General features: G+C 40.1%; 1 protein-coding gene across 1 annotated transcript; it reads left to right on the top strand.

Annotated features, from left to right (window-relative positions):
- Nucleotides 1-89892: 89892 nt before the first annotated feature.
- Nucleotides 89893-202034, top strand: LOC142160222 (heparan sulfate glucosamine 3-O-sulfotransferase 1-like). Its single transcript, XM_075215163.1, has 2 exons — nucleotides 89893-90375; nucleotides 199623-202034. The coding sequence occupies exon 2, from the start codon at nucleotides 199744-199746 to the stop codon at nucleotides 200680-200682; it is 939 nt and encodes a 312-aa protein (XP_075071264.1). The 5' UTR covers nucleotides 89893-90375; nucleotides 199623-199743; the 3' UTR covers nucleotides 200683-202034.
- Nucleotides 202035-288358: the final 86324 nt, after the last annotated feature.

The following is a 288358-nucleotide window of genomic DNA, read 5'->3' on the forward strand; positions in this document are numbered from 1 at the left end:
AGAGCTACTAAAATGGTGCATGGGCTGCATAGCAAAACTGATGAGGAAAGACTTCAAGAGCTAAATCTGTGCAGCTTAAATGAGAGAAGGCTTTAGGACTAAAATACAACAAACATACATATATGGGCAACATGGTGGCGTAGTGGTTAGCGCTTCTGATTTTTAGCATTGGGGTTATGAGTTCAGTTCCCAACCACGGCCTTATCTGTGTGGAGTTTGTATGTTCTCCCTGTGTTTGCCTGGGTTTCCTCCAAGTGCACTGGTTTCCTACTACACTCCAAAAAATACTAGATGGTTGATTGGCTGCTATCAAAATTGACCCTAGTCTGTGTTTCTGTCTGTGTGTGTTAGGGAATATAACTGTAAGCTCCAATGGGGCAGGCGCTGATGTGAGTAACAAATATTCTCTGTACAGCGTTGCAGATTTAGTGGCGCTATATAAATAAATGATGATTATGATATATACAGATGGACCTGTGGGTTCTTTTCTGTTCTTCATGTCTATGTTTCTATTAGTATTTCAAGGTTTTGTTAAGTTTTAGGAGGCCCATTTAAGCATGGTAACTTGTATAGGTAAGTGAGTGGGGAGTCTCCAGTCTACTCTAAAATTCAGTTAGGTTGAGACAAAGTTCTAGCTAGATTTTGATTGTTTGTTCTTGCTTGTGGAGCTATTGGAACTACCACCTCATTCTAATCATTTGCAAGTCAATTCCAGTGATACATTCACCTGCTGCCAATAAACTAAGAGAGAACTTTTCTATGCACAATGTTCTCAACATGGAGACCCAAACTTTTATTTCAAAGATTATGAATTAGGATGAATTGGTCTCTTTCCAAGGCAATCTATTGGTTGGGCTGCAGCAAGTGGTTTAAGATAGAAGACAGGGACAGATTAGTGATGAACAATGATTGGTTGGGTTGTTAAGGGGAGGGTTTAAAGAAATCTAGTGGATTTATTAGTGGTTAAGAAGGGAGGTAGGGGCTAATCAGATGTTAGCAGTGAGAGGAACATCTATGCAGCTATTCTGTCTGTGAAACTTAGATTCATTACATATTGTTAGTAGACATTGAGTTGGTATTTACCAAACTAAGGGGAACTATTTGAAGCAAGCTGGAGAGTGACACTGCATGGTCTGAACATTGATGTGAACTATTGGTGGGGCATTCAAGGCCACTGGAGTTTGTCATCCATCGACCACTCTGTGGACTTAGAATGTGGAACATCCTTAGTGTAGATGTTGTGGGCGCCCTTGTGGGGTTAGACAGCCTGGGAGGAAACATAACAGACTCGGCATGAGCACTAGAAAGGCCAAGATGCTATCAGCAGCAACAGGATGCCATCAACGAGGGGCTTAATGGTTGGCGAGCCACATAGATGCTCCTAGCTATGAGATAGACCAGCCTGGTCATGCCAGGGAAGGCAGCAGGAGGAGCAATTCACAGGATGACTGAACATCAGCAGTGATGGCTTTCCTATGCAAAGTGAGGTTTGATCAGGAGTCATGGATGATCAGGCTGTCACGTAGCCCCTAAGTGCCTCCAGCATGTCTTTCCTGTACACACTGAAATGCGGTAGTTCTTCTTTCAAGGTGGCCGTTATCATCAAGGGAATTTGAGTAGGGAGTATGTGGACAACACTGAGGTGAGAAGTGCATGGTGATGGGGAAGGGGCGGGTGGCAATAGACAGATGGCTACCAGTTGTGAAGTAGGGGACATGTCCAAAGGTAAAATCAACATGATTCGTCCTTACCTTAGGTGCTATCCAGATAATGAGGTGGCTGGACAGTTGGATGCAGTGTTTTCAGGTTTAGGATCTCCAGGGAACATGGGATTTAATAAATGCAAGATAATTTGAAGTCCCAACATGGTTATGGATAAATTGTCAAAGGAGGTTCATTCAGGTTGGATGGCATGGATGCTGCTGGCCCAATTGATTGCACATTTTCCATTTGGGGATATTTCCAGGAATGAACCCAGTAACTTTTACTACATCCATCATTTGTCATTTCTAACGTTGATTCATTTAATGATTGAATAGGCGAGGACTGTGCTCTGTAACATACATATCCTTCAAAGCCACTGTTCAATATATACAGCATTTGCGGTGGGGAAGCTCTGCTTTCACTAACCAATATAGAGGTCACTTTTCATTTGCTCACAATGCATCCCAACTTTTTCTATTTGCCTATTTCTGCACGGGAATTTATGTTGACAAATTTCTGCTCATGAGTTGCTCAATGTCATATGCCTATTTTGAAGATATTAGCACTGTGTGGAAAAAGATGAGATGGGTATAAGTTTGGTCACTCATTATCTGAATGACCTTTTTATGGATCCTCAGGATTCCATATTTGTGGTGTTGTGTAAAGCATTGTGGAGCAGATTGGGAGTTGTTTTAGTATTCCTTTGGCACCAAATTATAAATTGATTATTTTCAGATGGAGTAAATCTTTCTGTGGGAAAAGTTGCTGACTTTAAAGTCAGTGCTACACACAGTACGTACTGCACGCGGTCACCTGGCGTATGTTGAACCTCAGAAGTTTTTCCTATTGTATTGTGGTGCAGCTATTAAGAGAGATTTTCTTACGTCAAACATGTTGCAAGGACCCTTACTACAACAGGAGTCGTTTCACTTGCACCAGCTACAAGTCTGGTGTGCCGATCAGTGATGACGGATGTGTATATATGCTAGAACATGTTTGTAGTCTGGAGCAACTGTAAAAAGGCATTTTATATACAGTATACATTAATAACATCCTAATAAATATATATTATGGGGGGGATGAAGAAAATAAAACCTTTTTCTTAATGTTTTGTCATTAGTGACTATATAATCAACAGGCGACAATCAGTGAATTTTTTTTTTTTATTTTCTGTGTGTTATTTTGGGACTTTATATTCCACTTATGTATTTCACGTATCCTGCAGTGTATTGTCTGTTATAGCAGAGTGCACCTATTATAAGGTAGTTGTTGTGAATGGCCCTTCGAGCCAGGTAATTTATGGCCAAGAGGCAGTAGATGGTGTTGGTCAGTGACCTCTAGGGTCCTAACATACATGGACATTTAGGTCATTAAAATGGGTATTTATTTAATAGGCAGTAAAGTTAAGTTTATTTAAGCAGGTCCTGGGGATTATCAAACATTTGGCGTTAACTAACCGCTTCCCCATTTATGTGACTAACAAATACTGTGGCCAGCTGCATCCATGCCACCCATTTGTCTCTGCTTTTGGTGCGAGTGTTTCAGTATGCTCAATGTGTGGTGGAGTAGCAGAATCAATGCTTCAATATCAATAATGTTCCAAGCGGCAATAGCGGATGTTGGGGAATGTTGGGATTCCAAACAGCTGACAACCCATTTAACACCATTTAACTTTGCAGTTTGAAACAGAAGGATAATTCCCCATATTTTTTATATATTTTTTTTTTCCTACTATTTATGCATATTGAATACAATTTTTAATCTTTGCTCACAATTTCTGATGTATCATTTACAGTCGTCTTCCAAGATTAAAAAAAGAAGAGAACAATACGCTTTTGGATTAACAAAGCCAAGTGGTATATATTTGAGTAGTACATGTTTAATGTACACAATAACAGCAATCCATAGTGTCCATGTGCTAATAAAATTGTAAAGAACATCATATTAAATCATAGCCATACACAATATTGACATGTGTATTAAATTGGTGCCAAAGGACATAAAAAGACTTGCGTTTTAATGGACTTTTTATGTTTCAGCATTTAATTATTTATAACTGTGTAATTTGTTTGTGTTTGTTTTTTTTTTTTGTCAAGGAACTCCTGACAAATCATTCTGTTGTGTTTGTACTGATTTAATGTGCCTAGTAGGGAAATGTTTTATCGGTATCAGTCACAATAAAGCTATGGGAGGGGGGGAGAGAATGATTAAAATGTCGAGGGAAATTCTAGAATATATAATTTTAAAGATGTGAGGACAGGCACCAGACAGACACAGATAATTATGAAAAGAAAATCTTACAAAAGAGTCATTATGTGCGATACAGAAATAAAACATGAACTATATAGCTAGTTAACACTCTATAAGCCTATTAAACGTTTGTAATTAAGTTGGAATATAATCTAGGGTAGGTTGTTACGTACAAAACACACGTATGCTTATCTATGTTCTGCATGTTACCTGCTGTATGTATGTACAGGGAGCATTAGATACCAGTTCATGTGATACAGTAGATGGAATGTATCTATTGTTCTGTCGTGAGATAGAACAAAACATCTGGGGATGTTGGGATTTTTTCTAGAAGGGAGTATAGCAATGGAATATAAAAAAGCAGACATTTGGGCTCACATGGTTTTTGTTATGTTATTTACACCAAATGTATAGGCTGAAATTCCGTCCGTTAAAATGACATAATATGCAGAGGCACATATATGTTAGGATACATGCAAGGCTGCATAGTGCGCAAATTGCTTAATTTCAGTGAGGTATGTTTAAAGAATATCTTGCCATATGTGGGCAAAAAAATAAATGAGAAAAAAAATGAGCGCCCCCATCCCCCAAAAGTAAGCCAGCTCTAGTGCTGCCAGCCTAGGTCATAGTTGCCAACTGGGAGATTCCGGTGGGGGAGGGGGGGGGGTGTGGTGGGAGGGTGTTTTGGTATCTGCAAAATCAAGGGGCACTAAAAGAGTGGGGTCCCCCTGAAAATACCAATACCAGCACTAGGCTATGTCAGCCTGAGCTGGTGGAACTATAAAAGGAAACCCACAATGTGGAGTCCCCTGCCATTGTATCAACCAGCCCTAGGCCAGTCAGCATAGGGCCAATTTCACAAGGGGAAGTAGGAAAAAATAGCCCCATGCTGATAGCACTAGGGCTATTCCCACAGTGGTCAATAAGTAAAATAAAAGTGAATCATTGTTACACGGTGCACTACTGATCCCTGCATGCCATGGCCGCCGTTAAGTGCATAGGCATACTGGCACTTGTAACCCACGATTACCAGGGGATACTGGCACTTGAAGAACTACAGTAAATCACTTTTCCTTCCCTAGCGCTGTTACTCTTTATGCAATTTTACCTGTTAGTAGTTATTTGCCCTTGCTATCAGTTATTTTAATATTAAACGTCTTTCGTGTATTTATTAATACATTCTCAAATTGTATTGTTTCCTTTCTCTACCCATTATTATACCGGTGTGTCTATATCTCCTCTGTACCCTATAACACTCTTGTCCTCTTACCTACTTACCCTCTTAATTGGTCACTGTCCAATCAAATCTCCTCTTTTTTTTGATGTACCTGAGAACCTTTCTTCCTACTATTCACGAAAGCCGGATAGTGGGAATGGTCTTGATCTCTGATTGAGTGACAGCTACCCCCAGAGAGGTGCGGAGTCTAACGGAAGAGCGGTATTCACCAGGGATTCCTGCAAGGGAATATGGTCTTAGCTGCTCTCAGCCGCAGGTCGCAGTCCTCTAGGGGGCGCAGAGCAGATAATTCGGAGAACCACCAAGTAGCTGAAAGGCAGAATGGAATGTAGCCCTAGGTATATGGAAATTCAGAAACGGATGCTGTGTGATGATCAGCAGTAGAGCCACGTGTCTTGATACCGGAATATGCTGAGCAGGTAGTACTATGAAGCGATGAGCTGCAGGACTCAGAAGGACTGAGGTATGTGCTAGTGTAGTAATTCAGAAACAGGACAGATGCTGAGTGATGCACTATAGTCACAGGTCTTAGCAGCGGATTAGGCTGAACAGGTGTATCTGTGAAGTACTGAACTGCAGGGAGCAGAAGTGTTGAGATCCACACAGGTGTTATAACTCTGGAACAGGACCAATGATGAGCGATACTCAGGTCTTGACTGTGGAACAAGCTGAACAGGTATTGCTGTGAAGCGATGAACTGCAGAGAGCAGAAGCACTAAGATCCACACAGGTTTTATAGCTTTGGAACAGGACCGAGGAGGAATGAAGCTGCAGCAGTTGAATGAACAGCCTAACCCACGAAGTCAGGAACAAAGGTAAGTATAAGCACGAACAGGAGTCAGAGGTAATGCTTCCTATCAGGTAGGGAGACTGATAGGAAGACTAATCTGACACTCATGGAAAGGAGGAGGACCCTTATAAAGGGAACTGGCTGGTGATCATCCAATCACTGCGGAGCAGAGGTTTTAAAGGTTCCCAGGGTTGCGCATGTGCAGAATACTTGGCAAAATGGTGTCCGAGGATAGAGGAACACAAGGCTGTACAACAGATAGCAGTAACCAAGGGAAACCAATGTATTTAAGGATCAGAATGGAACTAAACCGGTGAGATGCGTGATACTCCTGTCTTTTTCTCTGATTCTTCTATTCCCTGTTTCTCCATTTAGTGTTTCTTTTCATGCACTCTCTTTTCTTTTTCACTCTAATTGCTGTTTCCCATTTATTTCTACTTTCCTCTCTTTCTGATCACTGATCACTGTTCCTCTGCTATTTGACGATTCCTTCATCTGCCAACACCAGTTCCTCAATGGCAGTTTTCAGTGATTAGTTCACCACTAATTTCTCATTTACTAATATTTTAACCCTTACAATGTAGTCCACTGAACAGTATTATTTCTGTTTGCACCATTTACAGGTAAGTATACCATATACACTGCTATTCTTGGCATCAATTGTATCACTTCTCAATAAGAACGAGGTTTTCTCACCCCTGTAAGCCAGTGTGAAGGGAACAGCCGTATTTTAGGCACTACATATGAGATAGCATAATAATGAATTCTTTGTTAGTTTGGTGGCTAGCACCATGTAAGAGTCAGGTATGTAAGAATCAAGGGTAATTGAGCATCTAGGCCCAATTTTGTGCAAATGCTTATCTTTGTTTAAGGTGCACATGTATTACCATATCTTGGGCCTACAAGTATCACAACTGAGGTGAAAATGCATATGAAACGCAAACACATTTGACATATATTTGTTACTGGAGCTATTATTAGCATTTGGAGCTCACTTGGAGCTCCCTCTAGGTTTCCACAATGTGCTTACCCATATCAAACACATGTGGATAGAACAAGATGTTTTCCAAAAAAACAGAATGCTAGTGGAACACTACTAAAACAGTAGCAAACACCAGTAATAGTAACAACACTAGACAATAGTTTATAGTGTCATACTCATTGCCTGTATTTTACTAGTGCTAGCAACATGCATGTAATCAGTGCTTTTTTTGTAAAAAAAAAAAAGGTGCCGGAACTCACGTCTTATTAATCTTTTATGAAACAAAATAAAAAATTATATATATATATATATATATATATATATATATATATATATATATATATACATAAATTTACTCCCTTCCTTGCCCCTCACACACTTGACAATTGTAAAATAAAAATAATAACTCCTACCTCCTCCTGGTTGGCTGGCAAGGCTGCAGTCCAGATGACTGATGGAGTAAACGCAGGATATCTAGAGGGGAGGCCCCATATGTTAATTTAATAAAACAAATATAACAACTGGACATCACTCACCTGTTACACACTGACATGTCCCCTGCTGTGGCTGCCTACCAACTTTTCTCACATATGGCCGCTAGCTATTCTCACCCCTATTCTGCACCCTGGTTTTTTGTGGCCCTCTCTTTCCACCTCCCTCCTTTTTCTGTAGCCCTCTTTCTGCTCCCCTTCTTTATTCTGTAGCCCTCTTTCTGCTCCCCCTTTATTCTGTAGCCCTCTTTCTGCTCCCCCTTTATTCTGTAGCCCTCTTTCTGCTCCCCTTCTTTATTCTGTAGCCCTCTTTCTTCTCCCCCTTTATTCTGTAGCCCTCTTTCTGCTTCCCCTTTATTCTGTAGCCTTCTTTCTGCTCCCCCTCTATTCTGTAGCCTTCTTTCTGCTCCCCCTCTATTCTGTAGCCTTCTTTCTGCTCCCCCTCTATTCTGTAGCCTTCTTTCTGCTCTTAGCAAGTTAATTGCTTATTTGTTATCACCAAGAACAGCACAACTTTACAGAAGAATTAGCACATGGAATTGTAAGTGTTGAAGCAGATATAGAGACAGATGGCATAGCTCAAACAGGTTATCTGTAAAGGAAGCTTCATTTGGCACAGTTCCATACAGACCTATGAGTGCTGACCTTGGACACACAATGGCATGTGAACTATGTATGTGTGATTTGTTATCTACGATAATCAAATGAGTAACTTTATTCCACATGAAACCCTTGTCCCCATCGGAGGAGCATGTAGACCTGACGAGGCAGGAGCAGAGCTGCACACAGTCTCTCAGGGCAGGTGGATGTTACTGCATGGCAGCTTGTGGCAGGAGGCTATATTATGTAGTGGGGAAGTCAATCTTTCACTCTTCTCCGCCATCCTAGCTATCCCAGGCATTGATGGACGGCAATTGTCAGCAAATTATCTGACTGTAACAGTAAGTAACATTTATGCCTGTCAGTAAGCAAACAGTAGTTCAGTAAAAAATAATATGACCACCTTTAATATTACTGATTTCCACGTAGCACTCACCACACCAATTATTTTAGGCATAAGTAGGGCTGCCAGCCCACTGTTTTCGGTCGCTGAGCCTCTGTTTACTTTACATGCTACCGCTTTCACTTTTTGATACATTTTAGAATGAAATAAATAATGTGTCAGTAAAAAATATTCATTGGGAATAAGTAAAAGCAATCAGTAACTTTCAATAAAATTGTCAGTGAACAATATTTTTAAAGGGTTAGTCACCTTGTTGCACAGCATAACAAGTGCCATCCGGTGCACTGCTGGCGCGGTGTAGAGCAGTCTAACGTGGACTGGGTGAGAGAGCTGATCATTATTTCCCTAAATGCCAGCAACGTTGTAATTAGAGATGTTCACTGACCCCCGCATCTGGTTTTGGTTTTGGATTAACGTCGTGTTTTGGTTTTGGTTTTGGCAAAACTGCCCTTGCGTGTTTTGGTTTTGCTTTTGCTTTTGGATCCCGAGGAGTAATCCTCCGATTACTCCTCCCTACAATTTGGAGCCTCGCAACTACTGTACGTATTAAAAAGATGACAAGGAGACAACGGGCCTCATTCATTAAGGAGAGCAGAGCATAAAAAATGAGTAACATTGCACCTGTGCAAAACCATGTTGCATTGGAGGGGGAGGTAAATTGAAAATGTGGGGACAGATTTATATTTGGGGTAGGGCATGTACTAGATCAACTTTAAATTTCAGTGTAAAAATAAAGCTGTCAAGTCTTAGTGTGCTACATGATAAAGCGGACAGTATTTTCTTTACATGCAAAATAATAAACTAATTTGCACCCCTTGCATTGTAACATGGTTTGTCCAGCAGCAAACTTACTTCTTTTTTTTTGCTTTGCTCTTCTTAATAACTCAGACCCAACATGTTTCAGGAGATGAAAGTGCTTTGGGAATTGGACTAAGAATAGTTCCTTGATGAAAATATTACAGCCATTTTGAGTGTATCATCAAGCTCGTTTTTAAGCTTTCTTGTGTTTGTTTTAACATAATCAAGTACTTATGAATCCAATTTTGACAGGTGTGAAGTTTCACACATTGCCTACATGTTGTTAGTCTTAAACAAAGTCTTATTATTTTTCCTGTCAGCTTGCCCCTCAAAGATATACTTATCTGTCCGAGGTCATTTCTAATCAAAAGTCTAAAGATGTTTTGGTTGGCCTCAATAGTGCTGCACTGTAAGTTGTATTGTAATCATACAGTATAGTATGTATGATAAACAGGTAAAATAAAATGTGTGCTTTTAATTATCTTCTATGCTCCATTGTTGGATCCATCGGGGTCCCGTGTAAATAGAAGGTTTACTGGGAGGAGCATAGACAACCACTCGGCAGGTTTCGAAAGGTTGAGTTAAAAGAGGAGAGTGGTGGGCAGTATGGCACCAGAAGACTAAGTATAGCACAAAGAAAGTGCTCGCTTCTTATTTTAACTCTTTGGGCCTAAGTTATTAAGGAAAGCAAAGCATAAAAAAGGAGTAACTTTGCACCTGGGCAAAACCTTGTTGCAAGGGAGGGGGAAGTCAATTTAAAATGTGGGGACAGATTTATAGTTGGAGTAGGACATGTCCTAGATCAAATTTAAATTACAGTGTAAATTGTAATTGTGTGCTACATAAAAAAATATTCTGTATTTAACTTATTTGCAAAATAATAAAGTAATTTGCACCCCTTGCATGGTAATATGGTTTATCTCAAGGTTGCGCTACCACCTAGCAAAATATTTTCTTAATGTGCCCCCTTTCTTTTTCTCTCACAGCCCTAGATGAAAACAGGGGGTGGTGGACATGAGCAGGATGACCAATCACAATACTGCAATCGAGAGATTGGTCCTCTCGCTCCCACTTTCCATCTGCCACCATTTAAAGGTGGTTCACAAAATCAATTTGTATTACAGAACCGACATAGACCTGGGAACAACGGCTGCATGTAGCAGCCCCCGGGCTCCAGTTAGTGGGGCGAGGCACTACACTAGCACTTCTTATTTAGTGGTAGTGCAGCTCTGAGTATTTATAATACACATTCCACATCAAATTTTGATTAATGACATGTTGAAAATAACAATAGTAGCTAAATGAAACACTATTATATAAAAAGCTCAAAGCATCCTCACTATAGTTAATCAGCTCACGTCCCAAATTAATTCATCACTAATCCACAATGTGTTAATCAGCCTGTGATTAGCATTTTATCAGTTAACACCATCTAAATTATGTTTATATTTATCAGTCATTCATTTTCTCATCACAAATTGTATCAGTAAATGCATCTGATTAATTACTTGATCATCTCCAGATGTAAACCTCATTGTTCATGTTGATATTGTTCATTAAAACCTATAGCAATATTATACAAATCAGGGTAGGATATTTAGCAGTTTCATTTACCCAAGCTATAAGGTCATATGAGATGTATATTAATCTCTGCTCTAATACCAGTTATTCAGACCTGGCAACTGCCTCGATTACCTACTCTCCTGGACCCAGATCTCAGCTCAATTGTACCTCATAGCTTTAAAGTTCTACTTTCTAGTTCTAAACCCTGTGCTGCTGGGTACCTCAGGGCACCTGGAGGGGGGGACTAAATCATACTTGCCAACTTTGGCAAGTAGTGCTCCAGGAGATCGGGCAGAGGTGGATGTGTTGGGGCGGGGTCAGGCGATTCACGTAATTTGGTCCGCCCCCTAAACAGCCATCACATTTTCTGACCATTTACAGCAGGGTGTGGGGCCATAATGACATGCAATTCGCCTAAGCCCCCCCCCCTGCCTCTTTACTATTGAGGTGGTTAGGAACCGGGAGGTTGTCCTACTCTCCCGAGAGTCCCAGAAATTCGTGAGTCTCCCGGACATTCCGGGAGATTAGGCAACTATGGGTTAAATCTCACATATATCCTCCCCCTGAATCGTGTTCTCTCTTTGGGGGTTGCAGATCTTGGTAAACTCCACCAGAGGTTGTCTCGGGGGAATCCCTGCCTTACTCACTATTATCGTGTGGTTGAAAACTTATCTATGTGTGACAGTTTGCAAACTCCTAAACCCCAAGTGGTTAAGGACAAACCATATTGTAAAACTGGATTTTTATTGCAAAACCAGATGTTTTAATAACAGCAAGCAGTTGTGTCTTCTCTCAAAAAATATTGCCCCATAAATAATTATAAAAATAAATAAACCCCCTGAAGTGGAAGCAGACATATATTTTTTTAGCTGACTCAATTCTAATGACTACTGATCCAGCTTCCAAATTAAATAGCTGCTTATACTGTGTACTTTAATGGGTAATTACTGTATTGTGTAATGGTATGATACTTTTTAGAAATTCAACCCCAAGAGCTTGTTTTTAATTCCATTCGTAATAAATCATGTATTAGAGAGCTTACTATTTGCATGAGTAGATGACTCTTACATGGTATATTAATACAAGTACTTTCATTTTGTGGTTTGTTCCAATTTAATATTCAGAAAACTACATTTATGATAGTGTAAGTAATACACAATACATCTTATCCTAGGGTCCTGTTTGCTGATATGTTTCCTGTCCAACTGCATTTCAGTGGGATACCTGAAAAAGGGAAAAGCCGTCAACATGTAAGCAGTGCCAGCAAATAAGTCTCTCCGGAGCTGTAATGTCATTTTTGGAAATACAGTAGATTCTTTTTATAAGAGCATCTGTGGGACTTGAAACACATATTTGTACAAACAGCATGCTCTTACAACATCCTGAGGAATGGAAGCTTTGGGGACCTAAACAAGGAACTCAGCAATCATTGCGGACCTGAGACATAGAGCTAGTAAATGTGCTGTTGTGTTTTATTCTTCTTAAAGAAGCAATGCCACATAGAAGGTTTAAAACAGCAATGTAAGTATCTGTTAAGCATGCATTTGTATTAGCTGTTCTTCTACAAATCATTATCTCCTTTTCAAAATATTTCTGGAGGATAAACAAGTATGGCTGCCAGACACAGACTCACAGCTCCCAGCATGTTACATGGGATAGCAGAGCGGAGAGAAGGAGGATGACATAATGAAAACAAAGTTCAGAGGGGCATTCCAAAACCTCTCTGCTCACTACATCATGTGCCATGTGACTGTGGTTGCCATGGTAGTCCTTTACACTCTCTATAATTATACAGCGTTAATAGTACCCTGAAAAACAAACTAAGAATAAGTAATATAGTAAATATCAAGATTCTTCTTATAGCCTGCCACAGTGATTTATCTAAAAAAACAAATCTATTTTAAATTGGTTGCTGCTTTAAATTCAATAACAGATAGGTAGTATTTACAGCTGATGCTGTGTTATGCAATGTAATTGAATGCATCCTAAATTAGTAATTGTACACCCCATGGGCTTATGTAATACTTTAAAGCCATTTATATGTTGACTTATAGATTTATTATATTTGAGCATCATCATTATAAGCTACCTTATAAGTTGCAGTATAAGTTAAAAAAAAATAGCTTAAAAGAAAACAACATGAAGGACAATGGAACTATACTAATTCGGAATGGTATACCCCCTTCCTCTACACATGCCTAACTCGTTAAAAGGTTGTTTTTTTTATCTACTACCATTACTATTCCAACATTAAACATGCAACTGATTAGATGGGCTAAAAAGCAATATATGGGATTTAGAAAGATACAAAAATCATCCAAAATCTAAGGGATTCTTTCCACCATGCACAGGTTTCAGGTTTTCCGAATTAGAGGATATAGCTGTTTATCCAGTTCTGTATATGAACATTTGATAGTTGATGAATATAAGAACTGCTTAATTATTAGAATTACTCGTCCATTGAAATACTTAAGTCTATGTTTTTAAGTGCCTATCTGCTCATTTTAATTACGTTTTAATTAATGTCTATGATAACATGTTAATGTACTATGATCAGTGGCGGATTTACTATGAAACTAATGAAGCTTAAGCTTCAGGGCCCATAATGCCGGAGAGGCCCTGAAGCAACTTTTTTAGCCTTTTTTTTTAAAGAGTGGATTTTTCATCAAATTTGATGGAATTTTCAAAGTGTGTGTTATTAAAATAAGGTTATTTTAGTGATAGAATCATAAGCCAATGGGTTGAAGTACTTAATATTGACCTTAGAATATGCTCTACACAGGGGGGTTCTGAGTACCCAGAAACCCCCCTGATCAATGCTACCCGGCAGACACCCCGTTCTCCGCCATTTGGGTTTCAAGGACCTTGCAAGGACAGTAAGGCCCTTTGGACCTTGTTGATTGTTGCATATATGCTGTTTCAGAGCTGTATCTTTTTTACGGGGTACTGGAGGCCTGTTGTGTGTGCTGTTGATGATCATACCAGCAGTATCTGTAACAGATTCTGGATACTATATTACTAATCTTGATTAGCACTGGCTTACCTGAGGTGCGGAGTCTAACGATCTCCCCGGTGTTCACTAAGAACCGCCGCAAGGCGGGGTGGGCTTCGCTGCCAGGAGTCGCAGGTAGCGGTCCCCAGGTTCGCCCCAAGATGTAGTACAGCGGAGTGAAACGGAGGTAGCGGAGTCAACAAGCCGGTTCGGTACACAGGAATGGAGTCAGGCAGAATCAGAAGGCAATTCGGAGTCAACAAGCCAGGTTCGGTACACGGGTCACAAGAATAGGAGAATGGTCAGCAAGCCGGGTCGGTACACAGGGGTAGGAGAACCAGAGAAGTCAAACAGGCAGAGATCAGCACACAGGTAGACACTGGAAACTGGAAGACACTGCAATCCACGAAGAACAGGAGCCAGGAACAGGTAAGTGTTGCTCTGACACTCAGCGAGTGCCAGAGTGAGGTTTTTATGCTGAAGGGGATTCAAAATCCCAGCCTCTGAGATGTGGTCATGTGACCGCCTCTGGGTGCGGTCACGTGGTCCTGGATGCGGAAGTGCGGCTTCCGGACGGAGCGGCGGGGATAAGGTAAGTCCGTTACAGTATCAAGCCGCTTCTGATTGGCTGTTTGCACATTGGTCCCTCCTACTGATAGTACTTCATTCATTAGCGTTGCAGCTATATTATTTCAAGTTGAGTCCTTGTGCTCTCTTTTCATACCTGTTATTTCCATTTGGATTGCTTCAGGAAAGAGGAATTCCACTAGATTTATAAAGCTGTAAATGATAAAAGGGGGGGCGTTTGTATTTAATTATATTTTATAAGAAAAATACAGCTTTCACGTTTATTAATAAAACTCTCAAATCACTTTTCTCTCTTATGTTCTGTATGACACTTAATTGTATTATATTGTGTACGTATAGGGAAATCCGACTTTCACATTTACAATTAACACTGTCAAGCCGCATCTCTATATATTAGATCTAGAAATACAGACATTTTATCTGCTAATAACATAAGTATTGCAGATGCCTGTTTTTTTTCAGTGGCTAGGATGCTGAGCCAATTGCGGCTCACCTCCAGTCATTTGAGTTTTTGCGCCGCTGCCAGTCAAATGGTGCTCGCCGCGTCACCTCAACAGCTATTATGTAGTCGTCACCTACAGCATATGTTCAGTCCATCAGCAGGGGTCCAGCAGAGAAGTGTTATGGAGAGAAGATGGTGGATTAAAAAAAGGAGACGCCGGATAGAAGAATGAAATCACTGCACTGAAGAAGGACAATGTCAGGTTCAAGACAGAGGACAGCAAACTCAGGAGGATGGACAGCGGCAAAACAGTGAGGACTATGGCAGCTGGTGGATAGCAACAGGCATAGAGTCCATCAAGAGGAGATTACCCGGTGAGTATCATTGTGCGGTTTCACCTTTCTCTTGGTGTGGCCCTCACCAGTATGTCAGTGAGTAGGATAGTTAGGCTAGATACTTCTCGGTCTTGATTATCTGTATCCCCGCACCCAGGCCTAGACCAAATTGTGGTGTCAGAAATAGAGTAGAATACAGGGTCTCAACTTCTGGTCATGACCTCGGACACCTCCATCCTTCCATTGCAGCTTCTTGCCCTCTAGTAATTTAAGCGATTCCCTTCCTAGACTAAAACATTGTGGGAACAATGGTAGCTGAACGAGGAGAACCATGTAAAGTCCATTACACAAGTCTGTGGACTATGAGGGGTATTCCCAAACCTTCATCTTTAGTGTCCTCTGTACTGCTTTCTTACCATTACAGCCTACCTCTTTCAAGCTTCAATTACATCACTGACTGTGGCACTAACATCTAGAATGTCAGGGGCGCACGCAGGATTGTCAGGGTGGGTTTCCCCCCCTGACCCAAAAAAACAAAACAAAAACAAAACACGAGAGAGAGAGCTGCTGCGTTTCGGCAGCGCTGTCCTATACAGCAGCCGCGGCGCTGTCAAAAAAGTGTCCACGGCAGTGCTGTATATAATACAGCACCGCCGCGGATGCTTCTTTGACAGCGCCGCGGCTGCTGTATAGGACAGTGCCGATATGGTGGCCACTTAGTTAGCGCATGGGGGGGTTTCTGGAGACTCAGAAACTCCCCCTGTGTGCGCCACTGAATGTGTTGACTTTAGTTGAATCCATTCTTCCTCCCACCTAGACAATATTATCTGTGCCACTGGGTGTCACATACACCAAAACATAATAGATCCACCCTATACTTAGCAGTTGATAAGCTGTTCTTTTCTTCAAATGCTTCTGTTTATCTCAAAATATCTTTCAGATATTGATTTTTGTGATTAAAGCATAGGAATGGTTTCCCTTTAACAACTGTTACATGCAGATAATGTTTGTGTAAGCAATGATGTATTGTCGAACATTACTCCTGTATCAGTTAAAACTTTCTGCAGATCCTTAGCAGTGTTCTGTGTATTCTGTCCTGTACCCAGTTTACGAGCAGAACTATTAAAGATTGTTGTGGTTCTTCCAGATATTGATTTTACTTCAACAGGTCCCCCCGGAACTTCAATTTCTAAATGATGTTTCTGACAGTGGAGACTGCAAGGTGGAACCATTTAGATATCTTTCAATAGCCTTATCCTGCATTGTAACAGTCAATTACCTTTATTTTCAAATCCTCTGTCAGTTGCCTAGAGAAGCACATAATTCTTAAGAATAGGCAAAACATTCTGAGAGACTGGAAATGTTAGAGCATGCTGTGGATCAAACTCTAGAATTGTCTTCTCTTAGCTTAATTTATGTCCTAACGAGGTCTAAAAAAAAAAAAAGTATTAATGAATTAACAGAAAGGGTGCCCAAGCTTTTGCATGTGCCACATTCATGGTTTTATTTTTTATCTGTTAAATTCAGTTAACAAAGAGTAATGATGCATTAAATGTCACAATCTGCCTTCGCTTGTACTGCAGCATTGCATCTGCAAGCTGCTTTGCATCAGCAACTCCTGCCTCTGGGACTATATTGGACTTTAAATTATTGTATTATGTTGCAGTACCTCTAATCCACCAGAATTTCTGCTATTGTGCCTTTCCTCTTCTCACTACCAGGGGTTAACCTGCTGCACTAGTAATCATCTGTACCTGTTGCCTCCTTATTTATACCTGCTGTTTTGTTGCTGTGCCTGACTTCCTTATGCTCACTTGTTTTGCCTGTTCCCTGGGACTTCCACAAGCTGCTTGCCGACATCCCTTTACCTGGTTTCTCGCCACAGCCTGTTCACCTGCACCAGCCATGTTTTTTGTTATTTGCCTTCAGCCTCTCTCAGCAGTCCTTGTTCAGTATCTGTAATACACACCTTGTACCATTCTGCATTATCTGGATCATATCGGTACAATAAGTATCATGTGTTTTTCCCATATTCCGGGCTCCATAGCTGTCATTTTCAGCTTTCAGCATTAAAGTGCGACATTAAAATGCACAGAAACATGTTTAAGTTGACCCTACAGAGCTTGTGAGCTTGTGTTAACTTTTTTTCACTTAGATATTCGGGCAAACATGCAATTTGTTCAGCGGGGCAAATCCCGTTGCACACCACTGTATATTGATATATTTTACATAGCAGATTAGAATTTGAAACCACATAGGTATCGTTTGCCTGCAAATAATTCCTTAATGGCTTCTTCTTGGTCACATATGAGCTATCCACTACTGTCTGCTGAGCATCATGGAAAATCACAAATAGAGGTTATATAGATGAAATTCCTTTAAATTAATTTGATTTGGTTTGTTTTGCTAAATAATATGTTCAAACCAGTAAATGAAATAAATATCTGTTCTGTTTAGTATTTTTTTTGCAGTTTTGTTTTATACCCACTAGTTACTGAAATAAAGAAAGAATCAGAAAGGTAGATATTTTATTCTCTTGAAATTTTGATTCCCTCTAGTGTCTGAAACTCTCACAAGAATATTCTGTTTGATGTTTTTTAACCAATGCATATTCGCTTGCCTGTCCTACCCCAAAGCCATGTGCATTAAAAATAACTGTGTCATGGGGGATTTCATCAAAGATTTCAGGAAATCTAAATAAATAATGTTATATGCAACACCATTATAAGCTTCACAGCCCCGTACAACATCAAGAATGTGAACGTGGCAAGATCTGTCTAGATTTTATGAGGTTATCCATCTCTTGTCAAATTATTTCTCAAGCAAAGATGGGCATGGTGGTATTCTTTTCCTAAGTCTATGTTCATGCACCTTTTAATTACTTTTTTTTTAAGCAGCTTCTTTTCTCCTTTTAAACTGCAACCTGCATTGTGTGAATAAAACAGTTGTTGTGATTTTTGCTGCTAAAATAACACTACAGGCAGATCAAGCAGTGTCAAGTTATTGCATGTCATGTTGTGTCTACATAACAAAATGAAATTTGACAGCTGAGAAAAAAGTGGTTTCAAACAAGCACCCTGTATTGATAAACTTCCACAATGCTTGTTATTCTTCAAAGTATTTCATGCTAGTAAGGGAATATAAAAAGGCATATTTTTTTTGAAGCGTTTGCCAGTGGTCACACTCAAATCACACCTTGATCATCATCATCATCATCAGCTATTTATATAGCGCCACTAATTCCGCAGCGCTGTACAGAGAACTCACTCATTCAGCGCTGTACAGAGAACTCAGTCCCTGCTCCATTGGAGCTTACAGTCTAAATTCCCTAACATACACACACAGACCTAGAGAGACACTAGGGTAAATTTTTGATAGCAGCCAGTGAACCTACTAGTATATTTTTGGAGTGTGGAAGGAAACCAGAGCACCTAGAGGAAACCTACGCAAACACAGGGAGAACATACAGGGCCTGATTCAATAAGGAAAGTAAAGCAAAAAAAATGAGTAACTTTGAACCTTGGCAAAACCATGTTGTATTGAAGAAGTTATATTTGGGATAGGACATGCTCTAGATCAACTTTAAATTTCAGTGTAAAACTAAAGCTATCAAGGATTTGTGTGCTACATAAAAAAACTTTAACTTATGTGCAAAAAAATAAACTAATTTGCACCCCTTACTTTCCTTAATGAATCAGGCTCCACACAGATATGGCCATGGTCTGGAATCGAACTCATGATCCCAGTGTTGTGAGGCAGAAGTGCTAACCACTAAGCCACCCAACTTGCAAACAACAAATGTAAAAGATGATTATTTAAATTTAAAAAAAGTATGTACCTGTCGGTGTGATATTTTCAATGTCTGTTTCCTCAGTCGGCTGTTAATTGTCCTGGATTGTTTAGACCAAAGAGAAGTCATGGGAAAGTCTACTAGAAAATTCTCCTGGTGTGAATTGGGAGTGGTCTCGCCCAATTTTCATCATTCAAGTGTTTTTATAAATTGAAAAAGGTCAAGCACCTTTACACAAAGCAAGATGCCCAAAAATGTGCACTCTTTAACCCTTTATCTCATTTTATTCATCTACATAAAGGAAATCTTGCTTTTGGAAAGATCTGGAACACTAGGCACAGTCAGCACTTAGCAAGGAACTCCCTTCCTCCACTCCACATGATGTTAAGTGCTACATAATGCATATGGGTCCAGCCAGATTGCAAAGGTAAAAAGTGCTTTGTGGGCAATGTTGGTCAAGGGGTTATTGTCTTATGTGAACTCTGTAAAGGGATGTAATAAGGTAATCTAGAGAGGTTAAGTGGATGGTTAGGCAATATTATACGCTTGCCTGAAGAGGTGGATTTTCAGAGAATGTTTAAAGACTAGAGGAAAGTTTTGTTGTATGAGTGAGGGAATTCCACAAAGTGGATGCAGCCCGAAAAAAGTCCTGTAACTAAAAATGGGAGCAGGTAATGAGTGCAGATGAGATACAGATCTTGTGCAGTACAGATGTGTCGAGTTGGGAGATATTTTGAGATAAATGGGAAGATACATGTTGGTGCAGTTTTGTTGATGGCCTTGTATGTTAGTAGAAGATTTTACATTGGATTTAGAGAAAAACAGGCAACCAATGTAGAGAATGACAGAGTGGATCTAGGAAACTCAATCTAACCACTGCGTGCAAAATAGATTGTAGGGGTGAGAATCTTATTTGGGGAAGACCAGTAAGGAGGGAATTGCGAATAGAAGTAATGAATAACAGGGGCTTATTGGCAACACAATAGGGAAGACACCAATATTACTTGAATTAGACCCAAGGAAAATACACTGATGACAGCAATTCTTGCTTTTCAACACTAGTTCCTGATCAGATTCACCCTAGAACTACTCTGTGTTGCCAAGTACTGCAGGCAATATGAAAGGTCTATTGGAAGTGAAGCCTGAGACTATATTGTGAATTTGTATTTTACTGCAGATTAGTAGTTTTGTTACTAGTAATATTCTTTTCATGTTGAGAAAGTCTAGTTTGAAAGTCCCCATTGTTTTGATTTGCAATAAATAAAACTTAGTTCCTGATCAGATTCACCCTAGAACTACAAAGTCCCCATTGTTTTGATTTGCAATAAATAAAACTTCTTGCTTATAATGTTCTCTTACATGAATACATGGCATTTGCTGAGGTCTTATTCAATTAGTCAGTCTGATGAACTTCATGTGCTGGAGTATGTGCACCTGTGCTGACGTATTCACATCAATTGGCTGCTCCATAGCCACAGGTGCCACTAACACTGTCTTTCCTTATCATGGGACAATGATACAGTTGTACTTGGTGCTCCCTGGATTTTATGCACCTACAGATGACCCCATTGGGTGCTGTGCTGCTCCATCCACACTAGAACACCATGGTATCCGTATTGTTGTGTTTCCACTGCAGGAAGACTGTGTTTGCATGGAACTGTGTAGTTGTTTGCTGGCTGAAGTTACTCCCACTCTAAGGCAGCTTGTTCCCCAACAACAATGGTAAGGAGTGGTTGGTATTATAAACAAAGCTTGCAGTCTGCAAACAAGATTGTGCACACTTTAAAATATTGACCCTCAAATTTGTTGAATGAGAAATTTGGCAGTATAATTCAGAATTTCTTCGCACATCTAATTTATTGCTTCCATTTTTTTTCTCTGGGGTGTTAATTAGCAATGTCATCTCAGCAAGCACATTATATGGTGTAGCAATTTTTTTACCTGATTGCAGACTGTTTGGCACAATATGCATTTAATACACTCAGACTTCCTTTACCTTATTTGGTTGTGTAGGTTTGCAAGTGTAACACCCCCTTGAATGGTTGTGCATGAGTGACACAGTTTAGGCATGTGGTAGTGAATGGAACCAACTCTGGGGTGTACCAGTATTGTAATATTGGTGCCAAATCATTTAACTGTTCACTCCGATGTCCAGGAAAAATCTGGACTCAGCTAAGAAAAATGGAAACATTGATTGCAGTTTACATCCCTCCAGCCTGGACTTAAAAGTTCCGTTTCGGTAACATTGTCCTTTGAGCCCCCTTTATCACAATGCTCTTCTAACAGATATCAGGACGAGAGATAGTGCTAGCCATTGAGTGTTAAGTATGAGTTCAGAGAGGGAGACTCTAGGGCTTAACCATTAGTCATGGTGAAAGCTTGGGAGGTCCAGCCAAGCCAGGGGCGGTCAGCAAGACTTGACAGTGATTGTGTTCTCTCTGAAAGACATCCTATAAGCTTATGTGTGTAAAGATTGTTCACCCACGAGTACAGAGAGTGACAGGACATGAGAGCAAATAGGAAGAGCTTCATTGGCGTAAGATAAGAGGACGGCAAGTGAAATGGCCTTGAGAGAGAAGAACCTGAAGAATTAGAGACAATTCCATTCTGCAAGCGTGTCAGCTCTGGGACAAATTAAATTATGTGTTTTAAATGGGATTTATGCAACCAAGAAATGTGCTTGGAGCAAAAAAATTATTTATTCAGAAAGATGGTACGATGCCTATTCATTTGTCAACTATGATGACATGAGACAAAGCAAACTTTTGCACCCCTAGCAGATGCCTTCTTGATGTGTAGAGCTATGTGTTTCCTTTCACACTCAATGCCCACCATCCACGCCCCAGAAAACCAGCTTTATGTTCTGTAACAACAGATTAATCCTCATTAGAGGCATATGGTAAGAATCATTAGGTAGTCTACTGACATTTAAAGATAAAAAACCAGAGGGCACTCAAGGGTAAACTTCTAAGTGGTAAAGGATTGTTGGATTTAAGAGGAACATATTTCTAGTGTTGAACATATCATTAAAGAAATGATATGGTGCTCATAGAGAATGATCTATAGAGATTAATTATAGAGAAACAAGAGTAATGTGAGAGCAGATGAAAATTAGACATGAGTAAGGAAACTCTTTTCTTAAAATAAATGTCTTCTCATAAAAAGTCACAAGAACCAGCATTGGAAACAGAAGAGTGAAGAAATAGATTAGTTATTAGCAGCACATGAGCGGTAGAAGACAGACAGTCAGCAAATGGCAGAAACAAATGTGACATTCTGTTTGCCTGGTGGGGGTAGAGAAGTACAACCACAGCAGCACCTCCTTCTGAAACCATCTTGGATTAGTCACACGGCTTGAGCTTAGTCTCTCTCGCCTTCGGCTTCTGTAGGTGAACAGCATCTGGTGTCACCTGAAAGAGATGGGAGTCAAACACTTTAATTTCAATGATACAAATTGTATGACACTGCAGTAGCTCAATCTTCCTTTGATCAGTTTACTGATCTGTTTACATGTGGCTTATTTTGTAAATGAGCACCAAAGTATTTAAAGAATCAATCTGGGGGGCATGCAATTGCTGGTGGTCAGATGCATTTGAGATTTCCTTCCTGAGTGATTAGTTCCAAAGTGAATGAAAATCACTGTTAAACCACACAGTGCAACATTGAACAACACCTGAAAACCAACTAAAATCTTCATCTGCTACATGTACTGCGCTTCTCTTATCTCTGTCCTGGACAATGTAACTTGCTGAGCGTTTATCTCTCTTTCCTTTGTTTATTTGCCGTCGTCCCTTGCCACTTATTCTCAAACTCCCATCAAATCCTACCAAATTATTTTTCTTATCCTTCCAGTTATTACCCCTAGAATTATAACATCGTTCACCCTCATCCCCTGCATTGCATTCGTTTATCCATATTGCTCCATCACTACTAACTGCAATATCCTCAACCTGTTACCACAAAATAGAACCTATTCAATCTTATAATGATATTTTCTACCACTGAATCCTTCTGTTTGTAGTAGCTGACTGTATATATCAAATCCACCACCCTCAACCACACATATCTCATACACTTCATTCTGATTCTGCTTACTAAAGAATGTCAGCAAACCTCAAACATATTACTTGTCTCCCATTACTTTCTAAATCATTTAAATGTACCCTATGGAGTGCACATTTTGTTTTATTATTATTATTATTATTATTATTATTATTATTATTATCATCGTAGATTTGTAAGGCACCACAGTGCTCTGCAGCGTCGTACAGTAGGGAAAACAGGACATACATAAAACAGGGACATCCAAGGCAAACAAAACAAATGCAGACATGAAAACAATGGGTATGAAGGATCCTGCTCATTAGATATCTTACTTTCTTAGTTGGAGAGGGCACAGCTGAAACAAGAGGAGTAAATGTGTCTTAGAGGAGAGATTTTGATAGTTGTGAGAGTGCATTAGTGTGAATAGTGTTATCGAGGATAAGGTTTTCAAAGAGCATCTAAAGATTTGAAGGCTGTGGGAAAGTCTGATTAAGCATGGTAGGCAATTCCATAAGTTGGAAGCAGCACGGGAGAAGTCTTGTAGGTGGGAGTGAGAGGTGGCTACCAGAGACGAGACAAGGCGCAGGTCAGAGGTAGATCTAAGAGGGTGAGAGGGAGAGTATTTTGATATGAGATTTGAGATGTATGCAGGGGGTTTGTTGTTGAGGGCTTTGTAGCAAAGTAATCTCCAACCAGGATCAGTTCCTCTCAAACAATCTCAACCTTTTGGCAAATGTCTTCTCAATCCACCCACACCAACCCCTTAAGCCACCATCACTGCCCAGATCTTGCTTCCTACTTTAAGAACAATATTGACAAGATTAGATCTAAAATAAAATGGTACAGCAATGTTAAATTCCTTTCCTGCACCATCTACCACTCTACTAACTATATATTTGTCCATATCCCCTTCCCAAATCTGGTGTTCTCTGTCCACTGCACTCATTTCAGCCTTAACTAACATCTGTAATTTCTCTCCTCTGGTACCTTTCCATTATTACTCAAGAAGAGGTCATTACTCCTATTATGAAAAACTAACACTTACTGGCAGAAAACCTATTATCAGGGCACTTGTGCTGTTATATGTAATAGGTGTCAGCGGCGTTGGTGGTAGATGTTAAATCACAAGAAGCTTTTAGACTTAACCAATTTGTTGGCTTTATTTCAGAACTTGTTGTAACACAGGATATATACATATATACAGTTGCTCACAGTTGATTCTGACTGTAACAGAGAGGCAGTATGACAAGCTTATGCAGTTAATGTGCTTAACACTATTATAGTACATTAATATATTAAGATGGAAGTAAGCTTAAATTGTTGGCAATTTTAGAGAACAGGTTGCTCATATATATGTTGTGCCTCTGCTCACTTTATATATCTATATATAAGTAAGTTTACACAAAAATTATGCAGCTCTAGTTATCACGTCTTTACAGTTCAACTGTCACGGGAAGAACCAGCTGATAGCCCAACTTCCTGTCTGGGATTGCTCAGTAGAGTGATGCGTACTGCTGGAGGCTGCCCCACTTCCTGTCCTCACTAGACTATAGGGGACACCACTACCAAGATGGGAGATGGAGAACAGCGCTTCTAATTAACAACACTGACCCAAACTCTCTCACAGATTACTGTCCACTCTAACAAATTCCTTGCTCTTCCAAGCTTATTGAGAAGCTTGACTACACTTGTCTCACATGCTTCCTTTCTCTCACAATCTAGTGGCTTTCATCCCAACACTCCACAGAGACTGCACTATCTACTCACTTCCAATTCTCCTGGACCTTTCTGCTGCACTGGACACTGTTGATCACTCACTTCTCATACAAACTCTGCATTCACTAAGACTTCAGGACAATGTCCTAGCCTGGTTCTCATCCTACTTTTCAAACTGTTCACCTGAGCGTCTATTTCTTTGCTTCCTCTGGAGTACTACAAGGCTCAGCCCTAGGCCCTATTTTCTTCAATATTTATAACCCATTTATTGGTAAACTAACATAATTTCAGTGTGGTGGTCAGCAGTAGTGTTTGTTTTCTGGTATTTTGCTGGGTTAGATTAGATTTACAAAACTCATATTTACTAAACTGCGGGTTTGAAACAGTGGAGATGTTGCCTATAACCACCAATCAGATTCTAACTGTAATTTTGTAGAATGTACTAAATAATCTAGAATCTGATTGGTTGCTTTAAGCAACATCTCCACTTTTTCAAACCTGCAGTTCAGTAAATTTAACCCATGGTCTCCCTGTTAAAGTGCAAACCAGGCCAGACTGTCTCAATCTGGGGTTAGTTTTCACTATAGCAGGCATAATTTATGCTAATGGTCTTCCTGTTGTAGTGGAAACTAGTAAAGGCTGTTCAGCTCCGGGGCTGGTTGAGGATCTAGGGAGTGGGTACACTGCCTGTGTTTTACATTTTTTTATTTTTTTTTAATCGCGCAATGCATTATGTATGGCAAGTGTTTTGCCTCATTAAAAGACCCCATCTCTGGCAGCTCTGAGACGATAAAAAGTCAAGATTTTTAGCAAAGTGCACATGGCTATGCTATCCCTCTGCATGGTCTGGCAAGGCCCTGAAAATGCACCCTCTCCACCGTCTAATTCCATACCAATATTCTCACTCAGAAAAATGTGCTTTAATTTCTGAACTGATCTGTACAAACTTACGATCTGTAAGAGGCAACAGGGCCGGACTGGCCATCTGGCACTTCTGGAAAATACCAGAAGGGCCGATGGTCAGATGGGCTCCCCAGGAACCAGCCACATGAATACATGCCAGTCTGTACGGGTCCTGCCAGGCAGCTGTCGAAGAGCGGGCAGAAGACAGAAACAGACAGACAGGTAAGTACATAAAACGGGGAGGGGGAAAGAGGAAGGATGTCACACACAGAAAACGGGGGGGAAGAAAGGATGCCACACAGAAAACAGGGGGATAATATGATTGTGATATTGGGCCAATCAGTCGTTTAGCGTCGTATTAGCCCAAAAAACGGCTGAAAGCACTGTAGTGTGTACCCAGCCTAAGCAACCTTTGGTTGCAATACTGAAATAGATCACAAATTACTATGACCTCCAGAAAATGCCTACAAAAATCTCTGTCTCTGTTTGAATCAGCAAAACTCCTCCCTAAGTACTTTAAGCAAGGTTTTCTCTAACTAACAATCTCTATTAAACCCTGTAAAACCTCACAACTCACTACTGCTTCTCACACATCATACCTGAAGACAGATTACTTAGACATTATGTAGCAGTAATGTTTAGCAATCCATCATCATTTTAAACACTGCAGTATGGTCTGATGAACTGTGTGTTGAGCAGCATGGCTAAGAAAAAGATCCTGCAAGGTATCGCTTTATATCTTCTGATGCCTACACTGGACAGGGTGTATAAAAATATACAAATGAAAACATAAGTAACTGCCAGCCCAAAACTGAGATACTGGGTATAATGGAGACAGACGCAGGGAAGTATCCTAGCCTTACCCGTATATATATATATTGACTCTGAGCCTATTGCTAGAATCTTTAACCCAGCCATACCTGGTGCATAAAATGCTCTATCACTGGTCCCCCAGTTCCAATGTGGACCTGGGAGACAATCCTAAATGCACCCCTTTTGAAGTAAATTGATGAGAAATTTTAAAAATCTATCATACAATAAGACCCCAGAATGCCATACTTGTGAGCTGTGTTCTAGGTCTTAAAATTATATTCTGCTCACAGGGGAAGCATGGTATTCCCCTCCTTTTTAAGCAGAAAGTGCAGAGCGGATAAGCTGACAGCAAGAGGAGAGTGATGGACCTGTAAGGTAAGTGAGGGTTGAGGGAAGGGCTTGAGGGGGATTAGAGATTGCTGGGGGCAAAGTGATATGAGGTATTAATGTGGATATAATTATATCCTCCCCAACTCATATATTGGTGTGAGTAGCAGCACCTGGACCTCTACAAGAGCTAGAGCATTCTCCAACCCTGTGCTGTGGGTTGGGTACGAAATAATAATAGTCATTATTCCGACTATACTTACCACGACGTGTTCAGCCCAAAGGGCTCCTTCCCTGACCAGGCTTCAGGACGACTGCTGTGTAAACCATGTGGTCTGAACACGTCGTGGTAAGTATTGTCGGGGTAGTCAGCATCAATATGCTGACTACCACCGTGTGCTGTGCATTCCTATCTGATCTTGCAGCTTTACCTACCTGGTGATGCTGCTGGTGTCTTAAGCTCAGTTGCTGCTTAGTCGGATCCTGGAATATTGAGACCCTGTTTGAAAAAGACACAGTTACTATTCACCTCTTGGAAAGCAGAGCAATGATTCTAGGCCACCTAACCCCAACGAGCCTGACATTAAATCAATAGCACCCACTTTTAATAATTAGGCCCCTTCCCCAAACCAGCCCAATATTAAATTAATTGTGCTTATGTTTAATAAATAAGGCTCCTTTCCCCTCAACCAGCCTCAACACTAAAAACACTCACTTTTATTATCTACATATACCCCCCACCAGCCCCATCAAAAGCATTAACTTATAATATGTAGAGATATGTCCCCTCCACCTGACCAGACATTAAATGTATATCATTCCTACTTAATAATAAGGGCTATTTTTGCCATCCAGATTAAGCATGTGCTAGTAATGTCAAGTCCTATTATTTTTTTTTATAGTTTGGGGAACAGAATAGTCTCATCAAACAGTCCCCACCCTCCTCCCTATATTTTGTATGCATTTGGAACCAGGTTTTGACCCACTCTCCCTTGGTAGTACTTTACTTACAGTCTTCTCTCCACTCTGCTTCTCTTTTTTTTTCGTCCCTCTGTTTCTCTTCTAATTCTTACTCTTCTCTTGTCTCCTTTCCCCCAGCGCCCATCTCTGCTGCTCCTCGCTGTCCTTGTCGGCTCCTCTGTCGCAACGTGATGATGTCACAGGCATGGCACTTTAGGGCAGAGAGCACAAGCTGGAAAGTGATAGGTGCCACCTTTGGTATGTCCCTGCTGGGGATCCCAGTGGCAGAGAGGGACCGGGGGACATGCCCCCTTAATCTGGCTCTGTAGGTATGTGCACCAGTGCCTCTAATCAGGGCTGCCATCAGCAGGGCCCCCTGGAGAGTCCGGACCCCTTACATTAGTACTCCCCGTCCCCCCCTGATGGCGACCTGACCTAAGAATATAACCCTCTTCTCTACCAATTCCAGTTATTGAAACTAAACTGCTATTCCCCTCATCATTGGTTATTTCTTGCTCTGGGGCTTCTCTTGGGTCATTTTAGTAAAAGTGAAAAGTATTCCAACACATTTTAAAGCAATTTCTAATTTCCACAGTTTGCTCTCATTTAATTTGACAGACTTGTTTTAAATACCTTGCGGGGAGCCAGAGACGTGTTGGCAGAAGATTTTTCAACTCTTGAACATATTCTTACAGATCATTTTCTTTTTTTTTAAAAAAAAAAAAAATTGCTGCCCACCAGTTTCTACTGACACACAGTTGATCACAAGCAGCTGGGAGAGACTGAAGCAAAGGGTGTTCTTCTTAAGTGAAGAGGGGTATGATTGGATATCAGGTGACCATGTGACACTAGCATCTAATTATGTGCCACCCTTTTCAGAGAGGATTGTGCCCTCTTGCAGTCTCTCCTGGCCAATGATATTAAATTATCAGCTGGGGTAGTCCAATCACTTTATGATTTGCAGCAACATGTTAGGTGTAGCAATGTGGTGTCAATGCAATTTTGTATTTTTACTGATGACAATTTTTTGGGGGTTTTATAGAGAAAATTGTTGCCTGCATTTTACTGAATTGGCGGTATTGGGGATGGGTCTGCCAAATGTGAATTTTAATTTTGTCAATTAAGTTTTACTGAAGTAGCTATTGGAATGCCTGGTTGATAGATTGATAAAGGAATAATGAAATGACAGAGCAGAAAAAAGGCTGAGAAATCATCACACTTGGAGGTACGTGTGATTAGAAATAAAGAATGGATACGGTTAGGACATAGAAATCTTGCACATGCTCCGGCTTTGTGCAAAATGATAAGAAAAACTGTTGATGCAGGATTTAAATAGTATAATGTAATAATTCTCCCACATGCTCTGCAACTAAAGCTGCTGAATAAGTGACTATCTTATAAAACAGCTTATGTTTATTAAGCACCAATTTCTTCACTGGGAAAACATTTTCTTCAGCTTTGTCTCACTTGCTTAATGCAATGATGACATTTTCCTTCTTCCTCAGCACACGACATTGTATTTAACAATAGCTAATCTTATAAAATGCACGCTGACTTCCAGATTTACCCATGTTCCTATATTCTTTAAAGGGTCCTTGGATAAAAGCAAATACTATGTAAATACGGAACTCAGGATTTCTAATCTAGGGAAAGAAATGTTATGGTAATGTATTTCTTAATGTTTATGTAGCACTAATCATATTAAGCAGAGAATATGCAATCATTCACATGACTGAATCCATCCCCATTGGACCTTACAATCTAAGTTTCCTACCATGCACACACACTTGGGTTCATTTTGCCAGGAGCCAATTAGCCTACTGCTGCCCAAACTCTTTATGTGGCAAACTTATCCGAATTAAGCATAAACGTCTCATGAACACCATTGCAAGCTTCATTAACCCTGTCACTGCCAGGGGTCCATGGCAAATGTGCACTCACCTGAGGATCTAGGGTCTGATTCATTAAGGATCTTAACTTAAGAAACTTCTTATTTAAGTCTCCTGGACAAAACAATGTTACAATGCAAGGGGTGCAAATTAGTATTTTGTTTTGCACATAAGTTAAATACTGACTGTTTTTTCATGTAGCACACAAATACTTGATAGCTTATTTGTACACTGAAATTAAAAGTTGATATTTGTGTGCTACATGAAATAACAGTCAGTATTTAACTTATGTATAAAACAGAATACTAATTTGCACCCCTTGCATTGTAACATGGTTTAGTCCAGGAGACTGAAATAAGAAGTTTCTAAAGTTAAGATCCTTAATGAATCAGGCCCATGCTTATGAAGTAATGTATTAATCTAAACTTATAAATAGCAACTGATCTAAGAAATGTAAGTGGGGATATTATTGGTTTAAAGTCTGAAATGATGCATTTATCTATGTATTGCTTTTGCGGTTTTAGTCTATAAAGGAGATGTAAAATTAGTCGAAATTTGCCATTGTTCATTTTTTATGTAATGGTCTGTACTATATTCTGTATTATAAAAAGACTTTGTTCCTGAGATTTTATGTGCAAAACAGAATACTAATTTGCACCCCTTGCATTGTAACATAGTTTTGTCCAGGAGACTGAAATAAGAAGTTTCTTAAGTTAAGATCCTTAATGAATCAGGCCCCTAGCGTCATATTTCGCTTTTTTGTGTTGTGTTGGACTCGCCACATATACATTTTTTAAAAACTTTTCCTTCTACACAAACAACACACATATATACGCACACACTGTGATTTAAGTGTGGGTGTATACAGTGGTATTCCTTACCTTTGTTATAAAACTATCAAATTCCATTCACTTACATTCCCATTATATTTTCCATACCGCCACTTTTAAATTTACACTTCGACTATTATGTGTGTGTATATAATATAATATATAATATAGATATATATTGATATATATGTAAAACTTTTTATAAGTCACTGAATCCGATATCCATTTTCAGCTGGATTTACTTGAACAAAAGGACTATTTTTCTCTTCCATATCGTACAGTGAAGGTGACTTCCCATACTGATTTGCTGCATATCAAATTATTCTCACTTCCAAATACTGGTATAGATGCTTCGCAAACATCTCAGCAGATGTAAGAAGGAAACTATTTCATCAACAGATATAAAAGCCTCATTTGTTTTTTCCAGACACAAAATTTGGCGCTCAAGACGTTGCGCAAACAAGGAAATGGTGTGTTAAAAATTAACATAAACTAATCACACAAGTGTTTAATTTGTTCTATACCATGGGAAGGATCTGTAACTCATGCAGGGCTTATTTAAATTTGACCTTTTAGTATGCTAAAATAGCAAGCGTTGTAATAATTCCATCTACTTTAGAACTTAAATCAAGATTCCCTACTAAAGGGCATGGCTGAATCATTGTATCGCATTATTCACAAACCAGAAGCGCTGTTTTTTTTTTTTATAAATGATACCATGAACATTCGCATAAACTGGCAAAAATAAAGAATGTATGAAAACAAATAAGAAAGAAGTGGGTAAACCTACACCGTTGACCTTTACCATTTACATTTTTTTAGTTATGGATTAGAAATTACAACAGTGTTGCTCAGAACATGCTTTAGCACTAAAGGAAAATCCAAGTTAAATCTCCATGTTAAGCTAGGTACGCACTACAGAATTTTCCACCAACTTTTTATGCCGATGGATTTTACATGCGATCGATGTTCCGATCGCTCGGTCCATGGACTGCATACACACTAGCCTTGTTTAGGACGATAAAGGAAAGAGCGGACGTCCCTTTAGCGACTTTTTACAGCAATGTTGTCGTGAGCAATGACTGTAATTTCATACCCACTGTTGTGGATCGGTCGGAAGTTTATACACACTAGACAACGGAAACGAGATTGTAACAAAAATATTAAACGGTACGACCAACCAAATGAGGCGACAATCGTCCATTTGGGCAGACTTTCGACCATCGTGTCACTGCACACACTGACCCGACTTTTGAACGAGCGGTCGTATGTTGGCTGATTTAGCCGATTATTGGATGAAAACTGTGTAGTGTGTACCTAGTTTAAGGGACATCTATATTCAAACAGATTAAAGTAGGACAAGATTTACTAAAGGGCGGTTTGATGAAACTGTCGGATTTACTATACGCCAAACCAATAGTTAAAAGGCTGATAACCACAGTTTGACCACAGTTTAGCAAACCACCACTTTACAAACCGCCATCCTGACTTTTAACATGATTAAAAGAACGAACAACTGCCAGAAATAGGGCCAGAAATACAGTCACCTCAAAACAAAGCGATGTTTGTGGAAAATAAATAATTTAAGTTATAAAGAGGTAAACTATCAAAAAGAGCAGTCTATTTGAATCAATGACTTAGGGACATAGGATTAACTTTTTTTGTACAGTAAGCCATTTCTAAATGGGTTTTTTTTCGTAACAAAACTCCCTATTGTATAAGGTATGGTAAATAAACAGAGTTGCGTCATAAAAGTTAACATTTTTTATTTTATTTAAATGTAGATTGTTAGAGAAAAGTTAAACAATAGCATGATCTCCTTATTGTTCTTTTTAGAGATACCAAAGTCTTGAAAATATAGTTGCAATCATATTACTTAGTTAATTGTGCAGTCAGGAAACCATATTATTGTATGTATTTCTACTGAAAACCTAAACTGGCTGAAATAATTATTTATTTGGTACAGTACTAATATTATTTTCTACTAAAAGCAGATATATCCCTGTTCCTTAATGAATTGATTAAGGTGAGGAAACTCCTTGTACTGTAATACCTATTGGGAAGCTGCTAGGGGTCTCAGCACCAGTGATTTCTACTTAGCCAAAGAGGTCACCCCATGATATATATGAAGCAATGTATTTAGTGCAAAGGTTGTAGAAGAGTGGAAATAATGTTTAAAAAAGATTGTTTGACTTATGGATCTTAGATGAGTTTATTTGGTACTTGTTCTCTATGTTATCACGATGGCTTTAAGAGGTTTGCGCTTGTTTCTTTTTTTAGGATACTAATTTTAGTAGGTAGTTGATAGAGGCTCTGAAGATGCAATTTATACAAATTACATAATATACCACTTATTTAAATCACAGTTACAGTATGCAGCTGTGTTCACTTAGAAGCCTGAATGTCTCCATGCTCCGGATGCTACGTATCTGCCAATATTATTCTGATAAAACCTTTTAACCTTTTGATCTTGAAGATTTTTACAATAATCCCTGGTTATTTGTTTATTATACCATTACCCTGTATATTGATGAATACTTGAAATATTTGGTTACACAAGCAATGTGACAAGATTGAAAAGCCTGTCCCTGATAATTGCAAATCTTTGATGATGCACAGTTTAGCGTCAAACATTAAATTTACTTAAAATGTATGTCGGCAAAGAATGATACATTATCAGGGCTAAAGGTTGTTTGCTGTATGTATCCTATGAATTTACACACTACATTAGACATATAATTGTTCAATAGTGGATACGTAAGTTGTATGCATGTGCTCTGCGTCACATGATCTACTGACTTGACATGAGTGATGTAAGGTAAATCAATCGTTAAATATATATTTAAACTCCATAATGGCTACAAGAGAAAAATAAATTAATCACAAATTTTAATAAAACATTACAAAATATCAGTTCATAAGCATGCAAAATAATGTGATAATGGTGTGAAAATAACTGTGCAGATTTTCACCATGTTGAACCTTCTTAGTGTACCTGTTGGCTGCTCACAGTGGAGACAACAATTTATGATAATATCCATGAGAATGTGACTGTCACGATCTGCCTGCAGCTTGCTGCTTTGTATTGGCAGCTCCTGTCTCCAGGACTATTAGACTTTATTATTGTGTGTTGCAGCAGTACCTCTGATCACCAGAGTTGCTGTTACTGTTCCTGTTTCTTGTGCTTTAAGGGTTAACCTTGTGGAACTAATTATTCCTTACACCTGGGTTTTCCCCTATGTATACTTGTCACTCCCAGCATACATGGCTGGATATTGTTGTCACATCATGTTGTTACATTGTTGTTACTTTCTTCTGCTGTGCTCCTGGGTTTATGCTGCTTGGGATCTCTCCATACATTCTGCTTACCTGCATCATCTTTGAACCTGGTATTTACCTCTGCATTTACCTGCATTTGCTGCTTGGGATCTCTCCATACCTCCTGTTTACCTGCAACAGCCGTGTACCTGGTAATTCCTGCAAAGGTCATTATTACACCTTCTGTTTATACTCTTCAGCAAATAAACATTGAATGTTTTTCACCTTATTCGTGGCTCCTTAGCTGTATTCCTGCATTGATTCGTGACAGTGACATATCAATTCACTAATGACCTAGTGATGATGTCACACCCCATGCCTCTGTGATGGCATTAGTTCTTTGTGATTTGAGAAGCTTTATATTGGTTCTAACCAAGGAAATGGCTGCCTCCATTGTGACTAAAGAGAAACTTTACGCAAAGCTAAAATTGTTGGTTTGGTCGGATTACTCCTTTCTATACTTACTTCTTGGTCTGTTTCAAACAGTCTGAGCATGTGTCATTGTTCCTCCTCAGCAGACTTCTCATTGATGCTAATTAAAAGTTCATGGGGAGGGGCAGCACTGCATGTTTACTTTTGGATGGAGTTACCCTTCTGCATTGTCTTCCATAAACAAATTATAAATCTTAAGTAATGTCCTCATTATAAAAGCCTTTTTTAAATAAAAAAAAAATAGGCTGTACACCTTTTAAGTCGCATATGCTGACCAATTGCCTTTCTATGGTCTTTGTGCCTCCTCTACAACCAGGGCTGGTACCCAATGTAACAAAAATTAAGCTTAAACTTGGAATAAACATATGATTTTCCTTCGCCCTTCTTCTTCCTTCTTTAAACAGACAGCAAGGATCCCTAACACATTACATAATACATGAAAAACCAAATAATACACAGACCAGACATCTACTAATTAACAAATAATACACAGATATCTTGGTAATGTAGGACAAGGTAAGTTTGGAGGTAAAAGAAAGGAGGGAGATAGTGTGGTAATTAGAGAGTAAAGAAGGGTCAAGGAACATTTTTTTGAGTATGGGGGAGAAAAGAACATGTTTGAAGGAGAGTAAGGTACCAGAGGAAAGGATTTGATTGAGGAGGTGGCCAAAGTGGGAGCAGGCCACAAGAGAGAGGGAGTAGAGGAGGTGAGATGAGGTCAAGTGTGCAGGTGGAGGGGGCTGAGGAAGATAGAAGGGTGCAGACTTCATATGCAGATGAAGAGCAAGGCCTGACCCTACAATCAACATACATAATTGCACCATCCATTCGTGTGCGGACAACTCAGGATGCTGAGCCATGGCTCTTGGTACTCCTAGCAGTGTCAATGATCTGTTTCCTTTTTTTTATAACAACTCTGGCCCTGACCATAGCTTGCTTTGCAAATAGGACTTTGTACTTTTAGCTCAGGCTTGATTGACTGTACCTGACTGGTTTGATTGATTGACCACAAACTTGGACTTGTGTCCCTGGCTTCTGTATAAGCAAATGACTTTAATATATTAGAGCTGTGTTCCCATTGTTTCAGTCGATGCTATAATGACAACAGAATCTGCAGTGTTCCACCAGAACTTGTAGGACGCGTTTCCAGTAATTGTAAACACTGGGCTATCTGTCAATGAATATTCCACCAAGAAAGTGACTTGGTATGTGAGACAGAGTGTCACATAAATATGACAGCATGAGTAGTGGAACTTCTGAACGATTTTCTGTGTATACAATGTTATCCTGACATTAAAGTATAGGCCAGATTTTACTTGTCACCCTTTTCTACAACATTATATAAAAATATTTTTTTCAAACTAAGGCAATCAACTGTAAAAACAAAGAAAATCAAATAAAAAAAAATACCACTCTGAAATCACCAACCCACAATATAATTCATATTAATCATAAATAATCATATAGTTAATTAACCACAGACTTAATCCTATAGAGTATTTAGTGTAATTATGTGCTGATTTTCTTGTTTTAATTGTATAAACTCCTGGGAGAAAGTCAGGATGTTTAAGTTGTAAATAGTGTTGTAGGAGTATAAAAAAACATGACATTATGCTGACGATGTTGGTTTTTTTCTTCTTTTCTTCCCCCCATTAAAACAGCCTTCAGAAGGCAAACCTTGTATATCATTTTTGACCTATAAAAACATTCTTGTTGAAGAGGCAATCTTTATATTCTATTACTGGGTACACAGAAACTCCACTGCTAAGCACAGAGGTATCTTAATTAAACCCAGTGGAGAAATCTTGGGAAAGACGCACAATGTTATCTTGTGTCGGCAGCGCGGGAATACCTCTGAATTCTTCTTACGGTTGCAGTATTTGAATTTCCAGAGGTGATGAGAAACTCAGCATGATTCTCTATGGCTCACAAGCTACAGTTTTCATCTTCAACTTTGTGTATAAAAAGAAATAAGGCTTTATTTTTCCTTCCAAATCAAGCTTGAGGTGTTCTATAGAACGTACACTAGTTCTGTATTTTCTTCTCATCTTACTAGTAATTTTTCTTATTTGTCATTTATAGTGTGCCATTACACTACCCTTGCTGTAAAACAAAAAAAAGGAACTTTATTTTAATAAATATCAAAGCCCATGTAATAGTAAGCTAAGGACTAAGATCAAAATAAGTGGTCAACTAACACTGCCCACCATAATGTTTTTATCTTTTAGGGTGGTGCTTCTCTGTCTTACAGTATTATTATTATCCTTTGTTTATGAAGTGCTGACCTATTGCAGCACTGTACATTAAGGAAATCATGATAAAACAAATTAAATACAATCACTTGAAGCTAAAATGAAAGGATGGCCCTGCCCAAATGGAATAACAATAGTTGGTGGTGGGGAAGGTGTGTCTGGCTATCAGCCGTCAATGGCGATTGGCTTCTGTGCATCTATCATTGGTACAGTACAGCTGGAATGAGGACAGTGACAGGTGGAGACGTGAAAGATGAACTGCTGACAACCATAACTATCTACCTTTCAAATTAATTGAACTTCCTTCCTGTAATGGTACTTAAAAAGATTTTCACTTTTATGCTGCATTTTCTCTCTTGTGGCTATCTGCCAGCTCGTACTAGCTGTGTGTCCTGTTTATATATTTGGCATCATGCTCACTGCTGAACCACATCCAGGACACTTGTTGACCATGTTCACAGAAGTAGATCACCAGAGGGTGAACAGAGATGGCAACAGCAATGACAGTCAATCTCATTGGGTCTAGCAGCTGAACGGAGATGGTATTCCAGTAGAGCTACCAAACAACCTTGTCTTTGGTGTGATGACAATCCTCAGCACCACCTTGTAATTGCCCACTGTTTTTCGTTTGTGAGAGGATGACTTTGTGATCGGTAGGGCGCAGAGCTGATCTAAAGTTAAGCCGTCTTTACCTGCCGTCCAAAAGTCACTTCTGCACTTTAAAGCCAGAGCTTATGTGATTGGTTAGCAAGCGGAGACTAGTGAATAGATTATTCCAATTCTAAAATTCAACTATTCTTGAATTTGTCCAGATTCGCCCAAAATTCTCCAAATAATTTATGCACCCTGGAGAATCATGCTAATCACAGCAAGTGTCACATATGTATAGCCACATGAAAGGAGTCCCTCTAACACTTATTCTTCTTAGATTTTTCTTGGGAAAATGTCTGTGAATGCTCCTATTTGTGAATGTATCATCTGACTTACCAGTGGCTTGGCCTCTGGCTAATCTGATCTTCAGTTCTTTTCTGTGCACCCTTGGTACATTTAAATTCAACCTAGTTAGTTATACAGTGACTCACAGTCTACTGGTGTCCAATAAGTTTATGTTTATTTCAATTGTACACAATGACCACAATCTTCACACTCTCAGGTCTATTATATTATCAATTATCTTTATTTCCTTTGTATTTAAGAGAAAGGGTACAGGACCAAAGGAAGTCATGTATCATGGAAGAATTAGATATTGGGTATCGGTATCAAAAGTTGGTTTAGAGTTTACATTCCCTGGAAATCCACAAAGGATTATCTGACTGACTTACATATTTGGGTCCCATCCTCTCATCAGAGGAGAATATGTGAAGAAGGGCTTCACTCACCTTCTATATTATATAGTTATCTGCTTCTCTTAAAAAGATGGTAGATGGCTGCTAGGAAGTGGTCAAGATGAATAAGAGTTGGGATTTTGGCAATGGAAGTGAATGGTGATTTCTAAGTAGAATTTACCATCAGTCCAAATGTGTCCGCAGCTAAAACAATTGTTTTGGTCTTTATAGAATTTTAAGTGATAAGAATACCTTGCTCAGGTTGATAATTGGTGTATTCTCACTGACGTGCTATGTTTTGCTTTATTACATGTTTTACCCTATGTCAGATCCTATTAGCTATCTCTACTCGAAGGACCAGCAATTGGGAAATACCGCTTTACTATTAAACACAGATGAAGTAGAGTTTGGTTGAGAATGAATTTCACCATGTTTCGTATACAAGCAAATATACAATCTTTTTGTCCTGTACACTTACCTGCGTTGCAATATTTGGGATACTCAGGCTTAATTTTAATATGGAAAATAAGATTCTAATTAGATTCTGCAATCAGCGGGATATTTTGCATACATATTTGGTATTCAGACAAATCCTTAAATAATGACTAATTGCATCAGAACAGTAAAAAATAAATATTATTGTCAAAAGTTCTCACATTCACCCACCCACACCTAAATATAAATATATATATATATATATATATATATATATATATATATATATATATATATATATATATATATATATATATATATATATATACCGATATATACCTAGTTACATATCAATTAAAAGTGCCATATTTTTGGCCAAAAACTAAGTTTATGTGCCACATAAAGGCTGATTTTGTGAGTTCTACACTCACATGTGTCAAAATAACTATAGTGCAGTAAAACACATATAAAATTAACTATTTTGTCTTAAAGTGATGAGGCAGGAGGAAAACAGCTATAACAATCTGTTATGGTTCTGTTCAAAACCAATTCCTTAATTACAGCCATGGAGCCAGACACGTGATATAAACGTTTTAAACTGTTTATTGCAGAAAAGTATAATCCAGTTAAGGCAAAATAAACAGTAAACAGTTCAGGCTGAATGGAACAATGGATTTCCAGATCTTGGCAAACAACAGGTAAATAATAATGAAATGCAGCAAATAACTTAACTGAAACCAGTTTGCAGTAGTAGCCATGCATGTAATCGAGGAACAGAGAGACATGAGCAGGCTAGGAACTTCAATGACCAGCAAAGGATTCTGGAAAAGGCAGGCATACATAGGCCACAGACAGGTGTGGATGATTAACTAGCAGTGCTAGTTAACCCCTGATGAACAGCAGCAACCCAGGAGAATCACAGGCACTGCAGGGTAATATGCACACAGGGAAACAAGGCAAATAATAACACAGGGCAAAATGCACACAAAGATACAAGGCAGATCATAACACAATCTTTAACATTTTCATACAAAGGGAAAAAGGGATTTGCTAATACCCAGTCTAACCCATCCATGTCAGTCATATGACACTCAGAGCAACATTAGACCTAGTTAGTATGTTCTGTTAACACCAATTCCGTAGTATTGTTATAGGACACATTTTATGTGGAATACGGTTTTACTTGTTTTTAAATGCTTATACTAGACAAATTTATATAAAAAAAGCAATGTCTTCCATACTAGTGTTTGAGTTTTCACATCATGGTAGATTCCAGGAGGGTAGCTGAGATATTTTTGAATGAATTATTGAATAAATGATACTGCCGTGGTTATTATACTTCCTCCATCTCCAGATTTGAGAAAAAGTAAATTTTAACCAGTCCCTTACAGTCCTACATAATCAAGATAGATAATAATCCCTGATGTCGGGCAAATATTTAAGTAGACAAATTTCTTTTTTTTCCCCCAAATACATTTAATAAAAGCTCAATTAGGCTTGTTAATATCTTTGGTGTATAACAAAATAGGAATAGTTTGCAAGGGTGATGCGTTTTCCAAAATTTACTAACTTTAATAGATGACATTAACAATTGTCAGGAGGTGTAATTACTTCAGTTCATTCATTTATTAATTAAGGGTATATTATATATGGGGTATAGTATACATATTCGAGGGATTCAATTCAATACTTTGTGTCGTCGGACATCACTGTAATGACCGACTGTACGCATTGCAGCCTACTACAATAAGTAAGCTCTGCTATGAGGAGTGAGGAAAAATGAGCAAAGATTTATTTCCGAATATCACCTCGGAGTGTCTCAGCGCACTATTCTGGAGGCACAATGCGTAGAATTGAATTTTCCCCATAGTGTTTAATGGGTTTCAACAGTTCCTACCGCAACCCTGTCACTACTGTATCTAGAGGGAATATTTTCTAAACTGCGTCTGAAGGTGTTGCCTATAGCAACCAATCAGATTCTAATTATCATTTATTTAGCACATTCTACAAAATGACAGCTAGAATCTGATTGGTTGCTATAAGCAACATCTCTACTTTTTCAAACCCGCAGTTTAGTAAATATACCCCTAGGTGTCAAGATAATGGGTTTTATTACAACATTAAATGAAGGGATGACAAATGGTATGTTTGGCTTGTGCCCTCCTGAAAAGAGACTGGATCTGACAGGTACCCTGGGGCATATCCTCTGGTCTGTGTATATTGTCTTAATAACATCATAACCCCACTTTAAATCCCAATTTCCTAAACACACTTTTTAGCCATTCCAAACTCACATTATCAAATTAATTTCCAACATCTACTGCTAGGAAGGCTGCCCCCTGCCACACATGCAAAACCACACAGGACATATTTCAGTACATTTTTACAGTTGCTCTTGATTGCAAACACATGTTCTAGCGTGCATATGTGACCATCATCACTATCACTCTGCACTTACACCCAACCTGTAGCTGAGAGATACCCAAAGCTTGAATCGAGCTTGGCACGCCCTTACTGTACATTGACTACGGTCATATTCTCCTTCCGCTCCCCATTCCACCCTTAAAATAGTAGGCAGTCGGAGGTGTCATTTACAAGCAAACACGAATTTCTTTTTTTGGCATATGTTTTGGTTTTATGCACTCACAGGTTTGAAAGAATGCAAAATACACCACTTAAATGGACTTATGTCCCTTAAGGAATCAAGCCCTTAATGTCATATATACCTTCAGTAGGTCCCCATTGTCAGAAAACTGTCCTCATTGTGAGGGGTCCTAGCATCCCTAAAACCGGAGCACACTGAAAAGAAAGGATGAATGAAATGCAGTCATCACAGACTTTCAATGCAGATAAATGAGTAATAAACTGATGGCTGCTGAGCTACAAATGTGCTAAAATAAATCTTGAAATGTCTTCACATCTGTTCCACAGAAATCAGCCTGTGTAGCAAACCAAAGGTAAATTATGCTTAATTGCACTTAACCTATTTTTGGTCCTACTGCTATGTGTTTGCAGGATGTGTCTACTCATATTTTAAAATAGACTGGTTAGAAAGAAATGAAATTAAAGCGGTTGCTCTTGAGAGTTCCTGTTTAAATCAGTTCTGATTGAAGCTGGATGTAAAAGGTCACAATGAATATCCTTTTATCCTACCTGCCACTGATGTGAATATTCTGCTTAACTGGTTGTGGCTATAATTTTAGACTGTGGGAAGGAAACTTGTACATTGCTCTAAATAGAGATAAGCAAATTTGCTCTTCGGTCTGCTGAAGGAGTTGCAATATTCCAGCAATCGTTCTAGTTTTGACAAAAAATGTAAAATGTCTTTTAAAGAGAACTTGTCACTAGGTATTATCTTTCTGCTTTTATACCAGGCAGTGTCAGAGGACCGTATTGGGGTTACCTTCTTCTGGGGTAGACGGCTGCACTTTGTACAAATCAGCCAAGGATATCATACTAGCCAAGTGTTTTTGGTTTTAGTAGGCTCAGCAAGTTTAATTCACCAGCAATAAAGAAAAATAAAACACAAACCAAAGACCTTGCCTGTCCGGCACTAACTCAACACAGGATTTTCCTCTCTGAAGTGAGGGACCTAGTGTCCCACATATGCATCCACAACAATAGTACTCACTGGCTACAAATTGTTCCTCTCAGCAAGCATCTACCTGCTTCCCAGACTGTGAGAGAGTGAATGAGCTGCTTTACAGCCTTTTACTAGCACTGACACAGGTCATTTGGAAGATCCGAAAGTGAGCCTTATATACTGAGCCCACCCTTCTCTCTTCATCCATAACCCCAAGGACCCTTACCATCTTTTACTATAGCTGAAGACAACTTTGGGAAGCTCCATTAAACATAGAAATAATCTCCCTGGGGTTTTAGAGCACAAAACACAGACAGCCTGGGACACATATATCTGCCATCTGCCACATTTTCAGTGCTTCTGTCACAACATGCATGAAAGTATTGCATATCACAAAACTACAAAGAAAAAGAAGGCACTCTGATTAGGTCCACGTTCATTTATTCAAAATTATATACGTTATTATTTTATTTTTTTAAATTTATCAATCATAGTAATCATATTTATAATAATATTTTGAAAAATGGAAAAAGAAAAGTATAGCATTTGTAATAAACGAATGTGGACCTAATCAGAGCCTCTACAACAGAGACTTTTTTTTGTGGTTTTGTGATATGAAATATTGTCTAGCTCTGGAAGAGCACCACTCTAAAGTAGATAGCAAATAAATAGGAAAGATCTCTAATTCCTGTGCCGATAATCAAACAAATATATTTTTTTCAAACTAATTCCCCTGCTTCTGAGCTAAACGTCATTCTGAGCTATTCTCTCTGCTTCCTACACACCTCACCGATCCGCTCACTTGCCAGTGAGACGGAGGAGCTGTACTGAGAACGCCATCCAAGTAGGGAGCCCATGAGCTGCAATTTGCATAGATAGCATTCTATTTCATAAGCTCTCTCACAGGAGAACGGGATGGGGGCACACAAGGACATTGTTTTTGGGTCTGTTTGTTTTTATGTTGCCCCTGGTGACAGTCTCTTTCGTAATGGGTGTATAAAATTGTTTATAATGTTAATGACTACAATTTGCTGTTGTAGTTGACATTTTACAAAACAATTTTAAATTCAGAATTGTTTCATCAGCACAATGTTCCTGAAGGGATTTGCTGGATCTAAATCACTGAAATTGACAGAATCTTAAACACTGCTGAATTTGCTATTTGCTCAGGAATCAGGTCTGTATTCACACTAATGTCCAAGAACGTCTCTAGCCAAACATGTTCCGAGGGCAGCTTAGCCGGGTTTACTATTTTTAGTCCTTTGGTCACTTTCTCCGTGCCTCCCCATATTCATCTACTTTGTTCTCAATGTTTCTAATGCAGACCACATGCTGCAATAGTGCCGTCGATATCGGGCAATCGCAGCATGGGTGTCATATCACAATCTCAATAATAATCCAATCAAAATTGATGGGAATATTATTGGAGATATCTGCAACTTTGGTTAGAAGATGGCCACTAACGAACCTGTGTCTGGTGGTCCCAATAATGCCTGAAGTATAATTAGTCACTTTGTGCGTGGTCAACTTGAACTCTGGTCCTGTCGCTCAACGGGACCACCTATTTAGTTCTCTTTATCTCCACAGCATCGATAGAAAATAAGTGCCTATAAAATAATGTCGTACTAATTTGGCCATCATTAAAAATTTAATATATAAATATATAAAATAAAAAATAACAATGTGCATGCAAACTGAGCAGAATGCCACCCCTCCAACTCTACTGCCCAAAGCTCAAGCCGATCGGGCCGATCAGGCCTTTCCACAAACTCAAGCCTGAGGGGAGCAGAAAAAGGGAGTCATGGTATATGTCATTCTATTATTTTTAAATAAAGTTTTAATTGTTTTTTTGTGTGCTAAAAGTGAGTGAGCATCACTGAGTCCAGTTACAGGCTACAGGTGAATGGAACATACTATGGAAATGCCGTATTTTCTACAAGACCCATCTCCATGTCAGACTATGTAAACTGATAATGTGTGATGCTGTAGGCAGGGGCATGCTGGGCTGGGGGGGGCAGAAAAAAGACAAAAATATATTTTTTACCTCTGCAAAATACCAAAAGGAAAAAAGAGGATATTTCTCCTTTCGGATTCATAAAGGCAAAGTTCCTTACAGCGGGAGAGAATGTGTTCAAAAGTGTTCTACAGAATTTTAGCCTTCGCCACATGTGGGTGCGGAATGTTGCAGGATTCTCTAACGCAGTTTGGCATTCCACATGGAATTCCCTTCATCATTTTTGTTCCAGGTGGCCATCTTATTTTTCATTATCATTACTCTTGATTTTAAGGTATCACTGTGTTTTACAGTGCTGGACAGTAAGTGAAACAGAACATACATAAAATAGGGACATGCAAGGGAGACAAAATAAATGCAAATGTTAAAAAAAGGGTAGGGAGGACCCTGATTGCAGGGGTAGGCTGGGCTGGAGGGCAGGGGGGCATTTACCCCCGTGCCGCTCCCATAGTGAGCTACCTTGGCCTGAGTCACTGGGCCACCTGAATTTTTTTTCATTTAAAATAGGTTGATGAGTTGAGTCTTGCTCCCCGTGCTAAAGTTTGCCAGCCCTCCCCTGCCTGATTGTAAGAGAGCTTTGAATCTAGTTAGAAAAGGGCAGAGCTGAGACAAGAGGAGCAAGTGTGGCCCAGAGTGTAGATTGGGGCAGTAGTTTGGTTGTACCAGTGTGTGTAGTATAGCTGGGAGTAGGAAAGTTCTAATAGAGAGGTGGATTTTGAGAGAGCATTTAAGGATTTTGAGGGCTTGGGGGAGAGTCTTCTCAGGTGTGGTGGGGAATTCCAAGAGGGAGACTTAAAACAATGTGATTCAGTTTGATGTCTGGCGGCATCTCCCACCAGGGTAAGGGGGTACTATGCATGCACCTTGCTATGCTATAGGTGGATCAGCACCTATCAAGTACTTCTGTGCTAGATGAACAAACAGCCGGTATTAAACTTATGTGCAAAACAATAAACTAATTTGCACCCTTTGCATTGTAACATGGTTTGTCCCGGAGAACATTTACTCCTTTTTCTGCTATTTTTTCCTTAATGACTCGGGCCCAATAATTTTAATGACGCATAATCATTTTTGGTTTGAGCTATCACAACAATTGTAAATATTTCATTGGCTAGTTTAGCAATTTTCAAGTAAATTGCCCAGATCTTGCAAAATGTATGGTCAATCAAACTATTTTTCTGTTGTAGCTAAACCAGGGGTGCCCAGTTTTATTTTAATGCAGGCATTGTTTATGTTTCCCTGGAGGGTCTCTGCATACCTAGTGAGAAGGGAGTTCTGCATACACACATTACCCAGAATCCTGTGCTGTCTGTCACAGGACCTCTGCCAGTTCCCTCCCTCTCACACTGATCCTCGCTGCTTGGTCCCCCACTCTTGATCATTGCAGCACGGTGTAACCCATTCCCATGCCTACCAGCACTACTTAACCTGAGCAGATCACTTTCATTGGTCAGCACACAGGTTCCCTTGAATCTATGGGTTCATCTAGCACAGCCCCTTTGGTCAAAACCTTTATGTCATGGTCTTTTTTTGTCCTTCATACCACACACAATGCACCAAGTTGTTTTCTTAGTTGTGATAGTTGGCTGCCTCCACCGTGTTAAGCAACAAATACATATTAAGACACAATTCATTTTATATAAGACACAGGGCTAGATTTACTAAGCTGCGGGTTTGAAAAAGTGGGGATGTTGCCTATAGCAACCAATCAGATTTTAGCTGTCATTTTGTAGAAGGTACTAAATAAATGACAGCTAGAATCTGAATGGTTGCTATAGGCAACATCCCCACTTTGTCAAACCCGCAGCTTAGTAAATCTAGCCCACAGAGTATATAGTTAACTTGCTAACATTTCTGAATCAAGATCAAGCTGTGCCACTGAGCCACTGAAAGCACAGAGGATCCAACCAAAGCTTGCCCTTGTTATTTTCTGGTCATTTCATGGCATTCTAGTGAATATTGGCAGCTATGTTTATGTAAGGCTCACGGTTTATAAAGTCTATAAAACCAGTCATTAATTTCTTATGGTGCCAAATTAAGTAAAACAGTTTTGGAGTGAATTATCTCCATAACTATTGTTGTATCTTCTGCATAGCTACTCAACGTACAGAGGGAATATTAAACTTGCACCAATAAACGTTTTCAGTGCAGGATTTTAATAGTCAATAAAACCATCCCTCCCCCTCCCCTTTGTATAAGCCTTGAACTGTTTTTGTTTTTTGTGGCACCAGAGGGGGTTTCCACCAGTTCAGCTCCTCTCTGTTAAGTAGATGTAGCCACAGAGCAGTCTTGTGTCATATTCAAGGTGAAGGTAAATTAACCACTGCCTGGTGATTTAAAGGCCTGGAGGAAAAATAGAGAAAGGAGTTCTGAAAAAACAGTATTTTAGTAAAGTTGCAGTAGGGCGCATGCGATTAAAAAAAAAAAGTTGCTGGATGGTGGAAAAGCTCTTTAACTACTTTTACTATAGTTTGCTTGATTTTACAGTTTGTTACAATCTATTTTTTAATTGGCTACTCAAACCATTCATGTTTTAAAAGTCTGTGAATTTCCATATGATACTTTGGGCCTGATTCATTAAGATACGCAAAACAAATGTATTGTGTGTTTTTTTAATGTAAATCGGGCACTGTATTCAACAAGGAGCAGATGTAAAGCTATGTCTCTTCTTGAGTACGGGTCTAGGTGGGCACTGAACTAACAATATACAGCAGGATACGTCCTATACATACAGCAAGTGGAATATAAAGTCCCACAACAATGCACAAATAAAAAATTTACCTCATAATAATATAGTCATTAATGACAAGACATTAATAATAATAAAATAAATGCCCCCCTCCCTATAAAAGTTGCTGCAGTCATGGACAAAACTACTTCCAGTGATCTTTTGGATGCTGGACTGATGACTGAAGAGCTGAACTACAGGTGTCTCCACAATTTAATTGGACCCAAAACAGCAAAATTAGTTGGACGCAAAACAAGCTTTGAACGATTCATATTGGTTCACTTAGTCCAACTCCCCAGGCTGCATGCTAGCAGTCTCATTATGGCCGTGGTTCATCCAGCAGAAAACTGCAATCAGCTATTTTATCACCAGAGTCAAGTCTCCAGCACCACCATCGTCTTGTCCACAACAATCCTTTGCTTTCTATGCTCTCTGCTTTTAAATAAGCAGTGGTGGGGATGGGGGACCCTACTGCCCCTGAGCTTCAGCTGTGACCTTGAGGTAAGTATGTGGGGGGGGGGGAAATGAGGCTATATTATATATCTTGTCCAAATATGATCACATAGAGAAATATATTTACTAAACTGCTGGCTTGAAAAAGTGGAGATGTTGCCTATAGCAACCAATCAGATTCTAGCTGTCATTTATTTAGTACATTCTACAAAATGACAGCTAGAATCTGATTGGTCGCTATAGGCAGTTTAGTAAATATACCCCATAAACCTGAATAGAACTACTGTAATGTAAGTAAAAGTTTTTGAGGCCACTTCACCCACATATATTAAAAATTAATTAAGTTATATGGATATACCCTTTATGTTTTTTGTGGTGCATGGTGCATGCTAATGTAAATGGAGGGGAGTAATACAAATATTATTTTTTTTACTGTTAAATATAAACATGATTATTCCTGGTATAATGTTGAAGATACGATACATATTTCCCCCTTTCATCAGTCCCTTAATTATAAACGGCAAAAACGAATTATTTAGAAAGGTAGTAATTATATAATTTTATTTTGTATCTTCTTCCATGTGTGGGTCAGATGCTGCATATTATAAATATTATTACTGTCAAATTTAGATTACTATTGAATAAAGATGGCAATTATGATTTTTTTTATGGTAGGTGTTAAATTATGATCCATGTAATAACGGTTACCGTCTGGGAACTTGGATCAGGAAGTACATATTGTTCATTGAAAACTGTTTCCAGAGCAGTCTATTTTTTTTGTACATTATGGTATTTAAAAGATGTCTCCTAATGCAGGAATGGCTAAACATAGCATCAGCAAACTTGTCATTTGTCTTTTTTTTTAATCTCCTGATGGCTCCACTTTACTTGGAGGTCAGTTTTAATGAGTGCTTATAAGCACCTGAAAATTCAGGTGCATAAATTAACTGCCAATTAGAGCGGCGAAAAAAACACAATTTAATTACTAGTTGCTAAATTTAAGTGTGGTAATTAGGATGCTTGCATGTTTGTTATGCTGTATTTAGGCTCCAGAAGAACTAAAAAGACTTTCATTACATCTCACGCTTGGAAATAGATAGTGATTGCTGCAGAAATCCTCTTTTCATTTTAAAATGTTACTTGGCAATGCTGAGAAAGTACTATTACTATTTAATAGAACTGGCAGATAATTATTTCTTGTGACTTTATTCTCATAGTTATATCATTATCTATGTTGAGTTGCTGCTGACCTAGTTTTCACTTAATTACATTGAGAATTTTGAATCATGGCAGAAGACAGTGATATTACTTTTTGGTTACTTACCCTGGTTTCTAAGATTCATTGTTAAACAGCGGGATTAATAATCATGTTGGAAGAAAACTTCCAGCCAATTGGGTTTTTCTGCAGGTTGACGATTGAATCCTCAAGTGTTTCTTCCATGAGGTGAAGTCAGCGCCTCACCTCGGGTGGCAGATAGGAGGTAGGACAAGACATGAAATTATTAATAAAAAAATCCTGGGTAACACAGGCTTTTAATAATTATTTCATCTCCTGTTTAACCCTGCTCTCTACTCAGCAATTCTTGAGGCTAGATTTACTAAGCTGCGGGTTTGAAAAAGTGGAGATGTTGCCTATAGCAACCAATCAGAGTCTAGCTTTCATTTATTTAGTACCTTCTACAAAATGATAGCTAGAATCTGATTGGTTGCTTTAGGCAACATCCCCACTTTTTCAAACCCGCAGCTTAGTAAATCTAGCCCTTGAACTCACTGATGCACTCGTCAATAAATTCAAAGCAGGAGGAAGTGCACAGTGATTGTGTCACTTATTGGCCAATCACAGCACCTCTTCTCCTGCTGTAAGTGTATAAAGCCCTAATCCAGTGACTAGGGGCCTGATTAATTAAGGATCTTAACTTGAGAAACTTCTTATTTCAGTCTCCTGGACAAAACCATGGTACAATGTAAGGGGTGCAAATTAGTATTCTGTTTTGCACATAAGTTAAATTCTGACTGTTTTTTCATGTAGCACACAAATACTTGATAGCTTATTTGTACACTGAAATTTAAAGTTGATATTTGTGAGCTGCATGAAAAAACAGTCAGTATTTAACTTATGTGCAAAACAGAATACTAATTTGCACCCCATGCATTGTAACATGGTTTTGTCTAGGAGACTGAAATAAGAAGTTTCTTAAGTTAAGATCCTTAATGAATCAGGCCCTAGGATAGCAAAGAATGAAAGGGGGATAGAGAGAATTATTAAAGCGGTGTCTGCTGCCACACACAAGACTCAGGTAAGATAAAAGTTCTTGATGTTTACCTTTTGCTTACATTTTTAATTAATAAAAGTTAATTGGCGAGGGTACACTTGCTGGTTCAGTCATCACTAGGGCTAGGAATTGCCCTGATTAAATGCAATGTATATTTAGAGTATATTCTTTTACGGCATACTTTGAGACATTGACAAGAAGGCTGGAGACCTGTTTAGTATTTCTATTTTCTAAAATGTTACACAGTTTTTTTTTGTTATATATTACCAGCCTTTCCAGCTGTTAGGGTTAACTGGATGTTGTATTGACTATGTGACACATTACGCTAATTGATGGTAGAAGCTAAAGTTTAGATGTGGGCCATTTCCTCTTTAAAACTGAAGATAGTACGCTATAAATCAGCCATGATTATGTCTACAAATGTCCAGCTGTCCGAAGCTTACTATGCCAAGTGAAAAGAGAGATTATAAATATATATTACCCTGTGCTCTCTTCTATTATGGGCGATAACCTCGGTGCCTACCCTTACTGAGTGGCTTCTAAATCACCGCAATCTGCAATAGATAAAAGTCTGAATGTGGAACACAGACTTCTGTGCTGAATTGTTGCACCGAGTTTTCAACATATCCTGCAAAATGTGATTTCCAAGTAGAGGTTGAATAGTTCAGAAGCTTCCTAAGGATAGAAGACCGACAACCTCCTTGGATATATTTTCTTACGAGATGGGTTATATTAAGCGTCCTCTCATCTGTACTGACTTAATAGCACGTTATCATAAATGTGTATATAATTATTCCCTCACTCCAATGAAAATGACGAAAAAAGTCAACTTTTGAAGCAATGTCAAAATATGCATTCACTACAACGTGAACATTTAGTCATTAGGGTCCTTAAATGTAAACTCTCCCAAGCAAGGCCCTCTTTCCCCATGTTCTCCTTCTACTATTGCATCACCCTCTGTACATTCAAGTCTGCTTTCTTAGCCCTGTTTCCATGAGCCCAAGGGGTATAATTACTAAACTGCGGGTTTCAAAACGTGAAGATGTTACCTATTGCCTAATCAGATTCTAGCTATCATTTATTTAGTACATTATACAAGATGACAGCTAGAATCTGATTGGTTGGGATAAAATAAACCATGGATGAGTTGAGGTTTGGGGTAAATGTATCAAGCTGAGAGTTTTCTGGGGGATTTGAAAAGTGGAGATGATGCCTCTAGCAACCAATCAGATTCTTTGGAAAGCAGCAACACCTGTCCAATTAGGTGCCACCTTCACAACACATACTCTATCTCTTGTTCTTGGAATGTCTCCACATAATTGTAGTCTCAAGTCCCCCAGTGTATTATTTATTTTATTCATAAGCTGCATTATAAAGAAAAGGAATGGACTTCCAAGGGCTGAACGTCAACCTACCCGCATGGTGGAGGAGGGAGTATGGCCAATTTTGGGGGATGTTTGAAATGTACATTGTTTTTAATCCAAATGGTAATCCCAGTTAAAACATAGAGTCTATTTCATATGCCAAGTGGTTAGCACTTCTGCCTTACAGAACAGGGGTCATGAGTTCAATTCCCAACCATGGCTTTATCTGTGAAGAGTTTGTATGTTCTCCCCGTGTTTGCGTGGGTTTCCTCCAGGTGCTCCGGTTTCCTACCACACTTTAAAAACATACTGGCAGGTTAATTGGCTGCTATCGGATTGACCCTAGTCTGTGTGTGTGTGTGTGTGTTAGGGAATTTAGATTGTAAGCTCCAATGGGGCAAGGACTGATGTGAGTGAGTTCTCTGTACAGCGCTGCGGAACTAGTGGCGCTATATAAATAAATGGTGATGCACCAAGAACCACCAGTTTTTAATGAAAAAACATGCAGCAAACACATGGCAAAATCATGTATTCAAAAAGCATCAAAATACTAAAGTGTAAACAAACCATAGTTGTGAGTATAACCGTTTTACATCTGTAGAGCAACACATTCAAAACTAGGACATCTCAGATAGAAGAGAGAGGAGTGAGGAAAACATATATATAATTTGTTCTCCATTATTGCAGATGCCTCCTGTCTTTATGCATTGTCATCTTGTGACCAGTCAAGATGGTTCTCCGAGCCATTGAGAGTTCAGTAATGTCAAAGTTTCATGTCAAAAACAAGAAACCTTCCAAAAAGTGTGTTACAAATTCTAGCATAGTAGCGCTCAGTGATGAAATATTTAACACGTAGGTTCAAAAGTTCACAAGTTCTTCAAAGGTAAAATATTTATGGATGCATTTTTCACCCTGGCAATGTCATTCATTATAAGGAGGCTACTCTACGGCCAGATGAATATGATATAAAAAATACATAGGAAATGTATTATGTCTAAATTAAAATAACAACAATAGTCAAGCTCTGCATTCCAAGGATAGTATTTTTGGACTAGTTTTACAAAATTTTGAATGTGTAAATTGCAAATTTTATTAATTTACTATGTAAATAAAAACTGACCAAATAACACTTACCATATTATTCCTCCAAAAATAAAAATAGTATTTTTCAAGTGAACCCTAGTATGTATGCACTTTGTATATAAAATATTACAATATATTTTATGTAAATACAATGTATACAAAGTTGTATCTTGTGGTATACAGTATGGCAAAAGTGATCAGTGTGGTTTGGCTTGTAGTGCACCAAGAAAAGTTTTAAATAGGATACCCCTTGTTGTAAAATTAATTTTATTGTAAATAAATAAAAAACAGTAATACTCACTAACCACCTGGATCTTCATTTATAATAATTCCAATGGTCCATGGTTGTTCAAAATAATACCTAGCAAGATTAATCCCAGGGTCTGTGGTTGTCCATAAAATACCTAGTAAAATTAATCCCACGGTCCGTGGTTGTCCAAAAAAAAAAAGTAAAAGCATGGGGGAAAAAAAATCTTCTCTTCCTCCAGCTTGTTAAATCAATAAAATCCCCCGGAACATGCTTGGCAAAATAACAAAAACCCCATTAACATATACACAGCATATTTTATGCAACAATAGGCTATTGATAGTTTCAATAGTGAACATGGTGCTTTAAAACTTTATTTACTACTTTGCATACGATGTGACAAAGTGTGTCAAAGTATATCTTCAATTGCTAGGCAGCCAAATACCCCAGTCATACGATTCTGCATCCCAGTTGGAAAGCATTTTAAGATTTAATAAATAAAGTATTATCTAAATTTTAGCAGAAAACAGATCTAACATTGTAATGGGATGTAATCTGGATTTAAATAAATCCCTTTTCATATTGTCTTCTGTTCATTTATTACCTGGTGTTGCCATGACTGCATTGTCTTATAAGTGATACATGTTGGTTAATATCTATGCAACAAAGGGATTGATATGCTGCATCTAGGCTGCTAGGGGTTGTAGAGGTGACATTCTATTCTGTACATGTTGATTTTATTTCACACTTTAAGCTGTTCTTTGTTCATTAATTAACCTGGAGTCAAAGTGTAAATCTGCTGGAATCTCTGACTCACCATTTACAGATATGTATTTAAAAGGATAATTGTTACAATTGTCTTCTGGTGTTAATTAGGTTTCATAAAAATAGCTTAGTATAGTGCTGTGGAATTTGCTGGCACTATATAAATAAATGTTGATGATGATGTTGATGATGCTGTTATATGTGTCACATAAGCCTTTATCACAGAAATGGGATCTTACATGGAGTGTTGCCAGAATGGGCCACATGTAAGGTGTGCAAACCCCTTTTTGGTGGTGCTATGTGTCTTGAGGCAGAGGTGTGCCCAGATTTCTACCATAGCACATAGGTTTGCAATGCAAGACAAAGACATTTGTAGAAGTACAAAAGCTTACATAGGTAAAGTTGGGCGGAACCAGGGTGCTCCTTGGCTGGTACATTGGTGTGTTTAGCTTTGTGGAGCAATCCAAAAGTGGCATTTCATTTTGCAAAGTGGGTTGGCAGAAATGATGATATAAAGGGTTGGCGGGTGCATTTTTAGGAATATTTCTTGCTTTGCTGAAGAGTGCACAGCCATTTTCACGCTAGGAAAACAGTTGAATTTTCCAGAGCATCTGAGCTGGTAGAAATTTGGTATTTTTCTAAATTTTTTTAGGATACATTTTGCACCTGCCAGTTGCAATGGAAAAGCACATTTCAAGGTGCACTTTGTACAAAAAAATCTGCCAACACGCAAAAGTAGCACATGTAATAAAGGCAATCTGCTCTGTTTTTGATCAGAGCTGCATTTATATGTGATAAGTAAATATTACATATGGCGGTGCTCTGCTCCAAAAACCAAGCACTTGGGCTTTATGGAGTAGATTTCGTCTAAAGAGGAAAAACCCTGTAGATTAACATATAAAGATAGATTTATCAAGCATCCAGAAAAGGATAGTGGAGGTGATGCTCATAGCAACCAATCAGATTCTAGCTAGCATTTTCTAGAATGTACTTCCTAAATACTAGCTAGAATCTGATTGGCTGCTATGAGCAACACCTGCACTAAATCTGATAAATCTATAATCTGTGTTTGTTGGGAGTTTTAGCCTCAAGTCAATGTGAATAGGGGAATGATAGGACATGGAAAATGTTTACATAATTATAGCACTTCTTCAAGCTCAATGACATGGAAAATATCTGTATGGATGTAGCCTTCATGTCTGGATTAGACAGGGAGAAGAGGGAAGTTTGAACTCTTCCAGGGTCTACTGAAGATGTATTAGACACATACACAGTGTCAAAGTTTCTTGCTCTTAGTAAATTAGCCCTCTAATTATGTGTCTAGGAAAATACTACAAAATGTCTGTCTGTAGCATGAGTACAAATATTAACTTGTTTTTGCTCTAAAAAAAGTTCACTTATCATCACCACTGGCATCAGGTACATTTCAAAAGTGAGAATTCAGCAACAGGTAAAAAAAAATGAGATCAAGGCAACTGCAGTTATGCGGTATCTAAATAAGCGGGTTGTCTATAAATATTTGTTCAAGCAAGTTTAAACGCCCTCACCCTGACACATTCGGCATCTCTTATTATTTCCTCTGCGTATCATTGTTAGTTTATAAATTGGAATGCTTGTTACACTGTTCTAATGATCGCTTCTCAGCTAAGGGAGTTTTTCTCTGCATATTTTAGCTCCATTAAAGAAGATGGAGCAATTTCAGTTGTTTCTATAAAAAAAAAAAATTGGATACTTATTTTAGAACGAAAATAGCATTTAAATGAGTAGCCGATGAAAGCTGTATTTTAATCAAATAGTCATATCTCCTGTTTGTTCAAAATCTATTCATTGACTAGATACTGGTATTTGAGCTGAAATGGAAATAATTTAGAGAAATTTGTCTTTCAGACGGTGTCCTGTCTCTAGGATGCTTGAACCTGGTGCAAATTTGAGCCTGACTCACAAATTGCATTTCCCACCATATTGCATTTCCCACCCAATTTGGATAAGTTATTATATTGTGAAATATCCTGAGAGTGCCGCTCAATGTCGTTACCAAATATAGTATCACAATAGATTAAACTATGTGTGCAACAATCTTGACTATTCCCAAGCATATTATTCCACTGTAGAAACTAGGCATAGAGAAACAGCAATATAAACACACCACAGAGTTACCCTTACAGCAGAATCCTCAGGAATGGATAGCAGGATGCAAGGATTCGCAATATGAAACCCACACAGGCACACATGTGAAAATGAGATGCGGTAAATAATAAGGCAACTATCACAAGTCCATAGAAAACAACAGAATGACTGCGGGTGCAGGTTGTCAAAATCACCAGGTTAGCTGGGAAGCTGGAGACCCAGGTTTTCCAAGTTAGACAGGTGACTGCAGATATCGAATGTCTGAATTGTGAGATACAGCTGGGAAGCTGGAGACTCTGGTTTTCCAAGTTAGACAGTGGACTGCAGATATTGGATTTCTGGAAGCACCGAATGATCCATGGGAGAATCAGACAAAGGAGGGTCACGCAAGCCAGGGGTCAGATGTCAGCATATCCACAGTAATATCAGGGAGTAAGCTGGAGCAAGGTCAAACGAAGCTGGGATCTGGGTCACAAGAGGAGATGCAAAATGTAGGAACAAGCTGGAGTCAAATACCAGGGAGGAAGTAAGGATCAGCTCACAGGCATTTTCATAGGGAGACCAGCAGCAGTGACAATTGATGAACTGGCCCAGTTTGCAGGGAAAGGCAGTCTTATAAAGGCCAGATACAGCTGATCATGATCCAGATCCAACAATGAGAACTCAACCCCTTGCAGGCAGGAACAGATAAAGTCACAGCAGCCTCTAGGGAGGAGGTGCTGATCTGCAGCCAGGGGTGAATTGTGACACAGGACCAATACATTATTCTAATTTGTAAATAGATGCAGGCCCCTTTACTATAGTGTCAATCTATGTGCCGATTGTGGGACTGCTTTTTGTGGAATTCTTCCAGCAAATCTCGTTGTGGTGGGCGGTGACTTGAACACAGTATTAGGTCCTTCAAAAGTTCACGCCCCCACAAGACTATCATTGGGCCCTTCCAGAGAGGCACATGCTTTCACTAAATTTATGAAACTTAGTAACCTACACAATGCTTGGCAAATCATATATCCTTCTTATATGTAATACACACATTATTCAGCACTGCCTAACTGTTACTCTCAGATTTATCTATTTCATGTAGGCCACATGTTTTCCGAGTAGATATGAGATGTTTGGTTCTCCCTTGTTTCCTGGACAAACATACTACAGTGGAGCTTGAGCTCAAGGTGTTCCTCTCAGCTGGGAATCACCTGCGGTGGTGCTTAGATGAGACAATTCTCCATAAACAAGGACATAGTAGGAAGATAGCTCAGACGATTGTGGACTCTGTCAACCCTTGATGTTTCCAAATACATTTTATGGGAAGCCCAGAAGGTATCCATACATGGAGTCCTTATGAGTCTGTCAGCAGCACAAAAGTGAGTGGAACGATATCAAATAAGAGTTAGAGCAGCACATCTTTGCCTTAACAATTAAGCATCAATGGTACCCAAATGTACCACATATGTCTGACTTATGGTTCTCAAGGACCAGCTCAACCAATTATTATCCACAAAGGCAGATTAGACACTACAGTGGCAAAGCCAAACAGTTTATAAATGTGAGTACATGACTAGCCCAAGCACTAAAAAGTAAGCAAACCTTCAGGATGGTCAATCTCAATATTTTGGGAATTAGAACTGGCCATTGGGATCATAAAATTGTGCTGTATGCAGATGATATCATGTCGACTGTCACCAACCCACATATGGTCATCCCGAATTCCCTCCAACAATTGCAAATATAGAGTGAATTCTCCAACTTTAAAATCCACACAGACAAAATAAAAGAGCCTTGACCTCAACGTCTAGAGAGATTCAGCGTTTTGTCCAAGAAAACTTAAACTTTCAATGTCTTATGATCAAATATTTAACAGTCTAGCTGACCAGAGAATGACCACCTTGCCAACATTATCCTATCTCCTTAAAACTTTGCCAGTCTGGGTACCATTAAAAGTTCTAAAACACTTGCAACAATAGCTTTCCAAGTTCACCTGGACAAATGGATGTCCTAAGGTTTGCATCTGCCTATTTCACAAGCATTCTAAGGAGGCCTGGTAGTCCCTGATTTAACTAAATAATATTGGGCAGGAGCAGACAGGAGCGGCATGCACTCCACACCCATGCTGCTATGGATCACTCCTCAGCTAAAGCCTGTAATAGTTGAACAGCTTTCCACTTTAATGTTCTCTCTCATGACATGGGATTATGTTGTCTGTCTTTACTGTCTGCTCTCTAATCAGCTTTTGATGACCCCTCTGTGGAATAATTCTAGTTTTGAAGTTGGACTTAATACAATTTGCAAGCTGGACTAAGCATGGTTCCTGATCGATATTGCCCCATTGTATTTTTCCCCCCGGAAATTTAGGAGCTTTGCAAGCGCTCTTGTCTACCCAATTCTACTTTTTTCTGGTCACAATTGCCAAGGCCTCCCTGCTAGAATGGACTATATGTCACCTACTACTTACAAGTAACCAAATACCAGAGGACATGCTTAGACTCATATGGGAGGAGGACACAGGGGAGAACTTGAACAATGGAGTCACAATAGATCGAACCTCACTACACGAGCATTAAGGAAAATTAATATAAAATATTTTACAGGTGGTACATTGTTCCCAAGTGACTATATAGGATTTCCCTGAGTATCTCTGATCAATAATTGGGATCCTGCAGTATGGTGGGCTCTCTGTGCAAAATTTAGTGGAATTGTATCAAAATTTCCCCTTTCTGGAGGGATCTGCATCGACTCTTTATTTAACAAACATTATTAATAAAACAGAAAAAAAAAGAGCGCAAAATATATTGAATGTTTGAGGGCTAATTAAAATAGATTTCTCAAAGGGACTTTCTAAAACCACACTATCACCGGGAATAAATCCAACCACACTGAAAAAGCTGAACCTTCTAACACTATTTATTAAAACATTACAAAAACATGAAAATAAAATCAGAGCAGTAAAAATAAAGATAGTATTTTAACATTAAAAAAATTCACAATGTTACCAGGATGAGTATTTCTAATATGTGATGTATAAATAGAACATATAAACTATAGTATCACTGAATTTATTTATACTCAAACTGGCAACACAACATGTACTATAAACATCCATTAAATAGCCAAAGACTCAATATACTAGAACACAAATCGAAATGGCCAACTATTAGTAAGAACTGATTGAAAACCTGTGAAATCGGTCAATAGCAGGAGAATGCTTGTAAGAATTCCAGATATAATTATTGCCACTGTCACAGTTGTACACACATATCTACGACTGCCAGGTATAAATCGGTCTGAAAGTGTCTCAACCACTAAACATACGGTAAAAGCAGTGTCTAAATTATCATGCTTACTGTAGAGTTTTCGTAGAGTTTTAATATCCGAATCGTGATAAGTACAAGTAGCAGGTGCTATAATGATTCCTCTAGATTACAGGCTCACAGTCCTGTCAGCTAACTACTGACAGATGCTCAAAGTCCAATGCCAATCATTTATATACCCAAAATATGGAATAGGCACTGCATAGTTCAGGTAGTATTATCTGCAACAGCAGGTACTTTAGCACTTGGACAATTCCTGATTCCCGGCACTTTCTTTTGTACAAACTGAATGTTCCAGCGAGACAGCATTTTCCCTTTCGTATAGGCCATCCCAGTTCAGTAAGGTGTAGATGTTGCATATGAAGAGGACTTTGGTATAAGTAGCATTTATTAGGCGGTTGGAGCACAGGGAATCCACCTTCTCGTGCCTCCTCTCACTTTTGATTTTTTCTGTTTTATTAATATTGTTTTTTGTTTCCAGGCCACTTTTGAGAGTTGCAGTGGAGTGAAGTTTTTGTACTATTGCTTATAACAATTTTATGGGTAGATAACTTTATTAGTTTTACAGCCATTCACTTTAGCACCATTAAGGTTAATTGGTTATAACAAACATTAGCATGTTAGATTTGCCCTATATTCTTTTCTTCCCCAATCTATTCCTGGGGGTAAATATATCAATCTGCGTCCGATGTTCGGCGACTTTGTAGGGCAGATTTAAAATGACAATGTCTTTACAGGCAAAACTTGTCTGTAAAGTTTTTTTTAAAAAAAAACAGGGGTACCCCTGTCTTACTATTCCTCAATCCCCCTCGCCAGAGACCTGCTTTACACATGAAAACACAGAACCATATACAATTTGGGTGTGACCCTTGGCCAACCACACCAATAGAACTATTACAAATCTTGTATTGTTTTATCAGTAATAAAACAATATATCTATACTCTATAATTCAATGAATTAACATGTTCCACGTTCCTTACCCCTACCCAATCACTTTATTTCCTTTCTGTAACGCCCTACCCATTCCTCTCCATCATTATTTTTGCATTTAAAAAATACTAAATAAAAATTGTTTAAAAGATAAAGACCACAATTATTATTATACCTTGATATCTGGACTCTGCAATTTTAGTGAAACCCTGTCCTATGTGAGCCTCACCCTCCCTTCCATTGTATTATATGATATGTGACAATGAGAGGCAGGGTGGGGGTCATATGAGACCTAAGTGTCATGGTAGACTGAGGGGCATATGTGTCAAGGAACAAAAGGGTCGGTGGCATATGTTTTATACTGTGGGCGTGTTGGATGCATGTGGAACAAGGGAATTGTGAGGGAATGTATGAAAAGGGGAGCGGGGATTGGGGTATAAGGTAGGGGGCATAATATATTATCCATGATCAGGCACGGCAGGTATGTGGTGCCTCACATGATGTACATTTGACATGTAGTCAAAACTGTCATGTAGGGTAGTGTCCCATGGCATACATACAATCCAAGGCCTCAGATCGTCTTAATCCAACACAGTAGATGTGTAATCAAAATGTATTCCTTATTTGACTAATAACTTATGCAATTTAATGTCTGTTGAGATATGGAATCATTTAATCTATGAAAAAAGTAAACGCAGCCATTTATTGTCAAGACAAGGAGTCATTAAATATAAAGTACTTCAAATATATACATAATTCCTATACAACAACATGCTGCAAATGTGGATAACTCAAGAGACAATGTAAGAGATTATCTATTCTATACAATAAAGAAGCACATGCTGAAGAATAATAGTGTGTTTGTGTGGTGGGGGTCTAATATAATGAATAAGTGATGGCCTTTGTAAATAAAACACCTATGATGGAAAGTCAAGAAAATAATTATTGTAGTGGATAAGAAGTGATCTCGAAGATAAAAGACTTTACTGACAATACATTGTGGTGGAAAGCGAAGTTATCCATACAGGCCAGTAACAGGTCATGATAGTAAATTTGTTGATGATGGTTTTTGGACAGAACAATAAACATCTCTGCTTGACTTAAAGTTTTCTTATCATTCCTGTATCTTCTGTTCCCTGTGCAGTGTGACTCATATGCATCAAATGAAAGTCATTTATGTGGGCAACATATAAGAAGAAAAAGTGGGAAAGTCCAACAAATAGAAAGTGAGATGAGGTGCACAGTAATTGAAAGAATATATTGAGGAATATAAAATGATGAAGCCATATTTTTTTCAATTTTAATCAGGTATGAAAGGCTTGTGTCTATACTACAATATGACTGTATATGTTAGATCGGAAACAGCTCAACAGTCAATGATCTTAGACAAAGCTGTAAAAATGCAAATGAGGAGGGGGAAGAACAATTCAATATGCTCCTGTACTTTCTGTTATTCGGGCCCTAGGCACTTACCTGGGCTACTTTCTCCGCAATACAGGACTATGCTGCATTTTTTGTAAAGATGCTTAATTTTTTTCTTTGAATTGCTTTATATGACAATAGGTCACACAGGGTTTTATGGTAACTTAGACTCTCTTGGTGTTAAAGAGTTCACTTGAACCTTTACAATTTACTGGGAGGACATGACAGGGAGGAGATGATCAATTTGAAGATATCAGAGAACAGAGGATATTGTGGACAGTGGAGTCACAGTGGACAGTTGGGTGAAGGATCTGCAAGAGTGAAATGTTGTCAGGTCCATTGACTGCCACGAACCAAGGTGAGTAACTTATGGCAAATGTAACTTTTGTAAAGGACTGCAGAGGAGCCAAGAAGCGCTCTTATCAGAGTATTTTGCAGCCTCTCATTGCATATTGTCCCTCAGTGTCAGAAGGTGGGATGTTTTTTGAATGTATTACCGTGACAAACTACCTCTGTGTACGTTCATAGTAAGGCCATATCCACACAAAAAAATCTTACTAATTGGGAATGTTTGGATATCAGAATTCTAATTTGCCATTTTAACTTACATCTGTCAAGGACATTTACATGTCCACTATAAATACAAGAAAAACCACAGCAAGTCAGTAAAGTATTAATTATCATGTTGGATTTCAGTGTGTTTGGAAAAGTCTCACACATTTAGATGATATGTTTTCGACAATGACAAGATAAATGGTCAATTATCCACTAAAGGCAATGAGGACCAAATTGCAAGCCAAGGATTTAATTATTCATTTTATGCAATTTGTGCCAAATAGATTGGGAAAAGTAATAAAAAAAATCAAAAACTAATGGCGCACCCTATAAATTAATATATATATATATATATATATATATATATATATAAAAAAAAAACACATAAACATATATCAACCAATTTACTGTGGTAGGATAGGCAACTGCCGCTGCTGTATTAGGCAGATGAGTACTCCCCTGTTTTGACTAAAGAAAAAAAAAAGGAATAATATATACAGCTCTGGAAGTAACCAATGATCTCTATAGTAAAAATAATACTAACACATATAGTGTTAAGGTAATATATAAAATATATTTTAATGATATCTCGCAATGTTAAAAACTTGTAACAAAATGAACACATGCTGTGATCAACACACAGCGACTCCTTATTACAGCTATTCAGATCAAGATGCCGGCATACAAGAAAATCAAATCAAATATTAACCAATATCAGTCAGTTAGTGGCTAGTTTGCTGCTGATGCTACAAAACAAACTTTCAACATACATGTAATTGATTGATTATTAGGAGGAATAAGTCTAAAGTAATACAAAGCAGCGTGCACTTTTCATCAAAACCATCTGTTGCAGAAATTGCTTAGGTGTGTTATGGTTTTCTTCCAGCTAGAAAAGAGAGAGGGCCTGATTCATTAAGGAAAGGAAAGCAAAAAAAATGAGTAACTCTGAACCTTGGCAAAACCATGTTGCATTGGAGGGGGAGGTAAATGTAAAATGTGATGGCAGATTTATAATTGGGGTAGGGCATGTCCTAGATCAACAACTCAAATGTCAGTGTACACATAAGCTATCAAGTATTTGCGTCCTACATGAAAAACAGCCAGTATTTAACTTATGTGCAAAATAATAAACTCATTGCATTGTAACGTGGTTTTGCCAAGGTTCAAAGTTACTCATTTTTTTTCTTTACTTTCCATAATGAATCAGGCCCACGGTGTTTATTGCAGTCAATGGCTCCTATGATGAGGCCCTTTCAGTGGTTTATAGAGGTCCGGGGATACCCAAATTAAGAGGCCCCCGCACCCCTTCTTTTTTTTAAAAAAATAAAAACACCGCTCTGTTTGCAGCCCTCTTACTTATTTTGTGCTATTTATCGTTAAAAGCATTCAGCTGTTCCTGTGAGAAAAAGTGATATTTTAAAATATATTAATGAAAGCAAAACCTGTTGAATCTTTACAAGCATGAGCATTGTAATAATAAAATATTGATGACATTAACTTACCTAACACGCCAACTCTGCAATACATCCAGTAAACATTGAACATGAAACAGTCCAGTCCAGTCTCCTAATTATATTCAAATTATTCCCTTGCGAAGTTGCGAGTCACTCACCCCGGCAAATCTCAAGGACAAGTGACGATCTAATGTGTCTGTGTGGATAGATGCACCATGCACAAAGAGAGCGATAAGCACATGTGCTCTTTATGCCAGTTTAACCAATTAATATGTTTAGGGGCTAGGTTTGAACTTTTATTACTTGGAAATTGCCAAGTTAGCAAATAGATACATTTTAAAAAAAATAAGTCAGAAACAAAAACAATTATTCGGAATATTTTGAGGCCCCCTGCCAGTCGGAGGCCAGGGGAAATTTGTCCCCTAGCCCCCTCCTCTGGTAGGACGTGCCTATGATGTCTGGTTGAAGTGAAAGGAGAATGAAGACGCTAAGCTCTGAAGATGCTACATGCAAAGCTTTCTCAGCCAATTGTTCCTGTGTGACGGAGGAAGAGGGTTGCCTCTTCCCTTTAGCCTGTAACCGGTCATTTATTTAAAAAATCATGCCCATAGGATGCTCCCCCGGCAATGTCTTTGCTAAACGAACAACTCCGGGTTATGACCTTGAGGCTTTATGGCCTATGCGCAACCTTAGGTCGCAGAGCCAGTTTGCATTAGTTAACGGAGGGGAGAGCATGAAGGCTGCCGGAGAGGTATCCGAAGATCCCTCCCCTGTGATGCTCTGCCCATAGGGCAGAATGGCTAATGCCATATTCAGATGCCATTAGCCATCGGGGTCAAGCTTCGAAAAGCTAGGCTTTTTGGAGCTTGCTAAATTGGCCCAGACTGAAGTCCCCATTAAAAATTATGGGGGGGGGGGTGTTTGTGCCATCTTGTTCTGATATGTCTTGCGCTTTTGTTACATATGTAAGGCCCCCTGCGGGGAAAGACAGGGACAGACGCAACACAAAAGAACTCACCTTGAAAACGATGGTCACCTCCAGTCCGCTTCCTATTTCCCAGCTGCGATCCAATCCCAGCAGATCCGCAGCCGCAGTCACCTCCAATCACGTCCCTCTAAGATAGAGACAGGGATTACGGCCGTGCCTACCAGGTAAGGGCTGTCCGAGACTACGGCAAAGAACAAGGGCACAGTCAGTCCAAGCTCCTTGCCGCCTCCTCACTTTGTTCTTGCCAAGACGCGGGGGACTACAGGCACTGAAGGCCAAGACTAGTCCGAGAACTAATCCCGCCTCAAGTACCTCACACACCTGCCGGTGAGGGCCTAACCGAAAGGAGGAATCGAGCGTGATACTCACCGGGACACTCCCACTTCCGATCCGGTTCTCCTGCACCTTCCCGACTCCTGCGGATGACAAGAACACACAGCCTCCCTCTACGCTCTCCGTGAGACTAAGATGGCACCCACAAAACTGGACTAACTACAACAGCGACCCGACCCTAACAAGGTCCTAATGGTCGGCAACGCAACTAGTCAAACCACTATGACTAACTAGGTGTGGTGCACTAACGGAACTGCTCACTTACACGCTACGGGGAACACCAGCCGGTGTTCACAGCCTAAACCGGAGGGCGGTTCCTAACCCCCTCACCCAGGTCGTACCAAGAAGCTGCCTTCTTGCTATGGGGTCACCCACGGACCCTAAGGACCGGTTCTTTAAGCCCGGCTGAGGCTCCGTAGAACAGCACACTAACCCGCGGGCCGACTGCCGCACGGAACAGCCGATCGAACTGAACCGCCCGACTGCCTGTACTCGGGTATCTCACACGTGTCCCTACGTCCGGAACCACAGGTCCACCTGCACGGAACCGGCCTTGAGGACCCTTGATCAGAACCACGGCCGCCCCTGGAACTGCCTCAAGGTGTGCTGCACTGCCACCGACTCACTCAGCCACCCCCTCTGGGTACCAGTGTGACCCCAAGGACCTAAGGGACAGGGAAACTACGTATGTTCTCCCCTGACTATGTGTATGCTGGTAACTACGCTTGTCCCCACAACACGGGTAGCACAGGAAAACCACAGGAACAAGAGCCTACCTTTAATGGGGGCCTGACGTCTTGCCCCTGGACACAGTTATGTAGCACACCCCAAAATACCGTAATGTAAACTATACTCGCCGCACAGACAGAATAAATACAGTATACAGTACTTTGCACGCTACTTACCCGAGCACACCGCTGTTAGCCAACCAGCAGGTTGCTACAGCACCACAGGAGCCTACGCTCTACTGTACCTCCTAACCACGTGTGCTCACCTCACACAGGACCGCGCCTACACTCACGAGGCTTCCACGCCTCTACCACACACCACCAGGGCCTTATGCCCTACACACCATGGGTCTCTGCCCAGCTACACACAGAGCCTTCTGCTCTGTTTCATGGGCCTCAGGGCTCTGAGCCCACTAACTAGGGCCTTGTGCCCTACTACCTAGGGGTCCTAGCCCCTGCCTACCGAGGCCTGTGGCCTCCCTAGCTATCTACTAGGGCCTTGTGCCCTTGATAGCCTACGGGCTACTAGCCCCTAACCAGGCCCTCTGGCCTTCCTATGGCCTCTAGGCCACTAACTACCTAAGGGCCTTGTGCCCTTGTACCTGGGCTCTCACGCCCCTGTCTAACTAATAGGGGCTTGTCCCCTTTATCATATTTACTAATGGCCTACTGGCCCACTAACTTCATTGGGGCCTAGTGCCCAGGTCCCTGGGCCTTGTGCCCCTACTTCACGGTGCCACGGGCCTTGTGCCCGACTGTGCCCCGGGCCTAGTGCCTGAATTAACGCTGAGTATACTTACCTGCTCTGCGCAGGATACTCAACTTGCCACGCCGTCTTCTGCTTCTTTCTCCGGGTCTTCCAGACCCTCCAGCCGGCGGCGCCTCTTCTCCTCTTCGGCGCTGTTGAGGGCTGCTTGGCGGGGGCGCTCTCAGCCCTGACAAGGGCTCCCCGCCGGCGATTACTACTTGATTGGAGTCTTCGGGCGGCAGGGTAGCTCACAGCCCTTACAAGGGCCCCCTGCCGCCGCTGCCGCTGGTCTTGTTGCTGGACGTCTTGCAGAGACGTCCTCCTTCTTCTCCGCCGACGGACTTCTGACAAAATGGCGCCACCCGGCGACTTATATAGTCGCCGGCGTGACGTCATTAGCCGGCGCGAGCGCTGATTGGCTCGCATCGGCGCCAATCTTTTGAATGGCCGGGCGCGAGCCGCGATTGGCTCGCGCATCCGGCCGCTGATTGGCCAGCGGGGAAAGATGAGCCCTGATTGGCTCATCCTTCCCCCGCGCACAGGACCTGCAAGAAAGAAGCCACGATACTCACCGCTGGATCGCTGGACGGGTGAGTACTTCTTCTCTTCTTTCTTCCTGCTGGGCACCATCGGGGACCTCTTCAGCCCCTCCAGGGGCACCAGGAACGTCTTCTGTCCCTCCAGGGACACAGCGATGGCGGGTACCTTCGCCCGCTTCTCGGGCACCATCTCCACACATAGACGTGTTTTATAAAAATGCCTAAACAATGCAGAAAAAAAGCTATATCCACATAGTTTATGGCTTAATAAATAGATTCATTTAATTTTTAGTTTGAGTTAAAATTCATTAAGCTGAATTCATCTGATGGCACATAGTAGCTTCTCCTGCTACATTTTAATCTACAGATTTTTTTTAAAAGATGCTGCCCTGTTGTAATTCATGCCTCTTGCTTAGAGGGTGTCACACACAGCAGATTTTCTATTGTGAACGCGGAAAGCATTATACAGAGCCAGCAGCAAAACAACTCATGCAAAAGAAAAGCTTCATACGAGTCTGCTATTTCTCTTGTCACACGAGCGATTAAACAGCCACTGAAATATTGTTTGACAAAATATATATATGCATGCATGTATATATATATATATATATATATATATATATATATATAAATATATTAGGGTGATCTCCAATGGCCAATTTTTTATTTTTTTTCATACTTCTCCAACCCATCATTCGGTTCCACTTGGTCTACTGACATTGAATCATTAATATTTTTTTATTCAGTGCATATTTTCAACTTGCACAAGATGGTCAAAGTTTAATGTGATACGATTTTCCACAATATCAGATGTAGTGACTTTGCCAATACACAAGTAATGTTCAGAATATGCACTATAAATATTTCTATTAATGCTGTATAATTGCAAAAACAAATAGAAGTGAAAATTAATAACCTAAAGCATTGCAGTCATCTAAATGAGTGATAATATGGTAGATATTCATTGCTATTACCGTGTTTCCCCGAAAATAAGGCCTACCCTGAAAATAAGCCCTAGTATGATTTTTCATAGAGCTAGTAATATAAGCCCTACCCCAAAAGTGAAAGGTGGAGTATGTGAGCTGCTGGAGTCTGAGATTGGCCGACTACTACTAAATTTGGCTTGTTGACATCACATCTCTGAAATAATGCTGGAAAAGGTCTTCAGTATCCATGATGTTTCTAAGTCTCCAAACATGGAGCTTTTCGTCCACTTACGAGAATTTGGCCTAGAATCGATCAAGCGTCATTCAGCACAGCAATTGAAGATAAAAACACATCAGCTGTGGTTGCTCCCAGGAAATATGACATCTTTAGGTTTGCAATTGCTCATTTTGTAGAAATTCCAACCGAGAGATGATTACTGTGAGCTATTGGAACTCACCATAATTTTCTTGGGGGGGCATTCCTCCACGTGGAGTACATTTCATATTTCCTGGAGCTATCCATCGGGCTCGCTGGATGGCCAAGGCCATTTACTCCATCAAGATGTGGCTGTTCCGCAACCGGTACAATCCACAGCCGCCAGGGTTCAGCAAGTCACAGAAGACTCGTAGGATATTGTACTGTGACAAAGATTGGCATCATCTGCAGGAAGTTTGCCTGTTCATTACTGACATTTATGTGAGATACTGGTTCCAGAGCTCATCACCTACTGCAGCTCCAAGGAGTGACCTTGCCTTGTTACATGCATTGTCTGTGTATCCAAGCAAAGAAGTTGCAACAGTAGCAAAAAAGACATTTAACAACCATCAATGGTATCTTTCAGAAATACTGGTCGGTTTCAGTTTCATTGATGATGAATTGTCAACAGGTAAAAAAAACATATGGCTGCTGCTATCACTCAGATGGATCTGACAATCCTCTGAAACATATTCCACCAGTTCTTCAGCCAGCAACAAAGGGTTTACATAACTTGTCACAAGATAAACGCTGAGTTTGTTCAAAATTCTTGGTCTGTCTTGAGGAATTCTTGGAGTATTTCCCGGCAGAATGGCAAAACCTTGAACCATACCAAAACAGTCATAAGATTGCAGACACCGTGAACGTAGTAAATGATCTTGCTGAGAGGTGTGACGCTAATCCAAGAATTCAATGCTTTGATAACAGGAAACGAGGAACAGAAGCAGTTCCTTTGCAGGTCGTGGAGGAGCATCGCAGTAAGTTCTGCATGCCAAGAAAAACTGTTGCCATCAAGAGACCATTATGAAAGTGATGAACATAAACTTGGTGATTGTTTAAAGTAGTTGATGAAAAAAAATAATATTTAATACATTATGAAGCAAATTACTGTTCTGCATTGTCACAATGTAATTGTCATATTATAAACCTTGCTTGAGATGTGCAAGTTCTAAATATAATATGATAAAAAAAAAAAATTACTGTCATGTTTTTTCACATAATGGCACATATTGGTGGGTTGGTGCTTGTCATTTTCAAACAAAGATTTTTTGGAATCACCCTAATATATATATATATATATATATATTTCTTGTACCACACTAAACAGTTTCCTTTCTCTTAATCTAATTTTGTTATTAAAGAGGTAAAAACTTCATAAGAGCCATTTTTTCTGGTTTTGCTTCAGTAAATTTGTTAACATTAAAAATGTATTTTAGATGCAGCAAGTTCCTTTGAACGGCAGGTAGCATCCGGCGTATGTCATACAGTGCGCTGATCCCTACGCTCATGTCGAGCCATGCCGCTCTCACATAAGCTTAAAAGTGACCTACTGCATTCACCTCATGTCATTATGACACTGATGGCACCATCTTTTCTTAAGGAGCTTTCTCTGTCTGTAAGTAAAGAAAACGTCTTTTAATTAAGCAAAACAATATAACAATTATGATTCCAGTTGCAGACTGCAAGAAGTGGTGGTTTAAATTAATATTTGCTTCATGATAATGACTGTATGCTATTATGTTTAACTGGAAGAAATATCCCCTTCATGACTAAGGCAATTTTTCTTTTTGGGATATGTCCTTATTTTCTGGACTTACTCATTTTTAGTTTAACAATGTGAATTTTATAATGTGAATTTTAAATTCTGCTTCACAGAAGAGACAGGTATTTCTGTAGGTGTTATAGCAACATAATTGCCTTTTGTAAGTCTGTTGTAAAGGGAAAAATTACATTTAGTATTTACCAAATGATAAGCACTTTGAGCTCCCAAATTAGCCCTCCAACCCTAGAGGATTATGCAGCATAATTAGACGTGGATGCATCCCCAGATACACCTTTTAGGAGGTGTAACTCTAGAGAGTGCTGGAAGTCTACTGCAATGATTAGGACTATGGCTTCTGATTAGATGACTGCATATTGGCCCCTCCAGCTGATAACTTAAATCATTAGTGTCACAGCCATATAATATAAGCAGTAGTCTATTTGCATTAGTTGACGTATCTATTTGGGCTACTGAAGGAAAATAGATTCTCATTGGATTTTTAAAGAGGTAACAACAGATGTGGAGGTGTTTGTATTTAAAGACACTTTATACAGAATGGGCAACTTTCGCATTTATTAACTGTCAAGACAATATTCTCTCCTGTGCATTTGACACTTCATTATATTATATTGTTACTACGGTCTTTCAGGTGGACCCATCTTGCATATGAGCCTGACTCAACATATACATGTAAGTATGATTCTCTTATGTGTGTCTTCTCCTATGTACATTTGGTGCACAAATGCATCCTACTCAGAGACGGAACTAGCGCTTTGTGGGCCCTGGCGCAGGGAAGCGAGGAGGATAGAGCCGGGGCCCCTGACCCTCTGCATCTACAATGCATGGGCCGCATTAATGGAAGTTCCGCCACTGGTCCAACTCTAATTATGACCCCAAAGTATGCGATCCAATTAAATTATACCTTGAACTGTCTGTGGATGCAATGGCTGTCATTAATAGGTGGAACTAGTGATGTCATTGTTCTCAGAAGATGTCTGACAGCATTTCCTACCTGACATTTATGAGGCCACAGCGTCCCTGTTTTTATATTTGGGGAAGTTGTGAAGTGGTTACTAAAGTACTTTGGGAACAAATCGTTATTATTCATTTCAACGCAGATCAATAATTTAACTAAGAAAATATATATTTTTGGTCTCTAATGCTAACAAATAAAATAACACCTTGATTTTACAAAACTAGATTTTAATAATTGCTCTATAGAAGTTCAGAGTACAGACCAATAGAGATGTAGCGCTGGGTCTTGGTATTACAGCTTTAAAACCCGAAATATCAGTGTCGTCTTTTAAAGTGACATCAGTCACTTTAGGTGACGTCAGACCCGGAAGTGGGGGAACGCGGTCTGCGGTGTATCACCGATATGAAGTGGGGAATATAGCAAGTTTATACTTACTGACCATGTGTGACAGTACCTATAAAAGGATTGTGTGTATGGTGTTAGTAGTCGCGGCGGTGCCCGCGGCAGCCGCGACTCTCTGGTGTCCCCTGCTGGCGTCCCGGCCGTCGCTATGACGACCGGGACGTCACTTCCGGTTTCTGCGTCTCTGTTGTCTGGGCAACAACCGGGACGCTCCAGGCTCCCAGCCGGGCGCCCGGCCAGTTGGCCAATAGGCGAGCGCGTGCGCACAGGGGTAGTTAGAATATAGCCAATCATGGCTATGTCAGGTGTTGAAGGAGGCAGTCTATGTTTGGGCTATTTATTATGCAGCTGAGCTCTGCATTATTATTGGCCACCAGAACTACTGTCAATTAGGCTACTCCTTTGGATACTTGTAGGGCTCTATTCTGATTGGCTCCTTGTACTATTTAAGGCAGTGAGGACTGAGCCTCACTGCCGGTTATAGCGTCCTGTTTACAGTTCTGCTGCCTGCTTGTTCTCTCTGTGCTTGGTGTTAAACCTATGATTAGACTTACCGTGTATGACCCTCGCTTGTTTCTGGACCTTGAACCTACGCTTCTGACCCTGACCATTTGCCTGAAAACCGGATTCTGCTCCTCCACCAGTGCCCCTGACCTTTTGCCTGTCCTTGGATTCCGAACCTGTGCTTGTGACCTCTGACCTAGGTTTACTCTGTACATTATGCTGTCTGCTGCCGGCATCTACTTTGCCTGAACCCCACGCTGCTGTCCGCCAATCACTAGGGGCTCCAGCGGACACCAGGCTTTCAGAGTAGACTCCGAGTTTTATTGTGCTGGCTAGGGAGTTCCTAACATATGGTAGAATGAATGCGTGTTCCTACTTTTGGAACGGACACTTTAACTACGATATTAATATCAATCACTCAGGGACAACAGATATTAGACTAAGTGTTCCTAGAATCCTAATTGGGATCTGTTATTACCCTCTCTATTCATGATAGTGGTATCAATAACTCAAAGAAAACTGTCTATTTAACAAAAATATCGGAGCACAAACCTTAACTAACAGAGAGGGAGAAGCACAGCCCTGATTATAAAATCTATAATAAATATACCTATAGTGGGTTGAATCATCTGTTTGGAAACACGCATATACATCTTATTAACCAATTAATATATATATACCACCAACCAGCCTGGAGACAACATATGGAATGTGTGGATAAGAATGATATGGATATATCCATATAGCATACTATCAGATGATACTGCTAGGTATGCATGATCACCACATAGTTTCTCCAGACAGGTATATAATATACATACTGCAATCATAATACTAATATTCCTATAGGTAATGGGAATTGGGCAATACAATATTTTGAATTAATGAAAGAAGCCCATTATCATAGGGTGACCACACCCATAGGGCTGAACCTCTCTCTCTCTCTCATCAATAGAAATCAAGACAATCTGTTGCTCACACATTTAAGTCTATCATAGTGTCATTGTGGACTAAATTGCTATTTGACACCATATGAGTGTTTTATGATGAAGGACCAGTCCCTCCCCAGGGTCTATGTATTTTAATTTACATAATTATTTTTCTTTCACTTTTTCTTTACTATTTTTTAACATTAATTCACCTACTACTAATGATATTTGAGTGCCTTTTAATAAAAACCTTAAATAAAGATTAATATTAATGTACATATTTTTTGGATTAAGGACTGGAGAGCTTCACTATTCATTTTTTCTGCTTCTATATGTACTCACTCTGACGCTAGGGCAACAGGAACGTCGCACACTGCCGCTGCGTCCCGGTTAGTGACAGGCAGCCATGGCGCACAGCTGTAGTTAAATTACTGCTGCCTCCTGAGTGGATGTGGAAGGGGGTGTGCTCTTGGCCCCATTTCTCCTATATCTATGCTAACAGTTCCTGCTCATAAGCTTTTACTACATTGAGTTAATTGAGTTAATTCCTGGGGCATCCGAATACCTGTCAGTACGCCTAACTCTACAGGAAAGGCGGCTGCTATAGGTGAAGACCTCTCCTGCTGGTTCTAAAAGCTTATGACAGTTACTAGGAAGCTGTAACATCGTAAAGGATTATATCCTGGAACCAGTGGTATAATAGCAATCTGACCTTCCAATCTTTGGTTTTGCTATTAGTTGGTAGCTGACGCGCATGGCTCTCTCCGCCACAATTTTTGTTTAAACGACAACTGTGCCAAATTTACATTGGTGTCCCTGTGGTTATTTATTCATTCAATGACAGTAATAGTAAGTCTGAACATGCGAAGGAGGTTTGGGTGCAATGAAAAGGAGATGTCAACACTATGCAGTTTATTATTTTTTTATTTGAATCGGAGAAAGCAAATGCAATTATGGAAAATTTACAAAATCCTTCATTAAGACAGCTCGCTGCAGACTTTGGCCAAAATTGGTGAAAATTGGGACCCTTGTGAAGGGATCATTAGAAAATAGTCTGGAAAGGACTGGAATTTAATGTTAATTCTATTAATAGTAATATAGGATCATAAACAGCTCAAAATGACATTATTTTACCTATTTTTCACATTTTTTAATTAAATCCAGATCCAAAACCAAAACCCTTTGCATTTATTTGACAGTACTGGTAGCAAAGCCAAAACACAAAGTCAGTTTAGAACCATCACCGAAAACCGAAAACCAAAACACGCGGGTCAGCGCACATCTCTACCGACTGATATGCTTGTGAGATTGGCAGATGCCAGAGCTCAGTGACTTAATGCTTAAGGGTAAAGATGAGTAAACTGCTTAAGTTTCATTTTGCTAAAACAGGTGGTTCAGAATTTTTGGACTTCTGATGAACATTCAACAGAGGGCTTTGTTCCATTAAAGTGATGAAACACCATGTTTCACAATACACCGCTTCTCCAGCCAATAGGAGTCTAGGAGACTTTTGCTGAACCCTGTTTCAGCTGCTATCACAGTAGTTATGTCCTTAAGGACCATCCAGGTCAGGTGTGGCCAACCTGTGGATCTCTAGGTGTTGTAAAACTACAAGTCGGCTGACTATCTACTGGGAAAGCATGCTGGGACCTGTAGTTTCACAATACCTGGAGAGCCGCAGGTTGGCCAGGCCTGATCCAGGTGCTCCAGTAAATTTAACGCCCTTTGCTATGCTTGTCGGGTGTACTTTGCAAAGTGTCTTTATGGAATGAGAACAGCATTAAAGTCAAATTATAAATACATTTCCTCAATTAGAGGTGGACTACATATAAATATATAAATATATATATATATATATATATATATATATATATATATAATCACTTTTTTTTTCAAATTCCCCTTAACTTACCTTTCAATTGCCTTGTTCTTCGAGTCGAATCCTCTTCTGTTCTTCGTCGCTGTTCTGCGCTCTTCCGTGCTGTGCTCCTAGTGAATGTTGGGCGTGATGACGTCATCACGCCCGACATTCACTGCGAGCGCAGCACGGAAGAGGGGACCAGGGAACGGTCAGGTGACCGCAAAAGGTAAGTTTTTTTTGTTTTTTTATAGGAGTCCTGCCTCAGGCCCCCTTGTCCGCTGGGCCCCCGGGCACCTGCCCAGTCGGAAAGATGGCCCTGCTAGATAGTTTCCATAAGGTGTAGGTTCTATAGCTTAAAACATAGGTATGACATGATAGCTTGTTAAGTTTCTATATATTTAGATGATTGCAATGTCTGGGTTGGGTGGGGGATTGGGATTAATGATTGTGCGGAGGTCATGTCATATTATTATTTTTATTCGTTTTATTGTATTGTTAAGGGGAAAAAATATACCACTACCAAAGCCTGGTCCTGGTCTTGGATAAAGAATTAATTTTCTTAAGTAATTCCTGGTGAATCTGAAACATCGCATCGCAACATGTAAGGGCGAATCAGGTAATTTAGGTGCAAAATACCTTTGAAAAGGTTAAATAATAAGTTCACTTTGTGTCTCTATATAGAGTTTATTTTGTTTTTTGGGGAAAAAAGTTTAAAAATAAAAGATTTATCGCCGCATTAAATTGGCAATTGATCCATGCTTGCAAATAATTTCTCTGGGGTTGTTATATAAAACATGTGTGTCAGTATTACAAACATTATATTAATAAAAGGACTCATTAGAAAAGAAAGGTCCTATGTACCTACACTCTAGAGAACCGAGCTAGGGAAATGATACTGGATGTTATATCAATATAAGAAAGATGTTTGTTGCTTAAACATATTTTTTTTTTTTAATTGAGAAAATGTCTACTTTTAAATGGAAGACAATAAAAGTGACACATTTATTCATTTTGATAGCTGCAATTTAAATATATTTCCTGATTTGCATTCTGATCTATATATATATATATATATATATATATATATGACATCATTTAGATTAGCTTGTCCTACAAACTCAATTAAGAGCAGTTGTCGCCTTAGAGATTTATGGAATCAGCTTGAAAGGGGAAAAATATGTCTTTTAATAATTTGAAATGTGGCAGTAGGAGTTTTTTTTGCTTTTCTTTTTAATGTTCTAGTATGTAATATTGTGTTGCAGTGCTAAATAAACATAGAATTGATGTATGGCTTTCTGCAATGTTATTTCTTAAGCGGACCGGAACAATAAAATGAAGTGGAGCCGTGGGAAACAAAGGAACCATTTGTTATCATAGCAGCGAAGGCTGTGACGAAAATGTCAGATTATTTCTTTTCTATTTTGCCAATATTTAAGGAGCACCTTCATGTAAATATCCTCTTTAATGCATTCACAAACTCTTTCAAGGACAAAGAAACGTTGATATTAGCCGTGAACTATTCATTGAAAGAATAACAAACAGAAAATGACGTTTAAACCTTTTTTCTATTTAATTCCTGACCATATTTGGTGCTGCAGAATTTTTATGTCTGCGTCTATTCTACACTTACTGTTAACAGCACAAAGTCTAATATTGGATTTCTATACTTTACCACTCTAGGGGCCAATGGAAGGGATCAGAACTGAGCATATAATCATTTAGGATTGCTTACTAGAAAGTGCAATGTACTTTTCATGCACAATAGTAATTATCTGTCCATTATGTCCCCGTTCCATTTTATTACATTCATTAGTATCAATCTTTTGCATGACATTTTGCAGATTTTTGGTCTTAGCAACAGTAATAGCATCGCCTTAATCATACGCAAACCGAGGGGGAGGTGGGGGGGGGGGGGGGGTTCCTAGTGCCTGGAAACCCCCTTCCAATCCTGGGGCACTGTATAATTGAGGTGGCTGGACCCTGTCCCCGCTTCACATGGCTCTGCTTGAAAAGGAAGAGCTGCGTGTACCTAACAGTAGTGCACGCAGCATTGCCCATGTATATTATAGGAATAGGAAGACTTGGAGAGCAGCCAAGCACTCTCTAATATTATAGACATGCCCCCATGCATGCTGGTCACGCCCACTGGTGGCGTGGTGTGGAAACCCCCCTCTACAAATCCTGTGTTTGCCCTTGTTAAAGCAATAACGATAGGCAGCCCAATACACTTAAGGGTCCGCATTGGGGACCCTCTAACCTTCCAAAGGGCCACACATTAAACTTAATATTAAAAATTTTAAACAAGTGTTACAAGCTATAAAAAACAAATCTGACAATAAAACAGGAAGGAGCTGGGGCCACAGGTGAAGGCTCAGAGGGCAACCTGTTGACCATTACTGCCATAAATCATCGCCTATTGTCACATTTGCACTGTTAATAACAATTATATGTTCCTCCTAAAATACTGCTATATGGACCCTTTAATTATTTTAAAAATCGTGATACTAAGGGGGGCATCAGGGCTGTATGTACAATGTTATATTTATTTATTTTTTAAAATGTTCATTGATTGATCTGCACAAATTAATGAGCAACCGCTCTAAAAAACATATGGATAGTGCAAAAGGCATCTTAGGAAAGTAGTGCTCACAGCCCAATCATGCCACAAAGTAGGAAGACAGGACCTTTGCATCGTGCTTAGGTATTTTTCAGACTCTCAAATGACCCCCTATTAAGTTAAAACTGTTTTGTGTAGCAAAGCACTGTGGCAAGGCTGACAGCTGGAGAGGTACTTAAATATCATTTTATTACACTGTATCAGGTAATCAAATAAGCATGTTTCATTATCAAAATGGTGCAATGTATAGCTGCAATTAACTCTTCAGAAATATAGGTGATTTCAGGAAGACTTTGTACTTTCAGTAGGAACAAGTATGGCTGCCAAGAAACTAAATGAGAGAACCTAACACAGCAATGTGTAAATGTTTTCTTCAGATTTCTCCTGAAACAGCTCTGTCTTGGCTGTATTGTGGAAATGGGACAGATATTTCTATAGTCTCTCACAAGGTATTAAACAGGACCTTAGATAGACCCCACCCCCTCAACCCCTTGGAATCTTTGGTATCCAATCCTCACATAGCATACCTTTAATGTTTCTAAGGGATCCTATCATTTTGAAATGAAAAACCAATACATTCATGTGACCTGACATGAAGTTGCTCAGGCCATAAAATCCTATATAAGGACTGTGACAGGATGGACCGTATGCTACCCTGTCTGTTGTTGCTGGGAACCGGCTGGCCTTACTTTGCCACCGTCCCATTTTGTTATCCCAAATGCGCCCTCTTGCCGCAGTAGGAGTGGCTTACAAAGGCTGCCACCACTGGACTCCTATACCGGCATCCAGAACCGGGTTTCTTCTGGGTAACTAACGCTGCTAGCGTATCTCGTTGCTGGTACTCCTGACCTCTTACTATGGATCAGGGTTGCTGTGGATGGATCCGCCCTGGCCTATCACACTGACCAGGGCTGCATGGGTAGCAGGCAGAGCAGTGGTACTGGAAAGCTTGGGTCCAAACCTCAGAGACAGCTGGAGAACGGATTAGATTTAGGGTCTAATCTGCAGGTCACAGGAATACAGCAATACTGAAGATGTTTTCAAGCAGGTCTTTGAAGCAAGTGATGTTTATTTGCTCACACTGGTTGGAGGTACCAGTGATCAGGTCAGATGAAAATCAGAAGAACAAAGTTTCCAATACAAGCTAGTGCCTTTTATACAGTTCAAACACAGGCTATTTTTAGCATCAGGATATAGCCTATTTACACAAACATGAATATGCATGCATTGCAAAGCCAATAATATTTACACTTGGCTATGAAATTCTTAACAAGCTTGCTGTGATATCCTGTGTCTAATTTCAGTGGCAGGATACATACTAGCAAGTCAAAAGGTCTGACATGAATACTTTCTTCAGACAGTTGCCAAAAACACAAAACAAGCCACTTCCTCACATCACAATACACCAAAGCCTTTGTAAACAAAGGCTGATTGTATCAGATATATACATCAGACATAATGCATTTCCTCTATAAAGGCTAAACAGAAAAAAATATTTTCTACCCTGGTCTCAGAAATAACGATTTCCTGTCTCAAAATATACACAATATTAAAAATAAGTGCATTGGCAATTTATATAAATAAGCTCCCTGCGCTATTTCCTTTAAATAAATTCATACCATAAGTTATTTATATGTGATCCATTCACAAGGACCTATTATGACTTTTAGTTTAAAGTTTCGGAAAACAAGGTTTGTGAGTTACAGTTTTGAGTGGAAAAAAGGGGATTGTTCTGTGAAGACTGGGACAAATGGGTGCACTAGTTGTATTCTGTCTTGTATAGACCTTCATACACTTCTCTGACCACTTTTTTTTCTATGTACATAACCACTGAATGATTCCCAACTTCCTCTGTAAGGGGTTCCCAGCCACCTACATAGTTCCCAACTATGGTAAAATTCAGGGTTTTTGTTCCCCAAACCAGATTATGTAAAAACAAAAATCCTGTAACCACTGACTAAAGTGGCATATTCATCAAACTATAAAAATAATTTGCTGAAATTTTACTTTGCATTTAAAAGACTTATCTTTCATAGGCTAGAAGTGAGATGCAAAAAAAAAATTGTCATATGCAGAAAATCCATCTGCAGCGTAAATTCACAGGAAATAAAAGATCAATTGAATTAATGCAAGCTCCTTTGAAAGCAATTGTTGACACCTGGTCGGAGTACTTTTAATTGAAAGGATATATCTCACTATTATAAATATATTGCATCCTTTGCACTGAATGTAATGTGTATTCTCAGTGAAAACAAGATCAACATTAATACAGAGTGTTATACATAGGAAATACAGTTGTAAACATGATTTTGGCTGTAAGAAAATAATAAAAACACCCTTCAGAATATGACATACATGTCACATAATCTGCAAGAGAACTGAGAGAATTCAGGAGCACAGTCATTCTGCTATATGGAATCCAATTGTGTTATTAATGAACTATAATCATTATAGTCAAATAAAATAAAACACAGTGTAAACAAAACTAATCATCTAACCAACTCCAGCCTTACCCCTGTTCAGACTACCCTCAATGTCACTGCCTGCCTTATTTGGCCCACCGCCGCGGTCTCTACTGCCCCTATCAGCCAGTCATTAACCTGTTTCCCTGTGTCACATACAATTAAATTTAAATTCATCACCCTCACTTATGAAGCTCTCAGTCAATTCCCCCACCCTACATCTCAATCCTCATCTCTACTTACACTTCTTCACATTTACAGAATACAAACATATCTCACACAAGACCCTGCAAAAGCTTTAATCCAAGAACTCATCATCTCCCGCATTGACTACTGCATACCACCCTTACTGTTCTTCCCCCAAATCAGACTCTCACCCCTACAATCTATTTTGCACACAGTTGCTAGATTGATTTTCCTTGCAAATCGCTCTTCCACTGCTGATCTCCTCGGTTAGCCTCTGCATTGGTTGTGTCACGATCACAAGGATGTTGATGGAAACTGCTTACCATTGGTTGGCGCAAATGAGCAGAGAGGTGCAGAGTTCAACACACCCTCGATATTTAACAGAGACCACCGCAAGGATGTATGGGCTTAGCTGCGTGGGACGTGCAGGTCGCGGGCCTCATTGCCAGTCACTGGGGAGGCAGCAGGTGAACAGAATTGTCAAACAAGCCGGGTCGGTAACAGGAGAGCAAACAGGAACACAGGAAGAATCCAAAGGGTAGTCAAGAACAGCACAATCAGAGCCAGGGAATCAATGGAGCTAAATAGAATACCAATGGGATAGTCAGGAGTAGCCAAGGTCAAACCATATAATCAGGAGGTCTAAAATCAGAATGCAAGGGGAGTTGTCAGGAGCAATAGCAGAGGTAAAACCAGGATTCAAACAAGATATAGAACAAACGCTGAAGCTGGACATGGGACTAAATACTCTGGAAGCAATAGGCTGCGTTTTATAGGGGTTTGAATTAGATGGTCTGTGATGCCACTGACTGCTGTAGAGAAATGTGTCCCTTTTGCCGGGCAAGAGGCGCATGCGCACAGGGAGATGCTGGGCAAAAAAGGAAGTGGCCGGAGATCACAGCCCATTGCCTAGCAATGGAATGCAGTTGCCTGCGCAGAGAGAAGGTGTCCATCCCCGCAATGGGGAAGGTGAGCAGGGATAGCTCCTGACAGGTTGCCTGTTTTTTACTGAATGCAATATAAAATACATCTACTAACATACAAGGCCATCAACAAAATTGCACCAACATACATCTTATCACTTGTCTCAAAATATCTCCCAACTTGACTCTTTCGTTCAGCACAAGATCTGCTTCTCTCATTCCCACTCATTACCTTCTCCCATTCCCGGTTACAGGACAGTTATCAGGCTGCACCCACTTTGTGGAATTTCCTTCCTCGCACAACATGACTTTCATCTCTTCTTAAAACCTTTCAACATTCTCTGGAAACCACCTCTTCAGGTAAGCTTACCAAATTCCTTAATCACCCTCTTAACCTCCCTAGGGTACCCTATTACCACCCTTCACTAAGTTCACACAAGACGACAACCCTCTGACCCCCTGACCAACATTGCTGTGTGACTGGATCATATAGCCCACTAAGCACTTTTTACCGTTGCAATCTGGCTGGACCAATATGCAATATTTAGCACTTACCCTCATGTATAACACTCACATTGTCATATAAATTGTAAACTTGTTAGCAAGTCCCACTTACCTGTTAGTCTGTATTGCCCAGTATTGTTTTATTAATGTCCCTGTTCCCAATTGTAAAGCTCTACAGAATATGTTGTCACTAAATAAATAAATGATGATGATATTAGTGTTACCTCCTGGCTATAACTACTTGGCCAGAAGCATAACAGAGATAGACATGCTGGTATTTTTTTCCCAGAATAGTCCACAGCAAAACTTATAAAATGGTTTTGTAGTGGGGCTTGTTGTAGGGGACTGTCAGGATCTGCCTTCACCTTTCTGCCTTTGCATGCTGCTTTCTATTGGTAGCCCCTACCTCCTGGATTATTGGACTTGTTACATTGAATTTATCATCTGGCAGTACCTTTAATTCACCAGAGGGGTTATTGTGCCTTCTCCGTCTAGGGCTTAACCTGTTGCACTAATTATCATCTGCACCTGGTGTTTCCCTATTTAGAAGTCTCCGTTGAGATGAAACGCGTTGGGTCACCTTTTTGATCCATTCCAGTACCCTGTGGTCCTCTGTCAACACTTGCCTGACCGCTGAGATCATCCCGCCTGTTCTGGACTCGCATTCCGGAGGAGGACATCCCGATTTCGGCCTTTGTTATCTACGCTCTCACGCCGGCATGATCTCCTTAGTGTGAGTTGACATTTCATCCACTACATTCAGCACTTGTTCTCCGCTCCATTGTTTGTGCATGTGTATTTATGGTCTACTGTTTTATTGCTGTTTTGGTCTGTATGACCATTTCTCGTGTATTAAATATTATTTTTTGATTTTATATCTCTCTTCCATTTGTTTGTGAACATCTGTTACATTTTCATCATATGTCTCTTATTGAGTTGGGACTGTGTCATACATGCCAATATTGTATTTTCACTGTTAGTTTTAGTTTTAGTCTGGTTTACTGTTCATCACTCCACTGATCACCATCCGTTTCCTTTCTATCCCCCCTCCCCTGTTTTTGTCTCCCCTTCCTTTTGAGGTTTTCATCCCAAGTACTTGAGGACTTATTGAAGTAATTTGGATAGATCCCCATCCATCTGCACCTCATCGTTATGGAGTAAAGCTTCAAAAGTTAATTATAAAGAGTTGTTCATATTTATACAATTTATTTACTCATATGGCTCATTGAATTCGTTTTTTTTCTATATGATTTTTTATATATTTTTATATATTTTTTTCTATATATTTTTTTCTGTATTTTTAGTTACACATTAATACACCACCTTAATCATTAACGGTCATTTTCCTGTTTACTTTTGATTGTTACTTGTCGCTCTAGTTTTATTATCTACTTTCTGTTTGGTTTACTCTTTCATCTTGTGAGCGCAGTTGGGACTTTTTTTCTTTTGTTTACCTATACAAGGAGGGATTCCTTGGCCCCACCGCTGCTGCAGATGATTCACGTAGTCTGTTATTGAGCGCATTTGTTTACTTGTTCGATGTTTCCCTATTTATACCTGCCTATCTCTATTACCTGTGCTGGTCATTGTTGTTTGGCTGCTGTTCTTTATTATTGAGTTCTCATGCTTCTCTTCTGCTCTGGTCCTTCTACATGCTGCCGCTGCTGCTGACATCTCTGGACCGTATTTCTCTCCACTCGGTCATTCTACCTGCATCTGCTGTATTCCTTTCCTGCCGGTTTTCAGCTCAGAAATTCCTGTTCAGTATCTACTATGCTTGGTTTGTACCATTTCATATATTCTCTGATTTAAATCTATTTAGTAAACATCTTATGCTTTCATCATATCCCAGGCTCCATAGCTGTGATTTCCATTGAAGCATGAGAGGGGCCCTAGGGATAAAGCCCTAATTCCCCAGCTATAATCAGGAATTGGATGCAGAACCTCTTGAGGGGTTCTTAATATACATTTTGAGCACTTTTCATCTACAGAGGCATTCCTATGAAGTATGTACAAGGTGCATTGTTAAAATGTTTCCCCAAAAGCTACATAAGCACATATGTAAGTCCATATATCTGCCACACTAGGAAACATACATAGACCGTCACCAGTGTCAGAAAATGGTATTTGGTTTAATATTTACTGAAACAATAGCTTTAGTTTCTTTGGGTTTATTATAGAAACTTTAAAATGACTACAGCTGCAAACTAATTTTGGTTTTTCTATCAAACTCTCTGCATATTGATAGTCGTAAGGACAAGTCTGTTCAGCCTCTAATTTGATGTTGTATTTCTTTTTGAACAGATATCCAGAATAAACCCCATTTTGAAGCAGCCCCATTCCTTTTCTAAGTGTTCACCAGTTGATGGAAATGATTATATATTATAGATTCTCTACACAAATACATGTGTTGGCTAAAGCGTGAAACACAAATACACATGTACATTTCTGACACACTGTGGACAGATGTTAAGTAGAACAATATGACAGCCAATACACTGTGTTTTTTAGGTCTCAATTTTTAAACGTTTTCCTACTGTTAAAAATATCATCCTTCAGAACACTAAGTTAGTGGTGGCACTTTTTGTAAAAAAAAATGGTGTTATGTTATGGGAAAATCAATTTTAGTTAGTCTTTTGCTTTAGGGTGAAATCACATGCTTATTGTTGTATTATTCTTATAGGGAAAACAACAGCATTCTAGTATATATATATATATATATATATATATATATATATATATATATATATATACTTACCTAATTAAATTGATGCTTAATTAAATGCTGCCACTTGAAGAGATTTCCCATTCTCAAAGCTTTTAAAAAGCTGCCTATAGCATATAGGGCCAACATGGAAACAGCTGAAGAAAACAAGTGTTTCATAGACATCTGTTACTTCACCTGCACCTTTCACACAAGCAAATAAACAGCTTCTCAGAAAATGCTTAGATATTATTATATAGAGCTTTTCCGGCACAATTTATTTCCGATTGGTTTCCTGCTGATTGAAAACAGCATGTTTGGCACAAGTCTTAGTCTAGGTGAATATGGATGTTATTGAAATTGCAGATACAAATGATGTAAAATACAGCAAATGCATGCATTTTACTGATTTTTCATGCACTACTTATTGGCTTCATTATGCCCCGTGTTGCACTAATGTGCATTTAGTTACATGTTTATTAACTATTTAAATGCATTTTCACGTTGCTTTTATTTTTTTTTATATGCCTTTTACGTAGAGCTGGAATGCTACCCATACATCAGGAGCAGTAATAGATTTAAAAGCAGCAAAATTATATTTGAGCTCCAGTTATTTCTAATTTTATTACACATTATTTTTAAATCTATCAGGTCAAAAAAAATCATGTTGCTCTATACTACATTAAAGGGAACGTTCAGCTACAGATATCCATCTGAAATAGTGCCAACCAACAGGTACCAGTATGGTGCTTGTCCCACCTATTTTAGAATCTTTAATCTACTTAGAGGAATTGCACCAAGAGAATTCATAATGTGTCAAACAGAGTTGAGGAAGGGAAGGTAGAATCTTCATTGCTCTGGCACTTGTTACACTTTCCATATCTATTCAACTCCATCTAACACATTGTGAATTCCTTAATGTATAGCACTTCCATCATTTTGAAATGGAGCCTATGAGAAAGCCATGTTACCTTAAGTTTGCTTAACAGTATATTTCACCCAAAACTCAAAATTCAGTTTCAGATGTAATTTCATGAGTTAACATTAATAAACCTAACGATTATGTAGATGTGGGTGTAAGAAGGCTGGAGTGACAACTCTCAGGGGTGAAACAAATGTGTTTACTCTGCATCACATACATAACTTGAAAGCAGAACAGACAACAGGAACTTCCCAGCATGCCTAGCCAATGACCTCACTTCCTGCCAGGCTCTGGCAGCATAGTTGCTTATAACAAGCGTAATTGAGCTTCTTTTTTTGTGAAGTTGCGTTTTTTTTCCATTGCCGCTGGTAGCTTGTTTTTGGGCTTTGACACGTTGTCCAAGTCCTCAGGCTGCATAAACCTTTTTTGCTTTCCTCTGTTACCATTTTGTGATTGGTGCATTCAGTTTTTTTTTTGTGGGCGGGTTGTGTAGCGAATTCCTCCAAGGAAGTGGCGCTTTGTGGGTGGGCGGAGTCAGAGGAGGACGTGGAATAAATCACAGGAAGGCGGATCTACAGCAACCTACTGAAATAAGTGCTGTGGCAGACACATGATCGCTGCTTAGCAGGTAACATTGCTATATAACACCCTCCCCTCCCATTCAGTAAGCCGCTCATGTCAGAAGGCTGCTTATACTGTTATATCATGGGGCTGTGTGGGATAGACATACCAGTGTCCTAAATTACAGCATTAGTTTTTTCATTTGCCATATCTGTGTATAAGTGTGTCCTCTTGTGTTTTATAAAGGTTTTCTAAATGGAGATTCAGTGTAGAAATTAGTGTTATAGAAAAGGACGGTCCCCTGTAAGTTGGGCTTTTTTGGCCTTTTTAGGATTGGTTTGGGCTTGTTTTGGGCTTGTTTTTCACTAAGCGGTTGCTTGTTTTTCATTTCAGAGTTGGGAACTCTGTCTGGCAGGTCATAAGTCTACAGAGTGTTTTATCTAATCGGATGGGTATGCCTTGGTCTGGAAATGTTCCCTTTGCCTGCTTAGGAAAGGATGGCACAGCATATTAATGATTAATATTTATAATTACTGCTAAAAACTGCACAACATGTTATTGGTATACTATGCCATGTCTCTAGAAATAGGCTATCATAAGATGTAATTTATACACTTGCTATTTCTATATTCTTCTTAGAGTAGCTTCTTGCTATTTGCAACCTTTACACACCTTTTATTTTGCTATTTAGACCACACCCACTATAGTCCTGCATGTATCAGTGGCATAACTACTGCCAGAGCCAGATGGGTCTGTTGATATTGGTCCATGCCCAAAAGAAGTAGATGAGGGCATCTGGCGACTTCAAATGTCACTTTTAGGCCTAATGATGGAATTTTACACCCTTGGAACATACTATGGATAACCTATAGTCACAATGCACATATAAATGTATAACACAATATTTTTTCACTTAGATAATATAATGTGACCATACTCCTTGTATGGGTCCATTGGATCCCTTGCAGAGCATTCCCAGATATTAGTGGGAGGAGGGTAAGGAAAAGGGCAGGGAGTTACTTGCTATCCAAGGGAGCATTCAGACAGAGACCGTGGACCCATGTGCGCATGATGACATCATCGCACACTCGTGGAAACACAGGTATCAGGGCCTGCCTGCTAAATCAAAACGCAAATGCCAGCTGGTGATTTCACTGTGCATGCGCCGCATTGCAATTAGAAAACACTGCAATTGTGGAGAGAATTACAAGAATCTCTGTGGGATTCTTTTGTTTTCTATACACTTTCACTTTGGGGCCCACATCACCCCCTCGATGATTCACAGTGACTCCTCCCAAAACTGGAAATTTGGTTTAGAATTATCCTTTAAGCCGTAAAATCCATTAAAAGCAGTTTCAAAGCTTTTTTTTAGGAAAAGGAAATGTTCTTAGAATACGGGAGCCTTATTCTGGTGCTGATAGATCTTTAATCCGCAGATGTTTTAGCAGAGTTATTTAAGGTTCCAGGCTACTCCTCTGCTTCCAAGTACATGAGTTGAACACACAGCCACAATGTATTGTGTTACACATACATTTTTCAATACACACTCCTTTTACTAGCTTCATACATTTACAATTAATCTGTGGGTTCCATTTGTCAGTGCCTACTTACATTCACAAATAAAATACCAGGTTAGTGTGTTTAGTTCTCCAGCCAATAAGAGCCTTCAATGATCTCATACTGCTCAGAGAAAACACTGTGAGCAATGTCAAGGCTAGTGTAAACAACACCATATATGGAGATTATCTAATATGATGCTACTGGCTGTGGCACTTGTCCAATCAGGTGCTGACTTCACTACACACCTCCCAACACCATGTGAACTTTTCCTCATGTCTGCAGTTCTCTAGGGTTCTGGAGTGATTAATGCAGCAGTGATGATGTTAAGGTAACAGAAATAGACCCTGTGAGATTCCATCTCCTGCTGCATGTTCTGAACATTTTCTGAAAAAATAAAGTGAAATTAACCTTAACTGTAACAAAGATATTTCATCTTTGAACCTGGTGAACTCAATATCCTGTCGGGGGCTAGAATAAAGATGACGCACAATTAACTGATACCATCAGCCAGATCATCTGAATTTTCAGGACTCACCCATTCTAAATAAAGATGTATGAATGGTTCCCACCGGAGGGATACAAAACTTTTTCTCAACTCCCTAGGTGCTCACAATTCGCCTTCCTTGTCGGTTTAGGTATTGAAATCGCTGGCTGTAGCAGGTAACAAAAATTGATGGTATGTCAAGGAGATAAAAGCAACTATGTGCTTAATGAGTGTCAGCAATAGTCCCAAGTCTCCTGCATGCTTTCATGTCATTTTTCCAACTATAATTTTAAGAACAATATTTTGGCAAAATTACCCCTAGTAAAAGTGGACAATAAATCTTGAATCGATCAGACAAATGTAAAACTGCTCGATCTAAACTATATTGGAATCCGAGGCAAATGTGTGATTTAAAATGATGTTATCATTGACAGTGTAACAATCTAATATATAAATGTCTAGTGGCGTGTGTTAGTCTGTCTGTCGTGTGTGTGTGTGTGTGTGTGTGTGTGTGTGTGGAAAAAATAAAACTGAGCTGCAGCGCCACCTGCTGGGCAGAGTTATACACTGACCTACTAAATTCTTAGTGTGTGTGTCGAAAACAAAATTCAGAAAGGGCTGATATTTGGTATACTAAGATGTTTTTAATTTGTTAATTTAATTTGTTAATTGTTAAAAGTGTTTATAAAGATTTAAAAAAATATATATATATATTTCTTGAAGGAGAAGTGACAGTTGGGAGTGGTTGGTGGTTGCCGGGGGTGACAGTGGGGAGTGGTTGGTGGTTGAGGCCTGGGCTATGGCCCAAATGCATGACAAGAACCTTTTTAACACCTTAAGTAGCTTGATTTGACTAGAATGCATGAGTATCATGCACGGGTTAACTTTGCTTCTAGAAATCATGGGACATATCACTTGTAGATCACAATCTCGTAATCAGATCTGCAAAAATCATCAGGCAAATGTACGCATGTTGCAGGCAAATGCAAGGGGTTCATCAAGCTTTCACAGCAACACATCACAGATGACACTATTTTGTTATAGGTTGTAATTACAGAGATTGAGATTAACTGGTATGGTGAATGTAGACTGACCTAAATCATACTCACGGTAAAGGCACACAGACCCAGTGCAAGGGCTCTGCGACTGTCTCTCTGAGCTATATATAACATTCACAGCTAATTAGTGATAATATGGCTACCTACTGTTTTGTAGCGCAGTGAAATATGACAAGTCATTGAGGCCAAAAAAGAAAATCACAAGACTTAATAGCTGCAAATTTAGCATTAAAATGTAGTATGCACTGTTCAATGTAATAAATAAAGAGCAACTTTATGCTCCTTTAATATGTGTTTAAGCAGAAATAAAAACTATACATAATTTTCACAAAAGCCTCACTTGAAAAGACATATTTTTGTGAGTAAGTAGCGCTTTCCACACGGAAGCTCGTGAGATGTAATGTAGGCTTGGAGGGTAAACCCCGCTCGTCTCCCCAAACTTTAACTTAAAACGACAATAAAGTTCTTCCACTAACTGTAAATATGCAGACACCAGACACATTTACAGCCTTATCTGTCTGCCTAGTTCATTGCAAGGTGGAGGCAGATATTTTGCTTATTGGAACTGCTCCTGGTGATCGTTGTGAGATTGTGGCTGCTAATGCACATAGTGGAAAGTATACAAAAGGAATTTCAAAGTCCAGTCTACGTCCACTTTAAGTCCACCGATTTCCTTAATTTCTTTTTTTTTCTCCTAATATACTGCTCATTTGAGCCTTGTTTATTTTTTCAATTAATTATATGAGTGATGGGACATCAGACTATCTTTACAGGTGTACCATTTGTATAGTTATTTATGCATATATAAAGTGCTTACATACATCAAATGAATGGATTGGTAGAAAGACTTCCCATTTAAATCATATTACCACTCTCAATAACCAGCATCATCATCATCATTTATTTATATAGCGCCACTCTTTACTCAGTGATGTACAGAGAACTCACTCACATCAGTCCCTGCCCCATTGGAGCTTACAGTCTAAATTCCCTAATATACACGCACACAGACAGAGAGACATTCTGCTGTTTGAAACTGCCCCCGAAAAATTTAATTTATATACGATTCACTGGAATGTGGTTCTTACTGAAAATGTGCATGGTGGAAAATCCACCTCTTAAGATTTACCCCCCCCCCCCCATACACACACACTTCTTGCTTATATTTTTCTGTGTTTATTCCAAAACAAATTCTTAAAATAATCATTTACGGTACATAGGGATTGTCTTTATAGCACAGTAACAGTGTCCCATTTAAAGTGTAGAATAACTCTTTATAACTTGGAATTATTAGGTGCCCAATCAAGTTCTTTAGCGGGGAAATAAATCCTGTGTGTGTCCCGCCAACCATAAAAAATGTAGGCACCAAACCAGGGGACATATTTATCAAACTGCGGGTTTAAAAAAGTGGAGATGTTACCTAGAGCAGCCAATCAAATTCTAGTTATCATTTATTTAGTACATTCTGCAAAATAACCAATAGAATCTGATTGTTTGCTATAGGAAACATCTCCACTCTTTCAAACCCACAGCTTGATACATTTACCCCCTGGGGGTAAATGTATTAAGCTGAGAATTTTTCGGCGGGTTTGAAAACCAATCAGATTCTAGTTATCATTTATTTAGCACTCTCGACAAAATGACAGCTAGAATATGATTGGTTGCTATAGGCAACATCTGCTCAGCTCTTCTCAACAGAGGATGCAACATTTGTCACCCCTACATAAAAATTAAGATACAGTTCCTGTAAAAATAGGTGTATGATGGCATAACAACATTTTGCACTTTCCAAATTACCTTAACTGTTTTTATTTTTGTTGCAGTGGTTTAAATATGTCAGTAATTATTTTCTTTATAGCAGTGATGTCTTTTTGTACCCCTACTAAAACATCACTGTCATTTCAGTTTGAGGTTTCTTGGGGGATAAAAAAAAAACCCTGTGCAATTTTTCTTATATTTTTTTTCAGGCAGTTTCTGAACAAAGAAATATAATCAAAGACGAGATCAGCCTGACATAGAAAACTGCTCTATTTTATATCACAAGTGGCCCTGCTGTTACAGCTACATTTTATATTACAAGTGTCTCATTTTTAAATTACAAGCCTGCCCTTGCAATACAGGTGTTCCATTGTATATTGCAGGTCTGCTGCATTTACAAGCTCCCCATCTTATATCACAGGTGAAAGCTTTTTACAATACACCGATATCCTTTCCCCTCAACACACTACCAGGAGTATAATTTTCTATGAATTCAGCCTGCTGAACATGATGTATCCTGTCCCAAGCCTAAATCATTGAGCAGTGTGAATAAAACATATCCCACACCTGCAGGGCACTAAGCTTTTTATCTAGAGCATGCATATATACTAGAGAAAGCAAGCAAGCAAGCCGGCTAAATATCATATGGCCAATAAGAAAGCCATAGGGATTGACCAATAGGAAGGTCCTGATTTCTCCAATCACGCATTGCAATACATCACAACTCCAGCTGAACTGATTAACAGCTTCAATTGCCCTGGTAAAATCCAGGAGCTGAGTGTTCGCAGCGTTGCAGACACTTTACTATCTATGAGCCTGTAAGGAGCAGAGGAGATTATGCATTCGCTGGAGAAAGGGTCTCCAAGCGATCTGGCTGCTGTTGGTTTATTATTACACCCAGATCTTCCTTGGTCATTCTCTGTATATACACTATTCTCCTACATTGGTCACTGGGACTGATTAATTAATCATGATATGGCTGCTGTTAATACATTTATTTGGAGCAGACTGTGCCACAGGCTTCACAAGTAACGCAGTGGGTGAGGATTGTGACTGAGATCCAAACACTTTCTGAGGCTCCTGAACCGCTGTCAGATTTCTGCTATCTCTGGAAAAGCTGGGGGCACTTTGTTCAGCACAGACCTGCTCACTGTATATGGACCTGTCAGAGGTACTGTACTCATTACACCCATAGCAGATATTGATCCTATGTATTACTCCTTGTATTGTACTGTTTTTTTGTTCCCTTTTTTTAATGATTTTTCAAGAAACTGTTCTTGGGAAGAATTTACAGTGTTTAGAAGTATCTAGCAAACAACTGTTTCTGCCGTGATCTGTTTAATTTGTTAACATAACGTAGGAAGACCATGAAGTTTGGGAGCAGTGAGACCAGGATGAAATCTTCCTCTAGGGTCCTGGTTCGGAGTTCTGTAGCATAAGAAAGGGGTTAATGGGCTGATGCCTGATTGTGTAGATGTTGTACTGTGTGACCTGCTTGTAGTACATCGCAATCATGTGTGTGGAGTGATTCATATCTCTATCACTCACCAATTGCCTCTTATTATAAGATACATTTCAATAAGTGAGCTAGTGGTTTACCTTACATTGATAAACTTCAGCCCAAACCGGTGCACTTGTGGAGGTTGGTTATTATTGCTAGAGACTAAACTAGTCCGCCCTTTAGAGCATTGACAGTGATGGAGAGATTAGCAATGACAGGAACACTATTAAGAGCGCTTAAAACACTCAAGAATAAAAATGCAAATTATATCAATTACACTGTTCTTTTCTCGGGTGTTATGTATATTAGTAGGATTGAAACTTAATACACTTATATGTATATTTTTTGTTTACTATAGCCATCTGCTCTTTGTTTTGATTTTATATATATATATATATATATATATATATATATATATATATATATATATATTACAGTATGGGGGTGGTTTAGAGTTGGATGCAACTGCATGTTGTAATTGTGTGTGTAATGTAAATTATCTCCCTGCGCATGTGAACAACTTGCACAGTATTTTGAATTGTGCGTATCTATCTCATAAGCAAACTTGAGCAGAGTGAGGCAGATCAGAAGCGTTCACGTGCAAGTGCAGTGTAGTAGAGCCAGGAGGCATATAAATTGGGCATGCTACTTTTGAAATTTGGCATATTTTTGGGTTTCCAAAATAACTTAACAAGCACAAATTCTGTGCCAATATAAGACTGTTTTTGAGCTGATGATTGAAGTATATTTGTTTCTTGTACAAATGTATGCTAGGTTTGAGTTTGTATGTAACTTAAAATACAGAGGAAACCTAAGTGTGCACATGCTTATTTGCAAGCAGGCAACTTTTATATTACCTCTGTCATCCCCCATATGCACAGCCTGTAACTTCATTAAACGTCATCATCTATTTATATAGCGCTACTAATTCCGCAGCGCTGTACAGAGAAGTAGCTCACATCAGTCCCTGCCTCTTTGGAGCTTACAGTCTAAATTCCCTAACATACATAAAGGTGCACACAGACTAAGGTCCATTTAATAGCAGCTAATTAACCTATTATTATGTGTTTGGAGTGTAGGAGGAAACCCACACAAACACTGGGAGAGCTCATGACCCCAGTTCTGTGAAGCAGAAGTGCTAACCAGTAAGCCACTGTGGTATTATCTGTACATTATTATATTAAACATGTCCTTTTGATTTCCATTGATTTTCTCCATATATAGTCAACTGTAATGATTTCTCAGAAATATGTATGACCATATGTGTGAAACAGATAAAGACCTATTCATATCCTGCTGAATATGGTCCATTAAATTCCAGTCAGTCCTAAGTATTTTGTGCTATATGTACATATAGAAGCTATATGTCTCCTGTATGTCTCACTTACTTACACACCTAAAGGAAACTGCCCGGTTTGACATATTTAGTTTAATGTAGTGAAACAGGCACCTTTCTCTGACTTCTCAGTTTTTTCATTATGTATCATAAATTGGAGCCGAGATATTTTTCCTTCTCAGTAGTAAACTGAAATATCTGTCTCTTGCATTATGGAATAAAAGCTGGTCAGTACAACAGGGCATCTTTTGTATATTAAAGTAACACAAAGCAGATATGGCAATTTTACTGTAATATACTTATTACTCATTCTTTTTCAGCCAATTCCTTGTTGACCTATATATATTTTTTTAAGATATTGTTACTGTACGAGTGACAATGGTGTACTCCCAATTCAGCAAGGTGCAAAATTATGTTAACATCCACAATGTAAATGACATAACACTATTTGAAATAAGTGACACAATCCCATTGTCCTATGTTGTGTTCCGAGGAAGTGTAATTATGATGTTATGAAAATCATATTCCATGCATGACTGTTAGGCAGTGTGTTCAAGTTCCCATGCGATTTTAAATGAACATTATCGCTTAGATTACAAACAGTCTTAGAGAATATTTATTTCACATGTTTGTAATATGTAATTTTATGCAAGAATTCAAGTCCAAGTAATTTTTGTAACAATGTTACACACGCCTTCTTTCTCCTTGTACAGAAATCAGGTCTCACTTTGTGATATCTCTTGCTCCCTTCACTCTATGGGTCAGCCATGGACTATGTAAGCTACAGAATATACTAGAGATGCACAGCCTGTGGGTACAGTCCACAAGCCAGTATCTGCTTCTGGGTCTCCTGATGGATATGCAATATTATATTGGTAGTGCCTTTTTTGGGGATTTAAGAACAATGGTACTCTAATACTAGTGATGCTTGTATAGTCAACCCTATCAAAAAAACTTAAAATAATACTATTTGATATTGTTTGGCTGCAGCACTGTGAAATGAAATTATGATTACATAGGTGCAAACCCATCAATACAACTCTAAAAAAAATTGACTTGTGAATATAATTTGACCTTTTGAAAAAATCTAGAACAAGTTTGCAACACTTATGTTTAAGTATAAACTATGCACCATTGTGATGGTAAAGTCACCCTTTATAAGAGAATATGTTGTAGTATTCATTTATGCATAATTAAAAACCCATCTTTGGTACTGGTGATTCAGTGCGCTATACAGGGAAGCCAATCTTATCCTGTGGAGGTGTCTATGCAATGGTTTCCATGTCTATGACGGTCATGCAGAAATATTAGAAGGAAGGACTGTCGCAACCTTTGTTTATGTATCCTTTGTTTTTCTGGATCAGCTGTTGAGATTGCAGTACAAATAAAGGTTGAGTACATCCTGAATACTGTTTTATTAAGTCAACACAAGGTACAGAATAATGTGTTTTTCCTACTGGTTCCAGGTGTGGAACTTGCTGACTACTGAACCAGTTCAGTAGAAAACTAATTTCAATCAAAGCGGTCTGTTAGCAATTGCATTTAGCTTTGACACTGGTTTTCTCCTGTTTTCTGGAGCGTTAAAACCGACATTGTAAATTCCAAGAGCTTGTTCATTTATAGCTACAATAGAGGCAAGAGACAGGTGACCTGTAGTCCTCCAGAGTTGCAAAACAAGTTCCTATTATGCACTTCTCACCTGGGACTTGTAGCTCCATAACAGTTGAACTGTCACAGGTGGCTTAACTTGATATATGCATACTTGTCTAGTCTCCCAGAACATTGGAGAGAGTACCAAAGTTTGGGGAGTCCTCCCAGACTCCCTGAAGAGGGGGTCACCCCTCTGTGTGTGTGTGTGTGTGTGTGTATATATATGTATATATATATGTGTATATGTGTATATATATATATATATATATATATATATATATATATATATATATATATATTTGTCTTTCAATGACTATTAAATAAAAAACAAAAACTATTTTCACCCTCAAAGTTACACTGAACACTTTATTTATTTTTTTCTGTGAAAATCTCTTCTAAATCTATCTTTTCGCTGCCATTACAAGAGACATTGGGGCATTTTTGACACCATCATTTTCCTTCCTATTGGCAATGATAAGGAATGAAAGATTTTGAGCATTTATGAAGTGTTCTGCCAGATGCCACGATAGACAGCTGTCCTGGCGAACACCTCTATTGGCACTATCGCAAAGTGGCCACCTTTGCAATAGTGACCGGAGGGTAGAGCAGGTAAAATGTGATGAGGAATCCAAAGATCCCTCTACTGCAATGCTCTCCCCATAGGTTTCAATGGTGTTAGCCATCGGGCACAAGTTCTGAAAATCATTGATTATTGTTAGCCAATTTTCAGGGGATTAGGAGCTTGTTACATAAACCCCACTGACTGTAAATTAAAAGTAAGAGGAAAAATTAAAAATGGTAACCATTAAAAAAAAGTGTGGGTGGGTTAGTAGATTTGTAAGTATAACTTAAGTAGTAAGTATAACTTTATGGTGACAAGTCCATTCTAGCAGTTAAATTAATTTTATTTAGTTTGCGCAAAGTCAAAAGTGAAATGTTTGGGGAACATGACAGTGATTCTACTATGAAAGTACAATAGAATATTATGACTTTCTAACTTGCCCCACTGACTTTGCCTTTTGTTAGCAAAATAAATTATTTACAGTAGTTGCATTCATCCCAGTACAGATTTGTAGCTGTGCAACCTTAACTTGATCGTGTAAAAAAAAAAAAAATCTAACATCTAAAGTATATTAACTATTGTTACCAATATTCAGAACCAGTTATGAAATCTTCTGCACACAAAAAATGTGGCATTACCCATAATGGCAACTTATCAGACATTTGTGTTACCTGCTCTTTGGGAAAATGAAAGTTCAAATTTGATTGCCATGGACCTCGTGTTTCTTCTGCAGGTTTTGACAAATATCCCCATAGTTTTCCATGGCAAAGTATAATCTTCATTAAGTCTAATACTTCCTCTTCTTTTTCGCAGCCTTTCATGTTACTCCAGGCATATTTGAATTTCACACATTTGCATGCTATTTTAAGTTTTAATTGCATTGCAAATTTGTGTAATGATCATTCAGTAAGGAATTGCGATAGAACAAATGTAAAAGTCCAATTTCCTTGTAATCTCATCACCTGTAAGTGAATAATAATTGTTTTAAAAATATTACTGATTTGTTTAACTGTATGAAGCCCTCACTACAATACAGTGGGGATATTATTTAATAGTGTGGTGAAGGAATAATAATGTTCTTTGACCCATAGCGGCCAATCCAATGGGTTTACATTTATCTGAACTATCTTGGTCTGATGAAAGCTCATATCTGGTTTCCTCCGGGTGCTCCGGTTTCCTCCCACACTCCAAAAAAACATACTGGTAGGTTAATTGGCTGCTAACAAATTGACACTAGTTTCTGTGTCTGTCTGTGTGTGTGTTAGGGAATTTAGACTGTAAGCCTCAATGGGGTAGGGACTAATGTGAGTGAGTTCTCTGTACAGCGCTGCGTAATTAGTGGCGCTATATAAATAAATGGTAATGATAATAATCTGGTTGCTAGTATGAGTTACAGAACACCATTGTAGCAGGTTACTAAGCCATGCGCATGTCCAAATTGCAAAGATTTGGTTGTGAGTTTATTGATCAAACATCCACAGAGAGAATTTCATACTTCAACGTCTAAAGACAACCAATGTACTCTTTCAGACCAATGGTCTTTATACAATGACCTTATTTTGTATTGGAAATTAGTGCATAGTTATAATCACAGGTGCCTACTCTCCCGTAACGTCTGAGGCGGAAGGCTCCTGAATGTCTAGGAGTTCTCCCGGGAGACAAGGGCACCCTTCCACAGCCAATAGCATCATCCCGGGCCTGCTCCCAATGTATTATGCTGCAAATCGTGGCATTGAGCAGCAGGGACAGGGCCGTGATGAAGGAATTCACCCCAACACTCGACAACACCATCTCCCCTCCAGGAAGTACACACTTCCTAGTGAAGTCGATCAAGGGATGACTGGCAAATTTTATCCCAGGGGTCGGGACTTAACTCGGCAACCTTTTGGGAACATTTGAAAGGAAAAAGGCAGGTGATCAGTGACCCAGTCCAAGGTAACCCACTATGGGACCGGACCGGTGCCATAGATGCCCACCCAGATGCCTACCAGCCCAGCCTGCCCCAGAGATGGGAAGGAGGGGGGGGGGTGGCTCCATAATGTAATTATTCACAAATTGTCATAATGGCCTCTGTAGTTGTAGTTCACCTCCCCTTCGGAGGAGACAAAAAAATGTTGCCAAGTATGGTTCTCAAATTAATGTGATTCTGCTCATGTACATATTTGGAAAGCATGTTAAATACCTGCATATGTAATGACAAGCCTTCCTGTAGGACACAGTTTCTGGGTCTGCCATCCCAATTGATGATCTCGTGCTATCTTTGGCTATTGCAGTAAAATCTCTACCCATTAATCCTGTAGTGCCTGATTCATAAGGAGTCTAAAGTTGAGTTTCCCCTAACAAAGTACTGTAAAGCTGTAAGAAAGGAATTCTGCAAAGCTTTGGTGACCGTTTGTGCCTCATACAGTAGAATTGTTGTCTGCTTTACTTTGTAAAACTCCTTCTCTTGCCCATTTTAAACTTTATTGTCGCTGCTGCCCTTTTCCATGCATCTGTACTCGTGACTGCAGCTGGAATGGATCCGATCTTAGAGATCATTGATATCTGTGGGAAGCTGTATCCACTGATATTGTTTCATTTGCTGGCAGGTTTAAGTGCTGCTTGTACTATTTCTGGTCCAGCCACAGCATCAAACAAGTGTCATTCAGTGCAGGCAATGCGGTTCCCATAGAGATCAATGATCTTATTATCTAGTTCGCTCGAGCTACAGTAATAGCAGCTGAATACCGGCAAATTGGACTACACGGAAGCTGCAGTTAAATTTTAAGTGAGTAAATATACTAAGACTATTTAGACACTCTTAAATAAATTGGTAAAATGTGTATACTGTGTATTTGCATGCTATTCTGTAGATGTTTATAAATGTGTGCAATTGACATATTTTTAAACCTGCATCTGTGACAAAACAGGACGTTTATCTTATTCAAGCCGAACACATCTCAAATACATATTAAAGCTTCTTATCTCTGTGTTTACAAGGTGCTCACTTTGAGCTAAATGTAAGTTTAACTGAAATGATCAAGAAACATTAAAATCGGTTTGGGGTTTTGTTTTTTTACATCCTTTTACATGGCCTTAACTTGTTTTTAGAAAGTCTACATAAACACAGAATGTTAATGTAAGTGTGTACGCAGCCAACGTTTTGAACGCTTGAGAATAGTTTTAGAAATTGTACTATACTAAAAAAAGTAGCTGTAAAGCCAATGAATAGACTGAACATTGTATCATTGTAGCTGAAAGAAAAAAGGTCAGTATCTTTATCCATCATGAAATGCCTATGCTTCTGTCACAAAGCTCGTACCATGTGGGTGCTAAGGGGCGAGGTAGGTGGTAGTCATTTAACAAGGCACAGATTCACATGATGGTCGTATCTGTAGTGCATGCGGTAGCTTTGAGGAGGTCCTAGGCAGTGTCCCTCCCACCTTGGGCGTTGCTCCCCTGCTACTCAACTTATGCAGGAGATGAGAGCGGCATCCTCCGCTCCTCGGCGGGAATGTGGTGCTTTCCTGTGACATCATAGCCAAGAACCATACACTCTGCCGCCCACTGCTCCTCCATGACCAATGAGCAGTTTCACAGGTAATAAGCTGCCGGATGCTTCAACTCCATGTCTGCTGGTGGTGTTCAAAGTGGGGGAAGCATTAAAAGCAAAAGTAGAGGGGAAAAAAACAAACTTGGATGGGTAGCATTATGTGACTCATTCAGTGTTTTAAGCACCACTTAACAATTGGCTCTCTAGGCAACTGCCTACAATGCCCAATGGTAGCTTCAGTCTTGCATGTTTGCTGCAACATTGGATTCAAACTTGGACCCTAACTTCATGATGTGGTGTTTTTTAATTATTTTTATTTACTGTTTGCATTACACTTTTTTGTATGCCCTTTTATGTCATCTGTTTTATCAGTTTCATGACTGCCACCTTTCTTACCTGTTTGAGGACAGATTGCTTGCTTCTGTTTGTTTCTGACATGCACTCATAGGGCATGAGTCATTAAGGAGAGCAAAGCATAAAAAGAAGTAACTTTGCACCTGGGCAAAACAATCTTGCATTGGAGGGGGAGGTAAATTTAAAATGTGAGGACAGATTGATAGTTGGGGTAAGGCATGTCCTAGATCATATTTAAATTTCAGTGTAAAAATAAAACTATCCAGTATTTGTGTGCTAGATGAAAAACAGCCTAGTATTTAACTTGTGTGGAAAGCAATAAACTAATTTGAATCCCTTGCATTGTATCATGGTTTGTCCCGGAGAACATTTACTCCTTTTTTTTTTTTTTTTTTCCCCCACTGGCCAAGTTTTAAGAGTAGTTAAATGACAGTTATTCCCTGGAATCTGTCTCTATATGTGACTGCTTTACCATGGACTTAGTGGGAGGAGTTTTAAGTCTTCATCTTTGGTTCCAATCAGGGCCGGATTAACCATAGGGCTAACTGGGCTACAGCCCAGGGGCCTATGGCATCCAGGGGGCCCTTGAAAGTGCTCAGCAGCAGTATTGATCGGTCGGGGGCGGGGGCGCCCCCGGCGCTATCAGTGCTGCTGAGCACTTTCCCTGCAGTCCTTCTCCGGCGCGCTGTAGTCTCCTTACTGAGCAGATCTCGTGAGTGTCACTCTCACGAGATCTCCTCAGTAAAGAGAGCACAGCGCGCCGGAGAAGGAGGTAAGTGCCGGGGGGGAGGCGCGCGGGCAGCTCGGATCACTGGGGGGGGCGCAATCAGCTCCAATCACGGGGGGGGGGGGCCCTCACGGGGGAATAGAGGCCCCCTTAGCCCAGGGGCCTCCATTCCCTTAATCTGGCCCTGGTTCCAATACAAATTCTTGTGTGCATATATCATCAGACATGATTGAATTTGTTATAGTACCAATGTTCTGTTTAAACAGTTGGTGTCTGTGTACTGCACAAATTAGAGTGCGTTTTTAACACCACTTTAACATTTTCTTTTTTTCTTGGTTTATTCTCCATAATAAAGAACTAACACCATGCTTGTTGTTCTACAAAGGACATATGTAGAAAATATGTCCTGTTTAAAATAAATGTGCTTTGCTTTTACATTTGCTGAGAACAGATGGAACTTCTTCTAAGCTCATTTACAAGTAAGTTTAACACATTCAGGTTTTAAAAGTTCTTGTGTATATTGATTTTAGAACGGTGTCTGATAAAATACTGCATTGGAATTAGGAAGGGTATTATACTTGTTTATTTGTATAGTGCCACTGTCAGGCGAGATCCCCGCACATCTACGAGGTGTCGGGGATGGTCGTCTCCCTGCTGCACTCTGCGCGACCTGTTGCCTAGCAGCAGGACGCTCATTTTTAGCCCAACAACGGGTGTATGAGCAGTTACAGCGCGTTCCATTCCTAGGCAACAGAACGCTATTCTCTCCTCTCCCCGGTGGTCAGATGTTTCCTGACTGCCGATTCCAATGGCACCAATCACAAACCCTCATATACTATATAAGGGAGGCTCTGGCACTACTACTTATGCTCCAGCACTCCAGTCTGTTTATCAGAACTCTGACTCCCTGGCTTCTGATTCGGCTTTGTCTGACCCTTCATCTGGATTCTCATTTGGACTGATTGGATTTCCTGGTTTGACCTCTGACTACGGTTTTGTCTCCTCCTTTGGTACCGCATTGTCTGCACAGCCTGACTTCGGGTTGTACGACCAAACCTCTTCACCAGCTACTTCTCTGGTGGCTATCCCAGAGGGCCGCAACCTGCGCGTCTTCTGCGGAAAACTGTAAACTCCCTTGTGGGGGTCCCTGGCAAAGATCTGAGGCGCATTTAGACTCCTCATTTCCTTGTATAGCAGCATCAATATCGGCAAGTAGACTTCAGTTCAAGAATATTTGTGACAGCCACCAATTGCGTAGTGCTGTACATAGAATATTTGTGATTAACTTCAGTCCCCGCTCCACTGGAGCCTACAGTATCCATTCCCTGAAGCTGGGTACATATCTACGCAATTATCAAACAGGTCAGTCTTCAATAGACTTCCATTTGGTCCGATATTACAAGAGTGTGTACGCTCCCACGGTCATGTTTTATCGTCCCAAAACACATCACATTGTTTGGTTTTTTTTAAACTTCCTAAAAATTCCAATCAACAATGGAACAATGTCAGGCAAGTTTGGGAATGTGTACGCATTTGTAAAAAACATTTATGAAAATATTACTAATACATGTATCCAGCTAGTTAACTTGTGTCAGACTACCTGGCAGAGAAAACGAATTACCTTGGTAACTCTTCAGCTTTCTGCATCCTGTTTAAGTGTCAAGTAGCTATGCTGCGCCAGGTCTTCTCTGGAAACCACGTTGAAAGTATGCAGTCACGGGCTACAAAACATTCTAGTCCGATCATTGAGAGAGAGAGGCAAGTGGTCAGTACTAATGACAAACAATAATGGTAAAAAAACAACAACCATACTAGTAGCTTAATTGACTGCTATTAAATTGACCTTAGTGTGTGTGTTAGGGAATTTAGATTGTAAGCCCCAATAGAGCAGGGACTGATGTGAGCGAGTTCTCTGCGCAGCACTGCGGGATTGGTGCTATATAAATAGCCGATGATGGTGGTAATAAGTTTCAAGTGGTCAACAACAGATGATATTGTCCCTACATCTCCAGTCTCATCTCTACCTACACTACTAACTGCCCCCTCCGGTCTGCCTGTGACCGCCGCCTCACCACTTCACTCATCACTTCCTCTCACTCCCATCTTCAGGACTTTGCCCGGGCTGCTCCCCTGTTGTGGAACGATCTTCCACATTCTATGAGGGTAGCATCTACTCTCAAAGGCTTCAAGCGTGCCCTTTATTCAAGTCTATCAGCCCTCCTCCTAATGCCGGTGTCCTCGCTCTCTCCCAGTTAGTACCACCCTATTTGTGTCTTCCCCTTTCCTTTAGGTTGTTAGCTCTCAGGAGCAGGACCCTCTTTCCTTGTGTGCTCCTTCTACTATTCCATCACCCTCTGTACCTCTTGGCCGGCTTCGAAAGCCCTGTTTTCTTTAGCTTCGGCCTACTTCTCGCTGATTTCTACCATCCCTTTCACTAACTGTCCCAGAAATAATTTGATGTACTTTACTTTGTTACCTGTGTTTGTATATATTTTTGTTGTGTCTTGGGTCTCTGTTTTCTGTATATGTAATGTACGGCGCTGCGGACCCTTTGTGGCACCTTATAAGTTAAAGATAACAATAATATTGTCTCTATAACTACTTATGGACTCATACATGAGCATAAGTAGTGTCAAACTTCCTAGCAGAATATTCAACAAACTTAAACCTGTTTTTATCTTTCTGAAATAAAACGGGTGTAAATAAATTATTTTATTGGGTTTAGTACCCACTTGACATCATTGTTTGGCAGACAGGAGCCCCGTTCACGACCATCCCTATGTGTGTTAAGTGATCTTTGCCAGAGGATTTAAATATCTGCTCTGATGCCCAGTAGGGGAATGTTATTATGGATTGAAGCCATTAGATATGACATTGACCATGCTGGTACTCAAGTGGAGAAATCGTACTGATTTACACATTGACTAGGACAGCAGCAAGCTAGCCTGAGCCTCTGGGTGTCAGTGAGCACCATGCGGAGCAGAGGAAAGACTGAGTACCTGAGGACTGCGTTGTTCACCTGACCATTGAGAGAACATGTAACCAAGTACTGAGGGCGAGAGGCCAGATAACCCCCAAAGCAAATGTAAGCTCTGAAGTAAATCACTATCCACTTTTTTTTTTTTTGATAGTGAAGTGCTGGAGTAGTAGTAGTTCCATTGAGATATTGTCTGGCGCCAACTCTTCTAGCAATCGTGTTATGTACTGCGCTACTACACCTGTGTCAGCTACTGAACTGGTTATTAAACTTGAGCTAAAGTAAGAGAGAGCATGAGGTATACCACCACTCCAGTGTAATGCAACATTATTTTTCATAAAATATCCCCACTACACTTTTTCGTTCTCATCTCCAAAAACCACCTAAAACAAACAGCCAAAAAAAACCTGAAACCCTCCCCTGAGTAAAATCATCACTAAATAGTTTCAAAACTCCTGAGCTCTTATTTAATCATTACATTTTTTTTAATGCCATGCTGCATATCGACTAGCTGTCAGAACATCTGTTTCAGAAAATAAAACATTTTCCATGTCTTAGTAGTTTAGATAACCTCTTGTAACTCGGGCAACCTGTGCTTTACTGTGGGGTTTTATTTTTTTTATTTTTTTAATCTAGGATACGTTGGTGTCCTGATAGACCACATTAAGGCAGCCTGCATGCCGTGCAATGCCTTCTGTGCTCTTCTAGGGCATTTAGAAGTTCAGCATTTGACGTGTTCAGTCGAGAATGAAGCAAGAGAAAAGCCTTATTATTTTCATACTCCGCTGAATCCTCACGCTATCTCTAGCATTGTAGATCGACAGTGAATCCTAGTAGTAAAACACACAGCAAAGCAACCACCAAATGTTTTCTAGATCTTAATGTACACTTCTGTAGTAGCGTGCATATTTTTTTTTTATTGTTTGTGTGTGGGTGGGATTATATTAATTTCGTTACAGTTTTTGAAACTAATTAGAAGGTAAATGATTAAGTGCAATATTGAACTATGCGTGCAACCTATCTAATCTGTTTTATTTTACAGAAGAACAAATGAGAATTATTTTATGAAAGAGAACACCTTACAGATTCTTCCATTATTGTTGATGGAAAATGAAGTGTGATACTCTAAGGAATAACTGCTCTGCTTCTATAATGAAGCCGATTCCTTTAATCAAGTGAAAACCAATGGGGATAACAGAAGAGCGAAAATGGCTTATTTTGCCTGTAGGGAGACAATCAGATTAATGCTGGCATCCACAAATAATAAATGCTGAAGAAGGATTTTTTTTTTATTTATTTTTTTTTCTTTGTCATGTGGAAAAACATGTATAGTTGTCAGCCAACCTATTACACCTTCCTTTGAGTTTTAAGCAGAAGTGTGTTTGTTTTTAGTTGTTTGACTAGTCAGAGGACCTATAGATGTCTTCAGAGGGGGCACATAGATGGGCAGGAGAGAGGGTGAGGATCAATCTGTGCCCAATCGGATCATTGGAACGTTACCTGCAGTACTGAGTATTTTGGATGTGCCCACTCCCGATTCCATGTGTAGGAAAGTGGAACGAGCTAGGCCAACATGTACCCAATGTCAGTGTATATAAAGGGTAAGAAGGTGAAACCAGATTCAATCATTGAATACTGTATTTTGATTATGCAGCATTTGCAGTTGAGAATGACATTTGGCCACACCAACGCAGTATACTTGCCTACTAACTCCTCTCCAGGATCTCCGTGAGTGGTAATCGGGTGGCTATTGCGGTGGGGGGCATTGCACCACTGGGGTGGGGCCAAAATGACACATTTCGCCACAAATTGCATCAGAAAATCCTCCCCCCCCTACTCCAGTTCACTAGAAAGTGGGTTTGACGCAGGTGGGGGGGGGTGGCCTGTTCTTTCCTGGAGTTCGGGAGAGCTGCCCAAAATTTTGGAGTCTCTCAGAGAACTAGGCAGGTATGAGCTACAGCAAAGATATAGAGAAAAAGGTTTCCCTCAGTTTGGATGCACTGTTAGGTTTTTAATAAGTATTCAGTTTTATTAAACATTTAAAACAAGAAAATGAGCGAAATGTATAAGAAGAATTGATGTGTGTATTATATGTGAGCTGTGAGTACAGTTTACTTTTAACAGTAAAGCAAATTTCATCATTCCCATTTGGGGTATCTGAATACGGTCAGGTCGTAAGATATATTGTACTTAGAGACAAAGTTCCCATAATGTAATCTCTAGGTTCAATATAGTGTTGTCACAACCCAAATGTGACTAACATCAATGAATATTCAGCAATGACTTCTCAGCTAATCAGACGGTTAATTTTACCATATGTGATAAAAAATTAACACACAAATTGTAATTCTCAAATCTGTTTTTCTTGCACTTTTTTTTTTTTTATTGATTCTTCTTTAAATCATTTTACTCATTTTCTTGTTTTAAATGTTTAAGAAATTAATAAAACTGCATACTTATTAAAAATAAATTTGGAAAATCTAACAGTGCACCAAATCTGAGGGAAACCTTTTTCTCTTTGTTTTGGTAACATTTGTCTCTCTGGAAGCACCACCTGATTCTATCTATCTAGTGGTGTATTTGATAAATTAGGTTCTGTTTGGTGCTGTTCTAAGTGTGAGCTACAGTAGGTATTTATCACAGCGGATCAGTTCTCCAGCGCTGGTTAGTGTAACACAACACATCAGCTGTGGAGAACCCCATGTCGATTTGGTGGAGGAACCCTGGGAGATCTTTGCAAAGTTCCGCTTTATATAGGACGTAACCGTGGATTTATAAGACTTATTTATTACTTGCATAACTGTTATTCTTTTACATTCCAGTGTAGGACAACCTAATCCTACATATCTCCTTCTAGTCGGCACATGTTATTTGTACACTAAACATGAAGCTATATGTGCAAGCAGAAACCACTACACAACCACACGGAGTAATGATGTGATGCTCTCGTCAAAATGATGTGGGAAGATTGTGGTGTGAAACACACTTCCTATATTACATAAAGATGCGTTGTCCTGGGTAGAGGATATGCATTGATATATTTTCACTAATGACAACATACAGGGATTTGAGGCTGCGTGATTGATTACAATTATAAATAATCATAATGATTGTTTGATCTTTGTCATTTATTGTCTACACTAAACAATATGCTGACAATAAGATGAAAGGAATCTGTTTGGTTGATCGAACCTATAGATATGCAAGTTTCTAATTGAGTTACACGAATATACATTTCATTATCCAAGCTTCCCCTTATTGAATGTCTCGCTGCTGTGCTGTATATTGTGAGGTTTTGTTTTTTCACAGGTATCTCTGTTTTAATTGTCTAGGTGCTTCTTTACCGTGTGTGTGTGTGTGCTATAAACACTGTATGCAGTGGAACTTGTGTAGTAAAATGAGAGTATAATTAGCCTTTTTTTTTTCCTTTAAACTTTTATATTTTATAACAGCAGACAGTAACAACACAGGTCATTGAATATGTTAATTATGATTGACAAGAAATGCAAGGAAGGAACATACTATGTATGCCCTGTTTGTCATTCAACAACAGTATAGAAGTCTGGTGAGTGCTAGATGTTCATGGCCCAGCATTGTCATTACTGGGGGAATCTGTAAAGCCAAAATAGAGAGACCGTGTAGAGATGGGGACACCAGAGATAATTTGCTTTTTTGTGTTATTGGAGTGTGTGTGTGGAGTTGTGTGGCTTTGGTTTTTACTGTGTTTTCTTGTTTTGCTTGTTTTAAATGTAGTGTAGTTTTGTCATGCTCCTCTGGTCTGGGTGTTACATGTCCAGAGTGGTTTGATAAAACCTTGTCCCAAAAAGTATTAAGTCACCTATTGAATATACACAGTGAGGGCAGAAATTGTTTAGGCTAAACCAATGCATGGTCATGGCCCCACTGCCTGTTATAGTGTTCTGTCCCAGTACTGCTGCCTGCTCCTGTTCTGTCCCAGTACTGCTGCCTGCTCCTGTTCTGTCCCAGTACTGCTGCCTGCTCCTGTTCTTGTTTGGTGTTGAAACCTTAGATTGATTTACCCGTGTATGACCTCTTCTATCCCTGGACCCTGAACCATTGTGTGTGACCCTGATCTTTTGCCTGTACCCGGACTCCGAACCTTTGCCTATGTCCCTGTCCCAGCTGGTACCTGACGTCTCCACCTGTGATCTGTCCAGTCCGTAGATCTCTGGCCTATCCCTACTCCGTGTATTACCTCCTGTACCTGTGCGCTGCCGTGTGAACATACACTCAGTGTAGTACAAGTTTAAGTCCTGGGGGCATCCGAGTACCTGTGAGCACAACCAGTCACTACGGGAAAGACGGCTGCTATAGGTGAAGACCTCTTCTGCTAAGTTCTACAAGTTTATGCCTCTCTGGTTGCCATAACAAATATATTATTAAATGGAATATAAAATTATATATGTACATGCATTTTTCAGCCACGCTGCTTTTATCAGAATAGTACATACTGGCGTTACCTTGCATAATTCATCCCTCAAATAAAACCTGTTCCTCGGGTAAACATCTCAACAACCTGCTACATTAACATTTCCCCACTTCAGTCAATCACATTAATCTCATTCCTTGTCCAATTTCTTTGCTGACCAACTATGCCTTTTCTGCCCAAAGGCACCAGTGTCAGGCGCCGCTCGGCGGCCGCCCGCCCGTCCACACAGAACGTCTGGTTGCCTAGCAACCAGACGCGTCACTTCCCCTTCCGGCCGGCCAGCTCAGACACAGAAGCGTCCCCGTTGCTAGGCAACGGGACGCTGCATGAAGAGAGCGCTACGGTGCCGCAAGATGACTAGCGCTACGGCCCTACAGCTATGACAGCACCACTAGTGCTGAGGGCATTGGCTAGCAGCACTATTTAAGCCCCTCTGACCTCACCTCCTGTGCCAGAGTTTCAGGTCCTTTCCTGTCCTCCAGCGTTCCAGTGTTCCTGTGTTTATCTGTTTCCTGACCCTTGCCTTCCTCCAGTTTATTGCCGTTTGCCTGTGACCATTGTGACCCGGATTGCCTTGACTACCCCTTTGGATCTCCCTTTTGTACCTCGCTGTCAGAACGTTATCGACCCGGCTTGATTCACACCCCGTTCGGATTCTCCTTGTGTACCTGCATTGCCCGCACCGTTACTGAACCCGCCTGTCTGACATTCCTCTCGTGCTTCGCTATCTGACTCGTGGAAGGACTGCGACCTGCGTGTTTCCTGCAGCCAAGTCCATACCTCCTTGCGGGGGTCCCTGGTGAACACCAGGGGCACGTTAGACTCCGCGCCTTCCTCCGAGTAGTGCCAACGATAGCAGGTATGCTATACTAGTCGTGACAGTAAACTCTGGCGATGACTACTGAAGGAACGGGGGAACCCTCAGCCCGGGACCTTCTCATTCATTTGGCTCAGCGAGTAGAACAGCAAGAAGCAGCCCAAGCACATCTCCTACAATGTGTTCAAGGTATCGCTACACGCTTCGATGCCTTACAAGGCTCCCTGCCTGCTGCTCCTGCCATTACCACTGCCCCAGGGGCGTCCGCTAGTGTGGTTACTGTATCCACTGCAACTTCTGGCATGCATATCCCCACGCCTGAAAAATACGATGGAGATCCCAAGAAATGCAGGGGTTTCTTGAACCAGTGCTCCATCCAGTTTGAGTGCAATGCAGGAGCATTTCCTTCAGAGCGAACGAAGATGGCGTTTATGATCTCCCTCCTGAGTGGTCAAGCACTAGCTTGGGCTTCGCCTTTGTGGGAAAATGGAGACCCTCTTCTTAATAACACCGGCTCCTTTATTGAAGCTTTCAGGAGAGTCTTCGATGACCCTGGGAGAGTAGCCTCTGCGACCACCAGCTTGCTGAACCTGCGTCAAGGCAACTTATCTGTTGGGCAATACGCCATCCAGTTCCGGACCTTAGCGTCAGAGCTGAAATGGAACAACGAGGCGCTGGTCGCAACTTTTTGGCAAGGTCTAATCGACCGTATTAAGGACGAATTAATTTCTCGGGATCTTCCCTCTGATCTTGATGCCCTAATTGCGCTATGCATTAAAGTAGACCTACGTTATCAAGAACGCACCCAGGAACGTCCTGTCTCTAAGCGGGTGGTTCCTCGTCTGGCTCCTCAATTTCAAAACCCAGTTTTGCCTATGGATGAACCCATGCAAGTAGGACGTTCCCGTTTATCCCCAGAAGAAAGAGAGAGGCGCTTCAGGCAGCGTCTCTGCCTTTACTGTGGCGATTCCGGACATGTTCTCAAGGTCTGTCCTAAGAAACCGGGAAACCCGTCCTCCTAAACGGTAGCAGGGAGGCCGGTTTAGGAGTAACCCTAGTTGCTCCCTACTCAAAAAACACTCCTGAGCTTCTTATGGCAGTCACCCTGAGCACCCCTAGAGGTCCCTTCTCCACCACGGCCTTTGTGGATTCCGGCTCCTCCGGGAACTTCATTTCTGCCACTCTCATTGCTGGGCTTCAAATTCCAACTCTCCCCTTGCCTCAACCATTATCGTTAACAGCAGTAGATGGGAACCGTGTCAGCAGTGGCTCCATCTCCTACATCACTTCACCTATTCGGTTAATGGTTGGAGCCCTCCATAGCGAGATGATTCAGTTGTTGGTGTTGCCAAAATCCATCAATCCCATTATCTTGGGGCTTCCATGGCTACGAAGACACTCTCCGCAGATGGATTGGGATCGAGCTCAGGTTACTCGTTTGGGTACAGAATGTCATCATAGATGTCTACCTAGTGTTCTGCCTCCTGATTCCCAAGTTGTTGCTCAGTCCACGGTTACGGAAGTTAGCCTTCCAGCTGCATACACCGACTTCCAAGATGTATTCAGTAAAACGGAGGCCGAGTTATTACCTCCCCATCGGCCCTGGGATTGTTCCATCACTTTGCTTCCCGATCAACCTATACCCAAGGGGCGAACATATCCCCTTTCTTGCCCAGAGACCCTGGCAATGTCCCAATATATCAAGGAAAATCTGGAACGTGGTTTTATTCGCAAGTCTACCTCTCCTGCTGGGGCTGGATTCTTCTTTGTCAAGAAAAGATGGGTCCCTGCGCCCATGCATTGACTATAGACCCCTGAATCGTATTACCCTCAAGAATCGGTACCCGTTACCTCTTATCTCTGACCTATTTGACAGAATCAGCGGGGCTCAAGTGTTTACTAAATTAGACCTACGAGGGGCCTACAACCTCATTCGTATAAAGAAGGGTGACGAGTGGAAGACCGCCTTCAATACGAGGGATGGGCATTTTGAATACCTGGTAATGCCCTTCGGTCTTTGCAATGCCCCCGCCATCTTCCAGAATTTCGTTAACGACATCTTTCAAGATCTGTTGTACACCTCCGTAGTCGTTTATCTAGACGACATTCTAGTGTTTTCTAAAGACTTGAGTTCTCATCGAGAACAAGTGAGGGAGGTCTTACGAAGACTGCGCAAATATCATCTTTATTGCAAATTGGAAAAATGTGTTTTTGAAGTTCTCCAAGTGTCCTTCCTTGGGTTCATTGTGTCCGGCTCCGGGTTACAGATGGATCCCACTAAGGTGTCATCCATCTTGAATTGGCCTCAACCGCAGAGTCTTAAAAGTATCCAAAGATTCATTGGATTTGCCAATTATTATCGACAGTTCATCCAAGATTTCTCTTCCATCATTGCTCCAATTACAGCATTAACTAGGAGATCTGCCAATCCAAAGATATGGTCTCCAGAAGCTGTTTCTGCCTTCACTATTCTGAAGAAAGCCTTTTCCTCTGCCTCGGTGCTCTCTCAGCCGGATCAACAGCGACCTTTCTTTGTGGAGGTAGACGCCTCTTCAATAGGCATTGGAGCCGTGTTATTCCAAAAGACACCTTCAGGTACCCATTCTCCATGCGGGTTCTTCTCCAGACGATTTCTTCCCAACGAGATTAATTACGGAATCGGAGACTAGAGCTTCTCGCTATTAAAGCAGCCTTGGAGGAATGGCGGCACCTATTAGAGGGAGCCCTATATCCAGTTACCATCTTTACAGACCACCGTAATTTGACATTCATTCGGGAAGCTCACTGTCTGAATCCTCGGCAGGCCCGCTGGGCATCATTCTTTGCTCGCTTCAACATGATTCTTACCTTCTGTCCAGGTGCTAAGAATGGGCGGGCAGACGCTCTATCTCGTTCTTTTGATGATACAGACCGCCTGAATCCATAGATTCCTCATTGCATTATTGACCCTTCGAACATCATTGCTATTACCAATACTGTGAAGGATGCTCCGCCCACAGGACGATCATTTGTGGAACCACAATTACGACTCAAGGTGTTGCGTTGGGCCCATTCGTCCTGTATCGCGGGTCACGCTGGCATAAAGAAGACCACATTCCTTCTCTGCCGTCGTTTCTGGTGGCCTACCATACGCGCTGATATACGGGACTTTATTGCAGCATGTACCATTTGTGCCCAACACAAAACTTCCAGGAAGGTTCCTGCTGGGTTGCTCCAGCCCCTACCTACGCTGGATGCTCCCTGGGAGAGTATAGCCATGGATTTTATTACTGACCTTCCCTGCAGTTCTGGATTCAATACTATCTGGGTTGTCATTGACCGATTTTCTAAAATGGTGCATTTTATTCCTCTTTCAGGTCTACCTTCAGCCAGTCACTTAGCCGACACATTTATCAAAGAGATCTTCAGACTTCATGGTTGCCCTAAGGAAATTATCTCTGACAGGGGAGTGCAATTCATCTCCCGGTTCTGGAGGGCTTTCTGTAAAAAACTGGGTACGGAGTTAAAATTCTCATCGGGATATCACCCCCAGACCAATGGTCAGACCGAGCGGATCAACCAGGATTTAGAGACTTTTCTCCGTTGCTTTACCGCTGATAATCAAAGCAGATGGTCGCAATTCCTTCCCTGGGCAGAATTCTCACACAATCACCATGTCCATGAATCTACCGGGTTTTCTCCATTCTTTATTGTGACCGGGATGCATCCTATTATCCCAGATCCATTTCCCAATTCTTCCTCCTCTGTTCCAGCGGTGGACTCACTTTATCGAGAATTCTCTATCATTTGGGCCACAACCAAAGCAGCTCTGCAAAAGGCATCACAGCACCATAAGATCTTTGCAGATCGCCACCGTAGAGCTACTCCCCTATTGAAGGTAGGGGATCAAGTATGGCTTTCCACTAAAGACTTAAAACTCAAAGTACCATCTATGAAAATGGCTCCACGTTTTATTGGTCCTTACATCATCTCACAAGTGATTAATCCAGTGTGTGTTAAACTAAAGCTACCGGCTTCTTTACGATGTCGTAATACTTTTCACGTGTCCCTACTCCGGCCATTGGTGCTTAACAGGTTCTTTGTACCTCCATCTCGACCTCCTCCTGTTCAAACCTCCTCTGGAACAGAGTTTGAGATCAGCCGGATTCTGGATGTCCGCATTCGCTATGGGCAACAACAGTTCCTTGTGCACTGGAAGGGATTTGGCCCGGAAGAAAGATCTTGGGTGGATAAACCGGACCTTCACGCTCCTCAGTTACTTAAGAAATTCCTCCAAACAAGGGGAGAAGGAGGAGGGCATACTGTCAGGCGCCGCTCGGCGGCCGCCCGCCCGTCCACACAGAACGTCTGGTTGCCTAGCAACCAGACGCGTCACTTCCCCTTCCGCCCGGCCGGCCAGCTCAGACACAGAAGCGTCCCCGTTGCTAGGCAACGGGACGCTGCATGAAGAGAGCGCTACGGTGCTGCAAGATGACTAGCGCTACGGCGCTACAGCTATGACAGCACCACTAGTGCTGAGGGCATTGGCTAGCAGCACTATTTAAGCCCCTCTGACCTCACCTCCTGTGCCAGAGTTTCAGGTCCTTTCCTGTCCTCCAGCGTTCCAGTGTTCCTGTGTTTATCTGTTTCCTGACCCTTGCCTTCCTCCAGTTTATTGCCATTTGCCTGTGACCATTGTGACCCGGATTGCCTTGACTACCCCTTTGGATCTCCCTTTTGTACCTCGCTGTCAGAACGTTATCGACCCGGCTTGATTCACACCCCGTTCGGATTCTCCTTGTGTACCTGCATTGCCTGCACCGTTACTGAACCCGCCTGTCTGACATTCCTCTCGTGCTTCGCTATCTGACTCGTGGAAGGACCGCGACCTGCGTGTTTCCTGCAGCCAAGTCCATACCTCCTTGCGGGGGTCCCTGGTGAACACCAGGGGCACGTTAGACTCCGCGCCTTCCTCCGAGTAGTGCCAACGATAGCAGGTACGCTATACTAGTCGTGACAACCAGCCTACTGTGCCTAAGGCTTAATCGGGCACAAACCATAAACATTTCTCTTGAGAAAACTAATAAGCTCCTTTTGGGTTTCAGTATCCTCTCTATGCGGATGATGCACAAATTTATCTATCCTCTCCTGATCTTTCACCATCTGTGTTGTCTCGCGTTACTGACTGTCTTTCTGCCATTTCATCTTGGATGTCTTCTCGCCAACTCAAACTCAATCTTTCAAAAACTGAATTAATATTCCCACCCAAAAAACAGAAGCTTCCTGCCTGATCTTTCTATTTCTGTTGATAACATGACCATAAATCCCACCCTGCAAGCTCGCTGCCTAGGTATAATGCTTGACTTGTAACTATCATTTATTCCCCACATCGACTCTTTCTAAATCATGGTACATACATCTAAAGAACCTTTCCAGAATACGCACATCTCACACAGAACACTGCAAAAACCTTAATTCATGCACTCATCTCCTGCATTGACTATTGCAATTCTCTACTTACTGGTCTTCCCAAAGTCAGACTTGAACCCCTACAATGTATTTTGCACTCAGCGACTAGATTGATTTTCCTTGCAAACCGTTCACTCTGTCAGTCTCTACATTGGTTGCCTGTATTTCAACGAATCCAATATAAAATTCTTCTACTAACCTACAAGGCCGTCAACAAAATTGCACCGACATACATCTCCTCACTTGTCTCAAAATATCTCCCGACTTGACACCTCCGTTCTGCACAAGATCTGTGTCTGTCTTCCACTCTCATCACATCCTCCCATTCCCGATTTACAGGACTACTTTCGGGCTGCACCCACTTTGTAGAATTCCCTCCCTCGCACAGTAAGACATTCCACTAGTCTTCAAGCCTTCAAGCGTTCTCTAAAAACCCACCTCTTCAGGCATGCTTATGATATTCCACAACCACCATCTTAATCTCCCTAGGTTACCCTATTACCACCCTCTGCACAGCTAACCTAAGACAACAACCCTCTGACCAACATTGCTGTGTGACTGATCACACAGCCCACTCGATACTTTTACCTTTGCATTCTAGCTGGTCAAGTGTGCAATTTGATGTAGCAAGTGCCCTTGTGTTTTAAACTCCCATTGTCCCATAGATTGTAAGCTTGCGAGCAGGGTTCTCTTACCTCTCTGTCTGTATGTATTGTTTTATTAATGTTTGTTTCCAATTGTAAAGCGCTACAGAATTTGCTGACGCTAATATAAATAAATGTTGATGATGATAGACAAACATACTGCAGATAAGGGAGGTTCTCTTTAGAGTGTTGCTACTGCAACATATTGCAGGCTAGTGATGACAAATGTTACACATTTCCTTTCACTTGGCTTGGTCATTCCAATGATTTTTGGTTTTAACCTTAAGATCTAGTTAGGTAAGTAAGCATTGAATATGTATTCTTATCTAGAAAATCATTTTGCTATACTGTAGTGTTGATCCACAAAATTTAAACTGCATATTTATAATTATTCTCTTTTTTTAAAGTATATTTTATGACTGGAATTCGCTTTCTATGTTAAGAATATTGTCTGTGGATATACAACTTTGAAACTACTCTGTAAGATTGGAGAATATTATCCTGTAATGATAGAAAGCAAAACACATTAACTAGGTTACTTATTGTATTGTTGGTAAAACATGACAAGATCAGTTTAGAAGTCTTCAGCTCTTCTATTGCAGGTGACGGCAAACTAATGGTTTGGGCGTCTTATGAAAGAAACAAATAAAAATGATTATATGGGATTCAAATTGTAATGTTCCTCGGTATAAGAACTCTGATAACCTCTCACAAATTCTGTTCCCAGCTGGAGAACGCATTCTAATAGTTCCGGTACACAAATCGCTATTATTAACTTGGATCAAACATAAAGTAACGAAAATCAACCTCTAAGGTGGCGTCCTTCAACTGTACCATACAGTAATGTTTGTCTTATTTTTATTTTTTAGTGGCTTTCTTTAGTGTCCAATAAAATTTTTAACTTTTTTTTTTTTTTTTTTATTTTTTTTTTTTATATATGAAGATAAACCATAATCTTACAGTCAGGGTTTTACCTAGGTTTTGGAAACACTAAATTGATGTCAACCATCAGCTTATAAAAACAAGAACTCGAAATTCCAAGTGAAACCTTGACTCGAACAACTTTATTTAAAGAAACAAAACAGAATATGCACAATGCATATGTACAGAATGAATGGAAATATGTAAATACTTTAACACCTCTTAATACTATAATCATTAATAAAAAGATGATTAAAAAAGTAACATATTTTTTTTTCTTTTAAATATCTAAAAAATCAGGATGTCTAATGCCTACCGTATAAAAAATGCATTTTTGTAAATTGCTCTTAATTGCAAACGTGTTGTGGTATGCATATGCTTCTGTCAATACGATCAATCAGCTCTTACACCTGTCCTGTAGCTGGTGCAAGTGATGCATCTAAATATGACGTAGCTCAGAGATGCCCAGAGCTTGAATTGGATAAATGTGCTCGGCCTTGGCACACCTTTACTTTAACTGCATATGGTCCTTCCCACCCCCCTGTCCCCAGAGGATGGCTGGCAAATTGTTAGCCCAGGAAGCAAGACTCGACTACAGACATGGGAACATTTTATAGGGGAAGAAATGCAGGTGGTCGAGTGACCCAGCCCGCTATGGGACTGGCCCAGGGAAAAGATGCCCCCCTGCCCACACTCCTCCACCCTCCAAGTCGTAGGCTGAGGGAATGGCCCTTAATTCGAGTGAATGCAAGTGCACGCAATTCAAGAAAAGTCTGTGAGCATGCGCAGAGCAATTTCATGCAAAATATGGCACATAACAGGACTTAACTCTGAAGATGAATTGGTCACTCCAAGTACTGGCAGGAGCGGGCTCACTGACTGCACTCTTGATAATTTCTGTGACCTCCTCAAATGGTTAGAAATCTGCCAACCTCCAACACACTGGCTGTGCATGAGTGACTGAAAGCAGATTGTCATAGAATCTTCAGCCTGCATACCCAATAGTTAATCTATACATTCTCACTTATAAAATGTTTTTCAAAATAATACTCTTTAAAATTGTATGCATGTAACACCTCTTACTCCTGCTAAGGAGTGTACATGTAAAATCATCATGTGTGACGTCTTCATGGGCAGTGCCTCCACCAAGTCTTCCTAGTCTGGGTATGTATTTATGTGGAAGCAATGACCACCAGGGATGACGTGGGGACCCACTGTAACCGCACACACTTAGAACAATCTTATTGTGTGTCTGAGATGTGCATTTTGTTTAAAAATATTTACTTTACAAAAAAAATAAACAAATTTAAAATATATATTTTCAAACACTTCGGGGGAAAAATTTAAAATCACAAACCCTTTTATGATGTTGAATATTAGACTCGCTATAGATATGTTAATAAATTTGGATGTTCTATTATCTGTTATTTTGATGCTATGCTGACTATTTCTAATACACTACAAAATTTTCTTTATAAATTAATCCTAACTCACTGTCTAAAACCTATATTATAAATAATTGTAATTTAATATTATTTTCAGGATACTAAAAAGTAATTTAGTGTGATTAAATCTACATAATTAGTTTCCTATTTATTGTAACACACTTAAAACTTCACAGTATTGATTCTGGCAATATCCCACACTTCCAGACCAGGCTGTCGTTGGTGGAATTATAATTATTTTAGTACGTACTTCTCACTTGGTTATAAGTACATTTTATTTTCTCCAGATATGTATTTGTATTCCATATCACAAACTATGCAGATTATATAATTTATGTATAATTCAGTCTCTAATGACTTGGATAATATATTGAATGGACCTATATCAGTCTTTGAAATATTTATACTTTCATGTTTATCTAATGTAAGGATATGATAGTCTCAGGTTTACTCACAAGAACTAGGGTTTGATCTCATGTACAAATACCGCTTTTCTCACTGGTTGTCTTCCCAGATGGTTGGTTGTTTGTTTGTTTTTTCAAAATTCTATTTCTCCCTACGGATGCTTTGGCTTCAGAGATCATTCTCTCTACATATATTTCTATCATCCGATGCATTTTCTCATAAATTCTGATCTCCAAAAATAAAGCCTTTTGAATATACGTCTTTCAGTCGCTCAATCTTGGTAATATATATCTGTTTTCTCACAGATCTCTCACAATTGGTTTTCTCCTCCTCACATGGGTCTGTCTCCTATCTTCAGCCTGGTGTCCAGTAAAGCTGTTATTTCTCCTCTCTGGTGCGATTGTACGATATCTTTCCGGCTGCCGGGTACTCTGGGATGTGTAGTCCCAGCCCGCACTGGCTTCTATAATTATTTTTAATCTCCACTGAACAGCAGATGTTACATGTAGTTATTTGTATATTAAATAATTATGAATATGTTAATTATTTGATACATATGCAGTATTATGAAATTGAATAAACTGTGCAGTTTCCAGATTTAAATGTAAATTTTAATTTTTTTTTTACACAGTATTTTTTTTTTTTTTTTGTATGTGTGTAAAATATATATTGTCTTTTCAAAACCCTTAATTGTGGTGTACTGCTTGAAAAGTTAAAAATTTATAATAAATATTCTCAAGAGCATATTTGTTAATGGCAAGAAAGTCATAACGCCACTTTTGTGCATTCTGTCCGAAGTGTCTTAATTTCTATACATCGCAGATAAATTTTTTATAGTGCAGTCGGGTTAAAAGCCTGAGTTTTCAAATCCTGCATGATGGGTGCACTTAAAGACAGATTTTTATGGTAGCTTAGTCTGCAAAACAAATTGAGCAACACTTGAGTGCAGATATTATTTCCATGACGATGATGATAAATTGCATTTGAATATATATTTTAGTGGCAAGGACACCTTTCTGGTGATGTGCACACTAACAACTTCTTGCTGAATCGACACTGCTCTTATTGTTCATATCACAGATAAACAGCACACTTTCCGTCGGGTCAAGTGGCGACTGTCTTCTAGCAGAGCCTCACTGTCTGGGGAAAAAAATCTTAAAGTCAAATCTGAGCGAGACCTCTGATCAGTAAGCTGGGAAAATGTGCTTTTTGTGAGGGCTGGACACTGGGTTATCCCAGGATCAAAATTTATAAACTTTGAGTTAGCTGGACAGGCCTAGGATTTCCGTGTGTGTTTTTTTTTTTTTTTTTTTACTTTCTCCAATTTACATCTTGCATAGTAAAAGTCAGCAGCTGGCAAGTTAGTCATGTCAATGAGTTTTTTTGCGCTTTTTGTTTTTATTTAATTTTTTTTGTCATTAGCAATGCAAGGGCATGTAGGTCTAAATTACTATTTTATATCTTAAAATGCTAAATATATATTACCTCATTGTTTTACTAAATCAGCATAAATGCCGGAAAATAATGGTATAAAGCTTATTAGATCAGCCTTATTATTTGATTGTTAGGATAAATGTAAGCACTAAAAAATAGACTTTGCTTGTCTAACAAATAAAATCTTACTACATTATTTTGGTGTCTGGCACTGCCAGTCAGCAAATAATGACAGCATATGGGAGAAACTTGCTTCATTATTTCTTAATGATCCATGGCAAAATTTAAATGTGCATGCAATCTGATATCGGCTCTACTCGCTCTAAGCAGCGGAGGCAAAAATATTGTAAGAACAACACAAACTGCTGTCAGGACATGTAAATCCATGCAGATCTCTTGAGGACTGCTGTTGACATAAGATATTTTAGACTTTGTATATCTGGCTGTGATAAAGACTGAAGTGTATAATTAGTTTCATCGCACAAATCATAGTGATTCTGATGTGTAAAAGATTTCCTCTGTTTCCATGATGCAGAAAGGTTACTTAATTGGGTTTATTTTATTTATTTATTTTTTTCTTGGAATCCAACTGGTTCTTACAGTAGCGTAAGAACAGAGGAAAATGGTAACGGAAGTCAAGACTTGTACACTTTGATGTGCGGATGGATTAGTGGGGGCTTGGTGCCCCTGTCCCTCATTCCGTTGATAGTGGTAGCCCTGCTGTGTGTTACTGTAGCCTGAGTTCTACCTACCTGCTGGTGTGACGCTGATTGTGTTCTGACCCAGTCTCTGGCCGTCTGCCCTGACCTTCCCCTGGGTACTGAGGACTGCCCTGACAGTCCTGCTATCTGGTTCAGCTGTTCTCCTCCAAAGGAGCTGAGTACTGTGTTTCACGGTTATCCATCAGAGTACACTGATTTACATTACCAAACTTGGTTTATTTGTGCTTGTTGCTTCAATATTATTTATGGCAATACCGGAACCGGTATAAGCCCCCACTGCCAGTTATTAAAGTCCTGAGGGCACCTGAGTACCGGTGAGCATATTGCACTGTATGGGAGGGGGCTGTTAATGTTGCTAGCCACACACAGCCTGTTTCAGGGGCTTTATTCCTGTTTGATGTTTGTCGTCACAATAGAGCATAGAGTCTAATCTACAATGTGTTGCTGTACTTAATTGCAAATAAAATACAATTGCCAGGTTCATGGAACAGAAACAAAACCAGTGGCAATCTGCTGGCGGTGTATAGCTAGCCTAGAGTTATTAATCTCTCTTGCAAGAGTTTTTTGCCTTTTGCCACATGAATGTATTTGCTTAATAGGTGTAAATGTGATTCTGACACATTTTAAAGTATTTATCCACTTACTTTGGGTACAAGAAAATTTCTTCTTGGTGCCATTTGATATTTTAATTTTTTTTTTTTGTATTTCCTATTGCCAGCATTGATATGTAAAGCTCTGTCCCCTATAGAATTCAAGGGAAATACAAGAGTTTACGAAGCTGATAATGTTTTACATCTTTTTATATCTTTTGCTTTTTTGCACATTCTGTGATGCTAGTTTTGTTAACCGACAGTGGGACAGCCTTTCTTTATAAAAGGTATGGAAGCTTGTGTAATCTCTTCTAGTTATTTGCATGTAACTAAATTTGAAATGTATTGGAAGAAATTATGTATCCTGTTTCTAAATGCTAATTTTATATCAACTATGTTCATTTATGGTAATAGAAATTCCTGATACTTTTGGAGCAGTCTGTTTTGGGTGAATACCTCTCTGTCAGGTCTTTGTCACTGCATTCAGAACAATCAGGAGGTATGTCCTGCACTGCACTGTTCATGGAGGGGGGAGCTTCATTCACCGAATAGTAGTGCACGCAGCATTGCCCATGTATTTGAAAGGGATGGGAAGGGGATGGAGATTGGCCTGGCACTGTCTAAAATGATAACCATGCCCATTGCATGCTAGTCATGCCTACGCTGTTGGCTTGGCATGGAAATCCCCTCTAGAAGATCTGCATTTGCCCTGGACAGTAAATTACTGTCATTCACCTTTAATAAAATTACCCATTTACCCCCAAACAACCCCAACATAGGATTATTAAATGTAAGTGCTATTCATTCAATTTCCTCCCAAACATTAAATAATTTAGCATTCATTTTTAAGAAATGGCAATCCTTCTCCCCGAACTCAGCCACACATACAATTAACAGCACCCAAACCACCTCCAGTATTAGATGAATAACATTGTCACACACACACACACACACACACACACACACACACACTCTTTTGGTCATGTACTTTTTAAGGGAAAGTATTTCCCCATTGATTAAGCTGTAGAACAAGATTCACGGCAATGATCTAGTGTTTCTGGAAAGATTCCCTCGACTACAGCTTGGATAGGATGTTGTGTACATTTGTTCAACATAACATAGTCTGCAGATTGTAACCGACAAAGGCCATTACAGGCTAAACCACTTAATGGACAGCAAGCAGTAGGAACAATGACACCTGCACTTTTCTTAAGAGCAAGAAGAATATCAAAAAATGTAAAGACAAACGTTTAAGTACAATTATATTTGCCCAATACATGAAACATTAAAATGTTTTGATGCCCTTAATAATGGAGAGGAAAAATTAAGATGTATTATTTAAGCTTCCGGAGTAGAATATGAGCCCCCCAGCCCTATATATGATGAAACACATTGGGATGTGGTAATACACTTATTTATTCATAACTTTTGAGGACAGCAGAGGTCTTCCTGTGTCAGATATAATTACACTCAACACCAATTTATGGAACAAAAGGCTTCCCTGTACGTAATACACAGTGAGACTGCCCTAAAAATTATCATTATTGTACTTTATATTCTTTGCTCTGCATAGTCTGTAACACAGGGGTGTTTTATGAATGTAGTGGGTCTGTATCTTTTTGGAGCCCCCCATATATGTGAGAATGGTAAAATAGTGGGGGCAGCATATGTGACAAGGGGGAAGGGATGTGTGACTCTCCTAAGTACCGGCGACCCACACTTCTGATTTCACGGACTTGTTATGGAGCAGCAGCCCTCTGACCCATCCTCCTATTGGATTCTACAGCAGGGTAAGCAGGACATACCTCCTACTGCCCCTGAAGTCAAGGTACAGTCATGTCTGTGCAGGACAATTGGCAGACTGTGCTGCTCTATTCTACCTGTTCTTGCAGTTTTTACTGCCTGTTGCTGGTAGCTTAAGGTTTGTTGTTGCTTGACTGAATTCTGGAATTATGTTGTCCTGTTTGGGGGGGAAGGGGAAGATAGGTGGTATTCATATGCTGAAATACTAAAGCCCCCCCACCCCCTTCCAACCAGCCCCAACATTAAATCAATAGCAGTCCCTCCAACTAGCCCTGTCACTAACTATTATCTCCCACATTTAATAGTGCCCCTATATTAATAGTCCAACCTGCTGATAACATTAGTCTCACATTACATTAATAGCTTTACACGGCACTTTCATTACATTAATACCTCTTGTACATTACATTCATCCCTAGTGTGCTACAGAGTGGTGTGGGTGCTAGCCCATGTGTGCGGGGAGGAGCGGGGAAAGTGAGAAACATGGAGAGGGTGGTGGGAGCAGAGGGGAAGGGCAGCAAGGCATGTAATAGGGTGGCTGGTTCCTTGGGGGGGTGGGAGCCATCAGGAAACCAGTAAACCAGGTACCACGCTAGTACTGTACAACGGTGGGTGCCGATTGGACCCATAAGTTGAGTATGTGGTGGTTGACTCATGGGCTCACTGATGCAACTGTTTGAGTGTTAATATGACATACCAGATGTACAGTTTTAAAAACAAATGAAAGATGTGTTTGTTGTTGTTTTGATATCTTTTGTTATTAGATCATTTAATATAGATTTCTCAAACCAGTTGTCTCCTAATAACATTGACATTGTTTATGGTGTTTTCCACAAAATGCATGAGCAGCCCACAAACACTGTAGTGTTTATATGTGGAGGGGGGGGGGGGGGGGTGGTGAATCGCCCATGAGAGATAATAAAATTCCAAAACAGAAAACGGACAGACTGTCACAATCTGCATCCTGCAGCTCCTGTCTGCCAGAAACTGTTGGACGTGTGTGTGTGTATCTAGATCTATCTCTATTGTGTAACTGGTATTGGGAATCCTGACACAGATATGCTGAGTGATGGTCATGTTTATCTTATTTAATGTTATATAGTTGTGTGTGCGATATTAATAATAAACACAGTGATGTAATATTTTGCTTGAAAAAATTAATGCAAGCTATCGCTGATTTATTTTGAGAACCTAATAATGTCCCCGGGATAAGCTGGGACAAAAACTTCACACCCTTTTTATAGATGGTTTTGTTCCATACCTCTTTACCTGAAGGGTGCCTGACACTTTTGCCTTCACTGATTATTCCAAGAAAGTCGGGTACCTCAATTTGTAGTTCTAAAGTAGCTTCTAACTTTGAAAATACTTTGTTAATTACTAATGTATATTTATTTATTTAAGGATTTATTTCTACATTTTATATAGATGTACAGTTGCCTTTTAAAAATATAGTTACCTATCTGGAAGATTGTTTACTGTCTCACACCTGCACAGAAGGCTTTCAAAAATTTGACATAAAATTGCAAACATAATTCCTGGTAATTGAAGCATCGCTCTATGAAGTGTTTGATATATTTGTTGTACATAACTAAAAAGCAAATGGTTAATGGATGCCCTTAAAGTGCTTATTTGAATTTCAGCATGCCTTAACATGCAGAAACCTGCCATTTAATATCCTGCCAGAGCATAGCAAATACACAGTGATCTTTTGGCTGGAAATTGATTGAAAAGTGATCTGGGCATTGACTGGAATGTGCAACTTACAGAACATGTAGGGTTTTTGTTTTTGTTTTATCAATTTGTAGAAATAGTTATTTAAGTAGAAATAAATATTTTGAATATTAACAATACCAAGAATCACAGCTGTCTGTATAATCCATTAAGATTAATTGTCTGTGTATTCAGAGGAAAAAAAAGTTTGAAATATAAATTTGTCTCCAAAGTTAAATTAAGAAAAAAAAGCATATTCTAACACAAAGCAATATTGCATTAGAGACCTTAAATTTAAATGGGTGACCTGTTGCATCTAACAATGACTTCCTACTGCAGCCTTTGGCCAAGAGAGAAAAAGTTGAACTGCTTTGCTGCATCTATGTGATGTCCGTTTCAAGACTTGTATACCCCTCTGTGCGAGTACGTAGAGCGGGACAGTTTGTGTAGCGGATCTTGCCTGAAATCGCTCTGCGCACGCCCAGAAAGTGGGCATACAGATGTGCCTATGTTGTGCAATTCTGGCACTTGCACCCACTTATACCTGGAGAGGGTGGTAGAAAGGGGAGTTCTAATGTTGGTCGAGTACAGTAAAGTTGTTATACAAATGAGGCTCATGCAGACCTGCAGTAACACACATACGCCTGATAGAAGCTTGTTGATGATGACTTATTGTAAACCAGGGGCATATGTTGTTGGCGCAGTACTTTACTTCCATTCAGCGCTCTTAGGCTTTGTACAGGCTGTCAAGAAGAAAAGTGCAAATCAGTCCTTCATGTGTGTGTTGTTGTTTTTTTTTTTTGTTTTTTTTTGGGGGGGGGGGGGGGGGTTTATGTACCTTTTTACTAATTAGTTTGTAGTCCATTATGCTGTAGGTTTTTTTTTTTTTTTAAAAAAGTCCAAATAAAAATGTATGTGTTTTTTTTTTTTTTAACTGTACCTTCAATACATGGAAATAAATCGCAATTGCAAGCTTGTTCGAAAAACCCTGACTGAGAGGAGATAATACCTACTACTGTTATAATCACAGGATTCAGGAGTCGTATAATATTTTGCCTGATGTCTGTATTGCTGGATAGGCTACGTCATGCACAGTGTGTGATCAATGTATGCTTCACCTGCTGTATGATCAGATTGTCAGGAGAATGGGATTAAATCCTAATCTACTGAGCAGGAAGCTCAGAGAGCAGTCAGGTGGCACGTTTTAGGTGATCCGGGCTGCAAATTCTACAGACTGATTTCTCTCTGCTCTGGAGAGTAGTTCAGAAGGGGCAAGTGAACATTTACAACAAATCTGGCATCGCAAAGGTTGGCAAGGGAATCCTCGGCAAAGCTGTGGAGTGTAGGCTATGAAGAGCTGTGTTCTGTTACAACAAATACATGAAGGGTGGAACCCAACCACACACACCATATTCAAGGACGCATAGTTGTCCATAAACCTAATCCCACTTGGGAGAGTTTATTATTTTTCTTAGCTACAGGTAGGTTTTTTAATACTGTTTACTAAAGAAATTCTTAAGATTCAACATTCTGGATTCATTGGCAGACATCCTACACATGGGGAAGGATGTCACATTTAGGTACCATCTCTTTAGGGGAGATTGCTCCGTCTGCACCTCCATGCCTGCTATACCAGCTGGGTCACACCGATATTGTAATAGGTAGGCATTCCAGGAAACATTGTTTTGCTGTCAAGTTAAGTCATGCACCTCTAATACCAAATGCTGCCTTTTAGATGCCTATGTCTGGTATATACATCCTTCTTGTTAGACTTAGTGAGGCTAACCTGGGAGTGTTTTCTACCTGCTCGATAAGTGACCTTGCTTAGTATTTGTACTCTGATAGAGACCTGCCTGGATACAGAGGACCTCTCCTGCATCGCAGCTCTGCATCTTGTCAGTTTGTTCTTGGAACAATCTGAGTTTAGCTTCCACCTTGGTGCCATCCTGTCCTTTTATAACTCGTGAAGTGTACATGTCACATTGAGCCAAAGTCTTAACTATCTAACTCTCAATCAATAAAGGACAAAACATTGTAAAAGTTGCATTGTTAGGACTCATGGCCTGGCTTTGTTACAGGATTGTCATTGTTTTTACAAACTTGACAAAACAAAAAGAGATTATCTACAACCATGTCCAAATCCTCTTCCCTGATAGACTACTAGAAGAACAGCCCTAAGATTCTAGCCCGGTTCCAGGAGTTAGCCACTGATTTTAAGGTGAAATTTAGTAGTGTCTCTATTGTACAGTATTTTATTTCTAGTGCATACTGATACTAAGGAAGGCAGGAAAATGTCACAATCTGTGTTATAACTTTATATAGTATGAATGGAAAGGCTATAGTGTAGACTGTATTGATGACATTTTATTTATATGGATGTGTATTACTTTTCAAATATGCACCTTTAATAGAACATAAACATACTCCACAGCACTGATTAATGTGTGTGAATGAATGCATATATATCCACACGATATAAAGAAATGATGACTGTATGAATGGAAAGCAAAGAAGACTAAGATTGATCACAGCATAACATGTATTCCTTTATCCATTGAAATGGTATTGGATAATAGAAGCACTTCTTAAGCTAATTTGTTAGTACATGATAGTGGCTTAACTTACTATCTACAGGATTTGTATTATATCTATGCCCTCAAGTTTAATTTTTTTTGGATACAAGTAGCAATTCTTAATTGGCTATGTGGAAATGTCCGTTTACTTACCATTTGGGTTCATACCCTTTGCAGTTAAGAGACGTTTCCTCCATTGCTTAACAGCCACGGACCATAAATCAAAGAACACAAATCAGTACATAACTGTAAATTCTACATGTGTTTGTTTTTTTTTTTTTGTCTTTTATTTATTCAATATAACTTGTAGTCACTCAGCCTTCTAGCACAGTATGGGTCCTGGTGACTGTATTTCAATATCTCTCTCAGAACAGTGGAGCAGGGACGGCATAGAGGATGAATGAAAATGATCTAATATCCTCCTGCACTTAACCCATTGGTTTATCCAGCTGTTTGACATCTCTGGTCTGACCAGTGTTCCTAATGCCCTAATCCCAACAACGTAAAACCTTGTAAATGGGAGGGAGGGGAGCGCTGTACACACATGGTAACATTTAAGAAACTGGGCATGTGCTGCTGGCAATCTTCTACATGAGAGGGGTCTAAGCCAGCTTAACTTTTATTGTTGCTGCCCACATGGGCTGGTTTGCAAATTTTAGCCCACGGGTTCGAGACTTGGCTCCGCACCTATTGGAGACATTTTAAAGGGAAAAAATATGCTGGTGACCCAAACCAAGGTACCCCACTTTGGGGCCAATGCAGCGGGTAGTTGCCCTCCTGACACCCAGCCCAGCTTGTTTCTAACTAGCCGGTACCGCACTCTTGTCCCGGATCTATTTAAAGAGAAGTGATCAGTGTGTAATTGGAGATATTTAGCACTCCTGTGATATAAAAATGGTCTTAAACCTATGGAAGGAGTGCGGTATAGATAGTTAATGCCTGGAAGAAGGCTTAGTGGTTTATAGAATAAAAGCTGAAATTTCATCTGCACAGAAGGGATAAAAATGTAAGAATTTATTAGAATCCAGCATGACAACCCCTAAAGACACATTCATCCTAACGAAGACTGATATTATATAGAATGAAAATCTTCAATATGTTTGAAAGGGAACTCACTTTCTTTTAGTCTTTGCTGTTTTTATTAATATTATTATTGATTTAAAATTTAGTACACCTTTTTTTAAAATAAGGTCATATATACATTGAACTTTTTGCCTTTCATTCAAAAATAATATAATGCAATGTTAAAAATGTCAGTAACCTTTTAGAATAAGTCTTTTCTAAACTGATCGCAATTCCTGTGTTGCCTATAAAGAAGTCTGTGAAAGACACAGCTAAACAATTTAATAATGGAAGAGAATGTCAGCGATCGTGAGGGGAAAGGTTGGAGTATTTCCTTTATATACAATGTAGAATATATTGGTGGTGATGTAAATTTATGTAAAAATGCCTTATCCAGAAAACCCAAATTATTAGACATTAATGATAAACCCATACTTTTATTTATTTTGGTCTGATTTCTCTATTGCTGTCCATTTTAAATAAGTTTTGCATGTGACTTTACTTATTAACTGATTAATATAAAATAGGAACATAAAAGCATGGTCTATCTCTACATTTGGATCTGTCTGCTTAATTGTTTAAAACTTCTGCTGTTTTATCCCAATGTACTGTACTTTAAACCCTTGCAAAGGTACTTCAGAATTCATGGTGGTTCTTATTGCAAATGTCATGTTTGTAGGTTACGTTGTTCTCTTAACATGGATATAATTGAGCAGAACTACATGCTTGCTTTATCGAACACATACTGAATGACCTCCTAATGGAAATAGTGGATACTATTGGGTGGCCAACTGTGATTGGAGTTGTCAGGATCAAACTGAAACCAGTAATCAGGCAGGCAGGAGTAAATACCAGGGGGTCAGTGGCGGAACTACCATTGGTGCAGCAGGTGTGGTGCACCGGGGGTCATGGAGATAATGGGGTTCACTGCACGGAGAACTAGAGAGCTGTGGGCCCCAGTTCTCTGCTCTCTGCACCGGGGCCAATAGCTCGCTAGTTTTGCTCTGCAAGGGGTATATGTATCGAGCAGTGTCTCTTGCAAATCGCCGATATTTGGTGATTTTTGCAAGGCAAATTTAAAACGACTTGAAAGTCAGAAATTGCCTTTCAAGCAGTTGCTGTTTTAAATTTGCCCTCAAAGTCGCTGAATATTGCCGATTGGCAAAAAACACTGCTTGATACATATACCCCCAGGAGTCAAATATAAACTTTAAAGTTGGCGCAGACATAGCAAATATTGGACAAGACAAAGGCAGGAATAACTCAACGATAGTGCTGGTTGTTTGATTGATCTTTCCCATTCCCTGAGTTCCTAATAATCATCATCATTATCACCATTTATTTATATAGCGCCACTGATTCCGCGGCGCTGTACAGAGATCTCATTTATATCGGTCCCTGCCCCATTGGAGCTTACAGTCTCACATACACACACTTATCTGTGTGGAGTTTGTATGTTCTCCCCGTGTTTGCGTGGGTTTCCTCCGGGTGCTCCGGTTTCCTCCCACACTCCAAAAACATACTAGTAGGTTAATTGGCTGCTATCAAAATTGACCCTAGTCTCTGTCTGTCGCCATGTTCTTCGGCCTATAGCAGCTTGCTTTCCATTTGGGATTGTCCTCTGGTACTCAAATGCCCCCCATAGCCAAAGAAATATAACCACAGCAGAAGACTGACACAGAATGAAGAGATGATCCACACAACAAAAGTCTCAAGGCTCAAAACCTTTCAGTGATGCCTTCAAAATCAGAGACCACATTTTGATTAGCTCCCCTCTCCTTGCAACTCATTAAAATTACTTTCCAATGGAAATTAAGTCTCAAAGCAATTTCCATCACATGCTTTGGACTATTCTCTTATGATCTAGTCATATATTTGCCAAACACATTATTTAGCATTACAGCTAGAGACGTTGTGACTGACCAAACAGGCAGAGTGCTCCTGCACCGCTTTGTTCCCCCTGTCTGTGAGTGACAGTCTAGGAGTCCATTTCCAAGGCCAGGAACCATATTTGGTTTTCAGACCCTTGAAACAATGTACACAAACTTAAACATAATGTTCAGTTTAAAAAGATTGTTAAGCACTTAAGGGCCTTTTACTATGGGAAATCTAGTGGAACTCTGGGTAAACTCATTCTGCAGCTCCCTTGAGATATTTTCCTTGGTGAGATTTGTTAATCTCCCTAAGATGCTGAACTTTAACCTGTAGCAGAATGGGGAGGGGGGCCTGTGTCACACAATAGTGAGACCCATGGTGCATAGATATGCCTCTGAAATGTTGCCTTGAAAAACTGAGCAAGAGCATCTCTAGGTACACACTGGCGCTTTTTCGTCCAATAATCATGCCAGTCAGCCAACATACGACGGTCGGATGTCTCTTTAGTGTGTTGAATTACACGATGGTCGAAAGTCGGCCCAAAGTATTGTGGTGAAATGAGGTATTAATATTACTTAAACCAGTCTGCACCTTGTTTCTCACAAGTGGACTATAAAAACATATATACTTTTTCTAGCCCTCTGGTTCCCCGTATTTGTCAGTCATATTTAAACTTGTATATATTCTATTTCTAAGTAGATAAATGTCTGCCAGCATGATTTTCTTATCTTAGACTAGTCCATTGCTTCAGCCTAGGCAAAAGCTTTATTGTCCACCAGTCCTGTATGAATGTACATCACACCAGGAGGTCTCATGTGTCAAGATTGGGAAATGGTCCACAGATAGAGCTCTTAGTTTAATTACAGAGGACGGCATTGTGTATTTAAATGGAACGTGTCTGGATTGCGATCTCTCCTGTTTAAACAAACTCTGCTGTATATCCACAGAACAATACCTATCCTTAATAATATCAAGAGGGTCTCATCTGCTATACCTTTTTGTCTGTATGTTTATCTGTGAAAAGATAAACACAGAAAAGGATCAATTGGGCAGGTCCTGGGACTCTTGAGAAGGTCATTTATGGCTTTTAAAAGGCGCTCCAGAGAACAGCATATTGGCATTCACTACCCAGTGATAGCTGAAGTCACACTGACGTTGAGGCCCCTGTCTCTGCCCTGACAGGAAAAGGACAATCAGTCCCTGGAGTGCTGTCTTTGCCCTGATCTACTCTCTCCAGGTCTTGGGGAGCTATGTGTCTGTCAAAAGCATAGTGACAGTGACTCGAGACCACTGCCTTGCTGGTAGCCAGGAGACTTTTGGATAGACGGCAGTCCCTGAGAGTGGCAAGGTTACTGGTGAGGTGTTTTCTTTATACCATGTATGTCTGTGTCAAACTGCAGTGTGTTTTGTTGCAGGTTACTTTAAACATGTTTAAACATATTGTAGAGATGTTCACTGACCCCCTTGTTTTAATGTTATTAACCTCAATAACATTAATTTCCAGTCACTTTTTGTCAAGTGACAAGAACACTTGCACCCTTCCCGTTTCTGGGTGAGCAATGGCGCTGGATCTCCTTGGGAGGGAGGTGCTTATGGAATCCAAAACCCACGAGATCTGACAATGCAACAATGACGTTTTGCCTCGCTTCAGATCCAAGCCTACTCTGATCCCCTAAGTTCAGGTGGGCTTGGTTTTCAGGAAACTGAGCCCGAGCATCTCTAGTTTAATGCTGTTTGGTGCTACCATTTTGTTACATATACGTATTTTATTTTATTTTGGATACTTGCCTGGGTGATTTTGAACCTTGGATAGATATCGGGTAGGCCAGCTGTGCGGCACAGCGGGTTACATTAAACCTGGTATCGTCAAGTACCAATTGTCGGCTTATTAGATTGGTTGCACTCTTTAATTAATAATCTCGTTCCAATCACCTCCTGATCATGCAGTGTGTTTGAACTCACGACTGATTTCCATGACCAACGGCCAATAATTCCTCATACTGCAACTCCTTTCAGGGGAGTGTGTATGCAAATTCCTGATGTCTGTAGCTGTCCTACGGGGTGTGTTGTCTGCACGTCAGTCGTGCTTGCAACGGAAAAGCAATAGGAGCTGTCTATTGCGGTTTTGTGTATAGCATATGTCTGCTTGCCTAATTATACACAGTTGTGCGCACAGTTTACAAGAAAAGCACATACCTATGTTTTCTATTGCGGTGTATTGGATCTGTCTGCTTTCATAATTATACACCTGTGTACATCTACTGATGAACAAAAGCTGATGGGAATGTAATTAGTAGATGTATTTTGGAACACCATGCATGTCTGTTTAACATGTTTTATACCTGTGCTTTATTTTAACTAAATATATTTATCGATTTATATATATATATCTGTTCTTTAGTACACAAAGTATATCACACATTGCTAATCCAACACACTTATTGTGATATTGTTGTGCTGTATTTAAGATCTGCCAGTTTCCCTACTGTGGCCAAAAGTCTCATGGTAGCAACCAGTCTCTGCTCTGCAGTTATGGGTCTCCTTAAACTGATGTCCTCCTTCTGGATTAGGAGGGTTACAAGATGCAGTAGTTCCTGGAACCTGGGGTCATTCATTCGCAGGAAATTCCTGAAGTCATCAGAGTTGTTGTCTCGTATCTCCTGCAGCAGCGGCACATGAGAAAATGTCTCTCTCTCCTCTGGAACCACTCTTTAGTTCAACAAGACAGATTCTTTCACCTTCTTTCCCTTCGGGTCTGTACTTGCAGTCCTGTGGCCATAGGGAGTAGCAAAAGAGCAGTAACTTGCTGTTTTTCAAAATTATCCATAATATTAAAATAAATTATTGTTGTGCAGTTACACATGAGCATACACTGTGCACAAAGATGTTATAGAATGAATGAAGAAGAAAAGTTCCCTTTTTCCTTTCTAAGAGTTTTTGGTAGGTTCTTACCAGAGATGTTCTGCCCTTTTATTTAAATTTATTGACAATATTGCTGCAGGGACTTCGTATGTAGTTTCAGAGTGGGCGTAATCTAAATCTTTTAGCTTGACAATGTGGCTGTCAAAAGTCGCTGCTTGGACGGTCTTTTATTAATCATTTTAAAATGTGTGCAGTGTGTAGGCATCAATCGCCCGAGCGATCGGACCTTCATTCGTAGGTACAATCGTTGTAGATAACACGTCAGTCGGAAAATTCTCCAGTCTGTACCTAGCCTAACATTATTTTTGTTTTGTTCTTTGTCTTGTTTGTTTTGCTTTTTTGTTGTCGACAAAGGAAAATTTGAACTGAGTGAAGGATAAAAAAATAACTTGTTTTAGCTTGTAAGTGTTGGAAGTGTTGCATTTAATTGAGCTTTAAGAGGTTTAGGGCTAGATTTACTAAGCTGCGGGTTTGAAAAAGAGGGGATGTTGCCTATAGCAACCAATCAGATTCTAGCTATCATTTTGTATAATGTACTAAATAAATGACAGCTAGAATCTGATTGGTTGCTATAGGCAACATCCCCACTTATTCAAACCCACAGCTTGGTAAATCTAGACCTTGGACTGAGAATATCTGAGGTGGGGACAGAATTCTATTGACCTGTATAGTTGTCCATAGTAGTGATAGACATAATTGTACATATATTTTTTTCATTGGGGGAGGGGGGGGTGTTAACTTGTGATGCTTTTCATGTAACTCATTTACTTATAGTGCTTTTTCACTATAAAGCCTAGTTATAAAACCTACAAAGTGTATTTTCTCTTATAATAGAACGTTTAAATGTATATCTCCATTATTCTGTTTCAGGGATCGGGTGGCTGTCGGTATGGCATGTTTCTACTCTCCCTGTCTTCTTGCTCTGTGATATCTTTTTTTTTTTTTTTTTTTTTTTCATTTTATGATATTGGTGTCGCACAGCGGCATTAATCACACTGTTGATAGCCTCCCCTTCATCTCTGCAATACGTTGAAATGAATAATGTATCTTTACCAACAACTTGCAATCAAATTAATGCACACTATTACCACCATCCAATTTTATATTTCTTGTTCTGTTAATATTTGATTGACTCTGGAGATTGTAGTGAGCTTCTTGATTTGAATGTGTTTTCTATTTTTCCCCCCTAAGTGACATCATTTGAGTGCCTATGTGTCACAAGCGTTTTGAATTGTAAAACAACTTTAAATCCTTTTTGAGCATTTGCCATGCAAATTAATTTTAATTCCTAGTGCCTAAAATAGCTCAACACCTGTCAGTCAGTTTGTATTTTTCCCCTATAAAGCTGAGGTATTCATAACAGCATTGCTTGCCAGAACATAGTGTCTGTTAGTCATATAAATTAACAAACTAATCAACTAACTGGCCTATGGGGTCTATTTGCGACCCATAGCATAGTGCTCACATTAGTGATCAATTCTTATCACAATGTACAAGAAGTTAAATAGCATAATTTTTTAAAATTGATTACCCGGGACAGCAGCTCCGAGCCTGTTCCGGCGTATAATCTATTTAAAGTGATTCCATCCAAGTGATCAAGATTCCAATTTGTGAAGCCTATGGAGAATTAGGGCAGCACGGTGGCTCAGTGGTTAGCACTTCTGCCTTGCAGCACTGGGGTCATGAGTTTGATTCCCGATCATGGCCTTATCTGTGAGGAGTTTGTATGTTCTCCCTGTGTTTGCCTGGGTTTCATCCGGGTGCTCCGGTTTCCTCCCACACTCCTTAAGTATACTGGTAGGTTAATAGTCTCCCCCCCCCCCCCCCCCCCCCCCCCCCCCATCCTGATGTGAGTGTGTTCTCTGTACAGCGCTGCGGAATTAGTGGTGCTATATAAATAGCTGCTGCCGATGATGATGAGAATGTATTTGCGATCGAAGAGACTGGGAGATATCTGCTGCGATTCACTAATAACTAATAGTCTCTTACTTTAAAATGTAGATTTCAGGGGATTTAAACCTCTCAGGGGGTTCATTAATAGGCCCCGTATGTATTGAAAAATGGCGCTAGCAATGGATCGCAGTGTTAGAAAACCTCCTATTGCCATAGTTTGCTAATGAAATATTGCAGTGACAGCTGAGTGATATTCATCTAGCCGGTAAGAGTACACTTACCTGTTCACTGGGCAGTGTCCAGGGACTTGCGCATGTGGAGCTAAAAAAAAAAAAAACCCTGTCCAACTTATTTATAACCTATTTACCACATATCAAAACTATATATAGGTTTCCATTTAAAGAGGAAAGTCTCTTGGTGCATGTTTACTTGTTATAAGGATCAAGCTCAGACCTTGCAACACATCTTGCAGTACATAAATATTGAACATTGGACCAGTCCACAGCAGCGGCTGTTGTTGTGAACAATTTATAGAGTACATCTTGCAAACTCTAATTTAATACTAGCTCCATAAATATTGATGAGCGCTAAAGATGCTGTAAAAAGAAAAAAAAAAAAAAAACACAAAAAAGCATTCACATTACGTTTCTGCACCATTACCTTGTTAAATCAAGATTTGGTTTAACGTTTAGAACTGAATAAATCATAAAAAATAAGGACCCATTGGATGGAATGCAAGGTATTTCTGCATTAAAATAAACTGATGATTTAATAAAGATCCTTTTAATGGAAATTTGAAATGTGTTTTTCCCTCCCACCTTGTGGCAGAAATATAAATTCTAGAGTCTGTTCGTTTTGTGTGTTTTTTTTTTTTTTTTTTTTTTTTTTCTCTATTATTAATTCTGGTGACATTATTACATAGTGCTTTGCATAATAAATGCTACCAATCATGTTGGAAATGTGCACCCTTATTCTTTGTACAATGGTAAATAATCCAGACTTTCTTGGATAAGGTAAAAATAAAGCTGTTGACAAGTTTGTTAACCATATGGAAACTAGTGGAAGATGCAAGTCCAGAGGTCATGTGATGGGGTAGGAGGGGCGTGGCAATGCTATTGCGCCACTGTAGCCCCCTCCCCTGTTAATATGCTAAAATTCACGGCATTTCAAAGCAGGGAGCGAGGCTGGATTATGTGAAATTGCTTCATTTAGCCTTGCCTCCATCACATCCTTGAGAGTGCTTGCTCCTAATGAGGACTCCACGAAATTCGGGAGCCTCCTGGAAATTCCGGGAAAGTAGGCATGTATGATTTACCCCCAAATGTCCTGACCCAGGGTGGAACAGGTAAACTGATATAGTCACAATCCTTATACCAATACTTGCCAACTCCAGTCCAGGAAATCCCAGAGGGAGCAGCAATAGGTATCCCCTTGTCTATGTAGCCGTATCTGGGAGCAGAAAATGAAGGGACTAGGCGAGATTAGAATTTTTATTAACGGCCACAATTTTGTGTTTGTTAAAAGCTCTTCAACAGCTGTACGATTTGTTAATGAACGTTCACATTTATCTATGCACAGGGCTAACAACAAGGTGCTTTGCTCACACATGTATTTTTTTTCCATCAGTTGAGCACTAGCAGACTATACTTATCTCTGGCAATATTTCTTCTTCTTCTCAGTCCCCAAAGTTCATCAGCGGTGTGCAGCAGAGAAAGATCATTGCATTACCAGGCCGCATAGCAAAGTTTGGAGTCCTAGGTGCTCTCCCCTCTAGGTCTGGCAGGGGTTTCACCTCTGGTGTGCAGGGATATTATAACTGCATGCTATCAGGAGCAGTTAGTGCCTGGGCTAAAACCGGAGAGCAATGCAGCAAGCTTTATTGGTTGGGGGGGATACTAAATTCTAATTACCTCTTTATTTCTAGGACAAATAATGTGTTTGGACTCCTAGGGGATGCCCTGGTAGATTGTATATGGAAAGATATCTTGGCTCTCAATGTAGAGTTCAATTAAAAGAGTGTAATGCACAAAAACTTAAAACCATAATGCTTGGTATAAAATAAACAAACTTGTATTTGCTATTTTGTCATGTAGTAGAATATTGTTTGAATAAGTTAAACAAGTAATTTAGTTTTAATTACTTATTTGTATGCAGATTTGTTTATACAATATTAGCACACTATCCGGTCTCTAAGGTAAACGTTCCCTTTTCACAGTTTGAAAATAATAATCTCTGCTACTTCATGTTCATTAACACTAGAGATATTTAAAAGAAGTTTGGACGTACTGATACAGATCAGGGAACTATACTCCAAGTAAAAAACTGGATATTTTTTAATTTTGATTATTTTGGTATTTTCAGAAGATTGAAACTGTCAAAAAGGGGAAGTGACAGGAACCTGTCTTCATATGCTTTAAGGGTTGGGGCACTGATGAAATTGAACCTCCAGAAAGGATGACCTGATGAGAAGAACTGTAAGTTCAGGCCCATTTTCCCACTACACTATGCCGACGCCTTGGTCAGTCTCTGTAATAACGTATATAGTGCCAGTGCAGTAGCCATGCGTTTAGACTCGTAACTGATTGAAACAACTCTGGCAGCCTTTGCATCTTCTGCCTATTATCTAGGCATTGTGGGTAAATACGCGCTTAGTTTATAATGCTATGGTCCACATATGTATCTCTCTTCTACCCCCATTCTTCCATTGGCTGATAAAATCATGGTAGTCAAGAAAGAAAAACTAAAAGTTTAAAAGTAAATCGTCAACCTAACCCCCTTTTATATGATGTACCTTTTGAACAGTGCTTCCCAAAGTATCTGCCTAAATGGTCTATAATACAGATCTGGCATCTACAGATGGGTGTCAAATTTTTCTGGTATCTCCGTTTTACAGCAAAGCATGCATTTTAGGTTAATAACCTATTCCATATAAGTTTAAATAAAAATACATGATTCAATTATTTTGTGGTTAGATTCTCTCTAGCAGAGAGTGTATCTAACGGTACCTGAATTGGAGAATCTAACGATTTTTCTCTCTTCAGTAGGAGGGAATTTGTATTCAGACCTCAATGTGCGCCCCCATGCTTCACTCCCCCCACCCCCCCCCCTACCCCTGCCAGCGTATACTTGCTGAAAGCAGTGGTTTTGAAATCCCACGCAGGGGCTTAGAAAATCTGACTTTGGGTAGATTTCTTGGTAATGGGATTTTATATACACAGATGATTGCCACAAGAAAGAGTATTTAAATTCTTAACAGCCAGATACCATCAAATACACTTCTCTGCTTTGTGTCTACCCAATGAAATAACTTGAGTAGCAACTTCTGTTGGTAAAAGTTAAACCTTTTCAGGTTTATTACATGTTTAATTTGGGGGGGGGGGGGGGGAATATCTGCAAAGATGGACATTTTCCTTTTAATGCATATATACAGATTCCCCTTTATCCTAAAATTAGTTTGACATAATGTGCTTGTAGAACGTAAAACTAATCCCACCTAGCACTTCTCTTAACATCAACCAATAATCCAGAATTTCCTCCGGATTTCTCCTCTATAATCTATAAGGCATGGTCACAATTTATGGATGGTAGAGGAGTTTGAATGACTCCTCTCTATCTACAAGTTGTAGGATAGTTTCTGTATTTTCAGATTAGGCATTTTATCCAGGGTATAAGACAAAGAAACAAGTTACTCAAGAGTTTGCCATCATTCAGACTAAAGCTGGGTACACACTACACGGTTTTCGTCCAATAATCTGCTCAATCAGCAGACATACGACCGCTCGTTCAAAAGTCGGGTCAGTGTGTGTAGTGACACGATGGTCGAAAGTCTGCCCAAATGTAGGCAGCACTGTACAGAGAACTCATTCACATCAGTCCCTGCCCCATTGGCGCTTACAGTCTAAATTCCCTAGCATAAATTCCCTAACATATACACACACACATAGAAGGAGAGCTAGAAAAGGGTCAATTTTTGTTAGCCAATTAACCTACCAGTATGTTTTTGGAGTGTGGGAGGAAACCAGAGCACCCGGAGGAAATCCATGCAAAGATGGGGAGAACATACAAACTCCACACAGATAAGGCCATGGTCGGGAATTGAACTCATGACCCCCGCGCTGTGAGGCAGAAGTGCTAACCACTTAGCCACTGTGCTGCTGATTATAGATATAAGAAGGCACAGTTCCAATGTATGCCTTTGATCATCTGTAAAGCTAATGTAAGTTTCAAGCCTATTGGACTGACCCCTGAAAAACACTTGTGGCCTGAAAAACTTGCCTCTGTCATATTTGTTGCATACAATAATCTCATGTTAGTGTTGCAGCCTTTCTTGTGCATAGAAATAATGAGTGTTTTATAGGTAAATCTCCATATGTGTACAATTAATGAATAAGTGCTTGAGATTTATTGGAGATATATATATTTATATATATATATATTTTAGGAGCAATTTTTAAAGGCAAATTTAAAATGCAGACTTAATAGGGGATTATGAATTGTTATGATGTTAAAAAACCCAAAAAGGATTATAGGCTATTTGATCCTGTATAGTTAATATTTTCTACTTATTAGAAGTTGTCAGCTGTCTGCTAATTCATTATTTGGTGCAATACTCATTGAATGTATTCATGCGGAGTAGTTTTCTATGAAAATGTGTTTTTTGTTTTGTTTTTTTTATTCATTTATATTTTTGAGGTGACCACTGTGAAGAAACATGGAACAGGTTTTCATTTGCCTTCGATAAAGATGTATATCTTGTACAATTTCTTTGCTCAAAGCTCCATGTATCTTTATGATCTGTGCAACTGACTGTCCGCTTCAATGCTTAAAATTGCTCTGTATGCATGGTGATTATATTACAGGTGGTGGAAGCATATTTAGAGTGTAGTATTCATTGGTGTAACTAAAAATATGAATTTGAAGGGGCCCCTGAAGCTAGTACTGAGACACTTTCCCCTCCCCTAATTTACCTCATATTTGCCAACTTTGGCAGCGAGATCTCCGGGAGGGGAGGTCTCACTTCTGCGTCCTGGAGGAGTGACCACGCAAATATCATCTGTAGGCTCCACCCTTCTGCTAAACCTGACCAATTTTGGCCTATTACAGCAGGGGGCAGGGCCAGGATGCCACGATTATCCCCGGCCCCACCCACTTTATTGATAAAGGGGGGCAGAATGCGGGACGTTGCCCTGCTCTCCTGGGAATCCGAGAGAACTCATAAAAATTCGGGAGTCTCCAGGACTTTCTGGGAGAGTAGGCAACTATGATTTAATAAGAATGTAAATGTGTTTTAAATGCGTGCTGCGGAGTGTACATATGTATATTTAAATAATTGAATGCTATTAATAATTTTTTGGGTGCTGGTAAGTGTATGTTTTAAATGTATTTACTAAAATAGAAGTAAGCGATTCCAGGTGCCAGTGAAAGAGACTTGTGGTGAGAGCACTGTCCTCCTCCAAAAATTGAGCAGTTGGCAAGTGTCTTTCGGCAGGTGACTCTGCAAGGAGTGGTCAGTAACTCTAAGTTACGGACAGTGAGAAAGGAACCCGGGGTGGCAAAGTAAACCTATCTGGTCACAAAACCCTTGGTGATAATTGCTGAAGCAATAAGAGAACTCCCCTTCGCTACATATCTTCTCTATTCTAGAAAATGGGTTTCCGGATAAGCGATCCCATACCTGTACATATCCAATTTTGTTTCCTCAATACTTGGGTTTTAAATGTTTTTTGTTCTTGTTTCATTCGGTGTTAGAGAAGCAAAAATCTCTTTCTGCAAATATTTGAATCCTTAATTAACTGGCGTTTTGAAGTCTCCTATGTAAATATTAACATATCTCAAATCCTCTACTCGAGCACAATTCTGTTCCTCCAGGTTTTTATTGTTTTTTTTCCTTTTTAAACTCAAGCAAACATGAAATGCCAGGAACACATAATGCAACAGATTTATTTACAAAAAATACTTTCCACAGCATTGTCGCTGCCAAAATCCACTGCTTAATGGATGGATAAGGCGGCTCAAGCCGCATGGGGTGGAACCAGACAGCCCTTGTTGCTCTTTGGGTATTAACTTTCAAAGGAAAGGACACTGTTGCTGTAATATTATTCTGATGTAGCACAATGGTTTTCATTAGTTGTGTAGAATAAATCAAACCGCATCACTTTTTTTTTTTTTTATTTAAAACCACAGCAGTGTTTTTTAATGCTGAATAAACATAAAATATACAAACATAATAGGATCATCCCCATGAATAAAGCAACTTGTTTTGAAAACACCGTTTTATGACTCTTTGGAGCTGGTTCAGTTGACTGCCACGGAGTGCCTCTGGAACGGTCGCGGGGCATTCCGTGGCGATGTAAGAAGCTTTGTCATTAAATGAGTACAGCAACAAGTGCTACTACAAGGGGTAGAAATGGAAGTGTATACAGCGGTATGCCATACCGCCACTTCTACTGCCTTCATTGCAACTATCAAATTCCGTTCACTAACCATCCCCTTACATCTTTCATACTGCCACTATAAACTACTTATAGTAGTAGCCAATGGTCAAAATGGAAAACACACACCAATAAATCTATCTTTAGTGCAAATGCGTTTACAGTCCTTTTTGTGCCTCGGTGATCTCATTAGTTCCCAGAGAATGCTGCATTCTCATGAATATTGATTTAGTCTACAAAAATGGCTGCCTTCACTGTGTCTGTGTGTGTGTGACAGTTCTGCTTACGTCAACACACTGTTTTTATTTCAAAGCTTTAAAAAAGGAAAAAAAAAAATTGTTGTTCATTTTGCAGCCCAAAAATATAAAAAGTCAAGTGTTCTGTTTTTTTTTTTTTTTAGATTGAATCTGTGTCTCTGTTTCCAAGTAAAACACTGAGGTAACCAACTGTAATCTGAAGCTCCTTTGACAGAACGTATGATCTTTTTGTCTCTTTTGTTTGTGTGAAATGTATGCATTGAAATATTTTGACTGAACTGCTGACGCCGAGCTTAATTAGAGAGCACAGCGCACAGAATGCAAATCTATAGCAACTGGGCGCAGCGGGTGTTGACAAGGATGGCTTGGGTGTCGGGTCTTCTATGGCAGGTGTGCTCCATACAGACGGGGTAACTTTTTTTTTTTTTTTTTCTTTTCTTCATTCCTTTTTATTTAATTTATTTACTGTTTATTGTATTGCTGGTTGCTTAACAGTGAAAAGTCTCTCCTGCATATACAGAGCGTTTTCTAATCCCTCCCATATATAACATCATGAAATAATATAGGTAAAGTTGGATGAAAGGGTAATATCCCAAATATCTGGAATAAAATTTGTCTCCACTTTTCCTCATGACCTCGACACCCTTTAAGGAACTTGCTTCCCCCGGCATCGTTCTCTTCCTAAACTTGTATACTTCAAGCACCGTGTTAAGACCCACATCTTTACAGTCCTATGTGCGTTTTAACTTCTTCCCTAGATCCTTCTGAATGTGTTTTCATATTTATCGTACAACTTTTTTATGAGCGCTTTGTGGAGGCTTCATCATTGAAAGCTTAGATTCTACCCACCCCAGTTCTTTCCCATGTTTCATCTCTTCCTTCTCCCCTCTACATTATAAACTTTTTTTTTTTGTTGTTGTTGTGTTGCTGTTTAAGCATTGAGTACCAGTACTGAATAATCTTATATTTTACTATAGTTATTTGTGATGTTTACTGCTTTTATTGCGTGGGGGTCATGGAGCTCCTTGGTAATCTCTAATATCCTTATAGTTTACAGAAGGGGTCACACCAATTTCATTAACTTCTTTTGAAAAAGACAAACATAAGCTCAAAGCCTAGATGAGCCGGTATGATATATAGACATCTATTTAGTTAATGGGTGTCCATACGAAGTATAGTCATCTGGGGTTCTTGCGGTAGTAGGGAATTCATATAAGTCTATAGCAAAAAGAGCCATCAATAGGAGTTTATATTAAGAATGTGTGTTTACACACGTTCTGTATATCCTGTGGGCTCAGAACATGCCATTTGCCATAGCTTTGCCAACTGGGCTTTTCTTAATCATGTCAATTTTCGCCAATTCATAATATATCTAGAGTTTGAGCCATTGTACAGGGACTGTTTCACTGAAAAATGCAGAGGATGTCTATTCTGAAATAAAGTATTAATAAGATGAAATACATAGACAGGAGTTTGAAGGTTACCTGGTAATAAAAAAGAAATTGAATTTAAAAGGGTGATTTTTCTTTTTTTTTTCTTTATCTTTCGGCAGTTAGAGATATGAATTGCAATCCAATATTCAACTCACACTGCACTATAGTCCCTGCTAAACCGTAGATCACAACTGTGTATATCACCAACACTATTCAATGCTTGATGACTATTTTTTTTATTTTACCCTTTATTTCTGAAGCTGTCCCCCCTTCTATCTTTTTTTTTTTTTTTCATATAAATGATTTCCCCTCCCCTTAGATTGTACGCTCCTCTGAGCAGGGCCATCTCTCCTCCTGTTTCCACCACTTCTAACTCTGCTCTCCAGCTACTTAGCCCTCCTCCTCAAAGGTCCTCCACCCCACGTTCACTTTCGCTCCCTCCTCCCCCCTGGGGGTCTCCCTGTCTTCCGCGCCCCCCTTCTTGGGCCCCGTCGTTTTCGGATCCTCCCTCCCCCTTCCCCGCCCTCTCTAGCTGTGCATTGAGCGTACTGAGTTGCTGTGTTTACTGTACTGTGCTGTCTCCCATTGTATTGTGATTTTGTTTGTCTCTGTACGGCACTGCGGATGCCTTGTAGCGCCTTATAAATAAATAATAATAATAATAATTTCCAGCCCCAGCAACAGTCTGACCACCTGGAGTAGGAATGAGTGATGTCTAGAAGAGAGCATTTGAGTGGGTATAGTCCTCCTTTTGACATCTCTCACATGGCCATGCTGCCACCCTACTTTTGGATCTACTTTTGCTTTCCTGTCTGACCACCAGGATTTGGTCTCCAGATCACTTACTATTGTAGCGGCTCCGTATCAGCCACACAGGGCCGGGGTTACTATTGGGCAAACCTAGGCATATGCCTAGTATGCCCATGGTGAGAGGGCTCCTAAAATACTGAATGAGTGATATGACGGTTATCCAGTGTTTTTAAACCCCCTGTGGCACCCTTACACAATGCCCCAGCCTTGGGTGGGAAGGAGAAGCCGTCAGCAGCTTCTTATATGTGACGTTACCAGGTGCTCTTCCTCCATATTGGTGTTAAGCTTGGCCATGCAGTCTTGGCCAAGTGCCATACTCCCGTTCTGAGGAGCAAAGAATGCGCAACGCCCGAGGGAGGGAGGCGGGTGCTGCCCTGAGCACACCTCCTTCAATGGCGTTAGTTCCGCCACTGACTGATTACAAACTCCAGACTCCACAGGAGGCTTGCTTGGTGGAGAAGGGGCACAAATTTTGTTGAATAAATCAGTTTTAATGGTGATGAAGAAAAGCATAAGCCAATCGGCACCCAGCCATTCCCCCATACCCATGAGGTGGTGACCAAACGCCCCCAGACACTTCTGGGTCATAAAACTCTACTTCTCTCATTCGACTCAGTAGCTGGAGACCATCCTCATAGGCCGTGCCCCATTACTCCCCACGTAGAAGAAGGGTTACTAACGATCTGCCTCCTCTTTGAAGGGAGAAAGCTCCACCCCCACCCGAATGTGTCCCGATGCGGCTGCTGAGGCCCTTCTGAAAGAGAAAACAAGTTTTTAAACGTACAATTCAAACATTACGAAGATTGGGTGGGCAGGGCAATTTCTAGTGGCAAGAGCAAGAACACCCTCTCCCTAAAGTTATATAGCCTCTTGTTAACCTAGGCCATCCCCCTAATCCACTTCTGATTGGACATCACTCGGTGAGTACATATAACTCTTGCAGGGCACCAATGCAGGATGTTCATCAACCTGGGTGCATATATGCCTTCAGGCCCATTACTCTCCCTGAGTTATTGTTCTTGTGACTCATTACCTTGGTTGCTCTCTGTTTTTGCCATGTCCCATTAATCATAGTCCCTCCCTGTATAATCAACCCATTCTGTCCATTTTAGGTTTGTTCCTTACCTTAAACTTCTTCTAATCTCTCTCAGTAATTGATCAGTAATCTCCCCCTAATTGTTACTATTTGCCAAAGGACACAGCCTGCACAGGTTTCTATATGTGTGTGTGATACAGAGAACGAAATGTGAACAGTCAGCTCCCCAGACTGCTTGGTACTGTGGTGGTCAGTAATGTGCTGGCAAATTTGCTCGGAATATAGATTGTAACATAATGAAAAACACAGCTTTGCAATTAAGGCAAAGCATTTCACATAACGAACTGTAACTGAACTTTAATTACTTTTTTAGTGTTATTCCTCCCTAGGTGGAAATCATCTTGTGGTGGATAACAAAGGTCTCACTAAGAAATGCAATTTTAGGTATTCCCATGAAACTAATTAGAACAAATTTAATTCTGAAGTAAGGGATGCTCGAGGACTTGAATGAGGACACAGAACCTTATGGACTGTGAGAGACAATGTTTAGTCAGTCTAGTGATGAGACAAGGGCCAGTATGTTATTTTCAGCTGTACAGTTATGTAATGGAGGAAGTGGAGACCAAACACATATGGACAATCTAATTTCTAGAAACAAACGCGATCAAGACGTTTACATACCAAAGATGCTCTTTCCTTCATAAGCATTGTAGTTTTAAAATAATGAACATCTAAAGATTTGTTTCATACCTAAATATGTCATGCTGGGTCCACTTACACCCCAACAAGGCAGTAACCTATATAATTATGTTGATGACCCAAACAATCTAAAGTCTTAGAGAGACAATAGAGAGAATCTTTCAACTTGCTTCAAATTTGGTAAAAGGGGAACTTTGTTGTGTGGTTTTCTTTTCTGAAAGTCCCCTGTGCCCTACAACTAGTTAAATAATGGGGGTTACCAGGCCCAAGTGTCTGCATTGCATCAGAAACTACGTTCAGTGCAATATGTAAAACAGCATGGTAAATTCATAAATCTCTAAAAAAAAAAAAAAAATTCTGACACTGTCTGAACTAGGCCTCTAGAGCTTTAAAGGTTAACTAAATAAATTGCTCATGAACTACATGCAAATTATCATATTCTCCCTCTCTCTCCCTCCCCCCCCCCCCCCCCTCTCCCACACACACAGGGAAGAATTCCACCCAAAACTTTTTAATACTGTTCTAGTTGTTGAAGTGTAAGTATTTTAAGCACTTGTCTGACAACACCTTACCTGGTAAAAGTCATATCATACTGGGGAAACATTCATGAAAAGTGATGTACAGCTAACTGCAAAAAAGGTGCTGTTTATTCATACTTGTTCACTCTCCTGGAATTTCCGGGAGACTCACAAATTCTAGGTAGATCGTGCTTCCTAATGAAGCCGACAGAATACGAGACTCCATTACGCGATTCTCTGTCATCGCGTCTTTTTCAGAGTTGCAGTGCCCCGCCTCCCTTCACCTCACACGCCCCCTCCACTCCGGGATCTCCTGGACCGGTAGAGCAAAAAAGCTGGTAAGTATATGTTTAGTAGATAAATTACAGGATCTAACTAAATAACGTAAACAAAATTAGTTTTGTATTGGTTGAAGCACCACTTTTTTTGCACAGCTCCCTGTAAATCATTTTTTTTATAAATTAATACTCCTCATCAAATGTCTTGTTTTTGGGAGGATGGTCCTATGGGTGTAAATAAATTGATCACTTTGTAGCTGTTTTTTTTTTTTTTTTTCTTTTAATACTATTTTTTTTTCAGTAATTGAAGCCACAAGAAATAAGGGCAAACATGTTTATACGCCGTTTTAAAATGGACAACCTAAAGTACGGGGCTGTGTTTAGTGTTGGTGAGCGGATGGATGGTGATTGAATGGTGATGTCAACTTTACTAAACAAATATTGGTGCAGTTGGCACTTAGAAAGATAGGGAAATTGGAAATGAATGCCTGGGAGAGAAGAGTCACTGACAAATGGAATCTAACTGAAGAGATTAGTGATGAAACATACATTGTGTCTCTGGATGAATAGTCTTCAGTGCCACATGGAATGCATAGTATTGTAGGCAAAGGCAAATCGAATGGAGATAAAAATTGAGCAGGTGAAGGACCATTTTTGCTTTACAATTCATTCAGATACCACTTCTATTTACCGTATATACTCGTGTATAAGCCGAGTTTTTCAGCACATTTTTTGTGCTGAAAAAAGCCCCCCTCGGCTTATACTCAAGTCCCACTTACCTGGTCTCCGTTTTCCAGTCTCCCCCGCTCATCTGCAGGCATCTGCAGCCTCTGTGGATCACTGTCAGCCACCATTTTATTGTAGCCCGTTTTTGTGTGTTCATTGCACATGGAACAATAAAGTTAAATGAAAAGGAGCCTGTCAGTCAAAGCTAAAGACCGGGACATTTCTATATAGCCCCGCTGGTCAGAGACACATGTGAGTACCCTGACTTGTCCACTGCAATTATTTGCAGCAGTTTTATAAAGTCCAATATTTTCATTTTTTGTCACCTATTAATAAGTGCCTGAAGATTCTTTTGCATAACTGTGAAATCATTGAAAAGTCTAAAAACATCCCAAACTTCAAGTATAATAAGGGTTAAATCACACAAAGCAAATTGTATTGTTCTGTTAAAATGTTTCTTCCAGCAAACAAAATCAAACTTATCTTTATCTGAGCTATTATATCAAATTCTATTTAGGGTATGTGCAGCATCTTTTGCATTACTAAAGCCTAAATTACTGTACTGTTCTGAACACTTAGGAGTAACTGCTCATCACCTTCTAAAGGCAAATAAACTTAACTGGCACATGTATTTAGTATCCACAGACTGTCTCATTGATTTATATATTAATGATCTGAGTTGTCTTTAGTGAATGTTATTTATATCTGTGTTCACCTATTAGGCTTGATACCAAGTGCAGAGGATTTAGTTTAACCATTTGTGTACAATTTATTAGGATATGGGTATATATTATGTACTTATAAAATTTTATTGATGTTTAATAACAATAAATTTTGATATATTCATTTACAACCTCACGTTTGTATTATTGGGAGCCCAGTGTTAACGATATCCAGCACTGTTTTTATTTTTGAAACTTACCAGTAGCTGCTGCATTTCCCACCCTAGGCTTATACTCGAGTCAATAAGTTTTCCCAGTTTTTTGTGGTAAAATTAAGTGCCTCGGCTTATATTCGGGTCGACTTATACTCGAGTATATACGGTATTATGATTTAACAATTATTTGTGCATACTTTTATTTGGTCGGAATGAAATGAAGCACTTTGTGTGCAAATCGGGCAAGAAGACTGGTATGGAAAAGGTGCTGAAAGGGTTTGGAATGGAAAAAATTTTGTTTTAGCAAAAATTTAATTGGTTTACTTGTCTGTCTCTATGTATAGTAGCTTCATCTGAAGTAACCAAATTGACAATTTCCCTAAAGTCTTAGCTGCTATATATATATATATATATATATATATATATATATATATATATATATATATATATATATATATATATATATATATATATATATATATATATATATATATATATATATATATATAATTTTATTATTTTTTTCATGTTTGCCAGTCATGTTGGAGGATCTCAAACCTGCCCTCTGTTTTCACCAACAGGGTCTGTTTTGTGGATTTTCAACCAGAAGCACACAAGGTTCAACCTATTTAAAATATTGGTGTATTCTCCTGAGAAAGAAGATCCACAAAACATACACTGATCGTTGGGAAAGCTGGGTAGAATAAGCACTATCATTCAGATTAGGAAATCTAGTATAACACACAGGGGCATATTCAATTAGGTTTCCGGTCAATGGAAATGTGCCGGAACGGGCCGCAAAGTCAATCCATAGTATCGCAATAACGTGGATTTTCGTGTGCACCCCATAGGGTTGCGTAGGAAAATCCGCGTTATTACGGTACAGTATTACCGTCAATACTGCACAGGTTCCACGGTAATGCGAATTACTGCAGACTGGAAATCTAATTGAATATGCCCCACAGACTATCAAATGCTAGGTCAGTGTTTGTTCACTGCAGTCCTCAAAAACCACAATAGGCCACATTTAGAGAATTTCCATGTGTAAAAACATGTGCGATATTTACGGACTCAACAAATTCAGTGATTACACTACTTGCTGCCTGGCTCAGGGGAAACACCTTAAAAGAGACAGGAGAAGGAGGAAGTCTCCATCCTCTTCTGCTCCACTCACAATATCCATCTCCATACTTCTAATAGAGTGAGGGCAGGAGGAAGGGAAAGTAATTTTGTGCGTCAGAGCACGATGGCAGGAGGTAGTGAGCAGGGCCATCTTAACAGCATCATGGGTACCCCGGGCAGAGCCGTGCACTGGGGCCCTACCTACACAACCACTTGGAGGAATAAAAATGTAAATTATCGATTAAAAATGAATCATATTTATTGCCACCTCCAACAAAATCAATGTTTAAACATTAAAAAACATTTTGTACAGCAGAAATTAATCCACACACATGTTTGGATAATATAACATGAGCCTTGAAGTTGGAAAAATAAGAAATTCAGTCTAAAAATTTTACTCGGTTGGTAAGTTATACAGACGGAGATGGCACATTACAAAATTTCTATTAATTATTTATTATTAATCAACTGTTTAACACAAACATCTGTGAAATTTCTTTGCAGAGAATTTCTTCAAAAATTGCGTCAAAAAATTGTGTTGATTTTGCCTTGCTTGTGTACAATTATTATGTGTACGTTTTTGTCAAGGACAAGATATCAATTTGCAAAAGCAAGATCGCATGTACAGATAACAGCTGAAACTGTGGTGTTTAGTCCACTTAAACATTTTAACAGTGAGGGTTTGAAGTTTTTAAATAAATCCCCCTGAATAATAAACCGAAAAGTTATCAAGCCTATGGTGCCCCTATGCTCATAGGACCCCCGGGCAACTGCCCAGTGTGCCACGCATTAAGACCACTCTGGAACTGGGAAGTGAGCAAAAGTAGTGGACAGGGTGGATGTTAAAAATAACTTGTCAGGATTTCAGAGTATACAGTGCAATCAATTAATTGTTACAACCTTCATTTTATACCACACATAATGTATAATGCACATCTATAATTCATTCACTATTTCCGAAAAAAAAGTTTGCTCTCCTTTTACTATGTTAAAATTAATAAAAGCATAGTTGATCAAACATACAGCACATCACTATAATAGGAATGACTGGCTATAATAGGAAATGGGAAAGTTGGTTACTTTCTTACCCATTTTAATTCTTAAGAAATACAGTCGCCAGAGAAGAAAAATAATTTTCTTGCATTAACTGTGCCATAATAATGCAGATCTGAGATCCAGTATCATCTTCCACATAAAGTGATAGAATAGAATAATCATAGAATATCCCTTTCATCTCAGAAACCTTTCAACCTGCTCACTTGTTATATTCCTGAGCAGATGAAATAATTGGTCTCCCATGAGGGTTCATCTCATTACTAATCAGATTTTTATTGTATTCCAGTTTATCAAGTTTTGCTAATTTTTACTTTAATTAGTTTCTCAAGTCAATATTTGATTATATTAGAGATGTTCACTGACCCCCACATGTTTTGTTTTCGGATCTGGATTTTTTTTTTATTTTTAATATTTTATCCCCCCCACTCCCAGCAGTGGCAGAAAAGAAAAGTGGTGGAGGATGGAATTGGATTATGAAACCAGTTATGGTTCATTTGATTGATCCACCCATTCCTTGGTTAACTGTGGTACTTCTACAGTTAATACATGGCGTTGCCCCCACCCCCCAGGGTGCGTGCTTTTATCAGACCCAGACCAATCCAGGATGCCAGACAATGCACTAAAAAGAGCCATTGTAATTCACAGCAAAAAGCAAGTTCATCACTGAGCTTTGAATCAGCCCCAATTCCCCAAAAATTATAATAGTTGGGTACCTTTAACGTAAAGTGCAGATTGCAAACACTTTTTTGTGTATTACATATACACGTCTATTTTAGATATCCATGCTTACATTACTTCTGCAAGAAACGTTGTTCTTCGTTAATAAAACTGTTGTCTTTATACCGTTCAAAAAAATTTAAAATGATCATCCACCATTTTTTTTATGTTGATAGTAGGATCAGGTGGAGTTACAGCAGAGGTGTCACTAATTCTGGTCAATTCCTTTACAGTAGTTAAGACCAGATGACAAAATGTTGTGCTGAGTCATCTGCATCATCAATGGGTCTCTTGGGAAAGCTTAGTTTTTTCCTAGCAACAGTTGACTGAGAAACTGAAGTAGGAGACGCCGTCACGTAACACTTGAACTGTTATCTTGCTCACCAGGAGCTCCTTGCATCTCTTCAGATCTGGGTCAGTTGGAAACAAAGAGAAGACATGGCTCTTAAACCTAGGATCAAGCACAGTCGCCAAAATGTAGTGATCCGATTTCAAGATTTTAGTAACTCTTGGATCCTGGCAAAGCGAATAAAGTATTTGAGCATACTTAGCGGAATTGCTTTGTTTAATCTCCTCCTTCAGTTTCTCGAGCTTCTTTTCCAAAAGTCTAAGGGAATCACTTGACTCAAGCTAGCAGTGTCTTAACTCACTACACAGAAGTATTCTCTACTGCGCTTGAGTAAAATACACCCCCCCCTCTCCTTTCCCAAATTCATGACTTGTGAAGTAAGCGTGGATGGTTTTTCGCTGTTCCTTCATCGGCAGAAGCATATATAGGATGGAATTCCACCTTGTCACCACCTCTTCAGTTGGTGACAGGGCAAATTATATTGCTCTTGGAGCTGCTGCAATCTCCTACATGCCGTTGCCGAATATAGGAAATGTCCAGATATTTTACGGGACACAAACCGCATCGCCTGCACGTCCCTGTCACCTTTTAAAAAGCTCTGCACCACCAAGTTTATTGTGTGAGCAAAACGGGGAATGTGATGGAATTCACCCAGCTGTAATGCTCTCACAATATTGGTTGTGTTATCAGAAATTACTTTTCCCGAGGAGAGTCCAAGCGGTATAAGCTATGTTGCAATGACATCCCTTAGTTTTTGTAACAGATTATCAGCTGTATGCCTCTAAGTGAAGCCAGTGATGCACAGAGTAGCCTGCCTTTGAAAAATGTGACGTACTTTGGTACATGCTGCTGCTGTTCCTGCTTGTGAAGGTGAATTACCAACCAAGTGGGCTGTCAGGCATATAATCTTTTGTTTGCCCAGTTCTGCTTGTCCACTTATCTGTGGTTAAGTTTACAGTGGGTAGAATGGCATTTTGTAGCCCAATAATTACATTTTATGAGCCTTTTGGTAGAGGTGAGGAATAGCTTTTCTAGTAAAATGGTGGCGTGATGGAATTTGGTAACTGGAACACAAGACCTCAAGTAACTGTCTAAAACCAGCTGCATTAATAGTGGATATTGGTCGCAGATCTAATACTAGCATAGTGCCTTGGCATCTGTGATCCGCTTTGCGACTGGGTGACAGCTTTCATACTTGCTTCCTCTTGCAAAAGATTGTTTAACAGTCAATTGTTGTAAACTACTAGTAGTCATCTTCTTGGTCTGCTTCTGGGATGAAGATTCACCCCCAGCAGCAGCATTGGGACTAATGCTCAAGAATTCTTCTGTTGAATGCAGGATAGTGGAGGAGTCATCTAGCCTTCATCTAGCCTTAGCAGCTTTGATGCAGAACGAACTCCGATCACTACTGAGGATATTGATGAGGACTGTGTTGTGGGTGTAGATTGCAGGTGTCAGGATCTAGATGAGAGAAGGGTCCCAGCTGATGATGGACTGCTTGTTATGTTTTTACCATAACTTTTCTGGTTTTCCCAACAGCTTGCCATGAATTTGCTTCAAATGACGTAACATGGATGGGGTTCCTAGATGGTTAAGGTCCCTATCTCTACTGACTGTGGCTTTACAAATGCTGCAAATGGCTAGACAACTGTTGGCAGGATTTGGGTAAAAATAATTCCACACATGTCTAGGCATGACAATGGCTTTCTTATTATTACGCGCAAGAACTGCTTCCACTGGTGCAGGACTTGCACAAACAACATCATCCTCATTAGCGCCCTCATCAGCTACGCAAATATCCCCCTCATCCTGTTTCAATTCCAAAGTGGCATCCTCAACTTGTGTATCACCGGCTGCACTTGGGCTGTTCATGCACACATCTGCAGAAATGCTGAAAGGGGACTTCTTTATGGGTACACTATCGGACAGGTCAGAATTACACATAGCACTAGTGAATAGACTCTCCTCAGTGATTTGTGTCCTTTCTTAATGGGCACATTTTCCTCTAAGGATTTACTGTTTTCTTCCAGCTCAGCTTTTACATGTAAAAGTACTTGGACACCACTTTTGGAGTCCAAATGACAAGGTCTTGCTTGGTCATAGCTGACCTTGCAAGAAGATGCCTCAGTGACAGTTGCAGAACTAGCACTCATAGAGAAAGGCAAAGACCTCATTCTTTGCTCACCACTGCATCTGTAGAATGGCATGTTGGCAATGTTTTATTTTTTCTGCAGATAAGTTTGCCTGGATTACAGATCTTTATTTTCTTTACCAAAGTAAAAGGTGTTGGGTTTTTTTTCTTTCTTTCCCTGACTTAAAAACACTATGTACTTTAACATAGCAGATTAAGAACAACACTGCCAGCCCTATTATTTCTCTTTCAGCAGTGACCATTAGCAATGCAGCTCTCCTGAATGTCACTGGAGACTTTGAAGAACACTGCTACCCCTCCTCTTTTCTAACTATGATGCTGCCCAACTGCACTAGACTCCCAAGAACTGTTGCCCCTTCTGTGTCTTTCTGTGAAATGGAGCTGGATTGCCGTGGAGGGCGGTATTTCTAGAATCCAAAACTTGCGAGATCCGACAACGTAACAATGTTGTTTTGCCTCGTTTTCAATTCCGAGGGCGCGCAAAAGTAGAATCTGCTTGGCTCGCTAATCGGATCTTCTAAGTTCGGATATGTTCTGTTCTCGGAGAACCAAGCCTGAGCATCTCTAGATTATATCTTTACATTAATTTCTATATGCGTGTGTAGAATGTTTTTGTTGTGACCTTCTACATAGGTCGGGTCTTGGTTTGTCTTTTCGGCATAAGATTTGCAGACATAAGATTCAAGATATTAAAACTTTACTACCTATTGAAAATCTAACACACGATACATGTACAGCTGTACATTACATTTGAAGCAACCATGTATCGCATAGATCTCATCTGTATTCACTAATCTCGGCATGAATAGCAATGACACGTACAATTACCTCCATCTGAAAGCAAGGAGGAGTCTTGAACCAGGCAATACACTACAATAAATGTTTATCATTGCGCTCCAACACATATGATCCAGGCAAATAATAATGTGCCCCTATGGGTAACCTAGCGTTTCCTTTCCAACCTTCTTTTCCGAGCTGGAAACTTTAATGATGACTACCTAGAAGCACTGAAGGCACAGCGTGGAAGAAATTTTATTGCCAAGTTATATTTTTAATACTTGATCACTCAGCTTAAGAACAGTGCATTGACATAACTATTCTTCAAAGTTCCAACATCATAACGATCAACAGAAAGTCATTAGCCTGAAGCATTGTGTGGGCAGGGCTGGGGCCAGTATTGTGGGCGGGGCTGGGGCCAGTATTGTGGGGACGTGGGCGGAGCTGGGCCCCGTATTGTGGGGACGTGGGCGGGGCTGGGGCCAGTATTGTGGGGATGTGGGCGGGGCTGGGGCTAGCATTGTGGTGACGTGGGCGGGGCTGGGGCCAGCATTGTGGAGGCCCACTTTCATCAGGAACCCCAAACACACAGAAGAAACTATTTCAAAAGAAGAAATTCCCTTCAATTTAGGTAATTGGGGGTAACCTTTGACAAATATTGTTACAATGATCGGCAATTTAGGTGTTTGTTTTTTGATATATTTTTTATATCCAGGAATTTAAATAGTTCTTGGGGCCAGTTCTAAAATGTCTACTCTAGAAACACATTGATAAGTGGAAACTACACTAAATTCAACAGGCCCCTTTAAAAGCACTATTCAAACTCTGGTACAAATGTTTTCATAAACTGACACTGTCTATTTTACAGCCGGCAGATTCTCGAATGATCCTCGAGCTGTAGCAGTTGTAATAAATTATTGAAGTGCATCACTGTTACTCTAGAAGGTTTAAAGAGCATCCCAGTAACATTAAATGAAACAGCGAGTTAAAAATGGCTGTGTAGAGTACAGCTTCTCATAATGCAGTCTGCTCTGGCCTTTTTCTACTCCCCAAGAATTATAGGTGCATTATACCATCTGCATCATTTATATCTACATGGATTGCTTCCCTCTTTGCTGTCACGGATGCCCTTATAACATTGCTTGAAATTTCCTTCCAGATTCCTTTTGAAATACTATGCATTTTGAAATTGGCCTGAATTTTTAATTCAAGACCATTTGTGAATTGAAATAAGACTTCCATCCTTTTTATAGAGTTGTTAAATGTTTTATTAAGATTTTAAAGTTCATGTTTAACTGAACACATTTTATCTAGCGATTTAGTTTTTATATATGTGTTTAAAAATATATATATATATATATTTATTTTATTTTTTTGGGGTTTTTTTTTGCATTGACCGTAACACAGTTATAGATTTATAACATCCTTTAATCCGTGTATAAATATTTTTAGCACTTGTCTCCGTCGTAGGTTGCGCGGCCCATTGTGCTTTCACCTTTCCTTTACACATACATTTTGGTATATAGTCTATACTTATCTACATTTACCACAATTACAAAGTGTTCGCTTGAAAACTTGAGCGATCTCTGTGCTGGTGGAATTGACATCCCTGTTATTTGCTGTTCTTCCAAAATTACTATAATCTTCCAACTTTTTATTATTTAGGTCTATTTTTAAAAATGACAAAGCCCTTTTGGAAACTGTAGGGAAGTCTAATTAGCGACTGTTTTGGAGAGTTTAGTGGTTCTTTGTGAAGGTTGTTAGAGTGGAATATTTCTAGCTGTGTTATTAATGGCTTGTTTGACTAATACAGGACCTTCATTTGATTGATGGATTTACTAAAGATATTTACTAAATAAATATGTATTCCATAATAAACATGGTTTTCAGGTTGACCAAACATGAAAATTTCTTGACTTGGAATATTGCACTCACAGTGCTGAATGTAATTTTAAATTATTTTTTTTTTGTTTTTTTTGTTTTAAACAAACTTGTAATGCTTTGCAGGTTAACTCTGTTCTTTTTCAAGTGGGAAAGAAAAATGGCTTTCTTTCTTTTTTTTTCTTTTTTTTTTCTTTGGGAACTGGAATATCGGTTAGAAAATGTACTAGCAACTACACATCACTGTTGTATTTGCCCCCCCAGACATATGATGATACATGGATGAATGTGCTTGGATCTGTAGGAAGGACTGCACTCACGGATCAAAGTTTGACTTGAAAAGGAACCCAAGTCCCACTGACTGGGAGCTGGATATATAGACCTGATGTCGGAACACAAGGTCATAATATGAGGATACTGGGACAATATTTAGCCAGGCTTGCCCTGCCAGCCAACTACTCTGCCCGTAGGTCAGTCCTATGTGTAGCCCCCAGCCTTCCCAGTACCTTGATGTGGGTTAAATAAATCACCTAGGCAAAAGGTGTGTAAAAGATGCACCCTTTTACTATAGGTATAAAACACAGTACACAAAATAATAGCAAAATGCAACAATACCAGAGGGTTCATCACACTGAAAACTACACACTCCTCTACCTCATCACTGCCTTTTGTCTGTTACTTTGATGCGTAATCCTGGCTGCACAGCCTGACTCTTTGAACTCAGTCTTACCACGTGGGCAGAGGAGTAGAGTCCTCCTGTTTTTACAGGTCCACAAAGAAAGCACAATTCATTGAGGCTAATGTCCCCATGATCCTTGACCTCTGCCCTGCATCTGTCTTTTTTTTTTTTTTTTTTTTTATACCCCTCACATGCCATGGACTGCACGTGGACGTCCCCCATGCCTCAGGTCGCTTATAAACACCCTACAGTGTGAGTCCTGCGTATCTGCTTAACAGATGTTACGCCTGCTGCCGGTGTATAGATGCAACAGCCAGGGGGCATATTCCAGTACACAAACAAAAGGCATGTTTATACAAAAGTAGCAGAATACACATTAAACATAAAATACAAACATAAATGGTTAACACCCTATAATCCACACAATATTAAACTCGGTTTGTACAAGAAGGGGTCTCCAGCAAGTTGTATCCCTATTTTCAAGGTCCTGACACCGCTGTCTTACCACAGGCACCAGCGACCACCCTAACCAGCATTCACTCATTGCCAATGGACAAATCCTGACAATAAGTAAAGGGCTATACTGGAGGTGTGGCTGTCTTCTCAAGCTAGTCTTCCTCTATCTTCCTGTCCCTTAACAACACCTGCAAAGTTATGCTCAACACAAGCTCTTATCTTCAGACAGGAGCTTGATTCCTTCATCTTACCATTTTTATCCGAGTCCATGCACTCAAAGTCAGAGCCCAGATGGTCAACTGGTGTGTCCATGCCCAAGACTAGGCTTGTTCCACATTCAAGAATATATTCAGACTGGTGTTTTGTTCACTTGGATTTGGTACAGAAGAAGCAGACTTTATTGCCACTACTTTCTAATGAATCGATTCTCTGCATCCACACACATATTTGGTTCAGTCCAAAAATATCGGCCTCCACTGTATGTAGATTACATGTCCCAAGCTATTCCGAGCTAGAATGGACATTAAAGTTCAACTAATTAGAGATCTGTCATTAAACCACACAGGTATTCCATTCAATCATTTTGCTATTGAGCATTATTATCTGCAATGTGTTTTACTCTATCTTTAGTACAATGACTTATCTATGCTATATGGAAAATACTCAATTCAAACTTTGCAGCTCAATGTGTCATAATTTGCTGGAGGTTTAAATATGTCATAGTTTGTGTTGTTGTATTGTAGCCCTGACACCATATGATAGTTACTGTTGATGACTGTTTGACATCCTCACGGAAACCTTGTGGTGCTAAAGCATCTTGGCATAATCAGTAGAGATCCTTAGAGCTAAATTGACCTCCGCAATACACTACATTTAATTGCTGTGGAAATATTCATGTAGACATTTAATACTTGTTAATTTGCTAATTATGTAAGATGTTTCTTGAAAAAAGTATTTGAATGTCAAATGCTTAAACCTTTCCAAAACTTAAAAACTAAGATTTGCTCTCCTACAGAAGAATGACTTCAGGCTTTATGGCATGACTTTTGGAGATTATTTCAAGGGAAACTGTCATTGAATTAGGATTTATTTAATTTTTCTTAAAATATACTTTTAGAAATTATCCACTTTATACTAATGCTGGCACACACATAATATTTCATCTTTTGGCAAATTTTGTTTTGAAGGAATGTCGGTCTACCTTGAGGCATGCTGCTCTCCTCATCCGAACAGGCGAGAGGGCAGCCACATGTACAATGAAGCTTAGTTTGTGCTTTCAGTTTCGAAAAGGAGAACCCAAAGAGGGCTTCACTGCTGGTGCTCTGGTGCCCTCACATGCTCAGAAGAGTGGGGACTGATGGACCGGCAGGCCCCAGAGTGACCCCACTCCTTCAACAGTGCTAGTTGTGCTATACAGCCAGATCATGCTGCAAAGCCCAAGTATGATGTGACAGGATCACTTTCCAATTAGGTCCTACATGTGTTTGGTCAACCTGGAATGATCTAGCTGTTTGGCAGTTTGGGTGTGCAGCCATTTTTTGTCGATATGATGCATTATGACACTATAAATTAGTGACCATTAGGATAGGTATGACCTGCCTTGACCTAAGGAAGGTTTAAACGCGTTTACCATGTACCTCCATCCTTGGATTGTCTGCCATCCACAATTGACGTTCACATCAGTTTTTGGTAGCCCTGTGGAAAAGAAATTTTGAGAGCCTTCAACATTGGTAGGTGGCCAATACCTAGTATTGGAGGAGTAATATCAATTTTATGTTTTGTGTTGAATTATTTTTTGTAATTAAAAAAACATGTTATTGATTGTAATACACTATTGCACCATCCTTCTTTTTTCTTTTTTTCCCATTATATACATCTTCCGTATGAATGCGAGTGTCTTCAGATGAAAATCCATGTTGGAAATATAAAAGGAAGGTAACCACCATGGGCCTGATTCATTAAGGATCTTAACTTAAGAAACTTCTTATTTCAGTCTTCTGGACAATACCATGTTACACTGCAAGGGGTGCAAATTGGCATTCTGTTTTGCACATAAGTTAAATACTGACTGAAATTTAAAGTTGATATTTGTGTGCTACATGAAAAAACATTCAGTATTTAACTTATGTGCAAAACAGAATACTAATTTGCACCCCTTGCATTGTAACATGGTTTTGTCCAGGAGACTGAAATAAGAAGTTTCTTACGTTAAGATCCTTAATGATTCAGGCCCCATATTTGGATTGAATAGAAGACTTTATGAACTTTGAATTGTATAAGAAGTTGAATTGAAGTGTATTAGATGAAAGACTACATACTTTTATTAACTGTAAAAAAAAAATGTTTTGAATTAGTAGCACCTATAGATATTAATATATTGCTATTCCTGTACAAAAGTGGTTTGTAGGTGACAATCCGGATACCTATCTGAGGCTGCCACTTTAGGAGCATGAAGAGCTACACTTGCATTTCTTAAATGAAAATGTAGGAGCACATGGCAGGACCAGCGCTGATTTTTATCTGCACCTCGGCTGTTATGCTCTTTCTAAATGACTTCTTGTGTTAACACGTTCAGTAACTTGCTTCAGTTGTTGGACTTTTATGTTTGAAGCGGAAAGCAGAATTAATAAGAAAATAAACCATTGCAAATTTGATAGAAAAGACCCTCTTTTATTGCCACTGTAAGAAGCATTTGCAAATGCATAGAATTAATGATCCATCAAGCGACCAATATTTCAAAAGTACTTTGTGTAGTAAAACTGGAGATGACATCACTCTCTAAAAGAGTAAACACATTTTTCACTGTGCTTATCTGCAATGTTAATGCATGGTATTTTTGTACCTAACAGCTTACATTAAAATGACAAAATATTGTGGCAAAAGGGAAAAGCTGGGTTTGTTGGGTATGATCGATGACACAGATTTCAAAACAGGCATTTACATGTGCATATATTTCCCATCAATCTTTCCACAGCAAGATATGGCTGAGGTTGCATGAATAACATCTTCCCATAACTCATAAGATATCGGATTTTACAATTATGCTGAAAAAATACTCTGAAACTACGTCCATAAATCCCAAGTCTCTAACTTGTAACTTCATATGCAATTGAATTATGGGAATATTTAAATAGCAAGTCAAACCACTGTTTTGATGTTGCCATAAACCAAGTGCTACATATTACTGAGCACAGCTGTACCCATGTGAAACCCTCCTGCCTAGACCAGAAGGGGCATCATCACTGGCTGATGGTATCTTGCCAACATTTTGCAGTAGGGCAACGGTATCTGGTCTCACGGTTGACAGACATTGAATACGGGCAGGATGGTGAAGTGTGAAACAAAAACAAGCACAAAGTACTTTTTAGAATGCTTTTAAAACATTTGTTGGTTATTTGTCATGTGGGGTTTAGAACAAGGGAAAACAGTTTCAGATTCCCTCTTAGACATTTTGGAGAGACCTGCATTAAATGTGCATCTCTTGCTCAGTCTCGTCTCTTTTTCGTGCGCGCTCTCGTTTGCACTCTTTTTCGCTTGCACCCTCTGTTTTGATGTTTTTGTTGCTAAAATGTTCAAGACTCTCTAGTAGTCCCTCTGGATATATTGTCCCCTCTCATATGAAAGCATTCCATATTGTGTAATTATTAGCTCGTCTCAAGAAAAACCCTACTGGCCTTGGCATAAGATTGACCACAATTATTTTACACAATGTAGCCAATGAGAGCTCCCAATTAGTCCATTGCTCTGAGCCTCCAGTGCTCTGGAAACAGGGACAGGAGGGACTGGGGGGCAACTGCCCACCCCTGACCGGTCTCCTAACATGCTACCTTGGGTCACCTGCATTTTTTTTTTTCATGTAAAATGTTCCTAATAGGCTGCTGAATCCAGTCTTGGCCCCCGGGCTAAAATGTGCCCATCCCTCTTCTGTCTGGAAACATCCTGAAATGAAACACTCTAGTAGGATATTTATTTCAATGAACCAAAGTTGCCCATCATGGGTGAGCTACACATTAATTGACTGATGTATATACACCCTTTAACTAAATATTTCCACTATTTTCTCATTCACACCATCACAGCAGGTTGCTGTGTTAAGAGGAAGGTGCATCTATGTTTTACCTTATACGAAACCAGCAGAGAATGAGTGCCAGGCCTGGGGTCTTAGTCTGCAGAAATACATAATGTGGTTCAAGGGTTCAATACATATGAAAGGGCAAGTGATGTCAGAGGTTTAACTGATATGTTCTTACAGGCTTTTCTACTACATTGCATCCCATTGGGGTTTTTTTTTTGTAAAGCTGTACGATGTGGCTCTCGTCTGTAATTTAGTGATATGTAATTCTGTATTTGTCTTTACAACAAATCTGCTGTGGAAGGTGATTATTTTGTTGTGCAATAAAATTTTTGCATTTTTCGTACATGGAAAATGTGTATAATTTTTGGGGATTTGTTGGTCCTTGAGCAAGTTTTTTTTCATATTTGTTTAATTGGATTAGAAGATGCTGTACCGCTTACAAGAGGAAAGAATTTGCACACAGCGTTAGTCTGATAATTCTGGACTGGTAAATTCCTGATGAACCTCTACACTATGGATACACAGTTGGCTGGAGGAAGAACTAGTTAATACTGATTGGCGGACAGTACTTTGAGTGGGATCTGGCAAGAGGATGTGAAAGGAAGGAAGAGAGAGAGAGAGAGAGCATTGAGGATTGGTATTTATACTGGGCATCAGATAATACGTTACACCATATAGGGCTCTGCGTGTTAAACTGGGCTCCATTTATGGTTCTGCAAGCATGATTGTCTGGGCACTAGAATTGACTAGGCATATTCAATTTACTACTAGATGAAGTTCTACATATTCTGTTGGCAAACAGAAAAGGCTCTTCATTTTAAAATGGGCACCAGTGGTGGGCCTGCTCGTTATACTTGGCACTAGTCATGACTCTGTAAATTTCACTGGTCAAATGATAATGTCTTTGCATGTTGGAGAAGAGAAATGATTTCCATCTTCATCGTCCTCTACACAACCAGCCAACTACCATGATGAAATTTTCTTACCCAAAAGAACCTTCAAAAAAAGACAGTTTGACAAAGAAATGAAGGTAGCCGAGCCTCTAACAGGCCCACAAATATACAAGCTGGCAACAATAGCCTACCTATGGGTGGTCCACCTTCTCCCAGAGATCCTTAACTTATTTTCATCACATGACACAGACTAATGGGGAGCAGTTTCAGTTTTCAGCTCCTAATTTAGTTATTTTACTGTTCGCTAAGGTTAGGTGCATTATGTTGTCAACGTTTTGTTTTGCAAAAAAAAACAGAATATTATGGCGTCCCCCTCTGAGTTATGGGTACTCATTTGTAAATGATGACCCACAGGATAATAAGCAGTCTCTCTCACACCATGAAACGCATTGTAAACCAATTACATAGTACATGCAGTTTGTACTGCATTAAAAGACCCTCATTAATTATATAAGGCCCCTGGCAATGTTCTTAATTAAAAGATAGTTCCTATATTGAACAATTGTTCCACAAACTTTTCCCAGTTTGCCTTCCAACATTTTTATTAACATTAAATAAATCAGCCTGTTGGGAGGCATTCATGTTTTAATACTATAACCAAGCAGGAAAAATATTAGTTATTATACACACACACACACACACTCTGTGTGTGTAGGTGTGTGTATGTGTATATATATGTATGTATATATGTATATATGTATATGTATATATGTATATGTGTATATGTATATATATATATGTATATATATGTGTGTGTGTGTATATATATATATATATATGTATATATGTGTGTATATGTGTGTATATGTGTGTATATGTGTGTATATGTGTGTATATATGTGTATATATGTGTATATATATATATTTTTGTATGGTTGTCTCACAGACATCTAAACGTCTGTTATAAATTATTAAGCGCAGTGGGCGTAGATGTCCCCAGGGCCTTGGCTGCTAGGGAGATCTCTTATTGGCTGCCTGTACATTTTATGGTGTGCAGGTAGCTCTACTCCTCACTACCCATTATCGTATACCTTGTCTGTGTAGTTAATTTTTTGATGCCTATTTTATCGCTGCCTGGTTCTGATGCTTTGGGTTGCCACCTGACTACGCCGACTACTCTTTGGTTTGCCTCCTACCCTGTGTTTTGTCTGCGTCTGGATATTATGCCTAATTCTGGCCAGTGTGAGTATCTGCATTTAACCTGTGTGCATAATCGCTTGTGTTTATGTATTGTCTATGGACATAAACATTCCTTTTAGCCTTTGGGTCTCCAGTATTCTCCTTTGCTGGCTCCTATCTCAGACCTGGTCTCTACTACCATGTGCACAAGACCTGGAGACAATGGAGTACTGGTCAGCACACCTGAGGAAAGGGTGCTGATAAAGGGGAAGAAAACTCTCAATATGAAACAGACTCCCAAAAGTGGACAAATCTGCTAGATTTAGAGATAATTTTAAACAGAACTCCGCAAGACTGCAAAGGGTTTGTTCATCTCTAGTCTGGAACCTAGCACATTCGAATTTTCAGAAATGATGGCTGCAAGATGTTTCTATCCCTGTGAATATGTCAATGGATGTGTGTGTCTTCTAGAGCAATTCTAACTGTGATAGAATGGATTGCCTATGCCACCCTGTCTGTTGTCGCTGGGGTCTGGCTGGGGTAACTTTGCCACCGTCCCCTTTCTTTATTCCAATACGCCCCTCCTGACGCAATCGGAGAAGCCTGCTGCCACCACTAGGCTCCTACACTGGCACCTAGAACCACTTCCCTCTGGGTAACTCACTGTTCGGGTACCCCCTTGCTGGTATACCTGACCTCTTGCCTTCAGATTAGGGGGGCTGTGAATGTTTTCCTTCCTGGCCTATCACACAGGCCAGAGCTGCAGGTAGCGGGCAAAACGTTGGCACTGGAATGCTGGGTCCACATCAGATCAACCGGAGAACGGATTAGATTTGGGTCTAATCTGTAGGTCACAAGAATTTACAGCAGGTTAAGTAGTTGTCAAAGCAGGTTCTTGAAGAAAAATATGGTTTATTAGCTCAAGTAGTCCTAACAAGGACAGTTCACACGCCAGTCTTTGGTACTAGCGATTTTTCCAGAAGTATAGATTGTACAAGAATGATACATTACATGCTCAAATAGCTCGCTTTTTATGCAGTTCTGACATCACTCCTGGCAGGAGGTAGGCCAGCCCCCAGATCAGAGATGGTTTCGCAATGTCTGAGCTATTCTTTAGTTTCAGGTTACAATATGCTTTCCCAAACATGGATTTACATACAATGCAAAGCTAACAATATTTACACTTCTCTGTTATGGGCTAAAACTTGATGCTTGAATTATCTGAGATGCAGCCACGCCCGACAGAAACAGTGGCCTCCTGCTGGGTACACAGGCTAAACAGATGTTTGTCACTTCACGTAAAAAGACTTGCTTAGCATTTCCTACTATCAGCAACACTGACTTCCTCTAGAAAACGTACATTGGGATGTGTTTTGTATGGAAGTGTCATTATTTGGGTTTGTAACACAATAAGTGCATTTGCAATTATATATATATTGGTGCCTGCACCAATAATTGAAATACATTTGTACAAAAAATTATTTCTACATGATCCAGCCACAGATAAGCTATTTATAAGTAATCCAGCCACACTAACCACTTCCAATTCAAAGTAGTTTATGCAAAGAAGAGTAATCACAATAGGTGTTCACATACCAAAGAGATTTAACAGAAAACGTAAAATTAGCACAAAAATTCACTGATCAAAGAACCCAAAACAATACTTACAACAATATGGAATTTACCTGTGTAAATTGTGGCCCCAAGGTAAGTTAAAACTAGAACTAGTTTCCAATAGATTCCATGTTGAATAATTGATGTCTGTATGCATTTGTGCATGTTAGACCGCATCCACAAATGAAGAGTGTATTGTGGATACTTACGTATTCAACGCAGGAAAAATATATGGAATCCCAGCAACCATCCAATGTTTTACCTGTTTCAACCTTCATTAAAAGGCAAACATAGTGGTCATTTTAGTCCATATGTTTTTTGTCTGCTAGGAGAGACACTAATGTGTAATATAAATGTAACAAAACACTGATAGAAGTCTGGATTGTGAAAACGCGATCAAGCTCCAGTAAGAGCTTCCAGGCTGTCATGGTAACTTACGTTACTAGTTTGTAGGATGACATAGATTTCCTTTTAATTTTCTATACTTGAGGCACACTTTGTGGCTTTGCTGAGCTAGTACATAAGACTAATAACAGATTGACAGTTGAGCAGATATCTGATGTAAAGCTACTTTCTGCATTTGTCTGCAAAATGTGATCTAAATAGTTTAAATCAAAGTATAAGTCATAACATTTCTAATACTGTTTTTAAATAGTGTAATGGCCAATGCACAGGGAATTCTGTTACTATTGTTAAACTGTCTCTTTCTCCAACGGGATGCTCTTTGGGGGGCTGGTAATGAAATTATTGACATTCTTAACGTCCAAGTCGGATAATTAGTGCCCACCTGCTGTTGGCTTGGAGATGACCGTTGCAAGTGCCAGTGAGATCCTTGGATTATGAGTAGATTCCATTTTTTTTTATTTTTTTTTTTATGCCAAGTGAAAATGAGGACCGTTTCTTCATCATCATCATCATCTATTTGTTCTATAATGACTTTCCCTGATTGAGAAAAACTACCTCCTGTGATCGTGAACTCGCTGCTTTTGGTGATGGCACTCACACCCCTCAGTGTCCCTGTTATGACATGTTATGTGATTCATGCCCCATCTGCGTTACAAAGGAATGTTTAGGCAAAATCATCTAAAAATATATTGTGCAAAAATGTATTTTTTTTAACACGAGTGTCTTGTGCAGTGTATGGAAGCCATGATATAGATAGAAATATATATTTATTTATTAACCTTAAGTAGGTTAATTTGTTTTCACAACAGGCAACACTTGATACCAACTGGGATATCAACAATCGCTGAACACATTCCAAGCAGATGGCAGATGCAGATTTGTATATTCGTAGAGGGATGATATGGAATTTTTTTGCTCACAATATGCACTTTCTGGAATGTCTTCCTGATTCGTTACAGTTGGAGACATCATAATAAAGTGGTTTCATTCTCCCATAGCAATGAAAATGCTAAATGTTTTATTGATAATATGTATCTTTGAGAACCTGGAGCGTTCCTGAGTGAATTCAGGTGCTTACTATTTATTGCTGTTATTGATGATAATACAAACTGTTGTTATTTTTATTTACACTTATGATCTAAACCCTCCAAATATGATTTTGACACTTCGTTGTTGAGAAGGGAGGATTGTACCTGTCTAAGTTGTCACTGCAGACAGTCAAATTTCTATGGACGTGTGTCCCACATCACATATCACTGACTTGAATCGATACATAAGTTGTTCTATTAGCAGCAATGTACAAGACATAGCGGAAACTCCCTATTAGCAGCAATGTATGACGTACAAGACATAGTGCAAACTCCCTATTAGCAGCAATGTATGACGTACAAGACATAGCGGAAACTCCCTATTAGCAGCAATGTATGACGTACAAGACATAGCGGAAACTCCCTATTAGCAGCAATGTATGACGTACAAGACATAGTGCAAACTCTCTATTGGCGTCCAAAATGGGTATTTTCGCTAGTAACAGGTTTTTCTCACCTCACCCTATGCATCAAAGTGATACCGACATTGTTTCAGCCTTTGCCTATTAAACAAGTTCAACATTGGTATCTTGCTCTGCCGCAATTCTTTATCCTGTTATCAACTGATGAAAATCATTAAAAAAATACTTATTCTCTAAATTAACTTTTTTTTTTTTTTTCCTCTCCAATTGTGGGGAAGAAAGGTTTGGGGTTTTTTGGGGGTTTTTTCTACAGTTTCATGATTTTATCTCTTTTAATTGCATATCTGCAAAACAACTATCACAACATATGGTAATAAATATAAATGGGCATAGCAGTAATCTCTGTACAGTTTAAGGGGCCTATTTATCAATCAGTTTTTGCAACTATACTTAGAAAATGCAGGGATAGGCACATTTTTAAGTATAGTTGAAATCTATTAATAGGGCATTGCAGCTGATATTGTAGATATCTGCTGCTTTGGCTTCTTCTTCAAACTCAAAAGCAGTCCCCATAGATGTCTATGTTGACTGTTATTTAGTGCAATTAAACAAGTTCCGAATATCAAAGATTTTGGGAACTTGTGCACGATGGCTAACGCCAGCTGAAGCCTATGGGGAGAGCATTGCGGTAGAGGGATCTTCGGATCCCTCACCGCCTCCGGTCACTATCGCAAAGGTGGACACTGCGATAGTGACCGTAGAGGACATAAGAGACAGCTCTTCACAGTAACAGCAGTTTTTAGTGACTGCTGTTCCAAAAGAAGAGCTTTAATAAATAGCTACAATATTTCATTCCTGATCTTTGTGATAAGAATGAGATTGATCAGGGTTAAAATGTAGTTCATAATAAATATGCCCATAAATCTTGTCTGTGTTTTTTAAATACTCTATTTTCCCTTCAAATCCATAAAACAAAACAATAAACCTTATTAGGAGTCTGCAATACCACCCAGCTCCATGTTGGTGTTTATTAGGCATATAGCTGTACATGAGCCACAACTGCAGACTGCTGACTGCCCTTCATTATGTGCATCATTCCCCGTGTCTAGTAGATCACAGATAAAAGTACAGATTGCAGATGCGGGTCAGCAGATGTACGCCTCGGGTGCTGTGAGTTCAGGGAGAAGGGAAAGTGCAAAGCACAACATATGACAGAGCAGCAAACGCTGCCCAATCTAGCCCTAGCCAAGTTGTGTTAATATGCAGATGATATTTTAAAGGGATAGTGTCAAACCTGCAAGGACAGCATGTGATACAGATTTGTTTGATCTCTCTGACATATCCTGAAGGCAACATGCTGGGATGTTATCCATGCCTGCTGATTGTCTGTGTTATGCACTAATTTGTTAGTCCTCAGATTTAGAGCCTGCTACAGATAATCTTTTTCACCGTCATGTAATGGCTATTTTCATGCTGACTTAAAGGAGAACTCCAGCTTTAGTGACGTTTTCTCTTCCAGACTGATTTGTCCTTAGGACAACTTATCGGATCTGTGCACTTGGAACATTTGTATCTACACATCATGGACCTGACTCATTAAAGGAAGTAAACTCCGATACGTGTCGTATTTTGTGTAAAATCTGTATGCACGTGCCCATAGACAGACCATAAGCCACTATAGTGCAGCAGCAGCCAATTCACCTTCATACAACAGCCTACGATTTCCTGGACAGAAAGGGAACGGGATTTGGCGTATGTAAGTAGTCAGTGTACAGTAACTGCGTGTCAAGCTCGAGCGCACGCATCAACATCTGATTCAAGCTTTGAGCATCTCAGATACATGTTTTTACTCTAGTATCACTTGCACCAGCTACAAATCAGATGTAAGTGCTGATTACTAGTGATGACAGCTGTGTATGTATGCTAGAACTTGTGCTTGCATTCTGGAGCAACTGTAAAAATCTATTATGTACAGTAGACATTTAGAACATCCTTATGTTCATGGAACAAAGACACTTTTTTTTGTTTTGTCAGTAATGACATAATTATTAATAGGCAATACTATGAACTTTTTTTTTTTTCTTTTTCTGTGCATTCTTTTTTGATTTTTTTATTTCACATATGTATCAGACGTATTCTACAGTGCATTGTCTTTTAGAGCAGAGGGTATCTATAGCCATATTCGACAGACCTGTTTTCAGATCCGCTCCTTGTTGAATACGGACGTGCGTGTGATAGATTTACGTTTATTTTGTGTGACTTAATGAATAACAAACATATGTAACACTGCTTGGATGTCTCTGTGGTATTCTGCTTTATATGCTTCAGAAGGGTCCTCGGTGGTAATAGATAGGATGTTTCCATTCTTTTCTCATACTATTCTCCTTTCAGCCTACTTTCCTATTATTTGGGTGTATTCTATAGTTCTTACATTAAACACGTCCCTGGCTCCCAAAAGTGTGTTAACTGCTACATTCATTATAGTCATCTGTACATTGTTATCTCCAAGCACAGGAATAGAAGTACTGTTACTAGAATTTGGCAGCATAGTGATAAAGCACCTCACAGTGCAGGGATCATGGGGTCTGTTTCAGCCAGGCCCTATCTGTGGGACTTTGTATGCTCTCCCCATGTTTGCGTGGGTTTCCTCCAGGTGCTCCGGGTTCCTCCCACAGTCCAAAAATACACTGGTAGGTTAATTGTCTTCTGACAAGCTTAATCTAAAACTGTTCCACATAGGTAGATTATGAAGGTGTGAAGACTGTTTAGCAAGCAGGAAAACATACAATATAAATATAAAAAAACAGTAGCATTTGAGCTAGGTGTAGGGATGTGGCCCTGGTACTCTCAGTAGTAAATGGTAAAGTCACATTAAATTGTGTATAATATAATGACATTTCATTTAGTGAGAATAGTTATGACCATTAATAAATGAGTCATATTTTCCATCTTTCCTGCAGTAGCCCAAATGGAAATGTCAAGGGACCGGCCTGGGGGGCAGATGCCCCCCCAGCCCAGCCTCCCCTGGTGCTAAGGTTTTAGGATGGAGATATTACTAGACATTTCTCCATTGTTAAACAACTCAAAGTCCCCCTCCCTCCACTGAATTCGGGTCCCTCTAGTCTCTAATGCCCTTTGAAAGTTTTAGTTAAATTAAGAATCTACTGATGTGACCTGTGTATAGTGATCAGTGTGTGTAGGATGAGCGAGTAGTGGGATATGGACAGATTGGAGAGGGTATCTTGTATTGGGCCCCTTGGGGTCTTTCTCTGACTGTTGCATCCATGGTTTGTTTGTGCTTTGTAAAAACTGCAGCAAGTACACTTCCTGCTAAGGTTTTGGTGATGAACAGATAATGATAAGTTTGTGCCGACGACATATTTTGCATACATGTCATATTGTTATGTACCCTAGAACAGTTTCTAATCATGTGCACAAGATGAGTAACAAGAAGGCTGGAAGGTCAGTGCAGCAGGTAGAGGTCAGAAAACAGCAATTCTCTTAGTCGTAAGTCATTTGCTTCAATGTGTTTTGTTTCCAGACCATAACTAGCACAATGCACACATTGGTCACCAGTGGGGGTATGAAGCCTAAATGGCAATAATTTGTCTTAAAGACCCCAATACTATCATGTGCAACTTAATTTCCTCTTTTCTTTCCAGTAAGTTATTTGCGTTGCCCTACTTGTTTTATTGGTGATGTTTACTTTGTTTTTTACATGTTTTATACTGCATTGTATGTTAATTTGTGAAAGTAAGTTAAAGAATAGTAAGAGCGTGCAGACGCCAGTTAATCACACCCTTTGTGATGCCTAATATTTTGGGTTACACGTATCTTTTTAAACTACATTGCTTACATTGTTGAATCACTCTGTATGTCTCTACACTGGTTGCCTGTTTTCTACCGAATCCAATATAAAATACTCTTACTAACCTACCAGGACATCAACAAAGCTGCACCAACATACATCTCCTCTCTTGTCTCGCAATATCTCCCAACTCGGCAACTTCATTCTGCACAAGATCTGCGTCTCTCATCCACACTTATTAAATCCTCCCATACCCGATTACAGGACTTTTTCTGGGCTGCACCCACTCTATGGATTTCTCTCCCTCGCACAATAAGACTCTCCTCTAGTCTACAAGCTTTCAAGCGTTCTCTGCAAACCAACCTCTTCAGACAAGCTTATGATATTCCTCAACCACCCTCTTAACCTCACTACATTACCCTATTACCACCTGTTATACAACTACCCCTTGACCAACATCGTTGTGTGACAGGATCATTTAGCTTATGAGTCACTTTTACTTTTGCAGTCTGGCTGGGCCGACTGCAAATGTAGACTTATCCTCATGTGTCAAACTCCCATTGTCCAATAGATTTTAAGCTTACGAGCAGGGCCTTCTCACCTCTTTGTCTGTTTTACCCCGTTTGTTTATTAGTTTACTATGTTTGTTCCCAATTGTAAAGCGCTACGGAATATGTTGGCGCTATATAAATAAATGATGATGATGATTGCTTACCATATTGTAAATTGTTCTCTTACACGGGTGTAATTTTCGTGGTGATGAAGATGATTGCTGCATATCTGCTCCAGATGTCTCCATACGCTAAACTTATACAATACAACAAAAACCAAAAACATGTGCATATAACTCATAATAGACAAGGAAACCTAAATGTACAGATGCATATTGGGACATATGCAAATTGCCATTTTTATGTTCATCTCTAAATTACCCCCGATGGTAAAAATATAAGTTTATGCTAATAAGTGCCCCTCTAGCATTGGAAATGCTGGGAAGTGTTGGGCTTCTGGCACCCAAGTTTTCTAACACTTTACCCAGACCACTCCATCTATCGAAAAGGTCAATAATCACTAGTGACAAAATGTTTTATGAACATCATTTTGACCTATATTTAGACATACGACCAAATGATGCCAAGCCTTGGGGCACCTTGCAACCAAATACAAGTGTTGATTTACTGTAGGTGGAATAATATGATGAATGATTTAGTCTTGTCTACAGTCAGAAGCTGCATTGTGAGGACAACAGTGATTTTAACTATTTATAAACTAAATTCTGCAAGATCCTTGCCTTGATCTTGAACCCATCCTAATAAAAGCACATATACATATTTATTTGTGTGATAAATAATTCAAGATGCCTTATTCTGATATGCTTGTCTGAAAGTAGATTTATTTGTACAATGCAGCAAAAGGTTTATACAAGTTTTTAATTTAATCTTTGAGAGAATGATAGAATGAGTTCAAGGTCTCTAAACTGTTTAGAGAGAGAATACATTTTCATGTTTAACCTGTAATTTTCTTCTTTGTTTCCTTCTTGTTTTAAAGGGATATTTCAGGCAATATGTGATTTGGTTGTTTTTTCACTATGATTAATGAGTATTAATAAAAGGGATACAGAATACTAAAAAGGGGGAACTCAAGTACAGATTTGCTCTATGTAGTATCAAACATATGAACATGATTATCAAATTAAGATGTTTATTCACCTCTATCCATAGCATTCAAACTGCAACAGCCCCTATTGGCTCAGTTGTGTGGTTGACATTTAGAGTTTCCACATTTTATTTGTTTATAATAAAGGGGGTGGGACAAGACTTCAATTTCCAAGCTGTGGAGCAACATAAAGACCTGAACCAAAAATCTGGTTATATATGAAAGAGGCTTTTGGGGTTGACGGTGTTGGGTTGAGCCTGAAGATATATTATAACAGCCCAAGGATACTTCCTCTCTTTAGAGATGTTTAGATGTATGTGAAACATCAACATACATTTTAAATGGTCCTACAGAGACCTAGTACCATCTATATAGTTGTTTGTGAACTGATTCAATGCAATTCATGCATATACATTTTACCTATCTTGATATACACTTGTTCAGAACAATGTTCTGGGTAGATCTATTGTTGATCTCCTTCTCATTGTAAAATTAGAGACCTTTTGGTAACTGTAATAAGATCAACAAGTATCTTACACTGATTGAAATCTTAGATACTTTGCCATCTAACAGTAGAGGTCAGGGCAAAGTAATGCATGTGGCAATGTTTCAGGGGCAGCCATTGATTGGTAATTTTTACAAATGTCTTCACATCAGACATTTTATCCATTTGAAATTTTGAGGACTGATTTTTGAAAATTAGATCAGGTAGTTTTTGTACATTGGTCCATCCAATTGTAAATCCCAATATTTACTTAGTGTTGTAGCCTGGTTCATCAGATGTCCATCTACGAGATTTTGTTAATGGAAAAATGTCATTTGGCTGTCCGTTTGCGAGGAAATGATTAAGGATAAAGACTATGGTCGGGTAATATTTCTCTCGAGGGGAGCCGGCGTCCTTCATATAAGGGACAGGTCATTATTAGGAGCCATAGCATTCTCCATATTCGCCAACACTTTTGAGCCCTTAGGAACAAACCAACATTGAATCTGGTCAATAATACATACTTCACAGTAGCTTTCTTGGTGGGATGTATCACACCAACCTCGACCACTTCAACATATACTTAGATGTTCTTGCTTTTTTCCGCTCAATATAAAATCAGAGATGTCTATTGAAAGATGATATAACACACATAAAAGTACTCCTGTTTGGGAAGGATCAACACTTAACTGTTGCAGTGTGCTACAACCATATTTTGTTAACAACCCAAGATCTCAGCAATTTATTCATATGTTTTAGAAGATGATGGAAATTTGACTCAAGGGTGTATGTGGATTCTTTTGGGAAGTTGTTTTCTAAAATATTTAAGACCTCTACTGGTCTATTTATTACTATTCTATTTACCAAAGTCCCAAACAATAAACGCTATCGCAGCCATGTAGCCAACGCTGGTCCTGCTGCGGTGCACACGGTGGTCAAATTGCCATAGACAGCATCGCTCAGCTGCTATGGTGACATTTTTAAAATAAATTGCACGTTGAGAGGTTCACTACTGCTATAGAAAATCTAGTCATCGGGGGGACCCTTGATAAATAGACCCCCTCAATTTTGTTAGTGGTTCATTTATAATAAAATAAACCAATGTAGCTATCTAGCAGATTATAGTGCTGCCAAATGGGCTTTGAGGTTACTTATGGACAGTAATATATAATCAGCAAAGATTTTTTATGGTCAATGCTATGGATAATGTGATCTTTAATAGGCCTGAGTTGAACTACATACTTCTGCCAAAATAATGCAAATATTTTAGGGGATAAGGGACACCCCTCTATCATTGGAGATCTTGGCAGGATGAGAGGAGCACAATCTGAGTTTTCCAATTTAACCCGCTCAAAACCCAATTTCCAGAGTGTGTAAAATAGGACCAATAACAGTGAGTGAATGTCTCTCCGGCATCCAGAAATATTACCAGAGAATGGATTCAGAAGATAGATGCAGATTAAAATTATTATTCTACTGGTGTTATCAGGGCCTTTCTGCCATATAGAGGACCCACTTGACCATAATGGATCAATTCTGCAATGAGGCTGAAGTGTCACGAAGTAGGTCATAAATCAAACTGCTATTATGTTATCTATATTGCAAACACACAAGTAGAAACAAAGTCGTGGAGTCTTTATTGATGCAAATACAGGTAGCACACAGGTAGCTGGGTTCAAGGTTTGCACATAAATATCTTCGTATCTAGATTAACTATAGAACACAGGCCATTCCACTGGTTACCAGATTGCATGCAAAGAATGAAATCTTTATAGCTGGGGAAGCTAAAACAGGTAGCACACAGATAACCGATATCAGGGTTCAGGACTTGCAAATTCACAGTATATAAGACAAGGTGGTTCCGCACCAGGTTAAGGACCATCCTCCTTGGCTACATGATCTGTAACCACAATGGAGGGTGTGCTACGTGCAACATGAATCAAATCATTTGGAAAGAACAAGGGTTGCACTCAAAGCACTCGAGTCCACTACCAAACATAAAACCGTTAAAACATAACATTTATTGGTGATCTAAAAAGCACTCATAAATGGTCAGAATTAAGCGAAATATAAAAAATTGTGATAGTGAAAAATGTCAATAAAAATTGGACCCAGGGGAGGGGCTGGTCACAAATGACCAATGTTCATATCATCTTGATCATATGAGCCTTGGTCATTTATGACCAGCCCCTCCTCTGGGTCCAATTCACAGTATAGCCAGGTCAGGATTCAAGGTTTGCAAATAGACAGGATTGCTAGGTCAAAATCAAAGATACAGATGCACAGGATTATCAGGTAAAAATCAAGATTCCAGTGTAGGCAGATAAACAAGATCTCACAGACTGTAGCAGAGGAACACCATCAACTAGCTCACAGGTTCATTGATGTGGCCCAAACTTGTGGGAGAGCTTTAAGAATAAGCCACAGGTGCAGCAACTGATGAGTAATGCAGCAGTTTGGATTAAATGCTGTTTTGCTGCATCAGCAGGAAAACCAGAAACAGCAGCGCCATTGGTGGGAGCATGGTACTGCACCAACGCTCTCGGTCCACAGAGACCAGGATTCCAAGTCCTGTTAAATGCTTTTGTAAATCTATTAACAATGGCCTTCACATAAAGTTTGAGGTCTGTGTTTTAGTAGTGAAATTGGTCTATAGTTTGTACAAATGACTGGGCCTTTACATATTAAGTATTCTGATTATCTACTCTTCTAACATTTCTGTGAAAAACCTGGACTCTTGCTAGCAGAGATTGAATATGTTGACGTGATGTGGGGAGAGTACCCGGTAAAGAGACAGCTAGGAAGAGTATTCAGTAACCATTAAGACCTGGGATAGTGGCTAATTGAATGCATTTGGTTACTGAAGACCTCTCTTCTGGTGACCAAGGAAGTTCATCAGGTCAACAATGTCTGTTTGCATAAGCAGATATTTTTGAGGAATTTAGTGAAGAATTCATTTTTCAGTTGGTTTTGGTGTATTTGGGTGTATTTTGTAGGTTGTTGTTGTTATTATCTTTGTTAGGCGCCACAAGGTTTCCGCAGTGCCACACATAGTACAAACAGTAGACTATGCAGGGTATAACAGTACAGAACAATAAACAAAAAGTACCAATACTTCAGAAACTCCAGGCAGGCAGATGCAATAGACACGAGCAGAAGAATGGGTAAGGAGACAGGAGGGAAGAGGGCCCTGCTCATACGAGCTTACATCCTAAGGGAGGGTAAAACCGACCAGGCACAAGAGGAGCCAGTTGAGGGAATGGGAGAGAGGGGAGAATGAGCGGAGGAGATGGGGGTTTAAGTGAATGGTTGGTAGGATTTGAGAAAGAGGTGAGTTTTCAGTGCACGTTTGAAGGAGCACAGAGTAGGAGAGAGGCGGATGGAGCGAGGGAGGTCATTCCAGTGAAGGGGGGCTGCACAGGAAAAGTCCTGGATTCTGGAATGGGAAGAGGTGATCAGAGTGGAGGAGAGGCGGCGGTCATTGGCCGAGCGCAGGGAGCGGGCCGGAGTGTGAATGGAGAGGAGGTTACAAAGAGAGAATATTCTAAAAAAACAAATAGTCTGCTATCAGAGATGGATTTTTGTTTTGGCTCCCATAGAGTTTACTCTATATGAGATTCAAGACCTGGCTTGCAAACCATTAATCTTGTGAGCTAGAAATTTGTCTTCTTGATGTCCATAATATCCGTAGCTATCGGAGTCTGGCAGGAGCTTTCTACATGTTGAACTCATTTAATTCCTCATTTTGCAGTGCCGAGTGACCAGGGGCTGGCTGGCACAGTTTAAGCTGCTGAGCAAAGTCTTGCTCCTGGGGTATTAGGAACATTTTTAATGGAAAAAAATATGCAGGTACCCAACTGACCCAGCCCAAGGTTAGCCCGCTATGGGACTGACCCACTTGCCCCCAGCCCAGCCTGCCCCTGCTAGTGGATTGATTAGTAATATTTTGTGTTTTGCTTCCAGTGCTGCTGAGATGTTTAATCTCTTTGTTATCTTAGCTTGTCTTTCCTTTTTTATACTGCAAATGCTAGGTCTACAGCAGACATGGCCAACCTGTGGCTCTCCAGGTGTTGTGAAACTACAAGTTCCGGCATAACCTGCCAGCTTTTGCCTGAAAGTGCACCACTGAATTGCAAGGCCAGTATGCTCCGATTTGTTAGAAATAAAGATCAGTGGTTGTTTTAGGGATTCCTTAGATTCTTGCACATTCAGGAGGTCTCCATTTTCTGGGGAACATTTGGCACACGTTTGAGATACGTTCTAGTGTATAATCATGCAGCAATATCTCTGTTTCAGCTATTTGTTTCAGAAACCATTTTTCTATCAATATATATTTAATCTTGTATATATTGAATGCACATGCTAAAAATAAAGGGAATTGAAATCCTAATTGGTGTTGGGACCACCATATAGTCTGACAATGTTTGAACATTATCTGTCAGTTTTGTGACGGAATTTCTAGGACTACCTTTTAGGTGGGAGATCTCTCCATTAGGACACCTGGCGATATATTTACTAAACTGTGCATTTGAAAAAGTAGAGATGTTGCCTATAGCAACCAATCAGATTCTAGTTATTTATTTATTACATTCTACAAGATGGCAACCAGAATCTGGTTGCTATAGGCAACATCTCCACCTTTTCAAACCCGCAGTTTAGTAAATATACTCCCTGGAGTCAAATTAAAGTCTCCAACGACCACAGGACACCATTTCTTAGAGTACTTTGCCCAGAAATGAAATCTGATTTTGTGTTAGCACAACAAGACAAGATTGTATAGATTATCTTTTAAGGGTACAATATGTCTGTTTTTTTCATTACTCATGGAGAAGGTGCAGTGTTTACCGAGCAACCTTTATGTTTCAAGGATTCATTTGTCATGAAAAGTGGATAGTTGTTTGTGGCTATCAATTGTAGCCCCGTCTACATCGCCCTTGAGATCTTTAAGGATTAAATGCTAAAGATCTCTTGTGTGAGTAGTTGCACTCCCTTTACATTGAAGAATACAAGTTTAACCAGTCCTATCATGAATCCTGAAAGCATGTTTCTGGTTACAAACTGTGTTTCAGACTAGTAATCTAACTGTCACTAAGGTTGTGAAGGGAATATAGGGTAGTTAGGGGAGTAAGTAAGTCTAGGGAAAAAAATTGCAGAACAGAAACAGAGCCCAAACTATGACTCTAAAGAAATCTTTCTCTGTTCAGCGATGAACCTCTGCTTTGGTGGTGAGAAATGATATGGCTTACACCATGTTTTCCACCAAATTTCTGTAAGTGAAGTGAACTGTATGAATCTTGTTCAATGCATAAAAACCCAATGCAAAATAAACATTTTACATAATAATCATTATTGTGGAGCATTAGAAACAAAACATATCAATTGTAAAGATCCCTTATGAGCGCCTTGAGAATATGATGGATTCTTCCTAATCCATACTTGCCAACTTATGGCAAGTATGATCCGGGAGCCTGCCGGGAATGGTGGGCGTGCAGGGGGTGGGGCCCCGAAATCGTGTCATTTTGGCCCCGCCTCCGTGAAGTAATGATGCAAAATGCAGCATTTTACAGCGGGCCAAATGCCGCGATTCACCGGGAATCTAGACCTAGTGGGCAGTGAAGTGGGCAGATCCGGGAGATTGCCACACTCTCCCGGGAGTCCGTGAGACTCACGCGAAATGCCAGAGTCTCCCTGACATTCTGGGAGAGTTGGCAAGTATGTCCTAATCACAGTCTTCATTCAATTTAATAATGGCACCAACATTTCCATTGTGGGTGGGGAGACCCCCAGAGTTAGACTTTACAGAAGCCCTTGTTTCTAAAGGGTGATTCTCCTTCTACACTGAATGACATCTTACATATGGTTTTGTTGCTAGTAAACATCATGTGACCTGTAGATAGGTTTGACCATCAGACATGGCAGAATGATCTTAACATAGATACTGGTATAAAGTAGAAGACATAAACTTCCTATATATCCTTCAGCAAAGAACTTGTCTTGATCTGGATTTATTTCAGTCAGCGCATTGTTGGACGCAGTCAGAGATTCATCCAAATCGCCAATGTCTGCTCTTATCTTTGAGTGTAGAGTGTATGTCAGCCATAATAGCAGCTTTTTCATGTCTTCTAGGATGGCTGGCATATGGTCTCCTCTATACCAATTGGTATGTTTAGTTCATCTGTGTCTCCTACCTGTTGAAGTTCTGAGTAGACCTGGTGCTGTGTGGTATTGCTGTCTGCATACTACTTGGCTGGAAGTACTGGGTTACAGGCTAATGAGAATTATTATTATTATTATTATTATTTTTTTGTGACATTTGTGCTTGAGGGTGTTCACCAATGAGAGTCAGTGAATCGGAGCACCAATAAAGTATTTTGGAGATGATGTAGGTGTGTGTGGGGATTAAAGGGAATAGGGTGGCCACCTGTACCCAACGGCGCATGGATTGTGAATTATTATCCTTATCTCAAACACACTCATGAGCAATGTTTCTGGACTTGAACTGATCATTTGATTTCTTCATATTCTTAAAATAGTTGGATTTCTTTAATGAATTATCAAAAGTAGATTACTTAGCGTTTTATATACAACAATCAGACTTGAAGATTTACATGATTTTTATTGAATTCATATATTTATTTATTTTTATCCTTTTTATGCAGTTTTAGAGCTTTCTTTACTTTAAATTGTTTAATTGCAAATATGTTGTCTATTTATTAATTTACAAAGTTGTCTGTTTTAGGTGGAATTTCATATGCACATGATATCACTTGTCAAATCAATGTTTATTAACCATATATTAATATTTAGAAATGGAATACAAATACTCCCTCAGCACAGAAGTACTGGGAAAAGAAGAAAGAAGAAAAAATATAATATTGTAGTATGATCTAATAAGTAGATTTTAAAAGCCTAGTATATAAATGTGCTCACCTTGAGTCAGTGAACAGCATCAATCACTTTTAAGGAGTCCAATTCTGAGCATATGTAGCAGATCAAAGCAAGCAAAAATCTCATTTAAAAACAGGAAAAGCATGCACATGGTATATTGAAATCAATTCCAATCTGCAGTACCGGGATGGTGCCGTTTTCTCACTGTTATTTAGAGCGTTATATTCTTTTCCAATCCTGTTGTATCATCAGAACAGATCAGAATTAATATATGGAAGCTAGTTGTATTACAATATTACTAATTAATATTTAGAACATTTGTTTGCGTTATTGATCAAAACTTTCTATAGGTTCAAATGTAAATTCGTATTTTTGCCACATGGAATATCAAACCAATAACTTAAACAAAACCTTTTTTTTTTTTCTTTGTAATTATTTTTTTTGTTCAAGTAAAATATATACAATTTAGTTCACCAGTAAAAAGCATTAATGTTATTTTCATCCTCTTTATGTAAATAACAATTACAGATGTTTTCTGTACAAGCCAAAATATTGAAAAGGAGAGGAGTGTTATAACAGGACATTAAACAGGTTTAATAAAAAGCACTTTGCAATGTGTATCTTTAGAACAACATTTTCTCAATTAACTTATATAGTTTTCCGTTTAAGTCCACAGGTGTATTTTCTGATACATATAAAATGTTGGAAAGAATTGTGTACTGTACCGTATTTTCTGTTCTGTAGAAGAGAACAATTGGCGTCCTGATCATGTGACCTTTATGCCAACAAGCGCTCCATCATGTCTTTCGCCCTCACTGTTTGCTTGTCTTCGAACCTTTTCATGACCTGCAGAAATGGAAAATGTAACCTTCCCTAAATAACAGATGAGGGATTCTACAAGTTGACATTTTCTATACAAATCTCTCTACATCTCACCAAACACTCCGTCTGCACCTGCTGTAATCTAACATTGGCTGCACTATAGAAAGCTGGCTTACTAATTAACACCGAGCAGAGTCTATTTTACAATGTAGCAAAACCAGTCATGAGCTCTAGCAAATTATTTGCAAGACTTAAAAACACTCTAACCTCAGACATTTTCTTAGCGTCTACAGAGTGCAGAGTAAGGCTGGGTACACACTACAGTGTTTTCGGCCAATTATTCGGCCAATCACCCGATAAACGAGCATTCGGATGATATTGCATTAGTGTATACACTGAACGATTATTATTCCAAAGCACATCGTATCGTTTCATTTGATTTTTAAACTGAACTAAAAAAATCTCATTCAACAATTAAACAATGTCGTTCCAATCCTGCAGTGTGTATGCACTCAGGACAGGCAGTGTCCATAGATCTCTATATGGAATGTGAAGAGTCCTCATCTTTTCAGCCAATGGCTATGACCGATGAAGAGCACAGATCTGAAGGTAAATCTTGTAAAACATATATAATGTGTACACAGGAATAGGTGTGCTGATCAGGGCTTTTTTTTTTTTTTTTTTGTTGTTTTTTTTAAATAGTTTGGTAAAATCGTTAAGGATGTCTCATCGGGAGAAATTTTGTATAGTGTGTACCATTATGTATGACTTTATCAGTCTGTTAAGTAAATGATCATTTGCTTCTTTACTTTTTTGCCTGCTTTTCTGATATTTTTGGCCCCATTCAGAGCTACCAGCCTCACCCCTAATGTCATGTGCTGCCCCTGAACATTAGGACATATCCCCAAGCAGTTATATTTTAAGCATCTTATCACACTTGAATAAGATTGGCATTAAAGCTTTGGGAAGAGATAAGGGGATTATGGGACACGGATGAAAACAAGTGAACTGCAGTGTTCCAATTAACTCATCGGCATCAAAAGCTTTACAATAGAATGTTTGGCAACGAATGAGATAAAATGACAAGTTAGAATATCCTTGTATGCAAAGCAACGCACCACAGTCTGCATTAAAGACAATGGCTATGTCTGTGTCTGGTGGATTCTATTAATTTCAGTATAACAATTCCTTAATTAGAAGTGTTACAATAGCAGTTTATAGAGGATATAGGAATGCTAGGATACTGATGAATGTCCTGGCTGCAAAATGATTTTGACATACTTGGTCAAAAAAGTCTAAATGTTTAATTTGCCAATACACGACAGCTGACTTCTGCTTGTTCCAGCAATATGTATTTCCATGACAAGGACACCACAAATTCAGTGTGAACTGTCTTCTTAATGTGGAACTGCAGAAATGGGATGGGGGGGACGACGACAACATTGCGAGCTGAGATGAGTGTTCCCCCTGCACAGATCTAGTTCACCTGGTTGTAAACACCCTATGGTCATTAAATATTTATTTAAAGATGCTTTGACCCTGAGAATTGGAAAGCCAGAGATATTATGAAGAGCCTGGGTGGCTTCCAACGAGGTTTATTTTTATTCTATTTTCCCTTCTTTAATTGTCTAGATGTTCGAGATAGTCTATGATGGCCTTCATAGAAATTGTAATAAGCCTGTGTTACATGTTGTTCAGGTTGCTAAGAGTATGATAGTGAATGAAATCCTTAACACCTCCAATGATTTGCAGTTGAAGCAGAATCTGATTAATAATCGCAATGGACAACTCATCCATTTGAGAAAATACATGCTGGACAAAACACAATGCATATGATAACTTTTGTATTGCAGGAATTCTCTTTTATAATAGTGCTACAAATTCCGCTTACCTTGCCCACACATCCTATCTTTTTCTTTCTCCCATAATCCCCTTATCTTCTCCTAAAACCATATCAGTCTTATTTATGTTAAACAACCTTATCGCAGTACAACAGATTAAAGGTATTGACTAGGGATACAGGGCAGGTGTGACATATGGCTAATAACTTCATTGGCGACATAGTCAGGTCTAGCAATCTGAAAAATGTACAGAGCAGGAATGTGGAGTCTGTAACAAAAAAAACATAGCAAATATTAAATTTGCTCACAGACTGCAATGAGGAATGACATAAACACAGGAATATGTTTCATTATACTAAGCACAATTAAGAACATCTTTGTGGCTACAGTGCCTACAATAACTTGCCTTTCAGTGTGGATCTGATTATTCTAACTATATTCTTATAGTCGTGTGCTTCAGCCTAGAAAATACATACCAAAAATCCTCCAAAAAAATCAATTATCTTTCCGCATAGCATGAGACTTTCAGTTGTCGTAAGGAATCTAGTCATTCTTAGGGGGGTATTCAATTGTCCGAGGTTTTTTGAGGGGTTTTTTTCCGCAGCGTAAAAAAAAAAACCTCCCGCGGGTTTTTAACTGCAATAGCGACCGTTTTTAGTTAGCGCACCGCGAAAACTCGTGCGATTCAATTGAAAAAGAGGGAAGGCTGCCCCCGTGCGTTAGTCATTGTTTGCGAGTTTTTAGGGGAGTGAAGGGGAGTTTTAACGCGGTCATGTATAACACAAAAAAGATAGCCACCAAACTACCATGGTCCATTTAATTTTACTTTCTAGTTCCACAGTCTGTGCAGGCTGCTTTTTTTAATATTCAACTACAAGTGGAGGGTGTAATATACCCCCAAAGACGATGGCTACATTGCCAATAATCAAAGATGAAGGAGGTAGACAACCAGGTTTGTCTGTATAATTTGCAGACAAGTGTTCGAATTAAGGACGGCCTGCCAGGGATTAAACTGTTTTTTTTTCAGAATTTATTAGCTTTAAAATTACCTCACTTATCTAAGATACTGGTGGAGCACTAAATTAGGTTATTTTAGACCAAAAAAATTGGCTTTGTTTTGCCATTTTTGAAAAAAATACAAACAAAACCAAAACACGCAAGGGCGGTTTTGCAAAACCAAAACACGAAGGTAATCCAGATCCAAAACCGAATACAAAACCAAAACACGGGGGTCAGTGACCATCTCTAAAATAAACCCAAGTTTGGTACATTAAGGAAGAATAATGTGATGTGTGCGCTCTGCTCCTATGCCAGGAGGGGGCAGCAAATCTCTTGGCCAGAAGGATAGATAGCTGGTGAGGAAGCATGGTCTACCCCAGGCCAGCTAGTCTCATCATAGGGCACCTTCTAGCCATTGTGACCCTGCTATCAGCAGGTATGGTGACCACCAGAGCTGGGTCATTTTCAGGGCTGGGAACTAGACTGATTTAACTGGTACTTAAGCTGGGTACACACTAGACTGTTTTGTCTAATAATCGGCTCAAACAGTCAACATACGACCGCTCGTTCAAAAGTCGGGTCAGTGTGTATAGTGACACGATGGTGGAAAGTCTGCCCAAATGGACGATTCTCGCCTCATTTGGTTGGTCATACCGTTTAATATTTTCGTTCCAATCTCGTTTCCGCTGTGTAGTGTGTATAAACTTCCGACCGATCCACAACCGGGAGTACGAAATTACAGTCATTGCTCACGACAACATGGCTGTAAAAAGTCGCTAAAGGGACGTCCGCTCTTCTCTATCGTTCTAAACAAGGCTAGTGTGTATGCAGTCCATGGACCGAGTGATCGGACCATCGGTCGCATGTAAAATTGCTCGGCATAAAAAGTTGGTCGAAATTTCTGTAGTGTGTACCCAGCTTTAGAACTAGTACTTCATTTCTTATAAATGGATTAGGACACAGGAAGCTAGATAGGACCTAGATAATCGATCCTAGTTGCAGGCTACACACTACCAACTGGTCATTTATCATCTGATTGGCCCGATAATCGACTGAAAACCCAGTAGTGTGTACCCAGCCTTAAATGTTGGAGAACAGCAGAGAAGCAAGGACTTGCAAGATATTTGCCTTCATTGCCTAATGTCAAAAAGTAGAAATTAATTTCAAGCTGGTAATCACTGGTGCATTCAGTAATAATGAAATAATTGGTATGAGTGCGAGAAATGCAAAGAACACATTCTAAAATCTTAACACTTTGAAGCGGAAATGCTGAAGGGTAGTTCTGAACTGTTTTCAATCGCATACGGTCTTAGGGCCTTATTTATTACAGAAAGTAAAGCAAAAAAGGGAGTAACTTTGCAGCTTGGGAAAACCATGTTGCATTGGAGGGGAATGTAAATTTAATATGTGGGAATTTATAGTTGTTCGATATAAATTTTAAATTAAACTGTAAAAATAAAGTTAAGTATTTGTGTGCCAAATGAAAAAACAGCCAGTATTTAACTTATGTACAAAATAATAAACTAATTTGCACCTCTTGCATTGTAACATGGTTTGTCCAGGAGAAAATGTAGTCATTTTTTTTTTTCTTAATTTCCTTAATGAATCAGGCCTTTAGTCTTTATTACAAGGCATAAAATTTACAGAGCTTTTCACTTTTTATTGCAAGTTATAAAATAATCAGCGTTCAATGTTCTTAGAGTACCAAAATTGTACCGTTTCAAGATACTGTTTGAGATGTTTTAGGAGTGGTATAGCTAAGGGTTCAATCACTGCAGTGATCGCATCCCCATGGCATAGGGGGGCCAGCGGTTTTATTATTCACAGTCCCTAAGGTGCCATGCACTGATATGTCTGCGTTACCTGCTGTGGCCAAAGTCACATAATTAGTGGATTATTATTCAAAATCTCCTTTACCCCTTCGTCACTGAGGTGTTTCTCATTCCTGTGCTGAGCACTTTTAGCCTCACTACATATTTGAAAAAAATAATGACAAGGCAATAAATAAACTTTTAGAAAGAGGAGACTTCCCTCTTTCAAGCAAGGTTATCACCAGGTTTCTAAGTGCCAGGGATAGGGAGATACACTCTACAAGAGCCTCACCATAGACTTCATTTGACTTTGTGTGCACAATACTAATGGCAGAATCTGAAATCCCACAGAGCACAGTGGGAAGTGATCTGTGGATTTACTTAACCCATTAAATGCAGAGGACAAGTAGTATTCGTCGTTGGCACTTTAGTGAGTCATGTATAGGACAAGTCCCACACGTTCTTTGTCCTCAAGGGGTTGAATAGAGTTCTGAGTAAGAATACCCTGAAACTCACTTTGATCTGAGGGCATGTATCAAGCACTCCGGTCCGTCTGACGGATGATCCAGTAATCTAACCAGTATCCTTGTGTGGAAACCAAAAGTCATCAACTCAAGCAGTTAAATATGTCTCAGAAAGTACAACATTCATAACATTAACACAGAGCACCAATTGTCTCTTTTTAAATTGGGCTGTCAAATGTTTGAAAATGTGTGCAAAATGGAGATTAGAAAGGGAAAAATATGTAATTGGGTTAAATCAATTAAAAACATTCAAGCTCCAAAGTAACAAAAGTATGATTCTGGCAAAATCTACTGTACAGACAGATATTTCCCTTTTAGTTATCTCTGAAACCTTTTTTTTAGTTGTATTGAGTAAAAAAAATGTATTTAAAAAAAAAAAAAAAAATCTATTAATAACTGCCATCTATTACTTTATCTGTTTGACTGAAATATTTTCAGAAAAAGTATTTTCACCTAGTACCAGGCACAATCTGTTGCCTCCTAATGAGCAAATTCACCTATTGATGTGGATAGGGTGGGGGTCCATAGCTAAACACCTAGGACATTCCATGCAATCACAATCGCCAGCAAAAATGTCTGGCCAGAGGCGGGCTGGTTACTAAAAGTAGACAACACTCCAAGCATTTAAAAGTATGCAAGATTTATTTGGCTACCCTGGGGTTTAGTGAATAAGATAATCTGAAAAAATCCAGAGATGGCAAGTAATGTGAACCCTTGTCTTTATATAGGGACTTTTGGTTTGGCAAGACTCATCTTAATTATTTCCAAATAACTGAAATGGAACAAAACCATACACCAGTTTTCCAACATGTTTCAATAAAAGGACCTTCGTCTATCCTTATAAAATAACCTTGGCACAAAGTAGTCTTCAATCAATGCTTTTTATCCTTAGCTAGAGCCAAAATAATCATAAATCTTCACCTCTGACAGAGCACAACCCAATTAATTGTCATCTGGAGGTCGATAATTCAGGCTGGGTACACACTACAGTGTTTTCAGCTGAGTAGTGGGTCAATCAAACGATAGACGAACGATATTGCATTAATGTGTACACTCCAACGATGAACGAGGATTGTTCCAAAGCACTGATCATCGTTTAAATTGATTGTTCAGCAGAACTATAAATCTTGTTCAGGTATGAAACAACGTCCTTCTAATCCTGCAGTGTGTAATCCCTATGGAGATCTTGATCGTGATTGCGTACGGAGTCATGATCTTTTCACCCGACTATTATGACCGTTGAAGAGCACAGATCTGAGGCCTTAGTGTAAATTTGGGTGACCCCACTCTGGAGAGAGCAGAGGCGAATGCAGGATTTAGAAGGGGGGGTTTCCGCCCGCCCGGGAAAAAAAAAATAGAGCGAGAGGCGCAGCAGCTCCATTTCAGTGAGTCTGAATTCTACAGCAGCCGCGGCGCTGTCAAGAAGCATCCGCGGCAGTGCTGTATTATACTACAATACAGCACTGCCGCAGACGCTTCTTTGACAGCGCTGCTGCTGCTGTGGAGTACCGTTGGTTCTCGGAGGGGAGGGGTTTCTGGGGAACCAGAAACCCCCCCTCCTGCGTGCGCCACTGGGGAGGGGGTTCTGAAATCACATTGCCTTGGATGTTAGAACAGGAACAGGTTATGAATTATAGGGAAGCAAACGCTGTGTGTGTGTGTGTGTGTGTGTGTGTGTGTGTGTGTCAGTCATTTTTTTGTCCCCAGAATAAATCCTGGGGAAAAAAAACATAATGTACTACTGGCATATTCTGTGCCCCCTCCTCTTACAGGTCGGGGGCTGAATTCTTGTGACCTTGTAAATTCTGTATTATGCCAGGAAACCCCCTTACTTTGTGAATCTTAAATATCTCTATAATAGTTGCAATGTTTTCAATGCTATATATTAGATTTCATAAACAGACTATATATAATGTTAATTCATAAAACCTCTAAATAGGCAATTGCTAGATGCAAAAAGATAGGCGTTTCATAAAGTGGTATTTTTGTGGAATAGATAGTTTTATATGAAGATGGACATCCACTTACATTTGCTGGTGGTCTTTCAGGTACTACTGCTGTACAAAGTTGTTAGGATAACCATACACAGATAAGGGTGAATATCTGGCTCTTTTACAGCATCAATTGTTTTATTATAGAATTTTTTTTCTCTTTCATCCATCTGGGGGACACTGCTAACCATGGGGGTAGAGTAGGGTAGGGAGGAGTCTGGCACCCAAATAGTTAATCTTTTGCTGCTGACAGGCATATCCCCCCGCCCCTTCCCCACAGAACTCTGTTTGAAGTAGGTGCCCTAGGAGTATGGGCTGAAGTTTGGAGAGCTGCACAGTGAACTGAGTTCACTGGGTTTAGGCTTTTTTTTGTTTTTAGCTGTTGACATGGTGCACGAGTGGCTCTGTGAGACAGAGCGCACTCGTGAGCAGAGAAGGACTGTACAGCGGGGGAGCCGCAGCACCTGCTGACAGGTTGGAAACAGTGAAACTTTTCGCAGTGTGAGATGCGCTTTCACACTGCTAGCAGAGTGAGGCGCTGCCACAGGCAGTAAGCGCCGGTGCTCTTGCCGTCCACGGGGCCATGGAATATACCAAGTCCCCTCCTCAAGGAAAGAGGAGGGGTAACTTGAGCTAATGGTCGCGCTCTTCAGCGCTTTGCATGGGGAACAGAGAAGCGGATAGCAGCGATTCCACTCACAGGAAGTGTGTGGAAATTACTGTCAGTCTGCACAGGTGAAACAGAGAGAGCAAGGGAGGGGGAAGTTAGAAAACCTCCCCCCCTGCTGAGTGAACAGGTAGAAGATTCCTTTTGGCGCCAAATTACAAAAGGAAGAAAAGACACAGCAGCCATTTGTAGGAGGCACAGCTGCTGGCAAACATCTCCCTGCTAAGTATCGTTTATTTTCTCTATATTGCATGGATAGAGAAGTATAATTGTTATGGGCATGTATATTAAGTAGAGCCTGTATAAAACAACAAAGTTTGGCTTGCCTGTGTTGATATCAGAGATGCTGTAATGTGTTAAGACATAATTACATAGTATTTCTGATAACTATTGAGTGTTTGTGCTAGTCTGGTTGTTGTGGCTTTGTTTTTTCTCCCAATAATGGCTGATAAAAGTAAAGCAACACGTGCCAAACATGTGATCTGTTCAAAGTGTAATGTTAAATTAACCAGTGAACGTCTGGATCAGGCTTTGTGCTGGTTGTGCTGTGACACCTGTAATATTGCAGCCTAAAGACAGCCCTATTCAGGGGACAGAGCCTCCAGAGTGGATGGCAACCTTTTCACAGTACCCTTGTGAACCTGTTATCTAAGCCAGCAGAGATCCCAGTGGTGGCTATGAGACTTCCATCTACCTCTGAGATACAACCCCCAGGGAAGTTAGGAGGGGAAATGAGTAGTTCATTACCTCCAGAGGTTGTACAATTTCCTTCCCCGGCACCACAAGAGTCACCCCACAGTGGGGAGGCGGGATGGTCGGCAGTGGCTAGAGGTCTTGACCGACTAAACCAATTGCTGGAAAATCCTAGACATACTCGTAGTTATAAAAGACATAGATCAGCTAATACGCTGTTGTCTCTGTCTGATTCAGAGGGATCCTCGGTGGAGGAAGGTGAATTGTTAGAGGATTCTGATCTTTCATTAATAGAATCAAAAGAAAGCGCCAGGCACCAGGGTATGGACGATCTGGTAAAAGCAGTACGTCAGACCTTGGGGTTTATTGAAATAGAGGAGACGAGGTCTTTGGACCAGTCTCTCTTTAAGAAGGCTTCTAAACAGGTGGTCAGGTTCCCTCCCTCAGCAGAGCTGAGAGAGATTGCAGTGGCCTCTTGGAAGAATCCGGACAAGAGCGATGCATTTTTTCCTTTCCTTATCTGTTTAATTCAGTTGGGAATTGTACAGCAGCGATTGTTGCTAGATACCGTGCCCCATCAGGAGTTTGTGCTTTTTTTCTGTACTGTTTATCAAATTGTCAAGACCTGATGAGACATTTAAGACATGAGAGGTCTATACAGGCTCGTGTCTTAAACAAGATATCAATCTGTTTGCAAAACCTGAGTGTTGAGTGTTGAATTCATGTTCTTGCATGTCAATAAATCCGTGCAGTCAAAGGCAACATAATGGACATCAAACAGGTAATCAATATTAGGGCTGTCAGGCTAATCTAATGAAAAATCATCTGATCTCGAAGGAATTATTTAAAAAAAAAAAAAAAATAATAACAAAAATATAATCTATAAATATAATAGCTATAAAACATAAATTGGTAATATGCAAGGTTGTCAAGCAAAATCGAAAAATCTCATCTACCAGAAAACCTGCAAATGAAAGGAACATGAACAAATTCTAATGTTAAAAGATAGTAATAAAAGTCTAAGAAAAAAACAAAGATGATGATGATGTAATTAGGTAAGTGTGGGCGTACCAGTACGTCAAAAAGAAGAAACAATGCTGGGCAGTTTTACATAGACTCTAAGTAGAATGACCACCAAACGGTTATCCACTCCATTGTCTACAGGCTTCTAAAAAAGCAATAGTTGCAAATATAGTATAGAATAAAATGCAATCTGCAAATGTAAAAATTGATTTGAGTCCTATTGGGAGAAAAGAGCTATATATATTAAATTAAAATGTTTGTTTTATTTTTTTCTAGGCAATGACATGATAGGACTATAGACTTATGATTGGTCTAATTCATGGAACGTGTTCCTTGAATAAGAACTTATTTAGGAATCCCTTATGTCACCACCCTAAATCTTTATTTGGACTCTTTTGACAGGGCTGTTAATTTACAACAAATAAGTAAACGGGGTGGTTTACACTAAATTAAATATTTTTTCTTTGAGTGGCTAGTGTTTTTCCATACCCAAAAACTCCTAGCCATGTCTGCAGTCCTATTCGGACCTTGACCCTTGACACTGCATCATTCACTTCCCTTCCCTCCCTTCTACCTGCCTGCTCAGTAACTAGCTTCAAGTGCAGGCTGCTTTGGAAGTCCATGACTGACAGTGCCGCTTGTTCTAAATTACTGGTGATCTGCACATGTGTTTGTCCCCAGCCAATTGCAGCCGGCTCGCTCATTGATTACTGCTGATAACAGCCTAGCTCTAATTAGGGCACCAGTGAAGCTACGTGAAAGCATTGCAGTAGGGAAGAGGTGGTTTCAAGAAAGGCTCCGAGCTTTGGATTTAGAGAAGCACTGTCTGCTTTCTGCTCAAACAAAATGTTGTTTTCCTTTTGTTTAGGCTTTTGTCTTAAATATAAAGTATTGGGAGTTAAAGGAACACTAACTTCAAATTTTATTTCTCATAATTTTTAAATACCTCCTGGTCCCAAATTATCAAGAAAAAAATTTGATTTGGTTCCATAACTTATTTTTTTTTTTTTTTTTCTGTTCTTATTATTCTATTATTTATTTTATTTCTGTCATGAAACAGACAATAGAGTATTTTAGGATCTGATCTAACATCAGGTCACATGCATGTCCTGTGTTTTTGTTTATTTTTTTATTTTCCTTTTCAAAACTATGACAACCCTAGGTATTTTGCAGTTGGAGTGGGATATAACAAACTTACTTAATGGAATGCTGCTTATGCAAAGAATAGAACAGAAGATTTCCGCTTGACATTCGTGTTTAAAATATCTAAAAGTGTGTTTATATTCCAACCATAAATACGATAAAATCTACAGCTGTATTGTGACTGTACATTTAAACATTGCACAAAAATAGAAATTAGCAGTCAGAGGTTACCAGAATGAGATGTGAAAATCAAGAATAGTAAGCAAGATGGTGCCAGCTGGTAATTCCCAACTTTTTTTACATTTAGAATTGACATATAGTTTTTCAATGATTAGCATTTTGTTGCAAGCTGCAGGTCCCGGCTGTCATGACAACAGCCGGAACGTCACTTCCGAGAGCTCCGTCCTGGTCTTTGCCCTGGCTATGTCAATTAGCACTGCGTCCCGGCATCTCTGGCACCCGGGCGCATGCGCAAATAGTATTAATTTATTAGGCTACTCCTGGAGGCTAATCATGAAGACATTTAGGTCCAGCTCCTGATTGGCCAGTTCTGGTATATAAGGCAAGGAAGTCTTGGCCTCCCTGCCGGTCATAGTGTTCTCTGTGCCTGCACACATTGCTGACCAGCTCCCCTGTTTCCTGTGTGTCTCCTGCTTCCTTGTATCTATTCCCTGTTGTGACACTTTGACTCTGGGCTCCGCTGGAACTCCAGAGCCCCTTGACCTCGGCCTGTTTCTGGATTACACGTGTTTTACTACTTGCCCTGACCTTTTGCCTGTCCCTCAGCTATCCTGCTTGCATCTGACCCACAACCTTTGGACTGTCTCTGGTATCCGCCTCCAGTATTCCAGTTTATCTTTACCTGGTGCTACGGTTTGTTCTGATAAGCTTCTACTACTATAGAGCTGGGGGCATCCAAGTACCTTCGAACAAACCAGATCTACAGGAAAAGCAGCTGCTATAGGTGAAGAGCTCTACCAGTCTGTTCTAGAAGCTTATCAAACAGCTGTGGTCCATAAGATTGTTTATTTCCCAATAAAATACTTGCCAACGTTTTTGACTTCCCGCCCTGGATATCCCAGAGTGGAGGAATAAGGGGCAAGCGAAGAAGGACTCCATATAATTTACATACTTGCCTCCTGAAAATTTGAGAAGTACAAACAAAATAAAATAAGTTGTATTCTGCTATTAAATAGTAGCATATTTTATTAGTTTAAATAAGCTTTTACTAATTATATATACTTTTTGATTAAATGATAGTTCAGATGTTTCAGCATAATGTTTCCAATGCCTTGCGGAAAGACGTATCCCTAGAATTCTGTTTTTCCTGAATACTTGTTTATATTCATCTTGGCCAGAACTCTTTCCTCTCTCTCTGTTAATTCTGGCTCAGCAGATGAATGTGGCATGTTTGTCTTTAATTATTAATGCTTTTATAAATAGTTGATGTTATGATTATAAATGCTAATTTCAACTGTATACTTTGCCTATGCAAAATACAAGTTATTTACATGCAAATAAGGAATCTGCAAAATTTAAAACGTTAATGTTCTTTTATATGTGTACATTCATAGTCATTCAGTTTATCACATAAGCCAAACTGTTCCTTGAATATAAAGAATGCAAAAGCAGTTTTGTTTTTAAGAAAAAGTATTATACTAGTGTGTGATACTGTAGCTGTTCTCTGAGTGATGTTAGTGTCTCCATATGTGTTTATCAGGCACAGGTCATGACTCAAATTCATTAAAGGTAATAAAAACACAAATGTGTTTGCTGAACAAGACTCCATTCAACGTAATGAATGGAGTCTTGTTCGAAGCATTAAAGTGTAGTCCTGGCCACAGTATTTGGCTCCCTCGCCTCCAGATACTCATTCTGTCACATTGTGCTGGCAATTGGTATGAGCTCATAGGCAAACCGAGGGGGGGGGGGGGTTCCTAGTACCTGGAAACCCCCCTCCAAGCCTGGGGCACTGTATAATTCAGGTGGCTGGTCCCTGCCCCCGCTTCACACAGCTCTGCTCGAAAAGAGAGAGCTGCATGCAGCTAACAGTAGTGCACGCAGCATTGCCCCTGTATATTATGAAGATAAGGAGCGTTGGAGAGCAGCCAAGCACTCTCTAAAATTATAGCCACGCCCCTATGCATGCTGGTCACGCCCACTGGTGGCGTGGTGTGGAAACCCCCCTCTACAAATCCTGCGTTTGCCCCTGGAGCCCCTTCTCTTATTGACCAAGATCACTTTGTTTCCCGTCTTGCTTTGATGTTCAAGTGACTGACAATTAGAGTTCCATGCAGAATAGGAAACCATGCCCTTTAGGTAGAAGTTTTTAGCCGCTCCATATAGCCTGTACTCTGTACTAGCCACCAGGAATTGCAGACACATCTTCATGAAACAAAGTTCACATTGGGATGCTACATATTTTTATATATAAATGAACCTACAGTGATCCTGTCTTGTATGTATTCCTTGCATCGAATGCCACTGGAATCTGGAAATAACTGGTAGGAAACGTTTCAGGGAAACCAATTCAAAATGCAAACAAAATGTAATAATTTTTAAAATAAACTATTGCCATTATACCTAGGACGGCGCTGGGCAGCAGGCAGCCTGCGATCCCGAAACCCGCGGCCTGACTCTTTTTCTGCTTTATATTTCTAAAACAGAGTAAAATTGAAGGAGAACAGCTGACTTCTGCACCATGTGGGCTGCCTCCTTCCTGTGGGGTGGTTTCTTTGGCATATATATTGCATTTTTGAGCTCTTGTGGGATCTGAGGGCGTGTACAAGTCTGAGGACATGTGGGAGTATTTTGTGGGAAGTATCGGTGCCATGTAGTGGAATTTTGGAGCAAGTGAGAGGGGCATTTTGGGATGGGGGATGTTTGGTAAAAGCCATGGTATCACTGACATTAAGGGTAATGTGCAGCCCTTAGTGGGTTGAAGGTTCAATTGAACCAGAAAATGTTTGAGGACAAGTTTAATGTCTGCGTGGTCTGTAATGTGCATATAGAGTCATTGACAGATGCAGTTAGTTGGGGTAAAAATACAGCAAAAACGACCCTCATTGGCCGATTTATGAAGACATATAATGGCAGAGACTGAGACAGAATGTTCTGTGGACAGTGTAGTTTAGGTAACCAATTACAATAAAAAAGTTAAATTTTTGTTGCCAGACATAAAAATGTAGTGGCCTCCTAGCTTTTTTTTATTTTTTTAGTAGTATGTCTGATTATAAATGTACAGAAATAATGCCCTTTGATAGTGCTCATTGCACAAATAGCATTGTTTAGGTTAGTTTGGGCAAGGGATGAGAATACTTATTTTTATCTATTTTTTTTCCCCGTGACTTAGATGAAAGGAATATCTTGGGTGGCTTGGTACGTTGTCTGATTTGTCACAGATGTCATCAAGGTTGTCACACCACTGTTCCTCATAGACAATACTCAATAAGAACTTTTTGTACTTTATACACACAAAGCATACCTAAGAGATGTCACAGAAAACCAGCAAAAAAAAAAATATGGAGGGAACAAAGTGTTTCTATAAAGTGATCCTTCCAAAAAGGGAATATTCACTCAAAATCAGAAGTAGCTAGATAAAGGAGCAATCTAATAACTATCATTTGGTTTTCTCCAATACAATGCCACAGTCCTTTACTGGCAAGGGAAATGGCCTCCAGAATGGATATGTCAAAATGATTTGATAAGTGTCCGGTACAACTCTGTGTGCAAGAGTAGAACACAACCTAGCCAAGCTCCATAGGAAAATTTGCAGGGAGTGTTCAAAGATGCAGTCTGTACGCCAGTGGTCTTCGCTCAGACACCGGGGCCTGCGCATGCTCAGGAAAACCATGCTTCAGCTTAGTGTCGGCTTCACTGCGCTTGCTCTCAGATGATAGTGGGTGCAGGCAGTGGCAGAACTTAACCCATTGGAGGGAGTGCAGCTGGTCCATGACCCCCCCTTACATCCGGGCAGAGTAGCCAATGCACCCCCTCCCCCCTGTAGTTCCACAATGGTCCGTGTGAAAATCTACATTACAGAACCCCGAGGTTCACCTTAAAAACCTCCAGTCTTCTACATGTAGCTGAATACACAGGAGTAAATATGAAGGGATTGCAAAATAAACCTAATATAATACAGAGTATATGCGATCGGTGACAGAAATACAGAAATGTGGTCATCATCTTCTGCAAATACGTCTAAAATCACTCTTGAAATTTGTCTGCTTTGTTTAGACACCTCTTTACAAGGATGTGTGGAGGTATGCTGTGCGTGTTTATCACCAAACTGCTGTCAGGAAGAATTTTTCAGAATAAAAGCTGTCCGCCTTTTCCTCTCAAGCTGTCAAGTAGGCTCCGTATATAGTGTCCGACAAGAAATTGGGTCAGGAGGAATCGCCTATTTTAGAATCTAGTGTACAAAGTGATGTGAAATGTCACAGCGGGAGTACTTAGCAGCATTTTAGTGTGTCTACGAGAGTCTAAAACAGAAGTAGACAGCACAGATTAGGTCTATCCTAATTTAGTAATGATCTAGTTGAATCATTGCTTTGAAGCCACAAGTTAGTGAACCTAAAGCAAGGCATGTATATATCCTCCTCTAAAACTATAATGCACCATATGCAGTATATTGGGGCAGCACAGTGGCCTAGTGGTTAGCACTTCCACCTCACAGCACTGGGGTCGTGAGCCCGACCATGGCCTTAACTTTGTGGAGTTTGTATGTTCTCGCTGTGTTTGAGTGGGTTTCCTTCAGGGCTCCGGTTTCCTCCCACACTCCAAAAACATACTGGTAGGTTAATTGGCTGCTATCAAAAATTGACCCTAGTCTCTGTCTGTCTGTGTCTGTGTGTGTGTGTGTCTATATTAGGGAATTTAGACTGTAAGCTCCAATGGGACAGGGACTGATGTGAATGAGTTCTCTGTTACAGCGCTGCGGAATCAGTGGCGCTATATAAATGCTGATGATGATCAGTAGTTTAAAACAAAACCCTTCAGTGATATACCTAAGAGCTAATGTTTTATAATGAAAGGATGTCATTGTGAAGTAGATCCACTTTAGGTGCCTAATTAGATCTGATTGCAAAAAGCAGCTTGTTAGATTAGTTACTTTGACCATATTTCATGTTGGAATGCAAAATATCTCTCATGGAATCTTGTTACACCCTGCATTTAATATAACTGATCTTGCACTAGAGATGAGCAACATTTTCAAAACTGTTTAGCAAAATATTACACTTACTCTGCAAAGTTTTGCACGTTTCGCTGATTGGATCTAGCCTTTTGTTTCCAGTTCTACCCTAAACACAGCAGATTGAATTCAAAATTCAAAATGTTGTGATGGGACAATAATTGGCAATTCATTCTGTTGTGTAATGGATTTGGGGTAGGAATGGGAACCTTTGAGGCCAGATTCCGCCGGCGAAATATACAAAATTTTGCGAGAAAATGAAGGAGTCAAACATTCCACTGAACAGATTTGAAAATTTCACAAGTTTTTAGTCTAATGCAGAATCAGACATAAATACCGCAATCCCTGAATAAATTCGCCTTACATGCATCATCGTATTCATCATTCTTAATTGTATGGTGCCACTAAACACTGCAGCTCTGGACAGGCTTGCAAATCATACAAATCACAATTCAAGTGCATACTAGGTTGAGGTGCATTTGTGAGAGAGAGGATAGAGAGTGCTCTGATTGCAGTCTCGATTGAGAAGGTAAGACTAGGACAATAGGAGACAATGTATCTTAGCAGTCAAATATAGAGATTTATGAGCACATAGGATTTTGTGACAGCCCCACTCACCATCTCTGTCACACCCGATAGGCACAATGAAGATTTTCTTTGCTTTCAGGGTAGTCCAGGACAAACAGAAGCTGCGCTTCAGAGGCTGTTTCACTGAGAGCTGAAGCAGAGCTGATAACCCCCCAGGACAGATCTCATTCAACCTCATCTCTCACATTGCAACAGCAGAGTGTGCGGAACATTAATGGAATGTCAATGCCTGTGTGTTCTTGTTAGAATGCCCTATTGCTAATTTTATTTACAGGACACTTTCACAAAATGATGTCCTGTAGAATGTATTAATCTATAACATAATATACAATACCAAACTTTAAAATCTTCAATTAAATTGCATTTACAAATTGAAATATTTGAAATGCCAATTATTAATTGAATCATAGTGAGACAAGAGGGAACAAGATTTGGATCCATGAAAATGCATACAGTTGGTAATGTTAATAATGCTGACCCCATTTTGCCACCCAAGATTTTTTTTATAATTATATTTTAATTACTTATGTTTTTTTTATAGTATTTTTTGGCATATATTTATGGTCGACAAAGAAAATCAATTATACAGTGACTGACTGTTATTGTAAAATAGGAAGGAGGGGGTGAATACCTCCTTCTCCTCATTATCAACATTTAGTTATGTAGGACCAGCAAATTCCGTAATGCTTTAGAATTGGAAACAAACACTGTAATATAACAATACTGAGTAATTCAGATGGAGAGGTAAGAAGGCCCTGCCCACAATATATCCCCTCATGTTTCTGCTAATCTCATGCCATCAGTTGCCGAAGTACATTGATTGCAGGAATAAGTGTGTGTGACTTAAGGCCTCCTAAGCTCCCTGCTGCATTCCTTTTTTGCAGAGGACAGCTGGTGACTGGAGCAGTGGTAGAGGAGAAGACAGTCAAGTTGGTTGTCAGGAAGGGAGACGAGTGCCTCTTCTCTGCCGTCCTAGGATTGCTCCATCATCAGCAGCAGCTATTTATATAGCACCACAAATTCCACAGCGCTGTACAGAGATCTCGCTCACATCAATCACTGCCCCATTGGAGCACACAGTCCAATCTACCTAACATACATACCAAGAGAGACTAAGGTCAATTTGATAGCAGCCAATTAATCTACTAGTATGTTTTTGGAGTGTTGGAGGAAACTGGAGCACCTGGAGGAAACCCACACAAACGCGGAGAGAGAATACAAACTCTACACAAATAAGGTCATTGTCGAGAATCGAACTCATGACCCCAGTGCTGAGTGCTGACCACTGAGCCACCTTCCTCATGGTAGGAGTGGCACTCGGACTGTACACAGATGCTTTTATGTTCATTTGTGATTCCATTTTTAAAAGGTACATAGAGAGCAGAAGCCAATGCTTACAAGGTCATTGATCTTTATGACCAGACTTTGGTACACTTTAAAAAAAACATTTTTCCAAAGAGAAAAACTGAACAGGTATGGGGAATATAGAACTTGTTCTGCTTTTTCCCATCTTTGCTCCATGATGCATCTTGTTCAGTGTCTCATGTTCACTGATTTGGTGAGCTTTGCGAGTATCTTGCTATGTTTCTTTTGCCTGTCAAACAAAATGGAATCAAATACAGATCAGAGACACCAATATACAGTCATGGTGCTGGTTGCTCCCAGGAGACAACCATTTGGCTGACGGAGCTATTGGAGACGCACCATGGCAGACGAAGCAGCTTTGTCCTGAGAGGAGTCATGAGGGACAAAGTCAATTTGGGTTGGAGAAGGTAGAAATGTGAGGGATGAAGCAGAAGTCAAGGAGTTGGAGATCCCATATACAGACAGCCTTTAACTGGCCCACACATAGTGGCAGGGGCAAACGCAGGATTTGTAGAGGGGGGGTTCCACACCACACCACCAGTGGGCCTGACCAGTGTGCACGGGGGCGTGGCTATAATTTTAGACAGTGCTTGGCTGCTCTCCAACTCTTCCAATCCCCATAATATACATGGGCAATGCTGCGTGCACTACTGTTAGGTGCATACAGCTCTCTCTTTTCAAACAGAGCTGTGTGAAGCGGGTGCAGGATCCAGTTACCTCAATTATACAGTGCTCCAGGCTTGGAGGGGGTTTCCAGGCACGAAGAACCCCCCCCCCCCCCATTGGTTTGCCTATGAGTGGCCTAACAATATTGATAGGTGGTCAGTATCGCTTGCTACACGAAGTCTAAAGGGAGAGGCTTCTACCTTTCTTCTATTCGACAGATAATTTGTGGAATTCTAAATTCTCAAAAAATCTTGTGTTTACTACTTTTTTAATCATATTCTGTAAAATAGGTTGAATTAAAGAGTTGCTCTTGCTGACTAGACCACTAGACACAACAGAACTTCGTTTAATATGGATGTGGCCATAACTAGCAATCTTCATGAAATATATATTGGGATGTTCTGATTATTTTAGGGGAAAGTAAACCAAACACCCTTATCAACATAAAGTTTTAGAATTTAATCTGAACAATGAACCTGGTGTATCATGGCCTGAACAGTGGAAATAGTGTGTGGTGCATTTTTTTATTTCTGCATCTAAAATCCTCATTGTCTCACAGTTGATCTGTTTGATTGACAGACAGCCAGGTTGAGCCAGAGACGATGACCAGTTTCCTCTGTGAAAGAGAGGGATTGACAGGAGATCATGGTTTTCTCTCCCAAGATAAAACAAGTCCATGGCGAACAGCTTTTTCCTTGGCCAGCACTGATATTTACCCTTGCATTGCTGCAGTTTATTTTGACCTGTTATAAAGTTTTGGGCTTCCAGATATCTATTTAATGAAAAGTTTGTTTTGTTTTTTAAATTTATATTCATGAAAAATTCTCAACACCTCAATTACTCCCACATGCATGTTATTTAATTCATCTATAAAGTATTAGGGGTGAGGAAATGTCCTCTTTTTAGACTTTTAACAGTTTCCAACCAATCCTATTTTTCTAAAAGAAAAATAATAATTCGCTACTGGCTATCCATTTTGCTTTCTTAATTAACGTTTGGCTGTGACACCACTTGAAAATGTACAGGGTGGTCATTTTGAAAATGCTCTCAAAGAGCAGTGATCATGTCAAGCCACTTAAACAGAATAGCACAGTTGTATTACTCATGAAATAGTTTGTGAAACTAATTGATGTTGAAAATAACCCTTAAACCATTTGCAAAGAAATTAACGTCAGATACTGGCCTCCATGCCAATCATTTTGCATACCATTTATGGGAAATTTCCAATTCCAACTGCCAAAATCATTAGATAAAATTAGAGACCAAGAAGTAAAGAAATTGAACCGTAGAAAAATCACATTGTTTCTTTAGTTGTGAGTCAATCATGTACTGTTTACAGATCTTTACTAAAGGTTCCTTATGGAATTCAGCGTAATCATGCTACTTGTAAGTCCGTGGCATGTTTAAGGGGGGGGATTACTGGTTCTCTGAATATGCACCACCCCTGAGCAGAAGATTAGATTTCTAAAATATTGAATGTTTAATCTATTCACCCTGTGCACACTCTTATTGGGCTACAGAGCTGAAGGCAGCGTAACTGGGTCACATGACTCGCGGGACTGTGCTGCATCGCCAAAATAAGATCTGTGGTTATCATGAAGTGAATAAATTAATGCTGTAAGTGCCCATCAGTGACCCAGTGGCCCTGGGTACTATGCACTGGCTCAGGAACAGCTACTATAAGTCTGCAAATTTTTTTCATACAATGTACTTTAGTTCACGTTAGATAAGGCCCTGTAAGAATCATTTCTTCTCTGTTACAGTCAGTTGAACTTTTTTTTAGAGATGTAGGTCTATCAATCATTGATTTGTGCTCCATCTATCTACTCTTCGATCTAAATTGGATGCCATTCTCACCATCGCCAGATCATCTATTAGGTAACCTGGACTCCTGCCTAGAGTGCAGTGGGCACAAAGGAGCCCAGCTTTTCCTTACCTATTTTTGTTTGTTTTGTTTTTGACAAATGGAGGATGGGTAGGGGCCCAAACCAGTATGTTGCCCCATGGTCTTAATCCATCTCTGATACTCACAATAGAAATATATATATTATTTTAAAGAACTGTACATCTGAGCATTACATCGTCCATTTTTGAATGTGTCCCTCTAATATCCTGTGCTTGTCGTAACTGTTCAGGATATTTCAGAGTATCAAGACTTAGAATACCATTTTGAAACTACAAGAACACCTCTTCTTCCTTCCTCTTCCCATTCTTCTCCTTGTCCTTCTCGCCAATTAATTTCAGGGCTGTTTTTAAACCTTAATGGCCATAGGGCAAAGATTACAATAGACGTTCTCTGTATCACTTGCCAAAAATAGGTAGAATCTGGGCCTGGTCTAATGTTAGCCCTAGGGTTCATGTTTGGGTTAGGTTTAGATATAGAGCTTTTAGGGCTATGTAAGGGTTAAAGGCTTCTGTCTGCTCCTTAAATTGATAACTTAATAAATAAGAATTAAATAATTCTGAACGTGTCCTCTACAAGCAGTGATGTTTGTTATATATTAAAAAATAGTTAATAGATCTTCTTGGCATGTTATTAAGGGCTTCATCAGAAAATTAAAACCTAAAAAGAACTATATACTGGCCATGGACTGTTCATAATTAAAGGATAGTACTGACTTCACCTGCCCTGTTGTCCATTAAAGAAGCCATCTCTTCTAGCTGTACCAGTCTCTATATTCTAGTAGCTTGATCAACAGATTCTCACCCCACTATACTGTACATGACTTCAACTATTGTCCAAGTGCATTTTGTTTTGATAGCAGCCACTTACAGTGGAGCAAGGACAATACAGGTGTCAGGACTGTTGATTGGCTTGTGTTTAAATGGACATATGGGGCAGCTGGCAGCGAATGCTATTATTTCACATTGTACATCCCACAGAACATGGTTAATTCTGAACTTTTTGAACTTTTCTTAACTTTTTAAAGAAATGCTTTATTGTTCGTTAAAAGCAATTGTCCTCCAAACGTGTCATGAAGACAATCAAGTCCATTATATTCTAATGTGAATTTTTCTTTTTTTTTTCTTACCAGATGCATTTGGACACCGTTTCCAGTCCCGTGTTCCTCACTTCTTACGCTTCAGAGTCTATCGGGCACATGAGCTCAGGCAAACCTTACATCTTTTGGAACTGACGTCTCTATTTCCCTCTACATGGCCGTATATTTGGTCTCCGCGCTCCTCCTACTGACCCAGTGTCAGACAGCTCCTGTTGACCAACCCCCTCTTGAAAATTCTTCCCTTTCAGAGGCTTTTAAACTCGAAGTGGGGGAACTCGGCAATACAAGCGAACAATACTCTCCCCAGCCTCCAGGAACGGTTCGTCGGACACCTCAGACAATCATTGTTGGAGTTCGGAAAGGTGGGACCAGAGCTTTGCTAGAGATGTTGGACATTCACCCAAACATTGTGGTAGCTGCAACAGAAGTACATTTCTTTGATTGGGATGAAAATTACATCAAAGGCATTGACTGGTACAGGAGTCTTATGCCATTTTCCTATGAAAATCAAATTACTATTGAGAAGACGCCAGGTTATTTCACATCTCTGCAAGCACCAGAAAGGATCCATAGTGTGAACAGCTCGATTAAATTGCTACTTATTCTGAGAGACCCAACAGAGAGGGTGATATCCGATTACACCCAAGTATACTACAACAGGCTTGAAAATCACAAGCCAGTACAAACCTTTGAGGGCATAGTGATCAAAAATGGTGCACTTAATACCAAATATAAGGCTATCCAAAGGAGCCTGTATGACGTACACATGGAGAGATGGCTGCAATATTTCAATCTAGATCAGATTCACATAGTGGATGGTAATACGTTAATAAAAACCCCACTGACAGAGCTGCGAAAGGTGGAGAAGTTCCTCGACCTGCCTCCAAGAATTGTGTCTTCAAACTTTTACTTTAATCAAACAAAGGGATTTTACTGCATTCGGAGTGATGGGAGAGAAAGGTGTTTACACGAGTCCAAAGGCCGCCCGCACCCTGTAGTAAACGAAACGGTCCTGGAACAACTGTACTCTTACTTCAGAGAGCACAATCACAGGTTCTACAAAATGGTGAATCAGTCTTTTGACTGGCACTAACGTCATTTGCTTCTGTTATACCAAGTAAACTTTACAAAGAGCCAAGCTGTGAAGTGCGCCAATAAGAAGCTTGTAAAACATTTTTTGTAGAGCTGATGCGAAAAGAATTTTGGGGGCAAAAAAAAACAAACTTCGCTCTGCATTCTTTGCAAAGAACAAGGCCATATTATCAAGTGCAAATATCCGTTTGTTTACATGAGCAAATATGGAACCTGGAACGTAAAACATTTCTTCTCCTCCATAGTGTAAATATAGATCTACACATGCATTATTCTGATTATCTTTTGTTGGTGTTTTTTTCTTCTTTTTTTTTTATAATATGTATAGACATATATAGGCCATGTGCAGTAGAAATTGTTTGAAAACCTTTGATAATTAACTCATCTTTGCTATGGTAACAATAAAATGAAAAGGTTTCATATGAAAATGTGTCTACATGTTAAAGTAACTAATTTTGTATAACTATTAATCAATATTATGTTATGGTCATTAAAAAAAACCCTGGTTTAGTTGAACTTTTTATTAAATGTTTTTAGTACAGGTATTCGTATATAGTAATAAAATGTGAAGCACTTTTGTACATTAGTATGAATGGTAAAATCAGTTAATATTATACCAGGATTTCAGCCCACAAATTTAATGCGTTACGATCTCTCTATCAATCTATCCATCTATCTATTCTTCAAAATAAAACTTAAACGGGACAAGGGTACACGCATGACTGAGACACTTCATCTTAATGCCATGGAAGCATTGTACTTTGCATGATTTCTATTTAAGTTTGGTTTTATTTATTAAAGGGAACTTATATTAGAAGATAAGGCTTCTGGAATGCAGATTAGCATGAGTGTACTACTCTTGTTAAACACTCAGCTAGTAGTCTTCATGGTAAAAGAAAGATGATCTATAAATTACTAATACACAGGAGCATGACCAGAAGTGACTGAACTGCAATTTTGAAGGTGCCTGTTGTGCTTTACAGTTTGAGCTTTTCGACCCCCACCTCAACTGCTGCCTAATGTCATCTTCTATTTGTGATACAGAGTAAAAGTAATACTCCAAGGTTAGTCATGTAACACCTTCAAGATCAAACAAATTTTTACTTTCCCAATATGTAACGTTCACTGGTATTAACTTCATTTCTTAAACTGTCCAAATTAGAGATGCTCGAGCTTGATTTTTCTGAAAACCGAACCCACCTGAACTTAGGGGATCTGAGTAGGCTCGCGAGCCAGCTCAGTAGTTTTGCGCTTCCTCGGATCGGAATCAAGGCAAAACGTCATTGTTGCGTTGTTGATCTTGCGGGTTTGGGATCCCATAAGTATATCCTTCCCCAGGAGCTCCAGCGCCATTGCTCACATAGAAAGAGGGGTAGCGGTCTTCTTGTCACTCTCCAGTGACATTGCTCAGTGCCATTGCTCACACAGAAACAGGGGTAGCAGTGTTCTTGTCATTCTCCAGTCTCCAGTGCCATTGCTCATCCAGAAACAGTACGGGTAGCTGCGTTCTTTTCACTTGACAAAAATTGACTGGAAATTGCTGGAAATTAATGTTGTTATTGAGGTTAATAATAATGTAGGACCAAAATAGAGACAAATTATGGGATTTTACAAAAAAAAAAATAGGGATCCAAAACACACAAGGGCGGTTTTACCAAAACACACAGTTAATCCAGATCCAAAACCAAAACACGGGGGTCAGTGACCATCTCTATTCCAAATGAATGTTTTGGTGGGGTTTTTTTTATCCCCCATACATATAAGAATTTCTTCTAGTAACACATTGAAATAATTACTGTATTTTGCTGCCATTAGTTAGAAAAGAACTGACAAAAATCAGTCGCAAAACACATTTGTCTATTTCTTTTCTTATGGTTACTTTTATATAGAACAATCACAGGTAGTGACTCTCTGAAATGTTTTCATTTAGATCTCCTAAATATATGGTTACCAAACCTGTATGTTACTTCAGGTCTGAGCACAGCCTTACACTTCGCTTTTGTGCAAACTATACTTATGTTTGAAAGCTGCTTGTACAGATCACTGAGCAAGGAACCAAATAAAAAGGTTCTTGGGCCCATCACTGAACAACGTGCTGGTTGTCCCTGGCAGCTGAAGTGTAGAGATGGGGGGGGGGGGGGTCATGGAGGGGTGATTGCTAAAAACTCCATTCTAATTTAGCTTGTTTGCAATGTAGCAAAATGAACTAATCTAAGGCTCCACTAAAGTAATTTTCTGTTGAGAGAAAACCCTTATAGAACATAATCATCAAAAATGAAAGTGAATTAGACTTTAAAATTTATGAAATCACACATTACTTTGATTAAAATGTTTTTTTGTTTTTAGCTTTTGTGGTTTATGAAGTGCCTTGTTTTGGCTAGGGACCCTTTACATATATGTAGTAATAGCAATAATGATTTCTGTGGGCAGAACAGCCTCGGATCTATATGGAAACATTTACTGATTTCTACCTAAAGAAAATGAAGATGGAATATTCCATCTAGGCTGCCCTCGCTCTCTCTGGCACCTTGTCCCTTATCTCACAATTACTTTTGGGATTGACTTAGGCACCAGCAGTTTCTGAAAGGATGAAGAGGTAGAGTCAATGAGTAAAATTCCTAACAGCTATCCGTAAAGCCTATGCCCTGATAGTAGACTTGACTAGACAGCGATCCAAACAGGAGCCACTTTGTGTGCTCAAGCATAGGCAACCAGGTGGCTCCACTCCCCCACTGTCTGCTGGGTAAATAAGATAGTGGTACTTTCCATGGCATCAGAGCACCTCTTGGCCCAGAGTCTGGGTACAGCAGGGTGTAGGTTGCCAGCCTCGCTATACTCACATTACAAGCTTTGTATTGATTGATGGCATGACAAATTATAGGTCAAAGTATATATTTTACTTGCTAACTTACTTGCTAACTTCTATGGAGCACTGGTGCCAGGCATCTTGGCATTTTCATTTACGACCAATCATTTTAATATATTCTCTATAGACAGGGACTGGAACAGAGCCCCCAGCGTATCTCAAACTTGCTACACATCATAGAGGACGTTTCAGTTTGTTAGTATTGTAGAATGCATTTCCTGCTACAGAGAGTACCCTTTTTTTGAATGGCAAAATGATTAAGAAAGAAATCCCGATACAGTGTTAATTTGTACTTTCTATTTCTGCACACGAGAATAATCACTGGGAATTATTTCATAACAAAGTGCATATGTGCAAAAACCTGTAGCAAACTAAGCAATTAGCTTTGAAGTCACATATATATCAAATAAATTGCTATAAATCAGGTAACATTCATTTTTTTAAATTATTATTACCATTTATTTATAGAGCGCCACTAATTCTGCATAGCTGTACAGAGAACTCACTCACATCCGTCTTGTCCCATTGGAGCTTACAGTCTAAATTCCCTAACACACACTTCAATTTGTTAGCAGCCAATTAACCTACCAGTATGTTTTTGGAGTGTGGGAGGAAACTGGAGCACCCGGAGGAAAACCCACGCAAACATGGGGAGAACATACAAACTCCATACAGATAAAGCCATGGTTGGGAATTGAACTCATGACCCCAGTGCTGTAAGGCAGAAGCGCTAACCACTTAGCCACTGTGCTGCGTTATTGGGTTTGGAACCCTCTAGTAACACTTAGTTAGGGGCCTAACGAAGCCCCTGACTCTGGGTTACTTATACCCTGAATTAGTCTAGACTTTTATAGGACAATCTTAATTCTTGACATCTGGAGGAGCAGACATTGGTAATTTGGAGGTATGGCTCCAGTTTCCTTGCTGGCGGTGTTGGAACAATGGAGTTCTTGTACATTTTGCACATTGTCTTTATATAACTTGATTTTCTTGAAAAATTAGCCTGGTACTTCTCAAGCTTTAAATTAAATTATTGCATTAATGCGCATTGGAATTATGTGAAGTTTTTCATCAAAGCTGTCGCCTGCTGCTTCCTCACTTCACCTTCCTGTGACTTTGCCGCCACTCTTCCAAACCCCACTGTTACTAACGCTCATTGTATCCCAGCAGCTCCTCTCTCTTGCACCCCTTGCATTACTTACAGAATAATTAAAAGCCTTGCACAATGAAGACGCGTTGAAGATGAAAACACAACAAATCTAATTTTCCTTCTTTTGCAGCATAACAATGTGACGTATGTACCCTGTAGAATTGGCACTTTCTTCTGTGAATACAGGCATATAAAAGAAAACATGATTGAATGTTGACTTGAAATGAAAATATTTGTAGCTGTGCGACAACATCTTTATGCAATAATGAAATTAAACAGACAGTGTAATCGTTCCTTCTTTAATACAAAAGAACATTTCTTACAAACAGTCTTTGTCCTTCTTGCGTCAATATGGATGCTATGCCGTCTCTTCCTGGTACGTCCTATTTGTACTCTGTTGTTTGGTTTTTATACATCGCTGTGAGTAATGGCTTTAATAGAATACTGACACAGATAATTACAGCAATCCACAGTGCACAATGCAGCTTGGAGGGAAATCTGTTCATTTCAAACGTTTTTCCAACAAAGCAAAAAACTCTCTGCTCCGATATCACTGGTGAAATATATATCTCCTTTCATGTCTCTCCGCTTTGCACTCAAGTGTTTTTGTGCCAGGAAAATAAATCCATAAAGGGAACCAATAATAGGGGATCTGTATTAATAAAACATGACATCTCGTTTTATATAAAGTGATTAAATATTTAAATGAAGAAAATTAGCATAATGGGTCTAAATGAAATCTATATTTCTTTTTGCATTCTAAACTATGCAATAAAACTCTAGTAAAAAAGATAGATCTATATAATTAGTATAGTATTCACTGGTGGCACATACCTCTTCCTGGGGCTTTTCTGACAGAAAATGACCACGGATATCTAGTGTGTAGTACAAATAAAATTTGTCAACAGTAAAGCATCCTGAGACCATTCATGTGTGGGGTTGCTTCTTAGCCAAGGGAGTGGGCTCACTCACAATTTTGCCTAAGAACACAGCCATGAATAAAGAATGGCACCAAAACATCCTCCAAGAGCAACTTCTCCCAACCATCCAAGAACAGTTTGGTGATGAACAATGCCTTCTCCAGCATGATGGAGCACCTTGCCATAAGGCAAAAGTGATAACTAAGTGGCTCGGGGATCAAAACATCACAATTTTTAGTCCACGGCCAGGAAACTCCCCAGAAATTAATCCCATTGAGAACTTGTGGTCAATCCTCAAGAGGCGGGTGAACAAACGAAAACCCACAAATTCTGACAAACTCGAAGCATTGATTAGGCAAGAATGGGGGGCCATCAGTCAGTATGTGAGGTGCGTTTTCTGGCCGTCTCCTGGTCACATGACACTTCAAGGATGTTAAATGAGTACTTCAATCTCCAGCAAAATGGATTTCAACCCCACGCCCTGCACACCACTAGTGCCCCGAAACATTGCAGTCTGCCTGATACTCACTTTTGGCTCTTGGCGGTAGTTTTATCAAACAGTCTCAAAAAAAAAAAAAAAAATAGTGAAAGTGTTGCCCATAGCAACCAATCAGATTCTACATGTGTTCTAGAATGTACTAGAGAAATGATAGCTAGAATCTGGTTGGTTGCAATGGGCAACACATTCACGTTGCCATTTTACAAAGTTTGATAAATCTACTCCTTGGTGTGTGTGTTCATCAGCCCTGACAGTTATTGTATCAGAGATCCAGCACAACAACCTGACTTACTTTGTAAAGAATACAGTGACTGGAGGCAGTGCTGGTCAGTGTTAGAGGTGAGTGCACTCCTGGGCAAATGGCAGGGGTACAGGGGCTGCCTATTGTCCAGTTCAGCTAGTTGCTGGAGGTGCCGTTGGACCAAATGTGAGACTGGAATTCTCATTTTGGTATATACACAGACACATACAAGTATTTTCATTTTAATATCAATAAGATTCAACTTTTTAATTCTTGCAAGAAAAAAATGCATTGGTGATAAAGCTGATGTAATGTGAGATATTTTTGCTTCACTTCTGTATGAGCGCACAAATTATTTTGGTGAAAGTGGTAACTAATTAGTGCATTAGATATATTGTTAAATGTTCTAATCGTGTGGTTCTGCCTAATTATGCAATGCTGCCATCTTCTGTTTAGAACTGGTAGGGATCTGTATTTAGTGCTTCTTGTCTTACTTATATGTGACATACTGACAGCATGGGGTTGTTTGTTGTAGTTATTTACCTAATCGTACAGACTAAGATCAGAATATAAAATAATGTTGTTGGTTTTTTTTGGTTTTTTTTAAAATATGTTTGTAGAAGTCTCAACCACCTACTTCTAATATAAAAATATAATTAATCAGTCCAGGTACTCACAATGAATTCTGGAGCCTTGTGCGCCATACCATGCATTGCAGCTGCCTTTCCTGTACTACACAGATACTGTAGGAATAATGGGTAGCTGGGGTGGTGGCTGAGCTGGCCTATCAGGATACAGCTTCTTACCATGTACTTCAGGGCTCTGTTGTGCTTATCCCATTTGGAGTAGCAGGATGCATGTGCCTGAGCTGCAATTCTAGATATTCAAAATTAAATTTTGTTTGGGAAGGAATGGAACTCTGATGTTTGCTCTCTGAGAGGAATAGACATGCAGCTGGACAGGCAGTCATTAAGGTAAGCTTAGGTGTCTAGGGAGGACACCCCTGCCCTCCCCTCGGTGTTCTATTAAAATGTCACCATGGATCCCCCAAAGTTCTAGTGCCTACACCTCTGACAAGACTTATGTTGGGTAATAATAGCCCGCACCAGAAGCTGATTTATAGCAAATACAGATAACCAATAAACCCTTAGTTGTCAACATTGGCCGATTCAATTCATCATACATCGTTCCTGCTCAGTTTTTATACCTGCCCTCTGACAGATGCATATACAGCAGGGGTGGGCAAACCTGTCCTCAAGGGCCATATCCAGTTCATGTTTTTAGGATTTCTTTAATCATGTACAGCTGAGTTAATCTATTTGGCTGGGTCAGTAATTATCCCACCTGTTTCTACAGACAGAAATCCTAAAAACATGAACTTGATATGGCCCTTGAGGACAGGTTTGCCCACCCCTGATACACAGGGTAAGGAAAGAAGAGGTGGGTGTGATTTTGTGAGAGAATTTGCCTCCGCATCATTATACGTTTTACCCCACCCACTTGTGCATTGTCACACTACTGCCAACTCTGTGTTCTCCATATTGACATGATTTGTGTGACCATGGCGTGTTACCACCCACCTTGCAGACATTTGTGCTCCATTGCAGGTTAATTGGCTAACCGCTCAGGAAGCCGCTGCCCATGTTGGGAGTCTTCTGGACAATCCGGAAGAGTAGGCTACTAGGTTATATATGTCTAGATATATGTCTACATGTATATAGAAATTTAACTAACCAGTTCTTGAGTGTTAGAGCTAAACTGGGGTTGCGCGATACCAGACTGTATTTTATACCTCATAGAGCTGTAATAGATGAGGTTTTACTGTATAATGGTCTTGGTTCTGCATTTCATACCCTACTGATCATTGTACTGCATTACAGTGTTTCATACAACCAGACACATTCCATGTTGTTGTTTTTTGTTTGTTTTTTTAATCCCAGAACAAATCATTACATTTTTCCCATCCCCAACTTTGTTAAGCAAAACACACGTTACTGCATAGAGGTTGTACAATGAATCTTCTAATAAAGACACTCTATTTGTGGGCCACATTGTGACAGTGAGGTCTAGTATAGTGTTGGCTAACCTGTGACACTCCAGGTGTTTTGAAACTACAAGTCCCAGCATGCTTTGCCAATATATAGCCGCTTATTGCTGGAAGGGTATGCTGGGATTTGTAGTCTCACAACACATGGAGTGTCACAGGTTAGCCAACACTGGTCTAGTACTATGCACATGTGACCACTACCTTTTGGTTAATTTTATTATAATTTCTTTCCAGTAAGCTGTTGAACTATGCCAGTTAAAAAAAAACCTGATTTGTTAAATTCCAATTGTCATGTTCAAGGCTCAGGAAATTCCTGTTCCATGCATTTATTTAATACAGTATTGTTGAAAGTGATGTTTTAAACATACTAGTTTCTCTGATGGCAAATCCACTTAACATTTAATGTTTGATGTTAATGTGGTAACTTTTTTTATTATTACTTTGTCTGGCTGTAGCCCCTGCTGAACGCAGTGATGGACAGGACTGACCTTACTCTCCACCGCGACAAGCTCTGCACAGTAGGTCTCTAGTGATTTTATACTATTTTTGCTAAACAGTACAGGTATAGCAGCATGTAACCGTGAAGAAGAAACATTGCTTTCCCCCCCCCCAAGCTACTGATTAATGTATACACTTATGTAAGTGCTATATTTAGTAGCTGTAAATGTCAACTATAAGTAGCACAGATCTTTTTATACATGATTTAATGAACTTTGTCCTACTACTTTCCGATCTGAAGAAACCATAAAATAAGATGTACAGTATCTCAACCAAGGCTTGAACTGTGATCTCCCAGCTCAGAGGGATTTCAGTTTTGGCACTCTTTGTTTCTATGCTTTTCTGTCTTGCTTTAATCTTTTGCCTTGCCGCTTTAGGTGAGGTGATTACTCATTTGCCGCCATCCTTTAGTCAGTCAAGGGGGGTGGCTCCCTATGTAAACTCTTTTGTTTCTCTCAACTCCTACGAAAGTTTCCTGTTTGAACTCCTGAGCATCCTTGCCGACTGTCCTGGAATGTCTGGGAGATTTCCCAATGTGAGTGGTCTTCGAACCAGAGGCGGAATGAGCAAGCTGTGGGCCATGGTGCAGGTAGGTGGGGAGGAGAGACCCGGGGCCCCCTACCCTCTGCATCTGCCGTGCAGCGGGCTCCATTATCTCCCTGGCCCTTGATGCACTACACCTGCTGTCCCGATGGTACTTCCACCACTGCTTCGGACTCCAAGAGAGCCTGGAAATCTCCCTGGCCAGCCAAGTGAACGAAGCCATATTATAAAACAAGTTGCACAATCTCATTGTGGTGGGCAGGGAGTTAATCTGCAATTCACTTCATTAAGTCCCATCTGCCCCTCACTGGATGGAGCTCCACCCGCATCTCCCGGAGGGAAGTTCTGAAAAGTCGTCAACTTTGATGCTAATCATCATCTGTGTCATTACTTCTGTTTTGTTTGATTTCCTGGTATTTGTCTTATCTAATGGATTTATCTTACAGGAACCAATCCTGATATTTCAATGGGAAACTGAGTGACCGTATCACTTTACACAATATGTTATGCAAGTTCAAATATAACTGAAATATGCAACAAGTATGTAAGTTTACTTTTACTAAATTACTTTTATCCCTACAATTCTCTTATTTAAAGTGCAGGTGATCGCCCATCAACATACGCTACGACCCACTTCAGAAATGCTTCTACTAACTAGAAAATTTATAGGTTTCATTCTGATCTATAACCATTCAGCTTCCAAAATGGCTGCTCCTCTGTGCATCTGCCATGTGTGCGAATGGAGTCTGATCAATCTATGCTCACTTGTTGCCATCAGCCACAGATGTAGCTTTCCTTTATCCGCTAAGAGGGATAATAGTTCGCCTACCCCAGAGAAAAACTCTAGCGTTAATTTCGATAGATGCCAAATAAGGTACAAGTAAGTCTTTTGGGGGCCTATTTATCAATCACATTTTTCATTAAAATCCACCTATTTAAGTATCCGGTTAATTTATGACTATGTGGTTTCTAGGGAGACTGCTCTTTTGCACCATTTAACAAGTTTCAAATGTTTATGATTTTCGGGACTTGTGCACAATGGCTAACGCCAATTGGCGCCTAGGGGACAGCATTGGGGGAGAGGGATCTTCAGATCCCTCACCGCATCTACCTGCTCTCCCCTCCGGTCATTATCACAAAGGTGACCCCTGTGCGATAGTGACCATAGAGGACAAAAGAGACAGGTCGTCGCAGGATCAGTAGTTTTTCGTGACTGCTGTTCCTAGCGAAGAATTTAAATAAATAGTCAAAATCTTTCATTCCTTATCTTTGCGATAATGAAATTGAACATGTTTAAAGTGGGGTTGATAATAAATATGTCCCTCGGAGTGTGGAAGGAAACCAGAGCATCTAGAAACCCACAGATAGCAGTCCAGAAAACTGTCTCGTATGTGACTGTTAGTACGATGCTACCACTATCATCTCAGAGACCCCGCACTCATCATTGCACTGGGAAATATTTAATCACCAGAATTTAAAATACAGTTTTGTTTTATTTCTGATAGGCGTTATCATTTCATTGTCAGAATTTCCTGCATTGAACAATCCATCAGGCTGTCATACTCCACACTCCCTGTACAGTGATAAAGTGCTCAGAGACTCAATTCTTCTTCAGAAGAGACAGGTCAGAGAGCTGCAGGCGTTGTCAGACAACTTCTCCGAGGTCACTTCACAGAACTTCAAGACGGCTACAAAGATTGTAAAAATTTATACATTTAAGTAACACTAAAACAACAAGTTTATATACTGTTAACTCTAGAAGAAGGCTGAAGAGGCTAACATTTACAGTCAAGGCCTGAAGCAAATAAAATCTTTTTAAGCTGCAAAAGAAGGGTGAGAAAACGATGGGACATGGAGTTGGAGAAGGTACTCTGTCTACAGTCCTACCTTCAAAGACCTAGTGAGATGGACAACTAGCTAGTGCTATCTCTTCCTTTACAATCTAAAGCAATCTATACAAGAATCTATTCTTTGAAATTTTTCCAGCTATAGGAGTAAACCACGCAACATTTATATATGTGTGTAAAATATATATATATATATATATATATATATATATATATATATATATATATATATACACACCCCACCCTCCCACCAACCCACCGACCCCCCCCCCCCACCCAACCCTCAGAACAGAACTGGAAGGCTACCATGCCATGTGAAGCCACTTATAACCTCATCAGTGCTAAGGGCACTGAAGTTATTAGCAGCCCAACCTATTTAATCATGGGGCCACAGTGGCTATTCATGATAGTTACAGTACTGTCCAAAATGAATTGCTGCCAGGGCGGTGGATCAGCCCATGTAATATGACATAGCTCACACACATGTGAAGGCATGCAGCAGCTGTCACTGGATGCACCCAAGCAATGATGGGTAAATCCATCATTGTTGGAACAAGAAAGATGACTACTCCTGAGACAGGTACATTTACTGTTCCCTGACACTTTTCCCTAGTTCCCCTCCCTTCTCTACTTGCCAGTGCTTATATTATTCATTATCCTTATAAACAAATATAGATCTCAAAATAGAGGGTATTCACAGGATTCGGTTATGTGACTGACACGTAACTGATATCTGAGAGTGATGTCTATTTTGGGAACTTACCTACAGAAGATTGGACATTTCTTCTCTGGTGTGACTGCTCCTTAAACTGTGAGTACCCATCCCTTCTGCATATACAGATTCTTCATTATGTATCCTGTCTTTTCTCCATGGGGACCTAGTCATCTCCTCCTCAGCCACCAGGGGCATAACCTTCTGGCCAATTGTCATTAACATTTCCACAGAAATCCAACTTGTGACTTCATTGACATCAAAGTTTACATTAAGATCTTTCTTTAGGTCCAACAAAATGTTAATTCAGGTTGACGCTCCATAATTATCGTCTTCAATATCTTGGGCACTGAAAAGTACTGTCGACGATAACTGGAAATTTCCCTCCATGCACAAATCAAGCATTTGAGTCTTCCATACCATGAACGGAAGCACTTTAGAAGTACTGTTGATTTTCCTGAAACTGTTATGATCTGCCTTGTTTCTTTGTGTGCATTTTTGTTATGATCTGCCCTGTTTCTTTGTGTGCATTTTACCCTGTGTTATGATTTGCCTTGTTACCCTGTGTGCACATTACCCTGCAGTATCTGTGATTCTCCAGAGGAGCTGCTGTCCGGCCATTCCTCTATCAGGGGTTAACTAGCACTGCTAATTAATTATCCTCACCTGTCTGTGGCCTATATATGCCTGCTTATTCCTGAATCTTTTGCTGGTCATTGATGTTCCTAGCATGCTCATGTGTCTCTCTGTTCCTGGATTACCTGCATGTTTCTGGCTGCTACTACAAACTGGTTTCAGTTAAGTCATCTGCTGCATTTCTTTATTATTTACTGCTTGTTTGCCAAGATCTGGAAATCCATTGTTCCTTTCAGCCTGAACTGTTACTGTTTATTTTGCCTTAACTGGATTATACTTTTCTGCAGTAAACAGTTTAAAACGTTTATATCACGTGTCTGGCTCCATGGCTGTAATTAGGGTTCTGTTCAAAACCACTTCCTTAACAGAAACTACCTAACTTCAGCTTTTCCCCGAGTTCCCTGATCCACAGGGACACAGGAGACGAGGCTGAAATGAAAAGTAAAGTGCAATACAGAAGCCACGTGCTGAGGTGCAAGTGCTGATTTTCTTATTCTGGTAACTAGAGACTCAGCTGAAGGCACAAGACAATTAATGAGCCACCTGAACTGAAGGATGAAGCATCACTCCTGTCAACGTTATTACTTTAAATATCCTATATCTGTGAACACAGATAGCACGACCCTCTTCACCCTTATTTTAATTCATTATTGCAACAATGATTTCATTTGTATCCTTAAATGTTCAGTGCTCCAGAATATTTATACCTACCAACATGTTCCCCTGAGGTAAGCAGGAGAAAATGGGTGGAGTCACTCCATGTTGGGGTTATGCATCTGAAGAGTTAGGCTGTCCCAATACCCCACCCCTCAAAAGCACCTTTTGAATGGCCATGTGCACCAGTGGCACCTGTTCACCATGGTGATGACACACAAGTCGGGTCAAATTTGCAGACTGGGGGATGTAGAACAGTCCTCTCAAAACAGACCCACATAAGTCAGGATAGTTGGACGTTATGAATGCAGGGCCTGATTGTCCAATAGGCTGACTCGGCTACAGCCTAGGACACTAGGCTTTTTGGGGTGCGCAAAATTGTTGGAGGAGCAAAATCGTAACAGGGCCAGGTATAAACTGAAATTAATTGTATAATATTAAAAAATAGTTGTTCTCCAAAGTAAAAAGAAAAACATGGAAGAAAAATATAGTAAGGTTTTAATCTTGACATATTGCCATGGTAAAGGCTGAAGACGATGAGTCATCCTTGAGTGGGCGCTTGAGGATAAGTGAGTAGGAGAAACAAGAATGAGGGCAGTGCAGAAATGACAGCCCCCTCCTCCTTCACATCTTCACCCTCAGTAGCACTCGTTCATGCCTCCATTCTGCTATACAGTTCTTATTTCAATGAAAATGATATGAGTGACAAAAATGGCCGTAACCCTTATAAAAAGCCAAGTGGAGCTGATTTTCGAAAACACGGGAACATAAACATTGGTGGGGAGGGAAAGTATACAGATTTTAAATTATGCAGTAGATAAGAACAAACTCATCTTTTTTCACCTGTTGTGGAAGGCAAAGGGGTGCTACAAGCGTGTTAACCTAGGGCAGCATGAACCAGGCCCTGTATGAATGCAATCACACCTTACTACACTATGCACCTAGTATCACATAGTTCTCTTTCTGCAATAGTAAGCGTCTGTGTACATGTGACTTACTATGCCTATTACTTTATGTCACATTGTTCTGCATGTGCAGTAGTGCTTGTAGGTCCAAGAAGTAGAGTGCAGTGATTTACTGCACACATGAAAATGACTACATCATGCATCTGGTCACAGCTCTCCATAAAGGAATGGTCCCAAGTCAGCATTCTCCTGGGTTCTTCAAGCAGAGGAGAAAGGCTGAGTCGCCAGTTGTAAAGTGCCAGGTGAGGCATCTGGAGTCCTGATTCAAGGGACAGTAAAAGAGACTGATGAGGTGTGAACGGAAGAGGAATTTCTCTCCTACAGCTCAAGGTGGGAGGTAAATCCTCTATTAGTGTCCATGTGATGTGGACTGTAATGGAAATGTTTTATTGAAGGGATGCACAAGGATTAAACATGCCTATGACCACTCAATCAGTTCTAGAAGTGTGAGAGGGAAGACGTACAAGAACTCCATATAGAGGACATGTTTATCCAGCTATATATAAATAATTTATTATGAACAAAAATAAATGATACATTGAAGTAGTACACAATAGAATGAGCATGTATCCAAAAAGTAATCATACCAAAGTATTATTTATTTAGGTTGATATAGAAACAACAGCATACACACCTCTATCCACACATAGCCTCTGATTTATCAGTTAGGGGCTAAATTATATAGTTAAAGGAGGCCTTTCGCCTCCATTGACAGGGAGGAGCACACTCACACACGTTCTTCACCCTGTACAAAGCATTTATTGCATTCAGACAGGTTTCGCCACCATTTGTTTTTTCACGTGGACATGAATTTTAAAGATCATGCACTCCATTGAGAATGCATGCCCATGTATGAGATATTCCGTCTAGCAATGCACTACTATTTTATTTCTGGTGGCCATTGTCAGCATGGCACGCCAGCCTCCACAAGACTTTGACTTCGAGAGAGAGCAGCAAGTACCACACATATGAACAAATGAGGGATCACCTTACTGTATAGAATGGAACAGTGTATGATAAAAGACCTGCATAGGGATAAATGCACATAAACACCAGGCTTGTAAGAGTACATCACACTTAGCTTCAGGAGTTAAAGTTTTCCAAGACCTCTTTTGATATTAGATCCAATAACCTGTCACTGGGAGTGACACACCAGCCTTTAACAGGAAGTTCTCACTCCTGGGATTCTGAGCCACTTGACCATCCCATGTTTGTTTGTATAGAAGTAGCTGATTAGCTGACTTGCATTTGCTTTCGTTGCCACCATCATTTATACAATTAAAACTGTGACCTTAGTTCATCAAAATTTAAATCTGTGTCCGTGTCTTATTTCAGGTATTTAAGTAATTATCTTTATCCTAAGGATTAGAATGTGCAGAGGGAGATTATCCGCCATTTGGCGTTTACTCTATTTCATAGAATCAGGACCAGCATTTTATAAAATATAGGTAGGCAGTGGTTACTGGTGAAGCCGCACTTCCTTGTGGACATGTGGCCCAGACCAGCAAGTCAGTACAGGGAGTGAAAACCAAGGGGAACGGCTCTATAACATCAAATTGAAACTGTCACATTCATCAAACCACCGCTTGTATTGATACTGGCTCTGAGAATACCAACCACGGCACTACCATCGGACAAGCAAGCTAACATTAAGACGGACTGCGCATGCGCACCCTCCGCACTGCACACCGACTACGCCACAGCAGAGGCAACCCACCCACATCTATGGGAGGAAAGGAGCACCCAGACTGCAGGAGGATATTACAGCTACATCATCACCCAAACGTGAGTTACTTTTTGGGAAACATACACTCCGCACATACCTGGATTTTTATGAATGTTTCTTATGTTTGGAACTATTCACAATAACTCTAAACCACTTTATACATCGTTTGGTATTACTGTTTCCACTGACATCCATTTTGATAAGAAATACATTATATTCCTGGACATTATATTATTTTATCGAAATTCTTCCATTGGACCATCTTTTCTGAGACCTTGTAACCTCTGTGCGACACACCCTTTGCATCTATATCTAAACACATAGTTTTTGCTTGAAGCATAGTTTTGAAACAATCAAAACTCTTTACAACCACTCCTTGAGGTGATCAGATCTGTGCACTAAAACTTTGTTCTTTGGCCAGAACTTATACTTGCGTCATTTACAACTTTATTTGTCAGTAAAGATCACTTTCTTATGACGATTTTCACCTTGATACCTTTTATGAACATACTACCCTTATGCACCCAAGAACCTATACTTTCTTTTTACAAGCATTTTATAACAATGAATAGTCCTTAAAAGGACTATGAAATTATTTTGAAGACTTGGGGCTGAGAATACCCTTGATGGCACATCAGGGTCATGGGCCATTCATAAATGACAAATCCATAAATCTATGGTCGCTTCCCTGTTTCATTGCCGCAGGCTCACTACTGGTACAAATTGTACATTTTTATGTAAGTTGTATGTAACATAATGTTGACATTACCACATATTGTGGAAAACTGGAACATTTAACAATATGTCACTTTGAGGACGAGTTTCCATGACAGGCTTAACAATACTATATTGTAACAAACAAGTGCCATCTGCTAAACATTTTTGACTTGACTACTCATAGATCTAGAAATAGACACAAGAAAAGACTGTAAAGGATATGCACTAAAAATTGCATCATATAAACTCACTGGTATGTAACTGCATTTTCAAATAAATATTTTAGAGAGAGATGTCGTTAAAAATAAATTGGTGTTGTAATGTGGTCAGCAGGTGGGTTCTGGCCCAAGAGGAATCTCCTCAGGAGAACCTCTGCTTGTCACAACACAAATTAATAACACCGTTTGTATGGGGGAAATATTAGGATGGTATGTTTATTCAGGATTAGTGAGTTTGGAGTGAGATAATAACATACATGCCAACTCTCACGGAAAGTCCGGGAGACTCCCGAAATTCGGGTCAGTCTCCCGGGCAAGCTGGCATGTCTCCCGCATCCCAATCTCACACCGAGAATCGCGTCATTTGACGCGATTCTTGGTGAATCACTTTTTTGGAGGGCGGGAGGAGGCCAATCGCGTCATTTTGGCCCCGCCCCCCATGACGCAAATTACGGTTTTGCGGGGGGCGGGGCCAAAATGACGCGATCGGCCTCGTCCCGCCCCCTCCTGCCCTCTAGTCACGCCCCCTCTCCCGGAGTTGGTAAGTATGGATAATAAGGGTAAGCATTGGTAAAAAGCCATTACAATTTGTGTGCTACAAAGAAACAGATTAATATATAGATTAATAGTTATGGCTCTGCAGTTACGCTACCTGCAATATTGTTCACAATAGGCTTAGAGAAATGTGAGTGACTAATATTACACAATGTACTATGTATCTTTGCTTTATGTCCTTGTAGCGCATGTAGCATTACTATTTGTGCCCATGCTTTCCAGTGACACGACACGCCATGCCAGGTATAGGGTGGGGGTCAGGTGGTAGCCAGTGTCTATAATGACTCTGGCTTCTAGACCTAGGGGGCAGCCATCTTAGTGGGCAAGGACCCAGGAAGGAGGAGGGTTGTCCCGGGTCCACGACATGGGGGGTGAGCAGCAGATGCCACAAGGCACCAATTTTCAATAGCCCTGTGAGGGGAGGTGATCCCCATTTTATTTAAGAGCCCCAAAGGGAACAGAAACAGATACAATATGAAAAAAGCCCCTGAAAGACATAGATACAGAGGGCTGGTGATAGTGGGAAGTCAAAGGCTCCCCATTAAGTAAAATGGCCCCATAGAGAGAAGTGTTGGACAGGAGGTGGATCCCCACCTTTAGGATAACGTAGGGCAATGTATGAGAGCTGCATTGGGACAAGAAAGAGAGAGTCCCCCAACAGCAAAGTTTTTAACTATGATAGAGCCTCTGGATGGAAAGTTGTCTGGAGGTGTGTCTGGAAGAGAGAGGCGTTGAATAGCAGACAGAGATCCTTGGAAAGGGTGAGTGTGATTGGTTGGAAGTCACATGTCATCTTAGAGAGGATCCTGTGTAGAGCCCCCTTGTAAAGACCCCCATGTAGCAGGAATTAGGGAAGGTGGTACCCCTTGAAAGGGCCCCAATAATGTGAGGAGGGGTCACTGCAACTAGGCAGTCAGCTACTCCTGAGGGAAGGAGTCCCCACAGTGAGAAGTAGATGCAGTGCTGTGCTTGAATAACTGTAACTCTGAGTGAGGCAGGGTCCCTGGCTATTGGGATGTGTTAAAGAGTTCTGCCTGAGTAATTGTTCATAAGATTGCACAGTATTGCAGCTTGGTTCCCAAACATGGAAGGGTCCCTGGAGATTGGGATGACACCTGAAAGTGGCAGTGTGAGTGGGGCTGGAGATAGAGGGTCTCTGTGAGGGATGGGCTGTTAGTTAATCCTTGTTGGAGCGTGAGCATGGACCACCGAAGTATGCCCATTGTGTGCTGAGAGAGACCCTGGTATTTCTAGACAATGTGGAACTACTGCACCCAGCAAAACCGGGTATGCAGCTGTGTAATTATATATAATGGACTTAAGCAAGTAAAGTGCATGTGGAGAAAAGCAGCAATAGTGCTTAACATCTGCTGAAGTTTATGTGCTGGAGGCATTTGGAGAAGTTGTGCTTGTAACCGCAGGAGCCTGCGGGAGGAGAAGGCGTTGGAAAGTTAACACTGTCTATTTTTGCTATGAGATAGTCTGGGGCCCATCCTTTACTTCACTTTGCACTGCACACGACTTATGACAACTCTCCTTGTTCATTGTTTTTAAAAAACACCTGAGTATTCAGGGGACCCTCTGGTCGCGGATGCCATGCCATAGCCGAAACAGAAGAGGGGGGCAACACTGAGCTGTTTCCCAAGTAAGTGGTCTCATCAACACCAGAACCAGAGAGGTTTCACAGCCTCAATGGTATTTTATGTCAGGGACCTGTATGTTAGGCAGACTACAAGGACTCCTGGAAGTGTGTGCGAGAGAGAACCGCTATCTATATATACCTATACTAGTATTGACGTTGCTCAGGGTCAGGACTTATGGGAAGTTAGGGCCTGGCTGTCTGTAGCAATATTATAATATTATTAGCATCATGCTTTAAAGTTAGAATTATAAATATTATTTCACAATCTTGTCTGTGAAATTAATTTATTATATTCTATCCCATACCTACCCGCTTCCACTTTTCTCCCATTGATAATAAACACCATTTTGGTTTGCCCCTATACTAACGGTGTCCTTATTGTGTATTGTGGGTAAGGGTTTCTCCTGTGTTGAGCATTGGAGGGCAAACACACCCATTGTTCCCAGGAGAGAGAATCTGAAGATAGACTGCTGTGGAGACACTGAAGACCTCAAAAGTAAGTAAAAATATATTTACCACATTACACCACACCTTCAACCCCTGCGTTCCAGCTGCCCAAGGGTTAGACATAAATAATTCTTGAATATTGTAAATATAAATGATAAAATCTCCTTGCACAAATATAAAAGAGGCATTGAAGACCAGAGTTATTGTTGACAAGTGCACTCTGGAACAAAATATCCTTAATAATATCAGATATGTAGTAAATAGGGGGTTGCAATAAATAGAGTTGGTGTTTTTAGATTCTAGGTCACTGAGAGGCACCTGGTACACTTCAGGGGCTGCACGGGCGGCCTTCTAACCTTAAAAAGGGCCACATATTAACCTTAATCTCAATAATAAGAAATAGCCACCTACCTGTAATAATATATCAGCAGACATTTTAAACCAGAGTTACAAGTTATAACAAACTAATATGAGAATAAAGCAGGATCGAGCTGGGGGCTGGAGGTGGAGTCTCTGAGTGCCGTATGCATCCCTAGAGCCACCTGTTGCCCATCACTGTTCTAAGTACAGGAAGTTTGAACATAATATACAGATACTGAGAGGTCCTTGCTACGTTGATAGGGCTTTAGTCATTGGTGACCTACACACAGTTCAGTTCCGACAATCCGTCATCCTACTCATCATACCTCACATCATCTGCATAAAAGATGTATGTTTACCAGTGATTTAAAATTACCATTGTTTCTTTTATGCTGACAGATTGATATAAGAAAAAATAAAAAGTAAAATGATGGCTCTTCAGGAAATTCTGCTGCCTTAGGCTCCGGCTTATCTATTAACAACTCAGGGATACCTACTTGTGTATGGTTTTGTATTCTACTCAAAAATTCGATTGCGGGTTTGTTAGAGCCCCATTGCGGCTCGTGCATTAACAAAGGTTCCTTGCTCTTCCCTGGCATGAGGTAAGAGTGCTCTTACCCACTGGGGAGCTGAGCATCACTCAGCTGCCCCAATCAGAGGCTGGCTGGGCTGGGAAGCAGAAACACATTTGTCCCCCAGGCCTGTCCCATAGTGGGCTACTTTGGCCTGGGTCATAGGGCTACCTGCATGTCTTTTTCCTTTAAAATGTCGAGTCTCTACCCCCCCCCCGGGCTAAAATCTGCCAGCCCTCCCCTGGCCCCAGTTACATTTTCTTTTAGGTGAATCACCCAATCCAAGTTTTTTTGTCACTGTGGTATGCAGTGATATATATATATATATATATGATTCCTTAGTATTAAACCCATTGCTATCACCAAAAATAAATTTTACAATAGCAAGAAGAAGAGTTAGGGGTCGGCCACGCTCTCGGGACTTGGTCTTCAAAATAATTTACTTTCTACAGGACAAGCAGACGAGCACAGCCATCCTTTCCACAGCCTCACCACTCGCATTCATAATCTCTCATGTACCGAGCAGAGAATTCAGCAAGAGCAGGTAAAAATAACCCTTATCACAGACACTGTGACAGCTCATCTAATTCAGGGACAATAATAATAGATATTTGGAGTATAACTGTCACATTTGTTTTAGCAAACCGCGCTTCAACACAAAACTGCAGACTGTTGTGTTATGTAAGTAAAAATTCAATCTACGAGGAAGTAATGACCATGATTAGGTTAGACTCATCATTTTCTTGTTTGTCTCTATGTAAATGTGATTCCTTCTACAAGTCACTTAATTGCTACATATACAATCAATCGCAAGTGCTGATATAGAGAGTTTATATCCTGCCAGGTATTAATGGGGACACATGAAATAGTCCCGTGACCGCAGCGTACTCAAATAACGATGCAACATATGAATAATGTATAGCAGATATCACTCCTTTAATGTTGTACCTTTTCTCAGAATAATTGGGATGCTTTGCTTTCATTCTAAATGCACTAAATCCTAATGGGAATTCCTCTGTAGATATCTTACTTTTTTCCCCTCAGTATGTATTACCTGAAAAGTTACCACAGGGGATTTTTCTCTATATATTCCCTTATATGCTTTTTCGGAACTATAAAAAGACGTTAGCTTGTTTTTATCACATTCCATACAGCAATTTGTCCAGTATTGTTTTAATAATGACCTAAAGAAATGTCGTATTTATGCCAAGCCAGAGATAGGAATTGTGGGAAATGTCAACATTATCCGTATTTTCTCTGGATGGATATGATTAAACATTGTATGATCAAGAGCCTATTATGAGTAATGAAAGCGGACCTGTTTCCTGCACACAGTGGGGGCTGCCATTTTGTGCGCACAATTAATATTCATAAGAATGTAGCCTAGGAACCAGTGTGTCATGTATATAAACCAGGCCTAATGGTTATCAGGCAGTGTTGCTGCAGATTGTCTGGGCCCATAAAATGTCTGCTTTCACTGCGTGTACTGCTACCATTATGACAGAATCTAAATGAGCGTCAAAATTCTTAATGGATTGTAATTACCTTTGGATACCTGGATAATGTTGACATTACCCTTATGCAGTATGTGATATGACAAGATCGAATGAGCATGAAAAAGTGTCACAAAATGGGAAAATGGCAATTATACAACAAAAATAAATTGAAATAATGGTAAAAATAAACAGATGGATCAAATATAAACATCAACTTGGTTGCACTATATCTATGGAATAAATATTACTTACAGCTCATTTTGTCATTTTTTAATGCAATAGATGACATAAAAGACTTGTATATGTGTTTTATATACATCATTTCTGGACCATTGCTTATTTCTTAGGTTATTTTTTTCATTTAAAATATTTCACGTAACAAAGAAGCTTATTGGAAAATAAAATACATTTGCCTCTATTCTTAATGTTAGATGTATTTAGTATTTTTTTTCTTCCTTCACTTGGAGAACCCCAAAGCTTGGTCCTTGTTCATAAGCTCCTTTGAATTTCAGCATCACCTCTCTGTGGATGACACTCACATTTATATATCTTCCGTACCATCTGAATTGGCCCGCGCTCTCTAAAGTTTTTCTGCTTTTTCATCTTGGTTGTCCTCTCCCCACATTAATCTCAATATTTTTGGTCAATCTTTACTTGGAACTGTCCTTTGTTCTGCACATTTAAAATGTATCCACATCCTGTTATATACAACTAAGGAGCATCTCCAGAATGCAAAGTAATTGCCCTCATAATATTCCACATTGACTATAGCAATTGTGTACTGGTCCTAACCAGACTTTCACCCCTTCAAACTATTTTGAATGCAGCCCCAAGACTAATTCTCAGACTGCTCTCATCCTCTTGCTCTCATTCCCAGTTATAGGACTTAATTGGGCTATATCCACTCTGAAATTCTGTCCCATATAAAACTTTTCTCTAGCATCCAAAACTTTAAGCAGTCCCTGAAAACTCCACCATTGTAGGCAAGGTTATCAAATTCCCAAAACAACTTCCTATCCCACCTAGGCTATTTTAAGGGAGGGGTTCGGGCAGAAGAACATTGCAAGGACTTTTACCCAGAACAAATTTCACAGTAGACACACGCATAATGTTATGACCAAATACTAATAAGTAATAAGTAATTTCTGGTTACAACTGTAATGTTTATACAAAGTTCAGGGTATTGCAGATCCTGAAAATGGATTATGTCTGGTTCAAGAACTATAATGCTGAGTACACACTATTACCTTCTACTGCACATGCAATTTCTGTAATGATTTTACCAACGATTGAAAGTCACGATGAGCATGCAGTTTCATGTGTACACACCTACATGATTCACCTTCAGATCCGTGCTCTTCATCTGTCATAACAGTCTGCTGAAAAGATCTGCACACTCTATAGAGATCTGCCTACACTGCTGGTCGTGAGTGTGTACACACTTCCACATTTCCCCAACATCGTTCCATCGTTGATAGTGATTTTTAGTCAGTTTATAAAACCAAATTAACAGATGCAAACATGATAAAACATGGTCATGGAAGCATAAACACTCCTGCAATATCTGACCAAACGGTTGTTTATCGTGTGACCTTCATAATAATTGCATCCGTGTGTACCCAACTTAAGGAGATATCATAGTAACACCATCTTCTATATTTAAACTATCTTCCTATCTGGGTTTTCTGATCATTGCTCCTGGTACTGTGTCATAGATGCCGGGCTATATGCCTGTGTAGATAACATTACTCATTGTGATGTTGCTACTAACATGAATAAATGTGGACATCACTTAGATTAGGGAAGTGAATATTCCTCTTAACATGTTGTAGCTAGAGATGCTCAGGCTCGGTTCCCCGAGAACCAAACACACCCGAACTTAGCACATCCGAGTATTGAGCCGAGCCGTCAGGGTACTTTCGTGCTCCCTCGTAATTGAAAACGAGGCAAAATGTTACAGTTACGTCGTCGGATCTTGGGAGCTTTGGATTCTATAAGTACCGCCCTCCACGGCGATCCAGCGCCATTTCACAGAGGGACACAGAAGGGGTAGCACTGTTCTTGGCAGTCTCTAGTGCGGTTGGGCAGCGACATAGGTAGAAAAGAAAGAGGAGGAGTAGCAGTGTTCTTCAAAGTCTCCAGTGACATTCAGGAGAGTCCATTGCTCCATTGCTAATTGTCTTGCTGAAATAGAAATAATAGGTCTGGCAGGCTTGGTCTTCTAAATCTGCAGTCTTCGTTTGAAAGTTTATGAAAATAATATTGTGACCTGTTAGGTGGTCAAAATTGACTGCAAATTAATTGAAATTAGTGTTATCTAAGTTAATAATAATGTAGATCCAAAACCAAAACCAAAACACGCAAGGGCGGTTTTGCCAAAACCAAAACTAAAGCCTAAACGCAAAGTTAATCCAGATCCAAAACCAAAACCAAAACCAGAACATGGGGGTCAGTGAACATCTCTAGTTGTAACTACTACACTTCCATTACATTATTGGTATTATTGGAACTCTCCTGTAACATTTTACCTTGCATTGACTTTAGTATTCTCTTGTCAATATGGACTCCAATATGATCGTGATCAGTCTGTCACTGATCTTACAGGTACAGTATATATACAGTGCACCTTGCATTGACATTGTCTTGTATTGTCTCGTCTATATGATTGTGATCAGGCTGTCACTGATCTTACAGGTACAGTATATATATAGTGCACTTTGCATTGACATTGTCTTGTATTGTCTCGTCTATATGATTGTGATCAGTCTGTCACTGATCTTACAGGTACAGTATATATATATAGTGCACTTTGCATTGACCTTGTCTTGTATTGTCTCATCTATATGATCCTGATCAGTCTGTCACTGATCTTAAAGCTACAGTATATATTTAGTGCACCTTGCATTGACGTTGTCTTGTATTGTCTCATCTATATGATTGTGATCAGTCTGTCACTGATCTTACAGCTACAGTATATATGCTTCAGAGGAACTTGCCATTAAGCTCTGAGAATTTATCTGTACATTTTATAGGACATTGTGCCACAAAATTACTGGCGTGTGACTGTGGCTTGATATTGACACGCAGACCTTCTGCTGTCTATGACTTTTTGTTCTATGTTCTTCTTTTTGTCCAGTTGCAAAAAAGTAATTTTCTCTGTGCACAATAACTTCTGCCAGAACCTCCTACTAAATACATATTGGAAAAAAAATTCAGAAATGACTCCACTTTAAAACCGTTGTGTCTTTCAACTTTTGCAATCATATCTAAGTGGTTATTTATTTGTTTTTGTAACTCAAGATAGACTTTTGTACAGTTGTCCCCTATTTGGTGTGTGCTTTCCTCCAAGACTACTTTTCTACTTGGGAATGAGACGTTTCTCACTTCCTTTAACTCTACAGCAGTATGTGAAGAAATGGCTGGTGTTCCGCTCCTTAAAAATTTACGCTTCATCTGAAAGATCTGGCCTACTTTCCGGCCTTTTGTGTTGTAAGGAGCAGTAGTACCCAGCAAACTGTTAATATTATATTAGCCTTTAGCATAGGAATCTATGCTTCTAGTTTTGTAAAATGGGAACAGAAATGGCGCCTGATGCTAGTCAATCCATTGTGTGCTGTCAGGGCAACCATTGGGTAAATGTATCCGCTGGCAGACAAACCACCTTATACTATCTCATTATAAAGTCTATTGGACTGTAGGTTTTACCTGGTCTTGGTGGCAGAGGGTGGGAGCGGATCATGTTTCAATGGTGATTATATTCTTTAAGATTCCTGGGTGCACAATGTTGTTTCTGTAGAAGTAACCTCTAGGAACTGGGTGGTTCAGCCAGTGGTCTATTCAGGACAATTCCTACATGAAGGCGTTGGTGCATAACCAGAAGTGATGTGTATGTTCCATGATGGCTGAAGAGAAAAAAGAGGGAATAGAATTATTGGCTTTAAATGCTTTTCTCTAATGCCACTGAGGAACACAGGACTACAGACCAGGATGTCTTTGTCTGGATTTATATTCTGTTATAGTTTACATTTGAGGATCCAACTCAATGCCAGTTACAGACGACAGGTGGCAGTACACCATCAGCACTAACAGCAGCAAAATGTGAGGATCTGCTGCAATACCAGCTACATGCGACAGGTGGCAGTGCACCATGAACACTAACAGCAGCAAAATGTGAAGATCTGCTGCAATTCCAGTTACAGACGACAGGTGGCAGTGCACCATCAACACAAACAGCGGCAAAATGTGAGTCATGCATGCAGGGGAGCATTATGGCCACTTCTGCTGCTTTATAGCCTACAAAGTGATCTAAGATCTTCCATAGGACCAGGGCCGGATTTACCGCTAGGCAACCTAGGCACCCTCCACGTCGCGGCAACCCCCCCCCCGCGCGACTCGTGCGGGGGGGGGGGGGGCGGGATGGCACCGGGAGTCGGGTCTTTCATTTTGAGAACTGTTTCTTGTCACTGGGGGCGGGGTTGTGATAGAGCCGGCGGCTGTATTCTTCTGTGATGTCCTCCTTGTGGGACTGCCTGTGCTGACAGCTGCAGTTCCGGTCTTGGCTGGCACGCTGAGTAGAAGGTGAGCACTCAGGGGGTTCCTACACTATGCAAATATGTAAATGTAACAAAAATAATATGTATTGAGGGTACTATGTGTGGCGTAATGTCAACTGGGGGTACTATGTGGGGCATGATATGATCTGGGGGTACTATGTGGGGCATGATATGATCTGGGGGTACTATGTGGGGCATGATATGATCTGGGGGTACTATGTGGGGCATGATATGATCTGGGGGTACTATGTGTAGCATAATATGATCTGGGGGTACTATGTGTGGCTTAATATGGAGTCAATGTAATATACCCCGCACTATACATCGTTTGTACTGGGCCCCACAATTTTTGATGGCAGCCCTGCATGTGTGTGAGGGGCCACTGTGTGTGTGAAGGGGGGGGGGCAAACCGATATCTTGCCTAGGGCCTCATGAGGTGTAAATCCGGCTCTGCATAGGACTAATGGGGGTAAGTGGCTTCCAGCGGCTGGTTACATTAGTCGTGTTTTTACCTATGACAGACTCCGCTATTTGTAGGCTACAGACATACTTTAATATTTGGTTGGATCATTTTAGAGAACTCTGATTATAAAAATAGCCGGTTGTTACAGGGATGTTTTTTGAGAAATAAATTCAAGAGAAAGATTGACAAATAGTAAACACACTTCTCTAACTTCAGATATAAACGAATATATTTACTGCCAGAGCTAAGGAAAAAAAAATCGCTTTATTTGCATCCCCTGGCCCCATTCTGTCAACATATCACAGAGATTGCTGGATGCACACAGATGTATTCTAGCAATGCTGGAGCCTTCATTTCCTGCTGTCTGTTTCAACATATTAATAATAGGATGAGGCTGCTGGCACATTTAAACTAAATTAATATTCTATTAAGTTAACTTAAACATTGTCTCTGAAAAAAAGCACACATTACAACACATTACATGTCCTTCTCAGTTGATGATCTTCTTATATTCTGAAAATTACTGCGCTTGTTTTTGTATAATAGCCTAAGGCTGAACTGTTTGAAAGAAAATGATTTTACATTATCTCCTAAACATTATTATGCCTGTCACTGAATGTAACATGCCTTCCAAGTGTATTCCTCAAAACCACTTTAGTAGTTGGTGGTAGATTACAGGACTGTCAAATAAAGCTAGTATTCAGGTCAAACAGTGTTGCTTGACACATTTAACCATGTAGAAATGTAATACAGCATATAATAAAACATTTAAAAAGGCTACCCATGAAAAATATGGAATTTGTGTTCTTATATTAGCAATAGTCCAATGGTAAGATTAAACTTTCGGTGTAGTTGGGGAACCAAGGGTCAAACATTAGGCCCCTGCGCAGTTATTATTTTTATTGGTTGAAGGGAGCATGTGACTTGGTCACATGGTGCCACTTGTGGATGTGCTTTCTGTAGTTACAACACTAAACCCAGACTTTGATTTTTATAAAAGAGATATCCAAGACCGATAGTTTGTTACAAATTTAGACATGAATAATTCTAACTTGTAAATGATTGCTTGTACTGGATGTGAAATATTCTTATGGATGAAAACAAACCTTACCATATCTTTACAGAACAAGTGCTGTTCTCCCATAGGTCAGTAAGATGAAAAAAGACATACATCTATTGAGGTCAACCCTTCATGCTAAAAAAAAAAGGCCAGTCCATCCAGAGGAAGGCAAAAAAAAAATCATATATAGTCCTATTTAAGGGAGGGAGGGGGGGGAATCCATCCTATTTCCAGGCAGTTCAGCCAGGTATATTGTGGAGATTCTGGTAATATACTGTTTTCTATGTTTCCAATGTCCATAGAAACCTTATGGTGCTGGACCAGCAAACAAGGATCTCTTGCAGACAATGAGTCGATAGATCACTCTCAGAAGGTGGTATGCATGACAACAAAGGGCAGGGCCGCCTTCAGAAAAAATCGGGCCCAGTACGGGCCCCCGTGCCACCCGGGCCCCCCCCATGAGCGCCCCCCCATGAGCTCTGCCTGTGACAGATCACATGATCGCAGGGGGAATGATTCCTCCACCCCTGCGATCGGATCCTGGTGCCTGGCTGTCACGGTGACAGCCAGGCTGAAGACAGAATAGCGGAGACCAGCGGCGGCCCCAGGTAAGTCTTTGCTGAGCTGTTGTACCGGGCCCCCTGGTGAGCCCGGGCCCGGTACAACAGTACCCCCCGTACCCCCTGATGGCGGCCCTGACAAAGGGAGTATCTCATCACCATGATTAAGTTTAACTTATGGGTGTGGTGTCCATGTTGGCCCATGATGTCATTCTTGGGAGGCATTCCTCTCAATTTTAAAATCACGGGGCCGACACACCCTACCAAGTGTATTGTATTCCATCGCCTGCATGGGCTCAAGGGCTAGTACAATGTTAACCTTTAGGGGCGGCTTCCTGAGTTAGCAGACTGCATAGGCATGCCTGGTGGCTGAGAGTCAGGCAGAGGATGCTTCCTGGTTGCTCTGAATGTGTTTTAAACATTTAAAAAAAAAACACCACTATATATATTCAGCAGTTGGGTGGCATAGTCTCAGTTTACTTAAAAGAACTTTGCGTGGGTTACTGCCTTAGCAGCAGCTGTCTTGGGTAAGTCACTGCTGAACACTGCCATAATGTCCTTTCATGTTTTTATTATAAGTGCTATTCCTATTAATAAAGGAGGACCAGTGCCATGGTCTCTGAACATAGGCTGTATGGGTTTCACCTATTGCTGCAGGACAACTCAACATCTGTTCCCTTACTGAGCTCCAATACACTGGATCACCATTGTATAGCAGCAAAAACCTACTTATCGTTCTTACTAAAATGTGTCCCAGCTGAGATAATAGAAAACATTGAACACACAACATGCTGAACACGTAACCTCTATACCAAAGTTGCTCAAACCCAGTCCTTAAGAGCTACCACAGGTCATGTTTTCAGGATTTCTGACTGTAGAAACAGGTGGGATAATTACTGACCCAGGAAAATAGATTAACTAACCTGTGCATAATTCAAGAAATCCTGAAAACATGAACAGCTCTTGAGGACTGAGTTCTAAGCCATCTCTTTGAAATGCAATGACCTCTCTTCTTCCTTTATCCATAAGCAGGAACGAGCAGTCATGAGACAACTAGTTCACCTTCTGTCACAGACAAGGAACCAGCTCATAGCTGGTGGCAAATGCACCATGTTTTTAAATTAGAAATTGTTGGAAATGTATACTTGTGTTACCATCTACGTGTAGGTAGTGAATACAATGTATGTTATTGTATATATACATTTCCCTCTATAGGGGGACACAAAAAAAAAGCAGGACACTGTCACGAGCCGCGGCGGTACTCACAGCCGCCGCGGCTCGCTTCCTGCTTGCCCCAGTGTCCCGGCCGTCACCATGACGAGCGGGACGTCACTTCCCCTTCCTACCCGGCCGTCGCCAAGGCAACGGCCGGACACCCGTCACATAGCGCTGCGTCCCGGCGCTGTTGGAAGCCGGGCGCATGCGCAAAAGATGACACAGCCTGTGGGCTAATTAGGGGACTAGTTACAGGCATTAGCCTGCATCTGTGTGCACCTATCAGGGACTAGCCCTGATTGGTCTGGTGCTATGTTGCTCATTAGTCTGCAGGAGTGCATGTAAGTTTTGATTGGGCCAACTGTGTATTTAAGGCAATGAGGTCTGCTGCCTCATTGCCGGTTATAGCGTTCTGCCCTCAGTCCTGCTGCCTGCTTGTGCTATCTGTTTGGTTATTGCTACCTTGGATTGACAACCCGTGTTTTGACCCCTGCTTGTTCCTGGACCTGTGAACCTTCTCTTCTGACCTTGACCTTTTTGCCTGGATTCCGGATTTTGCTTCTTTGCCTGTGTGTCTGACCCTTCGCTTGTCCCTGGATATTGCATCTGTGCTTGTGACCTTGGACCTAGGATTCCTCTTAACTACAGCCCGCCAATCACTCCACTCCTGGGTACTCCTTTAAGTCAGTATACGTTACTCGACCCTCGGTCGGCCTGCAGCCCAGTCTGTCCCCACCACTAGGGGCTCCAGCGAACACCGGGCCTTCAGAGTAGTCCCCGAGTTTCACTGTACTGACTTGGGAGTTCCTAACAGACACTACGGGACTTGAACTCATGCCACACTATATTTAGACCACTGGGGAGACAATGAAGAGCACAATCCAGGGTTTGATCTATGGTCCATGTCTTTGCATAGGAATAAACTTTTGTTTTGTTTATGAGATGTAAACTGGTTTCCCCAGCCAGTACAAGGAACTAGCAGTCATGAGACAAAGCAAAAACAGCAACTGTGATCACCAAAGGAATCGTCTTACAGATTAACTTCTGTGGTGATTGAGCCATGCAAGCACTCCTGGAGACATGATGTTCTGTCCTCACTATAACTTCCCTTTGAGCGGAATATAATCAGACAGACAGCATAACCACTCCTACTTTAATGTTGTTTATTCAAGTAGTTAAGAACGTGATAATTCAAGTGGTAAAACTGTAATACAGAAATGATGGAATACATTTACAACATGAACAGATGCAATGTAATACAAACATGAAAAACATGGCAAATATGCATAACTAAGGAGCAATCTTACCATCGATGCCCTGCTAAGGGGAGAGATATACTGCACCTCTTACTTCTTAGCATGTAATATCTAAAATGGAGACCTCCTGTAATTACCCATGGTGCACTGAAAACTAAACTACAGAGGATCAATTTTAAGCTAATACCAGACTGGCCACTAGGTGGAGTTTACACAGAATACATACATATGTAAATATAAAAATGAGCTTCTATACCAGTGTCAGATCTATGAGACTATGGACACGTTGCTTAATCCCAATGTGTACTTACTTCAAAAACTTAGAGGTAGGAAATATTTACCTGTATATCATTGTTGAAAAAGCTCATCTAAAAAAATATCTTAAACAAATATTTAAAAGGCACTCATTTAATGCTTTATATTTCTGCAGATACGTGGAGGTTTTTCCAAGGAGCACACTCCAGAATTCAAACCTTGCCCCCCATCAAGTTTCTTCGAGGGACCCCCTTAACAATTTCAGCAGATAATCTTCAAACTATAATATATATTCAGGTATAATCAATTTGAGGGGGGTTACTGGAATAATCATTATGTGGCACCTCTGCCGATATAATGCATAGGGGGGCACTTTGGTGCAATCAATATGTGATGTATGGACGTACAGCATTAAGGCTGATGGTGGTGTATTTATCAAGGTCACAACAAGGTCTTAAAAAGGACCAGGTCACCGGAGCCTCCATCATTATCTCGGACATTCATCATAACCAGTACTGTGGGCAAAATGCAAATGTACTAAGAGCTTAGGGTTTGTTTGGGGGGTTGTGGGGGGATTTTTATGCTTTACCATGATGGTCAAGTCCCCTGTAAGTGATTGGTGCACTTTAAATACTCTGGAGGTCAGTTATGAAGCATAAAAATCTGCTGCATAGGGCAGAAGCTTTGGATGCACTGTGTGCCTCAATTTGCCCAAGTGGCCTGGATTTCCACAGCCCAAATGCAACAAGGTATATTGTTGTAGTACAAGTTATTATTTTGTGTTCATATATGAATGTGTTTCATTCACCTTACAATAACACTTGTTATATTGATGAACAGGAAATCTTTTGCATGCAGTAAAGCACAGTGGTACAATGTACATAGTCTTATAGGGGCTGGCCACACTGAGAGGAGAAACCGCCACACTGAGAGGAGAAGCCACGACCGCCACACTGAGAGGAGAAACCGCCACACTGAGAGGAGAGGCCACAACCGCCACACTGAGAGGAGAAACCGCCACACTGAGAGAGGAGACCACAACCGCCACACTGAGAGGAGAAACCACCACACTGAGAGGAGAAACCGCCACACTGAGAGAGGAGACCACGACCGCCACACTGAGAGGAGAGGCCACGACTGCCACACTGAGAGATGAGACCACGACCGCCACACTGAGAGGAGAGGCCACGACTGCCACACTAAGAGGAGAGGCCACGACCGCCTTATTGAGAGGAGAAACCGCCACACTGAGAGGGGAAACCACGACCGCCACACTGAGAGGGGAGACCATGACCGCCACACTGAGAGGAGAGACCACGACCATGACCACCACACTGAGAGGAGAGACCACGACCGCCACACTGAGAGGAGAGACCACGACCGCCACACTGAGAGGGGAAACCACGACCGCCACACTGAGAGGAGAGACCACGACCGCCACACTGAGAGGAGAGACCACGACCGCCACACTGAGAGGAGAGACCACGACCATGACCACCACACTGAGAGGAGAGACCACGACCGCCACACTGAGAGGAGAGACCACGACCGCCACACTGAGAGGGGAAACCACGACCGCCACACTGAGAGGAGAGACCACGACCGCCACACTGAGAGGAGAGACCACGACCGCCACACTGAGAGGAGAGACCACGACCGCCACACTGAGAGGAGAGACCACCAATGGTAGCACTGGAGGGTGAATATGTTACTCGCTACCTAACCCCACATGTAGGTATTACTTTATCTGGGTGTGGGGGACTTAGATTTTTTTTCTTATCCATTGTGGATACATTTCTATTTATCAACAATGATCAATGATATCAAATGATGAAAACAAATACACTACCTCTTCCAATACCAAACTAGACTAAGGGCACATGGGTGCTTTGTGTACCCATCTGCTGAATACGGTATTTGTACAATGTATCTTTCTGTGCATAGCAGGCAGCGTGACATAGAGATCCTATAACACTTGTACATTTGTAAAATTGTTTTTGTTTGTATTTGTAACAACAATAGAACCCAATTAGGTGCTCTTTTCATTATTTTAAAAACAAGACATATTAACAGAAAGTGTCAGGATAAGTGTTATATACAAAGAGTCACATAGCCGACTCATAGGGGAATAATTACAACAGCAGCCTTCTCCGGCCTTGACCAGAAGACAACTTTTTTCTATCTAGACTGTGACATTTCTTTGTATACAGTGTAAATATTGCAATCATGTTCTTGCACACCTGTGACCTCAGAATTTCAACACTTGTTCCAGGGAATAAAATATCATATGATTGTTGGCAAAATAAAAAAAATATATAAGAAACACTTTGACGGCAAAGACGGTTTTATAAATATACATATATGAAAACTGTAGTCTTGTGTGACAGGAACTCAGGGCTTGCTCTGTTTCCTATTTGAAAATAAAAAGAGATAGGGTGTGTGTGTTGACAAGTATGGTTTATTTGTTTGTTTGTTACGTTTTTAGGGTTACAATACACAGAACCAAAAATCTCCTTGGTGCTACTATCTGTTAATTGATTTATTTAGTTATATGAAAGTATGTGCAAGCATATGTTGTACATACGGACCACCTACATGCTTGGCACTAAAATGACAAATGCAGGACTTTACCACTGCTGTTAAACATTACAAAGTTGTTCAAAGATGCTGTAAATGCTGACTGTGTCTGACAAATGTCACAACTAGATTTTCGCTAGAATCATAACCCCTTAGGAGGGAAAATGAGTCACATAATAATAGAATTTGATAACAGAAAGGAACAATCAAACGGCTCTTGTCTGCCCTTTGTATGAATGTGTGTTTGGTGTTTTTTTTAACAGCAGAATGTATTAAAAAGTAATTGAAACTATTTAATACCATTTAATGAATGTTCTAACCAATTGATCTAACTGTGAAAACATCAATGGATTTCCAGACTTTAGTACTATCTAATACTCAAGAATGAGTCATTTACAGTAGGAAATCCAATGGACATGGTCCGGATATGTAACGGGAAGTAACCCAAGTTGATCCTTCTGAATACTTATTTAATTTATAAACACTGCTGCAGAGTGACATAGCCAACGTCCACATTGACCAGCATAGCAACAAAGCCTCAGCAACCAACATTGTGATATAGGAGTTATTACAATACACAATGTAGCTGGTGCGTCCAATGGTTATGGGGAAACTTCCGCTAAAGAGACTTTTCATATGGTTCTTCATTTGTGCCTATGACTGGGGGTAACTGTGATTTGTGAAGATGAAATTTTGGAGGCCATCAAGGACAAAGAGTTCCACATAGAAATGACCAGCTATGACCACTACTGCTATAGTACAGATGTGTCCATCCATTGGATGGAGATCTGAAATCATAAATTTATATAACTGTGGCCATTGCTTTCTTGGTCATTTGAAGCATGGAAAAGTTTGCACAGATTGCCTTTTTGTGGTGGTAATAAGACACTTGTGTGCATAAAGTGCTAGAAATTATTAATAGTGGGAAACGGAAAGCTTGGCAGTTGGAGTACTTGGCTGCCAAACCTTATACAGAAATAAACCAATATACCATTGTGGAACAAATGGCAGAAGATAATGGGATACATATGGCAATCTAGGGGTCCAGAGCTTCTTCATCTAACTACTACCATGTGAAATCCGACTCACAGGTTATTAAGTGTTAAGTGAAGCATGGGATTATGGGTGCCAAATTATCAGTCTCTAATGATACATATATAAGATGCTGCTGTTGTGTAGGGAGCTGGCCCCGGGTTTACTTGCCTTAATCTATCAGAGTGTGGAACATTTACAGACAGAATGCTGTCATACTGGAAGTGTATGGTTGGTTACATGTTAACACACAAATGGATCCAGTTAGCACATTGGCTCTATTTGGCAACACCAGGCCTGGATTTACATTTTTCAACCCTCCAAATATCCAACCAGTTTTTATCCTGCACAATGCACCCGCCTCTGCACCCTTTACAACCACAGCTCCCATGGTCCCAACCCCTAATAGATCTTATAGAACTATATAAATATTATTCAGCACTAACTGAAATAATGGTAAAATGTTTACAAATGTGTAAATAATAAATTGTCAACGTGAGCAGAGTGTCCCCAATTGACAGCTGCCAACCTAGGAACAGGTCTATGTGGCCACAAATCTAGGCATATGCAAAACACACCCACGTGTCAAAAGAAAGAATTAAACTTAATTATTATGAATCTAAATTTAATGTGTACTTTTAAGTCAGTGTAATTTAAAGTCTGATTATGCAATATTGTATTTTATTTCAGAGCACACATTACTCTATCAAAATTGTAATTATCTTCACCTCAGAAACAAAGTTCGTGGCTCCATTAAAGACCCCAATTTAATCTGTTACGATAAGTGGAATGTGTAGTTCCACAATAACAAAAAACAAAATACAGACAATAAAGTTTAATTAAATAAAACATTAACTGAAACCCCTTATTCACCACTTTAACATAAAACATTCTCTTTTCATCCTAATACAATGGGAAATTAATTGAACAGCTGACACTCACAACTAGCAGTTACATTGATTTTATATTTTTTCCTTCCTGGATAACAAAGACAGAAAAAAAAAAGATTGTATGTATAATAAAGCAGTGAGCGAGGGTCAGGGGAGTGTTTTATGCAAATAAACTTTATTTTAAAATTGTGTTTAGTTTTTACTCTTTTGGTTTACTGAACAAGGGATGCTGCAGATTTCCCATTACAGTGTGACTGGCCCAACTTTGTTTCCACTGTAGCAGGGGGAACCCACAATTGGGGACCACCCTGTCTGTGTAGGTAATGGATTTTAAGGATGGGGGGGCATATCCTTTAAGAAAAAAAATATTAGTGGAGCTTTTCCCATTCATTTCAAAAGGGTTCCAGCACACAGAATCCCCATTGGAGAAGGCCCTGCTCCATTCTCATTCATATCATTGGACTTTCTACATACTGGAAACCCCATTGAAATGAATTGGCTACTGAAATCAATGGGAGAAGCATATTGTCACTTGCATCTGGATGCAATCGCAAACACATGTGACGATGCATACAAACCATGGGAATACCATATGTACACCATATAGCAAATGAATGCACATATAGGGGCTGATGTTGAGTTGATCCTATGTTCATTTGTTTTACATAACATATGCAAATTTTATGCACATGCCCACAAAAAAGTATGCACATACACACGTATGCAGATTTGGTAGCATCTGACACATATTCCTCCTTGAAACTGGAGAGGCCAGATGGGACAGGGATGGGGCAATCTACGATAGGCCGAGTACAAAAAGGGTGTTTCCACATAATTGCAAATGAGGCAGACCAGTATGGATACGCTTACATTCCTGTCACTAGTCGTATCTGTTGTCAATGTCTGGAGGAAATACACACACTACAGAAAAAGGAAAAACCTTTGATCATGGCACCCAAATGATAGTCCAACAATCGTAAGGAAAACAAAAGGTCAAGCAGCTTACCTCCTCCATCGTCAATTCTGGTTTCCGTTGTCCCGACCGTCACCATGGCAACGGTCAGGACGCAGTCTAAGCAGTGCTACATATTTACACAGTCTGCGAGCTAATTTATTTAGTAATCAATTAATTAGGCAGCCTATGGGGATACTTGTAGGCCAGGGCTTTGATTGGCTGTTTTCTGTATTAAGGTTTAGTCTCCCTGCCGGGTTATAGCGTTCACAGTCTGTGCTGTTGCTGACCTGCTGTTTGTCTCCTGACTTTGGCTGAACTTCTGTTGTGACCCTTGCCTGTACCTTGGACCTTGCCTGTTTGCCTGTTGCCCTGACCTTTTGCTTGAATACTGGGCTCTGCTGTTTCTCTTGTGAACCTGACCTCTCCTTGGATACCGATTCGCCTGACCTTGGCCTGCCACTGACCACCCGCTCCAGTTTGGACTAGCGGCTCCAGTTCCATCTGTGCTACGGCCATCATAGATGAGCTTTTACTACACTGAGCTTAGGACCTGGGGACATCCAAGTACCTGTGAGCACATAAAGCTCTACAGGAAAGGTGGCTGCTAAAGGAGAAGACCTCAAAACCTAAGTAAACATTCTTATAAAAATATAAAAAAAATACATAATTATATAATAAATACAATTTGTATGAACAATGTAACTTCATCAGAGAGAAAATCGAAGTTACGTTGTAATGAAACACGCTAGGGATCATAGGGATATTTTGTTTTGACCTTGCCAGCGGTATATATATCTGAAGCACCCTCTGCTACCTGGAAGTACACTTCTGTCTGTGCAACACACAGATTTTGTGATATGCAGCTCATTTACTGAGAGTGATTGAATATATCTTGAGAGGCCAAATCAACAGTCGGCTAATCCACAACAGCGTATCTACAATCCGACTTTAGCCTCTGGTTCATTCATTCTTCCACACCCAGCTGCTCTACCATAATCCCTCTACCAGGGATTATCACCCAGTCAGGTGAGAGCTGCCCGAGGGTTCAATCATCGCAGCTACACAGTGTGTTGATTAGTCACAATCTTCTAAGACTGGAGGTTATTCTGGAGTTGGTTGCGGGTGCCGTGAAAATGGAGGACAGATTTGTCTTTAAGTACCCAGTATAGCATTCTACAGAAATTAATTTCTAAGATCACGCTTGTCTGTGGATTATACATCTATCATTAATACTAGAGAGCTGTGCATGGACAAATATTACTACTTACAACCTTACCACGGGAACATATTAATTTTCAATCATTCACAACATTCCATCAGTTTGTGTTTATTTTTGTGAATGAACATTTTTTTAGCACGTGTTGGTTGTTGAATACAATTTTATGACTATGGAATTCTGTGGAGTTTCCATTTTTGTAATAGTGGGTGATCCATAAGAACACAGTTTTTACTGTATTTCATTCAATTGATGGGTTTGGTTATTTAAACATTGTTTTGAGTGATTTTCAGCCATACTAAACTGTGTACAATGACTGTAATATATATGATTTGATCTCATGCGACATTGTTTTGACACAAAATTCTAATATAATATGGTCTTCCTACATCCATTTTTATATGCTTTCTAATGTATTATTTGATATTTTGTATTTATTCAGGATTTGTTTTTATATTGATTAAATCTAATATTATATTTATCTGGTGATTCATGAGGTTATATTGAATACACACACTGACTGATGTATCATATGTGTTTTTGTGATGACATAAGTAAAAATATTAAAACATTTACATAGGTTACATTAAACAAAATTAAATATATGTTAAATGGTTCCTGCCCTACTTATTAGCAATGTTTTGAACTGCAATGTATTTTTATCTTTTTCTGACATATAGAATATTTTTGGCCCAATGACATTATACATTATGCTTCAATATCTCCTCCTCTGTTAGGAGTAGTAACAACACTAAAGGCACAGGGAGTATGTTTACAGGTCACGTGTAAGCCTTTTTGGGATACCTGACCCAAAAGGTGATACCCCGATTCAGGCTCCAAACTCATGTCATCCTGGAAACTCTGCAGATTGTGCAGAGTGATCTGGAGCCTATTATCGGCATCCGCACATTAATACCACAGTTCCCTAAATTATTGACTTTGTTAAATTTCTTTGCATCAGGCTCATTTCAGACCACAGTTGGTGTGGCAGCAGGAATGTCACAGACAGCTTTTAGTTGGGTACTAAAACAATTGATAAGGACATTACTTTTGCACTTTAAGTAGTTTATTAATTTGTTATTTGATGTGGAATCCCTTTTGCTGATAAAATAGCAACTTTCAAAATGGCTCAATTTTCATATGTTATAGATGAGAGGACAGTTCAAATGTAGCCCTTAATTACTCTTTTGGAACAGGAAACATTTTGATCCCACCCATGTCCAGACTATATGTGATATATTTCTCCTCATCCATAGCATTGTTACCAAATTTCCTGGTAGTACCCATGACTCCATTGTTATGAGGTAATATGGCATAGATAATCACATAGATAAGTATTTATGAACATAGAGCACTAGTTGTCACACTGCTCCATGTATTTTAATATAATTTTCACAATAGAGCTTACATTTTTCTAAGCATGATTCTTTTGCAATGTCAAACCTTGTTTCCTTCTAAAGCTAAACATATCGGAGATTTTAAAGAATGTGTAGTAAGTTAACATTGAACCAGACACAGTTTTTTTGTTGTAACGTGCAGTTGTTCTACTTGTAGGAGACAGTGCCTACCCTTTCTGAACATTTCATTGCCTTGACCAGTCTGGAGGATCCCTCATGTATGCATTGGATGTTATGTGCGACATTATTGGTGTGTGCGCCATCTGCATACAGACACACACATATTATATATATTATATTTTATATATATATATATATATATATATATATATATATTTACACTTAGAGCAAAACAACCAGAGTCAGAAGTTTGATGTTGCGCAGGGGGAATATCATCATTAGCAGAGCATCTTACCCCCGCAACCTAATTGATGTCCATTGAGGCCAATGCACAAGAGGCAATAGGTTCCAAGATTGTGTCCTTTAGGAGTCTCTTGAAATCCGGCCACCTAATAGCAAAAGAGAAATTGTTTTAATAAAAAGTATCTTCCTATAAAGGTGAAATTGTTCAAGTGCAACTATATATATATATATATATATATATATATATATATATATATATATACACACACACACACACACATACACACACCTTTAGCTAGTGTGTAAAGGTCCTTAATAACTGACTTATGTTATTATTTCAATAGTCATTTCACAATATCCAACAACAGATGGCACAGAAAACACATTTTTTATGTAACTGTTGGCTGAGGTATGTAGTGTATTTAATAGAGGTGTTTGAACAGAAATGTGTTATTTCAGAGGTAAGGGTGGTGTCCCTCAATATTTTCACCACCAATAGAATAACAACATAGAAAAATAAGCATTTCATTGTGTGCAAGTGAAAATATTCTACAAAAAGAACTGAATAGGACTTTTCATGCTTGTCCTACACTTGTTATGGGGAAATAGCACAGGAGTGAAGTAAATTTTTTTTCCCTTTCGATAGTGTAGAAAGTGAAGAATATAATTTCGTAAAGTTAAAATGTATCGTGTTTTTGTGCGTGTAGCATTAACATGCACAAACATGGGGTATTGAATTTGCCCTTTAGAGTATATTTTTCATTAAATCATTTAGTTTTGCTTCTTTCCCGTCGTACTTTGCAGAACGTCGCAGTTCTACTTTGATCACTTTTTATAAAAAGCGGCATCTAAACCCTTGAAGTGAAAAATCCAGCACAATGATTCACACTTTAATAAGAAGCTTTTCAAACAAGAAACAAACAGATGTCCTTAGAAAACGATACGTAGATTTAAAAGCAGATGATTTAAATCTATGAAAAGATCATGTTTGCAAAAAGCAACAAATTGGTCTTTGAACGATTTTTTTTTAAAAAAAGCTCTTTGTCGAAGGTTATTTTATTCTATACTTTTTAGAGTGGTGCAGAACAGAAAGTGTAAAAATATTTGAAGTGGTCTGCTGCCTAGAGAAAGCAATTAAGTCAACACAGCAATTAATGCATGATGCAAACTTGCAAGAGAAATACTAAGGACGTGGAGGGTCATTAGCATTTCATTTAGTTGTAAGACTGCAGTGCACCATAGCAACAAATCAGCAATTACCTTTTATCTCTCCAAATTTGGCAACAAAAGGAACTGTCTGATTGGTTGCTATGGTTAATGTCAATCCTTACCTAATGCTAATAGATAACGATCACTGGCTTCTATATAATACTATTGCACCTCTTTGTATAACACTGTCTCAAAATAATGGCAATAACCAGCATGCAATCTAACCAATTACCAGTATCTCCTAATCTTTGCACTTTTCCTCCAATAACCTGCAAAAACCTACACATATCTAATGAAGCTAAATAAATGCTCAACTTACTAATAGTTTGAAGCATTCATATATTATTAGTATATTTTATTGCCCTTAGAGAATAAGGAGTACAGGTGTTTTTAAAAAAAACAGAGACTTACACTGTAGTAGATGAGGATTCTGTTATCAGGAACTTACAAGCTTGAGGAGAAGAAAGTTTTATCTTTACATTCAGTGTTCTCCCAATAAAAATGTTGCCAGCCAGGTGGCATTAAGATGCAGCTGGGTGGAGGCAGATGTAATACTTTACAATAATAATGATAAATGTTGGCCACACCTGCCAGGACTGCTCAGACTGGTGGTAAGTGGTGTAACACACACTGCTGGCTGTAGTGCTCACATAGTGCCTGTTCTAATAGGAGAAACAATGGTTTATTCTATTATAATAGGACTCAGTTGGGCTCCAAGAGCCGGATGGCTAGTAAGACCAGCCGGGTGGAACACTCGGGAAAAAGGTGCTGGGGAGAACACTGACATTTTTATGAGTATCATGTTGTAAGCATCTTACTGTAAGTGATGGTCACTGCTATATTGGTACATATTCGGTTATGCATGCACTCTGGTGTGTCACCACGCATTGTGTTTACTAGACGGTGATGTCAGGCTTTTGCCGGAAAGCAGTACAAAGATCTGAGTCCAGTAGGACAAAGACTCTTAGGCACCAGGGTACAAGCAGAAGAATTTTCAATTTGAAAAACATGAGGATCGTCAGAGTTCAGGCAAATACAAATGGTAAGCAAGATGTCTGCTACTAGTGCCGTAACTTAAAATTTTAGCACCTGGGACGAGAAAGAAAAAATGCCGCCCACCCAACGCCTCAATTTTAACCAAATGAACCAAAAATATCCATAAACTGTGCCCTCCTTCAGCATTGCTATCCTATCACACACCCTACTTACAGCCTTGTCTGCTACACACAGAGAAAAAGTAGTAGCTATTACACTGCAACAGGCACTAGATAGAGTTGTGGGTGAATAATCTTGTACAAGAAATCAAGAAGTGTGGCTCTTTACCGGGCTGACTTCAGGCAGAAGTTCTCAATGGGTCTTACTAATGGAAGGAAAAGTGGAGACAACTGAATTGCTGTCCTGTAGAATTATTTACCTAGATCTCTGCTCTCTAGCACCATTTAGACCAAAAAGTGGTACTGCCCACAGTGCCAACAGAACAGGCTGGAAGAGTTTGCTCTGCTAAAAACTGGTGTTACAGATTAATGAGATGCAAAGTAAGCAAACCTTAAAATATAATTTATTGCTCACTATTAAGAATATATCTGCTATATTCACGAGAATGCAACTTATTCCATGTTTCAGTCCATTAAGCATTCAGGGAGTAAAGATAATGTGTTCCTGAAAGTGGGTCAGGGTAATGCCCCATAGGTGAGAGTTAACAGTCCGTGTATGTACATCCATAGGATGTGTAAATATTCATGTGTGCATTATGTACAAGTGCACATGTTTATAATATATGTTATAATATAAAATAAAATATGAAATGTTGAAGATTCTCAGTTGATTTGGAATTGCTGTGTGTGCAGGTCCATTGTGTTACTACAGGAGTCTTACACAGCAATCGGATCTCACTTGGCAATGTCCCTTGTTTGATATCCCATGTCGTGGCCATGCCCACTGTGACATAGTCATGTCCCTAAATTTATGAGATCATGCCCCCTTTTTAAATAGGGTGTGTCAGTTTCTCAGTTTAGGATTTTTAGCATTTTTTGTTGTGTTAATAGTAAACTTAATTTAAAGGAGAACTTCATGCAATAATTATATTTCTAAAACACAGCCCCTCTTTCAAGTAATACAGCCACAATACCCTCTCCCCAGCTAAGGGACAGTACACTGACCCCACTTAGATTACAGTAGTACTTGGAGTATTGTGATTCTGCTGTCACACTATCTGACACTGACAGGATACCCCACGTGAGAACCCTACAAGTGGTGGTCTTATCGGCATCAAGGAGATAGTTCTGCCTTAAGCCAATCAGACACATTTACAGGACATTGGATTGTCATCCAAAACAGGCACTGTCCTTCCAAAGGAGCGTCTGTCCAGTGGTATACATCAGCCGCTACTACAAATTCCCATACCCCCTCCCCAAAACACACACACATACTGCCACCTATCCCCATTCCCTGGTCCTTATTGCCCATCAATAATACATGAAAAGTGTATTTGTCAATTGTATAAATACATTATTTAAAAGGATGTATTGAGAATATTACAGTTGTGTTGAAACTTGATTTAAATATTATTAGACCATGAAAAATGTGTACACATTAATAAAAGTATATATGTTTCCATAAAGACATTTTGTTCGCTACTAATACTACAATCTTTGTTGAAACACAATAAGAAAGATAAGAATGGGCACATCCCCCTTCTATCATGTAGTGAGAATGTCAGATAATATGAAAGAACAGCTCTGATAAGTGAACGTTTCTTCTCTGCAGTGTGCTAATACTCTTTATTTTTTATTACTTTAAGCTTTTGTATTTAAAAACATAACTTTCCTTTATGCACAGATCAGCTCTGGTGGTTGTCATGGTTATCTCAATTGAGGCAATTTTACGGAATTTGCTTTACTCCTAGAACTTTGAAATAATATAGCCAAGCATTGGATCGTTATTGTTAGAGATCAAATCATTGTCAGTAGCATGTTTTTCCAAAATGGTACAAGATAAAGTAAAAGTTAATATGTTTTTATTTTTAATTTTTTGTTAGGATCCAAACAACTCATCAGACAAACATAATGGGAGATTTGGATCACTTGGGCATGATTTCTACAGCAGCAGGGTAATTTACTATGTATGGTATACCTGCCCGCCTGCATCTGTTCACTTTCAAAGTCCTGACTTTTGACATTCACAGGGGCGTGGTCTACCAGAAAGGAGTATGATTTCACATCAAATGGGCATGGGTGGAATGGGGGCGTGGCCTAATTTATCCCAATTTTCCAAAGTGGGAATGTTGGCAGCATGCCTGTATGAATTGCATGTAGATATTATCAACCTAATATGCCAATCGGAAATGGTTTAGTGCTGGCCTCTGTACTGTGCTTGGGAGAAGATTCAGCAAACAGGATAAAACTCATATGCATTCTTGCCCACTCTCCCGGAATGTCCAAGGGACTCCCGTATTCCGGGTAGGTCTCCCGAACTCTCAGGAGAGCAGGCCATTCTCCCGCATCCTGCCCACTTCCTAGTGAAGTGGGCAGGATCGGAGCCTCCATGACGCGATCATTTTGGCCCAGTCCCAAGTGGTAAATGATGCCCTCCTTTCACTGTGTCGCAGGGCCAAAATGATGCAGTTGGCCACACTTTTCCTCCCTCTGTCCTCACACTTCACCTCCCCTCTGGGATACTTCCGGAAGTAAACAGTACAAGGTTGGTAATTATGCTCATACAGTATATAGCGCTGTTTTCTTATCTCAGCCGTAATCTTAGGTTAATGAAAAGAAACAAAGTTGAAGTACTAAAGTAGGGCTAAATGATGTTTACCTGTCTATCCTTTAATTGCATCTGTCTTGCTGTGCACAGCTAACGCTTACACAATATAAAAAGCAACAGTTTCGAGAGAGACACCTGGTTTTGTACTATGCTGTTAAACTTGGTATTATTAAGCAATTCCTTAAAAGTATAAGGAAGTGTATTAACCAAAAGAGCAACTGGTTAATCCTCTAACTAGTATATCTTAATACTCACTAACCATAAGATTTACTTGAACCTCTCGCGGTTTGATTTTAGAATCAGTTAAAAAAAAAATAATAAAGCTGAACAGGTTTGAAAAAGTTGAAGCCGTTTCAATCATATTTGAGCCTGTTTGACAGTGACTGAGTCAATTCGCAGTCTTGCGAGCCATTTCGAGGTAAATTTGAAGAATTTTGGCAGTTTTTAATTGTGAACGGTGAACCTCAAATGTGAACAGAGATCCCCGAACGTCAAACAGCGCTCACAGTTTGATTTATAAATATTAAATTACTTTTACATTAAGTGATAATATTATATTGATTGCGTTTAAAAAAAATTAAAAACCAACAAAATTTTAATAAAAACGTGAACCTCAAACTAGAATGGAGAGGGAACGTGAGCAGCAAGCTCCGAACTGCAACTTCAAATCAAGGTTCATAATCGATTGTACCTCGGATATATTCAGGGTTGTCGGACTAATGAAATTTTGACTGAATTTAAAACCGGTTTGAAATTGTAGAGCATCTTTACTAACCACCAGTTGGGACACAGCAGAGGAACTACAACTGGGTATTAGCATAGCTGGGGAATCTTATACCTGGTAGTCAATTGGCAGCAATGTGCCGGGCATCACCGCAATGTCCAGCGGCACACATTGCCGGTCATAAGAGCGAGGGATTTCCACTACTTTTTTCCTCACACCTCTATGGAGTTCGAGGAAAAATGAGAGGAGATTCTGTCCTCAATGTCGTCTCAATGTGTCTTCATGGACTGATCGGAGACACAACGCACTGAATTGAATCTCCCCCATTGTGAGAGCAGAAACCAGAGGAATGATTGAATAATAAATTTGTGATAAAATAGAAGCTCTAGAATATAAGAACAAAGCAATCAGCAAAATAGTCAGTAAATATGTGTTTAATGATCACGGATTCTCTTTTTATTTGAGCTAAATGTAAATATACACTGAGTGTGTCAACCAGCTGATAGTATGCTGTACAATGTCTCTTTTCCTAGTCTGTTAAGGGGGGAGGCAATAGAAATATAAGGTTATCTGTTTTCTGGAAACTGCTTAGAATCCAGAAGTAATAAATGGGCTGTCGAAGTAAAGCTGTCACAATATAATTTCTAACACTGCATTAGTATTTGAACCGGTTTGTCAGCGTGTGTCATTTGTACACTATTCTAGGGCAAAAACAAACGCATACCTAGTGGCTGATGCGGAGTGAAATATATGCTAGTTTGATTACCAGATCTTGTGTGAAATCACCCTGCGCATGCCCAGAAAGTGAGAGCAAGCATACGCGCATATGTAAACTGGCGCAATTCTTGCACTTCCACCCACCTGCCCCTGGAGAGATGGGAAGGGAAAGGGAAGGGCAGTTGAAACATTTACCTCTTCCTACATCATAACACCACTTTAAACTGCCAGTGTAATTATGTTTCAGATTCACAACAAGAAACTATTACCATTTTGACTTTGAGACGTAATTACTAACAACAGCCACACAAGCAATGGTAACAGCAGGACCACTGGTGAATGATGTGGTGTCTGTAACAGCTCATCTTCACCTGTGTCCCTGCAGCTTCTCTCCTGCATCTTCAAGTCATATCTGCCTCCCCACTCACTCTACAGTTATTCCCTCTCTGCCTCTCGTACCTTGAAACCAGGGAGCAACAGCATTAGGCAGAGATCACTTGATCACTCTCATATCACTGGCCTCTGTGCTGTGCCTGGGACACAGTTCATATCACTAGAAATTCTAAGTCAGCACTGCTGAATCAGTGGCGCTATATAAATAAATGGTGATGATGATGGTGATGAAGGTATCAAAACCAATCAGTAGGTTCTGAGGCCTTACACTGGACTTTAAAGCAATCACCAACAGGTACAACACTTGACAAATCATTGTTGTTGTCACAACTGAACGTTGCGTACCTGCTAACGTTGGCACAAATCGAAAACCAGGGGCACGTTAGATTCCGCACCTTGCTTTCACCAGGGACCCCCGCAAGGAGGTATGGGCTCCGCTGCAGGGACACACAGGTCGCAGTCCTTCCCCGAGTCATATAATGAGGCAAGGGAGGAATGGTCAGATGAGCCAGTTCGGTAACGATGCTGGCAAACAAGATACACGGGGAATATCCAGAAGAGAGGTCAGGCAAGCCGGGTCGGTAACAGTGAGGCAATAAGGTACTAGGGACATCCAAAAGAGTGGTTGAGACAATCTGGGTAGTAAAGGGCACAGGAAACGCTAGGGAGTCAGAAACAAGCCTAATGGTCACTGGAACGCTGGAGCAGAAGAAAAGACATGATACTCTGGCACTGGTAAATGGCTGACACTGCCTTATAAATCTTGGGCAGCCAATGGACAGGAAGGAGGTGGCGGCGCTGTCATTGGCCGCTGCCGGGTTTCAGGGTAGCGTCCCATTGCTTAGCAACGGGACGCGCATGCGGAAGTTCAGGCAACCAGACGCGCCGGGCGTGAGGACAGTGTCAGGCCCGAATAGAGAGGAACACTAACCGGTATTGGCGCTACTGAGCAGATAGGTGCGGAGTCTAACGTACCCCTGGTTTTTACCAGGAACCCCCGCAAGGAGGTATGGACTTTGCTGCACAGGGTACGCAGGTCGTGGTCCTATTAGTCAGTTACCGGTGTAGTGAAGAGGAGTCAGACGGTCCGGGTCAAGCCAATCGGTATGCGAGGTACAGAGGGAGAATCCAGAAGAAATGTCAAACAAGCCAAGATCGCAGGAACACGGTGGGTCACACAGAATAAAGAATGGTCAGCAAGCCGGGTCACAACAGGAAGGCAGAGACTGGAGAATGGTTGAGGAAGCCGGGTCAAAACACGGAGCACAAACACAGTGGGAGCTAGAGGCAGGAACCTGTTACTCTGGCACCCTAATGGCGCCAGAGCCAGGTTTAAATAGATGCAGGAGGCAGATGATAGGTTCCGTGAAACAGGCACAGGAAGTGCCGAAGAAAGCGTCCCGTTGCCTAGCAACGGGACGGGCCACTGCGCATGCACCCGACAGGGCTGGGAGGTGCGGCTATCCTGTTGCCCGGCAACCGTCCGGGCAGAGCAGCGGTGACAGGCGTCCGTCTCCGCCGAGTGGAAGTACGGCGGGGGCGGCGACTGACAGACAGGCGGCTGTCCCGGGGAAGCAGCGGGACGGCGCTTGACAGTTGTGCTGCCATGACCTCTGTGACCATGATAGTTATTCCATTACACACATACAGGAACGGTCATTTGGACTGAGAGCAGAACAATCGGATTTATTGCGAATTTGGCCACAAACAACATAGCCAAATTTTGCAGATCTGGTCATTTGCAAATTGCATTCTGATCAATTAATGACCAAATTAGCCAACAACATACACCATGTGCTGTATTCAGGGACATATTCAGAGTGACCGCGCTAACCATGGCCATTGCCGATTTAAATAAAGTTTAATTAGACACTGCGCAACTCATAAACCATGTTTAATTTTGTTTGTTATTTTTATATGATAAAAATGTATTTACCAATCTGTAGATAAATGGAGAGTGGTATGCTGTTTTATCCTAATACATTGTATGTATATAATTTAGAGAAGAAAACTAAAGAGTAAATCTGCTTGATATTTAGAAGTATTGAATGTATTTAATCCCATTATATATATTACCAGCGTTTTTATGTACATGTTTAATGTATATTGATATTTTACTTCCTGCACAAAGGGGAAAAGATATGATTCCCAGAACAGTGTTTTATTTCGGTTATATATTTTTAGGACAAAAAATAAAATAACAAAAATCAAAAGAACTAAGAGCGATCCTTGCAAAACTGATAAACATCAAAGAAAATAAATCAAAATGGTGATGTTCTATTATACATCCGCTCTTGTTGAATGCACCAGTCAGTGTATTTGTCATACAACTGAAGGCTTTACGTCAGCAGTCTCAATACATGAACCATGGGATATCATATACAAAAATCTGCTGCAATGCTAAATTATTTATCTTTAGAAAATTACTTATAATGGGTCGGATGCTGATTCAGAGAAAAATCTGATTTTGGAAGGAATTCTTTTTCCCTGCAGAGACACAAATAGAAATGGCATTAGTATTTGATTTTGTTGGCGTTGTCTGACAGTGCTACATATCACATAGCATTTGCCATACCAATGATTTGGGGGTCTGCATTGGGTTTAGAGACCCTATGTTTTCAGTCCCTGGATCATTTTTTCACTTATATAGCCCCCTATTTTCACTTTTTTGATACATTACATAAATGTGTCACTATGATTTATAAAAACGGTCAGGAAAAATATCAACAAGGACTTAGGCTCTGACTTACAAGGTCACTGGTGTCAAAGTGAAGACAAACTATATCTGTGTTTTAGGAAATAAGAATGTGAACATGAAGTACGTGCTGGGAGAAGGATAGATCTCATATCAGGGTAATTATGTGAGCTAGATTTTAACTAAAATAATAATATTTAATCTATGTTTTTCTTTTTTAATTAAATGTAGTTATATGTACAGATTCATAAATTATATTGGTTATGAATTGATATTCAGATGTTTATTGTTTTCTACAATCTATAGAGTCTTAGTGCTTCATAGTCTATGAAATATTATAAGGATTGTTTGAACTCCTATATGGCTTTTTGTTTATTGTGTTGTATGGTATTAAATGTATTTTCCTATCATATGTATAAACCCCTGACGCAGTGTTCACTAATGTGGAAAAGCTTCCCAGGGGGTTCATTGAAGCGGTAGGGACCATCCAATGCAGCTTTGGATGCTGCAAACTCTATCTGCTAGCATGGCTGAGCTGCCTGGACACCAGATGTGATGTCAGGGCTCACCATAATCAGGGATTTTGACACTAGAACATAAGAGAACATAAAATGCAGGAGAGTAACAAAGGAGGAGGTAGGCGCGAACATTGTCAACCTGGTTGAGGCAAACACCAGTGTCTGTACAGCTGCTGACCTGCACAGTGAGTGCAAGTATTGTGTGATAAGAGAACTATAAACAGGCAGAATAGCAGAGTAGATACACATCATTTAGAGACTGTAGCAGAGACAAGGGTTTTAGATTCCCTAGACAGACTGACAAGTCTCATAGAGCAAGCTGCAATACGGACAGAGTACATATCTTGCAAATAAGGCTGCCAGTTTAGTCACAAAAGCTGCCAAAAAATGAGGAAGAGTTGCAAGATTGTTAGAGCTAGCTGACAGGCTATCAAAGGGAATTGTCAGTCCCAGGATAAAGTTTCTCACAGCCAGAGTCTACAAGTTGCCATAGAAGCAATACCAGCCCAGAGAAACAGAGGAAGTCCAGATCCAGCACAGAAAACCAAGGAGATTACATAAGCTTTCCAGCTGCCTGTTGTTTATCCTGACTCTTTGCCATTTTTCCAGGTTCCTGCTGCTGCCCTTGTTGCTACTCCATTTATAATGCCTTATGGTGAGGAGAATTACTGGAGTTCATTCCAAGCCTTTAGTTTGTGTTCAGAGAACCCTCAGTATCTGCTGTGTGTGTAAGTAATATTCCTAAAACTGCACTCCACCACACTCAGAGCCATTTGAATATGTGAAAAAGTCTGTTTAAGGCAGAGTTATAATCTTGCATTGCCCTAAACTGCTGAGACTACTCCTCCCCATATCCATTAAACTGAATAGTGCTCGTTATCCATAGGACCACTCCATCTCTTTCCATTACATTTATTTCCACCTTTCCAAGAGATAGTGGGCTGGATTCTTCTTCTGAGGCAACCTGTATTTAAAAGAACGTGCACGGGAACTTGAGCGTAGTTTCGACCATATTCAAATACAACCGGATCTCAAGATACATTTCCAGTTTAATCCGTGTATAAATACGCTCTGCCTAAACATTACTTGCTGTATGTAAACAGACATGCACATACATATATACAATATAAAGCCACATCAGAACACATGCAAAAGAAAAATTTATAAAATAAATTAACAACTCCTAATTCTATAATCATTAATAAAACATGTATTTACAAGAAACCCAGACTTGAATCAGCCACACGTGCGTCTGCATACCCTTGGCACACCCTCACTGTACATGGCCTACGTTCACCCTCCCGTCTCTTCCCCGTTCTGCCCTTCAAGTCATCGGCAGTCGTGTTAGTTGTTCAGACATGGACAGCATGCAATGGCGTTCATTTGCATAAGGTCCATTTCTGAGCATGCAGAGAGTTATTTCACGCAAGATAGGGCACATAAACTTGTGTCCTAAGATGAATCAGGCCCAGTATATTTTGGTGTGAGATGAATCTCCAGTTGCCCTAGAATTGGGCATGTTACATGCCACATTGTCCTTTTTGATAATAACACAGATATTGGCACTATAACTCCAATTATTATGGTCTTCTTTATCTTGCAAGTTATCCTTAATTGTATTGACATTCGTCAGAGTTGACACCATTCACAGTATTATCATTAAGGTTGTAAAATACAGTTTATTGTTACCTCATCTTCTTCGAATTTAAACCCAATTATGGTCTAGAATGTACATTTGCCATTTGTTTCAACTTCTCCGTTTCCTCCGGTATCCAATTTCTTGATTCTTCTGCTGAGCCGAGAATATTACTATGCTTAAAAGTAATTTAAGGTGTTTTAATCACATTGCATTTAAAGCGTCTTTACAACATTGTTGTCATTCCTCTTCTGTTGCATTGAAATTGCTATTGTCATTTGCATTCCGATATGATCTTACTGTCTGCGGAGCAGGTGCTACATATTAGGTCAATCATTCATTTGTTTTTTATTAATAGCTTACCTAGGAGACATGTGCGCACACCAGGCTAGGTGCGTGCTCAAACTTCCTACTCCACACTAAGCCACTAAAATCATAGCCACACAGTGATCCTCCTATCCTCACAATTTGATTATATATACGTTTCATACCTGAAAACTCTGCAACACTCCTCCCCCACCAAATTACGCAATTATGTCATAATAGTGCGGGACATGGCCAGATTGCCATGGTTGGCGGCACCCTGCACTTTTCTCAGCCACTTCTGATGAAGTAGGGGGCAACATATATATAATATATATAAATATATAAATTAAAATATATTAATTTATTCATTCTAGTTCTTATTTATTAAACATGTATTCCATTTATTTCATTATTTTTTTTTTTATATATTTGGTTCCTTTGGAGCCATGCTTCTATGCCCAGCATGGAGTAGATATCCCCTAGCGCAATAGGAGTATAATAGAAATAAAAGACCACACCTTTTCTCCCTACACTATTATATACATCAGTCACATTGAACTTTCCTTCCTTCCATGTCTATAGCCATTATGTTCGATTGCACCTCTTCTTAGTTTAATTTTACTGAACTGACTGTTTTATGCTTTTCCACAGCAATTTCTGCTCATTCCTCAATCCAACTCCTCCACCCCCTCAACAACCACCATATGGACCCCCAGCTCCAGTGTTCCACTACTACAGAAATCCACCTACAGGTCAACATGTTACCACACACAATGCTCCATGGTAAAATTGACAGGAGCGCTCTGGGAGAAAACATGGGCATGGGGAAAATAAAATAAAAAATTAAAAGGGAACTGAATGTTGCTCTCTGCAAACATATCATCACCATCACAGAAATACAACAAAAATATTTACATTACATAAATGCAAAAAGAAACAAAAAATATTGGATTAAATTAACATCTTTAGGATTTCCTCACTATGTGTGTAAATAGTTAACTGCAGTTACTGCACCAGCACAGTCATTTATATTTAACACAGAATATTTACTGGAAGTCTTCCTAAGTGAGTCTAGATGTTAGGAGAGAAGAGAAGCCCATTATACTTCCTGTATTATAGGCTCCATCTAGTGAATAGAAATAATTAAATACTTTGGGTTGCTTATTAATACTTGCATGAGAGCATATATTTCATACCTAATCACATTTTAAAATGTACATAAAGGGGATAATGGGAAATAATTGTATGAAACATGTCCGTCGATGATCCCAATAGCTGGCAGGAATGTAAATGCCTGTAAAATTAAAAATGTATTATTTTCTACAGATACAATAAGTGTCAGATTCTTGAAGCACATTCTGAGTTGCTGTAAATGAATCAGTGGTTTGTAAAAATTAATTTTAACCATTTAAAAGTAATTTTTGAACAAGTCATATTCTGTCTCGTACAAACGGGGAGGTTTTTAAACCTGCTCGTTTAAGCTGATTGTCCTAAAAAAATAATGTAAGTGAATGGCATTGTGCACACACATTTTCTAACAAGCATTCCCTTCGTATATTGTTGTCTGAAACATTCACTTAGTGCAATATAATATGATTCGATGGGAAGGGGGGCAGTGCATTGTTGGGCCCCATACCAAAATTTGGATAGCAGCCTTTTAATACCGTTCTTGCCTCCCAGACATACATGCCAACCTTTTGAAGCTGGCATCCGGGGGATGCGGGCTGAAGGTGGGCATGTGGGGGTGGGGCTCAGCGAAAACACATCATTTAAGCTCCACCCCCTGTGAAATGACGGAATTCGCGGCATTGCATTGCAGGGTCAGGGCTTAATGGCGTGATCATGACCTTAAGCTCCGCCCCTTATGGTTTCGGGAGGATGCCCACTCTTCCGGAAGAACTCCCCGAAATTTAGGAGCTTCTTGAAAATTCTGGGAGAGTAGGCAAGTATGCTCCCAGGTCAATTGAGCAGGGGGGTCTCTTCTTGCACCTCAGGGGGTGGAACGGCACTCCCTGCACCCACTAGTGTTACTCTCCTGTATGGGAGTGCTCATTACATACATTGTACACTATGTTGCTGGGGTGCTTTGAGAACACACTTTGAATGCTCTAAAAAGTCAGGGAAAAGTTTTGTTTATAGTTCATCTTTACAGAGAAACTAAAAACATACATTTGAACATTTAAAATACGAAGAATGAAAGTAAAATAGTAGTCAGTCCTACCTTAAATTCCCTGCAGCTTTGTTGCAAGAAAAAATAAAGTGCTTATCTCAGAAACAAATTTCCCTTCTAAGTAGATATTCAACTAAGTCTACTTTCAGCAAAACAAACCACAGATAGCATTCAGGACAGATTTTACCTCTTCATGATGTTATGTGCGTCTAATAGCTATCCAATAACGATTGTCCACTTCCAGCGATGTGGTTCCAAAGCACAAGGTAATTTAATAGCAAAAAGTAGCAGTAGAGTAACAATCCAAAAAAAATAAGTAGAGCCGTTACTTAGCAGGCGCCCTGGATCCAGTATGCAGCATTCAATCCGGAAGACTGTGGTCAAAGTGACTGAACACTAGTCCCAAAGCTCCTGCTTATATACAATCAGTGAATACAGTGAAACAATACAGATGATTTGGCATGTTTCCATAGGTTCTGGCTTCAGGCAGGGCCATCTTAACAACATTATGGGCCCCCGGGCAAAGCAGTTTCCCCCGGGGCCCCTAGATATAGATATAGATATAGATATAGATATATAGATGTATACAGATACAGATACAGATATAGATATATAGAGATAGAGATAGATAGATGCACTTGCTCAGTGACCCTTGAAGGTTTTTTTTTGCAGGTTTTTTTCTTTTGCAGGATTATTTATTCTCAATAAGAGCCCTGCCTATGGGGCCCCCTTGCCCGTGGGGCCCCCGGGCAGCTGCCCATCGTGCCCAATGGAAAAGATGGCCCTGGCTTCAGGAAGGTCCAATGTAATGCAGGTCATTGGCCAGTTCAAACGATGCCATCCAGGGGTGGGCTCAGCTCTCCAGAAGATGCATACTTAATTTTCCCGCCAATAACTAGTTCAAACTGGTCTATTAGCATTACACAGACAATATCATCCTAATAATTTTTTCCCTATAATCTATATCTAGCATAAGCAAGGTGCGATCTTTTCGGCGATTGAACCGGACGTCTGCGGAGAAATAGGGGATTAGAATGATACCAAACATGACATGTTCCCTGTGACCTGAACCTTAGATCTCACTAACGTGTATATAACTTTATAATATTTCACCATAAACTCTGCTACATTTCAGTACAAATAACTATGTGTTTCAACTACTTTTAATATGAGTTATTTGCATGTGTATGTGTCCGTGTAAATGTGTGTGAAAGTGTCTGCCACGTGTTGAGGTTGATTACGTTCCTCCACGCCGTAGCGTGCTATACGCATAATTTCGGACAATCAAGTTGTTAGTCATTAATTGAAATGACTATATTCAATTATTTGACTTCGAAAATGACCAGGACAATTTTCACAATTTTGCAATGTGAAGTATTGACTGGAAATAACTTTTATTTCTTAGTCTACCAAAATGGACTTGATATTGTTATGGAGGTGGTAAGGGCTTTTATTAGGTAGCATATAACGTAAATTGGTTTGAATTTATTTTACTATATAATGAAAAATGGGCAAAACATATATTGAAAACATGGCACAGTGGTTTGAGGGGCAGCAAAGGTGGCACGGAACAGTATATTCTGAAGATTTCCATTTGAGTATAAGAACAAAGTCCCAACAGATTGCAAGATTATATATATATATATATATATATATATATATATATATATATATATATATATATATAAATAACAGATGATTACAGGCTGAGTTCACCCATTTCATTGGTGGTGGAGCAGGCACCTTTAAAAAAAAAAAAACTTCCGCGGCGTCGGCACTCCTACTCCCTGCTCCATCCGCACTGAAAGTTGGGCGTGATGTCACGTCATTCAGTGAGGAGCGGTGCAGAGGAGAGTCGGTGGCAAGAAGACAGAAGACAAGAACAGAAGAAAAGAGAAGAAAGAAGCCGATCGAAAAAGTAAGTGAAGGAATGGAAGCAAAGGCAGCATGGCAGAGTGTGAAGGGGGAGCAAAGGCAGCATGGCAGAGTGTGAAGGGGGAGCAAAGGCAGCGTGGCAGAGTGTGAAGAGGAAGCAAAGGTAGCATGGCAGAGTGTGAAGAGGAAGCAAAGGTAACATGGCAGTGTGTGAAGGGAGAGCAAAGGCAGCATGGCACAGGGTTTTGAGGGGCAGCATGGCACAGTGGTTTGAGGGGCAAAGGCAGCATGGCACAGTGTTTTGAGGGGCAAAGGAAGCATGGCACAGTGTTTTGAGGGGCAAAGGCGGCACGGCACTGTGTTTTGAGGTGCAAAGACAGCACAGGACAGTGTTTTGAGGGGAAAAGATGGCACGGCACAGTGTTTTGAGGGGCAAAGACGCACGGCCCAGTGTTTTGAGGGGCAAAGGCAGCATGGCACAGTGTTTTGAGGGGCAAAGGCAGCACAGGACAGTGTTTTGAGGTGCAAAGGCGGCATGGCACAGTGTTTTAAGGGGCAAAGACGGCACGGCACAGTGTTTTGGTATGACAACTTTCTGACGTTTTCTCTGCATTTAACACAATGGAGAAACAACGATAAGCTTTGTATAAATTCCCAGGATAGAAAAAAAAAAAAAATCGCAACTTGACTTCAATAAAATATTAAAAAATTAAATAAAAATAACAAATAAAAAACTAAAAAAGCTACAAAAAGTAAACAGGAGGAAAACACAATGTATTTATGACAGTTGCATGAAGACACAATTAAGATATTACTGTATATTAACATTACCCAAAGGTTGAAACCGCTTTAATAAAAATGTGTGTAGTGTTTTTTAAAACAAATATTGAAAACACACAGATACGAAAGATGTGGTTCCCACTCTTGTTTCCAGTGTATTTTATTCTGTTCCACTGATTAGACATCAGAATACATATTTTTGTATTGCAGAAATTGAGGCAAATGCATTTTGTTTGCCTGCAAGTGTAATGCGTTTGACCTCCGTGTACAAGATTTTAACAAGATCACAGCTGCTTCATGACAATTTTAAAGCCCTTGGTTTTACTAAAAGCAATTTTATTCTGCTCCGAAAATTGACTTCAAATCTTGTATTTGCACATATTTTCATATCCACCAGCAGTTTGCAACTCCTGGGAAATAGAACTTATAGAATTTCTTACCAGTCTTTTTAAATATGGTTGTCACATTAAACCTAGCAAAAGTCCCTGGCTCTCAGAACAATCTTATATTCTGCACCCTGGCAACAAAGTGTAATAAAATACTCAGCCTACAACCATTTCTACCGGTGATACTGTCTGCTGTTAAAAAAAACAAAAAAAAAACAAAACATTTGACAGTTTATTGTGTGTGTAGGTCAACATTTTTAAAAGCTATTAAACATAAATGTGCTAAGTAAATGTTAAAAATAGTTCAGCTGATTGTGTACAGACAGTTGATTTCACATTATTGGTAATTCAATATATTTTTGCTTCTAAGGAATTTGTGGCAGCAATAGCACTACTCAGCAAAACAGAAACAGCTTGATTTAATCTGCGTTCCTGCAATGTGTCCAAATACAATCTTTAAAGTGAGCTGGTGTTTGGCGTGTAATCTGCATCTTATGCAGTCTGTTGGCAAACTCGGAAATACACCCCAGGGACTGCAAAAGAGTCAAAGAGGGCAGTTTATCAAAGTTATCTCACTGCAAAACTTGTGGAAAGTAAAGCAACAAAAATCCCTAAGCTTAACGAGAACAACAACAAAAGATCTTGTACTTTCTCCAATAAATTCCATTCCATTTTACAAGACTAAAAGTGCTTTTAGGTAGAAGTGGGATATTACATATCGGTAGCATAACAATGAACGCCCAATCCCTATTCTTTACTGTCATTTGCACTGAACATTGAGTATTATAAGTGCTGAAAATTGCTTGTTTTCCTATACCTAAATGCAGATTACTTTTTTCCCTTGTGCTCCATCCGGCAGAGATGAGGGAAAAGTGGCTCATAGGATTTAGGCAGAAAAAGCTGTTTGGCATGCAAAATAATGTCATTAAGATTAATGGGAATTGTGTTTATTGAGTTGGAGCCAGGGACATTCCAGCACCCTATGTGCCACCATATGGGTACATATTGGAGGTTCTGCAGCCAATCATCGGGTTAATCACCCAATAAACGACTGTTCGACCACATCTGAAAGTGCAGATTGTCGTTACATTTGGTTGGTCGGCATGTTTGATAATCTCATTCCAGTCACCTTCCGATCATGCAGTGTGTATGCACTCACAAACACGATTTCCATAGGGTTTACAGAGTCATGGGGCAGCACGGTGGCTCAGTGGTTAGCACGTCTGCCTCCCAGCACTAAGGTCATGAATTAAATTCCCGACCATGGCCTTATCTGTGAGGATTTTGTATGTTCTCCGCGTGTTTGCGTGGGTTTCCTCTGGGTGCTCCGGTTTCCTCCCACTCTCCAATGACATACTGGTAGGTTAACTGGCTGCTAACAAAAAAATTGACCCTAGTCGGGGTATCTGTGTCTGTCTGTGTGTATATTAGGGAATTTAGACTGTAAGCCCCAGTGGGGCGGGGACTGATGTGAGTGAGTTCTCTGTAAAGCGCTGCGGAATTAGTGGCGCTATATAAATAAATGATGATGATGATGGTCTTTTCAGCCGATGCCGGCAATGAACATGTCCCGGTGACTAAATGTAGAGAGTGCTGTAGATGGAATAATTTATTTGTTTGTTCTGAGCCTGAATATTTCATTTCAGAGTCACAGAAGCTAACAAAATATGTAATGACATGTGGATAGGTATAACAAGGCGGTTAATCAGTGTGACAAGAATGAATGAATGCATATTGTGCTGTCATTCTCTAAACGACTATAGGACCAGATGAAGAGCACAGATCTGAAGATAAATTGTGTTGGTGTGTATACATGAATCACCTTTAGTCATAGGTACTATCGCAATAGATAGTACATTGGTTCGGAAAATTCTCCACTGTGTACCTAGCCTTAGGCATGCAGCTGTAGCTTAGCATCTGCCAGTCAGTACCTTGTAGAGGGCTACCATATGCAGGAGCCTTGTGTCCTTGTACACTCAAGGACAGAGGTTCCTATGGAGGTAAAATTGAGGAATAGAAAGTATCCTTTCTCCCTGTCTCACTTCTACTCCCACTGTCAGTTATTGCAGTCCTCATACGATGGCTACAGATGGTGTTTATCTCCATGCACTTTCTTCTGCGGTCATTGCATGTAGAAGCTGCCGGGAGTAAGTTGCAGGCTTGCAGGGGCCAGAATGCGAGGTGAACATGTATCTGCTTCCCCAAGAATTGTGCTGCGAGAGGCGAGGTTCTCCCTTCATCTCATGGAATAGCCCTGATGGACCATGAACACAGCTTTTGTAGAAACTATGATATTTTTCAGGGGCTTTGTTTGCAGTAATGGGAAACTATGCCAGGCGTAGAATATTTAGAGATTTAGATGTTGCTTTTAATATAGTTAAAATGCCTTCATATTGCTATTGCTTGTTGCTTTCCAGTAAGATAATGAGACAGAAGTTAATTGCTAAAATGATTAAAAGACTAGATAAAGGAAGTGGATGCCAGTCAAGGAATAACAAGATACTGTGTCATTTTGTAAGCATGTTAATTGGATAAATAAATTAATTAATACTTGTTGTAATATGATTGGTCCTTAATATGTTATGTGAAATGTATCTACAAAATGATATTCTGTTGAAAAATTGATAGTCTGTATTTTTTGCTGTAAATTAAAGAAAACGCTTAATATCTTCATTATCATTTACCTAGGACCTAAATTCACGAGATAAGAATAAACCACAACAGTTTCCCTCAGATCCTCAAGAACAGCTAATGACATTTGGGGGTAAATGTATCAAGTTGCGATTTGGAATTCCCAGCGACTTTCTCAGGTGAGTTTAAAATCGCAGATTTAATAACCAGCGACTTGATGTAAAATCACCAGAGAAGTGTCTCTTTCAAAATCGCCATTTTCAAAATCGCTACAAATTGCGGTCCTAGTTTTTTGCCACTCTAGATATACAAATCGCCAAATTTATGAAGCTGAGATTTTGCAAACTCACCCAAGTTTGGATTCAAAATCGTCAAATACAACACGCAGATTTCTATAGACGAGATTGGCAAACACATCAATGTTAGACTGCAGGACAATGTTAATATAACAGGAGGCACAATGGAAGTTTCAATAAACCATCTTTTTTGTTGTAGAGGGGCAAAAATTATTATGAATTTTCTTTGGGGGGACAATTTATTTTAAGAATAAATGAGTGGCCCAAGTGTAATTATAGATTAAATGTAAGTTTTGTTTTGTTTTTATTTTTTTATTACAGTGGCTTAGTATTTCATCATGAGTGGGGCAATATGTATATTTTTATGATATAGCAACACTTTAAATTTCCAGATGACCATTTAAAGTACAGACTTGTGAAACTACAAGTGCTCATGGGCATGCTGAAACTTGCAGTACCACAAGTATGTACTTTTAATGGTGTCCCCATCAGCAAATTTTAAGTGTTGCCATATCATAAATATCAATAATATGTTAACTAATATTATACAAATATACAAAGAGTTACCAGTTTCAGACAAAAATGGAAAGAACAGAGTAACTTTAGATCTCATTCTAACATTGTGCTCTACTCCATACAACTTATTGTCATCTGTCTTAGAAAAAATAAAGTCTCCAAAAATCAACACCCTCAGGTTGCCTGGGGCTCCTAAGGAGTTGCTGGCTGTGGTTAATTCAGGCTTCTTTTTGGGTTGTCCGGAGTATTGAAATCTAAGTTAAGAAATTTTGGACATGAGGTAGGTGCCTCAATCACATTAATGCTTTTGCTGATCCTGAGACACAAGAAAGTAGCTGTAGAATGTGATCTACTCCAGAAAATATTAATTATTTACATAATTAATGATAACATAAATTTATATTTATTGTGTTTCATTACATGATTTTAGCTCTTTACATGAATTTAAATAGCACTTTTGCCTTCATAACATTGCCAGAATACATCCCTTCCTCAAACAGGATTGAAAAACAGCTAATCCACTATCTCTCAAGATTCCACATGGATTCTTATACCTTTATGTAAACCAGCCATCACTCCAAAAGACCCCTTCCCCAGTCTGTCCTCACCAACACTGCCAGTCCCATTCACACATTAAGTAGTTCCATATCTGCTTCCTCACTTCCCAATAAAATTCAGGGTATAATCCCTTACTTACAAACCCGTCCACCAATCCACTTCTCTTTAATTCATTAATCTGTTCTCCAGCCACGCTCACATCCCCTGTGTTCCGACAATGACCTTCTGCTTTCCTTCTCTTATAACCTCTTTTTCACTAATAACTTTATGATTTTTTTTGTAATGCTCCTCGGCTAAGGAACTGGCTAGTTTCAAATCAGTTGACCCCATCAGACTCATTCCTAACTTTACATCTTTGAAATGCTCCCTCAAGGCTCTTTGGAGAGGACTATTACCTTGGAGTCCTTGAGCGTCAGCTTTACAAATGAAAGTCTCCTTCACCATTTGGCCCCCATTCCTTATATCTCACATTTTGCTTACCCTTAAAGATTATAAACTCTCACGGGCAGGGTCCTCTGACCTCATATGCCAGTTTGTAAATGAAACATATCTCAATATATATACATATTATACATATATAATGTATATATGTATTATACATAAAAATATAATATATATATATATATATATATATATATACACACACATATGCACACACATACAGCACTGTTTGTAATCTCCCTGTGTACACAGAATAGAATAATTTGGCACTGTATAAACGATAATAATAATAATACTACGATCATATTGACATGAAGCCATTGCGTTTTCATGTTCCTATTCTCCTCTCAGGAGATACGTCCTTTTAAAATACTTCTAGTACAGTTCTCCTGGGTTTGAAGGTCTGCTGTGGACCAGGTTACTAGTCTATTCAGTTCATTTTTTGTGTGATTGTCGGATGTTCTAAGGAGCAGAACTGATGCTGCTGTCTATGAAAAGGTTTAGATGTGGATTATAGGAATTCTTTGGACATCAATAGCAAAATCAACACCTGCATTTCTAATCAAATACATTATTTACACATTTGTGTATGATTACAGCAATATGCACAAACTCCGGAACAAGCAAAACAACCCCCGCATATGAAATATTACCTGAATATAAATTAGCAAAATACATAATTAGAGTATTATTTTATCATGAAACATTGAAAGGATTACAATCAATAGTAAAGAATTCAAAATAATTGAAAAAGACTATTCTGTTTTTTTCACATCTCTTCATTTCAGTTTGAGTAAAGCCTCTGCGAAGTCTATATTATGGCACTCCTGGGATTACCATCAGATGCTAAATACTGGCTGAATGCATTGCTCTCTTGACATTGAAAAAATATTTTGGCAAGGAAAAATGAACCAAGATTCCGATCAGAGCATTGTGGCAGCAGATGTACTGATTCTTAAACGGCTGAAACGGAAAATATCCGGCTGTTGAGAGGAGGGGTTCCGGGCTGGAGGAGAATGCTTAGAAGCAGGTCATGTATTAGGGCTAGTTCACATCTAGTGTTTGAAGTCAGTTGTGCATGTGGTACAGTTTCACCTTAGTCAGAGGTGCTGCCACTGACCACTTGTTAGGATCATTGATCCAATGTAAACACACCCCCTGCCATTTGCATTCTAGGCCACAGAACTCAACTTGCATCATTACCATCACGATTCTTATTACAATCTCCCTGCCACACTCTAGAAACATAATTGACTAACCCAGTGGTTGGTTCCCAAACTGTGCGCCTAGGCTCCCTAGGGTGCCTTTGAGATCCACAGGGGTGCCTCGGCCAGGGCCAGTGGTAAGCAAGGCGGGGGACTACTTGGTAATTATTTTGGCTTAGGGGTGCTTGAAAAAATTTTGGAGACCCTATGAGTGCCTTGAACTGAAAAAGTTTTGAATTCACTGGACTAACCCATGTGTGTGTCCTGTAGGCGGGAACATAGATTGTAAGCTTCACTGGGGCAAGGACTGATATGAATGATTAAATATTCTCGGTAAAGCGCTGCGTACTATGTAGCCACTATATAAATATCTGTTAATAAATAATAATAAAATAAATATTAAGGAATGGCTAATTGGAGACTGATTTTATATTGAATATTAACCATATTTACCTACCACTATTTACCGTATTAAATAACTTCAAAATAGTTTCAAAGAGAAAGTTTAGAATTTCGTGACATTCCGGGCAGAGGGCAATGAAGCCTTTTTGTCACTTCACTGAACCCCAGAATTGAGCAGGTTCCCCTCTCACCTAGAACATTTACAATTGAAAGCAGTGACAAAGTGAATGCTGCTTTACTCAAAGAACTTCAGAAAAGAGAAAGCCTTTGATTTCCCACAGTTGACACCAGGTACACTGGCTGCTACTGGTAATGAACGCTACCAAAGGCTTTGAACTAATGTACAAACAGAAAAAAAAAACAAAAGCTACATAATATCTGTGCATATCTATCAACCTGACTGTTTTTTGCTGTTCACACTTAATTTTCTATCCTGATTGAATTTGTTAATTGATGTGAAAAAAAAATGCTTTTAACTCCATAGAATGTAAGCGGTCACGGGCAGGGTCCTCTACAACCTCCGTCTGATGGCCCTGTCTTTATGCTCTTGTTACATTGTACCCTCATGGTATTTTGTGCCATTTACTATGTTAGCTATGTGTATTGTTGTATTTGCTTTATACTATTTTGCACTTAGATATTATCTATTTTATGTATTATTATTGTATTTCTGTGTGATTACTGTATGTATTTGCTTTATATTGATATACCCTTGCTGTACAGAGCTATAGAATTTGTAGTGCCTAATAAATAAACTATAAATAAATTGAGGATGATTAAGAATAATAAGTCCAGGTAATTGCTGTTGGAAAATAAATATGAAAAGCAGACACAGAGCATCACCCCGCTGTGAAATGGACACACACCTTACCTTCTATGCGTACATTAAAAAATATATATAGTGGCAAATCCTCTACCTTTAATATAAGTCACCAAATCCGAAATTCAATGAATGAACTACTTTTACTTTGTTTAATATAGTGTATTAGTGCAGGCTATTTTTCTTCTGGCATTCACAAGGAGAGCACACTTGCCGCATACTCACACATATAGAATGCTGAATATACTTCTATATTAACCTGGTACAAGTATTGCACACTGATTTTATAAGGATTTTGTGATTATGGCAATCTGTGCTCTGCTAGTTTAGATCTGAAATACGTTTTAAAGGAATGTTATATTGATAAACAAATAATTTCTGATTATGTGAGTCAGCAAAATTATGTCATAAAAATCTCTAGCTGAAGGCATGAAATTATTTTGATTGACCCACCTGTCATTCATATGCAATGCTTCATCAGCCCTCACCTTAACATTCAACATTCAGTTTTCCTTCATACTCAGGTGCAAATCTGTACTAAAAGCAGAGCAACCAATCAGATATTAGCTTTTATATCTCTAATGCAATGAAAACAAACATGTGAATGGTTGCTTTGGTTTTTGTGCAGATTTGTTTCATTTACCAAGATGGAAAGAGAGAGGCCCAGGCCTATCATGGGCCATGCCCTGTCTGTGTAGTGGGAGGAGCCAGTAACCTGTTGTGGTCACACCCCCTTTGGTGTCTATGTAAGGGGCCCCTTGAAATTGCTGTTCTGGGTCCCGAAATTCCTTTTGGAGGACCTGGCAGCTTTAAGACAGGTAATATACAACAGTCCCTGTACAAGGAAGTACAGTGTCAGCTGCATCATAGCTGTAATTATAGACCAATCTCCTTCCTGAACACTGACCCAAAATGCTGGCAAATACACTCACAAGAATTTTGGTCAATTAAATTGACTCAGAGCAGGTGGTCATTATCTCCACAAGGAAAGACTCTGATAACACCCGAAGAACAATTAACCTCATTCACCATTTTAAAATACTTAAATTCCTCTTGGTCAGTCTAGCATTAGATGCAGAAAAAGCGTTGACCATAAATCATGGTCCTTTATGTTTTTTACATTTTCTTCCTACATCCAAGCTTTATATCATAATCTTCCTCGGTGGTCATGAGGAATGGCCTAAATATCAAAGGATTATAAAATCTCCCTCTTTACCTATGATGTGCTCCTTACTTTAGTGAACCCATTGATATCACTCCCTAACCTACAAGATTAACTCAATCAATACAGCTCATGATACAGGTACATGATAAATGACTCATTATCGGAAGCCCTCGCACTTCATATTCCCCACCAAACTTTGGTAAGTTTAAAATTCAAATTTAAACTCCAGTGGCCCCTTTGCGATTAAATGCCTATGAATGTCTACAACTAAATACTATGCTCAACTACATCAAACCAATTACACCCCCTTGCTGAATACCATCTATCAAGACCTCAGTTGGATACCGTGGTTCCACAGTCCCGCCTCACTCTACTCAGCGCCTACCATTTACTTCACACTCTCGGGGATAAACTCAACAATCAACTTAAACTAGTGACATGCCCCTCCCTCTGTATAATGATCTGCAGACATTCACTATTCCCACAAGGATTCAGAAATAGGTTTGCTATCCATTGGGCTAACAAAGGAATTGATCATTTAGTACATATTATGGGACAACATGCGCCCACTTTCTTTATAGATCTGCAGGAAAAATATCAAACACCTCCCTCATGCAACTTTTATATCTATTGGGTGTGAGACTGTATCCACAGAAATTAAAACACCAGACAAGTATTTAAAAACAATACAGTTATTGTCTCGAACAAAATACCAAGTTAACCAATATTGTCCTGCCATCTTTTTTGTGTAATTCTTAAGTCATTTTACCAAAGAATCAAATGATGGCATCTGATTGTTCTGTCATTATGCGCTATATGAATAGGCTCTGACCTGTGTTATCAGTCACTAAGAAATTGTTGGAAACTACATGTGAGTCACTGAATGAACCTGTAGATTTCAGAACCACATTATGGAATTAATTTGTCCAAGGATTTTTATGCAGTTTCTTGATATGTGTTATGCCAAAATCTCCGGACCTTAACATCTTAAGGACTTGGTCACTGAGGTGTGATGGCAGTTATCGATTTCTCCTTTGCTAATAACATTCCCTAAACGACCTGTGGTAATCGATGATGGTCACACTTCAGTGAATAAACCTTTTACAGGAGTCGTATTTCTCACATGAAATAACTATTGTTAACTTCCAGCCAATAACACGGCAAACATGCAAACTTTACAAGTTAACGGTAAGGTGATTCCTTCACGTTAAATATAAGGGGAAGTGACACCTATACACCATATATCTTCAAACATAAAATCAATAGGGTTAGATTGTTAGCTTGCGAGCTGAACTTATTACCTCTCTGTCTGTTTGTTAGTATGCAGTCTTGTTTTATTATTGTGTCTGTTCCCAACTGTGTAGCGCTGTGTATGTTGGCTCTATATAACTTAATATTTATAAATTAGATTGAAGAAAAGGTATTCCAATCAAACTCAACTGTTTACTACGGCTTCCTTCTTACGGACTCCAAAATGGCATTTGAATCAAAATCCAAACATAATAGAGAGAGCATCTGTCGCTTAGACACACTGGAGAAAGGCTTTTGTGATTTGAACCAATATTAATGAGAATGCAGTTTATTGAATCACTAGGAACCAGTAGCCGTGAATGTGAGTCACAATTCAAGTGCCTCGTAATATGACTGGTTCCTAGTGGACTACTGAATTAAGCTGCATAGGCCTCAACATTTTCACATTTTCCAAGGAAATTTTTGGTGAGCATGAAAATCTACGGCTGGCACCTTGTGCCATATTGGTTAACTTTGGTATATTACAAACCCCATCCTAATACTTTCACTGAACATGATTATAATGTCATGGCTGTCTCTACAGTGTGTGCGTAGCAGGAATTCTATAACTACAATCAGGGTCGGACTGGGCCGCTGGGGAGACGGGGTATTCCCCGGTAGGCCCGACGCCTGATAACTCTGCCCCCTTCAATGGTGACATCATCACGTCACACTCGACATTCATTGAGGAACGGCACAGAGAGGAGCCAGCACACAAGAAAGTTGTCATAAGACAGAAGAGAAGAAAAGAAATGAAAGAAGCCAATAGGAAGTTAAGTAAAGTAACGGAGGCAAGGGTAGGAAAGAAGAAAGGGACAGAGTGATGAACGAGGGGAGGGGCCGAATAGCACATAGTGATAAAGATGGGGGGAGCAGAAAGGCACAGAGCGATGAAGGGGGGGAGAGCAGCATTGCACAGAGTGATGAAGGGGGGGAGAGCAGCATTGCACAGTGTGATGAAGGGGGGGCATGTAAAGGGGGAAAGCAGCATGGAGGGAGGAGTGTGATCATAAGGGGGCACAGCGTGGTGATGAAGGGGCACAGTAATGTGTGTGTGATCTGGCACATGGGGCTTGTGGCAATGTAGTATGTGTGATGGTACAGGAGGTTTGTGGCCATGTAGTGTGTGTGTGTGGTAGGTGGAAACTAATTATAGGGTGCTCTTTTATTTGTGGGGTGATGGTGGGGCAATTTAATTTAATTTTGGGGACTATTAATTTAAGATGGGGTGGTTTTGGGGATATTAATTGAATATGGGGTTGAGTTTGGGGAGAATGAGGTCTATTTATTAAATGTGAATATGAATTATTTAATGGCAAGCGATGGTTGTGGGAAATAGGTATATTTATTAAATGTAAGTACTATTATTTTATTGCTGGGGCTGCTTGAAGGGAGGGGAAATAGTATTCCCATTTAATAAATACACCTATTACTTTAATGTTGGGTTTGGTTGGAGAGATATAGATCTAGGGCCTGATTCATTAAGGATCTTAACTTGAGAAACTTCTTATTTCAGTCTCCTGGACAAAACCCTGTTACAATGCAAGGGGTGCAAATTAGATTTCTGTTTTGCCCATAAGTTAAATAGTGTCTGTTTTTTCATGTAGCACACAAATACTTGCTAGCTTATTTGTACACTGAAATTTAAAGTTGATATTTGTGTGCTACAAGAAAAAACAGACAGTATTTAACTTGAGTGCCAAACCGAACACTATTTTGCTGCACTTGCATTGTAACATGGTTTTGTCCAGGAGACTTTATTAAGATACATCTCAATTTAAGATCCTTAATGAATCAGGGCCCTATTTATTAAATGGGAATACTATTATTCTAATGTTGGGGCTGGGGGAAGGCCTAATTATTAATTGTGGGTGCTATTGATTTAACGCCGGGGTTGGTTGGCATTTTCTAAATGTGCCCATTTTTCCCCCAAATAGGGCCCCCAACATTCCAGGATCAAGACAAGCCGCAATTAAAGAAACCAGCAGCCACAGGTGGTGAAAGTGAAAAGAACAGGTAGGAGAGACCAGGACAGTCTGTCAAATGTTCTGATTCTAGTGGGACAATCCCGATTTTTGGTGACTGTTCTGCCCAATTTAAGGGCAGGCCAAGACTTTGTACTTTTAATATACACACTGCATTCTTTATATACTACACTACGGTGATAGCTGTCCTTCGTGGGCTTGCCACACCCCCTCTAGTAGTTTGGTTACACCTCTCTAGTGACTGGCCACACCCCATCTGGTGGGCTTCTACCATTGTATCCTCCGATGGGCCCTTCATGATCCAGTGCGACACTGACTACAATAACGAGGAGAATTCTGATTTTTCCTATGCTCTTATCAAAAGAGGTGGCTACATTTACACATGCTGCAGATATGTCAACTATAGCATCCAACTAGCTCATCCCCACAGGCCTGATGTAATAAGGCAGACCTGGCCAACCTGTGGCTCTACAGGAGTGGTGAAGCTAGTAGTCCCAGCATGCCTTGCCAGCTATCATTTGGCTACCTACTGGCAAAGTATGCTGGGGCTTGTAGTTTCACCGCGCAGGACCCCTTTTTGTGTTTAGTTTTAGTTCATGTATGTGCATTATATAAATTCTTGGAGCATGTGCTGTATATTCCTTCCCTAGACTCAATTAAGTGTAATTTTACCTAGTAAACTTCGGTCTCTCAATGCTAACTGCCTCAAAAATGTATTTTATTATTATTGCAAATATTGTATTGTATGTCTACTATGTCCTTCAATGATATATTTGTTGCTAAAAAGGTAGATTTTGTTTATATACTTCCTTTTATACTGGATCACGTGATGCATTAATAATGGCCTTCCATAAACACTATAAAGGGAGGATCTTTTTCTATAATCTTATGTGACCACCACTCTGATGACTGTACATCCTGAGGAAGTCGTTCTATGGACGAAACGCGTAGTGGACCTCAAGGTTGACACTTATACATCTGATCTTTTTTCCTGTCAGGGACATTGTTACAGTATCCAGGCAAGCTCATTCATTTATATTTTAAGGAGAGCGAAGGGAGAGGGGAAAGAGAGAGCAAGAGAGAGAGGAGAGCATGGTAGAGAGAGGGGGAGAGAGAGGAGAGAGAGCGGGGGAGAGAGGGGAAGAGAAAGAGGGTGAGAAGGAGGGAGGGAGGGAGAGAGGGAGAGAGGGAGAAAGAGGGTGAGAGAGAGGGGGAAGATAGGGTGAAAGGGAGGGAGAGAGCAAGAGAGAGAGGAGAGCAAGAGGGAGAGGAGAGCAAAAGAGAGAGGAGAGCAAGCAGGGAGAGCATGGCAGAGAGAGCGGGGGGGGAGGGGAAGAGAAAGAGGGTGAGAAAGAGGGTGAGATGGGGTGAGAAGGAGGGAGAGAGGGAGAAAGAGGGTGAGAGAGAGGGGGGAGAGAGGGTGAGAGGGAGGGAGAGAGCAGGAGAGAGATGAGAGGAGAGCAAGGAAAGAGAGCATGGTAGAGAGAGGGGGAGAGAGAGCAGAGAGAGGAAGAGAAAGAGGGTGAGAAGGAGGGAGGGAGGGAGGGTGAGAGAGAGGGGGAAGAGAGAGAGCGAGAGAGGCACAGAGTAAGGGGAGAGAGAGCGGGGGAGAGAGAGAAGGAGAGAAAGAGAATGCGAGGGAGTGAGAGGGAGGGAGAGAGCGAGGGAGGGAGACCAAGGTATCGGATTGTCATGGCCTGTACCAGTTATTGTTGAGTAAGCCTATGAATCTCTCTAAATTACAAGACCATTGCTGAAAATTATCTATTAAGTATATTTTCAACATAAATATCTCAACTGTGCGACAATACTACGGGATCCCTAAGGACCAATTATATACACAGAGACGTGCGTCTCAGTATTTGGTATGAGGTTGCTTCCACCTTTATTCACCAGTCATAGAATATTTTAATTAATTTCACCATTGGGCGCCCCCAATCATTTTATTTCATAAAATGTTGACCTATTAAGATGCTATTTTTTTTCTCATTGTGGTCTTAGATGGATGAAAGCAACCGTATAATGCAGTTATTGTAAATGAATGATTAACTGGCATAAAGTGCTGTTGTTCCATTTATAAGCGGTGTTATTTTGCAATTATAAAGCAGAGGTGAAAGGAGGTGGCCTTAAAATAAAGGAAAATGAATGCCTGACCTGTTTACTCAATACAATGCATTCTTGCTCAACCCTAATTACTGAAAGAAGTCGCTTAATCTTTTTATCTTCTGAATTTGAGTGCACTTTTTTTTGTTAGCAGTACAGAAAGCGAATGATGAGACTGTGCTGAGTACGCACTGCTGGAAAACCATTAGGCTGAATTTCATTTTCTAGCTGTGAGGATACTTGAGGCGTATATCAGCCTTGTACTGCCTGGGAATGAATATTCTTCAATTCAAAAACTATGCTTAGAACTTAAAAGGTTTGTCAAAATGTGACTTATTACGATTTTAACACAAACCATGTTTAGCCTGAGGTTTTACGTTGTCTACATAGCAAAAAAAAAACTAAAATTCTATAATATATTTGGAGGTTGTAACTAAAATCATGACACATGTGCCTTTTCAGTATATTGCTTCTCTATTCTCTACATCACCTTGGATAAATTAGTAAGCTACTTAAATATGTAAACTGACCACTAGAGGGAGTTCTAAGTTTATGTATTGGGCAAAACGAACTGTCACTCAGGGATTTATTACACTTGTGTTGATTCAAGATTTACTCTAGGCTGTAGGTTTGCCATATTTATTTATTTTTGTTTGCTTTCCCCATCCCACATAGGATGGAGTCACATGGGTGCTTCTAACATCACTATTAAAGTCCTGCAAGTAATTCTTACAAATTGAAACCATTAATTTCGATCAGCATCATCAGCTATTTATATAGTGCTACTAATTTCGCAGCGCTGTACAGAGAACTCATTCACATCAGTCCCTGCCCCATTGGAGCTTACAGACTAAATTCCCTAATATACACACACACAGACCGTGAGAGACTAGGGTCAATTTAATATCAGCCAATTAACCTACTAGTATATTTTTGGAGTGTGGGAGGAAACCGGAGCATCCGGATGAAACCCACGCAAACACGGGGAGAACATACAAACTCCACACAGATAAGGCCATGTTTGGGAATCGAACTGATGACCCCAGTGCTGTGAGGCAGAAGTGCTGACCACTAGGCCACTGTGCTGCCCATCTACTAAATACTTTGTAACCTTTGCATTCTAGCTGGGCAAATATTCAATATGATCTAGCACTTACCTTTGTGTATAAAACCATTGTCCCATAGATTGTAAGCTTGTGAGCTGGGCCTTCTTACCTCTCTGTTTGCATTACCCAATATTGTGTCCGGGAGACTCCCGAATTTCCAGAAGTTCTTCAAGACCCCCAGGAGAGTAGAGCGACCTCCCAGATTAAGCCCACTTCCCTAGTAAATTGGGTGGGGGAAGTGCTTAATGACAGGAGATTAAAAATGTTAGCAAATTTACAATAACAATATTCTATAAATTAGGATTGAGCTAAAATTCAAAAAGCACTAGTGTGATATGTGCTCACGTGATACCACTCAGAACCATAACATCACATCACTCTTTTCTATAAATAAGGAATGATAATACTAAATCCTGTCCTACCGACATAATATATGAGCTGAAATGATTACACAATACGCACAAACTTTGTTAGACTCTTTTCAGTTGCTTTACTGAATTTGCATTCATGGAAAATATCCTTATCATGTATGTATAATAACAGCGCAGTTTAATTTCTCTTGATAAGTTTGTTGGAGGAATTTGTCAGGAACGCTTCACATTCTGCACGTTTAGACAACTGCACCAAACTATTCTCTTTTCCGGTTAGCCAGGATATCCATAAACGTGTGCTTGTCGTAGCACAATATATTCATTTTGTGATGGTGTAATTATCCAACACTACCCAACATGCATTATAGGGTCAACCAAAGTTTATGATATTTTATCATAAAAATGGATTTCAATGCAGAAGCTATAGGACAGTCACATAACTAAGTGGTATTTGGTGCATATTATGTATTACCTTTTATATATTAAGAGATCGGCTGAATATAAATCCTGAATGTAAGTGTATTAGATTATTCTCTTAGTACCTGGGGCAGAGGACAGAGTGAAACTACCATTGAAGTATAAGTTTCATGTTTTTATATCACCTTTTTGCATATTTTAAGTAACATTTATAAGCTTTTTTTGTGTATATGCACTGTGACTTTTTTGTTGATAAAAACATAAAAAGTTATTGTTTATTGTCATCAAGGTTCTAAATCAAATTAAAATCAGCATAGGTGGTTTACCCACAGGGAAGAGCTTCAGAATAGTGCATTTAAGGTGGATGGATAAATCAGCTAGTTTATTTACTCTCTAGGGTGATAATTAGTTTGGAGGTTGGGTATTTTTATATGTTTCAGTAAAGGTTCATGTTTTTATTCTGTTTTGTTCTGAAGTTTCTTCTTTCTCTACAAGTCATTGTGGTCAGTTCTCCCCAGCTACATGCAATTGCTAATTCTGCGGAGGTAACTGTGGTTCCCAGCCGACCTTGTGGTGTCCACCTGTCACATGCTCAATGGACACCAGTAACTGGCATTGGTGATGTTTCCCTGGATAGTGTATTGTTGCTGGGAATAGTTACATCATAGTTTGCTAGTAAGAATTTTGCTAGTACAGCCAACTTTATCCAGCAAGGTGCAGGTGCGTGAAATGCAGATCCGCAAAGCGGCATTATTAGCACGCGCAAATAAATGTCTGCCACTGCAAGGCACATCATCGTTATCATCATCATCATTTATTTATATAGCGCCACTAATTCCACAGCACTGTACAGAGAACTCACTCACATCAGTCCCTGCCCCATTGGAGCTTACAGTCTAAATTCCCTAATATAGACAGACACTCACACACAGACAGAGAGACACTAGGGTCAATTTCGATAGCAGTCAATTAACATACCAGTATGTTTTTGGAGTGTGGGAGGAAACCGGAGCACCCGGAGGAAATCCACGCAAACACAGGGAGAACATACAAACTCCACACAGATATGGCCATGGTCGGGAATCAAACTCATGACCCCAGTGCTGTGAGGCAGCAGTGCTAACCACTAGGCCACTGTGCTGCCCATACATGCACATTTCCGGGTGTTTGGGTAAGAAGGATGCGTCTGCATTGTAGGGTTTGCAGATACATCTGAAAATGCTCATGATGGAAGAGTATTGTGAGTAAATTAGAGTGTTAGAGCCGCTCACTAGACAACCCTGGCACCTTAGGGCTCTTTAGGATCATACAGGGAAAGAGAGAAAGAAGATACAGGAGTATCTTAATTACAGAAGGTAAAAACACAACTGTAACCACCAGATATCACAAGGCTTCAAATGAACCCCCACCGCATCCCAGAATCAATTATCCCTTAACTGCTATAGAGTTCAATTAGTTGGACCAAGCTGTAAAAGTTCTCTGGCCAAGATATAACTTTGAAATTGGTCCCGAAAATTTGGTCCTGATGCACTTACCGGGGCATCCACAAGTACGCTGAGTGTACGGTAAAGACTCTGTTATAACCCAAGACTGGAACGCACAGTAGTTTCCAGGTGGTGGTAAAATAGCAGAAAAGGGAACATTTTCATAAAACTAGCAGAAAAAGATTGAACTTGCTTACATTAGATGAGATAGAAGCTCAGTTTGATCATTTCCCCATTCCTGGGCCCTGTCCTCCCATCACTAGGGGCTCTGACGGCAGAGGAAGGAAATACTTTCTGATCCAGTGATTGGTGAGTATTTTATTTCTCCCCAGGAACCCTGTGCACTGCTGTAGATTAGCGGAACTTGCCCTTGGCAGTTATCAGGGTGTAAGGGTGTATGCTTACAGGGTCAGTGGGACTCACCCTGAGGAATGTTGGGGGTAAATAATCCTGTACAGAGAAGGGAAATCTAGTTTTAATCATACCATCCCTGCCCCTCACACATGTATTGTACCAGCACTGCCACCCACACATATTATATCAGGACTGCCCACCACACATGTATTATATCAGCACTGCCTCCCACACATGTATTGTACCAGCACTGCCCCCACACATGTATTGTACCAGCACTGTGCACCACACATTATACCAGCACTGCCCCCACACTTGTATTATACCAGCACTGCCCCACCACACATGTATTGTACCAGCACTGCCCCCCGCACATGTATTATACCAGCACTGTCCACCACACATTATACAAACACTGCCCCCACACTTGTACTATACCAGCACTGCGCCACACACATGTATTATTTCAGTCCTGCCCCCACACATGTATTGTACCAGCACTGCCCCCACACATGTATTATATCAGCACTGCCCCTCACACATGTATTGTACCAGCACTGTGCACCACACATTATACCAGCACTGCCCCAACACTTGTATTATACCAGCACTGCCCCCCACACATGTATTGCCCCCCACACATGTATTTTTACAAAAAAAAAAATGATTATATATATGGGCCCTGCAGCCCCGGGGGGCCCGTCGGAGGCAGCAAAAATAAAAAAAACCTGGAAAAAAAAGAAGACAATACTTACCTTGCGGTCAGCTGGCGATCCGGCTCCCTGCATGGTCTCCTCCTCCGTCGCGCTCCGCAATGGATGTCGGGCGGGCATGATGACGTCACGCCCGGCATGCACTGCGAGCGCCGCACGGAGGAGGAGACCATGGAGGGAGCCGGATCGCCAGCTGACCGCAAGGTAAGTATTGTCTTTTTTTTTTTTTTTTTTTTGCTGCCTCCGACGGGCCCCCCTGGGCTGCAGGGCCCCCGGGGAAAGACGGCCCTGATTAAACCAGCACTGCCCCCACACTTGTATTATTTCAGCCCTGCCCCCACACATGTATTATACCAGTGCTGCCCAAACATTTAATATACCAGCCTTGCCCACTACACATTTATCATAACAGCGCTGCCCAAACATTTATTATACCAGTACTGCTCAACACACATTATACCACCCCCAGACGCACACACAAATAGCTATGCCAGTACTGTTCATCACACATTGTTTCTACCAGCACTCAGCGCCGGTGCTAGGGTCCTTGGCGCCCTAGGCACAGTGTGAAAATTGGCACCCCCCCTTTAAAAATCGGTGCCCCCTTGTCAAAATTGGCGCTGCGCTTCCCTCCCCTCAGCTCCCCATGTCTTTCTTTAACTTAACTGCATGAAGCTGCTCCTCTCTGCTCTGTCTTCTCCCCTCCACTCACAGACACTGTCGGGCCGTGATGATGACATCATCACGGCCTGTCACTATCAGTGAGCGGAGGGGAGGAGACAGACCAGAGAGGAGCAGCTTCATGCAGGTAAGATTCATAGCCCCTTCCCTCCTCTCCTCCCCGTGGATTTCCGTTTTAAATGACCATAGTCATTTTTTTTTAATTTCGAGGCGCCCTGCAGAGCCCGGCGCCCTAGGCAATTGCCTAACCTTGCCTAATGGGAGCGCCGGGCCTGCCAGCACTGCACACATTGATCTTGATATCACTGACCACCACACAATATACCTGCAGTGCCCCCCAATACATTCGCTATTCATTTATATCAAGGCTGCCCAGTGAGTATTCATCACGTGACGCTACTTTCAAGGACAACAGTATTGTAAATAAATCACTAGAATATGTTATCATACATTCAATATATCATCCAGCAGAACAAAGAAGAAGCTGTGAGCGACACTGCGCTGTACGGTGGTGACCGCTGAAGAGTTTCAGATGAAAAATCCACAGCTACTTGATCCCAAGGACAAGACTTTCAAAGTTCCTTTAGAAGATAAACAGAGCATTTAATACAATTTCCATATATCTTCCCTAAGACACACATTTAAATATTCTGTCAAGAAGTTTCTTAAAAACAGTTATGCATGAACTCCTGGAAATGAATTCAGCAAATTTGTAATGGATTAGTAGAGAGACATTAAAAAAAAAATAAAGATTACAAATGTCATCTTGCCAGAGTGCTTTGATGAAATGCGTGGTTTACAGGGAATTAGAGGTAAAATGCAAGTTGCTCTAGTAAAACGGTTACATCCACAAATCTTTAGGGCACATTCACTCTGTGCTTGTAACTATATCATTATAAAAAAAATACTTCAAAGTGTGGATGTGCCCTTATGTAAATTTCCCCATACCTTCACACAGCTTTCAACGTACAAACTGATTGTCGTTAGGGGCCTATAGGCCCCTATTACTTTGCAAACGGCAAGTTTTACGGCTTCCTCCTAGGTGAAGCCGATACAAGCCCTAGAGGTGCACTAGACGGTGCCACCCCACCTCCCAATCGGAAGTGGCATCTTCTGCTCCTCAGACTGGGAGAGTGGTGCTTGGCTGTGATATTATGGCCAGGCAACAAGCTCCCAGTGAAACGCTGACATAGAGGAACAACATGTAAGAAGCTGCTGGCTGCTTTACGTTAGCGGCAGGTGCTCAATGTGGGGACATTAAAAAGACCGGATGGGTGACATCTCATTCAGGACCTCATTTAGAGTCGGTCGCAAAGTCCGTTTAAGAAGTGTAGAAGTGGGAGTGTGCCGCAGCTTGGTAGGCAACCAGTTGCGTCCCACTTGTAATACCCTACCGAACTGCGAGCAGTTCCTGCAGCTAGCTAACCGCTTGCGCCACCTAATTACTGCCGCACAGCTTTAGCCTTTTTCTGCCTTGTGTTGCATTTGTGCCTCTCTGCGACTAGGATTAATTTACATGGTCACGCCTTCACAATTCCGTGTTCCACCCATTCTCTTGTAGTGAGCCGCAAGCTGTCGCAAGTGTTAATTGCGTCCAAGATGCAGGCGGATTTGGTGCTTTCTGCACATGCGTGATAGTGGTTTTTTTTTGGATGCACCTAAAAACGGACTTTGCATCGGACTCTAAATGAGGTCCTCAGTGTTTAGCTCCCTATCAACTGGCACCCTAGCTAAACGCCTAGATTTGTCTAACAGTAGAGCTGAACCTGCTCCTAGGCTCTCCTGTCACTCATTGCACAAACCACCTGGCTCAATCTACAGCAAGCTAGCCACATTTCATTGAACAGATGGCCCAAACCACATTTGCAGAGAGTGAAGCAACATTACATAGACCCCTCCAGGTCTCAGCACACAGACCCCACCCTCATTAAAAGGGATATAGGTGGGAGGCGTCTATCTTTCCTCTGGAAACTCCATGTGAGAGACACAATAATCAGGTTGAAGGTCTTGGCCATTCAGCATTATCAGCATCTCTCTTCATTGTACATAAAGGTAGAGAGCTACTGATAGCGTTGTATAATACACAGCCTCCATGTATTCAGCACACCAATCCAGAAGAAAGACACCACCATCGGGACTACTGGACTTGCCTCACATTCCATTACACCAACACCAGTTAACCAAGGACAAAGGGTCTCAGATCTTAAATAGAGACTGCTGAGGTGTTGGCACCTTTACTAGCTGATAATTGGGCTTTGGCAAAAAAAATAGTTGCTTATGTTGCATTTGCAGTAAAACAGCACTGATCCTACATTATTCTGATATATGAGATACGTAAGCAATTGACATATAAACTTGCACCGTTCACAACCTCATAGTTAATGGAGCAAACTTTTACTTTTATGCTGAAAACTCAGATTATTGTTTTTCTAATCTATGCATAGATCTACAGGATATTAGCCTGCTCCAACATTAACCCGATCTTTTAAGAGGTATATTTAGGTACCTTTTACATAGCATTCTATGAGTAATCCAGAATAGACTAAAAACTGATTAATTGCAGTGTTAAAGATTCATGCAAATAATTTCTTACAGAAACCACATATTCCCAGCTGATTGTTTTGCAGCTGATTCTAAGCCACAGTTACATACCTGGTATCCTCAAAAGCACTCTTAGGGCTTGATTTAGTCTTACACGTAGAGAGGCCATGCTTTACGTTAAGCTCACACCTTTTAGATGCATTTTATTTTGAGTCACATGGATCATCAGCAGCAGCTATTTATATAGCGCCACTAGTTCTGCAGCGGTATACAGAGAACTCACTCACATCAGTCCCTGCCCCATTGGGGCTTACAGTACATTTCATATACTTACACACACACACACACACACACACACACAGACCAAGAGAAACTAGCAGCCAATTAACCTACCAGTATGTTTTTGGAGAGTGGTAGGAAACCAAAGCACCCTGAGGAAACCCACGCAAACATGGGGAGAACATGCAAACTCCACATAGATAAGGTCATGTATCTTCAAATACATTAGATACGAGACATACATTTTGCAACTACCTAAACTGGATGCAAGTTTTGGAGCTGATGATGATGAGTGACGACGTATCTTTACTTCAGACACATCTACACAAGGTTTCTCTTAAGATCGTGCAACTCAAAAATACAGACATGAAACGCCAGCGTACCAACGCACCTTTGCTCATACACCATATGGGACAGCTTTACATTGACCTCTAAATTAAGACCTCAACCTGCTGAGCACAGTTTCTTGCTTCATCTCCTCTCCACGAATGGTTGCAAAACAGCCAAACCTTCTAAATCACTTTTGATAATGCCTGTCATCCGCCTTTAAGGTGGATCTATCCCCTATGCACACAGTTGAGTCAGACATTGTGTCCTGGACCAATTTTTAGGAAAAATATAGCCAATCAACTCATTTGGAGCCAGTGAAGTCACTGAGGCATAAACTAACAATCAAGTGTGACTACAATACAGCCTACCACTGTACTAGGGAGCAGAAGCATCACTTTGTGCCTGATGCGCCAGTTGCATGTGTCACTGATACCTAATGCATTGATAATATATAAACCCTGGGAAAGTGGGTTCCTCAGGTGTGATATGGTGACTGCAGATTCACTTACTTTTGCCGGTTTCAGGGCCTACACCTGGCTCAGCCTTAGCTGCTCTCACAATAAGCGGTGGATGTGTTTTTTCACCTGCCAGGGAGCAAGCTGGGAGAACCCATAGCTGTCTCACCTGCAATTCCCAGTAACAATGCAAGTGTACAAGAGGTAAATCCCCAAACAGTTGTAGGGCACAGAAGATAGGAGCAGGGGTAGGTAAATGGAAAGGGTGGTAATAAGGTAAGGTTATAGTAATAAAACAAAATTACAACTGTGCAGTTTATGATCTAGGTGTAATTCATAGCTGTAATTATGTGACTAGGCTACTGTTATGTGATGCAACTAATACTTGTATATAGAGTGTTATAATGATGCAATAATATGAAACCAGGCCCAGATTTGTTATAGGTATACTTACCTACTTTTGTAATATAATATCAGGAAGATTGTGTAACACCAAGGTGTCAGGTTCCACCAAATGGTAAATGTCTTGCCCCGCCCAAGGGACATGTGAAGCTCCACTCTTTGGCATATTTAGTGCCGTACAGGGGGGATGGGGGGGGGAGGGTGAAGCACCATCATCATCACCATTTATTTATATAGCGCCACTAATTCTGCAGCGCTGTACAGAGAACTCACTCACATCAGTCCCTGCCCCATTGGAGCTTACAGTCTAAATTCCCTAACATACACACACAAACACAGATTGGGTTAATTTGTTAGCAGCCAATTAACCTACCAGTATGTTTTTGGAGTGTGGAAGGAAACCAGGGCACCTGGAGGAAACCCTGCAAACACGGAGAGAACATACAAACTTTTCACAGATAAGGCCATGGTTGGGAATTGAACTCATGACCCCAGTGCTGTAAGGCAGAAGTGCTAGCCACTTAGCCACCGTGCTGCTCCCACCACCAGGTGAAACCTATAATACTATATTCAGCATGCTACCAGAGGAGGTTTGTCCATGGGACGCACACTGCCAGAGGCTGTACAGTGTTGCAGGGCTGATGGAAGATGAATCCATACCCAAAAGCTTGATTCTGAAAATAGCCATCTCTTCAGAGTTCCTACACTGATGTAGGTTGAAATGACAGCACTTACCAAGGTGCTAGCTGGAGGTGCTGCAATGGGGATTAACCATTGACAGTGTATCCCGGCATCAGTAAAACAATTGATTTGGTCCTCCTGGAATTCTGGGGGCAATCTGTAATGAAGGATGTTGCCTCCCACATCCAATCTTGCGTTACATGTGCACACGCAAAGGTGTCAATGGACCCTGAAGCCATTGCTCGTCCTTTCACCAATCTCCCATGCTCCCAAAGTAACACTCTCATCCTGAGGTCTTCCGGGTCCATGGATTTCACTTGGAGTTAGTCTCTGACCGAGGTGTCTAGATCATGGTTTTGGAAGGCATTCTGCAAGGGGCTGAAAATTTCACTAAACTTCTAGCCCCAGTCGAGCAGTCATATGGAGCATGCTAACCAATGACTTGAACAATTTCTATGGTGCTTTATCTTGTATGCCATGGTAAACTGGTCCTGATTGCTTTTGTGTGTAACCAATACTTTAATGGAAAAACCTGGTGTAGCATTCTATGGCATATCCCCATTCTACCCTAACCACAGTGTCCACCCGATGGTCTCACCAATTTACCATGCCCCCTCAGGTGTTCTTTCTGCAGACAAGCATGTGCCGCATCTCCAGGGAATTGTGGTTTGTGGACAAAAGACAATGAGACAGGCCAGTATTCTCACTGGGCAATAAAGTGTGGCTCTCTACAAGCAACAATACCCTGAAGATGCCCTCTTTAAATTTCTGGTCTAAGTATATCAGTCCATGCTCAATAAGCCGGATGATGAAACCAGTAGGATACAGGCTATTGCTATTACCTTCTTTCCAGGTCCAACTGGTGTTTCACTTCTCCCTTCTGAAACTAATGGTGAAGGACTTGCTTCCACAATGATGGTTCTTCTACCCAACGTACAGTATTGGGCCACCATGAATGCATCATCCAGTCGATCATTGACTCTCACAGAGACATGCAGTACTTAGTCCACTGTAAGGGCTTCAGTATCAAGGACCACTCTTAATTGATGTTCATGTTTGTGCTTTGCTCGTCAAATTCTCCAGCCTGCATCCTGCCAAGCCTATAGAGGATCACATTCAGGGTCTGTCACCTGTATGCAGTATTTATAAGTCCCTCGCTCCTATCAATTTTTTTCATGACCAAAGGTGGAATTTTGTTTCTCTGCTAATGCTTCGTGTCTTCCAGTCATGTTTATCAACTTTGGCTTTGTCCTCACGATTCTACATTCTCTAACCCATCAACTTCATCAAAAAATAATTTTGTTTATACATAGTGTTTCTCCCAAAAGGACTCAAAGTGATTATGTGGTTTCGCCAATCATGGTGTGTTTCTGATCACTACCCCAGCAAAGTGGTTCTCTCCAGGGAGCAACAAGCACCATGACAAATATATACAATGAGAAGACATGTACAGCAATGACATCAGCAGACTGTAATGTGATTTACATTATGAAGTACGTGTGTCAATCATTTCACTGAACCCAGATGATGACAAACTTAATAGCAATGGGGGATGATGTAATTTATATGCTATTTGTGGTATGCCACAACCCCATAGCTGCAGATAAGCACTCTCCGGGAGAATTGGCTGCTGCCTCTCCAGCACTCCAAGGCCACAACATTTTCTACATTTCCTATATTTCAACTGTAAAAAATAAATGACTATACAAAATAAATGTATTTTAAATGTAATGTACTCTACCTGTAATACAATGATCATTGTTATGTTTATGCTGTAGAAATTGTTGTATAATTGTGAAACAAAATGGAGCCTGAGGCCCCTGCATTTTTGCTGCCCATGACTCAGGTGTATGTGGCCTTTCTCACTCATTTTCGGCATGGACATTATGAAATTGACAATTGTTAAATTCTAACTTCTTCTAACCCTGCTGCCTCCAAACTTCTCTCCCTAGGTCTCTCTCACAACCTTTCCTTCCCACAGTGGTGAACTGGTCTTTTCCCATCTCTGTGCAGTCTCTGGCTTCAACAACTCCCCTTTCCCTCTCTCTGACCACCATCTCCTCTCCTTTACCAACTCCTCACCCCTCTCACCTCCTTCCGACCCCAACGCTACCCTTCCCAGGCGCCACCTGGATGCTACCCTCACCCATCTCACCTTTTCTTGCCCCAAACAGGCTGCATTCTTCCTGGCCCCGGCTGTTACTATCACTCTTCATTGATCTCCACCCCAACAATGACACACCTCGCTTACCCACTACCTACCAAACAGTCCTACTCTAAGGCTCTCATTTCCTCCCAGTCCTCCAACCACCATCACCTCTTCACCACCTTCAACTTCCTACTCTTCCTCCTTTCTTTCCTTCCTTGCGCTCTGTTCTTGACTTTGTCAACCACTTAGTCTCTACATCACAACATCTCCTACCATCAGTCACCTTTCACTCAACCCTCTTCCTCCTGTCTTTCCACGTTATCCCCCCTCCCCTTTATCTCTGGGGACAGTGTCTGCACCTTTCTCATGCCACAGCCACTTTCCCCCTCTTGACCACCCAGTGTATTCTCCTTTCCTCTTCCTTCCACCTGTCCCCTCGACTCAATCCCCTAAAACCTCCTACACTCCCTCTCTCCTGAGGCCTGCTCCAACTTGCCCACCATTCAAACTATTCCTCTCTTCTGTAATCTTCCCCTCTTCCTTAAAACATGCCCAACCCCTCTCTCTAATTACCACCCTATCTCCTTCCTTTCTTTGCGGGTTGTTTACAACTGTCTCATATCCTTACTATCTTCTCATTTCCTACTTGACCCACTTCAATCAAGCTTTAGCTCTCTCCACTTCAGGGAAACTATCCTAACCAATGTCACCAAAAATCTTCTCACTGCTAAATCCAAGTGTCTTCTCCATTCTTTTTCACCTCTTTGCTGCCTTTAATACCTTTGACCACCCTCTTCTCTTGCAAACCATTCTTTCCATTGACCTCTGCGACTGTCCTCTCTTGGTTTACCTCCAACTTCACCAACCGATCCTTTTATGTTTCTACATCTGACTCCACTTCTCCTGTCAGAGTTCCACAAGGATCTGTTCTTGCTCTCTACTCTTCTACCTTGGTGATCTCATTAGCTCCTTTGGCCTCTAATATCAACTGTATGCTGATAACACCCAGATTTAGCTCCCCTCCCCTGATCTCTCTCATGTCTCCAGTTGTCTTTCGGCTATCCCATCCTGGATGCACCAACACTTTCTGAAACTCAATATGTCTAAGACAGAAATAATTGTCATCTCTCCCTCCACAGTCCCCTCCCCCTTTATCCATATCCTTTGAAGGCAAACCTCGGTCTCTCAAATCTGCTGATTGGGGGTTATTGTATGCTCCTAACTCTCATCCAATTCCATATTCAGTCCCTCTTCAAATCCTGCCGATTTCACCTCTGGAACATCTCTCAGGCCCTATCTCACCTAGGAAGCAACCTAAATTTTCCTTCACTCCCTCATAATCTCTCGCCTAGACTACTGTAACCTCCTCCTATTAGGTCTACCATACTCCTGCCTCCCCACTCTTCAGTCTTTCCTCAAAGACACTGTCCGTCTTATTTTTCTCTCACTCTGCTTTACTTCCGTGGAACCTTTCTGCCTGTCGCTACATTGGCTCCTCGTATCCTACAGAATCAACTTCAAATTCTTTACCCTCAAGCTACAAAGCCCTCAGCCATACCTCTGCCCCCTACATCTTCAACCTCATTTCTTCCTACACTCCCTCCTGCCCCAACCACTCTGCAGACCACCGAATGACTACAACACTGATTACCTCTTCACATTCCTGCCTTCAGGATTTTGCCTGTGCTGCTCCTGGTCTGTGGAACACCTTATTAGATTACCCACTAGTCTACAAGGCTTAAAACTTTCCTTTAAAACTCATCTCTTCATTCAAGCCTATCAGCCTTCCTAATCCTAACACCTCTGCCATTGCCACCATCTCTACTCTCCAATTCGTGCCACTCTATTTGTGTGTTCCTCTTTCTTTTAGGATGTAAACTTTTACAAGGAGGGCCCTCTTTCCTTGTATTTTCATTTCTCCCACTGCCCCCGTGGATTCTCTCCCCAGCTCTATTTCTCAAGCCTATGTTCCTAGGCTCAGGCCTACTTCACATGGGTGCTACTTATCACTTATGCTCACTCTCTTGTCAATAGCTGGATCTGCAATTCTATATTCTCTGAATATTCATTTTTGACTGATTATTGTATAATTTCGTATTGTATTATCCGTGGATGTCTGTGCCTTGTGTAATACTTTTAAATGTGTACTCCCCATGTCTGGTGCTGTGGGCCATTTGTGGCATCTTTCGAATAAAATATAATAGTATTAAAAAAAACTTGCACCAAGATTTCAACATCTAAAAGGAGAAGGAAGACAAGGGACCAACAAATGTAAAGGAAGGGGGAATTTACCAGTCTATAATGCCTTAGAACCAAATGCGTAACTAATATAGAAGCAGGGGGCTGCAGCTGCTATGATGCCCACCGATTGGAGAGCTCACCTCCCCTGTCAAGGTCCCATGTCAAGGGTGCATCCAGGGTGGTTTCCTGGTACCTGGAAATCCCCCTCCCAGCCTGGAGCACTCTATGCTTGAGGTGGCCTGCCCTGTGTATATGATGGGGATAGGAATTGAATATATATATATAGCTCAGAGCAGCTCAGCACTGTCTTAAATTATACACACACCCCATTGGAGGCGTGGTGTGGAAACCCCTCTCCAGAAATCCTGCGTTTGCCCCTGCATGTGTATCATCACCATCAATTTATATAGCACCACTAATTCTGCAGCGCTGTACAGAGAACTCACATCAGTCCCTGCACCATTGGGGCTTACAGTCTAAATTCCCTAATACACACACACACAGACACACACACACACACACAGACAGACAGACAGACAGACAGACAGACTAGGGTCAATTTGTTAGCAGCCAATTAACCTACCAGTATGTTTTTGGAGTGTGGGAGGAAACCGGAGCACCCAGAGGAAACCCACGCAAACACAGGGAGAACATACAAACTATATGATTGTTTACCTCTGGGTAATACATGGGGACTCTAAAAAAAATCTTGCCATGTGCACACAAATATCTACTTATACCCTTGCTCTCAATGTTTGTTCATATGCAGTGTAGAAGTGATATTAAGATGTTTAAGTTTTACTGACTGTTACACTGGCACACACAAGTGGGAACGTCTGGCATGGAGATTTTAGAATTGTATTACACTTTCACAAAGGCAGAAATTGACATCAAAGTAATTAACCACCCATTGTGGGAGCAGGGATTGTCATGACAAGTACTGAATAAATCAACACTTGTCACAAAAAACCAACCCCTCCCCTTAAACACACCGGGTGCTGTTAATTACTTTGATGTCAAACCCTGTCACCCTGCAGCAAGTGTAATACACTACTAAATTCTCTGGGTCAGAATTCCCCACCTAAGTTGGCGATACAAAATAAATCACCTGCTATCTGCAGTATAATGTATCCTATGAAGCACGATTGATACAAACTGAAAAATAATTAGTGTACCTAACAGAGAAGAAAGAGGCGATTATAACAGTGAGGAGAATTACCACTGACAGATCAATCAAAGCTGGTAATTACTGAGCATATTGATTACACAGACTCTAACCTATTCTGGTATAGATACAAGTGAAGAGAGGCAATTTGACAATGTTTGTATACATTATATTCCCAGGAGCTCCACTATAACCTGACTGAACATTGACCTGTACATGATAACCCACGTGTGTAATAATCCCATCAATTCTTTATTGACCCACTAATGGAATCAATTGCTTATTGTCTGGTTTACAGCATCATTTCAGAGATTTTATTTGAAAGACATATTGTGTTTCAAAGCTGCTAAAGGACAAGAACACTTGAAAAAAAAGTTTCAGTTAAGTAACACCCCATATAAGGGTAAACAAACGAGATTACATGCCATGCCGCCAGAGTGGGCATAACCAGCACACAAGTGGCATCATTATATAAACGGGCAATGCTATATGCACTACTGTTAGGTGCACGCAGTTGCCCTTTACAAGCAGAGCAATTTGGAGCAATGCATAACTCCCATCTGTCCCTGCAGTGGGGACAAAGTCCTTACTGAGCGGGATAGTCACCCAATATTGAGACTGCTCCACCAGACCGTCATGTGCTCTCTTACCTGTTCTTGCAGCTTTCACTACCTGCAGCTGCTGCTGGTGTCATAAGTTCAGTTGCTGCTTGTCTGGTTCCTGGAATGGTGGGTCCCTGTTTGAAAAATTGATAGTTACAAAAAATATGGAAAGCCTAGCCATGAATGAACATTCATCAATGGCACCTATATTTATTAATGAGGACTCCCTCTTTGTAACCAGCCCAGACATTAAATTTATAGCATTCGAATATAATTAACCTATTTCACCCACAAAAAATATGCCCGACATGACATCACTAGTTCACATTTAATAAATAGCCCTCCTTGTACCAAAATTCAGCCCCACATTTAGGTAATAGCCCCACACCAGTTGTTTTATTTTTCATGCATTTGAATATATGGTATATCCAGGTGAAACAAGTGTACATTGATCCACAGAACATTTCATAAACTATTATGAATTTAATTCTTAGTTCTTCTCTACCACATTTTATTCTTTAGAGGGGTGATTTATTCATGAATCTCAAAAGGAATTTTAATACCTGACCATGAGTTCAGCTTAACTTATCATCAAAGCAAATATAGGGCAAGTCAAGTATAATACGGGGCAATCCATAGTCAGCACCTTGCGGCTCAATGTAAATCTGTATAATATTATTACAACTCAGGCTCACACCAGGCTCCACATAGAATCCATACTATAACATAGCCTTTGGGAAACCTTTATCAAAACATATAGCTGAACATACATTAATGGATTGTAATTGCATTCAAGTACTGCTGAGTACACGTGTACTATCATTAAGGAACCATTAGGAGAAATTGACTGGCATACATAAAAGAAAAAAAGAAAAAGAAAACACATAAAATAATAGTGGCATCTAACAATATAAGCCCTTCCTCTGATTCCCCCACACTTACCTACTTCCATATGGCACTGTATTTCTACACGTGGGGTAGTGCACATGTCAGCTGGGCACACGCAGCGGGGAGGAATGGATTAGGATGACCCGTGCCATAAAGGGGTAGGGACCATCATCATCACCATTTATTTATATAGCGCCACAAATTCCGCAGCGCTGTACAGAGAACTCATTCACATTAGTCCCTGCCCCATTGGGGCTTACATTCTAAATTCCCTAACACACACACAGACATACAGACAGAGAGAAAGAGACTAGGGTCAATTTGATAGCAGCCAATTAAACTACCAGTATGTTTTTGGAGTGTGGGAGGAAACCGGAGCACCCGGAGGAAACCCACGCAAACACGGGGAGAACATACAAACTCCACACAGATAAGGCCATGGTCGGGAAGTGAATTTATGACCCCAGTGCTGTGAGGCAGAAGTGCTAGCTACTAAGCCACCGTGCTGCCCTATAACCAGGTGGCAAACTGTGCTCCAGCCTGGGTCCTTGACCAACATATTCCTGGCTGGGGAAGAGGGGCTTCTAGGCATCTAGAGATCTCACCCTAAGTGCGTGCCTGCCATACCTAGTGGGTTCCATTGGCATCATCTCCCTCTGTTCTGTGGGACTCCTAAAGAAAAACTACAAAGTGGATAGCTTGCATAATTCTGGGGCTGCCACCTACATCTCTAGCTTCAGTCCCATGGCCAATAGTTATTGCACCCAGTATAGAATTGAAAGTAATATACTGTATTTTATGTACCACACTATACCATACGTGCTCTGAAACTTCCAATATTGATTGTTATTATTTGAGTTCAGATTCTAGTCACTTCTCTTATTCTTTCCTTGTATCAAACATGCTATTGAGCCTATTGACACTTGGGGGACAGTGCCTTATAATTTTAATGGCCATATTCTTCACCTATGTGCAGCTCTAGGCCACAGACAGTGACGTGTCCTTTAGTGCGACAATGTTTTTATTCTACCTTGCGCAGATTAACTACAATCAGATGTCGAAAGAAACAATTTCTCCTTTAATCTTTGGATTTTATGTTTTTATAGTTCCCTTTAATAAATATATCTTAACT

Source organism: Mixophyes fleayi, chromosome 6 (assembly GCF_038048845.1).
Source record: "Mixophyes fleayi isolate aMixFle1 chromosome 6, aMixFle1.hap1, whole genome shotgun sequence".
NCBI classification, from domain to species: domain Eukaryota; kingdom Metazoa; phylum Chordata; class Amphibia; order Anura; family Limnodynastidae; genus Mixophyes; species Mixophyes fleayi.

Coding starts and splice junctions, on each gene's coding strand:
- LOC142160222 (XM_075215163.1), top strand. CDS start 199,744: ATGGCCGTATATTTGGTCTCCGCGCTCCTCCTACTGACCCAGTGTCAG.